The sequence below is a fragment of the Melanostigma gelatinosum genome (genome assembly GCF_949748355.1).
Source record: "Melanostigma gelatinosum genome assembly, chromosome: 19".
Lineage (NCBI taxonomy): Eukaryota > Metazoa > Chordata > Actinopteri > Perciformes > Zoarcidae > Melanostigma > Melanostigma gelatinosum.
The window spans coordinates 15521511-15751090 of NC_136652.1; the positions used below are offsets into that span (position 1 = coordinate 15521511).

The 229580-nt window shown below is 43.2% G+C and overlaps 21 protein-coding genes across 37 annotated transcripts; 9 read left to right on the forward strand and 12 right to left on the reverse strand.

Moving 5' to 3' along the window:
• Positions 1–1334: 1334 nt before the first annotated feature.
• On the reverse strand, positions 1335–7012 carry LOC306792958 (phospholipase ABHD3-like). Its single transcript, XM_079290347.1, has 9 exons — positions 6655–7012; positions 5663–5823; positions 5317–5499; positions 5152–5197; positions 4031–4143; positions 3712–3885; positions 3571–3619; positions 3308–3473; positions 1335–2994 (listed from the first exon to the last, which is right to left on the reverse strand). Exons 1-9 carry the CDS (start codon positions 6772–6774, stop codon positions 2789–2791), a joined length of 1218 nt encoding a protein of 405 aa, XP_079146473.1. The 5' UTR covers positions 6775–7012; the 3' UTR covers positions 1335–2788.
• Positions 7013–9168: 2156 nt separating this feature from the next.
• Positions 9169–11546, reverse strand: ctsbb (cathepsin Bb; the record flags this gene model as incomplete). Its single annotated transcript, XM_079290769.1, has 9 exons — positions 9169–9245; positions 9374–9502; positions 10111–10227; positions 10321–10464; positions 10556–10641; positions 10734–10849; positions 10956–11070; positions 11198–11283; positions 11424–11546. The coding sequence occupies 9 exons, from the start codon at positions 11544–11546 to the stop codon at positions 9169–9171; spliced, it is 993 nt and encodes a 330-aa protein (XP_079146895.1).
• A 1228-nt stretch (positions 11547–12774) lies between these two features.
• On the reverse strand, positions 12775–18980 carry fdft1 (farnesyl-diphosphate farnesyltransferase 1). Of its 2 annotated transcripts, XM_079290853.1 has the most exons (8): positions 18850–18980; positions 17278–17375; positions 16331–16514; positions 15982–16110; positions 15314–15505; positions 14948–15124; positions 14107–14259; positions 12775–14014 (listed from the first exon to the last, which is right to left on the reverse strand). In XM_079290853.1, the coding sequence occupies exons 1-8, from the start codon at positions 18946–18948 to the stop codon at positions 13787–13789; spliced, it is 1260 nt and encodes a 419-aa protein (XP_079146979.1). In that variant the 5' UTR covers positions 18949–18980; the 3' UTR covers positions 12775–13786. The 2 variants fall into 2 exon arrangements, with proteins under 2 accessions (XP_079146979.1, XP_079146978.1); XM_079290852.1 differs by lacking the exon at positions 18850–18980 and having other exon boundaries at positions 17278–17931.
• Positions 18981–24779: 5799 nt separating this feature from the next.
• On the reverse strand, positions 24780–31217 carry gata4 (GATA binding protein 4; the record flags this gene model as incomplete). Its single annotated transcript, XM_079291351.1, has 6 exons — positions 24780–24905; positions 25253–25389; positions 25534–25615; positions 25853–25978; positions 26120–26286; positions 30695–31217. The coding sequence occupies 6 exons, from the start codon at positions 31215–31217 to the stop codon at positions 24780–24782; spliced, it is 1161 nt and encodes a 386-aa protein (XP_079147477.1).
• A 22147-nt stretch (positions 31218–53364) lies between these two features.
• Positions 53365–65930, forward strand: ncoa7b (nuclear receptor coactivator 7b). 2 transcript variants are annotated; one of them, XM_079290689.1, is made up of 17 exons: positions 53365–53464; positions 54381–54546; positions 57710–57861; positions 59173–59243; positions 59330–59437; positions 59524–59625; positions 60263–60388; positions 60473–60657; positions 61062–61216; positions 61590–62174; positions 62275–62446; positions 62547–62694; positions 62845–62973; positions 63104–63256; positions 63790–63885; positions 63978–64051; positions 64161–65930. In XM_079290689.1, the coding sequence occupies exons 2-17, from the start codon at positions 54509–54511 to the stop codon at positions 64294–64296; spliced, it is 2430 nt and encodes an 809-aa protein (XP_079146815.1). In that variant the 5' UTR covers positions 53365–53464; positions 54381–54508; the 3' UTR covers positions 64297–65930. The 2 variants fall into 2 exon arrangements, with proteins under 2 accessions (XP_079146815.1, XP_079146816.1); XM_079290690.1 differs by lacking the exon at positions 60263–60388.
• A 663-nt stretch (positions 65931–66593) lies between these two features.
• On the forward strand, positions 66594–70844 carry LOC306793543 (uncharacterized protein; the record flags this gene model as incomplete). Its single annotated transcript, XM_079291186.1, has 10 exons — positions 66594–66689; positions 67274–67391; positions 67690–67759; positions 68103–68229; positions 68525–68566; positions 69418–69507; positions 69582–69699; positions 70113–70182; positions 70257–70383; positions 70797–70844. The coding sequence occupies exons 1-10, from the start codon at positions 66597–66599 to the stop codon at positions 70842–70844; spliced, it is 903 nt and encodes a 300-aa protein (XP_079147312.1). The 5' UTR covers positions 66594–66596.
• Positions 70845–72804: 1960 nt separating this feature from the next.
• ppp1r13bb (protein phosphatase 1, regulatory subunit 13Bb) lies at positions 72805–92783 on the forward strand. Of its 5 annotated transcripts, none has more exons than XM_079290224.1 (19): positions 72805–73078; positions 73329–73501; positions 77781–77928; positions 78724–78843; positions 79838–79908; positions 82800–82901; positions 83952–84126; positions 84284–84483; positions 84607–84771; positions 84963–85155; positions 85607–85735; positions 87549–87682; positions 87838–88294; positions 88657–89408; positions 89486–89638; positions 89725–89858; positions 89959–90125; positions 90287–90486; positions 90755–92783. In XM_079290224.1, exons 2-19 carry the CDS (start codon positions 73493–73495, stop codon positions 90794–90796), a joined length of 3351 nt encoding a protein of 1116 aa, XP_079146350.1. In that variant the 5' UTR covers positions 72805–73078; positions 73329–73492; the 3' UTR covers positions 90797–92783. The 5 variants fall into 5 exon arrangements, with proteins under 5 accessions (XP_079146350.1, XP_079146351.1, XP_079146352.1 ...); XM_079290225.1 differs by having other exon boundaries at positions 89486–89623; XM_079290226.1 differs by lacking the exon at positions 85607–85735.
• Positions 92784–93638: 855 nt separating this feature from the next.
• On the forward strand, positions 93639–93959 carry LOC306793544 (tubulin alpha chain-like; the record flags this gene model as incomplete). Its single annotated transcript, XM_079291187.1, has 1 exon — positions 93639–93959. The coding sequence occupies one exon, from the start codon at positions 93639–93641 to the stop codon at positions 93957–93959; it is 321 nt and encodes a 106-aa protein (XP_079147313.1).
• A 1623-nt stretch (positions 93960–95582) lies between these two features.
• LOC306793270 (disheveled-associated activator of morphogenesis 1-like) lies at positions 95583–138145 on the forward strand. 5 transcript variants are annotated; one of them, XM_079290807.1, is made up of 26 exons: positions 95583–95697; positions 119212–119502; positions 121139–121228; positions 124979–125050; positions 125343–125437; positions 125679–126012; positions 126133–126243; positions 126376–126479; positions 126673–126739; positions 126859–126976; positions 127843–127981; positions 128184–128242; positions 128335–128522; positions 129427–129720; positions 129823–129930; positions 130938–130967; positions 131310–131407; positions 131938–132022; positions 132388–132494; positions 133102–133190; positions 133348–133516; positions 133967–134074; positions 134159–134219; positions 134325–134456; positions 135671–135841; positions 136655–138145. In XM_079290807.1, exons 2-26 carry the CDS (start codon positions 119317–119319, stop codon positions 136865–136867), a joined length of 3228 nt encoding a protein of 1075 aa, XP_079146933.1. In that variant the 5' UTR covers positions 95583–95697; positions 119212–119316; the 3' UTR covers positions 136868–138145. The 5 variants fall into 5 exon arrangements, with proteins under 5 accessions (XP_079146933.1, XP_079146937.1, XP_079146935.1 ...); XM_079290809.1 differs by lacking the exon at positions 95583–95697 and adding an exon at positions 100916–100990; XM_079290808.1 differs by lacking the exon at positions 95583–95697 and adding an exon at positions 109825–110101.
• Positions 138146–138382: 237 nt separating this feature from the next.
• Positions 138383–140947, reverse strand: l3hypdh (trans-L-3-hydroxyproline dehydratase). Of its 3 annotated transcripts, none has more exons than XM_079291269.1 (6): positions 140910–140947; positions 139709–140193; positions 139460–139629; positions 139203–139325; positions 138956–139093; positions 138383–138688 (listed from the first exon to the last, which is right to left on the reverse strand). In XM_079291269.1, exons 2-6 carry the CDS (start codon positions 140184–140186, stop codon positions 138563–138565), a joined length of 1035 nt encoding a protein of 344 aa, XP_079147395.1. In that variant the 5' UTR covers positions 140187–140193; positions 140910–140947; the 3' UTR covers positions 138383–138562. The 3 variants fall into 3 exon arrangements, with proteins under 3 accessions (XP_079147395.1, XP_079147394.1, XP_079147396.1); XM_079291268.1 differs by having other exon boundaries at positions 140749–140939; XM_079291270.1 differs by lacking the exon at positions 140910–140947 and adding an exon at positions 140444–140485.
• A 1737-nt stretch (positions 140948–142684) lies between these two features.
• On the reverse strand, positions 142685–154167 carry LOC306793545 (voltage-gated delayed rectifier potassium channel KCNH5-like; the record flags this gene model as incomplete). The annotated part of the gene is made up of 11 exons (XM_079291188.1): positions 142685–143824; positions 145207–145403; positions 145754–146006; positions 146254–146453; positions 149289–149718; positions 150260–150652; positions 150906–151018; positions 151829–151957; positions 152070–152176; positions 152754–152877; positions 154095–154167. The coding sequence occupies 11 exons, from the start codon at positions 154165–154167 to the stop codon at positions 142685–142687; spliced, it is 3159 nt and encodes a 1052-aa protein (XP_079147314.1).
• A 1154-nt stretch (positions 154168–155321) lies between these two features.
• On the forward strand, positions 155322–159371 carry LOC306793207 (sphingosine-1-phosphate phosphatase 1-like). The gene is made up of 3 exons (XM_079290707.1): positions 155322–156326; positions 156968–157057; positions 157550–159371. Exons 1-3 carry the CDS (start codon positions 155649–155651, stop codon positions 158099–158101), a joined length of 1320 nt encoding a protein of 439 aa, XP_079146833.1. The 5' UTR covers positions 155322–155648; the 3' UTR covers positions 158102–159371.
• A 1037-nt stretch (positions 159372–160408) lies between these two features.
• Positions 160409–166764, forward strand: abcd4 (ATP-binding cassette, sub-family D (ALD), member 4). The gene is made up of 19 exons (XM_079291343.1): positions 160409–160579; positions 160756–160874; positions 161093–161220; positions 162227–162366; positions 162472–162588; positions 162950–163075; positions 163472–163522; positions 163744–163838; positions 163926–164047; positions 164611–164702; positions 164822–164911; positions 165023–165228; positions 165389–165480; positions 165601–165637; positions 165879–165928; positions 166017–166069; positions 166149–166225; positions 166434–166549; positions 166625–166764. Exons 1-19 carry the CDS (start codon positions 160539–160541, stop codon positions 166718–166720), a joined length of 1848 nt encoding a protein of 615 aa, XP_079147469.1. The 5' UTR covers positions 160409–160538; the 3' UTR covers positions 166721–166764.
• Positions 166765–166806: 42 nt separating this feature from the next.
• Positions 166807–175309, reverse strand: LOC306793643 (acetyl-coenzyme A synthetase 2-like, mitochondrial). 5 transcript variants are annotated; one of them, XM_079291340.1, is made up of 14 exons: positions 174910–175309; positions 174530–174626; positions 174250–174449; positions 173704–173879; positions 173195–173347; positions 172782–172929; positions 172138–172275; positions 171432–171524; positions 168591–168703; positions 168001–168127; positions 167777–167904; positions 167554–167617; positions 167358–167476; positions 166807–167286 (listed from the first exon to the last, which is right to left on the reverse strand). In XM_079291340.1, exons 1-14 carry the CDS (start codon positions 175220–175222, stop codon positions 167113–167115), a joined length of 2043 nt encoding a protein of 680 aa, XP_079147466.1. In that variant the 5' UTR covers positions 175223–175309; the 3' UTR covers positions 166807–167112. The 5 variants fall into 5 exon arrangements, 3 of the variants coding, with proteins under 3 accessions (XP_079147466.1, XP_079147467.1, XP_079147468.1); XM_079291341.1 differs by having other exon boundaries at positions 167151–167286; positions 167358–167447; XR_013772892.1 differs by lacking the exon at positions 166807–167286 and having other exon boundaries at positions 167385–167447; positions 167996–168127.
• A 1124-nt stretch (positions 175310–176433) lies between these two features.
• On the reverse strand, positions 176434–180925 carry LOC306793546 (visual system homeobox 2-like; the record flags this gene model as incomplete). The annotated part of the gene is made up of 5 exons (XM_079291189.1): positions 176434–176768; positions 177682–177862; positions 179161–179284; positions 179922–180012; positions 180496–180925. 5 exons carry the CDS (start codon positions 180923–180925, stop codon positions 176434–176436), a joined length of 1161 nt encoding a protein of 386 aa, XP_079147315.1.
• A 13364-nt stretch (positions 180926–194289) lies between these two features.
• On the reverse strand, positions 194290–197419 carry eif2b2 (eukaryotic translation initiation factor 2B, subunit 2 beta). The gene is made up of 8 exons (XM_079290259.1): positions 197188–197419; positions 196491–196611; positions 196109–196260; positions 195128–195291; positions 194931–195026; positions 194709–194846; positions 194575–194641; positions 194290–194458 (listed from the first exon to the last, which is right to left on the reverse strand). The coding sequence occupies exons 1-8, from the start codon at positions 197357–197359 to the stop codon at positions 194301–194303; spliced, it is 1068 nt and encodes a 355-aa protein (XP_079146385.1). The 5' UTR covers positions 197360–197419; the 3' UTR covers positions 194290–194300.
• A 291-nt stretch (positions 197420–197710) lies between these two features.
• Positions 197711–199987, forward strand: LOC306793351 (cilia- and flagella-associated protein 20-like). The gene is made up of 6 exons (XM_079290937.1): positions 197711–197886; positions 198411–198490; positions 198595–198706; positions 198851–199039; positions 199143–199256; positions 199859–199987. The coding sequence occupies exons 1-6, from the start codon at positions 197803–197805 to the stop codon at positions 199862–199864; spliced, it is 585 nt and encodes a 194-aa protein (XP_079147063.1). The 5' UTR covers positions 197711–197802; the 3' UTR covers positions 199865–199987.
• A 1356-nt stretch (positions 199988–201343) lies between these two features.
• LOC306793547 (diacylglycerol O-acyltransferase 1-like) lies at positions 201344–207289 on the reverse strand (the record flags this gene model as incomplete). The annotated part of the gene is made up of 13 exons (XM_079291190.1): positions 201344–202291; positions 202375–202437; positions 202650–202737; positions 202930–202995; positions 203283–203395; positions 203611–203655; positions 203791–203832; positions 203976–204014; positions 204132–204235; positions 204329–204403; positions 204949–205077; positions 205375–205519; positions 207278–207289. 13 exons carry the CDS (start codon positions 207287–207289, stop codon positions 202145–202147), a joined length of 1068 nt encoding a protein of 355 aa, XP_079147316.1. The 3' UTR covers positions 201344–202144.
• A 4251-nt stretch (positions 207290–211540) lies between these two features.
• tmed10 (transmembrane p24 trafficking protein 10) lies at positions 211541–216870 on the reverse strand. Its single transcript, XM_079291003.1, has 5 exons — positions 216636–216870; positions 215621–215741; positions 214920–214993; positions 213527–213653; positions 211541–212948 (listed from the first exon to the last, which is right to left on the reverse strand). The coding sequence occupies exons 1-5, from the start codon at positions 216810–216812 to the stop codon at positions 212827–212829; spliced, it is 621 nt and encodes a 206-aa protein (XP_079147129.1). The 5' UTR covers positions 216813–216870; the 3' UTR covers positions 211541–212826.
• Positions 216871–221047: 4177 nt separating this feature from the next.
• On the reverse strand, positions 221048–223392 carry fosab (v-fos FBJ murine osteosarcoma viral oncogene homolog Ab). Its single transcript, XM_079291532.1, has 4 exons — positions 223136–223392; positions 222543–222767; positions 222342–222449; positions 221048–222227 (listed from the first exon to the last, which is right to left on the reverse strand). The coding sequence occupies exons 1-4, from the start codon at positions 223268–223270 to the stop codon at positions 221550–221552; spliced, it is 1146 nt and encodes a 381-aa protein (XP_079147658.1). The 5' UTR covers positions 223271–223392; the 3' UTR covers positions 221048–221549.
• A 4140-nt stretch (positions 223393–227532) lies between these two features.
• On the forward strand, positions 227533–229579 carry LOC306793549 (protein c-Fos-like; the record flags this gene model as incomplete). The annotated part of the gene is made up of 4 exons (XM_079291202.1): positions 227533–227679; positions 228239–228454; positions 229043–229150; positions 229322–229579. Coding segments are annotated over 4 exons (729 nt in total), but the record flags the coding sequence as incomplete, so codon positions are not given.
• Between the last annotated feature and the right edge of the window lies 1 nt (position 229580).

Below are 229580 nucleotides of genomic sequence, written 5' to 3' on the forward strand. Positions count from 1 at the left end.
GATCCACTCCCAGCTGTGGAGAAGTATTCGCTGTGTGTTCAATATCAGAGATCTGCTTGACCCCCAGACACACCTGAGCAGATACAAACATGCAGTTTGCAACCTCTCTTCAGCATTACTTCATCTTCTAGCGCCGCACACTTTCTCAGCTTGCATTGCCATGTCTGCTCTTCAGCTTCCAGTATTTTTTCTTCTCTTCGGCTCTCTCTCTCTCTGTCTCACCCTCGATCTTTTCCTAGTTGTCTATCTGTCAATCTCAGCAGGTCTGGTGTTGAATCATTAACGATAACCTGAGGCTCCTCCCACCACACCAGGTAGAGGTACACAGGCAAGAAGAAGAGGAGGAGGAGGATGGACTGGAAAAAGCTCAATTTGCGGTGTGAAAAAATCATGCTCAGCTGCCAAAATGCACATTTGAACCAGATTTTTTTTGCCTGATTTCAATGCATCTTATTGTTGTCTCTCAAAAGTAGTCTGTTTTTGTTTTTTTTACTTGAAAACATAACTGCTGATTTGGGATTTCTGCGACATTTAGCTGTGATATATTATTTCCTGCTGACAAAGAAGACAAATACCCGAGTGGAGGAATAAGTAAATCATGAGAAAGTCAAGATGACAGAAAGGGGAAGTGAATTCTTCTACTTTCATATTTTTGTAAGCAGAGGAAAAAGATCCAGTTTTTCAAAGACAATCTCTTTATAATGTGATCACAGCGAGTGCCTTTCCCCCCCGAGAGTCACGTTCACATACGTGCCAGCTGGAGTTGAGGGTAATCATGAAAGCTGAGGGCAACCAGGACAACTCTGATTTTATCTGCCAGAGTTAGAAAGTGCCTATTAGGCTTTTCCACAGAGTAAACGCCTGGATGTTTTCCAGGCCGCATGAACCTGAATGAGGCTGAAGGGTTAGCATTGTGACAGAGGGTGTGGGCCTTTACTGTTCACAGTTAATTATTGATACTCTGACTGGTTAATGAACGACATCGACCCCGCCGATCAGAGATAAAAGGTTCTCGGTCCCGGCTGTGGAACAGGAGGGAACTCAGTAACTGGCTGTGTATGTTGCGTGCCCTTTTTTCCATTAGGACCAATATGGTGATTTGTGTTGATCAGAACAAACCCAGGCTGGATTAGGCGTCGCTACGACTTATGAGACCCGAGATTTTACGGACGTCTTCCGTTTACGATCACTTCCAGATGTTGAATCACAAACTGAGAATTCAATTTTCATTTTTATCATTCTTTAATTCAAGTGTATTTCACAAAAACCCAAATCGATTGTTCATAATGCCCAAAGTTCTTTCAGACTAAGGCTAACAATCTTAACTGTTATTGCAAAGACTCTGTGATTGAGGTTACAGCTCATACAGAAACAAATTTTAAAAAGCATTTGCCCATTAAAAATACACATCAATTAAAGTGAAAGTGTTTAACATCTGCAAAGAGCTGATGAGCAAATAAACTCAATATGCCAACAATTACCAACATTTGCCGCTATAAGCTTCACATTTCTGGAACTGCAGCTTCTAGTAATAGTGACATAAATCATACGTTCCCTTGGCACTGTCATTATAAAATGATGCATTTAATTCATCAATGCACTATTGGTGTTACACACACGCATATTAAAAACCCTCTACATGGTCTCGACTAGTTTGAAAAGACATTCAGTTCACACACCAAGCGGGATAAAATCAGTGACTAAACTCAAAGCAAATGGCCACCTCGAACTACGAACTAGATACATCTGTTTAAAATCTATTGCCCATTCCCCAAACAATGTGCATCAGTGGGGGGGGGGAAACAAAAGGCAGAGAACAACACGCACAGATTCAAAAAACGCTGTTAAATTATTGACAGCAGGTACAAAATACCTCAAGTACTTTTTACAGCGTCAGCTTATTCACCTCTGATGTATTGCATAATTTACATGGCAACCAAGCACACTGCAAAGAGCATATACAAGCACACAATACTTTTACACGTTTACATTTCAGCTTTTTTGACTTCAAATCAAAAGAACTCAGATGATGAAGCTGTCTTACAATGGCCGTGAGAGTTTCCTTCATGGCAGATATGTGTTGTCCTGCTGTGTGGGTGTTTTCAGGTTGAGACTAACAGTTTTAATAACTGAACTGTTAGCAGGATTACCTCAAAGTACGGTATGCATTGAGAAAGAGGGCGAAGATGTAGGGGGGGGGGGGAGATAATCCTTTGAGGAATGTTACACACTGGAAGGAACACAAGTCTAACTTACGAGGCAAAACAAACAGCATATCTGTAGAGCTGTGTTGTTTTCACATTCAGTTCATTTCTATTTAAAATTACATTTTCAAATAGTATTTAAACTTAAAACACTCGTTTTCTATCGATAATTGTGCATTTTGGTTTCAACACGCGTAGTGCTGCAAGAGAGAAACGTCATTAAAATCGATTCACAGTCTATTGACTTCTTTTAAACCAATATATCAATTTAGTTGTTTTGAGTGTGCATTGATGCAATAGTCGGCATTGACTTAGTTATGCACTTTTCTTTTGTTTTTAATCACCCTGAGAAGATGAGGAGGTAGATAGCATCGCTGCAGTGAGGTCGTATGATTGTACAATACAGTCGGTCATTCTCTGTGCACACATCGAGGAGACCCGACGTTTCTGTGGCATGACGACGACATGCAAAGCGGAGCAATGCGTTTTAGTGACGAAGATGCCGGTGACTTCATATTCTCCTCAGCTCGCAGCAATCCTATAGTTCAGAGTACAAACAAGAGTGATGGGGGTGAAGAGGTTGATCAGCTGCTTTGCTCGTCCTTAATGCCACAGGCTTTCCTGATGTCCTTGGGGTGCTCGAAGGCGGCTTGGACGAACTGGCCAAACAGGCGCTCGATGTAGCTTTCACCCCGGGGAAACAAACCCTGCAGGAAGGCGATGTGTCCGCCGCAGGCCGTCAGCAACAGAGCGACATTCGGCAGGCTCTGGATCGTGGTCAACGGTAAGGCTGAGCGTCGAGCAGGAAACACATGGGAAAAGATTTCGTGAGCTAGACTTGCTAAAACATTAAATAGGACACTTCTTTTGTAGCATGGAGACTGACATATTCACCACAGCACAGGAGAAGGGATTAAAGAGCAGCTTCACGGGTTTTTAGGTGGAAACACATAAATTCAAACCCACACACACACACACACACACACTACCACCACATCCCGTTTTCAGCCATTTTAACAATAACATCCGGCAGTCAATTCATAGAACTGATCAGAAAAAAATAAAAGTGAAACATCATCCATCGTCTCCTGTTGCTTACTCACCGTGCTGGGGAGAGAAGGGGTCATCAGCAGCGTTGAGACACAAGATGGGAACCGCTGTATTATGGAGTTTGTTGTCCGGGCTGGCATCGAAGTAATAGTCCGTGCAAGATTCATAACCAAACAGCAAAGTGGTGAAGCGTTCGTCAAACTCGCGGATCGTCTGCGCCTAGAGGAGAGGGGATGAAAAGGAAAGACCATCAAACACACTGGAAAAGGAAATAGGAAACTATGATCGAAAAGTAAAAGTAAAGAACGGACAATACCTTCAAGACGTGGTCGAAGTCCACCACTTTCTCCAGAACCTTCCTGTGCCTGTGAGAAACATGGGTTTTTTTTTGTAAACCGAGTCAACAACAAATGTTTAAACTAACCACAGAAATTCATGAAAATGCAACTTATCCGACCTGGTGACAGAACGACACAGGCCGGCGGTGAGGTATCTGTTGAACAGCAGCCAGTTGAGCGGCTCTTCCATTGAGGCGGCAGACTTCAGTGCGTTCCAGGGGCTTGAGATGGTGAAACCCGCCACCATCCCGGAGTCTGAACGCTTACGGGCCAGATAGTTTAATAATAACATGCTGTACAGGGTGACAGGAGAGAAGGTTACAGGAAAAGACGACAGCAATTTGACAAAAGGCAGAGAGGAAACAAAGAAAAGAAAATAAACTTTCATCAGAGAAATGCAAGCCCTTGGAAACCATCACACTATATGCACAGACTCACCCTCCCAAGGACACACCAGCACCAAGCACGGGGGCAGATGGGTAAAGTCCTTTAATGTGGTGCACCACATGCTCGAGATCTGAGGTATTGGCTGCACAGTAGGTGACAGGCGTCTGAAGTGAGCAGAGGGGCAGAGGAGGAGCGTTATACGCTGCGTTCAAATGCCAGATTTTGAGTTTTAACTCCTGCAACAAATCCAGTGAAAAGACCAAAACCAACATTGCCTCAGTTGGTCTCGCAATACTTTTCAACTACGCTGCCTGTCTGTAGCATTGAAAAAGATAAAATTAAGATGTAGATCTTTAAAACTGGGACACAAAAAAAAGGCATTTTCTGGTCACTGTAGTTTCTCACACAAAGGTTACTCAAACAGGTGTAAATAGTGCGTTTGTTTGGGACTATTTTCAGCCGCGGATTAATACACAATATGGTGCTCTAGTCGTGTTTGACTAAAATGAAATTACAGGGCAATGTCCATCCACAGTAGAGCTCACTGACGTGTTAATAATAGATTTTTGGGAGATCTATGGCACAGACTCACAGTAGAAGCTATATGAGGCTTTGGATACACTGAACAATAATTGTTAAATGTATTGTTCTCAATTCGCTTTGGTCTTTTCATGGGATTTTTTGACAGTCAGAAAAATAATCCGTAATAAAAAATCATAATAAATATCCGGTTTTATTATTTCCGCCAGCAGATCATGTATTAGGTTGTGTGTGTGTGTGTGTGTGTGTGTGTGTGTGTGTGTGTGTGTGTATGTCTGTCTACTGCTAAACCCGCATACTGCTGGACCCTTCAGCCTAATATTCATGGTTGCAGTGATTTACACTTATCAAAAACATATTTCATGAACTGTTTTCTACCGTCACTGACTGACTGACACCTCACTACTCTGAACCAGCTCGTGATCAGCAACTGCTTGGTGAGAGTGAAATATGCGTTTGCTACGTTTGCGGTCTAGACGGTGGGTAATTGAGGTTTGTAGTGGTCATTGCAGACACCCTCGGGCGTAGATCTGCACTCTGAGTCTCTTTTCTAGCTCTTAAAAAACTTTTGTAAATAGCAGCGGAATTAAATGTGGCATGGTCATAGATTATTACGTAATAATTGCACTCACCAACAACTCTTCCCCTCCAAGCCCTCTGTTGTTGAAAACCACACATCTGGGGAAAAAAAATACATGATCTGTGATCACAGCTACAGCAGCTACTGGACATTAAATTCAAGAATTATATCATTAAAGGGGTGGGGGGGGGGGGGACAAGTGGGGGGCACCACGGACCTGTAGCCGCGGCGGGTGGCCTGGTTGAGGGCATGCAGCACATAGGACTCCCTGCTGTTTCCTATCAGGCCTGGGAGGATCAGTACTGTGGGACGTGTAGAGGACTCTGGGTAGGTCGCACTGTCCTTATTGTCCATCCAGTCCAGAGATATCTGACCCCCATCAACCGTACTTATCAGCTCACTGAAGGATGAAGGGAGGATTACTAGCACACACGTACTTAAACACTGTATAAAATATATATATATAGATATATATATATATCTATATATATATATATAGATATATAGATACTGTAGAAAAGATAAGAGGATGACTGGGAACTCGTGCCGGAGGTTCATCCTACTTGCGATAATTGACGTGGGGTCTGGACTTGAGGACGGCACAGACCAGTGTTTGCAGCCGGCCTCCCCAGCACCACGGAGTGGGACTGAAGGGCTCAGCCACCACAGGACAGTGCTTGTGAAGGAATGCACTGAACGCCTGGCTCGAGACCAGGGCCGGTGTCTGAGAGTTTAAGAGACCAAATTTAAAAAAACACAGGTTTCTTGACATTAGTAGTTGTGACAGACAAGCATGCGTGCAACACCAGATAGTATATTATGAGAGGTATATGCAGCTTTAAAAGCAGGGTGTGTATGTGTGTGTTTACAGGGCGTGGTAAACAGTACAGTGTCTACAGGATCTGACAAACACAACCCAATATAATGTATTCTTTCTCTATGAAGTATGGAAACACAACTAACATGCACACTTTCATACTACATGGAGTGGTTAACTTGCCCATCTGGACCGTAGCATACAACATGAGTATTATAAACCAACACTGATTGAGTAGTTGACATATAATAAAAGGCTGGAAGTTGGATTAAATTTAAAGTAATATATCAAGTTAGAACAGCAAACATTTGCAGGTCCTGGATTTGCTGTTTTTCAGTTTTATATCATTGTAAATGTAATATAATATTAACCGGTAACACTGTGTTTTAATCTCCCTGTAACACGTTTCAGTGTTTATTAATGTGGCTGTCAACAATTATGACTATAGGTCGTATGTAGTTGTGCTCAAGGCTGAAAAAGATATATTTCATATATGATTACAACTATTACAACTATGTTCAACTATGTTATCGAGCATCAACAACTTATAATAGGATTTTTTATTTTTTTTAAATAAAGATAGACAGATATATTAGACAAGGACAAACAAATAAAACACAGTAAAAACCTCAAACAAAAACTAATTGATTAAATAAATGAGAAGAAAAGAAGAACAGGAGATAGAGAAGAGGTGGTGTGTAGTGTGGTCATTGTCTAGCCTTGACCACAGTGACTGACCTGACTCTTGCGGCCCCACAGATAGTACAGTGCGGCCGTGAGGGAGCAGATGAACACCGTGCAAGGCCTGGAAACACACTCCCAACATATTCTCCATAGCTCCCAATGAGACAACAACATTGCTATTGTCTTATTTAGTTTAGCTGCAGAAGAGAGCTAACCGGCTAGCTGACGGTACTTAGGGAGGTTAAATGGCTCCTTTTAACCGACACAACGGGGACAGTAGTTACAGTAATGCCTGACAACCTGCCTTCATCACCACCAGCTATACCGTTAAAGATGTTGTTTTACAGCCGCTCCTTTGCTCCGAGACGTCCCATCACCTCTCTGTCAAGTGATGGCAAAAAAAAAAGCCGCTATCTTTTCATTGACCGGTGTTTCCTCCGGGAGCTGCTGCTGCTGCTTCCTGGTTTCTGTCAGACCCGCAACCGAAGATCGTATGTTTTAAAAAAGAGACGCCTCCAATGTCAGAGGGCGTCTTTAGCTCACGTTATAACGGTCCGCCTTCACCGTGTATGAGGGTTCGTTAGGGGTATTCACAGACGGACTACAAATATGGACGTTGACTTACGCGCATGCGCAGTTCTTCTTCTGTGTTATTTAACGCCGGCCGGTTGGCAACAATCGCATGAGGTGCATTACCACCACATTCTGTACCACTTTTAACAAGGTTGGGGGTTTCATTATGTAAAGTGCATTTCTTGCTTTCCCTTTTTTTTCACAAGGCCACAGATTAATTCGGTGTAATTTATCATCACATGGCTTGCAGGAGTTTCAGAAAAAGAAAAAACAGTATCAGTTGGGTGTGTTCTTGTTGCATGAAGCGCACAATTGTGCTTGAACATTTGCACCTGACTTTAAAGATAGAGTCACCATTGTGTTTCCTAGAAATGGAAGCAGAGTGAGAACTCTTTCTTGCATATCCCAGCTTTGTAAGAATTAAAAAAACATCCTTATCCTTATCCTAGTATGCAAATATAAACTTTACATACAGCCTCACTCAAAACGGCACCATTTTAGATAGGCGAACTTTGTTTTATTACAGACTTTTGAATTCCTTTGTGAAGCTGTAAAATTGATCTAATTTGGAGAAAACACTGGAGATAAACATAGTGATTTATCTACAACAATAACAAAGCAAGCACTAAAGTACTTGTTTCACAATTTATTCCTTGTTGATTGCATGACATCTCTCAATATTTTCATTGCGTGTCTTACAAAATAAGGTCTTCCTTTAAATCTTTCCTGATTGACTTGATTTGAGGATCTTCTGCAGCCAGGACTCATTAGTTGAGTGGGATTCCTGTAACCACCTCTGACTCAATACCACACTCATCATTTCCACGCTTGATCTTGAAGAACCCTGAAATAAGACGACACAAAAAAATGATTTAAACTTCTTAACCATATCGCTCATTGCCAAATGTATTATGTAACATAAAGAATAAGTGACCACGAAACATGACGTCCCAAACCCTGGTTGTGTGTCTGAGAGTATAAGAGACCAAATTAAAAAAAACACAGGTTTCTTGACATTAGTAGTTGTGACAGACAAGCATGCATGCAACACCAGATAATATATTATGAGAGGTATATGCAGCTTTAAAAGCAGGGTGTGTATGTGTGTGTTTACAGGGCGTGGTAAACAGTACAGTGTCTACAGGATCTGACAAACACAACCCAATATGATGTATTCTTTCTCTATGAAGTATGGAAACACAACTAACATGCACACTTTCATACTACATGGAGTGGTTAACTTGCCCATCTGGACCGTAGCATACAACATGAGTATTATAAACCAACACTGATTGAGTAGTTGACATATAATAAAAGGCTGGAAGTTGGATTCAATTTAAAGTAATATATCAAGTTAGAACAGCAAACATTTGCAGGTCCTGGATTTGCTGTTATGTAAAGTGCATTTCTTGCTTTCCCTTTTTTTTTTACAAGGCCACAGATTAATTCGGTGTAATTTATCATCACATGGCTTGCAGGAGTTTCAGAAAAAGAAAAAAAAGTATCAGTTGGGTGTGTTCTTGTTGCATGAAGCGCACAATTGTGCTTGAACATTTGCACCTGACTTTAAAGATAGAGTCACCATTGTGTTTCCTAGAAATGGATGCAGAGTGAGAACTCTTTCCTGCGTATCCCAGCTTTGTAAGAATTAAAAAAACATCCTTATCCTTATCCTAGTATGCAAATATAAACTTTACATACAGCCTCACTCAAAACGGCACCATTTTAGATAGGCGAACTTTGTTTAATTACAGACTTTTGAATTCCTTTGTGAAGCTGTAAAATGGATCTAATTTGGAGAAAACACTGGAGATAAACATAGTGATTTATCTACAACAATAACAAAGCAAGCACTAAAGTTCTTGTTTCACAATTTATTCCTTGTTGATTGCATGACATCTCTCAATATTTTCATTTCGTGTCTTACAAAATAAGGTCTTCCTTTAAATCTTTCTTGATTGACTTGATTTGAGGATCTTCTGCAGCCAGGACTCATTAGTTGAGTGGGATTCCTGTAACCACCTCTGACTCGATACCACACTCATCATTTCCACGCTTGATCTTGAAGAACCCTGAAATAAGACGACACAAAAAAATGATTTAAACTTCTTAACCATATCGCTCATTGCCAAATGTATTATGTAACATAAAGAATAAGTGACCACGAAACATGACGTCCCAAACCCTGGTTTTGTCGCACCTTTATCTCCCCAGTCACTGTTCCAGGAGTTCGCAGCCAGCCAGTAGGGCGTCTTGTTCTCCTCCCCCCAACCGAGGATCTTGATGGCATGACCGCCCAGCATATCACCTGTCACATGCTGGTACACACCTACAGTAGAGTAGCATCGAGTGCAATAACAAAGGCGTTAAAGGACAACAGTGGTGTTTCCTCATCTTAACATCTATAAGAAATATTACAATGTATGTCAACCTGCCAAACAATCCCTACATTTATATTTTGCAGCACAGTTACACAAATTTAAGTTGACCTTTTCTTACTTATTTTTTTCTTGCTGTGTACAGAATACTTTTATCTCAATAATCCTTCAAATGCAACAGTCTGAGAAGGAAAAATCACTCTTTTACTGGTCACCACTCATGTCCACAATAAGGCCTTAATATGTGATGAGGTGTCACGTATCGCTTCATTTTAAGGGCTCGAGAGACAAAACAGTTGGGAACTGGTATCGTAGGATTCATATTTTGAATTTGGCCGGCATAATGATAATGTGTCTTTGACGACGTATAAAAAACAAGTAAATAAAGCAGGTCAAAGAAGGTTTCAAGTTTCAATTGAAACTGCTTCAATTGTAGTCAATTATTTAGTTTTCCTGCCTGCGGGCATGCTGCCGTGTGTTGAGGAGAGGTTTCTGTGCAAACAGTATACGGTTTCAGAGTACAGTAGCTAGTCGGGAGACAAAGTCAAATCGGCCTCACCAGTCTTGTACAGCAGAAAATCTGCATATACAGAGAACGCTGCCTCCACAGGCCCGTTCTTGTACAGCTCGGTCATGATCTGCTCCTGTTTGGATGGGACGCTGTAGGAGCTTTTGCCTGAACAGGGAGACACAGGAAACAAACGGATGTGTGACAGAGAAGCCACAGTATAGGACGGGGAAGTAACTGGATCATTTAGGAGGTCTGTACCCAAGTGTTTGTCCTTCTGATAGGACGGCGAGTATCCGTCAATGCACTGCTCTTCACACTTAGGAGTCTCCGTTTCACCCTGACAAGGAGGACGAGTCCCATTCACGTGATGCTCACAGGAAGCAATGCTGTAGGGTCGGCAGCCTGTCAAACACGCCACTGTTTCAGCTCAGACTGTACTTCCTTTTAATTACTTCCTGAAAAGCTGTATGAACCCATCTCAGTTCACACTTACCAACGTTGGAGCCGTACAGGCCTCCTGTCACCAGCCCTTTCTTTGCCCAGAAATCCCAAGCAGCCGAGGGATAACCACCAAAACAGCTGCGTCCACAAGACAAATAAAAACCCCACTGTTGTTTAACGTCCTCTTAAGAAGACCTGGAATACACTCATTTTGTTACTCAAATACTCACCCCATGCCGCATTCATCACAGCAGGACAGTAGATCTTCAGCAGAGATCTCCAAAGAGATCTTACCACTGCTGTGGATACATAACCTGTCGGATATCGCCTCCGCTGCCCCAAAGGCCTGTGGGAAATCAATCAAAGGGAACACAGGTTTAAGATATCTACTGGTTTCCCTCAACGGAGCAACTGATCTACCGCCGTCGCGTCTTTTTGTCGGTGTATCTCACCCAGCAGGACCCACATGATCCCTGGTCTCTGATCTGTTGGATGGTGGAACAGTTGGGCCACTGTTGGCGGGCGTCGAAGCTGTCTGGAAGCTTCATGCCCGCGGTACTGTGAACCCTTGAACAAGAGAGGACGGTCACTGAGCACTGCAGATTGGATGAACCTGCTGACTATCACCTGGTGTGAGAAACTACACACACACACATATATCCATGCCCACACACTCATACGTGGTTAAACTTACACCTCTGGCAGCTTGGGTCCATTCAGTATCGTCCCACACAGTCCCTTCACATAGCTGATGTCGATGTTGTGAAAGTTCTGGCCGGCCTGGAGCGAGAGTAGTGGAGTTTAAATGAGAGATTACAGAAATCAAAGTATTCATGACCACAATTTCCTCAGGTGGCCATATCTCTTTCTCTCTCTCTCTCTGCATAGATAGTGACCAGAAATGCCCTGAATTTACTCACCGCCCAGGTGGTGTCGGCCTTGTTGATAAGCTCGACCATCTCTGAGGAGGCATGAGGAAGCTGAGGCCGAGCCTGTGTGACGGAGACCGTCACAAGTACACAAAAGAGAGCCAGCGGACGCATCCTGCAAAACAGAGGACAGTCAGACTTCGACATAATCACCTGGACTGCAGTCTGCCCACCACTGCTCGCACGGGAGAGGTTTCCGTTTTATGAGCCGTTGCAGCATGAGCATCACGAGGCTATGACAGTAAAACATTAGGACACACTGGAGTCTCTTCTTTCTTCTCAAAATATGGACATTATTTGACATTTCTGTTGTAATTCAAGTAACATCATTTGAAGTTGGACAGAGTTGCACATACACAAAGCAACTAGAGAACAAAAGATTGCAGGTAATGTATTTATTTGTCAGCGTGTAACTTTATGCTTTTGAAGTTAAAACCAATTCAAAATGATGGCCTTGTTATATTTTCACTGGCTAGAAAATCAGTTGTGATTTTGTGGACTTAAATCACAACGTATAGTTTGTGGTAAAATCTGACAAACAACTTTTTATTCATAAAACTATCAGAGAACAATATCAGCTGAATATAAAGTATATTTGTTGGTATACTAACCTGCATTAAGCCAGGCATACACAACATTAAACTCGTTTCTTATTGACAGTCAACTCAAAAGTAAAAACGTTATATACACCGAGTATCATTGAAAATATAATTTGAATTGTGAATGACCACTAAAAGAAAGAAAAAAAAAACTCCAAATATAAGTCTGAACTTTTACCTGTGTTGCAGTTGTTTCAATGGACTTTCTTCGGGGGCAATTCTTTTCTCTCACTGAACAAAACACACGTCTGCTCACTTCTTCCCGTGCTTTTTATGAGCAGCAAGTTATGGAATCACATGTCCGGTAAATCAATGCATCGGCAGTGAACATCTCATGTGACCTAACAAAAGTGTCTTTCCAAAGGTAGACAGGTGATCTTAAAATGAAGCGATAAAAGAGAACATGTGCAACTTATAATTGTCATAAACGTGATGGAAAATATTACTTTTTAATTATTTTTGCTTCATGTTGACACTATGATCCCTGCAAGAACACTCATGGGTAATCTCAGAAATATAAACCACACAAACGAAGAGCCGTCCCAATATAAAAACCTTGAAACCGTGCTGTAAAAATGTAAAAGAATATGATTTTAAAGTCTGGAATCTATAAATCATAAACTGGGTTTAACCCCACTATAATTAAAATTGTATTTAACAATAATTAACAGGCTGTAAACCAAAGACTGACTGTCTTTTTTTACACAATCACCATTCAGACCGTTTAGATTCTTTCACTTCTTTATTGTGTTAAAATATGTACAAATCAAAATGACACATTACATAGCAATGTTTGTAGCTCTCCTTTGGTTCTGTACAAGGTGTGTGCGAGCCTTTCGACTCACCAAAGCTGTGTTAAGGACACTTTAACTAGCCATCTCAGTATGCATTTATTTCAGACATCAAATGTACCACAACTTACATTTGTTCTCATTCACAGTCCACGTCAGAACGATGGAATAGCATTGTTCTTTACTCCTATTTCAAAAGGACATAGAGTTGAAACAGAAAAAACACGGACATGAAAGAGTTGATATGAAGCTCTACCGTGAGTGGACGCCGTCCAATCAATGCTAACACGCAGCGCAGGCAGTGTGGTGTACTGTGCCTTTCACCACGTAATGTAGAAAAGCACGATTTGTCCAATGGCCAAATATGACGAATAATTTCACCCAATTAAAAAGGGCCACAACAACGTACAATCGACATCAACATCAAAACGCCCTGAATAGTTTTTCTATGTGCTATTTATGCTGGTGAATATAACCACACATCAACGTGAACGCCTCCATATTAGGGCTAAACAACTGTATCTCGACAGAACATGATATTGCATCCAGGGATCTTTTTTGAGCTAGTTGAAGGAGAGTATCGGCAGAAATCTCCACAGTTCAGTGTTCCATCTGTTTGGTGAAAAATGTTGGAAATAATTTCCTTTCGTTTTTACATTTCAACAAGAAATCTGTTCCGTCTTCAGTATTCTGAAAGCAGCAGAGCGGCAGAACTGAGTAACTTTATCACTTTATTTATCGCAAGTAATATCTTCTTTGCGATATACAACATTATCACATATTTTCCTCATATTGTGAAGCCCGGCTAAACACGCCCGTGGTCCTGCGACGGCCGTAATGAAGAGACACAAAGTGAGAAGACGTCCTTCAGATTCCTCCCGTCAAGAGGCGAACCGGACCTCCAGAGTGGGCAAAGGGGCTTTCTGAGTCTGTGGGCCCCAGGAAAAGGTGAGCGCAAATGGGTTCACTGTCCCTGCATGTCGCCCGTGCCCTGTGCCTGTGCTGCAGTGGTGTTGAGGTACTGCCAGCTGAGAGCAGCGAGCAGCATGGCGGCAGACAGGTACATGGGCGACAGGTGGTGGGTCTTGGAGGGGAGGCTGGACTGCGACAGGGCGGACTTCTCTTTGATGAGAGCCAGGATGTGCAGGGTTTTGTCCCGCGACGGGTCCGTCTGGGAGACCTTCTGTACAATCTGCAGAGAGGGAGAGAGCCAGACGCTTTGTGTTAAAGTGCTCCGATGTGGCGCCGAAATAGGACAGCAAACACACACAAAAACACACCCACCTCCTGGCTGTACTGGGAGATGATGGTCTGCACGGCGCTCATGTTGGTGGCTTCCATCATGAGTGTGACCGCCTGTCCCTTCCGGATCTTCACCACTCCCTGGAACACCATGGGGTTGTTGTAGCATGACGACAGTGTAGCTATTGCCATCACCTGGTCAGGAAAAGGTGTAACATTTAGTTAACTGGAAGAACTGAAAGAAAGAAATTAAACTAAATTTGTGCTGATGAAAAATCTCTTGTGAGGGAACTATCGTTTGATAAAACCCACTAATCCTAATACTTCCCAGAAGAGATCAAGAAGAAGCATTGTCACTTATTCCCAGTAATAAGGAGAGCAAACATTTAACAAATCACAAGGAATTGGTTGAAAGACTTCTAAATGAAAAGATATTGTAAATGAAAAGTGTAGAATAGAAAAAATGACCATGAATTCATATCTTTGAGGAAAGATGGGAAAATGGGTGAATTATACGACACACATTTCTAATGATCCTTCAGTTTGATGTGGCAAGTAAACCACTGTCTGTACCTATGCCAAAGTAATGCATCACTTCAGTGCACTCTATCCTATGAATTCCTATTTATGTAATCAGTTTTATTCTTTCCTCCCTTCTGTCCCCTTTATTATTCTTTTTAATCTTGTCTTTTTCATATGCTCTGTAACTATATAACTTCTTAAAATTTAAATTTGTATTCATCATTACCTCATATATCTGACTTATCGGAATATATTAGAGGACAAAAAGCTAACGGCACGCTAATGGCTGTTCAATTATTCGGTCATACAAATCAAAATCACCGCATTGTTGGAACTCGGTAAGTAACGACTCAGCGGTTACCTGTGGAATGGCGCAGAAGTTGAAGACGCTCTGGTTGCGCAGGCGGGACAGGTAGGCGATGACATCCGGCACGTGCCGCAGAGCATCGGTGACCAGCAGGTTGAGACAGGACAGAGCCGACTCCAGCTTCTCCGGCTGGGCCAAGTCCTCCAGACGGCCTGCAAACTGACTCCAAGCCTGCACGGGGACACAAGTCATTAACACATCACATACATATGTCTTTAAATCAATACGCAACATAATGAACACAACAGGTGCACCAGAGGTTATATTAAAATACATTTCACGAAGCACAATGGAAATGTAAAACACAGTAAAGTATTCAGAAGCATTTTCTCATAACAGGGCAAAGGAACACGTTGTTACCTCGTGTGGCCAGAAGGCCCGTCCCTCCTTTGTGTCCTCTAGGTAGTCCCGGATGATGTTAGTCTTCTGGAGGAACAGGCCCATGGAGTTGGCCAGCTCGGTGTCGCGCCCCACCTCGGGGTCCTCCAGCTGGGACGCAGAGAACAGCTGAGACAGACCGATACCGACCAGCCCCGCCACATGGTGGCAATACTGCACACAGAGAATAAGACAAGGCAACGTGGCGTCAGTTGTTATTGTCACAGCATGGTATGCATGACAACATGCTTATGATTACACACACACACACACAGTTACTGAAATAACCATAGGTGATAATTAAACATCTATTCAACATTATCAGAGGTATGGTTCATTTATTTCGTTGGGTTTATAGGAAGTTTTACAGTGTGTGGTAATGCTTGATCAAACTTCAGCTACCAGAATGACTGAAAATACACTCTTAAGACAGAAAGAAGCTGCAGAGATACATGTTAATAACAACATATTTTCCTCCCAACCAAAGAGACCCAATAGTATCTCATTAGTGCTCTAATCTGCCAGTCTGATCATCTCTAACAGGCACCATAAACAGTGGCAGAGATCTGTTTGTGTTGTTAAGTTGTGTATTTGTCGAACATCTTGTTGCTGTCATCTTAACACAATTGTAAAACCAGGTTCACGTTTACCTGGTCCCACTCCTTCATGGATCCCACTTTCTTTTCCAGGAATTCGGCCATTCCCACTCCCATTTTGTGGCAGATATCGGAGATGACGTCTCTGTACTCCTGAGCGAGGTTTCTGAATTCCAGTGATATCTGGGTTGCAAGTACACATGAAGATTAGAGAGACGGATTTATAACAGCTGTTAATCTGAGCGACAAAGATTTCACTCGAGACATTTCTTCACACTTAACGCTGTCATTCACACGGTATATTATTCTGTTATTGAGTAAGAACTAGTCATCAGTAAATTAAGCCAGCAGAGCCTTAATATACCTGCCTTACTGTATGTCATAGTACCACCATGCTACTGACCGTGGGGAAATCAGCCAGAACCTGTCGGTCTTTCTCCTGGCTCTCGGTGAAGCGCCACTCATCCTGGTACAGGTAGGTGTGAAAATCATTCAGCATGGGAACCTTCTTGTTCAGAGGGATGGTCATGTCGTCCTCCACTGTGTCCAGCGCTCGCAGCACCAGGTAGAAAATACAGACTGCATGTCTGGATCAGAAGGACAGCAGACCGCTTTAAAACAACACGACAGGAAAAAAATCTCCTTCCGAACGTCTGCGTCAAAAAGCATTTCTTTTTTCACGAGTGACATTTTTAAGTCATCATCTAAGTCATTTATCAAGCAATAATCCCAAACATTTGTTGGTTCCAGATTCTCCAATGCAATCATTTGCTGCTTCAGTCTGTTTCATAGCAGTGTAAATTGAATGTTGGGGGGGTTTTATCTGTTGGTTAGGCAAACGCATTTGAAGATATCATCTTGGGCTTGAGATATGCCTGTAAAGACAATGATCAGACATATCTATAGATTAACAGACAATGAGTTGCAGCCCTAAGTGACATGTTTTATTGTGTAATTGCCAGAAATGAAGAAATATTGATAAAGAGATGTCACCACGAATTTACATTTGAATTGTTGCTGGTATACTCCTTAAGTCCCTAAAAAGGCTTGGGTCACCCACGGGTTGCAGTGCATTTTGCTTTATTGAGGCTATATTAGCTATTGATGAGCTATCTTTGTGTTTTGCTCCCAGACATTCTCGCGTCTTTACAGGACACATGCCAACATTTCGTTGTTGACTCTTCCCTAGAGTAATGCATCCAATCCAAGCATGTCTGAACTGTTCATAGCAAAATAAAATATGTGCAGAAAAGGGAAGCAACCCCCAGCCAACGCCCCAGGTTATGCCCTTCACGAAAGAAAACATGCATGCATGCACACACCCCCCCCATGCAGCCAGCTTTTACCCACCTCAACTCCCCGTCCAGCGCTTGGATCACAGCTGCAAAACTCCGGCTGGTTTGGTTCAGGTACAGATAGCAGGTCCGCAGACTCTCACTCATGGACTTCTGGTAGGAGTGACAGAGGAAGCCCGTGTGTCGGTAAAAGCCTGCGGGTCGGAGGGCGCTGGAGGGTCGGGCGGCCTCCTGCAGGCCCCGCTCACCTAGCCTCCAGCCCAGCAGGAGGGGCCGAGGAGCGGACCCGCAGCCCCGTGGTGCAACCGAGAGAGAGCGCTTGAAGAAGGACAGCGAGACCGGACACTTGCAGCAAGCTCCGGCCATGCGAATAACCTGATAGCACGACCGACCCCGCAGCTATAACACGACTCTGAACATGTCGACGCCACGGCTGGTGGGGAAGTTTGAAACATGTAGGCTAGAGGACACACGAGCTGAGGGGGAAAGGCGCTGGGGGGGGGGACGCCTGGGAGAGCTAAATCAAGCGCTCCGCTGACCTCAGAACAGCCTCACTGCGTAGTCGAGCAGGGTCTCTGCACAGCGTTTGTTGATCTGCTGTGATCGACGTCGCTCCTCCCACCTCTACCCATAACAACACCAGTTGTGTATTTCATAATCGGCTTCTTCTTCAACTACTTTAACTGCATAACTCAATCTACTGGTAATATGTAACTGTTTAACAGTAAGTGTGGAGAAAAGTAACACAATGACACCCGTAATAATGCAGGAACACGTATACAATGGTACTTATGTCTACACATTGCACCAGCGCACGCACTACGTCATGTCTCTGACGCTACAATCACATGATCAGCACTGAGCCAATAATATGAATGTCGATCATGGTTTCAACTCTCTGCTCATCTTGCCTGTATTTCAAAATAAGAGCGCAGTGTTACTCAAGATAACTTCACCCAGCGTTAAAAAAAAAAGAAGCAGGTTGGATTTGAGGATTAGAATTCGAGAGTAAGTTAAACCACATTTGCAGAACACCTTGAGGTGAGAGAAGCTATTTGGGGAAGTTGCTACGCATGATATACATGCATCTCATGGAAGGACAGGATGCATGTCTACGTACAGGTGTCACAGTAAAATATTTGACCTGTCTATACTGAGTGCTCTACTCGTAAAGACTAGTAAAGAGTCACCAGTCAAACCATGATGCTCTCTCTCTCTCTCTCTCTCTCTCTCTCTCTCTCTCTCTCTCTCTCTCTCTCTCTCTCTCTCTCTCTCTCTCATTGGTGTTAAAACATTGGGATTATTTAATTCATTATGTAACGTAAATCCCAAGCCAATGGTCGTGTCTGCTTGTGTACATCTGAGCCAACACAGGAGTGAGAGATCTAATTCGTTCAACGAGCTGACTCTGTTATTACCATTTAGGTCAATCCAATGCAGCCTGACTGTTAATGTGCATTTCCGTGTTGCTACAGAATAGCGGTGGTCTGTTAAAATGGGGACATCATGTGCTACTTGATCCGAGAGGCAAATCTGTAAATGCAACCATGTATGTCTCCATCGTGCATGCTGCGTTCATACTCATCTGACAAGTTTATTCTCAGTATAAAACGGAGGGTTTACTCACATAATCCAACTTTCGCATGAAGCCTCTGCATCCCCCCATTTTATATTTGAACAGGTTGAATATCTCTTCCGGGTGGCCCAGTGACTTCAGGATGTCCATGTTGCTTCGGGTTTTCAGCTGTTACTCTGACAAACTGATGTGGAGAGCGATGCGTCGCTGAGATGCATCAGCGGCAGCAGCACCATGACGAGCGTGAGGGAAGTCGCCAGATCGACTGACGCCTCTGATTGGTTGGCGAGTCATGGGCATAGGGCTCGGTGTCCAATGAGCGAGCAGAGCGTCTGGTGCGATGCCCCGCCAAAGCAGACGGTCAGTGGAGTGGCGGCTTCTGATTGGTCCGTCATTCATCCTTAAGGGAAACCATACCTGCTCATTGAAATTACATAATCATGGGACTGAGAGCTACCTGGTGATCGCCAGTGTGTTCAAACACTGTCTCAATTATTTTATCATTCTAAGCTTTATTTTACACATACAGGTTATTGTCATTTTTAGGATTGTTTATTAAATCCTTAACATGAAAGGGTAAACTTTTTTGATCCCATGCAGTAACATTTAAATATCTCTGCAGCAGAAGTACATGAGAATATGCATTGTTTACATAAGTAACTTTAAAAAATGTGTATTACATATAATGAATTAGAGCACGACATATACTATGACCATCCACTATACATACTTGTTAAGACCATCAACAAATCAGAAGAGGACATCCAAACTCCACCGTCCAGGCATAGAAAAGATACGCAGACCTAATATCTCTTTAACTTCTCCCTCTTACTTGCAGTTTCACACACATATGCACACATTTGCAGGCACCAATAAAAATAGAACACTATCAAGTAAAAATATTGTCATGTGGAATTGTACAATAATACAGCTTGTAGCACACAAACACCCGAATAGAAAAAGGAGAGTGTGAGACTCTCTCTATCTCTCTCTCTCTCTCTCTCTCTCTCTCTCTCTCTCTCTCTCTCTCTCTCTCTCTCTCTCTCTCTCTCTATCTCTCTCTCTCTCTCTCTCTCTCTCTCTCTAGGGAAAAAAAGATGTTTAGCAATGTTCACCATCTTAGTTTAGTGTGTCAGTATGCTGTCATTTGATAATTAAAACTAAACACAAAGTGCAGCTGAGGCTGATGGAAATGCCATTAGTTTGGCAGGTATTTGCTCATGAACCAGACCTTTTAACAAATTATAATGTTGATGATGGTGTGAGACGACAAGTCAGGAAATCCCCAAAGTGATTACAAATCATCCCGACGGGGACATAAATGTCTGGAGCAAATGTTATGGCAATTCCTCAAACAGTAGTTGAGGAATTTCACTCAATGGACAACATCTTAGTGATGCAAGAGAAAGAAAGTCTGAGTCATACCAAAGTCAGAAGGATTCATTCTCTGGGCACCATGAAGGCCATGATCCTGGCAGTCCATCCAATATTTATTGAGACATTTTAAGTAAAATAAGTGAATAACCTTTATTGTAGCTTTTCAGTTCTGAAACAAACCATGACCCCATGAGCTACTCTGTCAGGAACCAAAAACAGAGTAACACCAGTTAAACACGTTGCTCTGCATGACTCTGTTTGCATCAGTCTCCTCTTGCATGCCATTGTCTTAAAGCGACACTGTCTGTACATGATTTCCTCCGTCAGCTGACAACATTTTTCAGAAGCCACACGAAAGCACAAAAGAGATTGATGACATGAGATTATATCTACATGGCCGTGAGCATTACCAAGAGGAGGAGCTCAGTGCTGACAGTCACAAACTCTCAAGCAGTTCCAGGTAAACGTGTTGGGAGTGCAACCCAATAGTTTCTCTTGTAATCAGGAGAGCAGTGAGCTATGCCGCATGTGGCCTACTCGACTGACCCTACAAGAGAAGAGAGGAGATACATTTCAATTGAACTGGATTCCTGAAACACCGGGGCGAAGAAGTCTGGTTTGTACTTCTCATGTGAGTAAACTCAGTTCTTACTTTGACCAAAAACATCTGCTGTTTGACCTGAAAGAGAGGTGAAAGAGAGACTTTTCCTTGCATCATCATGGTGTCTGACTTTTTTGCTGAATTTGCTGAAGGCATTGCATAAGCTCTTAAATGATTTAATTCTTTCAGCGAAACCATCAACTAATGTTGTCCACAAATGTCAAACGTTTCAACAGCCACTGCACATACATTGTTTTCTGATCCCACGTGACAATCAGCTAGTTTTTGTTCAGGTTGAGCCGTGAACAAACTTTTGTTTAATGGACATGAAAAGGAGCCTCCGCTGTGCTCAAAGAAATGTCTTAAACCTCTGCAGCACAGAGACTGACAGAGATACAGAGTGTCTATAAATAAATATATATATATATATATATATATATATATATATATATATATATATATATATATATATTTCAACCATATGCACATACAACAAGCCAGTGTGTAGGATTTAGGGGGATTTATTGGCAGAAATAGAATATAATATTATTAACTTTGTTTTCATTCGTGAATAATCACCTGCATCTTATAATGGGTCATTCCTATCGACATAGGGAGCAGGTCCTCTTCACATTGTCCACCATGTTTCACGTGTTTACATTACCTGCAGGCCACTGTGGTTCTCTGACAGGAATGAATAGGGAGTGGGGACCGCAGGGGTATTTAGTTGACATGCAACCTCACCTCTCCCACACGCTGCTCTTTTATCTGTCCTCTCATCTAACTGCAAGAAACCACTTAAGTCAAACTGCTACTTTAAAAATCAAAGCAAAATTGTTATCAATTGCCTACTTGGAAATTTCAAAAAAATATTCCTAAATGACACCAGTTTGACTGTGTTTTTGTGGTATTGGCCCAAACTTCAGGACGAGCTGCACACCTGAAGCCTGTGTGAATGGAGGGAGAAAAACGCTGTCTGACACCGGGAGCTTCTTTGAGCAGATGTCAGCCTGGGCTGACACACAATACTCTGTCAAGAAAGTATTGAAACATCTCAAGTTCAGACAAGCCAACGATGACGTTTCACCCAACGAGTGTGTCAACAAGAAGTTTTTGGAGTTTCACTGTGACATCACCGAGGAATGTGGTGCAGAAGATAAACAGCATTCATGGGCCGTTATTGAGAAACAAGAAGAGATTGTCATGTATGGACCGTATTATCCGAATTACAACAACGGAGAACACAGCGAGGACATCATTATCAAACAAACGCAGGAAGTTCTAGAGTCAGAGTCCGTCTCGGAGGAATGGAAGGTGTATGTTTTCACCATGAACAGCCCGTGTTTGGCTAGAAACACGAATGCATGCATGCTGAACCTGGTCTTCAAAGCTCTGGAGTGGTGGAGCGTGTATGGAGTAAAGACGCATATTGGTTATTTGAAATGCTGGGGATTCAAAGGAACTAAAGAAAATCTGTTCAAGGATATTACCTACAGCCAAGTGGACTGTATGGATCAGAGTGAGGACCACAAGAGCTACGTTAAAGCAGCTGAAAAGACTGAAATAAATCCTTTATGTGAAATTGTGTTCACTGCTGTGAAACACCTCCTCAGATCTGCCAGTTTTGCTTTGATAAACATCGTGCAGGGGCCGGACTGGAAGAGTTGCTTTAAAAATCTGCACAGTATATTTGAAAGCTTACCAGAAGAGGAGCAACACATCTGCACACGGGAGGCAAACACTGTGATCGAGGCTGCACAAGTTCTGCTTTCAGAAAAAAGTGAAAGTGTTGAGGAATATTTAGAAAGAGGACGTGCATTTGCACTTGATTATGCTTTTAGCTCACAATTATCTGACGCCATCCAGGATCAGATGAGGCTCACGTTTCAACACTGCTGGAAGGAGATGGTGCAGGGCAAATATGCTGAGCTCATCAGGGAGAAGCTGACTGACGACTTCAATCAATGTGCCGTCCGGCTTTTCATCAGCGATATTGCAAAGTTCACGAAAGAATACTTAGAAATTGGAAGGATCGAGTTTTCAGAAGAAGCTCCACAAGTTGTCCGACAACCATCCTCTTCGCAGAGATGATGAAGAAGCCAAGACTGCATATATATATATATATCACACACGTTTGGTATAGAGTGAATGACACCAAACTTATATCATACATACCATTTGCATCATGTCAAAATGCTTTGTCTTTATTAGTTTCCTCAGTGGAGCTACAGTTGCACACAGAGGAAGGGCATCAGGTAGTGTTAGTGCACACTGAGAAAGTCCACATGTACATCTCTCACAGTGTCTTTACTTACAATATAACTCAAATGGTGGACTACAATTATACTGGAGTGGAGTTTTTTTACATATATGCTCATATATTTGTTGGTAATTGCATGTGTCGATATCTCACGTTGCCACATGTTGCCCCGTGATTGTCACAAGCAAATGAAAGCATTGAGTATCGGCAATAATCTGTACAGGTTTGATACAATACACCGACATAAAGTCAAACAACCTTCAGCTTATATGAGTTAGATGACTGTGTGGTTTGGGGCCGTGCAGGTCATAATAAATACGAGCAGGATTAAAGATGATTAAGCTGTTTTATGGATGCACACCTGCTCCCGTGTCAGCAGAGGGAACTATGTACAATTACTTCCATCCACATTCATCATGTGCAACTTGCTTGCTGCATAGGTAGTTTTTCATGTATTCTTTTCGTAGAAGTGTCCATACTGGCATGTATTGTTTTTTTTACATTTAAAATCAAGAAGGCGCACAGTTTACGACTGATCCAGGAACAAAAAGCCACCAGGGAACTGTTTCTATTGCACTGAGTGGGAGATCGTGTTTACTGACGGTCATTTCTCTGGAGTTGAGGAGTGACGGATGGATGTGTTACAGTACGTTTATGATAAATGCGCCTGATTCGCTTTTCTCTGTGCAATTAGATGAAATTACACCTGTTCTTTACAATCATTGGTATCGCACATAAGTGACCGTAATCAGTGTGTCAATTTTGGGAGGTGTGTAAAGGGTCAGTTGACTCGGATCACAAATCACATCTTTTTGTACCCCCACTGGTATTTTGTTTTGCAGTTTTAGTCGCTTACGTTTTGAGACATTGCTGCTGAGACTGAGCCGCCGTATTACGGCTAAGATGACTGGATGTTTGTGTGTGGTGCTAAACGAATCCTTTGAAAGACATAAGAGCAACGTGCTTTACCAAATAATATACATAATCTAAAGACAGCGTCACGTCTGAACAGTTTAAATCATCGACCAAACATACAAAATACTGAAAACTGACCACAATGAGGTTGGTTGATTCGTAAGTAACCGGCCCATTGGTTGTTCTGTAAAGAGCTTTTGGCTTTTTAAAATATCATTTTTCATTCTTCTCCATTGTACTGTGATTTCATATCTGACAGAAAATACCATAAGTGTGAAGATCTAGCTGTTTCTTATTGTGAGCTGACCCTTTGACGTTTGACATTAAGGTCTGCTGTTGTGATTATTTTCATGATTTGTGTGTTCATCTTTTTTTTATTTAGCAAAACTGTCCCTAACAATATGAAATTGAAAAAAAAAATATGGGAATAAAAATAACTCCGGGAGATAAAGACTGGTCGTCGCTGTTGTTGTTTCTGGTTGATGTTACAGTATCTGTCACTTGGCCCTGCACTGGCATGGTAGAGTGACCCGAAAAAAAGGTTTTCACATCAAGAGTTGTTTAATCACAGCGCTGCTCTTTATCAAACTCCATTCAGTCCATCCATCGCTGCGGTTCGAATGCACAGCGTCTGTGCCCTTCTGTTAAAGATCTCCATTTCTTTCGTGCCGCCCAAACATTTGTCCCAAAGCGTTGCACTGAAGACACTGAACGGTGTGACGGCTGCAGGAACATCTTGCATCCAAGAGCGGCAGTCTGCTTCCTGGAGACGCTTGTCTCTCTGGAGAGTTTAATCGGTACGATTTGAAATGCTGTGTTGCACGTCTTCTAGGCCAGGATGAGGTTGTTCCAGGGCTCAGCTTTGGAGCCAGAAGACACGCCGTGGCCCCCCGGGGACATCTTGAGAGGAATGGCCCCGCCTTGAGCTGCCATGTAGGCTGGCAGAGCTGAAATCTAGAGGGATAGAGTCGAAAATGGTGAGAAGGCCAGTACTTCATAGATGGAGACTTTGACCTTTCCTTTCATTGTCATATCAGTTGGCATGTGGGATAAATATCAATACAACACATGCAAAACAATACTCTGTATTGTACAATCTGGGTCATAATAATTGTGTCTCAACTGTTTCATCCTAATCTTAAAGGACATTTTGGGCCTTGTTATTTCTGGGCTTATTGGGTTCTAGCTGAATGTGATGAGCAATGAGGGCCTGTACCACTTCCATCATCACAATTACAGACTCTAATGTACAGACTCCCGATGCAAAGATTCTCTGAAATTTGACTAAAAAGGTGTCCAACCTGTGCATGTGCGCTGTGGTGTGTGTACAAGCTGTGAGTGTCCGGCTCTGTCTTTATCTGTCGAGGCTCCTCAGTGGTGGTGGAGGCCCTGGGAGTGCTGCTTGGCGTGACTGGAGTCCCATCACTGCCTGGGGTCCCTGCGGAGCACCAGAACTGAAGTCATTACACATTCACCGACAGTATGCACATGCAAATGTGCCTTTTTAGTAAGTCTTAGCTACAGTATGATCCTCAATATATATATATACACGAACCTAAGCGCATGTGGTTTTGAAGCTCACCAGCTTGGGACTTGTTGAAGTTTTTGGGTTTGCGTTTGCGGGTCTGGATCCCCTCTTTCTTCATGGCCAGGGGTCGTGGTACCTGTCAAGACACAAGAACAAATAAATAACCTTTAAGGGTCAACAGCAGACAGAAGTAGGAGAAGTGTAGCATCCATGGAGGCATGGCGAGAAAAGGGTGTGATCAAGATTCTGAGGATCCACTCATTTCGAAAGATACATTTTCAAAAACAATGTGAATGATCAGTTTTAATTTAAAGTGTAAATGTTCTCAAAGTGGTTGTGTACACGATTTCAGCAGTAGCAGAGATGCACTTACCCCATGGAGTTTCATGTAGAGGCCACAGGCGTTGCAGACCGGCTCTCCCTCTGCGTTTCGTCGCCACAAGGTGGTGGTGGTGGTGTGACAGTTGGTGCAGGACAGGCCAACCCTCCTCGAGGCAGACTGCAGCACATAAAATATGTTAGAGTTCTATGTTAAAAAGAGGAGAAACACTAAATGCATACATTTCCCCTGAGGTATACTGCAGGTGTAATTCATCGTCCATTAACACACGATGTACAAAAGTGCTCCACTGTCACCCACCAGCCGTCGTTGAGGTTTGATAAGGGGTCTGTTGATGCCGTTCATCTTGTGGTACAGTCCGCAGGCATTGCACAGGTAGTGGCCTGTACCATCCCGCCTCCAGAGGGGGGTCGACATCGCCCCGCAGTTCACACATTCTCGCCCCTCGGCGAAGTCATCAAACAGGTCTGATGGAGGAGGACAAGAAAGCAATGATGAGCCAAAACAAGGTCAGTTTCTCTCTTCCCTTCAGCCTGACAGTAATCTGCACAACTCATGTAACAAGTTCTTCAACCCTCATCACTGAAAAATGCATCCTGGTCGAGATGAAGCCACAGCTGTTTTTCTGAAAAGTTGATGTTATATTCACAGTATTTTAGCAATGAGTTGGTAATAAAACAGTTGCTGATTGCCATTCCACATAGTTATTTTACATTTTACACATCAAACTGAGAAAATAACTTTCAGCAGAGCTCATGCCACATAACAATGTTCTCCACCCTCCTTAATAAACACTTTCCTGCTCCGTCAAACTCGGATTATCAAATGCAGGGGCATCTCTGCACCAGCAGGAGGTGCAGGCTGCAGTCTCACAGGCCCACACAACAGCAGACTGGAATCCCTCCTTATCTCTCACCTCGGACAGATAAAGAGTCGGCTGGAAATATAGACGGAATAGAGCTCCATCATATTCAAAGAGAGACTATGTGTCTATATCTCTTTCCCCCTCTCTCTCTCTCTCTCTCTCTCTCTCTCTCTCTCTCAGTTAGCATGACGTGCAATGTTGCACATATCTCTGAAGAACCACTTAGCCTTTCAGGGGAAGGAGGCATCAATCAGGGGTTTGATCGTGACAGTAGAAGTTACTGTATTTATCTACGACTGCGAGGTTTGCTGAGAAGAGATTGAGGAACTGTGCAAAACACATTAACCGTAAAAGCCACATTTAAATCAGATTATTTATACACTCCACCGTGCATATTTATTATAATGTAAAATAAACAAAAAGTATGAGTCTGGCCTCTGTCTGCTCCTCCCTCGCTGCAGTGCGACTGATACATATTATGCAGGCCTCCTCCAAGGCTGAGAGCAAAACAGACGCAGCAGGGCAAGCTGACCTTGAGCCATTTTGCAGCCAACACAACGCAGCAACACAAGACAATAAACGAAACGCTGCGTTTCTTCTTTTTGTTTTCCACTGCGTAAATGTCAGTGTGTGTCTTCGTCAGGGGACGCTGACACTTTAAGGGGACAAAGGTGAAAACAACTGTGACATATGTGAAGACTATATACGTGTCCTGTAGAGGTTTTCATGTGTTTTTCATTTGTCACAGTGGTGACGGTTAACAAGGTGTTACAGTGGCAGCATTTAAAAGTACAACTACAATGTTTGTTTTATCAGCTTTATACATATTTATCTCCTTTTCTGAGACATCACACTTACACAGGACCTTTTTCGGCTGTGGTCACTCATGACATTTGAAGATACTGTATATAAAGACTTTACATGCAAAGATATAACAATAATATGCAATATAGTAATGGAGGGGCCTTTCTCAGTGGCACAGAGTAACTTAGTAAATTGTACTGTAGTCTACCTAAGTTCAAGTTTAGTTCATTTCCGTTTTAATGCAACTTTATGCACTTCTTACTGCAAATTGATTTGACAAATCTAGTTACACATTTTGTTTTAAAGAAAAAAACATAAGATGATGATGTTTATGGAATGTACAAACAGATTATTAAATAGCATCCAAGATTCAATTCTGCCGACAAATTCATGGAGCAGGAATAATATTGAAATGATGATAAATATATTAGTGTAACACTCAGATAATCTTTTTCTGTATTGAATACTTTCAAGTTTGATACTTAAAGTACATTTTTTTAATAATAATATAAAGTTTTATTTAAAAAGATTTTCAGTACAGGAGTTGTACTTGTTTTTACATCCTTGTAATTACTTGTACATAATCTAATTATTATTTTATATTTCATACATTTCATCCCCACTGCTTTTTAAATTAGACTTTACTCTATTTCTTTTATATTTGTATCCACCAAATGCTAACGTAACTGCAAGAATATGTATGTGTCACTTAGTTGGCAACATGATGAAAATACAAAACGTTTTGACTCATCAGTTGACTTTTTTATTTTTATTCCAGGCAGAGGAAGAAGCTTTGTATGTGGGGGAGACTTCCATCACTGCCACGGTCCTGTCAGAGTGGCAATACAGATATAATGCCTTATAAACTAAAGTTATAAAGATTATCCAATAAAACACACGATAGTCTTGGATCTCTTCTCGTCAAATAAATAATTTGGCTGTTTACATACTGTTAATAATTTTCCAATTTAAGTAAGTGAGTCATGGAGATGTTTCTGGAAAACAAACTATAAGGCATCAATAACAACTCAATTCAAGAGAATTTCAAACAATTCAAAAATATTTTCACGAATGTTTTGAAGAATTGAAGTTTAGAATTGATGCTGATTGTGTTTATTTCCTTCTGTCGCTGCTCGGCTCGTGCGCTTCATCAAACACCGAGCTTTGATTTCGTTTGACGTGAGCGTAAAACAATGAGTTGAAGCCTGAAACATCTCTAAAGAAATGCAGTGAGTAAACGGGCTCAACGCCGTGATTTGATTGTGATCGTAATCAAATGAAGAGGTCAGTGTGGATCAATGCTGTTATCTATCACACTGTTTCTGAATCAAACAAAAGAGGCCATTCAAATGATCATCACACAAAACATATTTAAGAACAGTTTGTCAGACAGAAAATGGAAATGTATAAACAAAGAAAGTAATCAGCTGTCAACTGTTAATAAGATAATACTAATAATAAGTGATAATAAGTCTTAATGATCCGGACCTTCAGATTAGGACGAACGTGGCAGAAACAGGAGCCAAAATAAACACAACGCTGATTAATAATGTAGACTAAAAGATGCAAATAGTCATTGAAACAACTGACAAATGAGCAAAATCAATGTGTTGGATTAAGGTCCAGAGTTCAGCAGCTGTCGATTAAAATCAGTACATAACATGGGCTGACACAAAAACCATGTATTTGAATAAAAAGTGGTTTCACTGTATCTAAAACAATTGATTTTTGATGAGGGTGTGAGGAATCTGATTCTGCTGCTGATCCGGATCAGATTCTTCACACCCACTTCTAATCAAATCCAGCCTCACACACAAGGCCACAATCAAACAACAACCCATAAAGCACATACAAACTGTTATCAATTCAGGCTCAGTTAATTATTCCTTTCCAACACTCCAGAATGTGATTCATGAAGATAAACCAAACATGTGTATTATATGTTATTTTAACTTTGATTTGGGTCTGTGTGGCTATGAAATGAAATATGATATTATCATTTGTCATTAATAGTCAATACTGGCCTATTTTATTCACGAAGGGAATCATCATAATTTGGTATTTGAATTAAAATGTATATGTTTCTAAAATGATACATTTAAAATAAAAGTCAAAATGAAGTATGAATGAATTTCACTCAATGGCGTTATTTACTTGTTTCTACGTGTAAAATGTCCCATCAAGGCCCATAGAATCAGAAACAGTGAGTGTGTAGTTAATAAAGTAAAACAAAGCAGCAGTAAGACTTTCAAATAACCGCATGATAAACGAACCTCTGGTTAAACTAACTTCTCTTTTAGGAATAGAATTTGCCAAATATAACATGATTATGAATAACAGTTGCGCTTTCCATTTCATAATAACAGTCACGAAAAGAGTCACGTTAAAAGAAACAAAAGGTGACAATCAGACCTCAATCGTTCTGCAAGCGAGGCGCTGTGAATTGATGACATCACTTGATCTCACGTGGTAGATGCAACTTTCTATTCGTCCATGTTTTTAGTCTTGTTTTAATCAAATAGAGTTTCATTTCAATTGGAAGTTTGAGATATTTTCGTTCAGCAGAAGTCTGATGAACAATAATACATTGTCATTGTCAGCTCTTTAAAAAAACTAATTCGGGGTAGACCTTTGAACGTACCTCGTAATTCAAGGACGTCTAATTGATTCGCTTTATATCGTCTGTGGTTGTGTGAAATATACTCTTGTTGTAGTATTGTATCATTGTAATAGCGTATGGATTTATTTGTAATTTTAAAATCATAATTTGAATAAATCTGGTGTGTTTATGCTCTGTCAACGATATGCCTTCATCTTGATGGCTTTTAATTGATAGATTATTTCTTTACATGCGGACTAAACAGTTACCTCACTTGCATATTTTCTTTTTCTTTTTCAGGAGAATACTTTTGTTCTTTTAACAAAAACGTCGTTTTTTCAGGCCTGGCAACCTTTCACCTCTTTCATGTTTGTTTTTTAATGGTCATAAACTGTAGGCCTATTGTCATTAATCGTGCACAGATAAGTAAAAGGGACATGCTTCTCTCTCTCTTTTAGCGGATTTGCACTTATTTCTTGTTGTGGTGACAGTGAATCTGATAGTTTGACATTCTTTACATTTCTGTCTGGACAGAATTTCCAAAAGTCAAAACACATTTTATTGTGAACAAAATATAGAAATGCTAAATTAAAAATGTCTTGCTCACCTATGTTTGGGTGCCGTGTTGTGCCATGATGAGCACCGGTTTGGAGACCGTGGAGGACCGGGCTATCAAAGTGGGACGCAGGCCACGCGCCACCCACGTTCGGGCTCATGTAGGCCGGGTAGGGGCTGTGATACGACCCGCTGAGGCTCCGGGCGCTGTAGTGTTCCCTCCCGTTGGCAGAGATGTTTAGCGGACTGCTGTAAGAAGCCACCGTATCCCGGGCCGTGGCCACCCCGGAGGACAGAGGCGGGCTGGTGGAGAAGGCGAAGCGCGGAGACACCGGGGAGTGGTTGTACGAGGGCACCGTGTCAGCGCACGGCTGCACCCAGGCTGAGTGGCTCGACGCGGGGCTGCTCTGCTGCGACGCACCGGGCGTCTGGAGGTAAGGCAGCGCCGGCATCATGGGGGTGACGACCCGGGTGGTGGGCACATAAACCGGAGAGGTGCCCGTGGAGGCGTTGTGCAGAAATCCGGCCTCATAGGAGTGGGGTCCGTGGTTGGTTGTCATTATGCCCTGATACATATCCTCTCCTTGAAACTGGACATCCGTGTTGATAGAATAGATATTGATAGATGCCGTTACGCACAGGACTGCTAAGTATTAACGCAAACACATATGATTAAATACAATCTGCGAGGCTCTGTCGTCCTAATTAATATCAGATCTGCACCCAAGAGGTGAAGCCAAGCAACCGCAACAATCAGAAAATTAAGAATAAACTGAGAAGAGACACAAGAGGGTGGAGGAGGAGTGAGAGACTGTGATCAAGATCCAGCATCTCTCTCTCTCTCTCTCTCTCTCTCTCTCTCTCTCTCTCTCTCTCTCTCTCTCTCTCTCTCTCGCTCTCTCTCTCTCTCTCCCTCTCTCTCTCTCTCTCTCTCTCTCTCTCTCTCTCAAACCAAAAACATGTGAAAATAATGTAATCAAACGTATATTTTATTCTAGATCGCTGAAGCTCCTTGGCTTTTTTATCCCAGTATGTCCCTCCTGCCTGCTATGTTCAATAAAATCGATTGTTTTTCGTTTTTGGATTTTGGTGATTTTTTTAAACAAATAAATAACTTTTTTATTTTCATCTATGAATTAAATTAATTTGCATCAGAACCGTTTAGTATGTTTATTGGATTCACTGTCGCAGATCAGTCTGTATATCTGTCATAAACAACTTTAAAACATCTGTAAATAAAATACATCGAATATTAAAGCAGCTTTTATTTGTATGTGTTAGTGGCGTTAAGTTGATTCCATTCAAAGCCTCCAACACCAACTTTCTTAAACATTTGTCAAAATATGATTTCGTTAATCCGAGATATATTAACCTGTCGGATAAACGCTGTGGGTCTAAATTTTAAGTTTAAGTCTTTCACTAAATGGTGATTGGTTGATTGTTAATTTCCGAGTTATTTTTTCGGGAATAGCGCTACAATATTCGTGTGTGTCTGTGGTGCTTTTATTGCAGTGATGTAATTTTCCCATGATTATCTAAAATAATAGTTACACTGTCATAATCATATTATTTTTTCTGCACACGTGCAAATGTACAAATATATATTCTGTTGTAAAGCCACTGGGAAACCTGATATTTGGTAATTTTGCAGCAGTGTGCTGCTTTACAAACATTTGATTATTCTGATAACCGACCAAGATATTTTTATGTCAACACGTGCTGGCCGTTATGAACGACACATCACTTAAATGTGCGCAGTCTCATCATTCCAATTTGCCCAAAGTTAACCAATATCTGATTGAAGAATATTACATAAATAAATAAATTGTGGACGTGTTGTGGAGAAATAATTACCAGACTCATTGATTTTTTTCCAAATTGCCACCAATGATTAGTTCACGTGCTGAACGGGCATTTCCATGTCTAATACGGAATATTAAGGCCTTTACTCTTCTTTTTTTTTCTTCATGACAAAAATGAAAAATAGTGCTGGATGCTTGACGCGTCTTTAGTCGGAAGTCTCCGGCGGTTGTTGTCCTCATGAGGAGAGATTTATACCTGTCATCAACACCAGTGAACGTAAACACACGAGGCCATTTCATTGTGCAGCCACTTCCCACAAGACAGCCGCTCATTGAGTTATGTGGCTCTACACAGGCTGCCAATACAGTCCAGTGTGTGTGTGTGTGTGTGTGTGTGTGTGTGTGTGTGTGTGTGTGTGTGTGTGTGTGTGTCTAAAAGTTTCCTGACAAGAGACACAAAATTAAAAAATAAAAGCAGCACTGGAGGAAATACTCGATCGTCATCGTTAGTGCTTTCATCTCAGAATCAGGTGGCTCATGGACTATATGTGGATTTACTTCAGTGAAATGCATTAAAGGGCATAATTCATGATAATATATGTTGGGAACTAACGTAATGTGTTTGGGTTATCAGCATTTAAGAAACTGAATTCTTGACATCAATAGAATTATTGATGTATGTAACAATTATTAATGATTATTAATATAAACGGGGCACCACCCTGCGAACAGGGACCAATAACCAAACGATAAAACTAAGTCTCATAATTAGTAGTCACTCATAATGTCAATAGTCTGCGTATGACTATACATTCAGTGACAGTGAAGGTTTTTAAGTTCGAGCACCGGCTACTACATACAGTCTTATCAAATACATATGCACAAGTAATCACAGACGACTGCTCCTGAAAGTATAACAGAGTTTATTGAATCAAAATAATAAATGATCAAATCAATTAATATTGCAACCAACAAACATTATCATACAATTTTATATGCCTAAACTAAAGAATGAATAAAATGGATGAGGGTGTATGTCTGTGTGTGTATGTGTATGTGTGTGTGTGTGGGTCTGTGGGTGAACAGGAAGGAGTCTTACAGCTACGCTAAAGACTACAAAGATGGCGGCGTCGAGTGACGCTGGCCAAAGGGGAGGGGCCTTAAGAACTACAGCTAGAAACTACAAAGATGGCGGAGTCGAGGGACCCGGACAAAATGGCAGAATGGGGCTGCTGTGCGTAATTCACGTTTGCCTGGGCAGCACGTGATGTGAGGCGCTCGTTTGAACGAGGTTCCCCAGGGGTAGAATTCGGAGCTGTGTGTGTGTGTGTTTCGTGAAAGGAGGAAAGAGAAAAAAGGTGGGGGCTCATGAATCAGACTTCTGCGCGCGGTGCGCGTTGTAGTGAGCCTGAGTTGGCTGGCTCTATCACGCATAAATATACCGCTGTCGTCTTGAGAACTGCCGGTAACTTATGCCGTGATAAACCACGCACCTCAGCTCACTCACCGAGTCGAGTTAATGAAAAGAGAACTTCCACACGGAGTGGAAGACAATGAATGAAAATAAATCAAATAAATCCCAAGCAAACAGTCATAGTTGATACACGAATACAGCGGAGCTTCTCTGCTCCGTAATGATTGCGTAATACCTCAATATCACGCGACAGTCTTAAACACACAAAAACACGGGAATATCAACATATAAATGAATGGCCTGAATTAAACTTAAGTTAATTTAAGCTAAGCTATGCCCAAATGCCAAGAATCTTACTTGTAGATGCTTCGTTGCAACGTTGAAGGGTTCGTGAGCAAAGTTGTCCTTTTTCTTCGAGAGGAAGGGGGGGGGGGGTGCTTCTCAGCGCGGCGTTGAGCTGGCGCTGTTTCGGTCTGTCGTGGCGTGGCTCGGCTGGAGCAAACGCAGACGTGATCTGTCCTCGCGGCAGGGAGGGTGATCTAATTTCGGCTGACGGCGTGGTCCGTGCGTCTTACCGGGAATCGTCGGTGAAGGAGGGAGGCGTTGTCGTCTTTCCTTCGCCGGAATGTGTGCACCAAAAGAAAAAGAAACAAAAAGCGCTGAACTGATCGCTGAAGCAGATTCGTTATCGCGGGCTGTTTCATCCAGCGAAACGGCTTGTCAGGGTTTGAGTAGGGTTGAAGGGCCGTTGCTTCCTCGTGGCCTCGTGCGCGCTGGAGGGGGGAGGAGAGGCCGATGTGTCTTCATGCGTCCAGGACGAAGGTCCGGGCGAAGAGAGCGGTTGTGTGCCTCCTAACTCAACCGAGGTCGAAGGGGGAAAGCTGGATTCTCTGTGGCCTGGACAGCGGGGGGGGGGGTCCGGGCGAGGAGAGCGGTGTGTGCCTCCTAACTCAACCGAGGTCGAAGGGGGAAAAGCTGGATTCTCTGTGGCCTGGACAGCGGGGGGGTCCGGGCGAGGAGAGCGGTGTGTGCCTCCTAACTCAACCGAGGTCGAAGGGGGAAAGCTATGAGGTGGGGGCAGCAGAGAGTTTTATAGAACAGTGGCCGAACCACAGGGGTCCTCGGGTCTCTTGGCTCTCGGCCAATGAGATTGCCGCGGTTACCATGGTTATTTGGGGGGGGGGAATTCACACCTGAGTGTGAAATCCCTTTGCTCTCCTCAAACTACAAATCAGGATGAGACCTTTGCTTGACAAAGTGAAGGCCTGATTGTCTTTGTCCACAGCACATGTTGAAGCCATTTATCAGACCCCAACATCCCCCCTTTGTTCTGAAGAGCGAGATGTTGGCTTCGGTCTTTAGAGCAAACCAAGGGCTGGCATGTGCATCCATGTGGTGGGGAAACCTGAAGAGGTGAGACAGTCCAAGTGTTCCTGAGACCAAAAGCAGTGGTTAAAACAGGCAGTGTTCATTGTTCATAGAGTTCAAGGTTCATAGTGGTCAAGTTCATGGTGTTCAAGTTCAGAGTTCATTGGCATCTGGGCAGATGACTAAGGTGGCATCTGGGCAGATGACTTTAACTACTTCTACCTACATCTACTATCATACACAATTCAAATCATAGGTGAGCAAAACATTATTCCCAAATAATTCAATCGCTATTATGATGTTGTGATATTCTAGCATTGTGGCACAGTGTCAAAGAAAGTAACAACCCAAATAAACAAAACAAAACACAAAAGAGAGAGAAGGAAAGAATAGAAAGACAAGAAGCAGGTGAGGGGCAAACAGTGGTTACTGGTTCAACTCCTAGACAGGACTGGAGTCCGTCGGCGGAGCAGTCGTAGGTTGGCTACGTGGTGTTACGAATAGGAGGGAATCCAGTTAGTCTGTCGCTTCTGGATCTATTGGTACATGATATGTGCGTCTATCTCTCTCTGATCGGTAGATTTAGAGCGAGTCCTGTGTCTAAGTTTTAGAATCTATCGATATTGGAGTTGCGTTGCCAAGACTATAGGCCAGAGGTACCTGTGAGGGTTGCATAACAGTAGTGGTAGCAGATTTACAGATTTCTTAGCACGGCTAGTGTGACTAGCTAGGCTGGTCTCTCGCTGCTCCAGCTGTTGACAGCTGAGCCTTCTCGGATGAGGTCCTGGGTTAAATCTGACTGCTACGGCAGAGGTTATGTCTTCTTTGGTTACTTCTGGTAGAGTCTATAAAGCATGCAAAGGGTTCTCTATGAGAGTGGAGCATCAGTTTACAGTCACAATGGTTTGTCAGGTCATGCAACTGTTCTGGTTGAAGTGGGATGTGTTAGCGGTTAGTGCACGTCTACAGGGTGAGTTGGAGCATGCAGTTAAACGTTAGTAGTCAATAGTAAGCTGCCATTCTGCCGGTTGGTTTCGGCACTGGCGAGATTAGAGTGTACTTCCTGTGAAGTGCATCTCTCTAAGTTTCTGTTGTCAGAGATCCACCCCCCTCGCGCTGTTCAAGTGGCGAGGGCAGATATCCCCACGTTACCGCCAGCACTCAGGGAAACGTCGCGAACAGTTTCACTCTGGAGTGTGTCATGGCGGGCTGGTGATATCTCCCTCCCCCCACCCTCCTAATTAGAGATGGAGACAGGTCCGGTGCACAGGTCAAGTTCAGTTACCTACGGCACTGGCGACTTGACAGGCCCGGCCGATGACTCGGCTGAAAGAAGGCGGTGGCTTCGTTGAACAAGCTGGAGGTGGCTCATGCTGACAGAGCAGGAGAAGAAGGCTTAGTTGACGAAAGATCTTACGAGCTAGGGTGCTCGAAGGGCCTCTAAGGTTGTGGCACCCTAGAGGTGTATACGAAAAGGTGGGGTAACACATGAGGCTCGTTTCTGACCCGGAGTCGGGTAGAGCAAGAGTGTTATGACCCCCCAGTAAGACTGAAGAATATGTATAGATTTATACATAACGGGCATTGCCTTTGCGAACAAGGTCGCCCAAGAAGGTTGAAGAACGAGGTGCGAAAATGGGAGTGGTCGTTTCCGGAAGTGTGCTGAGTTATCTTCCCCCCCCCCTACCACGTCGACTTGGCAGCAGGGGGAAAGGTCACTTGGCTGAGTCAGGTGGGCTGCGAGTCAGCGTTACCTGATGGGTTGCCCTTGAGGGCGTCTTTCACCCCCCTGGTTCTGTTGGTCTTTCGACCGCCAGGGTTGTTTGTTCCTCGGGGGTGACCAGGGCTCGCTAGGCCAAGTCCTCTCGTCGTCTTCCGACGCTAGGTCGGAGTCGCTCGACTGTTGGATGCCTAAGACTATGGCGGTGTCTTCGTACCGATTTGTCGGCCGTCCGCGTGTCTCCCATGCAAGTTGCGCGTATTTCCTAATCTCTGGCATGGTGAGGTTACTCGTTCTGCAGTGCATAGTAACATCGTATCTCACGTTGTCGTGGAGATTGTGCAAGAATAGCGACTTGAAGGCATGGTCTTCTTCTAGACCTGGGGCGTTACGTCCTTGGAAGTACGCAGATCTCAAGCGCCTGAAGTAGTCTCTCGGAGACTCTAGCCTTTCCTGGGAAATGGCAAAGGCGCCGAGGGTGGCAGAAGCTGGGTTAGAGTACAGGGAGTACTCCTCCCTAAGGGCGTGACAAAGGGATGAATAGCAGTCGCGGATGCTCGGCTGGAGCGTTTCAATGAAAGCGTGGACGCTTCGCGCAGTGGTTTTCCACACTAGCTTTAGCTTTTCGCGCGATGAGGGGCGCGATAGGTCGAGGAGGCAGCGATCGATCTCCCTTAGGTAGTCATCGATGCTCGAGTCGTGATTATCGGGATTGAAGCGCTCTACGTCTTTCGCCAGAGACTCAATCTGTCGAGTACGCAGGCCTCCAAGGTTGATGGGGCCTGGGCCGTCCGAGTCGTCTGAGTCTCCATACTCGCGATGGTGGTAACGACTATCATCCTCCCTCCCTGAGGGGGATGGGGTCAGTTCTTGTCGCGCGCGTGAACTGCGTGGAGGATTGCGGTCGCCTGAGGTGGTTTTGAAGCCACCTGGGCCGACTAGGACCTGGTGCTGGTCCTCTCTCCTCCTGGTTGCGGATGTCGCTTTCAAGAAATGCAAGGTGGTTCGGGTCTCGGGGAATGAGGGAGCCGAGACCAAGAAATGACTGGGCTGAAAGGCTCGATAGGGGGTAGCAGTACCTACCGGGGTTGCTGGAACACCTTGAAGCGCTTTCAGTTTGTCACCACTCTCTGATGCTTTAGAGAGTTCTAGGTTGACCTCTCTGAGGTCACTGCGCAGGCTACTATTTTCTGACTGTAGGGCTCTATAGTCACGTGACAACTCCTGAACCTCTGTTCGGAGTGTCCAGATCTCGCGTTGCTGCTCGTCGCTCTGTGCCCGGGTTCGGGCAGCTTGCAGCTGCATTTTCTGATGGTAGATGAGCAGTATTTCGCAGATTACGTCCTGAATCAGGCGCTCTCTGTTACCTGCTGGGTTATTTACATAAGCCACCAGCTGCTCTAATTGCTCGTCGCATAGGACAGCAGTGTATTTTGCAAAGTACTCTCTTTCCTTTGCTGTGAGTCCGAGGACATCAGCCACCGCATCTCGTAAGGTGGTGTCTTCTGGAGCTACAGCTCCAGGAATGGGGGATTTCTCGTCGCTCATTCTCTCTAATGAGCACGACTCCCAGTAGTTGTTAATTCCCTAGTGTTAGAACGGAAACTGTTAGTGTTTACGGTTCTCAGTGAAATGTCTAGTTCTGTAACTTAGGATTTCTACTGTTAGGTGTTAATTACTGTTAGTGTTACGGTTCATGCAGGCGCACAGTGAAATGTCTAGCTCTGTGACTTACGTTTCTACTGTTGCTGCTCTGAGGTATCACTACTGCTTTGCAGCCAGAGGTGCGAAAATGCTAATGTAGTTTAGCACTTTGGGCCTGTGACAGCTGTGTGTAATTTCTTTGGAGGGATTTAAGAAGACAAGCAAGGTATTACAAATAAAACGATCAAATCTACTACACAGCTGGCGGTTAGTTTAAGAAATGAAACGAATAATTAAACCTGGAAACGAAATAAAATTTCGAGAAGGGAATTAAAGATTAAGATTAAAAATCTGGATTTAAAATCAAAAATTTAATTACAATAAGACAAGATTTTGAAGATCAAAGCCTACCTATTTTGGGAAATAAGTTTCAGGAATTTGGATAATTCAAAAGAAGAAAAAAAATAATTTTTCGGAAAAAATATTTTTTGGAAAATTAATTATTCAAAAATAATTATGGATTAATGTGCATATATACTGTAACAAAACTGGAATAACGTAGCCTCACACGGGGCACCATTATGTTGGGAACTAACGTAATGTGTTTGGGTTATCAGCATTTAAGAAACTGAATTCTTGACATCAATAGAATTATTGATGTATGTAACAATTATTAATGATTATTAATATAAACGGGGCACCACCCTGCGAACAGGGACCAATAACCAAACGATAAAACTAAGTCTCATAATTAGTAGTCACTCATAATGTCAATAGTCTGCGTATGACTATACATTCAGTGACAGTGAAGGTTTTTAAGTTCGAGCACCGGCTACTACATACAGTCTTATCAAATACATATGCACAAGTAATCACAGACGACTGCTCCTGAAAGTATAACAGAGTTTATTGAATCAAAATAATAAATGATCAAATCAATTAATATTGCAACCAACAAACATTATCATACAATTTTATATGCCTAAACTAAAGAATGAATAAAATGGATGAGGGTGTATGTCTGTGTGTGTATGTGTATGTGTGTGTGTGTGGGTCTGTGGGTGAACAGGAAGGAGTCTTACAGCTACGCTAAAGACTACAAAGATGGCGGCGTCGAGTGACGCTGGCCAAAGGGGAGGGGCCTTAAGAACTACAGCTAGAAACTACAAAGATGGCGGAGTCGAGGGACCCGGACAAAATGGCAGAATGGGGCTGCTGTGCGTAATTCACGTTTGCCTGGGCAGCACGTGATGTGAGGCGCTCGTTTGAACGAGGTTCCCCAGGGGTAGAATTCGGAGCTGTGTGTGTGTGTGTTTCGTGAAAGGAGGAAAGAGAAAAAAGGTGGGGGCTCATGAATCAGACTTCTGCGCGCGGTGCGCGTTGTAGTGAGCCTGAGTTGGCTGGCTCTATCACGCATAAATATACCGCTGTCGTCTTGAGAACTGCCGGTAACTTATGCCGTGATAAACCACGCACCTCAGCTCACTCACCGAGTCGAGTTAATGAAAAGAGAACTTCCACACGGAGTGGAAGACAATGAATGAAAATAAATCAAATAAATCCCAAGCAAACAGTCATAGTTGATACACGAATACAGCGGAGCTTCTCTGCTCCGTAATGATTGCGTAATACCTCAATATCACGCGACAGTCTTAAACACACAAAAACACGGGAATATCAACATATAAATGAATGGCCTGAATTAAACTTAAGTTAATTTAAGCTAAGCTATGCCCAAATGCCAAGAATCTTACTTGTAGATGCTTCGTTGCAACGTTGAAGGGTTCGTGAGCAAAGTTGTCCTTTTTCTTCGAGAGGAAGGGGGGGGGGGGTGCTTCTCAGCGCGGCGTTGAGCTGGCGCTGTTTCGGTCTGTCGTGGCGTGGCTCGGCTGGAGCAAACGCAGACGTGATCTGTCCTCGCGGCAGGGAGGGTGATCTAATTTCGGCTGACGGCGTGGTCCGTGCGTCTTACCGGGAATCGTCGGTGAAGGAGGGAGGCGTTGTCGTCTTTCCTTCGCCGGAATGTGTGCACCAAAAGAAAAAGAAACAAAAAGCGCTGAACTGATCGCTGAAGCAGATTCGTTATCGCGGGCTGTTTCATCCAGCGAAACGGCTTGTCAGGGTTTGAGTAGGGTTGAAGGGCCGTTGCTTCCTCGTGGCCTCGTGCGCGCTGGAGGGGGGAGGAGAGGCCGATGTGTCTTCATGCGTCCAGGACGAAGGTCCGGGCGAAGAGAGCGGTTGTGTGCCTCCTAACTCAACCGAGGTCGAAGGGGGAAAGCTGGATTCTCTGTGGCCTGGACAGCGGGGGGGGGGTCCGGGCGAGGAGAGCGGTGTGTGCCTCCTAACTCAACCGAGGTCGAAGGGGGAAAAGCTGGATTCTCTGTGGCCTGGACAGCGGGGGGGTCCGGGCGAGGAGAGCGGTGTGTGCCTCCTAACTCAACCGAGGTCGAAGGGGGAAAGCTATGAGGTGGGGGCAGCAGAGAGTTTTATAGAACAGTGGCCGAACCACAGGGGTCCTCGGGTCTCTTGGCTCTCGGCCAATGAGATTGCCGCGGTTACCATGGTTATTTGGGGGGGGGGAATTCACACCTGAGTGTGAAATCCCTTTGCTCTCCTCAAACTACAAATCAGGATGAGACCTTTGCTTGACAAAGTGAAGGCCTGATTGTCTTTGTCCACAGCACATGTTGAAGCCATTTATCAGACCCCAACATATATTACATTTCCCCAAACAAATACATCATTTAAAAATTATTAAAAAAAATACCCATATGCAAATTGTCCCACTGCAACGTGGTGCATCAAAACACGTTAATCAAGTAGCTCAGAGAAGAGCTCTAATCATGTAACATGGTTGAAAACACCATCATTTAACTGCAGGCCCTTTAAAAGAGTCCGCTGATTTAGCATTGCACTTTTAAAACAACTGAACTCACGAGACAGTTAAAAAACCCCGAAATATATGCACCAAGAGAGAGATGAGGAGCGGACTACAGAAGTCTGGTGACACCCACCATCTATCTATCTGTACATGAACCTTATACAATAACCTATAACCGTATACAGCAGTATTGATTCACTCCCCCCTCTTTCTCTTGTAGAAGTCAAGGCAAATAGAGCAATATTGCCTCAATGGAAATGGGGAACTGTCATCAATGTGTAACTGCTGGCTGATAACAGAACCACCAATTGGTAGCTAATAATATCAAGGCGTGGGTCCCTGTTGGCCTGCGAGGGTTTAAAGTAGCACCACAGTCAGAAATGATTCATGCGTTTATGGTTCCAGGTAATGTATGCCTATAGAGGCTCAGCTTGTGTTTCTATAGCTTTACATATACGAGAAGTTTGCTGGGCAAGATAAGTTTAGACCAAGCAGCAAGGCTTCCCCTGTAGGAGAACTAAACCCCACAGTTCAGTCTAATCAGAGCAAATGCAGGGTGAGAAGTTTACAAGAAGTCAAAACAAATCAAACATAGTTCGTCCTTTTTTTCTGTTATTGTAACGTACAGTGAGTGTTTTCATTTGTGTGTTTGCACATGCCACGCTGTATCACTGACAGTGATAGAGGCCAGAACCCGTGACAACTGTGTGTGTGTGTATGTGTGTGTGTGTGTGTGTGTGTGTGTGTGTGTGTGTTTATAACCACTATTCTGTGCAACTGTGTGTGTTTTCAGTGTGCATTAATGAGGAGGTGTTGGTGAGGGACTAGATAGAGATGCTGGTATGTGGCAGACAGCAGCAGACTGAGTTGAGTGTGTGTGTGTGTGAGTGTGTGTGTGTGTGTGTGTGTGTGTGTGTGTGTGTGTGTGTGTGTGTGTGTGCACGCGCGTTTGTGTGTGCAAGGAAGAAGGGCCAAAGTAAGTCACCGACCCCAAATGATTGAATCTCTGCCGCAGCCAAGACGGGGACAGCTTTCCTGGTGCCTGGTTTGGACACACACACACACACACACACACACACACACACACACACACACACACACACACGAACACGCTCACTGAGACTAGTAGACTCCTGGCTCCAGGAAGAAGACCTCAAACGGAGAAGCAGGAAAACCCAGGAGGTATAATACGCTGTCGATATAGGCCAACAGAGGTCAGGGAAACACACGCACACACTCAGTCATACTCGTTGGTCATTAGCATGTTTTGCAAAGTAAGCAGAACGTGTTTCTTGTCTGCATCTGTTCCTGCTGACATCACCATGTTATATCTGATCAGATTGATGGACATGGATCCACTCATGTGATATTGGTAATGATGAAACAGGGCGAATCAATAACAACTCATTGTCTGTCAAATGGGCCCATGAAGACCTCTGATTACGTCTGACGACTCTCAAAGTCCCCTTTGTGTTGTTTATCCATTCAACGTTCTTGCTTGACACTTGTTTGATAAACCTCAACTGACTTTTCTGAATGACTGACGTCATTGAGCCAGACCTTTCAAATTTGACATTTTACAAAAGTTTGCAGTAAGCAGAACAGCATGATGTGCACACACACAAAAAAAAGATTATTCTGTTAACTATTGGCTATAATTTGGCCAGTCATCAGTTACGAACGGGACTGTCCCATGTCTGGCTCCTCGCTGCTTCTCAACATGCTTTTGTTTGGGTTGACTGCTGTAAACCTCATTGCCCCTTGGGCGACATCAAAGCTCTGCTCTCAACTCTCGTCACCAAACGGGTCTCTGTCTGACTAACGCCACGTTTCTGCTGCGCTCATTCTATTGAAATATCAAAACTATCCACTCACTTCAGTTTATATTATATATATCGTACAAAAGCAACATATCCAATGAAGTCGTATGGAAGTGCAAGCACTAGTTTTTTAATAAGGTTAATGTGTTAATAAGGTTTTTATCAGGTGAATTAATCAGAATGTTTTTCGATAAATAAGTGCAATATTCATGGGATCATGTCTCTTTGTGTGTATATGTGTGTAAGTATGTGTGTGTGTGTGTTATTCTACGCTATCTGTATGTTATGCTTGTGGATTAAGTGTGTTTGAATAGGTACGGATAGGGATTTGCTGAGGAGACAAGTCTGCTCAGCAAGACACCTTGGCTTCAGCAACACAGATCATCTCTTCCTCTGTCTTACTAACACACACACACACACCATTAACCAGGAGTGTGTTTCTTTTTTGAATAAATGATTAACTCCTCAGCTGCAGGTTCTCTATATGTGACGAGCTCGAGTGTTGAATTGAAGTCTTGGTTCACACTGTTTGAAGAGCAGCGCAAACACATCACACAACACTCCAACTACAGACGATAAGAATTCAACTATCAAAACCCCCGTTATGGTTCTGATGGTGTTCGCTGTCTGTAAAGCAACGTTTGAATATTTCTTGGACGCTTGTATGATAATATTTAAAATTCCACTCCTGGGTGCTGCTTCCTCAAATGCCGGCTTTAAAAATGAGAATATTTTTAAGGGAGTTCTGTGAGTGACTCGTTATAATCAAGTGAGCTTTGCACAGATGGCCCCATGTGCAAAATGCACCACTGACCAATCATGTCGGCTGAATATCTGCCTGACAGCCTTATAGCGGGGCGCCCCATGACACCCAGAATGTGTGTGCATGTTTGTGTGTGTGTGTGTGTGTGTGTGTCTGAGCTGTAGCAAGTGTATTTTTAGCAGTGAAGACTCAGGGAACCCAGAACCTCTCCCTGTGATAAGCAGTGGCCAAAGTCCGCAGGCTAGCGAAGGCCTGAAGAGCAAATAGGGAACACACACACACACACACACACACACAAATGCAAAGACGGTGTTTAATATGCTGATACACCGGGCTTAGTTGCAGAGAGAAAGCTTTGTTGTTTGAACGTGGAGGGGCAAGTTAGGGGTAAGATTCAGGTTAGGTAAAGGTGAGGTGACGTCATCAAAACAATGGGTTCTGGTGTCTTTGAAGGGTTCATGCAGAGTTCATGCAGAGAGGGTCAAAGAGCTGTCAGGGTGGCTAAAATGGTGCACGGAGATGCAGAGTGTGATGGTGAAAAGAACGAGAGAAGGACGGAGGATTTGGAAACAAGTGTGAGAACTTTTTTTATCAACGTCAAAAAACGGTCTTCTGCTGTCAGTCAAAGGCAGGCTTCCTCCCCCCCCCCCCCCCCCCCCCCTGCTCTCAAAACACTGGGAGAGAAAACAAAAACACAATGAGGAAGCGAGAGGAGAAAAGGTCCCTCAATCCAGGGACGGTCGTAGCGCACAAGCCCGATAACAGCAGGAATAGTTCTGTTTGGACAAGGAGAGGATGGATTGGTGGAGGAGAAAGACTTAACAAATTGGTTGCGTCTGAAAAAAAAGAAGTGGAGAGAAAAAGAGAGAATGTCGGAGAGGAGGAGAATTAGGGAGAAGCCACCAGACAGGAGGAACAGTGGAAAACAAAAGAGGCTCCACACTCTGCTCTGTCTTATCTGTCTGAGGGTCTTATCCACCACTGGCTCTGTTAGTGTAACCCCATTTGCTCCCTCCCTCCCTCCCTCCCTGCCGGGCGCTCTCCTTCTACCTCATCCCTCCATCTCCATCTCCCCCTTCCTCCTCCTCCCGCCCCCACTGCTGCGGACCCCCGTTATCAGGCCAGGGCTGACGTCAGGGGGGCCCGCTGGTGCTGGGGGGGGCCGGAGACGGAGGCTGATAGCGCGGCAGAGGCTGCCTCCACACAGGCTGTGGGAACCGCGGACCCAGCCCACCTCGACCCAGTGGCCCCGCACGTCCACCACGAGAACACACACACACACACACACAGAGAGGTAAGGATGTACGCTGAATTCGTGGAAGGACACACACACTTCTTGTGAATTTGGGGAGAGTTTCTGCAGTTGAAAACTTACACAAAGATATTCTTAAGCTCAGACCAATAATTGTTGCATTTGGTTAGTTTTCGGATGAATAATGATGAAATAAAGGCTTCAGCAAGTCACCGTCAAAATCTTATTTCTGCAGGTGTGGAGATTGCTATGAAACACATTTGCAAAAATCTGAAATGAACAGTTCACCAAATAAATATCAGATGTTTGGGGTGACTCCTGACTGAGTATTTCTAAAATCCTGACCACGGCCCTGACACTGATGCATGTATATATCTACAGCACATCTAAAGGGGAACATACGCATATTTAAATGCATACAAACTGCTTGTGTTCATATATGTTCACATCTTTCTGTTGTAAGCATCTTCCATAGACTCTGCAATCTTTTGAGCCTAAAATAAACACAAGTATCTCATCCACAGCAGATATAAATAGTTCAGTTAATGAGCTGTTTCTTATCAAAATTCCCAAGGGCTGAATATTTCTCATCTTCTCATCCACTTCTATAAAAGTCTTTCTGCATCAAATATGTCCCGAGGTAGCAATATAACTGCACTTTGTTATCTTCTGTCATGTTTCTTGCAATACCTCTTACTTCCACTTCACAAAAATGAAGTGCACAAGTTCATGGAATCACTTTATGCATCATAAATTACACGTTTTAAACCGCCCCGCTTTAGAAATCAATTCCCCAGGCACCTTCTCAGCCTGATACAACTGTATATGACAGATATTATGTCATTCAGTTTGAAGATAAAACTGAGGTTAACTTTCTTTTTGACATTCGTCAGCTCATATCTCCATTACTAAGACAGTGCAGTTGCAGTGCACTTGACAGATTACGTGTGACGTCAGGGTTAGTGTTAGTCCATGAAACATGGAATCCAGCGGATTAATTGCTTGAGAATACGGTAGGTTAAGGAGGCACTTACCCCTGAGTGCTGGAATGTCATCCCAAAAAATAGCATCTGTAAAAGGTGTGTGTGGGTGTGGGTGTGTGTGTGTGTGTGTGTGTGTGAGAGTGTGTGTGTGTGTGTGTGTGAGTGTGTTTGTACGGGTCAACAGGTGCAAGTTTGATCTGAGGGGAGTGAGTGGAGCGTGGAGGCCAGCAGCAGATGAGTTTGGCAAGTTTCACATCATTAGCTGCAGGTGCAGCACTCCCAACATGTGCAAACACACAGACACACACACACTCACACACACACACTCACACACAACTCATGTCATCTAAACCTTGTTAATTATCATCCCTCAACATCAGTGTACCCAATGAAACCAACTCAACCCTACTCCACAGATCAACTCTGGTTTGACTCATTTATGGGAGGGGATTGAACCATCAAACTGCCAGTTACACAGAAATATATTTCCAGGTCCTTCCTACGTGTGTCTCAGATGTTTTTCGGAGATGGATCTGTCGGATGGGGAGTGGAGACACGCTTATCAGTGTGTTTTCCTCGATAAGGCGGAGAAGATTTGTAACGGTTGCGGTGTGTGTGTGTGTGTGTGTGTGTGTGTGTGTGTGTGTGTGTGTGTGTCTGCCTGCGTGTGTCTATTGCTCTCTCACTTACTCTGACCTCTTCTTGGCCGAACAAGTAGGAGGAAGAAAAGAGTGGCCTTGACAGAGCGTGAGGAGGGGTGAGATGTAAAATAAGAATCAGACCGTTGTTTCTGAGTTGCTTATTTCTTCTCCTCCACCTCATTTTCTCTCACCCTCTTTGTCAGACACACACTCCCTGGATTTCACCAGTGGCTGTTGTGTCCTTGGGTATGATGAATAACTCTAAACTATAAGAGGGAAAAACAAAAGTGTGAACTTAAGGTGCACTCTAAAAAGGAGCATGAGTAAAATGCAACTTGCTACATATGACTCTGTGACAGCAGTCTACGACCCCAGAGCGATAGAGAAACCAAAAGCATCATGGACCAGATCAGGCACCACATCTTTTCTCAACAAAGGATTCGGGGCCTCAAGAACAAGTAAACACTGCTCTCTAAAACTTATCAGGCAGAAATACTGTAAATGGACAATCAAAATCATTAACACTTCCGTCAACCATTTCAGGACATTAATCAACCTGAACTATAAGTATCTTTGGTGTTGCAACATGCAGCATGTAAGCAAAACCAGGCAGCCGACGTCTGGTGGGCAACTTAAATGCGTGTGTCATGTGTGTGTAGTGGCATCCGAATCATTCAGTAAGAAGGTGATACAGTTGCTCGCTGTAGAGAGCAACACCCGACTCAACCGCTGCGTTATAACTGACTAGTATGTCCAGAAATAACAACAAAGCTATGAGTGTAATGTGTTGAATAAACGTAACTATGTTACATGAATTTATTAAAGAAACAGATAAACAGATAACACATCTCCGTATTAATTTCCATATTAAAGCTTAAAGAGGGGGTTGCACTCAGAGACGACGGTTTTCACCCAGACTCAACTCTGCGTCCCACATTTGCATTTTCTCTCTAAAAGTGGCAAGACAGCAGCGATTGATTCACTAACAGACATTGTAAATGAATCACAAACGAAAACAAGGTGTTTGATCATCAATCAGAGACAGTAGGTGTCATGTGATCAGCTGGAGGGGGAGGGGCGGGGCGGGGGGGGGGGGGCTGTCATGATAAGCCTCATTAGTCTCTTTAATTGGTCCAGAACAGTTGTAGTGAGCCAGTCTGTGGTCTGGCCTCACGCCAGGCTAAAGTAAACCGACCCAATGGAAACATTGTACAGGCCGAGCAACAGATCACAGAGTGCAACACGGAGTCTGCCGAAGACCGCGTTTAATTCAGACTGAACCAAATTCACAGAGTAGACTGGGCCTTTTAACTTGAATTACTGAGTTTAACACGAGTTACGCCAAATTATAGAAACATGTGAGCTTGTGAAACATTTCTCATGGACCTGCTTTGTTCGATTTTTTAAATATCACACAATGAACACCATTTCTAAACACAACTACTCCCTTCACTTGACAGTTCGTTGGCCTTCTCTTGTGCCCACAACACTTTGACCGGTCTCCGTAGTGCCAAATCATTTAAAAAAAACACGTTTTCATGAGTTGTTCAAAAGATATTTTTCTTCCCAAGATGATTACAAAACACAACAACCTCTAACTGTGACCTTTAACCCTCTGAGGCCTTTTGGTCTTCGTCTGTTCATACGTGTGTTTGTCTACATCATTTATTTCTTTGACTAGTTTTTATTGCTAATATTGGAAATTTGTCGATCTGTCTTTTTCTGGTAATGCGTGACAGTGTGCACGTGTGAATCGGTGCGCGTGTGCGCGTGTGCGTGTGTGCACCGTGGCGTCTATAGCTTGCGGGGGAATCCATCAAAGCTTATCATTATAAGTAAACATGACAGAGTGGACAAAATGTCTTGTGCGCCGCCAGACCTGCTATCTCGCCACAAGCCATATCTGTGATGATGGACTGATGTGGCGCTGGCTTGGTCTAACGAGAGTCTGAGTGTGAGAGTGGGAGTGCATGTATGAGCGCACATGCGCTAGAACACGCACACATCAAAAGGCATACGCATGTAAACACTCAGTAAGCACACACTCCAAGTTACCTTCAACATAGCCCCTTATATCCTTTGCCTCTCAAAGGAATACTACCTACACTGTACATGAAAAGTTGACTTATCGCACAATCATAAATGAGCAGCCGCAGTCATAATTCATACAGGTATGTTTGCTGGGGCTCAAAGTTGTATCTGTGCTTTTCCTTCTGGAAACAGACGGTTACTGTACAGAACGAGCCTCTCTTTTCATGGCAGATGAGATCAGAGGAGAGTTAAGGGCTGCAGAGGGAGATTTATTAGAAATGTTCGCTAATAGGTCGTGATCTGTACTCATTATCATGGCTTCCCTAAGTGTCAGGTAGACCTCTGTTAGTATGAACTGTGGAACGTCAAGTAAGGTTATACAATTCAGAAAATGAACATACGTCCTTTTTAGTGTTCGATTTTCAGAGCTTTGGTGAGGTTTCTTGTTTGTGTGCGTGTGTGGAGGTCAGCCTGTGTGTTCCTCTACTTGTTACAACACCACTGATAAGGAGGTTAAACAACCATGCACTGTTTGCTCCCCTACCATGGTCATGTGATCAAAAACACTGATGAGCGTGTGTGTGTGTGTGTGTGTGAGAAAGTGCGTTTGAGAGGGTGATGTAGTGCTTAATATTAATGTCCATCTCTCCTTTAGGTTTCCAACATCGTCTGCTCCTTCCTCGAGGTGCGGCTCCTGCACCGTCTGGACGTTTGACTTCGAGAAGGAAAACCCCGCCATTGATAACCTTTCCCCCACCGTGTAGTTCCTGGGTCAAAGATCATGGCTGCAGTGCCTCAGCTGACTTGGCAGATTGACAGTGGGTGTAGTGGCACTGGATGGTATACAGTATGGAGCCGTTTCATGCCGTGTCTCCGTCACTTTCATTCCCCTCTCTGTCTTTGTTAAATGACTGGTGCAAGTAGCCAGTGTGTGTGTGTGTGTGTGTGGGGGGGGGGGGGGGGGTCATTAACCTCATGGTAACCTAGAAGGTGGTCTTTCACTTACTCTGGACTCTCATAGACCACCAAGGGAGTGATAAATGTGTCTCCATCACATCTAGCCGGTTGTAGCTTGTGATGCGTCATATACAAGTTTTTTAAATATCTGAGTTCTTAGTAACTGCTGCTTAGTTTCAGTCACTTTTTTGCCAAAAATTTGATGAGAGTATCATAATCGTGTATGGTAGATATGGAGCTATAATCAACAGTCAATTAGCTTAGCTTAGCACAAAGACTAGAAACAGCTAACCTGGCTCTGCCAAAAGAAATGTGCCTATCATCGCCTCTAAAGCTGACTGGTTTGCAAAAAAAGAACCAACAACATGCAATTGTGGTTTGGGTTCTATTTGACATTTTACGACCTCATTGTATTGTTGTTAGGTGACGCGTTTGTGGCGTTTTTCCCTCAACCTAAGTGGTTTTGTTACTTAAACCTGACCTTTGTTTTGTCGTGTAATGTTGTCTCAACCATCGTAAAAAAAACTGAAACGCAGAGAAGGCACAAAAGGAAGTTCCAGAATAGTTTGAAAGTTGTGATGAGCCACACAATTTTGTTTTGAAAATAAGTGTTGCCTACATGAATCAAAAGATTTAAATTGTGTGACTATTTCAGGACCTGCCGTGAGAATGTGTTCTAGCGGAGACTTCAGTAACCTTAAATCGGTTGCTATTAAACATCTGTTAGCAACTCTGTTATTTGATCATTGAGTTATTAGAATATGGTTTTGTAATTTAACGTATATTGTGTTGTTTAAGTGAAATATCATTTAAAATATTTGACACTGTATGTTTGATATTAAACAGCGTTTTAATCATGTGTCATGTCAGCTGTGTCGACCATATCCCATTACTTCCTACACTCTTCACCCGAAACAGGGAGTACATTAGCGAGCTAACGTTAGCTTTGTCAGTTGATTCACTGAGCTGTGTAGTTACATCTGTCACCGATTCTTAAGTGGGGCTCTCAATCCTCGAAGGGAGCAGCTCTCTCTCTCTCTCCCACAGATTTCTTCTCCTAATTAGTTTACTGCTCAAAAATCGTCTTCCTATAAAGACACAGATAGAAAAACTGAAAATCTGCATTTTTTCCCCCCACAGGTTTGATTTATAGAAGGGAATTACGGCTCCCATAATTCCTATCAATTATCGTTTGTGTGACATATCCTTTTTCAATGTTTAGGTTTTGCCGCTTCCTGCTGCCACAGTGTACTTGAAGTTATCAGTGGTTGTAGTCTAAGCTAGAAGTGTATGACGTCTGAGTAAAATGATTTAAAATCTCTCCAAGGCCTGTGCTGGGTCAGACCGCTGTGATCACAACACTTCTAAAAGATACACGCAAGATAGTCTCTTTACATGCGCTGACATGGCAAAACTAAGGCACTGGATGAAAGTCACTCTGACTGTTTAGGTCTCCTATTGCAACAGCAGACACAAATAAGATGAGATAATATCTAAATGTGTACTGGATATGGCACTATTAGGCATAAACAATAACACAGATGCCATCTCAGTGGCACAAATACAAACATGAAGATTTATGGGCTGAAAATGTGCTTCATATTTTCTTTTGTGCCTTTCTTCTTTTCTTTACATCTTCTGCCAGATCCGTATATTTGTGTGTGTGTGTGTGTGTGTGTGTGTGTGTGTGTGTGTGTGTGTGTGTGTGTGTGTGTGTGTGATCTCATATGACAGAGAGACCAGGTATGCTGTTGGTTTGATGTGGACTTAGACTATTATTTTTACAGCCCCTGTCTGAGCAACATCTTGAAAACATTACACATTAAAGAGTCAAAAGTTTAGAGCTCATCGCTGGCTTTTTGTCGCGCTTTAAATTCAGCTAAACTGTGCTACTCCGTCTGCCTTAGCGTGACTTCCTTTTTTTTTAAATCTTTGAGCTTTCGAAGCCATGTCTGTGTGTCCCGGAAGGAGAAGAATAACCTTGCAATACACAACTTGAAGAAAAATATTAGAAATAAGGGAAAGGAGCAAAGAGCAAGAGAGAACATTTAATAGAATGTGGACGGCGACGTTTGGGAGTTGGACATGGCGGTCCATTTGCTGAGTCAAATGACGATTTGGTGGTCCTAAAGGGGGACGATGATACCCAGAGCCCCGGGGTCCCTGCCAACAAAAACCCTGCTCCCAACCAAACAGTCCCCCACAATCCTTTGCTCCATGCAGGGTAGGGAGAGAGGAGGGGGTGGAGAGGGGTCGATGGGAGTCTGAGCAGGACGGAGGAGGGACACACCGGCGCCATGGCGATCCCTAAGACAACTTATCTCCTCTCTCACAATGATAACGCCTGTCAAAATAACTGCAAAGATACATAGCCAGCCAGGAACTGGTTAATTCCGGCCTTGTCCAATGAGAGGGCCTGCAGCGGGGGTCTCTGTCTGTCCCACCTAAGAGGGCTCTCTGGGACCCAAGCTCCACAAACAAACATCATCTCATTGTTCACTTCAACTAAGCTTTCATGAAAGGAGTGAGTGGGAATTATCACTACATTATATTTGTATGTTAATTATATTTGAGATATATTATTCGATTTTTTATATATATATATATATACAGTATATACATATAAATATATATTTTGTTGTGGTCGATGTGCAAACTGAAAACATGATACAAAACAAATGTAAAAGACATTTAATAATTTTTCCCTCACCTGAGTCTTCTCAGTATAAAATGCTTTACTCTCATTACTCTTTACTGAATCAACACAGACAGTTTTGAATGTTGTTGTTCTTTTTGTTCTTTTTAACTTGTAAAGAGAAATTTTAAAAAGCCCATGTTTGTTAAAGGTTTCTTATGGTGGAGGCTGTTTTAATATGAAATATATTTTATGTAGGCTGCGGACTGTTGTACTGAATACAATCTGACTTCTTTCACATATTGAGGCCCTTGTTTCTAGGAGCATTTGTTGTGAACTGTCGCCACCAAGCGGTAGAATTAGGAGTCAGTCAGGTGGTGGCAAAGTCAAGAGCTGTTGGGACAGTCCAAGAGGTCATGCAATAATACTGTGTGTGTGTGTGTGTGTGTGTGTGTGTGTGTGTGTGTGTGTGTGTGTGTGTGTGTGTGTGTGTGTGTGTGTGTGTGTGTGTGCTCCGCTTAACAGTATAAAGGGGCAAATGATTTTTGGCTAGCTAGCGGAAAAAAGTAGTTCCCTGACCGGGAATCGAACCCGGGCCGCGGCGGTGAGAGCGCCGAATCCTAACCACTAGACCACCAGGGACTGATAGCGCCATCCTGCGCAATATAATGTGCCATTGCATATCTGTGATTGGTTTTCTACGCCTGGTAGTGTAATACCCACCAACAATCAAATCTCCAACTAACCTTCACCTGAAATTAGCTTTGGCTAACGTTAATTAGCTTGTACACGGTCTATGCGGTGAAGACTGGCGGTGCGCTCATGTGTTTACAGTACACATGACAGCAGAGGGCGCCGTGCAGGAGAGCTTCATTTTGATCCAACGTTAGCTGTTGGAGGATGCACGCAAGGTAAGTGGGCAAATGTAGCCACCTATTTTCTGTCAGATGTAGCGTTTTGAATGCGTACGTTGTACATCAGTGTTGCGCGTCCGTGTTAGTCCAGATTGCACGAACAGGAAGAAGATAACGTCGTTTTAAGAGAACAGCTGAAACCGACCAAAATCTAGCATTACCATCTCCACCAGGTTGCTATTGTCCTGTAAACAAAGTGGCTAGCTAGTTAGCAACAGCTGTTAAATCACTTGGAAATCTGGACCTTGTTCACTGTGCCTGTGTCTGTGCCCTGCGCAGTGGAACATATTGATTTAACAGTACTGCTATCTGGCTGTTGTTACCGCTGCACCTCAAGGTCCGAGTCAGAGGATTTAATTGAGTTGCTAAACCGAAGAATGTAACGTTAGGTGGGGCAACGTTGCTGCAAATGTAGCCTTTCCTCTTGAGGTTACCCATTTACCTTTTTTATATAACACTTTAACGCGACACATGGATGAACTGCAGCTGCCTGATTTCTCTTCTTAAGGGATATGTGCGACATGCGTGTTGCTTGTTTTTGTTCAGCGTTAATCCTGCTGCAGCTAGCTGAGTGTGAGGTAGTGGAGCCATGACGGTCTGCGTGTTTACGTCAACGGGACTTCCAAACAGATGCAGCTGATTATAGACACACTATTAATGAAGCATGGTTGTAGAATAAAACGCGGGTTTGCTGTGGCAACATGAACTATGAGCAGATGTGTTTTTCCTTAATTCCCATCCTGTTGGTCAGCCATTGTCATGCTTCTTATACGATGCTTTTCATCGCCCTCCCCCTTTTAGGCTGATTAGCCTTCACCAGCAGTTATTGGGCTTTTTTTTTTTTGCATTGAATTGAATGTTGTTGAGCGAGGAGGGCGGGCCTGCTAATCCCCTCGCTCATTTCGTTCTGCAGGACAAGGACGAAGCGCGAGAGGTGATCTTCCCCAAATCCGCTGGCTTGGACACACACACACGGAGTGGGTGTGTAAAGGGTGGATGTTTGATGCGCTTGACTGCATGCAGATTTAGGACCCAGGCCTGATGGAGAAGAGAGACAGGAAGCCGGGATATTTTGCCAGGTAAGCGACTCTTTCTGTGCCTTTGTTTTGGCTTTCGAGGGTATTTTTTTTCATGCAGCAAAAGTATTGTTAAGCTCCAACATTCAGCATGTTTCTTGTGCTTATGACAGATTGCTTTCATCTTAAGGTGGTACATTGCATTTGGCATTAAATGAGTATAGATATTCACCTTTTTCTCTCTCTCTTTAAGATGCCATGTAGGTTTGCTTGTGTCCATTTTGTTTAAGAATCACACGTTTGCCTCAGATGGCTTTACATATAAAAGAAAAACTTTTTAACAGGAGAGAAAAAATGTCAGATTGACCAGAATTGGTTCCAAAAGTGCACAGCAAGTGTTTTTGCTCTTATCTGTGTAACTCAGTCCAGGTATCGTATGCTTGTAGGCTCCAGTCAGAATCTTCTTAGTCGGACATCGTGGCGTTTCCATCGTTTGTACTTTGACAATCTGCCGTAAAGGTGAATTCACCAATTAACAATCCTCACCCTTTTTTAATTCATGTGTTGGCACTGGCAAGTCACCTGTGTCTGAGCTGCACCCAGCCAATACAGCCTCATATAATCCGAGTCGTGCGTCAGAGCCTCTTGATCCACAGGGATGATGTTGACTGTAAAATTGGATTTTGGCAGCGTTGTGGAACCGGATAGCAGGAATTGTGTGCCAAGAGCCTTGTCACAGCTACGGTGCGTAGAAATGACAAGGAATCGACGAGTTGTGGACAAAAATCAGCGCTTTCTGTGTGACGTCTCGACGTAATGTAGAACTGCACGATCCACTCATTAACAACTCCTGCCAGGTGTTTATTTTTAGAGAGCTGAGTGAATAATGTAAATGGCGTGCACTGTACTGTAATATGGCTTGAATGTGTCTAAATATCCTTAAAATACACTTAAAGTTCTCGTTCTGCTTGATTTATTCCTCATCCCTCCTGCCGGTTCCACATGAACAGTATATCATAGCGTGACAGATTATAGACACACTATTAATGAAGCATGGTTGTAGAATAAAACGCGGGTTTGCTGTGGCAACATGAACTAGTAGCAGATGTGTTTTTCCTTAATTCCCATCCTGATGTAGACATAACTTATTTGTCTTGTTTTAACAGTTGCACAGCAATGAAGGCCAAAGGTAACCTTTGCAAAATGGATAAACAAGTTGATCGATGGAAGCAGAAGTCGTCGAGTGAGTGCTGTCAGTACTGGAGCTGTTGAGTGTAGGCTTGTGATAAATGATGTGAGGTAATGCGGTGTAGCCTAATGGCCTTTATTCTTTCTTGTGTTGGGTTACTTGTTCAGGCTGTGCTGACAAACCTGCAATGTGTCTTGTATTGATTGAATTGGCTTACGTTGGAAATATGACATTATTATTTAAATTTGTTTTAAAAGGCATCACATCTCAGTCGCTCTCTAATTATTTGACAAGCAGTGTGCATTAGGTCTTAACGGGATTGCAGGCGTTGGGCTGAGTCAGTGGTCGGTGGTGTTTTCCTGCAAAGGCGGTGTGCAGGAGAACAACAGCAGAGAGGTGAGAGGTGAATAAGTGAGACTCGTGCAGGCCTCTAGGACTGTAACGGACCAATAGCCAGACCAGAAAGAGACAGAGAGAAGGTGCCAGGAAGGAAAATCCGCCTTATCTCTGAACAACAGCTACTGCTGTGACACGCAGCTCTCCTGCTCGTTGCACCATACGCTGCCTCGCTTCCTGACGAATGGAAGAAAAGGTCAATGTGGAGTAACATTGGCATGCGTGTGCTCCACATTGAATTTTTCATGTTATTGTTTTACAAAAGTGAAAGTTGTTTTTTGACACTGTCTGCTTGAGAACTTTGATTTAGCAAAACGACAGCGCACATAATGTCAAAGTCACATTTGACCTGAAAACAACTGTATTCATGCAGTGTTGTGCAAGTTGTTTGTCGTCTGTTGTTTTGGGGGAATTCACACTCGTTGTTGCCTTGGGTCCATATTCAAATCAAATGCATATGGTCAACAATGTTTGTACTGTTATTTTCACACGACAACTATAAAGTTACATCAACATTGCATCCAATAATAAATGTGTATCAACACTGCACATGTATACGAAACATCGACAATTTGAACACATTTGAATGACGGGTAAACCAAAACAACGATAAGTATCTCAAATCATGTAAACATTCATATTACAAAAACGAAAAGATTCTTGCTGCCATGTGTGCCTTTTGACTTGAGTGGTGTGATTATTGATGTAACTCGTGATGTTGTGTACATAGTTTGTTTTGTTTCTTAACTTTGCACTTTCTCCGTCATGATGTTAGTTCTGGATGCACTGCTTACACACTGTAAGTTCCGAGAAAGGGAAAAATCTTGAGATGAAGGCTTGAGAGATGCTCTGCGCCTGACCCAAAGTGAAACAAGCTGTGCTGCCGAGACTGTGCGTGCAGATTCTTGAGTTCATCACTACCAGATGTGTGCTGCTCAGTTAAAGTGGGAGAGAGAGACCTGAGGCTGTGGGCGAGGCCTGAACCGTGTCTGTCCGCAGCCTTATCGACCTACTCTTGCCTTTCCATTAAAGCACTGGAACACTTAAAAACACTTCTCCTTACGTTTTTCTTTTATTCTTCCTTTTGCCCGGGGCTTCGCAGGGCTGCACCGTCCCTATCGCTCAACGATTATGATAAATCAATGTGGCCTTATCTTTTCTTGACGAGCTCATATCAACACTTAAGGTTTCTTTGGGGCTCCTCGGGTCAGCACTATCCTTAAGTGCACCACTAACCCTTGGTTCCTCTGCACTGCAGTTCCCCCTTTATGAACCTCAACAGGGCCTAGATATGCCATTACATCATTGCCTCAACTGTTAATGATTTAATAGGGGAAAAGGTTCAGCCTGAGATGAAAATACAGCTGACACGGCAAAGTAAAGAGAGAAAGAAAAGTTAAAGCTCAATCCAGTAACTTTGAGCACAAAAGCAGCACCTGGACACAAGGTCTTAATTCACTGGAGTTGTGCGCCCCTGGGGTCCGTGCCCGCTAGGCCCGTTCGGTGATCCATCCGCGGCCTGTGCACATGTTCATACATGACGTGTATTAGCCAAACATGTAAAAGTTGTCATGGCATAAGTCTTCTAAACTCACGTTTCTTCATTTTACCTACATTTCATACATATGACCGTCCCATCAGGCTGAAGAGGCGGCGACAGCTCAAGCAGAGCCAATCGGAAAAGAATGTGACTGAGCAGAACCCGGCTGTGATTTCCTGTCCAGACATCCCAAATGACCCCAACAAGAAGACAGACCTGCAGAGAATAACCGCAAAGCCACATGCGGCCTCGGGTAAGACCTGCAATGAAATACATGGACACCTGGAGAATCGGGCCGCTCTGAATACTTCTGGTATTATGTGTTCGTGGTTGAGACACCGTGGAGCAGGAAGACGGTTTGTCTTGCACCTCTCAGTATGATCAGATCAGGACTCTCCCGTCTACAGAACACTGAGACAATCACTGGGTAAAGTCCCTGTAAATTATAACTATTCTCGTCATAATCCACTATTATTGCAAGTACACTGTAAATTCTCATGTCAGCTCGTGGTATTACTGTCGCGGTTTATACCCCTGCTCTTTTATTTGACGACACAAGGGTCCTCTGTGTTGGGAACGACCTCAGCAGTTTTTAAACAGGAAGTTGCATAACCGTTTCACATTGTACTGTTTTACAGTTGATGATGACATTTAAGGCGGCGTGTTCGCAGAGTGTGTGAGTCCTGAGAGTTGGTCAGGTCATCTGTAGCTTCATAGTTGCACAACAATAAACCAACTCGAACCTGCATTCATTGTACGCTACATTATACAGCATTCTGTCATGTGCTTCTGGGTTCATCGTCCCCAACGCCCTTCATATAGACTGTAATAATTGACTATAGTCATGCGTGCAGCGGGTCAGCCAGCTGTGTAAACGCTGCAGTATGTGTGTTAATAATTAATCTTATTTTAATAAGACCACAATAGTGTTAAGTGCAGCCCATCAAATCAAATACGAGTCCCTGCAGTGTAACAGACAAAAACAACAACCCATAACTCTTTAGGTTATATGCGCTTTCCGCTGCAAGTCCATAGCCTGCAATGCGTCCTAGAATATTACCAGTCGCAGTGTAAATGAAGTGAATAAGCAGCAGTGTTCGTAGAAGTGGCAGCAGGACTTGTCTCTAATGCTCGGTCCAGTGCAGAGCAGCGAGAAGCTGTCTGTCTAATGCTTAGTCATGCCCTCTTTCCTTGACGAGGCAGCAGTGTAATTCAGCATTCAGGGAGTGGTACGCTAATAGCTGCTGTGTTCTTGGCAAGACGAAAATGCTGACTGTGGACCTTGTCTACTACAAGCGTCAGTTTGTGTTTATGATAACTGCTTCAGCATGTGTGGGGCAGTGTTTTAAGGCTGGATAATGACAGGGGACAAACAGTCACTGGTACTGACTCAAAAGGCAACTAAGCACAGGATATTTAGAGATCAACATTTCTTTTTACTGCCCTCAATGGATGGTGTTTTCATTTTTTATTTAGATTTAGATTGTTTTTTTTTCTCCATGTGAGATCATTCTCTGTTTGGAGTTTTGCTTCGTCTGCATCTCATTTTCTGTTTCCCTTCTAGACGACGGCTGCAAAAGTATCAATCAGACCAAGAGGGAGAAGAAGAGACCGCCGGGGACAGTGGAGTTCATTGTGAGCAAAACGAGAGTGAAAATACATTTAAATAACATGCTGACTCATCAGCAGAAAGGTTCAAATGAGTTCATCTCTTGTTACAGGTGGGGCCCGATCACTCCCTCGCCAGCATCGCACTGAAGTACAACGTCACCCCAAACAAACTGGTCCAGCTGAACAAGCTCTTCTCTCGCAGCGTCTACCCCGGTCAGGTGAGAACCTCGGCAGTGACACCGACCACTGCTCGATTACTCCTCCCGACTGTCTCACCGTGAGCTCTCCATCATCGTTGTTACAGAAGCTGTTCGTCCCTGATGTGAGCCAGGCAGAAGCTGAGCTCAAGTCTCAGACTTCCTCTGATCCCTGCTTCACAAATGGCCTGTCGGAGAAAGCATCACATGTAAGTAAAGAGTGATATGTTGCTTAGAGTAACTGGCATTATGCAGTAGTTTACAGCGAGCAACATGGGACATTTTTCTAAAAGAAGTTGTTAAAAGGCACATAAAACGACATCCGCTCTGTCTCTTATGATTTCTGTCTGAATCTTGACTATGAAACTCTTCACAAAGGGCAAAAATGCCTTAAAAAAAATCCACTTTTGATCTTTATTTGGTGTAATTCTATTGATTATACTCTTGTACTTTTTTTTTGTGCGTTTTCAAGCTTTGTCCAAAATTGTCCGTCTACAATGGCTGCTTTTTTAATGTTGTAAAAACGAATTATTATGGCTCAGAGATGCGACAAAATGTTTTATTGTCATCGCAATGTAATTTCTGATACCCTCCGTGATGGATAACAAATTCAATCTGTGGTATGAGTGAGCAGCTTTTAAACGTTAAGTGCAGTAATTTCATCATCCAGCATTTAATAGTCGAGTGAAAAAGCTACTTTCGGGGCACTTTTGAAAAGTGAGTAATAAATATGACATGATCTGGAGGCCTAAAAGGCTGCTGAGAGCTGAAACCACACGGCGATAAGACTCTTCAACAATAGGCATGACATTCAGGCCTGTGATCTGTCCTTTAACCTTCCTTCAGGACGGCACGTTAAACTGCATGTCCACAAAGTCCCTCCGGCGTGAGCTCTCCCCAAACTCTGAGGACGAGAGCCCGGCAACGGTTAAGTTCATCAAGATGAGCTGCAAATATTTCACCGATGGCATGGTAAGAAGCCTGGAAAATGAACGCTGACGCATTTCATTTCCTAAATGACTCTGGTAATTTGATGCGTTACTTCATTGTTTGCAGGGAGTGGTGGGAGGCGTGCTGATCGTGACCCCCAACAACATCATGTTCGACCCCCACAAGTCGGACCCCCTGGTGATCGAGCACGGCTGCGAGGAGTACGGCCTGATCTGCCCCATGGAGGAGGTCGTCTCTGTGGCGCTGTATGACGACGTGTCGCGCATGAAGCTCAAAGACGCTCTGCCATCGTAAGAGCTCTCGAAACCGTCTCGCTTTCCTCGTTTCCCTCTTTGGTAGCGGTTCCTCTTCCAGTCGTTCGTGTTCCTCCTTCCAGTTCTTCTCAAGAATGAAACTGTACAAAGCCCTTTTTAGATTCGCAGATTAACATTTCACTCTTTAACACATCAATGTTTTTTATGAAGTACCTTTGTTTCCGCTGGATCTTGTCTCGTTTAAAATCTCCAGTTTTGTAATTTTTCCATTTTAATCCTCATTAAGTTTTATTTTGCTTTGTTTTTCATCACACGTGTGTCATTTTGCTTTGTATCATTCTGGTCATTTATAATTTCAGTTTGGACTTTTTGTTTTCTTTTGTTTTTCGTTTTCATCCGGGTTTGCGGTGCGGTTTGTGTGATGCCCCGTGACCCCACAGAGACCTACCCCAGGATTTATGTCCTGTGTACAGGCCCGGCGAGTGGGAGCAACTGCCATCAGAGCGAGATCTAAACCCCTTCAGCCGCTACGAAGCTCTCGTTCCGAAGCGACCAATCGTGTTGGATGACATCGAATCAACGCTCTTAGAAGCTGGTAATCATGTGTTATCTCGACTGTAGTTGGCTGTAAGGAGTCAAAGTTTGTTTTTACTTTGGGTTATGACTTTTGACATCTATGTTTTTTTCACTCTCCACAACAGCAATTTTTATTTCTTTTTTCATATGAATGAATGTAGCTCGTGAATTTTCAAATTCAGCTCAGTGACCAAATATTTCTGCATCGTCAACTCTTGAGCATCCAAATTAGTTTGTTTCTTTTCTATTTCGAGGATTATTCTTCAACGAGCCAAAACATTTCCAGCTTCTCAGATGTGAATGTTTTTTGGAAACCAAATCTGCAGCTTGATTGATGATGAAAATGTCTTGACAAAATGTTTTGATGAACTCTTTTCTTTTCTTTATACCAGCGAGCACAGAGGGCGAGCAGGCCGAGAAGTCTCCGTCAGACGAAGGATTCACAGAGTTGGAGCCAACTGTCAACGGTAGCACTGAAGAGGCCGAGGGGACGCCCTCCATCGTCAGCAGGGACCAACCGGAACTAGGACCAAGCCGCCCAGGCCGGGGAGGCTTTCAGGACACGGCGATTCTTTCTCAAACTACAGTGAAGCTTGATGATGAAGAGGATGAGGGCGTAGCTCAGAACAGCTCCATCGAGAACGGCGAGTCAATACAATTCTCTTCAGAGACTGAAAAACAGGGCAGCTCGCGTGGTAACCCTACAAACCAAGAGGAAACCAAAGACATGAAACCTAAAGGGACCGAAGAGCTGCTGAACGGTGCGCACGGTGAAATAATCAGCGCACCTGTCGTCCAAAACAGAAAATTGAGTCTGAAGGAGGTTTCTGAGATTCGTGGGGACTCGAATCCAAAGAAACAAAGCCCAGACAGACCAGCAGGTGGGGCTGAAGTCAGTGAGGAGGAGAGACGGAAGAAAAGCTATGAGGCAGAAGTGAAGTCATGGCTGCTGGAGAGGATACAGGCTCCAATAGAAGGTAGGAATTACAAACCGGAAATGAAGCCCACAATTAGGAGTGTAGTATTCAACTAATCAAACTCTCTTTCTCAATTTTACAACGCTCCTTTTCTCTATAGACATGCTTTACTCATCAGAGGAGAAGAGTAAAATCCCACCGATGTTCCTGTGCTTCAAAGTGGGGAAGCCAATGAGGAAGTCCTTTGCCACCGGGAGGACCTTAAGTCCTGCCCACTCATTTGGGGGCCGGGGGAAACAGCCCGAGTACTGGTTTGCTGTGCCACAAGAAAGGTGAGACGATGATGGATGATACTCGATCCTTCTTTTGAATTACAATCAGTGTAAGCTAGCAATAGGCTTTTCACCAATCCAATGTTTGTGCGTGCTCCAGGGTGGACCACCTCTATGCATTTTTCGTCCAGTGGTCCCCGGATGTGTACGGGAAGGAGGCTCGAGAGCAGGGCTTTGTTGTGGTGGAGAAAGATGAGCTGGACATGATTGACAACTTCTTCAGTGACCCTGCATCTTGCAGCTGGGAGGTAAGCTCAGCAGAAACAGGAGGGCAGCACGGCGTGTTTTTTTTTTAAACTCTTTGACCTGTTGAAATAAGCTTCATTTATGCCCGTTTTGTCTTTGTATCATTGATTTCTCTTAAAGTTGACTTGCTCACACACTTGTTTTGCTCCAAGATCATCACCATTGATGAGGCCAAGCGTAGGCAGAGTTTCAGCAGCTGTGACGGCGAATTGTCCCTTGATGCGCTGCCCATACTCAGAGATACCAGTGATCTGCTGCTGCAGGACACGCACGTTGAGAAGGTCATTTTTGATTTAACCAGTTGCTTGTTTCTGGCTGCTAACCACATGAAAAAGTCAGTTGCTGACGAGAAACCTTTGAGGAACAAACGTGCAAACGTGCAAATACGCTGATGATGTGTTCGCCCTCCAGCTTGCCAGTCGCTTGCCGGCCCGTGTGCAGATTTACCCCTGGAGACTGGCCTACAGCACTGTGAAACATGGGACCAGCCTGAAGACTCTGTACAGGAGCCTGGCAGACGTGGACAGTCCCGTGCTGCTGGTCGTCAAAGATATGGATAACCAGGTAGATGACTGGCCAAAGGAATGTACTGTATGTAAGTGACTGGCTGATGATACTGTAGGGGAATAGCAGTCTAAGGAAATGGCCACTGATCATCAGTAGATGTTTTTTTCATGGGCTTGATACGCAGGTGGTGAAACAAATGCAAAGAGGTGATATTAAGAAGTTATTTGTCTCTATAAAAATGACAGCCCAACCACTTGGCAACAATGACATGTACTTCCTAATTCGATTTTCATTTTGCAAAAACATACACTATTTTTTTTTAACGGTACACAAATATGTTATGCATTTTCGCTGTTTCTGCTACATGTACCAGGATGCGTTGCGTGCCGAGCTCCTGATGCCAAGCCACAACATAGTGTATGAATTAGGGAAAAAAAAGTTGGACTTTGGCGACTTCTACACTGCAGTAGAATGTATGCCATCGGGTTCATTTCATATATTCATATAACTTTTAACGACTAGTTGAAACAGTTTAAGCTTGTTCATGGTGATTCTTTTCATCCTGGAACTGAATCTGACTCTTGTCACAGATATTTGGGGCTTTCTCGACTCACCCCTTCAGAGTGAGCGAACACTGCTACGGCACCGGAGAGACATTCCTCTACAGCTTCTGTCCTGAGATCAAGGTTTGTATCGAGTTGGTTTAAGAACTCACTTCGGGTACCTATTTCTATTCCACCAATGGCAACATCAAACATTGTTTGCTCTCGATTTTTAGGTGTACCGCTGGACGGGGGAGAATTCTTACTTTGTGAAGGGCAATACTGATTCTCTTCAGATGGGAGGAGGAGGGTAAGTAGTACCAGCTGCACTGCAAACTACAAGCTAATGCGTTTCACAAATGTACAATCTAAACAAAGGGTTTGCCTTTAGATGATGTCCACCTGTTTTCCCTCTGCAGTGGTCAGCTGGGTCTGTGGCTGGACGCCGAGCTGTACCGAGGAACCACCACCAAATGCGCCACCTTCAACAACCAGCCACTCTCCGTCCAGCAAGACTTCAACATCCACAGTGTGGAGGTCTGGACCTTTGAGTAGCCTCACCTGCTCCCCAGCTACTCCTGTATTTACTCCCAGCTTCAAACAACCCCAAGTCTATTACGCACCGCTTGGAGGCGAACCTAGCTGTCCCACATTGACGCTAAATGTTCCGCGAGAGAAGCGAGTGCGGTTGTTACGGTGACTGGAAAGTACTGTTTTGAGGTGGGTTTGGCCAACGGGTAGGTTGGCCTAGTTCATGTCTGGGTCCTCCGTCTTTCAAAAGGTGGAAGTGTGAGAAGATGTGGTTGCTCTCAGTTCATTAGCTGCCTTAGACATCCGTCAATGCCTCCAGCTTTCCCAGCATGCAGACTGCCATTAGCTCATGAGGAGAGAGAGAGAGAGAGAAGAAGAAGGCTGCTGATGTTACTGCTGAGGTTATCCCGAAAAGATTTTAAATCTGTATGAAAGAACAAGGTATCCCATAATGCATTTGGTTAATTTGTGCAGAAATAATGATGTAATTAGTATCTATGGGAATGTACAGGGTTATGTGCTGAAGACGAAGTGAAGTTTAGAATCTTTTTTGTTTGTTTTTTTTATTTGATTTTTACGATCCAATGCATTTCAAACTTAAAGGGAGTGGAGTTTTTCAGGGAGATTACATAAGCTTTCAGAGAGGGAAATGTTGTAATTGTTTACAATGGAGGTCTTGCACTTCCTCTGAGGGCCGTCTTGTTCTCTTATTTTCGAGTTTTAGATGACCTGAATGAGAACGTCCCATTGCATTTCCTCACAACTACATTTAATTCCCCCGTAAAATCTAAAACAACTAGTAAAGCCAGGTTTGCAATGATCAAATGTGTTGTATTTGAATTCCACAGTTGTGAGCTCATTATATTTTATAAAATATTTCAGATTTATTTAAATTTTTTACATTGTTTTTTTTTTCTTTTTCTTTTTTTTACAAAGAATGCTCAGTTGTGTTTATTTTTTAAATAGTTGTACTTTTATAGCAATGTTGTGTTAAATGTTTCTGTTTCTGATTGGACCCAATAAGCACTGTTGACTGTTTGTCAGTGTTGAATTCACGTCTCACGTCGACTGATTTTTTTTTTTTATCTCTCTTTAGTTGCATCTCTAATCGTTCAGAGAGACGGTCGAGGTTTAACATGACATCCCTTTGCACTACAGGATTAATCGACAGTCAATGCTGTGTTGTGGACCAGTGTAATTAAGCATCGCTTCCATGTCAAATTGTTACTAAATGTTATTTGATCACCACTACAGGAGGGAAGCTTCCTGTCCAACCACATGTCAGCTTTACTTTAAAATGGGTGTGAAATGGACTGTTTGTTTTCAGCACTCTGGTATGCCACGAACTAAAAATTCAGATCTACTAACACGGAAAAGACATTTTCATTTATATCTTGTGTATCTGATACAGGCTTGTAGTGTATGAATATGTGATACTGCAAGACTGCATGTGTGACACCACTGTTCTGATACCTGCCATACTATTCACTAATACCAGTTGTCGCTTCATGTGAAAATGAGCTTTGTTGTCTTGTGTTGTAACTGTGAAGGCTCCCTGAGTATTATTTCTTGTGAATCCAAAACTGCTGTGTTATCACTAAGGATCTATTTATTGTGTTGTGATAGCAAACGCATTTAAACTTAAATAAATGTTAAATATATACATATATGATAATGGGTTGTGTTTGTCAAATTTGTATCTCAACATGTTTCATTTAGTTTTTTTGTTTTTTTGCCCTTCAGTGTGATTTAATGTCCTAAAGATATTCATGTAAATGATTTGTATTGAATATTACCAGTGACCAAATGCTGGCATGTTTTTATTGTAGGACAAGTGAAGGAAGACTGGCATCTACTGTAATCAACTTCCAGTAAGACACCCTGATGTAACAGGAAATAATGAAGCTGAAAAGATGCAGTGAGGATGAAGGAGGTTTCACTCCACCTCTGTTTTCGGACACTGCAGTTTAAATTTGTTAGACCTTAAATGTACGTATATCCATATTGAATTTGTCGCCCTACAGGTCAGTATACAGGCTATTAACTACTTACTGTCATAGTTAAGATCACAAACAAGAAGTTTGCCATTTATTGAAAGGTAACTAAATGGATTGCATGTATTCCTCTATAATATCCTCGAAGTTTTGTTCATTTCTTGTTGAAATGCCAGTAAAAGATTGTTCTTATAGACGGTCATGGTTCCTGCAGTGTTTCGTGTGAGGATCTTCGCGAAAATAGACGATCTCTGGCACGTTTTTGCGTGAAAATGACAGGTTTACAAACAGCGAGTCGGGATGGAAATAACTCATTTCAATATCCTAAATATGGCGAAACTCCACTCCGATTCAAGTACTGAAACTTGTATTTTCTGTTTGATTGCCCACGGCCAAGACAAAGAAACGGAAGTTATCAAAGAGGTAAGATCCTTTAAAAACAAAACCAAGTAGCTCAACAGGTAAAGCTCACCATAGCCGGTATAAGCTCACCTATGCGGTAGACTATTACACTTTTGTAACGGATGCTTTGTGGGTTAAATAAGCTTAACTTCTTGCACAGGAAATAACACAGCAGGAGGGAGGAAAATAAAATATTTGATTGTAGAGACTTCATAGAGAGGGGAGAGGATACGTTTATGTGACAAAAATATATAACTATGACATTTGCTAGAAATATATGACTAGGCATGATCTGAATACAAATAAAATACTTGATGGTGGAGCAGAGACTGCATCATAGAGAGGGTTCGATATTTTGGTAGACTGCTGGACAAGCCAAATGCAATAGTATTATGGTGATTATTATTGTCATTAGAAAGAGAACCGGTGGGTTACACTCTCCCTCCCAGTGGCAACTTGATTCCAGTGAAAGAGGGCATGGGTACATGGGCATTTCACCTAGTTCCTACTGTGTGCACACAACAGTTACACGTTTCAACAGCACTGCATTCACAGGCCCGTAGGTTAACGCGTGTGTTTTGTCTCTTTCCATCCTCTCCAAACAGAACAAGGAGCTGGTGTGTTTTCGAGACATTGCCCCTGCTGCTCCTCACCATTACCTGGTTGTGCCCAAACAGCACATACGTAGCTGCTTGTCACTGCAAAGCGGACACATTCACCTCGGTCAGTTATGTGGATCACTACAAACTAGTATAAGTACTGCAAACTTTTTTTTCCATTTTTATTACTACTTACGGTATACTACTAGAACTATATCTAGCACTGCTGCTGAAACTACTTCTACAACAATACTAGTGCTACTTTGCCATATGCTAATACACATCTACATTTACAATAGCACCCCTAGAAATGTTTCTCCTTCAACTGCTTCAGTTTGATACGGTAGTATATAAGCCGTACCTCTTTAAGTTGTATCTAGTCAGATCTTTGCAAATAAATAACTGAGTCTTGTATCCAACAGTTGAAAGGATGGCTGAAATGGTGAAAGCTGTACTACACGACCAAGGGATAACTGATATGAAGGACATACGGTATGAAGACAGGTATTGTGTGTGTGTGACCTCTAATGAACACAAAGTTCAAAGGACTAGTTCGACAAGACCTCCACCAGAAAACGAAGTGTATCTCCTAAAACATCTCCTAAAACGTTGAACTTTTGCGATAAGTAATGAAGAAAGTACAATTGTTTGAAATGTGCAGCTTTAAGCTTTAAACTGACTGTAGCTTTAAGCTGCAGTTGTAGCTTAAAATGGAACGATAGGTGGGAACACACTCAGTCAAAAATCAAAGGTTGTTGTTTTCTGAGGTGTTGCATTCTGCTATGGAAACACTCGTCAGTGTGCGCACATGACATTGATGTGGTTTCCTGCACAGCCTGGGGTTCCACCAACCTCCCTACACTTCAGTTGATCACCTTCACCTCCACGTCCTCGCCCCCGCCAGCCAAATCTACAAGTGCATGGAGTATAAATTCATTCTATGGTCCTACAGGTTTGTTACTGTGAGTGTCGAGGACTAGAAAGGCTACTTTTCTTGCTCCCTGTTTTATTTAATCTCTAATAATATTACAGTCATTGCGGTGTTATCCATGCAATGGCTGTGCAATTAGTGATCTAGAAATTTGCACTTGTTCTGCTTTTTCTTGTTTCTTTCATAAACTACTCTGATCAAACAAATATCCAAACATCAGATGTAAATGTAGTCACTGAAACACATATAGTGACTTTATCCTTTGATCTGGACCATTTAATGCCCTTTTGTTGCCCCCATCCAAATAAATGTTTTTCTCTGTACAGGAAAAATGTCTGCAGAAGCATCTGAAGGATAATGCTCCACCAGTCCAAGATGCTTTGTGTTTACCATTATGAGACACTACAGCGATGACAACGTCATATGCTGTCGTCTGGAAAGAACATTATCTGGAAACTGCTACAACAAATGAAATAACGAGGCCGATAAATGAATTAGTTTTGAAAGCCGTAGCATTGAGATGTCTCCATAGATAACTGACTACACACACTGGATGTCTGTATGTGCAGCAAACTGTATGCACTTATAAACAGTTGTACGTACATTTTGTTAACTTTGTGTGTATGAATGTATGTTAACTGACAAATTGTGAAATGAATTGCACTTTTATGGTCATTGATACATGAAAATATGGATTGACACCATTAAACACCATCGTTTTGTATATATGGGTTTGTTGTGATATTTCTTCAAATTAAATTCTTTATTTTGCTGAATTTTGTGTACATCCCGGAAAGTACTGAAACACATTTTCCACTCAGTTTCTGAAATTAAGCTCCAGTCATGTAACACTATTTTTTAAAAAAACCTGCACTGAAATATTACCTGCCTCCATGTTTTTTATGCATCACTGTTGGTGATGATTTGATAAAACACATTTCTTTAAGAATATGTAGCACCTAACAACTGAAATAATAAAGATAGTGTATAGCTTACATGACAGGCATCAAGAGTTGATAACAAGCATGCATTTAATGCCCTAATCGTCTGTTGGGTTCCTTGATGTGATGTCAAGTCATATTCAGGAAAAGTGACATGAGAATTGATGGGGTTCCCATGAGTGGACCGATCGATAAGCTCTGTTAGCGGCTAGTTTTTCTGGCCGCAGACACGCCCAGACTGTACCAACCATACAGATGATCTCACACACCTTTAAACACAAATGGCGACTCAGGACGCTTCTGACAGCGAAGACTGTCCTTTCTGCCAAATAGCGGACAACCACACTGCCACGGAAATCCTGCTGAGCGTAAGTACCGACTGTTCATTCACGTGCAAGAAGTTCCACAACAGGAAACTCTTCCTCTGTCTCTCTATGTACAGGATGAAGAGCTGCTCTGTTTTCGTGACATCCAGCCCAGCGCCACACATCATTACCTCGTTGTTCCCAGGACGCATATCGACAACTGCAAATGTCTCCAGGGGGACGACATACCTCTGGGTGACTTACATGTTTACCTTTGACAGTTTGTTAGTAGTTCAATAGACACAGGTGAGTCAGCAGCCTGCCATTGATTGCAGGGACATTTTGCACACTTTGTTTGAAACAGTGGCACAAGTCATGATAGGCTGTATTACATCACAGTGATATCAAAAACCATCCTCTGTGATTACAGGAAACTGCCCAGTGGAACAGGAATAACCTGAACTTGTGCACTCTTCTCCAAACGCACTGAAACTGTGGATGGGACTACCTACTTACTGTTATATTATTTTGCTCCATGTCACCTAAAGCTTATTGGAAAACAAAGGTGTACCTGAGACACCGTCCCTTGAATGAGATGAGTGATCATTTTACACAGTAAATATACTATGTATGACGGGACCCTATTGATGTGATTTGTTTGTTGATAGTGGAGCGGATGGTAGAAATGGGATGGAGTGTACTGAAGAAGACTAAAGTCAGCAACCTGGATGACGTCAGGTATTTTAGATTTTGTTCTAAATGATTGAATTTGTTTTTCATGGCATGTTCAAACCCGCGTTGACTCTGTGCAGGATGGGCTTTCATGTGCCTCCGTTCTCATCGGTTCCCCACCTCCACCTCCACGCTCTGGCTCCAGCCAGCGAGATGAGCTTCAAGTCGCAGCTCCGATACGGGCCCCAGAGTCACTGGTTCATCACAGTGAGTCATGTCCTCAGTACAAATAATAAAACCTCTTTGTTGTCTTCAAATTGTGAATGTATTCAAACTTAAATTAGATTTTAATTTCTATTTCTAACAAATAGTGTAACAAGTGATGTGTCTGTGTCGACATTTCCGGAAACGAAAGCAGAATTAATTCTTTATTGTATACACACACGCAAAATTTGAATATGCACACAATTATAATTATTGTTATTTCGATTCCATTTCATAATCAAAGTTGTTATTATCCATGAATGATGTTATAATTGACCCATTCAAAAGTCAAGTTATTGTTTTGGTGGCCTCCTCCAGCCTCCCTGTACAAATGTTATACATTTATGTATAAACCTAATACATTTTTAATCACCATTGAGAATACTGCACAAGTTCCTTGTTTTGCTCTGTTGCAGGTCGACAAAGTGCTGTCTCAGTTGAAGACTCATGGCAAGGTGAAATGATGAAGAGTCTTCTTTCATATTGACGGGTCATCCCGCTTCACCGAGTGCAACAGTGCAACAGTGGAACAAAGGCTCTGTTTTATAAGTGGAAACTGTAAAACGTTTCCAATAATATATTTTAAATAATGGATCCTATAGTCCTATCAAATATAATGTTGTGCAATGAAAAGATAATTACAGATTTTAGTATATGTATTATTTATTTCAATTCAAACCTTGAAAACATATTGATACAGTTGGGAAATCATTTTATTCAGTTATTATTGTAATTTTTACAATATAAAGTCAGTATTTATCGGGATGCACAATCATTTTTGTTTATTTTTACACTTCTGTTTGTGTATATGAAGTGGATGAATTGAAACGGCTGCTTATCCCTTTCATGTACAGTATTTGTTTCACAAATTATGCTCTGGGGTACAATTTGTCTTAAATATTAATATAATTGTATATTTGATTTTAATAAAAGCTCCAAATAATGAGATCATCTCTGACAATGTCTTCTGGGTTTCAATATGAATGATTACTTTAATAATCACAGGAGTCAAAGGGTGCCAATGTACGTCTTTGTGTCTCTGCCAGCACCGACACAAATGTCTGAACAACACTGTTTGGAAGGACTTCATGATGAGAACACAAACAAAACAACAACATTAGATTACCATGAGAACACTGGAGGCCCTAATGGGCCTCAATTCAGAAAACAATGACTCAAAGGGTTTCTTCAGTTTCAGTATTTACTCGTATTATTGCTCAATATCCCATTAGTGCTTTTGATAGCATGTTAGTTGCCAGTGGGTGCATAGATCTCCAAAGGGATTGTTGGCAGGTTTTTGTTTTGTTCTCAAAATATATTACAAAATAAAAAAAATATCCAATTAACAGGGATTCAAGATGCATTGCTGGTTTTCATAACCGTGTCAGTTCTTTCTGTGAGCCACTGGATGTCCCGAGTGTCACTTGTTTTTTGTTTTATGAAGAGTAAGCATGCACCAATGGGCTTCACAAGCTGACACACTTTTTTTATTACTTATTTAAAAATGATGAAGCAGGAACGATTAAAAAACTAAATCCTCCCTGTCATTTCATTCTGACATCATTCTGCTGTACTACTGCACTATCTTCGTATTGTACTACATAAAGATATACACATCTGTATTGTTCCTAAAAGGTTATCTCTGTTGTCATTGTGTGTTAGTAGCCTTCTGAGATTGAAAAAAAAAAATATTCAAAGACTCGTGTCATCATGAATTTGTCAAAAAATGATGAAGAAGTTGCCCAAAACTATCACATCTGTCATCACCATGTCAGAGTCTGGAAGAAGCTGTCATACAGATGACATCATCTCTTAGACCAGATGTTTTTCTATCTCACTCATCTAGAGCGAAAGTGCAACTTGTTGGCATGTCATTAAGAAGTCTGAGATAAAATATTGAATTAACAGGTTGTTCATTAAATGTCCAATCAACCATTGTTGACAAAAGGAAAAATCAATTTAGGAATATGCAACCGAGGAGCAAAAAATATAAAAAACGTAAAACAAGTCATTGCAATAACGCTAACAGCACATCATGACGGACCCGTCAACAACGTTTAGATAGATAGATACTAAATTATGTATAATATAGGGAGCATTCTGTTTGATTTTTGGAGAAATAGTTGTCTTGACATTCTACGTCATTCCCTTCTATGTTTCTTATTGAAATACACGTGACACTTTTACATTACACTTACATCTCATTTGTTTATAGTACTGTTATCTGTTCGTTTGTGCACTTTATTTTATATTCTATTGTACATTTAATTATGTTTCTACTTTTCTTTTTTTACGTCGACGTGACGCTCTCTCGCTGCTGCGGTGAAGCCCCGCCCCTCCCCTCGTCAACAACTGGATTCCAGCTATTAGTATTTTTCGTCAAACTAGCGCTGCTAGCCTGCTAACTATGACCAATTGCTTTCGTATAAAAACGAGGTAGCCTGTTCGGATATACGTTTTTTTAATTGTTGTCTGCTTAAAACACTCTCCGTCGATATAGCTCCTGCCCGATGTGCAGTCCAATGCAAGCTAAAGGACCGACGAAAGCGGATAAATTGCCTTGCACACGGTCCTTTAGCCGCCTGTGAGACCAGCTAACAGCTAACACCGTAGTAGAGCTCTCGTTAGCCGGCTGGCTGACAGCTGACTAACGTAGCTGTGATTTACTCCGCGAAACAATGAATTGTCTCTGACATTTGTGAGTATGATCCATGTGTTATGACGTAGTAATATCAAATAACTGTATGCCATTTGTTACGAGTCGCTTCAGCGTTGCTTTCCGAAGCTAGCTGCCTGGCTAACCATCGCTTGTTTGTAGCACCAGCTGCACAGAGCCACGCCTGGGCCCTTTAAATCCCTGTTTGAGGCTGATACCATGAGGTGTTATTTCCCCTGTCAATGTTCAGTTGTACAGCACTGAAAATAACTCTAATATGTTGGTTTCACAGAGAGGACTGAGGCCCAGTCGTTTGTCACATCGGACTAAACCAGAGCCCAGAAATAGCAAAGGTGGGACTTTGGTGACTGCGGTGGTACCATTGAGGATAAGCGGGTGAGCCGTCAGTCAACTTGCCGATGAACCCCTGGTTTTAAACCTGCCGCAGCTGCCAATATGATGCCGGTAAGTGCACACAATCCCGGCTCCCCTGTCATAAATACATGTAATTTACTCGCGCATTTATATTTTCAACATCAGTGCCTTAACTACTGATTGGTATTCTCACGTTTGTTCACGCCAGGTATCATGCTCTCCAGAGGAATAGCTTTATAACTATCTTTTAATCTGGCTCTGTTATATGTGGAAGGGTCTTCATTCACAATGTGAAGGATTGTCATTAGGTTCCCCTGGCTAAACATATAACAGAATAAAGATGAGGAGGATTCATTTATATCTGCAGCCTCATGACATAGTTGCAGGACTTCTATATTTATGGCATATGATTGTGGTATCAGAAGTCTGTTTGCTTTGTGCACAAATAATAGAGTATGTTTTCCTGCAAAAGTGTGCAGTATTGAACAAGTCTAATTATTCATGTATATTACAATAGGACAGGTTATTTTCACACATATAGAACGGTAGGTACAGTCGGCTTTGACACATGTTAAGTCAGTAACCTATTTTCATTCTGTTGTTTTCTCTGGTGTTATTGTTCAAGAAGCTCCGTGTCGCAAAGAACAGAATACCTGAATGATAACACCATCGCAGTCCTGCTTTGTCGGGACCTCTTTTGTTATCTGTTGTGCTGAGAATGCAGTGGTGAATTGTGGGAAAAGTGAACGCAGCCATTCTGGCCTTCAGGGAGGGAGGGAGGGGGGGGATCATGAACGCAGACGCAGGATAAGTTTACAGTAGGTTCAGCGTAAGGTGTCGTCATAAATGTGAGTGATTCCTGGCCATTCATCTTTCTGATCGTTTGTACACAACTTCAGAGAGTTTTCAGGAGTACACGGAAGTCACTGCAGCCGTCAAGTTCTCCGGATCGACTGCGCTGGTTGCCTATGTAGACGTTTGCACCCTGTGGCACCAACAGGCTATCAGAGTCAAAGAACCAGTGGAGCAGATGAGGCAGCCCCGCAGTCGGGTCTCGCGTGACTGCGGCAGCCAATGAGGCCACGGCAGATCTAGGTCTGTGTGGCTGTGTCGACTAATGCTCTGTTGTTAAGGGGAACTTTTGAGCCGAGTAGATTGTCAAGTAGCATTACTCTCGCACAGTGGAGCCGGGCAGAGCTCGACTTACAGCGAATGTAAACATTGCATCTTACTGACGCTTTTTGGAGGTGTGCTGGTTTTAAATGACATCAGCCAGGCCGTCACAGTTATATCGTGAAGCACTTGTTATTAAAAATTTAAATACCGTAAGTTGAGTGTATCACTGTTTAACTCCCACCTGTTTAAAACAGATCTCCTTTGTTATTCGTTGAAAAAGTAGACAATATTTATTTGATTATTCTTCCTCTCATGCACATTCGTCAGCTTTCAAACAAACGGACTCGTTCCTTTTTTAACAGCAGATTTAATCGAATAAGAACCTGATACGTTCCTATCGACCTGCTTGCCAGTCACAGCTGCAGCCAAAGTATTCTCATTAGCAGGGAGTTGCTGGTGTTGCAGCTACTGGCACATCCAGAGGACAATTTTCCTATAGAAGGACTTATCGGCACCCTCCTCCACCACCCTGTGACTCCCCCCCCCCCCCCCCCTCTCTCTCTCTCTTTCTGTTTGCTTCTCTCTAGCGCACTCCCCCCCCCCCCCTCCCTCCCTCCCTGAATTACACACACAGAAAGTGTTTGTTTTTTTTTCCTCCCAAGTCTCCTCTGCAGCAGTTTTCAAATGCGCGCACCGCTGTCGGTTTCAGAGGTTTTGCTCGGGATGGCGTAAACAATTAAGTTGCATGCCCGCATGAGCGACAGTGCTACGATGAAGAGGTTTGTGGCTATAGTGCTACGCAGCCTCGTTAGCCTCTCCAAGGAAAACCCCATTTGGGCAAAGGAGCACCACCGGCCACCAAAGAAGGAGATCCGGAGGAAACGGAGGGCGGTCAAAAGAGCCAAGACCATGGGCAGACGCAACTTAGTGAGGGCGGTTGGTATTTCTCCAGTGGTCAGTCAGCTGCATCACTGGTTTCTCTTTTCTACGCTCTGATTTACATGAAGCTGTATTTTAGGATATTCGGTGTGGGCTTTTCGGGACAAATTTGCACCGTAGTTATGTTCTCTGGTTAATTGCCTGTCCTGATTAATTGAACTGTTTTTATGTTGTTACAATATTTCATTACATTGTCTTAGCTGTTGTATTTCTTACATTGAACACGATCGTAAAATGTAAATGTGAGTATAAGGATGCACAATATTTCCACCATAACTAATTCAAATAGTGGCATCAGTTTAATCTGTATTCAAAGTGATGTTGTTGATGCCTCGCTGGGCTGTTTTGTGTCCCGTAGTATGTTGTCTTATTATCCAGCTGGGTGCTCTCCAATGTCCCTCAGGGATTAGCAAAGTAATTATCAGTAAAATGTAGACATAACTAGTCCCTTACTTACCCCCCCCCCCCACATACATTTTTTCAGTTAATGCTCTTGCAGATCATTACATCCATTGCTAGTCTGTCGTGGGTTTTAAAAACACTGTAAGAAGCAACATGAGGTCATAGAAGGATGCACAGCGTTGCCACGGCTCCAGCACCCTTCCATCATACATAGTTTCTGAGTTTGCCAAAAAATATGAGCGTTTAGACTCCTAATCAGCCGAGTTAAATTTGCAGAGGCTCCCAAGCACAAAGTGATTATACTGTTTCAGTTAGGCTGCTGCAGAAAATGTCAATGAATCACACAGCTGCATTATTAAAGGGTGAGTCACTTTGTCTCGGAGAAACTCCCGGAGTAATAATGTATACGTAGCTCAGTGACTAAACTTAGATATCGTGCGATGTGCACTGACAATTATTGTAGCGCTACAAATGCACCCCGAGGCCACACATACAGTCATGCACCAATGGGACTCCATCGGAGCACCTACTCAATGCAGCTGATGCATCAAGTAAAATGGTGTTTGGTGGGTCTGATGTGTTCCTAGTTGGAGGGATTGGTTCATTGATTGGGTTTGACGTTGTAGACTATGGTTTGACACTGAGCCACACGTAAACAAAGTGCTGTGTGTATGTGTCTAGACGTCAAGAGTAGGTTAACAGAGCCCTTATATAGTAGTGTTTCATTTGAAGTCTGAATCACTTGGTTGTCTTTGCTTTATTATCGAACTGTTAAGTTCAACCAGTGCAGCATGAGCACCAACTGTGAAAGCTGAACGATAAAAGCAAACCACTGAAATACAGGGAACCCAGGTTCCAGCTGAACTCCGTCTTTTCAAACTTTTACGTCATTTTGAACATCCCTCCATTTAACATTACAGAGTTTAATGGCTTATATTTCTCTCTTTGTGTATAAAGCACTTGAGAGGAAGTTTTCCACTCTCATCCTGTTTTATGGCTTCATTCAACCAAGATGTTGACAAATCATACGATCCACATACTAGATGTTTATCCATAAAATGCCCCCCCCCCCCGCGCACATTTTACATCCTAAATGACATATTAATTAGTCTAGAATGCCCATTACAAGTTGATTGATGTCGGAAAAAATTCAACCAACTTGGCCTAGAGTTCGATTTACAGAAAATTCAGGCCTATATCACAATCAGTACTTTATGGATGAGTCCAAAGGACATGCGTATATAGGTCATATCATAGACATTGCTGCCCCTTTGCCCCGTCACCTTACTAGTCGACTGAGGATGCAGACTTCATCGTGTTGTCTGATAGCTGCAGGTAGAAACGAGCACTTGCAGCCGTCTGAACACTCTCAGGTGATTGCTTGAAGATGCTGCATTTAGGACGAGGTTCATTTCAGTCCTCGTCGTGTCCTCCGGCTCCAGGCTGTTACATTTAGCAGCTCACATTTAGGAGGATATATTTAGGATAGTTTCCTCAGACATCCATTGACTCAACCTGTCCGAAAAGTTGTTTCTTGAGAACTGGGAAAAAAAAGTGTGTTATCTCTGCTATCTCGACAGCTTTGACTGTTATGGGAGTACATACAGGAGCATGTGGGGGCTTGTGCTGCTATGTCTTACCTCCCAGGCTGAACAGTCTTCAACGCTATGGCAGGCCGTAACCATGGTGAACAGAAACGTGGCAGGCACAGGCACGAGTCCACCCGCAGCTCAAACTAACAGTCGGTGCTGGTGGACAGCAAAATGCCGCATCAGCAGACTGGGCTTTGTCCTTTTAACCGCAACATCAGACAATGCCATATTTTCAAACGGAGCACATTCACATGTGATGCCATCTTTAAGTTGAATCTGCCACTGTGTTTCAAATGTCTTGCGTTGTGTTCCTCTTTCAGATGATATTGACGGTGTACCTCAGCGATGGAGAACAGGCGGTGACCGAGGTGCCCATCACCCCCGAAACGACGTGCCGTGATGTCGTCGAGTTCTGCAAAGAGCCCGGCGAGAGCGGCTGCCACCTGGCTGAGGTCTGGAGAGGCAACGGTAAGAAGGGGTCGGAAAAAAGCGAGCTCTTATTTTCTTGGGTGGGTGTCACCACCAAGTAATGCGTGAATCATGAAACTCTATTATCACCGAGCTTGACACTTCACTCACAGGCGCAAGAGTTGAGTTATAAGAGGCAGTAGCCTTTAGCCTTCCTCATTAATGTGAAAACAAGAACTTCATTAAAGAAAGTTCAGTTGGTGAGCAGAAGACCCTGGAGGAACCATAGATAAGGCAGAAGTTTCACACCCTCAAAGAGAATAAAGCTATTATTACACTCCAGTAATATAACAGTGTTGGTGCAGTCCACAGCACTGTCACATCAGATTCTACTCGGTCCAAACGATTTGCTCCCATCACCACAGTCGTGCTGACACACCCGGTGTTATCAGCATTTTTTTGCTGAGGGGCCACTCCCCAGTTGAAAATAACATCCCAGCCAAAGGGCTTTATTAACCCTCGTTATGCAACCGCGTTCGGCTGGCGCCTCACAATGCAGCCGTCTGCCCCCGAAACCTCCTAAAACCTCCTAAAACCTCTCTGTCTCTGTCTCTTTGTCGCTCTATGCCCACAGCGTGCTGTCCTCTTGAAATGTAAAAACTAGTTATTCATCAATCTCAGTGGTCCCAGATTTTGTAGGGATACCATCACTTTTATTTAATGTTGATTTAGTTCTGAAAACACACAGACTGATGACCGCATGAAGTAATAAGGATACATTTTATTTATTGGCACCCCAAAGGTTGATTTACGTCAAATATGTTTTGACAAATCTTAACTTTTCTGTCTCTGTAGAGCGAGCGATCCCCTTCGAACACATGATGTATGAACACTTGCAGAAATGGGGGCCTCGGAAACAAGAAGTAAAGTTCTTCCTCCGGCACGAAGATTCACCAACGGAGAGCAGTGATCAAGGTGCGTGTTGTCGCAGTCTCCTCATGTCGGGAGGTTTTTCTGCTCTGTGAGGAGTCTCTAACGAGGAGGGAGGAGTCAAGGCAACACCTGACACCTGTTCCGGCTATGGAGGCTGGTATTTAGGGCTTTACCCAAAGACTATTATACGTTCAAACTGAGCTGCTATTGAGGTTTTTGATTCGTGCTTCAGTTGTGTGAAACATGAATGTAGGGAAACGGTGGCCAAGTCTTTATCTGCAGATATGCAGGTTTAAACATGCAAATAATGCATCAATCGACGTGCAAAAAGAAAATTTCAACGTTATGATGAAGCTTTGAATCATCCGTACGTCCCTTCTGGTGTCAGTCAATGTTGTTTGATGAAGTTTAATTGATGCTTGACGGGGCATGTCAAAGGAATCTAACATTGCCCCATTTTCACACACACACACACACACACTCTGCATGACTTGAATCCTTTTTTGCACATGTGTTTGGGTGGAGTATAGCAACGTAAACATCCAGGTGTAAAAGGCATCCAAGCTTAAAATCAATCACTGAGACCTGCTCTGCACATGACCAGATACTCACTGAGGCACATTAACACTCGGTGCACACGCGTGGACATATAAAGGAAGTGCACACAAAGTTAACAAACTCATTCTGGGGAGATTCTGATCTGACTCATATTTGATTTCAATGTGGAACCTGACTCAGAAAGTGTATTTTTGCAGCAAATGTGCCATCAAGATATCTGGTGATTTATTTAGAAGTATAGCAGAAGTGGGGTTCTTTTTTAAATCTCTTCCTGTGAAGTTTTAATCATTTACTCTCATCTTCCCATCAAGCACTTCTTAAAAAAGAGTTTGAGTTCGGTGGCTTTAGTCAGCAGTGCCTAGCCCAGCTCATGAGCAACCATGTCAGGGAACTTTGAAACTATTCTTGACTGTGTGTGTGTGTGTGTGTCTCTGCCCTGCCTGTCTTTGTGATGGGAGACTGTTTCTTTTTTTTGCAGGGAGTCAGCAGTCTCAGGATCAGACGAGTCGCAGGAGTGGAAACACCGGAGAGAAGCACAGTGAGAACGGGGTGAGACTTCATTAGTATTATCTAAATTATGTTAAAATGTACTTTTACGGAACAAACCAGGTCCACAGGCCGTCGTGAGATCCCTCAGCGTGGCTGCACAATCATATATAACCACAGACAAAAAAGAAACCAAAAAAATATGAATAGATTACTAAAACCAAAATATTAAATTCTACCCCCCCCTTAAGGAGTCTTAAGTGAGTGTCTGTGGATCCGAGATTCTGATTTTTACGCCAGTGTTTGAGGGTAACATCAAAGACACTAGTGATACAGACATGCTCCGTGTCCTCCTTGTTGTGCATGTTGAGCTCTACAGCTTTAGGATGTGTGTTCTAGAAAATATGAATGACTCTGATAAGAGCAGCCTCTGGCATCCTTTCTCTCTCTCTCGCTCTCTGTCTCTCTCTCGCTCTCTGTCTCTCCGACCATCTGTCCCAGATTTCACAAAAGCAAAGTGTTGCGGTCAAGGAATCATAACTAATTCAACCTTAAGGGTGGAGGGAAGAATCCAGAGCAGCAGGAAGTGGAGGGGTTGTTGTTTTTTGTTTTTTAAAAAGATTGTAGCACAAGAGCACCCAGAGGCCATTCCTGCTATTATACGAAAAAAACCCAAGTTACGGTAATATATATATATATAACTCTCGGCCGGCATCATGTTACTGACCTATACAACGCACAGCAAGCAGAAACATCTGTTTTTATCGTCACTGTCTGTTCTACGTCATTAGCTGCACGGCCGGCTCTGCTTAACCTCCCAAGTGCCGAGGCTCAGTTGTGTCCGAGTTTCTTCCTGATATCTGATTTAGAGGATTATATCAGTCGGCCTGCCGGATGATATAACGGGCCCTAAGAGGATCATTGCTTTGGCTTTTCCAAGGGCTGCTGCCCAAACCCCCCGGGGGGGGGGGTCTTCCTCTCCACCACGCAGCGCTGATCCTCCTCTGAGAGCGACGCTGCCTTGCAAAGAGCAGAGGGGCCTCAAGGGAACGCTTCCACCATCGCACGCATTCTCAATACTTTTTCTTTTTTTTTAACGTCACAATTTTAGCATCCAGGCTTGATGATGATGATGATGATGATGACGACAGCTTCTTGGCAGTATTGAGACTTCCGGTTTCCTTTGCCCAGAGCTGAAATGATGAGCCAACATGTATCACAGCTGACTGACTATCTTTTAGCTTTGGGACTTTTGGTCGAACAAAAAAAAGCAATTGGAAGACTTTTCTCAATTTTGACCCACGTCAGTTGATTTATCAAGAAAATAATCAATATATTAATCAGTAATAACTATGATTGTAGTCCCAGCTCTATACAGGCTCATGTCAATTAGATGATGATTATTTATTATTTGCATTATCGCTTCATCTGCAGTTAATGTTCTTGATTACTCGAGAAACCCTTTGGCCTATAGAACGTCAGATAATAGTTAAAAATCACAATTTCCTAGTTCAGAAACACTACAAGATGAATCTATTGTCAAAGGAGTAGAGTTTTTATTTGCTGTTGATCAAATCAAATAATCAGCTCTTACAGAGTTCTTTGCTCTTCAGAACATGAATAACTAGGTTATTTTACTCTGAAACGTCATCCCGATGATGATTTTTATGAATAGGATCATTTGAGCCATAATCATGGATTGCTCTCCATTCCAGATATGCACTAATCTATACAGTGGTCGGAGCATCAGTGAGGCCGAGGCTGCTCTGCTTCCCGTTGTTTCTCCAACTCCCTCTTCATCACTGTCTGTTTCTCCCTCGGGTGTGTGTGTGTGTGTGTGTGTGTGTGTGTGTGCGCGCTTTCTACATCTCGAGCTCGGTTGAGTCACCTCCTCCCCCCCCCCTCCCTCCCCCCTCTGAGTCTTCCTAGACACACTCGTATCTAAATGCCAGGTAGGAAAACACTGTGTGAGTCACACGCACGAAGCTTAACGCGGTGTCCGTGCCAAATTGTCTTTTTAAGAGACGAGATGATGCGCGACGCGTATTGCGAAAGTCTAATTGTTCCCAAAAAGAAGCATGTTTTATTCAGACAACACGAGTCACAAAATGTCTGCCTGTTCTAATCGAGTGAGAGCAGTGCATGCAGTATTCTTGTGTGGATTTAATTCTGTCATCTGTTTTTCATGTCATCATCCTCTCCATGCCTCTCACTGATCTCATGTTTTTTTAAGAAGCTCCCTTTCTGAACCACTGTCCTTTCCTGCATCGTCTCCTCTCTCTTTGAACACACCTCCTAAAGGCAAAGACTTGGAGCACTTCAGCGTGTCAGTATTTCGGTTTAGAGGACTGTACTCGCTCTCAGTGTGCTGTGTTATTGAAGAGCAGTCCGCCGGTGTGTTGGCGGCAGCAGCTGCTTTTGGAAAATTCAGAAGTCTGTAGAATGATAGTTGATCGGGTTCCTTTATTCTGTGAGCTCTCGAACAAACACACACGGGGGCTGAAGAGGAGGATTTCATTGAAAATGTTTATGGAGGTGAATGTCTAGTGAAGCCAGTTCTACTCTTACGTGTACTAGCTTGGTTTACATTATATATAAACCCGATACCTTTTTATATTTATTAGTTGCGTAGTTGTATTTCTCGCTACAGTTCCAGCTGAAAGGATTCGTCGATCAACAGAAAAGCCAGAGAGCCGAACTCTGCTGCTGTTTGAGCCTCTGGCTGCTGAAATCAGAAATCTTTTAAAACCATTTCTGCAAAATGCCTTTTTGCGGAACTTGTTTCTTTATTCTTATGTAACGTTTTATGCTGGATATATTTCTGCGCTTATTGACTGCATATTTGTCTTCAAAGTGCTATTTCATCAAGTATCCGTTCCATAATGTCACAAAGATTGATGACACTAGATCAGTGTGTTGTTGACCGATTCGTGTGTGTGTGTGTGTGTGTGTAGGTGGGGAATCAGCGCGTGGAGCTCACGATGTCAGAGCTGCAGGAGATGGCCACGCGGCAGCAGCAGCAAATCGAGGCTCACCAGCAGATGCTCGTCGCAAAGGTAAAGCCTTGTCTTCGTTATTTTATCTGAATATGAATCATCCCGCTGACCATTTATAACGGTCTTACATTCAAAATATGCTTCTCACTATTCCTACTGGGGAACATTAGATGGCACGCCTTTCACATTGTGCGTCGCGTACAGAGGTGCTCGTTAAGGTGTCGGGTCTGTCCGATATTATGACCTGTAAGTCTGGAACTGGGCGTTCGTTTAAGGCCAAGCAGGTTCAGTACACAGCCTGGAAACGTTCTGTTAACGAGAAGATGCACTCCCGTTGCACTACTGTGATCCACAGAGGCCCACCATGACCTCAAACTGGGACAAACCGTTATGTAACAAATGAGATGGGAGGCAGAACGAGTCGCTGTGCTAGGATTGTCCAGTTTGTCATAATTCATGCCGTCTTTAGTGAAACTCGTGCACAAACATCGCTGTGTTTACTCGAGCGTGGAGATTATGCATGATTTTGAAGACCAAGGACTCTACCTTTCTCACATCGGTTACGAAAAGGAGCTTTCATCTTGCAGTGGGAGGAATAAGAACCTTCACACAACCAGTCTACCAGTGCACCAACTCACGTCCGACCGCCGCGCTTGTCGTGTGCCGATCAGTCAAGACCAGTCATGCACGATGAAGCCTGCTGTAGACCCGCAGATAGAAAGACTTATTTATTGCCTTTGTTTTGGTGTCTCAGAATGTAGGCCCACATGAAGCCCTGCAGCCATTTGGAAACCTGGGGCTGTCATTTCCTATTTTAGGACCTGAACTGGAGCAGTTCTCAGTTGGACGGAGAGATGAAGTCATCTGACCCTGACTTCAGACAGTCTTGACACAGCACAGCATTTCATTTAGTGCATACAGTAGAGCGATTCAGCCTAGTTTCAGGGTACGTCTGCCACGGAGATATCTTGTAAGCTTTGGGGTGGCGCGTCGCTGGTGTTAGCATTGCGACGGCTCGCTCTGTTGGATGCAGTATGACGTCATTTTCTGTACATGGTTTGTTTTCCCGTCGCCTATGAAACGTCCGTCTCTTGTCTGGTCCTCATGAAGGAGCAACGCTTGCGCTACCTGAAGCAGCAGGAGCGTCGTCAGCAGCAAACCGTTTCAGAGAGCGAGAAGCTGCAGAAGCTGAAGGAGCACGTGGACAGCCAGGAGGCAAAGCTCAAGAAGATCCGGGCGATGAGAGGCCAGGTGGACTACAGCAAGGTCATCAACGGCAACCTGTGTATGTATACTTCCAGAATGTACATCGTTTACTAACCCATGCAGTTGTATATTTAAATCTAGTCACATCTAGAGCTCGGAAGAAAGATTGAGCTAACTTGCTCGTTTTAAAGAGGTTTCAAATGAGCTGATGTGGTTTCTTTATTCCTCTCATCCAGCGGCAGAGATTGAGCAAGTCAGCGGCCTGTTCCAGGAGAAGCAGGTCGAGTTACAGTCGGCAGTGCTGAGGGTCGAGCAGCTCAGCCAGCAGCTGGAGGACCTGAGGAGGGGAAAGCTCAACGGCATACAGACCGCCCTGGGGGGCCAGGTATCCGGCACTGCTGCCCTGGAGCTCCGTAAACTCTACCAGGAGCTTCAGGTAGAAATAAGTGCTTTTTTAAATGTTCGACTGTATTTGCTTTACCTCTGGCGACGGTGACGGCGGTATCTGTTGTCGTAGTGAATCTATGCGTGTGTTTGCGTCCGCTTTTATCGCCCGCAGATCCGGAACAAGCTGAACCAGGAGCAAAACAGCAAGCTAAAGCAACAAAAGGATCTTCTCAACAAACGCAACATGGAGGTGACGCTCATGGACAAGCGCATCAGCGAGCTGCGGGAACGCCTCCACAAGAAAAAAGCTGAGGCACGTCAAAAAGAAAACCTTCCTGTAAGACTAAGAGCGCTCAACACTTCTCCTCATTCAGACTCTTTTTGGTGGAAATGCTTCTGACAAAAGCCCCTCTATGAGGAAAACTCATTTCTACTGACTCGTGTCATATATTCTATACATCTCCTTCACTTCTTGATGGTTTCTCCTGTCAACACTCCTGATAGTTGAATCTTTTCTGACTCTTATAGCTCAACAGAGCCAACGGGCCTCCCTCTCCCCAGCCAGCTGCTGGTACTCTGGGCCGTGTTGCTGCTGTTGGGCCCTACATCCAGGTTCCTGTACCGGGTCGACCGGAAGGAGGCTACACCATACCCGCTGATCCCCTGAAGCCTCAGACTCTGGGTGTCAATAACCAGGCCAACCACGGCCGCACCAAGTCAGGTTGGTTGAAACCCATAAAGTTACAATTGCAGTGGAAACCAGGTGATATATAATGTGTAGTTTTAATTGAAGATTTGAGTTTCTTGTATTTTTTTTCCTCATTAAGAAAGCAGGAACATGGTCATGGCCACTTAGAGGAAGCAGAAGAGAGGATAGTGTCTGGATTCAGTTACAGTGTAGATTGGATACATGTAGTCCCAGAAGCTTTACTACACATCTTGCATGTCTGAAATTCCCGAACTGTTAGTTTTCTTCCTACCTGACTTCTCTGTTAATTCTCTGCCTGCACTTGATTTCATCTTTTCCTTCCTCTCTACCTGTGTTGTGTGTCCTGTGGTTCCCCTTCCTCTCCTCCTCTCTCATGTGTCGGTGCTGTCCTTTTTTCTTTGTGCTCTCTTTCTGTCTCACTGGGTGCGGGGTGGTGGGGGGGGGGCAACTCTTCCTGGGGCAGACGGTGTGCGCAAGCCTCCCGGCCCTTGGAAGGTGTCTGATTTAGACATCGTTGTGGACCCGGTACCCCCGGCCCTTCCAGAATCACACCCGGGCACCGGAGCCTCCACTGGCTCCGACGGCACGTCCCGTGAGTGCACAGCGCTGCATTAACAAGGGATGGCACCTACTGAACCTTCTCTCTCGTGCACTGACTAATATCATAGTCTGTTTGATTGGCGACGAAATAAAGATGATCAAAACAAACTCACTGTAAAGGTAATGGAGCCGATTTTCTCCACCAGCGTACATGCACAGCTGGGGAATCTGAGGAGGCGACGAGCATCTGTGCCTGCTTAACATGAACAATGGCCGACTGATGGAAGCATCCTTGTTTGGGATCCTTTGAGCTCTCCTGCCGGTGCAGCGTTGAGCCAGTTCTTTCTCCTCCAAACTGGCGAGAGCAAATGTTGACTTTTCATTCGGAGTGTTTCCTCTGTTGATTGGCTAATGACGTCAGAGTCGTGTGGGGTGCCATCTTGAAACACTTTGCTGCAGAACACTTTGCAGAAATGTGACGCTCCTAATCGTAGCTGACATAAAGCCTCGTATGAGGAAAGTGTCACTGACGAAGCACCGCCGATCCCCGTCTGCGTTGGTGCACCTCGGAGAAGGTTCAATGAGTCGAGTGCCTCGTAAAAATATACACGCACAAGATCTTCTAACTTTATAACATCCCCCAGACTGCCTAACCTCAAGCATCGCTCCACATTCACACGACAACCGAGCTGTGGGAATCACTTTAGTTGTCAAACACTTAACATGCACAAGGAAGTGAACTTGTGCATGTTAAAATGTCACCGATTGACTCCAACTGAGACCCAGTTCAAGCCGTTTCCTTGTAGACTCCTGTAGTGTCGGTAGAACTGCTTCATAATTACTGTAATTAATCTCAGAAAAGATTGAAAGCTGCTTCTTCAACAGATTTCCCAATCGGTCCCATTAATGTAGATCTACTTTATCGTTTGTTTATTTAAAGTTCCCATTCGGTACTAAAAAGAATATTGGAAATCTGAAAACCCATAATTGACTTTTGAGACTTTCTTGGGGTCTGGAAAGAGTCTGTTATTGTTGTTTTGTTGTGTCTTCTTTTTCTATCTTCTTTCTTTTCAACCTATACTTACATCCGTTTTATCCTTCACATGTATTTTTTTTTTTTTCCCAAGTATTCACTTTTTGTCTTGGAGACAAACGGTACTTGCAGTCCTTGAATCTTCTACTAAATCGCAATTTAGTTGCAAAAAAAAGCAAAATACAAGTACGCAGTAGCACAACACTAATGCAGATCCATTCATCGCCATCATTGCTGTGAAGTGAAGGCTCAGGATTTTTACCCTATTGATCAACAGCTCCTCTTGCAACGTGTGTGCTGTTTTTGATAAATGTAACTTTAAGAAGAAAGTAGGACAACTTGCAAATCCTTTGCAAGAAATACACTTTGTAAACATTTCAAAAAAGACGGAACAGCTGACCATAAACAGTTTCCCCCCGAAAAGTCACCTCGTAGAAGCTTTCTGTCTGTGGGAAAGGTGTGTGTGTGTGTGTATTACCAGTGTTGCAAGTCAATGGTGCATCAAACTTTTCCCTTTGCGTCAGAGCAATTGGCAACAATCAGTGTGTCTAAATGTCTCTTAATGGTGTCTGGTTAATAGGATAGGCTTCTCAAAATCCTGAACCCTCCGTTCAATACCAGTCCTAGGTGAAAATGGTACAGATATGTGTTCTTGAAATACTCATATTCCACTTAATGTGGTTAATCTCACAAAGTCACATATTTCAAACGTTACCATTTAGACCTACCTCTGGTGGATATGCTTTCTCACTACCCTGAGTCGTTTCTCATACCACCTCAATCACTCGTTGCTCTTTTGCGACACACTTACTGTGTCCTGTTTGTTCCCCAGCTAATGATACAGGTTGGCCTACTTTAGGCAAGACCAACACATCTCTAAAGCCTCCTGAGAGACGAGACTCTGGGGCCGATACCCACGGCAAGAGCCCTCCCTCAGGCTCCCCCGTCGCGCCGAGTGCAGAAAAGGTTCGTCTTCTTTCTTCTTCTCCGTCCAGTGTTCTGTAGCTATTAATCACGTCCTATAAGAAAAATGTTGAATGTGAGATTGTGCTAGAGATGAGCTGTCAATAGTTCAAATATCTCTGGAAGAAATCATTTTCCCCCCCATTGCTTCTTCCCAGGTGCTAGACTCCAAAATGGCTGTGTCCTCCCCTGCCATATCCAAGCCACAGCCGCCTCCCTATGGCTCCCACCTCATCCACGCAATCTCGGCCAGCTCCTTGGAGCGGCGCAAGGACGCGCCTCCTCCTCCTCCTCGCCCGCTCCCGAACCCGCCGGCTCCTGCTTGGCCCCGCGTCCCCCCCTCCACAGGCTCGTCCTCCCAGCAGATCCAGCAGCGGATCTCGGTGCCGCCAAGTCCCACCTTCCAGCCCAATGCGCCGTTGTTCCCTCCGGGGCTGAGCGAGCGACTGGACCCCCCGCCCGCTGTGGCAGTACGCCCCTTCATCCCAGACAGAGGATCGCGGCCTCAGTCGCCCCGAAAGGGCCCCCCCACCATGAACTCCAGCTCCATCTATCACATGTACCTCCAGCAGGCAGCGCCAAAGAGCCAGCCACTCAAGCCTGCTCTCAAAGCAGGTAAGAGCTGGGTTTGGAGAGCTGTTGTGTCTCGTTCAATATTGCTGCTACTTGCTAGATCCAGTTTTGTCAAGTCAAGCCTGATGTTGCCTTACACATAAAATAGTAATTCCAGTCTCTTTCACGCAGTGAGGCAATCAGCTACTTCATTAAAAACTGGTCTTAGATCAGTATCTGTATCTGCATCGGGACTGAAAAAGCCAACTCGGTGCATCCCTAGTAAAATGACCTAAAAGTAGCTGTTAGTCAGATCGGTAGTCTAAAATGTATTTTATGTAAATGTTTGACATCTAACCCATCGATACATTTTTGGCAGGTGAATCAACAATGATGATAATCCCACTCTCTCTGTTTGTCTCTAGTATATGGGAAGCCTGTCCTCCCCCCCAGCTCGACTCCCCCCTCGCCTCTCCCTTTCGTCCAGGCCGGAGGGGCCTTCCCGTTGCTCCAAGGCCACCCGGGGGGTGAGGACGCTTTGGACGGAGAATTTGACGATCACGATTTCTTCCAGCACCACCCGGAGCCCTTAGCGCCTCCTCCCAGTGTGGAGAACATCCCCCGACCACTCAGCCCCACTAAGCTCACGCCCATGGTGCACTCCCCGCTGCGCTACCAAAGTGACGCCGATCTCGAGGTGCTCCGCAAAAAGCTGGCCAACGCTCCGAGACCGCTCAAGAAGCGCAGCTCCATCACAGAACCGGAGGGCCCCAGCGGACCCAACATCCAGAAACTGCTCTACCAGAGATTCAACACTCTAGCGGGAGGCATAGAGGGAAATGGAGTCGGTGGATCAGGAAGTGGCACCGGTGCGGGTAATGGGACGCCATTTTATCAGCCAGCTAATCCTCCCGCATATCTGGGAGGCGACTCAGACAACGGTAACCTCACCTCTGAGACGCCGCCACCGCCACCAGGGGCGCAGCAGCCGGGCTCTGAGGCTCCGCCTCCATCTACGAACGACAACGAGCCGCTGCCCTCGCCACCAGAGCTGGATCCTGCCGACGCAGAGGACGACGACAATAACAACACGGGAGGCTCTGAGGCGTCGCTGCCCAGCCCCGTGCCGGAGGTGACCACTCCAGAGGAGAGCGGCACACGGGTCTCGCAGCTCCTGGTGAGAGATACGCCTACATAACAGCATTTAAGGAGAGATTTCAAATAAACAAACTAACGTCTCCTTTCTGTTCACAGGACAAGCGCACAAACCTGAAGAAGCCAAACTCTGAGCGCACCGGCCACGGCTTCAGGGTGAAGTTCAACCCTCTGGCCCTCCTGCTGGACGCCTCGTTGGAGGGAGAGTTTGACCTCGTCCAGAGGATCATCTATGAGGTATGTCACGACTGTGTGAGTATACTTTTGACTTATTTGCAATTGCACGCATTTGGGGACAAGCACTCATCTTTTCATCTGGGTCTTTCTTTTTTCCTCAGGTGGAAAATCCGAGCACTGCCAATGACGAGGGCATCACACCCCTGCACAACGCAGTGTGTGCGGGACACCACCACATAGTCAAGTTCCTGCTGGATTTTGGGGTGAACGTCAACGCTGCAGACAGTGATGGATGGTGGGTGATGACGAAAGAAATGTAGTTCAGGTTGATTTGTCTGTTGCATCTCTTTCCATTTATACATACATTATGTTTATTTTCCCGTTTGTGCGAACAGGACTCCGCTCCACTGCGCCGCCTCCTGCAACAGCGTTCATCTCTGCAAGGTGTTGGTGGAGTCGGGGGCGGCCATCTTTGCCAGCACCATCAGTGATGTGGAGACTGCTGCGGATAAATGCGAGGAAATGGAGGAGGGTTACATCCAGTGCTCCCAGTTTCTATACGGTGAGAAACAAGCCATCAACACGTAGCAAATGAGCCCCGGTACTGTAATGCATCTCAGTGTTGGTTAGAAAAAGTGTTTTGGTTTTAACATTTTAAGATGCGTTTGTCTGTGAAGATACTGGTGTGATATTGACAGCCTGTTTTTGGACACTCTACTGCAGGTGTTCAAGAGAAGATGGGTGTAATGAACAAGGGGACAGTGTACGCTCTGTGGGATTACAAAGTTCAGAACCAGGACGAGCTGGTGTTCGGCGAGGGGGACGCCATCACCATTCTGCGGCGACAGGACGACAGTGAAACGGAGTGGTGGTGGGCGCAGCTTGAGGACAATGGGGGCTACGTGCCCCGCAACCTGCTGGGGGTAAACAACAACATATATATTAACTGTCACATTTGTTTATCGAAGAGCTGAAGTCATTAGTGGTTTATTTGACGGGCAGAAAACTAATTGCCAACTATTTTGATATGTTTGATAATTGGTTATTTGAGTTTCATATGCTTAGATGTCATTGGTTGTTGTTGCTATTCTGTTTAATTAAAAGGATTGAGAGAGAGAGGGAGAGAGATGTGACAAAGTGCAAACGTCACATGTTAACCATTTCTCCTGTTTCCGTTTGTGTTCTTTGCAGCTCTATCCTCGGATCAAGCCTCGTCAGCGCTCCCTGGCATAGTGTCTCACTCCACTGACCATCAGCTGAACTAGGAACAAAACCAAGAGCAGAGAACAATGGGGCCTGGTGCTCTGTCTTCTCCCCGTGGCCATAACCCCCCCCCCCCCCCCTTGTGCTTCTCACAAAATCCTTTCTTTTTCTCTGAAGCAATGGGCACCAAAGTCTTGACACACATATTTACAGAAGCACACACTTACACAAGCACTCCGAAGGCTCTTAAACCACTCCATCCTGATCCCTCGCTCTCGCTCGCTCGCTCTCTCTCTCCTCCCCTCCCACCTTTCAACCTATTGCTCCGTCATCGTTCCGACATGATTCACCCCGGTTCAGTGTCCGCTCTGTATCCGACATCGACTCGAAGAATAAAACACTAACCCGCGTCTCAGTATTTCTTGCAGTGTTCACACTTCTTCCGCCGTGAGTTCTGTGGTGGCACTGGTTGCATGACACGAAACGGGGACTGGAACGATCAGCCCTCATGGTGAGGAGACGACGCTGATTGTTGTTGTTGGTGAAATTGACTTTGAATTTGATCCCCTTGCACGAAAAACAAACAAACTAAGACAGAAAAATGTGCTCTGTGTTTGATTTCGCTGTCTAACCACCAAAGATGAATATAGATTTTAACAATTACCCTCCAATCAGTAGTTCACAGCTCCTTCTAGAGGTCGTCATGATTTAGAAAGGAAGAAGGAAAATGTTGTTGAGTATTAACTACACGGGCCAGTCCGAACAAATCAAGCGTATTAAAGCAAAGATGAATATAGATTTTCATGAACATCATTTGAAGACTTGTTTTTTCATTCAGTGTCATCTGTTCAGAACCTGGATGCAGGGTAATCCAGCTTTTCTGTTTTATGGGATTTCAAGATCTATTAAGCTGTGTGAAAAATACTGAGTCTGTATGTTTGGTAATCTGAACGAATGCTGCAGTTTCCGAAAGATACTGTGATGGAAATAATCAACAAACAGTATTTTGCTTTACCAAAAAAAAAGGTTGATTGAGAAGCTGTGACTGCATAACATCTGGAGAGTGTGTCTAAAACGTTTCAAATGTCAAATATATCTTAATTTGGGGATTTAGGGATTGGGAAAAACAAGTTGTTTTAAATTCCACAGTGGTGAGAAAGATGCTCGTTCTTGATGGTGTTATTGGGACATTCTTGCTAATTGTAAGTCCTTTACAGTCTGTATCGTGTTTTCAAACATTTACATTAAGTTGGTCCTCACTTCAAAGATTCATTCATTCATTTTTTTCTGACTTCTGGCACCTGATTAGATTTCACCTTTAACTTGACAACATGGCAAGAAGATCATGAATTGCAAATAATGAATGAAGTCCAGACACTGTGCCTCAAAACCACTGAAATCATCATCCAAACCATAATACAAACTGTGTTTACCACATTAGAAGTTCACGCTCAACATCAATAACCAAGTTATTTTCTTCTACCAGCTGCTGAGCATGTCTGGTCATCTAATGCTGCAGGTATTTTTCTGTGGCTGTGACAAAACCCCACTTGAAACACTTAATCTCAGGACCACCATGGTGCTGCTGACACTGTTCCACCACTAAACTAGTGATCATATTTCTATTTGTATCTCTACAAACATCACCTTCATTTGAGTGCCGTACCGAACAAAAACACAGTACAAAATTGGAAAAATCTCTCTCAGCGATGGGCAAAAATGATTGATGGATGAAGAGAAGGTTATTATGTCTGAAATGTAAATCTGCTTCAGACCTGATAACCTTCTCCCAGTTCTGTTCCTCCAGCCGCCCCTCTTTCAGGTATTCACCATTCCAGTAACACTCATACATGTGTTATATGTCACATCATTGAACAGCTGGAGTCCATCAACTTGTTCTGAGCCTTGAGTGTTATGCCAAGTGTGCTAGTGGCCCAGGCTCTACATGGCTTAATCTGTACATAGTGTGAGGAGACGTGCTATATGTTTGCTGTATGGACAAGTGGGCTTTCTGTATGAACGCTGTACTCACAGATTGAATTCTGTAAATGTGAAGAATAAAACAGAAGCTCTGGCATGACTGATGTCTTTCAGTGTTGCATCAACAAAACAATGTTACATTTTAGGAATTGTGAATGTTTCTTTTTCTATAATAACACGGCCGTGAATGATTTACTGAGAAGCAGCTGTGTCTTAAGACATTTTACTTGTAAAATGTAGTTTTGGTGATAAACCCAGTTGTTGGAAGGAGATGTTTTCACATCAATATAAAATAGATATTAGAGATTATTTATGACCTGTTTAACTTCCTAACATTAGCTCTAACAAGTAGCTTATACTGTAATACAATATATATAATAAATATAATTTCAATTATTTTTCATTCAAATATAATTATATCAGATGGAATATATACAGTGTAACATACCATTTTAATACAACTTTATGAATTCGATCATAAAATCTTTATCGTAAAACCCTAACCCTAACCCAATCATTATTAAAATGAGATAACCTTGAACGTTAGTATTGTGAATTCTGAGTTTATTGCTTGTGTGTCTGCATTTGGGTCTAACAGTCCGTGACATAATGCATGCCATGACTGTTCTTATGGCCTTTTTGTTGGTACAGCAGTTTTTAAATACAGTTCAAACTCTTTGTAAAAAACAAAAAAGAGGTGTTTGGCTTGGAAACTTACACTTATGTATATAGAATTTGGCAAGAATAATCAGCTCATGCACACCGTGAATCAATTTACGACTCAAATTATGGAGTTTACCTTTGGGCCACCAGATGGCACCAAATTATAGTACATGGAGTAATAACTGACGCCAATCAGATGGTAAAATGTGACCCTCGCCACGGTAAATACATGGCCTGCTGTCTTTTGTACCGTGGTGATGTGGTGCCCAAAGATGTTAATTCTGCCACTGCCACCATTAAGACCAAGCGCACCATCCAGTTTGTGGACTGGTGCTCCACTGGTTTCAAGGTTGGCATCAACTACCAGCCGCCCACTGTGGTTCCTGGTGGAGACCAAGCCATGGTCCAGAGGGCCGTGTGCACTGCAGAGGCCTGGGCTCGGCTTGATCACAAGTTTGATCTGATGTATGCAAAGCGTGCTTTTGTTCACTGGTATGGAGGTGAGGGTACGGAGGAGGGAGGGTTCCATGAACACAGTACTCAGCGTTAACATTTGACTTATTACTCATTTTACTTGAAATAAGTGTTGTGATTTTGTACTTTAAAAACGAAAGTTTGTTTTTACAATCTTTGGGTTGATTATAGTCATGATTACATTTGATTATCAATAGACAAGAATAGTACATTTGTTATAGAAAAAGATGATCTGCTCTACAGCCAAACAAATCTATTTTATTATCAGTGGTGTATAAAGTACCCAAAAGCCATACTTGAGAGCAAAAGTAAAGATACCTTACTGGAAAACTACTCCAGTAAAAGTAAAAAGTCACCTATTAGAATACTACTTGAGTAAAAGTCTTAAAGTATCTGATATTTATTGTACTTAAGTATTGAAAGTAAAAGTACAAGTAAATGCTGTTAATAAAAAAGCAAAGGGTCAGAATTTTGAGAATTATGATGTTTATTCTTTTAAGTGCTGTGGCCACCATGACCAAGGACATGAGCTGTGTTGACAATAATTGGGTTGGCTGTGATCCATTCAGGAGCAACAATGTTCAACATAATATATTGTACATAAGTATACTTTTGCATCTACTATGAACTTATCATCATAATTCTCCGAAAAGCGATATGACACTGTGAAGGAGTTGTAACAGTGCGTTTATAAGTATGCTCATTCCGACTAGAGGATGTAGAGGGCAAATGCATAATATTATGTTCAGCAAAAAATATCCACTTGATGCATCAGGTCAGTGTTTAGAGAAAGGACACCTGCAAAGGTTTTGCTCAAGCTGAATCTGCAATTGGGCGACTGCTACCATCATAACTCCATCTGTCACGTCACAAATAAATCAACATTGGCTTTTCACACACGGCACAAACTGCGGCCTCCTGGAGGAAACACCAGTGTTAGTTTGACCCGTCCACCTCTCCTCATCCCACCCGTCCTGTGTGGAATGCTACTCATGTCGTCGCGCGCTAGCTTATAGCATCCTGGGCATCACTGGGAATCAAAACACCGCGGCTTTGAGAGCACTTTTTGCAATTGTGCATTAACGTGATTAACCAATGATTTAACTCGCAAGCTAGGACCACTGATTCATCAAACCTGCTTGCTTGCAGTCTGTGTTCCACCACAGTCCCCGACGCTGCTCTCATGATTCATTTTGTTTCTAAAGATAGATTTGATTTTGTAGCGAGTAACGAAGGTTTCAGGGGAAATGTATCGGAGTAAAAGTATCAGTTTTCTTTGCAAAATGTAGTGAAGTAAAAGTCAACAGAAATATAAGTAGTAAAGTAAAGTACAGATATCCAAAAAAACGACTTAAGTACAGCAACGAAGTATTTCTACTTCGTTACTATACACCACTGTTTATTATCATATAACACAAAGAAAAACTGAAAGTCTGCTCAAATGACAAGGCAATAAACTGACAAAGACAAACCATCACCAATCAAATATTTACAATTGGAAATCATTCAAAGTGATCTTTTGTCACGTGTCTTTTAAATGCAACTGGTTATTTCTAAAGGTTCGCGAGAAGAGCGTCGCTAAACATCCTACACTACAATATCCATGAAGCACTGGGAACAAAAGGATTACGCATGCGCATTGCCTGCTTGAGTACAAACGATGACATCACGAGCAGCTCGGACCAACCAGTCTTGCTGAATTATCTCCGTGTCTGGACTCTTGTGTGTGTTTTTTTTCTCCTGCGGCTTCACTTTTCTGCTAACCTGATGAACTTGTGGACACGGTTGACGAGAAAGATGTTCAACGCGACGAGGTAAGGACGACGTCGGTAGGACAAAAATCCCCACGGCGGAAACAATAGCCGAGTTAATACCGTTGTTGTTGGTGGTGGTGGTGACCTCCGTACCGGTGCAGCCAGTCCACACGACAGCCATCGTTAACGTGGGCTGTGGCGAGTTTACGGAAGTATACCCGGGTCTAACTTAGACTAGAGTCACCAGAGAGGAGTCGGGTGACATTTGCATCGCTTTTGCAAACTGTTTGGGTTTTGTCTGCACTTCCAGCCGCTTCCACTCCAGCTAAAAAAAAAGAAAAAACCCCGAAATGAAGCTTTCCAGAAACTACTATATCCACACTGTGGTGCAGGGACCTCCAGGGTCCTTCAGAGGATCCTCCTGGTCCCCCACCAAAGAGAGGGACAGTTGAAGTCGTTCACTTGTGGATCCCTGTGATCATTAACACCTCATATATTTATCTAACTTAAGGAGATCATATCTTTTTTTAAATCTTTTCTTACTTCTTAATACTGAGATATTAGCTGCACAATGACTGGAGGTGTGCAGCACAGTGTTGTTGGCGTATATGAATGGATGGGAGGTTAATGGGGTTAATGTTGGCAAGACAGGCAATGAATAAAGCTGAGAATAATAACTAAATAGTAACTATTACTAGTAACTTTCTTTATGATACCAAGATGTTGGGCATTTTACAGTTGTACAATGGACTTAATAGTGGTTTCGAGGGGATAAACTATGCAACTTTGGTATTATAAAATGCATACGGCAATATTGACATGACTGCTATAAGATAACATTGTAATATATGTGCCAGGGCAGCTTTATCAGTGAGTCTGTAATCTGCATGTCCACAAAGGCTTGATAAATTGCCTTTTAACGTTTTGTTTGCGTGGATTATGTTTTTGAGCTATATGAATCGTGTTTATATTGAAATTCCAAGGTTGGTCATCTCTTGATATGTACTATTGTCACCCGCAATCATAAATTCAGTTCCCATACAGTTGCTTGGCCCTCATAAAGGCACATTACCCTGGATGAAAGGACCGGCCTCTGGGGGGGGGGGGGGGGGGGGTTCAGACATACGATACTTCACCTGTTCCGAGTTAATATTCACTTTTATCGCTCTGCTGAGAAGCCGAATGACTCAACTCGGGAAAGCCACAAAGTTTCAGGTCAGTCACAAAACCACAACACGGAGATTATCAGAGCGCAGTCATTCTAGTTTATTCTCAATCAGACGCTTATCAGAAAAGTCTTGCATTCCCAAGAACTAAAAGGCTCTAAATCATCATCGGGGGGAGGGCATGTACGTGCTTGTAATGGGCCGCTGCCTTGTGAGAGGGCTTCCCGCTGCGGTGTGATCCGCAGACGTGTTTTCACTGTAAACATGGGAGAAACCTTACGTGATGTACCGTGCTATTATTTTGTCCACATATACCACTGTGTAAAGGCTCAGACGGGGAGTTGGCTGTCCCTGACATTTTTTGATGGCACGTCTTGTAGACTGATGATTAGGCTTTGCTGGAACTGCATCACAGATATTGATGCTGGTATTAGTTGACGTTGGCATGCTAAACCAGTCATCTTTTAACAAACGCGAGCACATTAAATGACAGATTGCACGGGTTGCTTCCGCTACACCGGCACAGCCTTCGGCTACAGCAACTCGCACCGACCCTGTTGCTTTGGCACCGGTTGTTTTGTTGATGTTTCAGGTCACCGCTCTGTTGTCACAGACAGCGACAGTCACTGTGCTGCTGACGGAAACAAGAGTTTGATAAAAACTCAAATCTGTCCTTGGGGGGGAGGGGACACACTGCAGTCTTGTAAATCTCTGTTGGCGGAGAAACGGAGCTCACGGTCGGTCAATTGCATCTGTTGTGACGTGAGCTGCTCTGAACTGACAGCAGGCTGAGCTTTAATTGTGTTTAAGAAAGACTTTTCAAACCCTCTTGTCCACCATTTTTCCACCATCCATCCGCTGACGTCAGAATATATCAGGGAAAGAGTAAAAGACAGCACCACAGGGGGGGAAGGAGGTATAGACGAATTATTCTTTCAACGGCGGATGTCATTAAGGCGTGACTGTAAAGCAGCTGAGCCCCTAAGACCACCATATGTCAGCATGGTTTCTGTATGGCGATGATGCGTTGAGCCTCAGAGGGAATACTGAAAAGGTACTTACTTATTTAAGATGTCAGTTGTTATGTCAGCATTCTTTTTAGTGTCCTGATGATGTTTCTGTAAACCACGCGCCGTGGAAACCATTTTTTGTGTACTTTGTGTGGCAATGTTAGTAAACAAAGCATGATTTTTATTTTGCCATGAATGTAAAATAAAGATGATGTACGTTATTTCTCAGGTATTTAAGTGCCAAAAACATTCATCTCTGGATGTTTTTGTCCACAGTTCCTCAAAAGCTCCTGCAGAAATGTCCCTATATCTAGATATATATTGACTGCAGCAGAGGATTTCATTGCCACATTAGGGCTCCATCTGACAATTAATCTGCTGATTAATGGTCTCCATCAATTGTTTGGTTTTCAGACTATCTTGTCTGTTTTGTTGTTTCGCTTTAGATCCAGAATTGTCAGTTTCAGCAGCAAATGTATCGGAACCAGAAGCCATTTCCCCGGCAGACTAGTCCAGTGATGTTTACCTCGATGAAGAGATCTCAAACTGTTTTGGGGGAACAGTTCCTCCGGGTCGGTGTTGTGTCAGAGCTTCATGTCCTCAGATCTCTCTCTCTCTCTCTCTCTCTCTCTCTCTCTCCCGCCACAACAATAGGCCCGTACGACTGTTTGAATGTGCCATTCTTTGTGCAGTGTGCTTCACTTGGACTAGACAATAGCTTCATTTAGCATCCCTTCTCTATCAAGGCCCTGCTCTGTCACCATGCCACACCCTGCCCCCGCCCCCCCCCCCCCCCCCAGCCTGGCCTTGCTTTGGGGACAGCTGGGAGCTTCGACAGACGGTTTTCTTTTTGGGGGGGGGGCGACACCCAAGACCCAACCTCACATTTTGAGGATTGCTGCTTTGTGGACCACCTCTCAGCCTTGCTGTTTTATAAAAAGTTGACTGAGTGTTTAAAAACCAGAGAGTCTGGGGTTTCCTTCAGTGTTTTAAATTCATTTTAATACACTTAAAAAAAAAAGTAAAACATCAACCTTTCGCGGGAAAGAACAGAGATGCTGTTTCACAAAGGGAAAGTCATTTTCTTCTACTTTCCCTTTTTAGTAAAAACACAAAATGAAGGGTTTGATAATAATAATAATAGATAAGTGTAGATATACCAGCACTGCTTGTCCCCTCTCCAGACCGATGACTCCTGGCCTCTGGGATTGCTCAGAGGTTAAAGGGCAGCGCCCCCTTCTTTCCAGCTCAGCCACTCAATGGTGGCAGGTTTTTAATTAACGGGCCTTGAGGTTGACTGCTTTCAGACCCTTTTGGTGAGTAATTGATCCTTCAGGGCAAGTCATTCTCTATTTGCCACATTTTTTATTAGCGATTAAAAAAAAAAAAATGAACAGAAGAAGCATTGCAGCTTTTAGATGACGTTTAACTCGGCCTTTGACAATAACTGGCTGCAGATGTTAATCAACAGGTTGTGATGAATGTATAGAATCTAAAGAGTTTGGTGTGAATCCTAACCTCCGTCCACTGAACTACAGCTGTGTGATTATTAGGTGTGTTTTCACAGTCCAGCCCCATCACTGTTGTTTCAGTACAGACTCATCTTCACCAGGCAGGCTCCCTCCAGAGAAGCAAGCCTTGATCTGCAGACGTTCACTTCTATTACGAGAACTGGGTGACCTACGAAAATATATTTTGGGCCAATCTGAACTTGTTGCAGTTGTGCCCTCGAGAGCACAGTACAAGCTGTGCTACTTCTGGTGCCTGCAGAGATACTTTCTGTTTAAAGAGGTTTTAAAGCATATGATCATATCTCTAATGATAGTACCTGACCGTTCTCGCTGTGATAGCAGGAAAACCTGAAAGCTTTCTTTATTTTCACTTGTTTTATTCTGCAGACAGTACAACAGTTTATCTGTTTAATGAAAAAGGGTTTCCTTTAGGAAATACATAAGAGCGGAATACAGAATAAGTGAGATCTCCTTTAAATACACTTCAATAGACGACAGCGCAACTAACGGTTTTGAGCACACTGAGCTGTAATCTTCCCCCAAAGCTAAAAAGATGAAGTTATAAATGGCGTATTCACTCAAATAAAAATCTTGGTTTAATTCCTGGTTGAGTGCCTGTTATTTGGACTGACATAATTGTCTCAGGCTGTCCAGTACGTCACATGACAGAGGCTCTACTTGCTTTGGTTTTGTTCCTCGCTGAGGTCTTTTAATGGCGTAATGTTTTTCAGCTCCTGTGGTTTTTTTTTTTTTTTAATTAATAGCCTGGCTTTGCGTTTTCCTGCTCAAGACTGCGTTGGGTTGTAGCTGACAAAGTTAGAAAGTGACTGTTCTCTTGCCAGAGTGAGAGAATTACGGCAAGACCTCAGTCATTATCACGACAATGAGCATCCACATTAATCACTTGTGTGTCATAGCCGCAAGATGTGGAAAGAGTGTAGCCATGCTGCGGTTCAAACAAAGGGAGCATGTGTGTCTTGTACGTGTGTGGGGGAGTCTCATAAGAGAGATGTTGGTTTGGGAGGATGGGGGGGGCAAGTGGGATTCATGTTTCAATCCTTGCTCACCTCCATCAGCCTTTTGTCTAGAACACATTATCAATGTTAATTCCCCAAAGCAGAGTTCAATGAGTTTACAGTCATGGCGGTGTCTCTTGAGCTCTCTGTGTTTTTGTTGTTTTTTGTTTTGCGGGAGACGTTCCAGCTCGTCGGACGCCAGCATTTTGTCTGACAGCAAAACAAAGCAAAATATGCGACGCATCCTCTTTGAGTCAGATGCCACCGTGTTTCCCTCTCCGAAAACAAACCAAAGCTTGTCCAACACGCCTTGAAAAAGAGCCTTGAAACAGCAGACGTATATCAGATTCAGCAGCAGCTTGTGCCAGAGCATGGCATGCTTTATCCTGCTCTGGTAATGCCGCCCCACCCTCCGTAAAGCACGCTCAAGTTCTGACAAGTTATCGAGCAAAGAGCGAAGCCAGAGAAATATGTTTAGGTCGTATCGTTTACCTTTTATTCATGCGTTGGATACAACTTCATGAATTCAAGAACAAAGGATGAAGTTTGCAGTTTTTTTGTGACTTCTTACGAATAACTTTCATGAAAGCAACGCATCCTCCCAGTCCGGTTCTAAGCTGCCGCCTCTGTCGTTCTTTACACATCGACGGGTAGGAAACATTTTCTTCGCCACCTTCTTCCCCCCAGGACCAGGAGGTGTTCTGGGTTTCTTTGGGCAGCGCTTTAGGCGACGAGGTTCCCACAGTATAACATATCTGTGTGATAACATGACTGTAGAAAAGCCGTCAAAACAGCCACGCAGTCGGACAAAACCAGCTGCGTCAACAGCGAACTGTTCTACGAGAGCGATTGTATTACAGCTTTTAGTGGCAACCATTGTCCATATTTCGTTCTTCTCTCGCCGTTATGTCACTTGTTGTACTTTTCCCAGTGTTATGGGATCCATTAGAACAACTGGCTCATCTGTCACCTGTCATTTGGGGGTTGTTTTACATTTTGATCCATCAGTCTGCTTTTGGGAGGATTCGAGTGATATCAGCAGCGTGCTGTAACCCCGAGCACCGTGTTGTTTGAGAGGCTGGCAGGCCGGTCCCGTTAAACAGCAGGTGTCCTTGTTAACATTCCCAAAACATCCTTTTTTTTCTGCCATTTGTGTGTTGGTTTAATTTTTCACTGCACCGCCTGAGCTGCCTTTGGTTTCGGGTTCCCGGCAGATTTAACCGAGCTTTAATATTTACTTTTGGCTCGTCTGTGCCTCTGCTTGTTTTTCTCTCTCTGCTGAGATTATCACACACTGAGATAAGCAGCTTTTAGCTCGGCCATGGCGGTCGTGCAAGATGGCCGCTGCACTGTATTCCGGCTTGCTTTCATACTTTGCCTCTGTGTCAGTCGGTCAGTCAGACGCGAGCCGGTCGCAGCCCTCGGGCCTTTTCACATGGATTTAGTGTGGCGAGCTAATTCTCAGAGCATCCGTGTGGGACATTAGCTAACAGCCATGCAATGTTTTGAAGCTGTCTTCACCCTCAGCGCAGACTGGATACTGATTGGCTTATGTCGGATTACTCTCATTTGATTTGTTTGTTTGTATGTTTCCTCGACTGTAATACTGCGTTGTGCTGTTCTGCTATATTGTCCTCTTTCTTATCTCTCCACTGAAATCGTTAACTGCTGATTCCTCAGCGCGGTGAGCTTGGCCTACATGTGGAGGGATCAACAAGTTAAGCCACAGCCTTCGAACCCTCGCATTCTGTCGATCCGTTTCAAGCACGTTCACTGCAGCTGCAGCCGCGCTCACTTCGCAATATGTTCGCAGCACTTCCTCCCGCTACCACCGAGAAAATACGTTCTCCTCGCATCCTCAGCTTCTCCGGGTTGTGAATTAAGAAGTTGATTTGAGTGATGAGTAATTATTTGCAGATATTGACTGCAATGTGAAGGGTCTGTGCGGGTAGATTTGCCATTTGGTGGCGAGTCAAAAAGTAAATATAAGACACTGATTACAGGAAATAGATCCTCACTCGTTGTGATTATGCCTTCTGGGACGGACCTTTCTATTCCAGGGGGTAATTACAAGCTTTCCAGAGGGTGGGCAGAGACCAGTGGGACCTTTTCTTTTTTCAATCCTGGCATTTCATTTGTGAGTGTTCGGGTCTCCTGCAAAGGGAAGGGCTGCATCGGTGGAATTTATGGATATAGCCCCACCCTAAATGAAACATATGTACGGTGTAGCCCTGTTCCCCTCCACCACATGAGACGAGCCATAATACAGCGTTACCCCTTCACACATTCCTCGGCTGCCGTTTAATTTTATTTCAAGGTCTGTCAGTCATGATTCTGCTGAGAGTATACTTATCATTAGCATGTAGCAAAACCTTTCCTTTCCATTATTTATTATTTCGATTCACAATTCACCAATGTCCTTTTCTTTCCTAATAGTACCAGCGAAACTTTGGTCAACAGGCGCTGTAATCAGCGGCGGAACTTCTCAGGGTCTTCTACAATCTGCAGCCAATCAGATTCTCATGTTTACTTGTCGCACCGTTGATGCGTTACGAACTGATTTCCAAGCTTCAGCAGCTGAAAACTGTTGAAAACCAGGAAGAATAGGGTAAAGTTGAGTTTTATCTGCCCGTACAAGCTTAATAATTAACAGGAAAGAATGCTGTAAAGAGAGAGAAGGTTCACACTAACACATTGTTTTTTGGGGGGGGGCTGGAGTCTCTGTTTGAGGAGAGCTTCTTCTTTTAGAAGTGAAGATGCAACAGCCTCATCATAGCGCTAGAAGGGAAAGGTTGTCATGTGTTGAATCACTGAAGCATGATGGATCCTGCTGTAAATGTAGTATAGTAGTAGTGGTGTTAAATGGAAAACATGTGCATGTACATCAAGTCCTGGCTTTTATTGACACGGATGAAACGTCCCACCAGAACAGAAGCCCTCTATGAGAACGGGACCTGTCTGTTATTCCAGCTGCAGGACATTCTTTACAGAGGCAGCTACCCAGGACCGTTACAGCCTCCACTGTTATCCACTCATGACCGCACCGGCTCGGCTCGCCACTTATGTCCGCAACACCAGACCTGCAGAGATAAAACGGTTTCACACGGGTTCCAGTTTCTTTGGATCAAGCTGCAGTGCAGTCTCAGTCGTGGCCATTGGAAATCAAAGCAGAAAGTTGCAATGCTGTCGGAGGTTGTATTATAGCAGCTAGCGTGACGTGGGACTTGGAAAGGGTCCAGAAATCGCAACGTTGCGGGCAACTTTACACGTTGGCAGCTGTTTGAAAACTTTGAAGTTTAAATAAAACCAAAAATGATGTAAAATGACCGTAATGCTCCTTAATCCTGAATGGAAAGTGGTTGGTTTGTGCTGTTTTATGGGGAAAGGATAAAGCAAGGCATCATTTCTAATACGGAGGGTTTCTGACTCACAGCTGTTCGGGAAAAAGTCAGAATTTAGCTTTTAGGCTTTTGGCAGAGAAGTCCATACTTAATCCACACTTAGAAGTTTTTTAGAACTTTTTTATAACTAGAACTGTTTTTGCATTTGATCTGCTATGGCTTCACTCACCCCTCCATCCGACTGTGTCAGCTGCGCCCGCCTGGTGGATAAAATCACAGAGTTGGAGGGAAGAATATCCACGCTCTACAGGATCCAGTATGCTGAGAGCCTCATGGACACCATCATTTTCGGTCCATCACAGACTGACACAGCCAGCGACCGCGTGCATGAGTCCATCGCTTCCAGTCCTGCTGCCGCGGCACCTCCTCCGGTCGCAGCTCCTGAGGCCTCCTGGCTACGGCTCGGAGCTAAGCCCAAAGCCCTGGTCAGCTCTACTCCATCACATCACGAGCCCTGTTCCCTGGTCTGTGCTCGCGGCAGCCGGAGAGGGAGACGCTCATCTCCTACACCCCATGGCTTCGATGTCCAGCTGAAGAATGGATTTGACGCCCTTGCCCTGCACGAGTTCCCTCCTCTGACTACGGACTCCCAGCTTCCTACATCATCCCAGCTGCCGCCTCGGGGGACCCACAGCCCCGGGTCCACCGACATCCCTACGCCAGTCATTCCTGAGCCCTCCTCTCGCCCCAGGACACGCCGCTCCATACCGTGCTTTACACCAGCACCGCGGCGAGCTTCGGTCGCCCGTTCTCTCAGTCCTTGCTTGTCTGCTCCGCCACCACTGGTTGAATCCTCGCCTCCATCCACGCGTATTGCACGCGCAGTGTTGCCGCCTCGTCCCCTCTTCGCCCCGACGACGCTGATAGTCGGGGACTCAATCATCAGGAACACCCGTTTCTTCAACGCGGAGACACACTGCTTCCCCGGAGCAACGGCTCCAGACATCCTGCTGACACTGCCTGGCCTGATGCGCGCCCTCCCGTCTTCCATTCGGCGAATTATCGTTCATGTGGGAATCAACGATACAGCCCTCCACCAGTCCGAGTTGACCAAGATGGATTTTACAAATCTTTTAAGCTTTTTAAACAGCTGTGGACTGTCTGTTTTTATCAGTGGTCCAAGTCCAACACTCGGCCGTGGATCACAGCGGTTCAGCAGAGTCCTCAGCCTCCACACCTGGCTCCAGGCCGCCTGCAGGATCAACAACGTGAGCTTCATTGACAATTTTAATCTGTTTTGGGGCCGCTCTTCCGCTTTTAAGAAGGATGGTATTCATTTTAACAAGCTGGGTAGCCGCCTGCTAGCGGCTAATTTACAGTATGCTGTTCACTCCCATTCACATGATTGACTGTTTACACCTGGATCCCCTGTCCGCTGTCACTCTTCCTCTACGATAAATCATCAGCCGCATTCATCCCCTACAAGCAACACCAGCTCCCCCTGGCGGCATGGAGGATCTCCAGCCTCTAACGTAACTTCCACTCCACGACCCATGAACATTCCCGTGAGAATCACAGACTCGCGCTCACGCCCTAGTTATGGTCGGTTTCGAGGTGCTGCACGAGTGATCCGTCCTATTGCACATACCCCCAAAGCTTCCTGTGCTGATGACGACACAGTGTCTTCCCCCATCAAAATGTGTCTGATTAATGCACGCTCTATAACAAACAAGGCTCACATTTTAAATGACTTGTTCACAAGTCATAATTTGGCTTTTTTATTTCTGACCGAGACCTGGCAACAGAATATGGAATGCATCCATTTCAATGAACTCTGCCCTGTGGACTGTTCTTATGTTGGGACACCGCGTCTGACAGGCCGCGGTGGAGGCCTCGCCGTGGTCTGGAAGAATCAGTTTTCCTGCCACTTGGGGAGCACAGAATCCTATGCTACTTTTGAACTACAGCTGACTAAAGTGGGCCGGCAAAAGCCGTTTTACTGTTTTTTAATTTACCGACCTCCAGGTCCTGCAGGTCAGTTTTTATCAGAATTCACAGACTTTCTGACCTCTATTATCAAGCTAGACAAAGTGCTTCTGGTTGGTGATTTTAATCTGCATGTCAATGATACCACAGACTGTATAGCTACTGAGTTTCTCAATATTACTGAATCTTTTAATTTCACGCAACATGTTTCTGGCGCCACTCACAGGGGTGGTCACACCTTGGACCTTGTGTTTTCTCTGGGTCTTGATATTGATAATACCCGTTGTGAGGACCTATTGATCAGTGACCATAAATGTATTTTCTTTGATCTTTCTGTCAATGCTGACCCCTTGTGTCTGAAACAAACATTCCACTCACGCATTATTACTCAGAGTACAGCTGATCAGTTCTCGATGCACTTCTGCTGTGACTTTTACACAAATCTCAATGATGTTGAACACTTGATACAGTCCTTTAATGAACATTGCACCACTTTGCTGGATAAAGTGGCACCTCTTAAGGAAAGGACCAGGGCTGCCTATAACACTACTCCGTGGATGACAGAAGCTGTGTGCAGCGTGAGACAGAAGTGTCGCAGGGCAGAGCGACTCTGGAAAGCTACTGGGCTAGAAGTGCATCGTTTATATCTGAAAGACCTCAGAGTTTCTTTTAATACCACAGTAAAGGAAGCTAGAACTGCTTATTTTGCCAACCTAATCTCTTCTTCAAAGAAAAATCCCAAGATTCTGTTTGACACAATTAGAGGAATTGTTTCACCACCTGTCTCCACTGTACCATGCTATTCTGTTGACGATTGCAACAAATTCCTGATCTATTTTAATGATAAGGTAACAGGTATTAGGTCTGGCATTCGGCCTGGGATCTGTTCGGCTACTTGTAGCTCCTCGCAATCTCCTGCTGTTATGGGCTCTTTCCAGCCTATCAGCCTTCAAGACCTGATGGACTTAATTAACAATACAAAGCCATCAACTTGCCCTCTGGATATAATTCCATCCTCTCTATTTAAGAACGTTCTGTTAACTATTGGCCCTGCAGTAACATCTATTGTCAATTCCTCATTGTCTACAGGAATTGTCCCTTCCTATTTCAAACATGCCACTATCCAGCCCATATTAAAGAAACCTAACTTAGATCCAGCTTTGCCCATGAACTACAGGCCCATATCAAAACTGCCTTTCCTGTCCAAACTTTTAGAGAAAGTGGTGGCCAAACAACTTACTGCTGCACTGGAGAGGCACAACATGTATGACAAGTTCCAGTCTGGGTTTCGTAAGCAACACTCTACTGAAACCGCTCTCCTGAGGGTTTCAAATGACATTCTCATGTGTGCTGATGCAGGTGACTGCTCTGTGTTAGTTCTTCTGGATCTCAGTTCTGCATTTGACACTGTAGACCATGACATCCTGATTAAGAGGCTACGTGATTGGGTGGGCATAACTGGCATAGCGTTAGACTGGTTTACATCTTACCTCAGTGACAGAAGTTTCAATGTCTCTGTGGGTGCTTTTGTGTCTGTTACCTCTCCACTGTCTTGTGGTGTACCGCAGGGCTCGGTTCTGGGGCCTCTGTTATTTTCACTTTATCTGTTACCTTTGGGACCGATCATAAAAAGCTATAATGTGTCCTATCACTTATATGCAGACGACATCCAACTTCATCTGTCATTCAAACCCAGCGAGGCATTCACATTAACTAGGCTCCTGGACTGTGTCAATGCCATCAGAGACTGGACGGCAGAAAACTGCCTGCAACTCAACGACTCTAAGACGGAGGTCCTAGTTATTGCTCCAGAGGAGTTTGTCCCCATGATCAGGCAGATTATTAGTCCTCTCTCCTCTGCTTCCCATTGCAACCTGCGCAATCTTGGGATTTTCTTTGATCGCTCCATGTCATTTGACCCTCATGTTAAGCAGCTGTCCAGGTCATGTTTCTTCCATCTAAGAAATATCAGTAAACTGAGATCTGTATTATCAACGCCTGAATTAGAAATGATCATACACACATTTATCTCCTCTCGCATTGACTACTGCAACTCACTTTTTACATCACTCAGTGTATCTGCTCTTAACCGTCTGCAGGTCATCCAAAATGCTGCCGCCAGATTACTCACCAGGACAAACCGACGGTCTCACATCACCCCCGTACTCCGATCTCTCCACTGGCTTCCTGTAGCATCTCGGATACACTTCAAAATTCTCACCATCACTTACAGAGCACTTCACGGTCAGGCTCCGACTTATGTAGCTGATCTACTTCGCCCCTATTCACCCGCCCGCACTCTCAGGTCAAATGCTCTAGGTCTTCTGTCAGTCCCACGCACACGATTTAAGACCCGTGGTGACCGAGCCTTTGAGGCAGTGGCCCCGAGGCTCTGGAATGCTCTGCCTGCAACTCTACGCCTCGCCGATACTGTGGATACTTTTAAAAGCCAGCTAAAAACCCACCTGTTTAGGCTGGCGTTTGTGTAAAAGTAAACCCATGTCCTAGACCTGCTCTTAACATTTGTTTTACATTTTTATTTTATTTTAATTTTATTCTTTAACATTTTTTATTCACTCTGTGTATGTAATTTATTGACCGTAGGGTCACATTGTGTTTTTTATGCTTTTAAATGTCTGCTCTGTTAAGCACTTTGTGATAGTACTGTCTGTGAAAAGCGCTATATAAATAAATTCATTCATTCATTCATTAGTGTGAATCCATCGTCTCAAGGACAAAGCATTTGATACTCTGTGTTTCTGCCACATTTACCGGTACTGATTATGCTGATTGGACAACGCTGTGTTGCATGACAACAAATATAAACAACAAAAGCTCTATGACGTCTTGTTTCTGTGGAACAGGAAGTAAATGACGTATAGGTGACACTCACTCGGTCAACACCTGCACAGACACCTGAAGGGCCTGACTCAGGTAGACTTCTGTTCTCATGACAACATGTCTTTACATTAACGAGGACAAAGCAGTAATTAGTTTGGATGTTCAAGAATGACCTCAGAGTTTAATCAACACGGCTCTTAAGGTCTCAATAATACTGAAACATCTTGAAAAGTAGGGATGTCCTGACCCTGAGTCCTTTATTATTGGGTATTTAACAGCTCCAACATCAACATTTACCTAAAAGTTGATTAAATATGGTTTCTGGCACATTGAAATAACAGCTGTGGCCTTCTAAATTCCAACAAATTTTTCACGATCTACACCGATCCAAATACGGAAGAACCTGATTCAAAACAATGACATTCATAAGCTTAAGTTATTGACATGATACAGATGAAAGTTTAGCTGGAAACATGCGGCTCCTGAAACTGATGTGACACGATCAGCTAGAGAGACGACGTGGGAACTCTACAGACACTCAAAAATAAACTTTACTTTGAAAACGCACTAAATGAAGGACCTGACTGAAGTCGGTCTTATTGACGTTATGAACATTTATGTTGATGAGCATCTTCTGCAGAACATTCCCCACACACTTCCATTACTTTGGTACAGTCCAAAAAATATCACTACCCTGCAATGTAGGGGTGTTTGTGGATGCTGGAGGTTGAGAGTGAGAATCTAGCTGACATGCAGGAGTGATGCTTGTGCTGTAAATCATGTGGGAGTGTCCGGGATCGTTTGGATTCAAATCTAATTAAAGTCTAATCGTTGCAAGAGTGCTTGGATGGAATATGTGCAATGTTTCAAGTTGCTTGTGCTGAATGTGGTTTTATTTTACCCAGGAGATGTTTATGGTAGAGGATAGATCTTTCTTGATGTTTTTAGCATTTTCTTTAGTCTCTTCGTCTCCTCTCTCTCTCGCTCGCTCTCTGACAACCACGTTTACACCGCACACATTTTACACCGTAGCTTCGTTTCCCTCCTGCAGCTCTCCAAACAGGCACTCTTCAAACAAACCCCAAACAAGTTGTCCAAAGCCAGTCTGGGTGGGTGAGCTGGGGGGGGGGGGGGGTGAGCTGGGCGGCGGCCACAGTTCGGCTGCATCCTATTAGGACTGGGAGTGTTGAAAAGGGGTGTGGCCTGGAGCCAGTAACATCTGTGTCTGCCCCCACTGTGTTCTGCAGAGAAAGGCAAGAGACAAGGAGGTTAGGGAGGGCGTGGATCCGAAGGAGAAGTTCTCGCCGGCCAGCTGACTGTTTGCAAGATCCAAAACAACATCTCACGCTGTATGGCTGGTTCATCCCTTGTTTGCCCCCCTCCCTCCCCTCAGAGCCATCAGAGAAACTGAGATTTTCCTTGAACAGCCTCTGGGCTTCAAAGGTGCTTGTCAGCGACGCCTTTAAACCTGCGTGGATGACATACCTTGCGTAGGAAATGCACAGCCGTGTGTTGTGCTCTTCTGTCGACTAGCGCAGGAAGCTGGCTACCGCAGTGAGTTGAGGATAAAGAAGGGGGAATGCAACAGACAGGGTAAGACGAAGAGCTCAGTGAATCTGCCTATTCTACCCTGTAATCAAATGAGTGCATGGTGAAGGAGAAAAAAGGGAGTGCGGGAGCCGAAGCCGGCTGCTGATTGGAATGTGTGTGTGACCGGCAGATAGTCGGAGGCTATCGGTGTCTTCTCTCTGTGTGTGTGTGTGGCTAAGGGGAGTCAGGGCTGCTGGTTTGCTTTATCACTCCCCAGGATATACAGGCTGGGATCCTCTCACCAAGACGGAGGTGATTCTGTCTTATTAGGAGGTGTCTGTGCGGAAAAAAATGTTGATGGGGGAGGGGGAAGGGGAGGATGACAGGGTGCTCCGATCAAGCCCCTGGGGCCGATCTCTTGGTGAGAGAGTTGTCCCGTCTATGTGGGGAATGCCCCGTAATGACAAGGCTGGTCTGGAGATAGGGTGAGGTGGTGGTAGAAATATGCGTTTGGTGCACACAGAGGCTACAGGCTGCTGTACCTCCCACTGTGGTTTTGACAAATGAAGCCCAGTGTCAAATGAGTGTGTGCGTGTGCGTGTGTGTGTGTGTGTGTGTGAAGGGGGGCGGAGTCCAGATAATCGGGTCAATGTAAAAGAAAGTCACCTTGAGCACAGGGGGGGGGGGTCTGCTGCTCATTCACTCATTTCCTGTTGCTGCCCATCCTTCTCAGGTTCTATGAATACTCTGCATGTAAATACTGTTCAGCCTCCTGTGCTACATGAGGACGGACTCGTCTCTGCAGGGTTTCATGGTGCCGCTGGATGAAGCTAGATGTTCCTCCTGTAATCCGTAATGTTTTTATTTTTTTATTTGTGTTGTTGGTTTTTTTGTCCGCTGAATTTGAGAGACAATCCTATTTTCTCCTCCCTATAAACATCCAGAGGAGATTAAAAAAAAGGAGGGTAATGTGCGGTGGAAGGGGCTTACATTAAACACTCACTCACCCAGCATGCACCGGTCACCCTTCACTCCGGTTACCATAGCAACTGAGAGAGAGAGAGATTTTTGAAAATCTTTTAAAGGACAGACTGCAGCTCAGGGTCTCCGAGAAGAGATTATAACCTCTCCACGCCCCAGTTTTGACGATCTGAGATCTGTTTTACTGCTACTGTAGTGTTGGACTGTGCACTGCTGATGTCCATATCACAATGTTTGTTAGTCCATAGTAAAATATCTTATCGTTATGTTGGTTTTGTCCTCGTTTGTACCACTTTGAGTGGCAGAAGCTGGAAGTTGTAATCATCCTTTTCAATTGTTTATCCATTGCTTTTAACTAATAATTATCGCTTGTTATGATAATACCTTTAACTAGGGCTGGGCGATAATTAAATATGATAATTAACTTTAAATTAAATCACATCATGATGAAGTCACATATCAAGATGCACAATTTCTTTCCCTTTTTTCAGAAAATCACAACTGATAAGAATATTGCTTATTTCCCGTATTTGTTTGGATGCATGCAAACACAGTCGGTGAATAGCTGGAAGTATTTATTATTTTTCTCTTTATATGCTGTATATTGTTATCGAGACATAAAATAATTACCTTTTATTGGAATAGAAGATTATGGTCAGATTGCACAGCCCTATAGCTAATTATGTAGCTGGTTCAACGTCTCTGCTTGCTCGCTAACTCGTTTTCAGTCTCTCAATGCTACATATGTAACAGGAATAGTCTGACTGACAACACAGTAAAGACCCTTCTCTCATAATTCATTCTCATAAAAGTTAATTCTCCATTCAAAATGATGATAAACAGCATTTTCCAAACATCTGCTCATCAAGACATTACACCCAAAACATTGTGGATATGAATCCAAATTGCAAATTAATATAGCTGAAAAAAACAACGACAACCTTGTAATTTATGACCCAAACTTTAACCAGTATTAAGAAGACAGCGGTTTGTTTTTGCTCCGATTTTTCACAATAATGTAGAGGCATGCTACGCGCTGCTCGTGCTATTTTTAAACCAAGCTATTCTTTTTTTCCAGTGAGTTGGATCAAAGCCAACAAACTGGACCAAGATGACGAAGATGAAACCCTCGCGAGCATATTGTCGCCTGTTTTGAGTAGTTTCCTTCTTTGCCCCGAGCCTAACCTCCACTTGAAGGGCCAACCCGAGGAAGAATGCTAACATGTTGAGTGTGGGGGGTTGAAGAGTCTGTTCTGCAGAACGGGTTTGAAACGCTGCCTGCGGAAAGAGCAGCAGCCTGCTTTGTAATCTCTGTCCTCCCTACATTTCAGCCGCACGCTCCCCAATCCGAAACGTACATTTTCCTTTTTGCATGCTATTATTCATGCATGTGAGAGTTAAAGGGGAATACCACCAGATTACGTTTTAAGGCGTGGAACAGTTTTAGATAACACACAGTCTCATCTCACAAAAAAAAAGTGAATTTTTCTGTCTAGTTTATCTCCAATTAGATGATCTTTCATTTTGGGAGCTACAGATGTTTGTGTTCAAAACATCCAGCGTCTCTGTGAATGAGACGTACCGTTACTGTAATACACCGCTCATTAAAGTGTTTGAGTCAAAACAAACACATGGCGGGGTCTGCCAGTAAACGGACCAACTCTAGGCTTTTAGATCATTGCGGCAACCCCTTAAGGAGTAACTCTTAACACCACAAATGAGATTCAGCAGTGACTGAATCTCTCCCAGGCAACAAAACGACGTCACTGACAAACATTAGTTCATCAGCGCAGGGTTTGCACAACCCCCTCCGTTCATGAGATAATGCTGTGAGGTCAGCATGGAGAATGAACACAGTGAGTTAATCACAGCCGTTATCTCCCATTCATTTGGTCTTCATCGCATACTGACTGCGACTGACTGTCTCCGGATGAAACGTGTGAAGACCTCGGGTCTGTTTAACGAGGAAGGATGTGGAAAATAATGAGATTACCTGAATGCGATATGGTTGATAGGGGTTACAACGGATACTGCAGTGTGTTAGTAACGGAGCGCAGAATATAATGCCGCTTTACTGTGAACCATTAAATGTTATGTTGAATATTACAGCTGGCCTAAAACAGTACACAGACACATTCAATTTAGAATCATAGAAAACAGACATAAGTAGACAGCTGGTTCTACTAAGACTATAAAGTAACTTTGACTTGATGAAGAAGTTTAAGTAGGTCTCATTTAAGCTTTTTAGTTTGTTGTTTGTTAAATTCCACAGCCATTAATAATCGTGGTTTCGCAAACATGCAGTAGAAACGCTGCGGCAGTGCCTTGTTGTTCCAAATCAACACCAATGATGTATGTCGTAATAACAACTGGAAAAACGACCACACCAAAAAGAAAGCCACTGCATTTCAGCAACTGTGTCACAAATCCCCTGTCGCGCCTTCAAAGTGCTGCAAGATGGGACGGTTTTTGAACCCGCAACCATGTCGTCCATTTAGTGTGAAATGTGTCAGCCGGTGGAAGAAATGCTCTCTCTCTCTCTCTCTCTCTGTCTCTCTGTCTCTGTCTCTGTCTCTGTCTGTCTCTGTCTCTGTCTCTGTCTCTGTCTGTCTCTCTCTCTCTCTCTCTCTCTCTCTCTGTCTGCTAATCCTGTAATCTGAGCTTGCTTCAGCACCGCTCCCTCAGCCATGTGACATTAAACGCTCCAGAGGCAATGTGCCGTTGTCACATCTCGACACGTGCGGCTCTGCTACTGTAACACTGCTGCTTTTGACGGCTCTCTGATGTCTGGCTGGTTGATTGTAATCTCCTCTTAACCCGCCAGTCAGCATTTCTGTCTCGGCCCAGTTGTTTTCTGATGTGTGTCCAAGTCTGCGTGTGTTTACTCGCTGTGTTCTCGGGGGCGCCATTAAGTAATTGGCAGAACGAGCGTTATGTGTGCTATCCAGCTGTGCGAGACCATTGGAACCACTGTTCCGTTTGTACCGTAGCTAAACCGGAGAAAATTAGACAAACGTGAAGCATCACTTGCAACATGAAAATAGTTTCCAAATAGCTTCTTTTTTTTTTTTTTAGAAACAACACGGATCAGTTTACTTTCAGTTAGCGGTTATTAACGTTGGCTTGGAAGAAAAGAGATTTGAGTTTTTCTGTTTTCGTGTTCTGCAGAAATAGAGACTGTTTTTATTGCTTTTGACTGTTGTTGCTGTTGAGCATTTTGCGGTTGACTTGAGTCAACACAGTTTTGAGTTTCGCAGGTTAAGCAAACGCTCTGTGTCCAAACACTGGGTTGCTGATTGATTTTCAGCAGGGCTGAAAGGACTGCCAGCAGCCTTCCCTGTGTGACTCCCGAGTCTTTTGTTTGCAGCTGTCCAAATTGATCCAAAATAAATGAACAAAATTTCGTGCACAACACCCATGGGGAAGGGGGGGGGGGGGGGGGTTCCAAAAGTTCAGAAACCTTTTGAGTAAAGCTCACTGCAAATCCCCAAATTATGAACCGTGTCTCCAGCGGCTCCTTTTTTAATACGAGTACATTTTTAATTTGTCAGCGTGGGAGACACTGTAACGCCATGCAGTCGGATAGCATGAGACGGCAACACTACCTACAACGTCGAGCTGCCTCGCATTGACAATCCTGTGCTGAGATGATCATCAAATTGCAAGTCTGATCCGTCCCAAATCCTAAATAGGAAAAGAAGATTAAACTTTTATTTTCCCGTCATTACAGCTAAGCACGAATGAATTTTCCAGCAACCCCGTTGCCTGGTATTGGTTGTTATTACTGCTCCAATACTCACATTCTCATCCAAGGTGTCTTCCATTAGCTGCGGAGCTCAATTAGGAACGTAGGAGATTTGTTCTACTGCGTCATTAGTGCTGCCGATGATTCCGGCAGCCATAGCAGCTGTAGATATCAAAAATTAAAAGTACATCTCAGTGTGCCAGAAAGTGCTGATAGATGCCAGCTGCTGCAAAAGAAGGTATTTCACACATCTGCTTTCACTACACTACTGTCCACTGTGTTCTCTCTCCAAGGTTGGATTCCTGCTCCAGCTTTAAGTGGACCTGTTAGTATTCATAGAATATAGACACAAAGCCACCTTTTTATGACAGCAGTTATTATATGAGAGACGACTACATGACTATAAGATATGTTTTTACTTGGATTTGTTTCGGTTTAGAAACAGACTTTCTGTTTTAATGATTAGTTTAGATTGCAAGCGAACCCCAGCAGGACCAGAGAAATCAAACCCATCCTTTACACTACGTAGTTCGCCATCAACGCTCGGCAAATAACGATGATCTTGAAGTAAGCTAGTGGAGGAGAACAAGAAGAGAGCAGCAGAAGAAGAATGAAGCCAGCTGGATGGAAAACGTGTCAGACCTTCTATGAATTCTTACACTCTGTTCCTTTGCACTCGTGTTTAGTAACATGAGCGTCTCTCTGTGTTGAGCTTCAGATGCTCCTCTCTGCTTCTGCCTTTTCTCCAGCGGACATGACACTCGTGCAGGCACCATCACACTCACTTTACAAACACCGAGACTCTCTTTACAGTCTGGACCTACGCCAGGTCACCCGCTAAACCACATGGTCACAAAAAACAACAAGGCTATCCAAGGACAGAAATGTCCGACAGACAAAGAAGAGAAATGTTTGTGTGGAAATGGGTGGGTGGGTTTAATTGGGTATGAATGAAGGAGTGCAACAAGAATGCCTCGTGCTGTCTGTAAGAAGCAGCTTACAAAAGTCATGTTTCTCCAGCACAGTCCCAAGAGTTGATTTATGTCAGTATAAACATCATTATTCTTGATTATATGCAAAGTGCAGCTGTTACATGGCATTATCATCAACTTGGAGACTTCCTGGAAATAAGCATTAATTCTGCTCTCTTTTACTGTTGAGGGTCAGGTTGACTGCGTGAGTTGTGCATGCTTGTTTGGGGAGTTGAAGTAATCCGTGTTTCTTCTCTGTTGGAGCAGGTGACAGTGGAAGGTGTTGTTGTACGGGTGTTGTTCAGGCTCATGGAGCTCACCTGGCCGTGAGAGGAATGTGCTCTTGTTCTAACGGGCCTCTGGTTTTGTTGGGAACCTTGACCGTTTGACAGACGGCCTCCGGGGGCTAATTGTCGACGCACTCGAGTCTCACAGGTTAACGATTACAGCACAGACACTACGTCTTAACGGTGTCACGGTCTGCATGTTCGAACCGCGGATGTATGAAGAGAACGGGATGCAGCGTTGGAGGCGGGGGCATGTTCATTCCGAGGAAAGTTGCTTATTGGTGCGTGAAAGCAAAGAACGTTTGACGTCCCGAGTGCTACATTAAGATGACAATAGCTGGATCTTCCAGCAATCTTCCACATCCATGGAGAGAGAGCAAGAGCTTTTGGAGCGTCCGGTAACGGACCCGAAAATTGTAATTCCACGGTTTGGCCACTATTTAAAATGAGTTTTAAAGCCTGGCGCTCTTCCTAGTGGCCTGGTCCAAATCTTAAACGTTCCCCGTCTTTGTGTTCTGCCTCTTTGTACCCTCCCCCCACATGGCACATCCGCAGGTTCCTGTATCTGGATGGGGACCAGCGCTGTCCCACTCTGGCTCACGTGTTTATACAAAGTTTATAGCTCGCTTTAGCGCATGGAAAAGATGGGCAGTTTTGTGGACTAATATGGTCAAAGGGGGCTTTGGATTTCTTCTTCCCTTCATGCTAGAATAGGTGGTGAGCGTGAAGCCAAGCAGCTGCTGCTGAGGCCTCTGGTAGTCTATTTGGAAAAGTCAAGGATGTGTCAAAATAAATACACGGTGTGTTCGTAAAGGTGAGCCGCTGTGTACTTTATCTTATGTGTGGCCATTTGTCTGTGTAGTACGATATAAGCTCTGCATATATACAGGTATTTCTGAGAGAGGATGTTCTAGGGATGGAAAGTTGGCTTTTGTTAGGTTTTTTTTGACAGTTTGCCAGTTATTACGAGTTTGTTGGCCACAAAGAAACACAAGTGGTGATTTGGACGAATGTCTTGTGTGTCTGATTAAGTGGCCATTGCAATAAATCATTATCAACACAGTTTACCTTGGAACAAAACATTACATTGTGAAATAGTATCTTTATCTTTGGGCTTTTAAGAGTTTTGATTATATTCCTTTGTGGGATTTGCTTGTTTTGCTTTTGTTGTCATCAGCATATTAAAGGAGACGTATATAAAACAAAGATTAAAACACATTTCAGGACAGATTAAATCTAGATCTTCTGGTGGGTGGAAACAGTCTCAGCGGCTGTTCCATATTTGAAAAGTACAGCTGCTGGATAGCAGATGAACCCAAAAAGTGACTAAAATGAGACAGTGATCGCATCAGCCTTTATTTAGGAAGACCACAAAATGGATTTTTTTTTTTTTTTAGTGGCTCTACTTACAGAAAGTTGCCACAGGAAATGTCCTCACTTTTCCTTTTGGAAGACAGAACTTTAGCTTTCTCCGTCGCCCCATTCCAACGAGCACAGTGACGCGCAATCTTCGATTACAGTGAGGTACGTGACAAGACGGGGTTAAATTTGCACTGAACACACAAAGAAAGGTCAAGTGAACTTGGTAATAATGGTTAGCGGGCTGCCGGTCACCAAGAAAATAAATCCCTGCAGGTCAGCTCAGCCTCTGTGATTATGATACTTGGCATCACACCGACCGGCACAGCGGGGAGGGAGACCGGAGAGCTGTTTTTGTGACATGCTGACGACGGTATCTTGAGAGATCTTGTGCACTTTATTCCATTATTCCTGCTTAGAGTTGAGCCAGCAGGTCTGAGAGCTCGCACCGCAGCTGTCTCCTCTCTTACTCCGTGCGTTTGTACGAATTAGGAGTTTGTTACAAATCAAACTTGTTTATGTTGTCAGAAGTGAGGTTCGAGGTCTGTCTTGTCTCAAAATTCATTTTTTTTTTAGCAACAGAGTAAACTGTCACTCGTAGTGTTTGAATAGCCGTAACCACAGAACCAACTGCTCCACATACAGGTCATCTGATCCCAGGTCAGAATACTGTCTAATGAAAAGACATAAGGACTGTAACATTAAAGAAGACTAACAGTCAACAGCCGCGCTGGAGTGTTGCCATTTTAATCAGAGGACAACCAAAGTTATTAGGATATATCCTCTGGGGAACATGAACTTCTGCACAAAGTTACATGGCAATCCATTGAGTTCTTAAGATATTTCAGACTGGACTAAAGTGGTGGAACGGCCGACACACCGACGTTGCCATCCCTACATTCCTGCGGCTAGCGTGGCTAAAACCAACCCAAAAATACCCTGAACATGGTCTGTCTGTAATGTGCTCAACCCTCCTCATCAATGCTGTTCATTTGTGACAGCTGATCTCGATTCTATTTCATCCGTGATCGAGAGGGAGGGCAGATGGGACAGTAGTCCAACAGGATTGCACACATTTCCTACTGGTGAAAATGCAGCTGCCGGAGACCAAACCATGTGTGTAATCACACGAAGTCAGCAGAGCCAGGAAGGGAAAGTCTGGCGTTGATGGTTATCGGGATGATTGAGGCTCCTCATCTTGTAAATCTCCCATGCAGTCCGACTTACACACCGTACCGTCTCATGGTTTAAAAGAGGGCCTGTGCTTTTTGCTCTTAACCCACAATGACCAAGCCGGTCTTCAAAACCACGAAAAGGCTTCACACACCTCTTTACCCTGGTCATTGTAAACACACCCCTCTAATCGTTCCTCGCTCGGTCTTTAGAGGAAAGCCGATGCTGAATAGGAAGGAAGGGGAGATGAAAAGGCCTGAATAAACTAATCCTGGCAAATTACGGTCTCCAATTCAAATATTGCACTCCTCCGGGGCCCTTTTGTGTAAAAGATATAATGAAATCTTTCAGTGCTGGCCTTCACTGATACGATGCATTGTAGTTTTCCTACAAAAGCTATGACACTTCACCATTACCTGGGGCAGAGGGTTAGGTTGTAACTGTGGAAAACTCCGCCTGCTAGTCGGGAACTAGTCAGTCTACTAATGTCCTTAAAGTGTTACAGAGTGGCTTCGGATTTCATTCAAGATAAAGTATTAATCTTTGTATTTAGTACGATTGTTCCTCTGTCTCTGAGGGAACTCTACTTCTGTTCAGATGTTTGTGAATGCCGGTTTAAAAAGCACAAGCTTAAGTGTCCCTTCTCCGTGTCCACAGTACTCTCTGACGGAGGCCACACTCTGAGGTGGAGGAGGCTGTAAAGAGGCCCCCGAAGGAGCCTCCCACCCTCCCTACCCAACCAGCCGGACGCATCGGACAGCCATGGCTCCGCGGAAACGTGCCGGCGGCGGCCGTGGCGGCCTGTCTTTCATCTTCTGCTGTTTCAACAGCAGCGATCACCCGGAGATCACCTACAGGCTCAGGGAGGACTTTGCCCTGCAGGTCATGGAGCCGGCACTGCCGATGCCCGGATATGATGAGCTGGATGGCATGTTCTCCGAGCTGGTGGTAAGACTTCATGCTGCTGTTTCTGACCAGATTCATTGTAAGACTTCAAAAGAAACAACTCATGTTTTTATTTAACGGATAAGGCTGGCGTGAGTCTATATTTTTCTTAATGTCAGCAAATCCCTTTTGCCTGTGTCGTTGAAGTCTTATACAGCATATTCCTTACTGCCTTAGACCTCCATTGTTGTCCAAAAAACACATAAATCAGCCACACCATTGCACTGGGTGACTTCTGCTTTAATGAGCATGACCACGATACTTTATTTTGAGTGAATCCCACACATACCTTTGTGCTGCTGTGAGCACTGACTACAGCACCAACATGTTTATAAATCTGCAGCTCAAAATAGTCCCCCCCCCCCCAAAAAATACACTATTTGCTCCTGTTTGGGTACGTTTGCCAAAAACTACAGTGCCCAGCTGTTTTAGGAAATTCTTTTTTACCTTCCTTTAAAACATATTTGTGGTTTTATACAACGCATGTTTAACATCTAGCGTAACAGACACTTTAATATGTTATGAATAAAGTCTTTCAAATATAATCTTACCTCATTGTTTTTCACTGTCTGTTTTTTTTTTTAGGACATTCTCAAATAAACGGTTACGTCCTCCCAGTTTACATTAGCCTATGAATAACGGCTGCTATTCTTCCTCTGTCTCATTGTTACTTCTAATTTGTTTCTCTCTCTCTCTCTCTCTCTCTCTCTCTCTCTCTCTCTCTCTCTCTCTCTCTCTCTCTCTCTCTCTCTCTCTCTCTCTCTCTCTCTCTCTCTCTGTGTGTGTAATCTAAGCATGACATTTTTGCACATCAATAGACCTCATTCAGGAGCTCTTAATGTCTTGGCCTCCGCCTTCTGCTAATTGCTTGTTGTTGTCTCCGCACCCTTTATGAAGACATAATTGAGCGAGTTGAGTGCGATGACAAGGAGAGGCTTTCAGTCGCTCTGTTTACCGAAAGAAAACCGCCACGTGCTTTTCTCTTTGCCCAGTATGAGCCACCATGTGTGTGCATAATCTGAACGAGCCATCTGCTCTGTTTTACGATCAATTAAACCCGACCTTTGAACTTGAGATTCATTGAGAAACGTTTTCCAAAAAGCCTGCAAGTCAAGTTAAAGCTTCTTTTTCCATCCTACACTCTCCAACAGAACATCAACAACAAACCTGCAACAACAAAAAGCATACATTTGAATGAGGATAGGAACTCTTTGAGACGTGCATTGAGTGTTCCACTGCTCTCTGGCTTTAGTCTTCCCAGCAGCACCCTTTGCCTCTGTGAAATATCTGTCAGACGTAGTGACGCATGTTGTCTCCAGATGTTTGTTGCCACATGTCGAGCAGACAGACCACGCCTTATCTTATGTTTTCCCCCATTACTCACACGTCTAACGCCAGCGAGACATCTGATTTGATTCAGAGTCCTGTTGGATTTGACGATGAGAGCGCCCGGTGATATCCAACCGCTCGTGATTAGATTCAGCTCGAACCCGTCTCAAACCGAGAGCAGGGCTCTGTTGCAACTGCCCCTGCCTGGCACATGTTTTTTTATTTTTGGGGGGGGAAACAATTGATTTATGTGGATATTTTTAAATAGATGTTTCTTAACCATATCAGCATTTTTGTCCCCACTTTGCAGGATGAGCTCGACCTTACCGAGAAGCACAGGGAAGCCATGTTCGCTCTGCCTGCAGAGAAGAAATGGCAAATCTACTGCAGCAAAAAGAAGGTGAGCGACGTTCACTGTGCATTATGTCAAACTCCACATCGGCCTCCGCACGCTTGCTGCAGGCTGGCTGCTTTGGCTGAACAATATCTGCAAATATCCTGCCAAGTTTGTGTAATCGCCTCCCTCATTGATTTGTTGTTATCTGAAGCTGTGACTTTTCTAAAACACAGACCACAGAACCTTGTATCGCTGTATTCCTCTGCTCACAACAGGCACGAGTGTGTTGCCTGCACAGTGTATCTGTCTGCAGGCTTTCATCTTTAAAGTAAAGTGTACAGCTGCATATAAGATGAAAATACACACATTATATAGCAACCTAAACTGCCTATAATACATACAATACGTACTCCAGTACCACCAAGAGTGCTTTCTAATAGCTTTATTCCCCATTATGTGATGTATTTCTTCAATTACTGTCCCGTTCCTCATCACTTAATAATACGTCTGCACTGCCTCTTCAAAGCTCCACCATGAATAACTCACCTAAGTGGATGTTACACAAGGTGGATATAAAAATAGTGACATCTAGAGGGAGTAACACAAACGCTAAATCTAGCCTTTTCCATTCGACAATCCACTGACGGAGAAGGCCGTGTCAGGAGTTATGAAGCACTGACATGTAATGCAGCTTGCTGGTGACTCCAAACTGTTCTCCCTTGTCCTTTGTCTCAGTGTTCGACTGTCCTCCCTGATTCAAGCGAAGGATTTTTAATCATGCGGGTTCTCCTTGTTAGATAGTACACCTGTCCCATCAAAGCATTCAGCGTAGCCATAACATACTGTACCACTCTGTGACAGCGTCGTGTTTTATTATGTCTTTTCCTTCACGATAAAAGGACTGTCAGCTGTTCTTCCTCTCCCTGTATATACATTCCAGGAAAATGCAGACGCCCGGTCTAGTTTAGATCAACTTGAGTTGAGCTTTCAAAGCGCCATTGAATGTGCCCTCGCATTTGTACTGCAGTGTTTCTGAAGGTATGAGTGTGTAGGATATCCTGTCCTGACTGATAATGCAGACGGGGCATGTTTTTCCTACGTCCGCTTACAAACTGGAGGTGAGGAGAGTTGGGATTTAGTGTGATGAATGAATAGTTTGCATGTCGATGCGCAGTACAGCTGCAGAAACCCATCATGCATACAAAGTGTTGCACTGGTTGCAATCGTGCTCATTACGAATAAGGGGATTTTATTTTGTCAAAGTTTGCAAAAGTCAAAGCATGGAATAGTCTGTGCTTTTCACGTTTATCCCGCGTTAATTCAATTGAGCCCAGAGAGTTTAGATATGAAGGAAGAAAGTCTCACCTCCTCCATCACTGCTGACCTCATCCCGGTCATCCGATATTAATATTACTGACCTTTTGGTGAAGAGTTGGTTTGGACCATCAAAATATAACATTTAGAATCTTTGAATGAATAGTTTAATAACACTCTTTGAAGTAATACGTGAGGTGGTAGGAGGCAGATTTTGTTACCTTTTAAACGGAGCCAGGCTAGCTGTTTCCCACCGCTTGCAATCTTTATGCTAAGCTAAGCTAACTGGCTTAGATGTAGCGTCTATATCTATGTGCCAATAATGTGTATTTATGTCAACTCATGAAGCAGAAACAATATGTGTTGAGTCAATGAATCTGCTAAGAGGTCTGAGACCTGCAGCACAAGCCGTGATCGATTATCATCCATTTGTTTGAGTGTTGATGCTCTTATGACACGGCGTCCACTAGCCCGCTGCTATAAGGCGAGAGAAGGTAGGCATGGTGTGTGCTCCCGTTTCTACTGTGTCCCAATTAGTGGCCTCGTTAGGAGTAGTCTCAAGGCCCGCTTTGAAAATATATCCCAAAATGTTGCGCTGCCTCTGTTCAGCATCCTAGAGATCGTGCACGGTGGTTTCAGTGTTGGTGTGAAGGTGGAAACAAATCTTTATGTGCCGCAGAGAGAAGGGGGGGAAGGAAGGAGTTACAGAAAGACATCAATATTGCTGACTCTGCAACAGGCTCTGGCCCCGACCCAGACAGATACACTGTGTGTGTGTGTGTGTGTGTGTGTGTGTGTGTGTGTGTGTGTGTGTGTGTGTGTGTGTGTGTGTGTGTGTGTGTGTGTGTGTGTGTGTGTGTGTGTGTGTGTGTGTGTGGAAAAGAGGCAAAGGATTCGGTCGGTTGTCCAAGGCAAACAGGAAGGCTTCACTTCCACAGGTGCAGCTCTTGTGTGTCTGGCAGGGGGGGGGGGGTGATAAGGAGGAAGGTGGGGTCATTACCAGGGCGCTCTGAGCCCGCCAGTGATAGGGCTGCTCTTTTTTCACCGGTGGTCCCTTGGCTTCAGCAGTTGGGCCCGGCCTGAAGGAGATAAGTCAGTCAAAAGCAGCAGAGCTTGAGCTGTTTGGCTTGGCCGGGCACCTGAGCCGATGAAATCATGCTGCAGAGAATCAGTCTTCCTCCTCCTTCGTCAGCTCTCCTGTATCCTCCATCGTCTGCCAAGAGGAAGATTTACTGATCTGGTTGTTAGCAGAGATTTTTTGCAGTTAGGTTTCAAATTTCATCCCAAAAAAAGCTTATTTGTGAGAGGACAGAGCTGTAACTTAACTTCTCTCTCAAGCAGACTCCAAATAACTGAGATTGATTCCTGTTTCCTAACGTGCCTTTGATCTTTACTTTCTCAAATGTGGACAAAAAAAAAATAGACTCCCAGAAATGCACTCCCCACTTTTTCTCTCTCATCGTGACCCTAAATAAACGAAAGACATGTCAGCGTTTGAAGAGCGCTGACTTCCGAGTTGAAAGATGAACTCTTTAAGATGCGAAAGGAAGCGGCCCCACCTCTGCGTCTGCTCCAGTAATGGACTGAACTCCGTCCAGCGCCCTGCCGGGTCAAGCTGGCAACGGACGCGAGTGGAACAGCAGGATCAGACCTTCCCGTCACTGCACGATCCCCGCAGACCGGCCAAAGCCTGCCGTGTCTGTCGGAGCAGCCAAGTCTCTCTGCAGGCCGCTTTATTAACCGACGCCCAATTAGTTTCTGATGGTCACAGCTCGCTTGTGCTTAATGGAGCCAGAGTTCAAATGAAAGCTGGGGGAACCTTTTATGTGCAAGCCAAGTTCATGGTCAAGTCATTTACTCCTCAGTGTTTTTCCCCTCGAGTTAGAAAATTCAATCATCGCAGAAATGTCTTACCGTTATTTCTTATATTTCACTTATGATACAAACGTGCCCATCAGGAGATTAATCGCAGCATAAATCAGGCCGTGTCCTTAATCCACCGTTTTAACATTCATTTGCTAATCTCAAGATTTTCTCGAGCAGCTGTGCTCTCTTTTCTGCACGTCTCACCACCTCCTGAAACTCCGCGAAGCACTCGATGGTCAAACGGGCTGGATATCTGTGGCGCCCTACTTTTCAGTTCCTGCTCCATTTTTTGGCTATTTATTCCCTGAACCTTCTGTTGCCCGTGTGTTTGTTGCTCTTTGTATGTTTCATGTCTTTCAAAGCCAATTGGTCTGAAAATGATGGAATGAAGTTCTCCATCTGGTTTGCAGTTTGACTTTGATTTATTCAAACATGTCGTGAACCACCGAACGACTTTTGACTTTCTGCAATATTTCCTTCAAGACCACGTTTTTTTAAACTTCAAAATCTCAATCGCTCCCGATTAATATCTGAAGCCCAAAACATCTTTTTCTAACAAACACATCTCATGTTTTCTTTCCCTTGTTGTGTCACTGCACTCTCCTTCACTCTCTGTTATTCTCTGTTTTTCAGGAACAAGAAGAAAACAAAAGTGCCACTAGTTGGCCAGAATACTACATTGATCAGCTCAATTCAATGGCAGCTGTAAGTAATTCTTTCTTTTTTGGATAAAACAAATGGTCACAAAACAGCTCTGGAAGAAGGACCCGTCCTCTGTTGCTCTTTCTTTCCTTATCCGATTCAAAGGTCCACGATTGTAAAACTGGGTGATTTGAATAAAACCTAATAACCTGTTGTGAGCCAACAAATAACATACTTTTTAATTAGCTGGGAATACATTTTCCATGTGACTTGTACATCTCTGGAAATCAGTACGGTTAGCTCTATTTGTCCCGTCCCTCAGACTTCAGACTATGTTTAATCTTCTGTTGGACAGAGAACGACGCTCCTCGCTCTGGAGAAAGAAGACGAGGAAGAGAGGAACAAAACCATCGAGAGCTTGAAGACTGCTCTGAGGACGCAACCCATGAGGTGGACAAATACATCCGTCATCTCACTCTGTCCCGTCTTTTTTATAATCTCCTCCTTGTCCTTAATATATAATGTTGTGATGTAGCACAAAGACATAGAGAGTGAATAAATGGACACGCATAGATACACACATTTAGCTATCTGGCTTGTGAAAATACAGCTTTACTTCATTTGTGCGTTAATAGTTTTTCACATTAAAACTAGTCTCCCGAACTAAGTTGATTTCCTGCTCTCCTCTCAGGTTCGTGACCCGTTTTATCGACCTGGACGGCCTCACGTGTATCCTGAACTTCCTGAAGAGCATGGACTATGAGACCACGGAGTCGCAGATCCACACGTCTCTGATCGGCTGCATCAAAGCTCTGATGAACAACTCGCAGGGCCGCGCCCACGTCCTCTCCCACTCCGAGAGCATCAACATCATCGCTCAGAGCCTGGCCACGGAGAACATCAAAACCAAGGTGGCGGTGTTGGAGATCATGGGCGCCGTGTGTCTGGTGCCCGGCGGACACAAAAAAATCCTGGAGGCCATGCTGCACTACCAACGCTTCGCCTGCGAGAGGACAAGATTTCAGGTGGGTGGGAGCAGGCCAAGCGCACAGCAGTGGTTTTATAATCATTCGTAGATCGATAAAGTCATTTAAAAGCAATGGTGTGTGAAGATATCTTAACTGCAATGACCTGTCATCCCGCAGACCCTTATAAACGATCTGGACCGCAGTACAGGGCGATACAGAGATGAGGTCAACCTGAAAACAGCCATCATGTCCTTTATAAATGCTGTGCTGAGTCAAGGCGCCGGAGAGGTGAATTATAAACATTAGACCGCTTTCATGCTTCCTTCCACACTGGAAGGTCATCGTGTCATTAAAGAGACTCTTTAAAACATTTCGCCTGCTCATCTCTTCTTCTTCTGTTTTTTTCTTTTTCAACTACAGACAAGTTTGGAATTCCGTATCCACCTACGATATGAGTTTCTCATGTTGGGGATCCAACCGGTGATCGATAAGCTACGCTCTCATGAAAACTCCACATTGGACAGGTGAGATGGAACAGACAATAAAGTGATGTCTGGCGCTTTGAGACGAATGCACCTGCTCCAGAGTGATGCCGGTCAATGTGTGTTGATCAGGACTTTCCTTGCTTTCTTGCAAAGTACAACTTGAAGTATATACGAGTGCATCACAATTGCACGCTGCCTTTCTTATCTCGTGTTTTTCCATTCACGCTCTCAGACATTTAGACTACTTTGAGATGCTGCGGAACGAGGATGAGCTGGCTTTGTCGAAACGTTTTGAGTCGGTAAGGCGAAGAAGAAAAAAAACTATAATTCCCTGACATCATTCTTGCATTATTTGTGACTGTAGAATATTTAGCAGGAGATATTCACAGGTGCTGTTGTTTCGCTTCTTCTCCTCCAGGTACATATAGACACCAAAAGTGCCAACCAAGTTTTTGATCTCATCCGCAAGAAGATGAACCACACTGATGCACACCCGCACTTTATGTCTGTCCTGCATCACTGTCTCCTCATGCCACGTGAGTGTTTTCTTTACATTGTTTAATACGTGGCTGCACACTATACAATGTCACACAAACATACTGTGAAATGGGATTAAAGTCCGGTGAGTTTACAAACGAAATGGCTCTAAACATGGTGGTAGTATTACTCCCACAAAATACACGGAGCATCTGTACCTTCTGGTTTCTGGCCAGAAAGATAAAGATGTTGACTTTGTGCAGATTAGTCAGTCCTGATATTGGATAAGCACATTCCCAGCCAAACTGAATCCTTTACTTACTCAAAGTCGGAGGCTGTTGTTCGCTAATATTCAGGTTTTGTTGCTGTTTTTCTGCAAGGAAATGCACCATGTTGGATTACAATTTTAGCCAGCTTCCTCACGTCACTTGACTTGAAAACAAAGAGCCACAAAGCGGCTGCGATTTTTCTTTGACTCTCACCTTCCCCCCTCCGAGTGGCTTTTTTAACGAGACCCCCCCTCCGTTACTTTGCTGAGGCATTAAGCGTGTAATTAACACTTCAGCCGCAAATACGGTGCTGCGGTCAAACTCAAGAGTTAATCAAATGGAAGCTTGTGATGGTACTTTATAGCAAAGAGTAATCCGAATAATATCACTGAATATGTTGTGATGCATTGAACAACAGTAAACATGTTGTCCCTCATGATGGATGCAGTCTCACCAATCTGTAACACATACATGCGTCACCTTGTAACCTACTTATAGTGCTTCTATTTATCTCATCAGTTAGGAGCTCATTTTGGAAATCAGTCCTTTGGTTCATCATAATAAAACAGCCGCTGTGGATCCAGCTGTTCCTGTACTGACACTACTCATTGTAATTACTGAGGCTCATGGGAAACTCTTCCTCCTTCTCTCCTCAGACAAGAGAAGCGGTAACACGGTGCAGTACTGGCTGCTGTTGGATCGCATCGTCCAGCAGATGGTCTTGCAGAACGACAAAGGCCACGATCCCGACGTCACACCACTGGAGAACTTTAACGTGAAGAACGTCGTCCGGATGTGAGTCCTCGTTGCTTCCTCCGAGACAGACCGAGTGACGGCACGGAACAGATTACTCGGCTGCCAGATTGTAGGATGCAGAACAATGTTGTGTTTGATGAGACATGAAAAAGCCTCGCGCTCAGCAGTTCAAAAATAGATTCCCTTTTAAGTTCAGAACAACAATGACTGGAGTTGATTATGTGTGTCATCCTTTCTGCAGGCTGGTCAATGAAAATGAGGTCAAACAGTGGAAAGAGCAGGCAGAGAAAATGCGAAAAGGTTAGAAAGACTACAAATGATTTAACTGAAATAGAATACGTTTGTTAATTAACTCAAAATGACGAACATGTCGCCGTGGCTTCCCATTTCAGAGCACCATGAGCTGCAGCAGAAGTTTGATAAGAAGGAGCGTGAATGTGATGCAAAGACTCAGGAGAAAGAGGACATGATGCAGACCCTCAACAAGATGAAAGAGAAGCTGGAAAAGGAGAGCACCGAGCACAAGAATGTCAAACAGCAAGTGGCCGAACTCACCGTCCGACTGCACGAACTCGGCACCGTACGTCATCCTTTATGTTCACTGGGCCACTTTATAATGACCTGTGAATGAAACCTGATTGAATGTTGTGTTAATGACAACCAGGCTGGTGCAGAACAACTCACTGACGAATGGAAACACTTCTATCTCATTGCATATTGATTTGTTGCTTTATGTTGTTGCTTGCCTGAAACAGCAACACCTTTGAACCCTTATTATTTCTGTTATGTCAGCAGAATACAAGTTACAGAGTCCCATCAATGAAACGGAAGAAAACAGCAACATTTTTGTGCAATGCACAAGATTATGACACCTGAAATACAGATTACGAAAGATTTATTTTATATGAGCATGGACTCATTTAAATTGAACAAAAATAGGAGAATGGTTCCCACCGTGGTCAATGACTAGACACAAATCTCTCAGAGTGTTGTCACACGTTTAATGCCCAGAGCATGGTACACGGGACAGGGGTTGGGTTGATGGGAAGCTGTTCTCTCTCTGTATACCTTGACTTGGTCATCCCCCTCTGGTTGCTTCTTTCAGTTTGTCTTTGTTCAAAAGACAGAGGGTTCATTAGCCTTCTGATCATCTTCTGATGAAATCCAGGTGGGCAATCAGGCCAAGATTCATCCAGTCAAAGGTGACGTTGTACAGGATTCAGCATGTTCAAACACAACGGAAGTTAACATGATTACATCGTGAAAGATCAGAGGAATTTCCCTCACAGTTCATATCCCTTTAATCATCTCCTGACCCTCAGGTTTAAGGCCACTGTTCCAGGACATAGAGCAGTGTAAGGGATTTGAAGGGAAAGATGAAATGTATAAATAGTGTAAAGTTGAAATGATAAGGCTGTGTAAGTAATATTCTGTATTAGTATTTTCCTGTCCAGTGTTCAGATTGTGTAATACTCTCCCTGCAGAGACGGGCAGCTGTTCCTGGAGGCCCTCCCCTCGGCCCCGGTCCGCCCGGTGGTCCTCCACCCATCTCAGCGTTTGGTATGTGCCCACCTCCCCCGCCGCCCCCTGGGGGCATGATGCCTCCTCCGCCTCCCCCACCGCCTCCTCCGGGTGGACCCCCACCTCCTCCTGGACGCCCATTCGTCGGAGGTATCCCTCCCCCGCCGGGAGCACCCCTTGGACCATCCCTGAAGACGAAGAACATTCCCCAGCCATCCAACGCACTCAAGTCCTTCAACTGGGCCAAGTTAGCTGAGGTGAGAACAGCGGAGACACGAATATATAACATATAGAATCATAATATCTTGATGCTTGGTGTTAGAATATGAGATATAAATGTCTTGTTGTCCTCTGCTCAGAATAAACTGGAGGGCACTATCTGGATGGAGGTGGACGATGCCAAGGTTTTCAAAGTCCTGGATCTGGAGGACATTGAAAAGACCTTCTCAGCCTATCAGAGACAGCAGGTACTGAGGACGAGGCAGTTCATCTCTCCAGCTCTCCAAATGTGACCGTCTATTGTCAGCCTGAGGCAAAGAAAATAAAAATAAGAAGACGGGGAAATCTCCAGGTTTATTTGGGAGTTTCTTAGATGCAAAACTTTCGGCAGCACTTTCTATAATATATAACCATAAACATACTTGTAATGTGTTATAATCTCCTTATAGCAGTGTGTGATTTTAAAGCACACATAAACATTCATAATGCTTTTTAACATAGCAGATTATTAAGCATTTTATAATGACTTATGTTTTACAACCATAACAGTTAAAATACATTATGATCCTTGCAATAATATGCTATGTAATGTGTTGTGATTTTTGTTATAAATTGTTATAATTACACGGTGCTATGAGCAGATTATAATGCATTATAAGTGTTTATAATGCATCATAGACACGGGTGTGATAGAAAGTGTTACTCAGGCTTGAATCATCTTAAACGCCTTCTTACATTGGAACAGAATGCTGTTTTTGCTGTTTTTGCCGTTTTAGTTTGTGGTTTTGATCCTTTTGCCACGTGTGATTGAAAATGCATGAGTGAGCTGCTCAGAATCAGCGGTTTCCTCGTAGTTACTAGATACTGTTAATCGGTAGTGATTTTGAGTTGTTTGGAAGAGGATGAGCATGCACTTTCAAAAGTTCAAGAAGCATGTCCAGCACACAAAATAAGATCTTCAAAAAACACTGAAAAAGACTCAACCGGAAGCATCTCTGCTCACACACACAGAGGCAAAACTTTAGATCTTCAGGTTGATTTTTTTTTTTTTGTGCACAGCATGTGAACTGTAAGCAACTGAACACCCGCTCACGCCTCAATGCTGCTCACTCCATCAGTGACGGATCCGTCGTTGTCTCAGCGCAGAATGAGCTTTGATTCATTCGCTGTTTGTTTTTATGGGCTGCAATCACGTAACTGCTTTACTTATTCTAACGAGTGCTTACGTCTTCCCTGCTTCTTGCCTGCATTTTAGGACTTCTTTATGATCAATAACAGCAAACAGGTGAGTGCTCTTACAGTAGATGTACAGTCTGGAATTTGTGTCGCTCTTCGTGGATTCTATCTTTATTTATATGTTGTATGTCATGTCCTATTGTCCATCTTACTTAAATGTGTATAATGACTCGTGAGACTGTTGAGAGTCCGCTGCCTTTATTTGTGTGTCATATTTGCATGCACTGACGAATGTGACGACCTCCCGGTCTGACTGTTTTCAACGTCTTTGTACCGTATTTTCAGTTTGGGCTTTTAGGGCGCGTGTCGTCTTCGTTGTTGCGTGTCTGTGTGTCTTGTGCACGTTGAACTAGCCTGTTGCACTCTGACCTCTCCATCGGTTTGCTCACAGAAAGAGGCGGAAGACGACACGCTGAGCTCTAAAAAGGTCAAGGAGCTGTCAGTCATTGACGGCCGTCGAGCTCAGAACTGCAACATCCTCCTCTCGCGGTACGTTTGCATCAGCATCATCTTGTAAATCATTACCGACACTGCACAGGCTGTGATGGATATTTCCCCTTGTATGGCAAATTTATTTTATTTTTCAAAATGTAGTTTTGAGGATACACAATCTCATTTTTAAAGAGGTCGATAAGTGACGAATAAAAAACGAAACAAATGACATAAAAACACACTTAATACAAAACAAAACATCACATATAAGCATACGGTGCTCACCCTCAACCTCAAACCACACTACAATGTTTATTACAAGCATCATCTACAGGAAAAGAGAAAATAAGAATGAATAACTGCCCAACCAGATAAAATCATGTCAATGGTACGAAACGTAAAGGTTAACGAGCAAAGATGTCTTTGTAAGTAATAGATCTCACTGATCTCATTGGGATTTTTATTTATTAGCTCGTCTTTCATTTTCTTTAGAACGTATATGTACAAAAGGAGGTGTTAAGTATGTCTACGTGATGTGATTTAAATTGAACTAAAAGCTAAAGTAATGCATCTGTTGTGCGCTGCAGGCTGAAGCTTTCTAACGAGGAGATGAAGAGAGCCATCCTGACCATGGACGAACAGGAGGACCTTCCCAAAGACATGCTGGAGCAGGTACGCCATCGGGTTCACTGCGAAGCAGCAAGTACTGCTGGGTGAATCAAACGCGCCTTCGTGTGGCGATTGCACTTTGACGGCTTACTAAAAATAGCAGCAATTCATGCCTGTCAGCATTAAGCCACGTGTTCACCTATTTTCAGAGCCAATGTTGAAATTGTGGGTAACAAGCTACAACTCTGACAACAGTATATTTGGTTAATGTTCTTTATATTGAAGTGGAGAGAGATTCAGCCCTTTGTATATTATAAATTGCTTTAACAGACACAATGTGGTAACCCCTCCTCTGCCTCTAATGAAATGAGTACAGGTGAATGTTTGAAATGGGAATGAAAGATGTCTTTTTTTTTTTGTTCCTTCAGCTGCTGAAGTTTGTCCCAGAGAAGAGCGATGTGGATCTTCTGGAGGAACACAAACATGAGCTCGACCGAATGGCAAAACCTGACCGCTTCTTCTATGAGATGAGCAGGTACTTCAGCCGTAACTTTCTTTTCTTATGTTCTACCTTTTTAATTCTGTATTAAACAGACGTTATCGTCAGACCTGACAGTATCAGGTCAGTGCAGCGCTCTGCAGATCAGAAGTGCTGACAAACAATAGCCATTGTTTCCTCTCAGTCAGGGCAGATAAGTGAAGTCACACATGGCTTTCTACTTAGCCGGGGGAACAATAGCTGAATGTGTGACTCATCTTAATCGTGTAATCAAGTCTGTAATATAATAACAGGAATGTAATAACGTGTCACAACTCGGCCACGAACTGCCATAAATACATTCAGATCAGAAACTAGAGTAACTGGCGTCCCTACAGTATAGTGACAAACGTCACAGTGGTATTCATTAGCTGCAGTCAGTGGTCTTATAAGCTGAAATGAAAAACACTGCCAAATATAAGCTTCATCACCACAACGTTTATATGTGCGATTGAATGAGCACACAGGCGGCTTTGCTTTATTTTGCCAGAGCACAGTGTCCATGTTTGTGGCTTTTGTCTAACTCTGTGGATTTCCCTGTTCATCATTTATTATTTTTGACTCAGTTTGTTCCTCTGACACACATTTTCCGTCCCCTCTCCAGAATAAACCACTACCAGCAGAGGCTGCAGTCCTTATACTTCAAAAAGAAGTTTGCAGAGAGGATAGCTGAGATCAAACCCAAAGTTGAAGGTAAGAAGAATCTGCAGTGATATAACTCAAAAATGTAAAAGTAAGAAATGTATTCTCCTTTGAAGCATCTCTGTAGTGGCATGCCAAGCTACCGAAGTCTTAAAATGAATCAGTCGGACGCCTTTAATTGCCTTTTTCCCCCGTTTTCCTGTCTCAGCTCTCAGCAGGGCGTCGAAGGAGATTTTACACAGCAGAAACCTGAAGCAGCTGCTGGAGGTGGTGCTGGCCTTTGGGAACTTCATGAACAAGGGTCAGAGGGGCAACGCGTACGGCTTCAAGGTGTCTTCGCTCAACAAGATTGCCGACACCAAATCCAGTATCGACAAGTGAGAACAACTTTCAACTGTAACATTTATCGTTTTTTATTTGATTTCACTTTCATTATACCTGAATAATCTTCCTTTGCTTTTTAAAATAAATAGCCAAAAGTGACTCTGTAGCTCTCCCCAAGATAAGGGTGCAACAACTTTAGAGGCACTTTCACCAAAGACAGAGCGGGTTCCAGGAATGAGAAACAAAATATGTCCGCACGACCAAAAGAGACGGCTACAGTTCACCGCTGAGCTACAGCTGTAGTTTAAGAAGGAGTTTTATGAGTCGGCAGAGAACATAAATACATCAAAACTGGCAGGCCGTAAAACAAAAAGTCACGTCTGGAACAGGGAATGTGGTAAAGATGAAACTCCATGTGGTTATTCGCATCTGAAGGCACATAATAAAAGCAATATACATTGCACATTTGAGACGTCAGTGTCTGTACGTCTCCGTGTTTGCAGAAACATAACCCTCCTACACTACCTGATCACCATCCTGGAGAAGAAATACCCCAAAGTCCTGATGTTCCAGGAGGACCTGCAGAGTCTCTCTGACGCCGCCAAAGTCAAGTAGGTGGAGCTGTGAAGATCCTGCTGCCTGACTTTCAACTGCTTTCCCTTTTTGTATTGAACCATCGCTTTTCTTTTTTGCAGCATGACTGAGCTGGAGAAAGATATCGGCAACATGCGCAGCGGCTTAAAAAGCGTGGAGAGTGTGAGTCACAAAGATCTACGTCATGACGCGCCTTCGTTTATTGGTCATGCTGTTGTGAAGCTTTACGTCAACGTTTCCCCTCTTCTGGATAACTTTCACTCGTAGGAGCTGGACTATCAGAAGAAGCGACCGCAGGAGCTGGGCGACAAGTTTGTGTCGGTCGTGAGTCAGTTCATCACCGTGGCCAGCTTCAGCTTCTCCGATGTGGAGGACTCTCTCGCCGAGGCCAAGGAACTGGTACGTCCCGCCGAGTGCGTTCGAGCAGACCGGACAGCACCAACTGTCACTTGTAGAAACAGAAAACGTTTCCTCTCGGACGCAGCTGTTTTTTTCTACGTGCCTTATTGACCTCGTCTGTCACCTTTTGCAGGAAGGCTAACAGCGGGAGTGAAGCGTTTCAGCTTCCTGCCGCTTTATTGGTCCGCCCGCTCGCTGCCATGTGTGCAGGTCGAGAGAGAAAAGCAGAAGCAGAGACGGAAAATAGCTTTTTTTTCACCATTTATGTTCGACCTCACGTTATTTAATGAAAGCTTTTATCAAATGTTACCATTACATTTGAATGTGGGTGGTCGTGAACATTAGAGGGTAACGGAATGTGAATTTACTTCTCATCTGTAGTGCAAAAGATCTGGATTTTGCAGACATTTGATGAGAATTGGTCTTTTTACTACCAGAAACCTGAGCATATTCACCTTTCTGGGAAAAGCTTGACACCCTGAAGTTTTAAACTTTAAATTGATGCATCTGCCCACATTTATTGGTGCAGAGGTTTTTTCATCTCTGAGCGTTGGTTACATTGACCCAAGTGCTCAGCTGGTCACATGGCAGCCATTTGTTTTCTGCGAATAATTGACTGTGTCCCGTAGTTAAATATGTTTGCAGTGGTCCTCTGTACTCATACACACATACTGACTCTTGAAACAGCTCCGTGCGTCTTGTTTGTGTGCATAAATATCAAGATGTAGAGAAAAAAAAAAGAGGGCATTTTTGCCACAGAAATTGCGTCATTTTGTGAGGAAGTAAAAAAAAAAAAACGCATCGTACCTGAATGCATCCCACACTAACCAACCGTTGATTTCAGGTTTAAGTAACCTGACAGAGTTTGCGTGCCATGGACTGATCGCTGCACATCTTAGAAGGTGTATGTTGTAACCATGACCTCACATCTGGATGTCCTCTTTTTTTAACTTACTGTGAAAAACATTCAACAAACATGTTGCCTTAATTTGGGCTCTGGCTCCAGTCTCTGGCCTCAGCTGTAATCAGTAGCCGGTCACATCTGAGTTAACACGGGCTTCAAAGCCCAACTACTGGTACCCTGCTCTTATTTCAAAGAGCCGAGACCTAACGAGTCCCCCTGTAAAACAGTCAAAGACGGAGTAAAACATGGTTCGGCTGTGTCCCGCTGTAAATCTAATCCCATGTGCGCCCCCTTCTCTTTGGTCCCACAGTTTCTGAAGGCAGTAAAGCACTTCGGTGAGGATGCCAGTAAGATGCAGCCAGATGAGTTCTTTGGCGTCTTCGACCAGTTCCTGCAGTCGTTCGCCGAGGCTCAGCAGGAGAACGAGAACATGCGAAAACGCAAAGAGGAGGAGGAGCGCAGGGCCAAGATGGAAGCTCAGGTGTGTGATCGTTCCCCGTTTACATTTGATCCTTGACAAAAAGAGCCGCAGTTATAAAACACCATATAACTATGGAGTATAATCTGAAATATAGTAGAAACTCAGACATTAATTCAGAGCTAAAATGAGACGATGTACATTTTGATAAAACACTACAGCTAGAAGGAATAGTTTGACATTTTGAGAAATATATATTTATTCGTTTTCTGCTGAGTTTTAAATGAGCAGCTCGATACCACATATCTGTCCCTACTGTATGAAGTTACAGCCTGCAGCCGGTTAGCTTAGCACAAAATGGAAACAAGGAGCTTGTAAGAAACAGCTAGCCTGGCTCTGGTAGCGGTTTCCTCCTGCCGCTAGTCTTTATGCTAAGCTATGCTAAGCTAACTAGCTGCTGCTGGCTTCATATTTAACACACAGATAAGAGTGGTATAAATCTTCCCAACTAGTTCTATGACGAAATGTATGAAAAAAATGTCAAACTATTTCTCTGTTAATAAACTCGGGTCCATTCTCGTGAATGTGATATCTCAGGAAGACGTTTTAGCGAATTTTCTCAAATTTTGCATAAAAGTCCACTTGCTCTCAAGGATGAACTGATTCGATTTTGGTGGTCAAAGGTCACTTGGATTTTTGTCCACAGATCAAGAAATTCAGACACTAATTATGACAATTTCCCATAAATGTTTAACAGGATAAAATGAGGAAGTGAGGATATTTTAGAGAGACATGAATGTAAACTGTAACATGACTGGTTGGTGGAGGCATACACACAGTTTAAAATACATTGACTTTTTATTTCTGTGTCATCAGCTGAAAGAGCAGAGGGAGCGGGAGCGAAAGGCCCGGAAAGCAAAGGCGAACGGGGAGGACGACGGCGGCGAGTTTGACGACTTGGTGTCGGCGCTGCGGTCCGGCGAGGTCTTCGAGAAGGACTTATCCAAAATGAAACGCAACCGCAAGCGCATCAACAGCCAGACAACAGACGCGAGCAGAGAGCGACCGGTCACAAAGCTCAACTTCTAAGCGGGGGTTGAGGTCATCGTCCTTGTTTCGTTCGCCCACCCTGCTCATTAGTTTCCCTCTGGGTCAAACTGACACGCACATTCCTCCCCCCCCCCCTCCGTTCCCACCCGGCTTCGGCCTGGCATCATCGCTGCAGAGCCACACACACACAGCACACAACATGATCAGACCTTTCATCCTCTGGAGATTTTGATGTTAAACGGAGATGAAGCCAAAAACTTGTTGACGACCAAATCGGATAATTCCCGCCGCAGGATCAGCTTGGTCAAATGAAATGTTTTAAAGTTGTTGCACAAGAGCTGGATGTTCGCCCCGCTGGGGAAAAGGTTCCTTCCGGGGTGCAAGGGAAGCTCACGCTCGTATGACAGGAACAGTTCTGTGCTGTTGTTCTACGTCTGAATCTATGCACAGAGTGAAATGTGCAGCTAGCGGACTCCTTCAGGGCCTTGATGCTCGACCCAAACGGGAAGATGATCCCATTAAAAACACAAGGGGACATTTTGTACGGACTGATTTCATAGAGTGAGAGAGGTTGCTTTCATGCCCGAGAAAGACTGAAGCTGAACTTCCTCTTGACGCAGTCGGAACCATCACAGGACTGAGGCGCTGCGCTGTTAAGACAGACGTGGTGTTTGGACTGCCAGTGCCGCGGCTGAGAAGTTTCTTTTCTATTCATCATTATTGACATGCAGCATTTCTATATCTGACCACTGTATGTTTTATTTGAAGTTGTTTCCTGTTAAGAGCTGGCCTTAACCTTGTTGTTCTATTTGTTGAGTGGGTACTCTCAAAGGCCTGGGTCTAATCTGCAGTTTCTCTACAAGTGTGGACACTCATGTCACAGATTACATATATATATCGATATATATATATATATAAGGTTGCGTGCTTGTGACACATGAATTCATAATTACTATGCTGAATGCTATTAAAACAATACCCAGTCGATGCAATACACTTATTTCCCCTCTCCGAAGGGAGTGCCCTCCTCTCCGTATTCATTGAATATATGGAATATGTCTTCTGTACTCTGGCTGGATTTACACTGCGACAGAAGAAGACGCAACACCCTGGTTTTAAACTCTGCGTGATCCACATGTGATGTTTTCATTCTTGTAGAAAACATCACACGTGGACGTGAAACCTTTAACTTTAATTTGTCCGCTCGGCTTTGTGTGAATCCATCCAGAGTCAAACACCTCCATTGGACATTTATAATTTAAATATTGCTTTCTATTGTACAATGACCTGATGATGATAATAAATGGGAGGAACAGTTTTGAGTTTTTGTTGCATTCAGCTGCTAAGCACATGCACTTGAGTTAATGGTTATGCAGCGTATGATCGGCACCGGGCTCATGGCGCCATCTAGTGGTCAGTAAATGATACTGAACAGAAACTCATCTTAAACCAGGTTCGTCCTCGTGAAAGGTGGATCATTTCACCCATTATTAAATCAAAACAAAATGGTAAATATTATTTATTGATCAAATACTCAGTAAATCAGGCTAGACATTTGTCTTACATAGAAAACGAATCTAACATTTTGTGTCTTTAACAGTTTATTACAGATCCAATTCTCTTCTTGGAGAGCTTTGAGATTTTCTATTGTTTGCTAAGCTACAAAGTACTTAATAAGCAGTTTTAAACACTTTTTTTAATGTATAACCACATTTGATAACTTGTAATTGAGGCTCACTTCAGTAGAAAACCCTGAGTCAGCTCGTCGTCTGGCTCCTGCACAAAGCACGAGACTCCGGTGTAAAACGCTCTGCCGGCAACCTCCACCACTACGGCCCTGAAGTCTCCATACGTGGTCTCCTGAACACAAAATCACAAACATGCCTCTGTTAACAGAAGGTTGTAAGACACAACAGCAGAACCACAACAACTCATTGACAGCCTGAACTCATCCAGGCATCTTAGAACCAGTGACTTGTTCACAAACTCTTATTTGTTTAACTTTGCAGTGATCGATTCCACCGGAGGAGACTTAAACTTGTTTCAAACTGCTGCTGACCTTTGGCTAATGGCACATCTTAACCGTGACAGTAAACCCATAAACCTTCCAGAAGGAACCTCTGGTACCTCAACAGCTTTCCCTGTGAACTGGGATCCAGTGGCTCCGCTCTCAAACGTCCTGGTCTGGTTCAGCTGGATGAGACCTTTGTGATACTGAAGGGCCACTCGGGCTGTAACACCAGAACCAGTGGGGCTCCGGTCCACCTGAGAACACGTTTAAACCAGTTAAAGACAGCTTTCAGATAGCTCCTCCACCCAAGTGTCAAATAACAAGCTGTGTTTTGTTTTCTCTGGACCAGTGTCTGTAAAATACCTGAGCTTCAGCAAACACACAGATATTGGCGGTGGGATCGGAGGAATAATCATCTTTGCCGTCAGTGAGGATGGTGCCATAGAGGAAGGCCAGATCATCACTGGTTGGGTGGTGTAACTTCACCTAGATGAACACCAAAATGTCAAAACGCAATGTGAAATCAACAAAGGCTTCGTGGACAGGCCCTTTGCATACAGATACTGTTGTCTGGGGGTATTTTGTCATGTCTTTTTTTCCTCCGCACATGAACTTCTTACCTGAGATTTGACAGCGTTGGTCACCGCTGTGGCTGCGTCGACCAGATCTCGAGTCCTGGACGTGGTCACATTGAGGCCAAACCTCTGGGCATCTACAAAGGCGTAGAAGGCTCCTCCATAGCTGATATCAACCGTCACATCGCCAAACCTTTCCAGGGTCACCGTCACATCTGCTCACAGGTAATTTAGGTAAAACCAGGGGCATAAAAAACGCTCCTGAAAACAGTTTCTTCAGAGTGAGTGTCCTACCTGTTGCAAACACAAACGCTGGCACGCTGAGAAACCTCACTCCCCCCGTTTTACCATCGGAGTACTCGACAAAGGCCCTCACCAGCCCACAGGGACAGTGTATGTTCACTTGAGTCTCCGGTGACTGTGGTTCTTTCACCAGTTTGTAGTCCACAGCGTAGCGCCCCAGAGCGATGACGGCGTGTCCGCACATGGTGCTGTACCCCTCGTTGTGCATGAACAGCACCCCCAGATCGGCCTCGGGCATCTCGCTGTTCACCACCAGGGCTCCGTACATGTCGTAGTGTCCCCGCGGCTCGTACATCAGCACCCTCCTGAGGTGATCCAGATGTTCCCGGACATAACGCCGTTTGGACAGCACACTGTCACCCTTGACCTCTGGGTAGCCGCTGCGGATGATCCGTAAAGGCTCCCCGCCTGTGTGCATGTCAACCACTGAGAGCTTGTCGCCCACGTGAGGGGGAAGCAGCATTTCCATCTCAGCGCTGATTCAGAAATAATAAATACAATGCTAATCAGAAAGCTTGTTTTCTAACATCATTTTCATTATTGTAGATCATTAGAATTATCTTTTCTTTGAAGTTTCCTGCTCCTACTTTCATGAATGTGATAAAGAGCAGTGTAATAATGTAGCAACTAAACATCTTTGTTCCATCTATAGTTAGGTAACTAAATGTTCTCAGATTTCCCTTCTATTACAGTAAAGTAAATCACCACAAAGGTCATAAAGTTCACCTGGTCCTTCTTCAAGAAGCTCCTCAGCTCCTTGTCTTACAGCACATCCTACTTCCTCGTGCTTGTGTCTATTCTTAGATCTAATTGTGTCTATTTACGTCTCATTCACTCTCTTTGGACAGTTAGGACGCCATGTTGCATGATTCTCTTTGCAAAGAAGACCCTTTGGGGTTTTTTTCTCACAGTCTCCTTCACATTAATTCTCCCCAAATGTACCACTAATGGCAAAATCACTCCTACACACGAACAGCATATGGCCAAACTTCCAACAGCTCTTACATTTTAGCGATTTGGGAAAATATTACCTCAACGACACGTCGTCCAAGAACACTCCATATCCGGTGTTACGGTTTATCAAGCGACCCTGTTAACTGGTGACACGTAGCCGTCCTCGTGAATGCCGCACAGTTTAACTTTGCAGTACAGTGTCAAACCTTCTTATACACGGTCTATGGTCAGAACATACCGGATTCCACGTTGGACAGTCTTATGGGGAAACGAGTCCACTCGAGTTTGACACGTGGGTCGTTGTTTACGTGTTGAAACAGGAAGGGAGCCCGGTGCAACACAGTCAGCAGTCAGCATTATTCGAGTTCAAGCAAGCCATTGTTTGCAGATTTTTAAACTTGCTTGATAAATATTTTTAATATGTATTTATAATGTAAGAGGTACTATCTCCAGATCAGCACTGAGGATGAGGAAAACTAAAAATTGAATTTTGGAAATGTGAAGACGTCCGATCTTGCTGATGCCAAAAGTGACAATGATTCCAAGATGGACACATTTTGTTCCTGTGCCCTCTCCCCAAATGTCTTATCTGTCTCCATTTTGAACTGTTGAGTGAAAATAATCCGTAAAAAAGAAGAAAAGGAGTAACTATATTTAACTTGATCGCAACAACATGTTCACAAATACTGCTTTGACTCACTTTGATGAGCAACATAAAGCATGTAAAAGATAAGAAAAGAACTCTGTGCATATTGCAGTTTTCAATGCTTTTGATTTAAAGACTGACTTTTGTTGCATAACAGAGAAGACGAAACAACAGATGGTGAGCAGGCATCGATTTTCATTATTCATTTCACTGTTTACAGGTTCCCTGGATGCATGCAACAGCATTTATACATGTAATATAAAATAGATGTACTGAATAATAGACCAACAGCCACATGCTTTCATCCTCACAGTTCGTACAGAGATGATTCAGTCGCACAGAAAATAAAAAAAAAAGATCTTGAACTAAAACTGTAACCATGCTGTTTGGTCATGTGCATCATCGTAATCATCTTTATACAACCAGAATAAACAAATGCAAACGTTTGCATGGCAAAGAGCAGTGTCAGTTCATTTAGATTTGCATAGCGGTTGGTGCTAAATGTTTTGCATTTATAAATTGCATAACTATTTAATCTTACAGGTAGTCAAATATATAATAATTCATACTGAAATAAATATTGCAATTCAACACCAGAGCAAATATACATGAGCAAGAGGCATACATGAAGGGATGTACAGTAAGTTTTCTTTTTACATGTCAAAATATGATCATCTTGTTTAAGGAACATAAGTCTTTCCCAAAATATAGAGATAAAGATATTCAACAATAAAACTCTATTAAAGCACCTATTCCTATTTCACATGCATGGGGATGAAGCTCAGACACAATATAAAGAGTTTCTAAACAGTTCATACAATGAATGCATAGTGCAGTGACAGATTCAAATGAGAAAATTCTTCCATTATCCCTTAACAAGGGGTAAAAGTGAAACAATTCATATTTCTACTGTAAAACATGTGCTCAAAAACCATAAAGAGTTGATCATGTCTCATTAACACAACCCTGAATGAGGCTTTATTATTGTAAGGCACATAATATCGTCAGGCTCACATGTTTCAACGAAAGCCTTCATCTGAGTATCAATCATGAGATACAGAGCTATACGTTGTTTTATAATGCCTCTCAAATGTATTTATTTCCTAGCAATCAGTAATTGTTCCTGTTTGGCATTCTTAAATCTAGTATACACAGGACCATAAAAGTGCCTCACAAGTCAAAGAAGAAAAATCCCTGTTTTTTTGAAGTGTTAAGGTAACATTATAAAGGGATTCCTGCATGCAGTGGTGGTGTTTACTGTGAGACATTTCTTTGGCAGGCCAGAGTCCAGCAGGACATGCAAACTGGTGCTTATGTAAATCAGTTTTTAAGATATCCAGGTTATGGGTTTTTTAAATCAGCAAATGTCAAAAAGGCCCATCGTCTGCCTTTGGTGTGACCGGCTTGGAGGCAGCGACTGAGTCCTGATATTTCACTCTGGCCTTCGGGGAAGAGGTCGGAGGCAGCGAGAGTCTTCTTCTCATCGACAGCAGCCTGAGGATCTCGCTCACCTGAGACTCGAGCACCGACAGGCGGCCGCTCAGTTTCTGAATGTCTGCCTTCAGCTCCAGCTTGGCCGCATGCAGGGTGGCTTGAAGGAGCGCTTGTTCAGACACCGGCTGAACAAAAGAGTGTTTGAGGGAGTCGACCCCGAGGCTGTGCTCAAACGGGTTTCTCTCCAGAGGGCTCCTTTCCATCGGGCTTCTTTCAAAGGAGCTCCTCGAATCTCCGGCTCGGTCGATGCGCAGATCGCTCTTTGTGATACCACTGTCACAGGAGTCCGTTTTGTGCAGGGCGCTTATTTCTTCACCCGCCTCTCCAGCACTGTTGCCCACCTCTGTGCTCCCCATCTCTCCACTTTCCTCCAATTCCTGGTTCTTGTTGGCTGCTAGCCGTTCTGAGGACTGGGCTCCTTTCTGCCACTCCTCTGCTTTCTGTGGCTTCTTCTCTGGCTCGACAGCAGGAGGCGGTGGTGCAGTTGAAGCGACGTTTCTAAACTTTGCCCAGCCTCTGCTGCCAGTAATGCCACCTACAGCTCCCTCTCCACCTGCACCACTGCTCTTCACAGGGCTCTTGACCCTCTGACAAAGCTGACTCTGTGCACCGGGCCTGGCTGTAGACTCGCCGGCCTCTTGTGTGCAGCTTTGCTCTGACGGCTCAGTGTGGACAAACGCTTGTGGAGGGGCAGCCACGCTGCAGCCGCTGCCTGCGTTCCCCCCTCCCGAGCAGGGTGCATTATTCTGCACCGCGGAGCTGTACTCCTGCTGCTGAGGAGATACAGACTGACACTGTGTGTAAGATTCCGAGTGACGGTGGTGCTGCGGCTCCACCTGCACACAGTTGTGATCAAAGTAAGAGTGAGACTCTCCCGGTGGTTGAGTGTCTCTCTGCTGTCTGAACCTCTGGAACAGCTTGCGGACTGGGTGGTCTTCAGGAATACAGAGAGTCACCTCGTTTTTTCGGCGCTCCTGCTCCCTCTTCACATCGGCAATCTTTCTGAAGATGATCTGCAAGAGGGAGAAACTGTGCATGAGGACAACAATGTAGGATGTTCACACAGAGGCCACATTTACATTCCAATAGAGCTCCAGTTGGATGAAACAGAGCATACCTACATACATATATAATGCAGCTTTAAAGCCAGGACACGCATGTAATGCAGCAATGCATGAGGGAAACCGTTAATGGAGCCATAATGAAGTAATGGAGCGATATCTAGGCCCTGAGAATTTCTGGATTCCCTCAGAAGACAAAGAAAAGAAGTTGATGCAACTTATTAGAATGTCACGTGGACTTTGCAAACATGTTCTGAAGGAACTGGTAGAAATACAAGAACCTCGTGTTCATGAACTGTTCAGAATTCAAATTATTTTCACGCGTGAATAAAACTCATCTGTTTGATATAATGCACAAAACCCAGAAAATCCCGCTGAAAATGAGAGGAAATGGTTCAAAATGTCAAAACAACACACAACTATATAAAAAGAAAAAAGCAAAAATGATTTGAGGAGTTGCTTTGGGACACTTTTAGCTTGTACTCATGTGCAGTTAAGATGCACATGCATGCAAGTTCACTGAGTACATAACAGTAGAGGGGGCAGCGACTGACCGTAAACCCATGCAGCTCAAACTGCTTCTAAAGCCGCTCAAATCAATAATAGATTGCTTTGTTTTCACTGAATACGTTTTAATAAAAAAACATAAATCTTTCAACATGTAGCCACAATTTGCCTTTGAAATTGTTTCGATTTCGAGCTGCTTCACTGACCGTGGGATTTCAGTATCTGTTATTACATAAGACCTCTCTTAATGGAGCTGCAAGAAACTGGAAAAGTCGGAGGAAATTTAATAACTACTTAAAACATCATAAAATAAATATAAACCTCCATGTTTCTGTTGTGGTTTGACTGTATTCCTGAACTTTTCCCGACACAGAGATTATATATGCGTGCCAGTTTCCTTCATAAAAGCTTTTACATTTGTTAAAATCATGTTATTCAACTTTGTCTGACACTGACAGCATCCGTCGGTCTATATATTCGGTATCAACTTTCTCCAACTCTATATTGAAGCTTTATGACGTTCACACAGAGCGATTCAAACCCAAGACTCCATGTCTTTTATGGCTGCACCCATCATCAAATAGATTTACCAAAAAGTCAGCCAGAGCCTGACATACCTGGTGTGTTTGGAAGCCTCCTTCAGGATTTAAATTAGAGTTCTGTACGTTTCAGCGAGGTTTGGATGCAAAGCTGCTGATAATGTGACACCTTTACTGTCTACTCTAACAAAGGCATAACACGCCCTTAAAGAAACCAAGACGTCTACAATGAAAACCAAATGGAGAGAAAAACAACCCCGACAGCTATATTGTCCAGTGAATGTTTACCCGTTTCCGTAGATTGCAGGTGAGGATGAGGTTGCGGGAGAACGTGTTGGCGAACGCCGTGTAAAACTCCAGCACCCTCATCAGAGCGTCTCTCCGGATGACGTGCAGGTCGCAGTAGGTCAAAGCTCGGACATTCGCACAAGCCCGGGCCAGCGTGGTCTCTTTCCAGAACACGTCTCCAAACACATCACCTTTACCTGGATGGAGACAGACATGATCACTGCGTTTGAAGGTAGGGATGCACCGGTCTGACTTTTTCAGTCCCGATTGTGATAACTGGGCTTTTGGGTATCGATCCGATACAAGTACCGATCCGATACCAGTGTTTTAATCAACAACCTGTATGCCTCACTGTGTGGAAGTGACAGGGATCAGTCTTTTACGAAACATCTGACTTGACTTAAGCATTGGTTTCTGAACTTTGTATAACAGCGCTGAATCATGGATGCATCTTTGCACTGAGACAACCTTTGTTATAGCTTTATCTTTACCAACAGGCACAGATAAAACTTGACCCGGTCTATGTCGCAATGCTGCGTTAGATTACCGAGTATTGCGATGACCTCGTCGTCCTGGATGACTTCTAGTGAGCCGGAGACTACAAAGCAGAGGGTGTCCACGCTCTCTCCGACGTGAAAGATGAGGTCTCCAGGTGCACAGTGCGTGGTCTGAAACTCCACAGCTAAAGAGCGCAGACAGCCGTCGCTCGCCAGACGAAACGCCGGGTGATCGTTGAACACCTGCCGGTTGAGGTGGACGCAGATGTCCGCCCGCATGTCTTTGGGACAAATTGAGAGAACCTGAGAGAGATGGTGAGATATCAGGGCAGTTATCATCAGGTATCATACTGTATATTCATCATTAACATTTTCCAAAGCCAAAAGTCTTTCAGGCAGGCATGTCAACGACAATGGCGGAAACTGGTTTAGTAACACAGAAAACATTGCGTCAGATGTTCATCTTTAAAGGTGCAGTGTGTAGGATTTGGTGGTGTCGAGCGTCGATATTGCAAATTGCAACCAACTGAAGCTTTTACAATAATCACACCTTATCTGTGTCAATGCCCTTAGACATGGCCCAGGTGGAGACGATGAAGTCCATGACCCTCTCACTCAGACCTTTGGGAACCTGATAAAGCTTCAGGAAGTCGCGCACGTTGTTGCACATCTCATGGTAGCGGTTTGTGTTGGTGTACATCTGCTGGAAGATGGTGGTGACATTTCCAAAAATGGTTGCATATAGCAGCGCTTAAAAACAACAACAAAGAAACAGGGCAGAGTCAGGCACAAAGCAGCCGGACATGCAGGGCCGATTTATTCAACAACATGAGAAGGAACAATGTGTTTTATTCTGGGAAACCATGTGGGATCATTAGGAGTTTGGTTCACATGAAGGTCTGAATGTTTTCAGGAAGAAAATGTGTATTTATAGGATTTGTATTCCAACCATTATTCAGGTATTCCACCTCACATATATGTTTTAATGTATTAAAGGCATGTTTTAAGTTACATGTACCCCTTGTATCTTCAAATGACCATTATTCTTGTACATGCTGCAAATGAAGGAGTTCACAAGTTAAATGTTAAGGTATCTTAGTGGATATGCATGTAAAGTGATGATAAGCTTGGATGCATGATAAGGGATGGTTTTCATGTTTTGATCAATTTTAAGAAGGTTTGACCTGAAAATATTTGTACTAAAATTGACATGGTCCATTAAAAACACACACTTTTACTCTAACATCCCATTAGGTCAATCATTTGACTACTTCATTACCTTAATAACTTATTATTAAACAATTCATGAATTGATCTATTCCTATTCCCTTTAAGATTATCATTATCAATCCTTGTTATAAGGTGTAAATTAAGGAATGGCTTATCATGTTTTTGGAAACAACTTTCAGGGTTTTTACTCCTCCTATGCAAATAATCTGAGTGGTGGATTGGGCGTTTATAATGTCATTCACAATGCGCATTTCCTCAGTCAGAGTTCTGTGCTGCAGTGACCTCGAAGAGTCAGTCAGTATCTCTCATCGTGAGGTTTTACCCACTCAAGAGGAAAGAGTCGTCTCCAGTCGCCACAGCAGGATCACAGAGGTTAGGATACATGTCTAACGTGATGGCTCGTTGGCCTTTGACGACACTGGAGCCTGCAGGCGAGCTCCCACTTTCTTCTCTTCCTCTCGCATAATTCCTGTATCTGTAGCAGGAGATTTATCGGCCGTAATTGAACCTGACACTTCAGTGTGACTGAGGGATCTTCGCGATCGAAGCACAACAAGAATAATGGGTGGTTCGTTTTTGGAAGTACAGACCTTGAAGCGTGGCCGTCAGTTTGTGTTTCCCTCACAGCTTATATTGCATCACTTTACATGCTGTTTTAGAAGAGTGGGCCAAAGGTCAGTGAATGAAGGCGAGTCGTGACGGAGGAACTGTATGCAAAGGCTGGAAGTGGAAGCAGTGACACTGAAGGCGAAGCTATTACTGTAACTGCAGTGGGTGATGGAAATAATACAGACACCTGCATAAAAATAGATTTCTATTTATATGCAGAGGTTCAACGTTATTTAAATGAGGCTGGTTTGACTTATTGTTTTAGATGTAATAGTCTTAGTGTCAATTTAGAAATTGGTACAGCCGGGCTGTAGAGCACATTACTGTGACTCCTAGCATGCAAGTAAATGCATCCAGATTGTTTCGGCTACTGCGAAGGTTGTACTGGCATCTTAGGAACGGATGAACGCATGAGCGGGATGGAAACGGCATCAAAGGATGAATGTATCGTCTGCTGTAGAGTCTTTACTCCCTGCTACTCAAGACCTCGACTGAATAAACCATCTGCTTGAAGCAGAGAATGGGCCTGAACCATTTCAGTGTGAGTGAATTAACTCAAAGACTTTTGCTTTTCTGATAGAGTAGTAATGATGACAAACCTTCAGACAGACCTCCATCGAGCAGGCTGTGATGGACGCTGAACATGTCACTTTTTATTGTCGACAAAGCTAAACTCTCCCCGCTGGTTCAAACAACGAGGCTGCAGCTGAATGGGAATTAAACGACCGGAGTCAAGAGAGCCATGTGAATCCCCGAATACTGTAAAGAACAATGTATGGACCTGAAATGATCTGTTATTAGAATAATATTTAAAGTGCCAGAGAAAACTACATCTGTGCATGCATGTGTCTATGCATGTGTTTATTGTGATAAAAGTATGCAAAGTACATCAAGTCAAGATGAAAATCGTCTCAATTAACACAATTCTGATTTCTGCTGCACCAAATCTGTATTACCGGTGGTAAGAAAGCTATGAGTCAGTGATTCTGAGCTTGAATTTGACTTTGTATCTGTGCAGAAACCTGCACATCTCCACCATATGTTGCTTTACTGGCAGCTGGCAGACGACCAGCCGGGCTGTAGAGCACATTACTGTGACTCCTAGCATGCAAGTAAATGCATCCAGATTGTTTCGGCTACTGCGAAGGTTGTACTGGCATCTTAGGAACGGATGAAGGCATGAGCGGGATGGAAACGGCATCAAAGGATGAATGTATCGTCTGCTGTAGAGTGAGGAGGGAGGGGGGGGGATTGAAAAGTGTCTCACGCTGTGCAGCTGTTGTTCTACTGGCATAATCACATCACACCTGCAGTTGCATGTCCTCTATTCAGCTTTACTTAGACTGTCGAGGTTGTGCTGTGCATCCACTGAAGTAGAAAAACAGCAGTCACTTTGATTTAAGCTGGTCTGAAAAGCTTCGCTTGAATTTCACTTGACAAACTGTCCACGGGCAATTGATACATTTGAGGGTTTGTGCCATTTGTCAGAGGCTTGTATAAGAACACGGGAACGATTGGAGGCCTTGTGTTAATCGTTTGAACGTGTGTGTTCATGTGATAGAAAGAGCTTGTATCTACAGTATATTAGACGGCTGCGTGACTCCATTAACTGCTCCATTAACCACCACTCACACAAGGACCAGTGAAGATACTATTTGTGACGTCAGATCAGATCTATTAGACTTGTGCTTCTGTTGAGATCTTATGAAATGTTTGGAATGGATAATAAACACTGGAAGTACTTACAGCCCACCATCATCATAGCCACAGAGAAAATCTTCTCTCCATCTGTGGCCGGAGCGATGTTGCCAAATCCGATGGTGGTGAGACTCGTCATGGTGAAGTAGAGAGAAGAAATGTACAAGGTGTCCTTGTTGGGACCCCCCTCCCACTGTCCTGTGCCGCTGGCGTTGTAGCGGTAAGGAGTCCCAATGCTGAGGGCCAACTGGTAGAGCCAGCTGTCTGTCTTAATGGTGTTGGTGGTATAATCGATGACTTCGTTGTCCCCGATGCTGTACCAGATGCAGGCCAACCAGTGGGCCACCAGACCGAAGACGCACACCAGCAGAACCAGGACGGCTGCTCCATATTCCAGGTAGTGGTCCAGTTTGCGGGCCACCCGGCCCAACCGGAGCAGGCGGACCACCTTTAGGGAGCTGAACAAACTGCTGAGACCCTACAATGATAAAGTAATCGGCAAATATTTTTGATGATCATTTAAACCACAATAATCCTATTTTAATCCACAATATTTTCAAATGTGACTATTTTCTGGGTTTTGTAGTCTTCTATGATTATGAACTGAAGATCTTTCGGTTTTAGACTGTTGGCCAGACAGAGTACAGAGTATTTGAATCTCTCAACTTAAGTTTTGGGAATTTATGATTGGAAGTTTTACACTGACATTTAATCGACCAAATGTTTAATTCATGCGAACATGCAGTCATTTGATCCATTGTCAACATTAAAAATACATATTGACTGAAGTCGCTTGAAAATATATATATCTTTTTTAAACTTCCTTACTGGGAATAGAGAGTCTTCTGTTCGTGTGGCGTTCCTCAGGAAAATTGAAGACTCACGAAGATGACTTGCTCGAGACGAAGATGTGATGACATCCTTCACGGAAACAATCAGAAGTGTTTTGATATTTTCACGCAGCGTTAACTACCAACACGTAAACCATTTCAGCAATGCATTAATGCCAATCCACTCGCCTCATTTACGTGTTCGAAGGCATTGATGATGTCGTAGGGCAGACAGGACAGCAGGTCGATGACGAACCACGTCTTCAGGTAATTCATTCGTATGAGCTTCGCGCCTGAAATCACCTCCCCAGTAGGACCCACAAAGGTGGTGTGGAAGTTGAGCACGATGTCAATCAGGAAGATGATGTCCACGATGCCGTCCAGCACCAGCCAAACCAAATTGTTTTGCTTTGTCTTGAAGGAGACGTTGTAGGGCACCATGATGGCGGTGTAGAAGGTGAGGATGAGGATGACCCAGTCCCAGGTGGTCTTGAAGGTGCAGTAGTGGAGGATGATGTGTGGGGGGGTCTTTGGGGCCTCTTGTTTGTACTGAGGGAGGATGTCTGACCCCAGCTGAAGAGCCTTTATTGAAAGGGAATATTTAACATTGCGAGTACAAAACCACATGCTAAGTGCAACAAGGAACAGCATCATAGATCCTTCTAGTGGGGCAACTTTTAATTTGTCTGTAAAACGCTGAACAATTTTGGGAAATATACTAATTTCAGACTCTGGATCTTCTATCTTTAAGTCTTTTGATTTAGCATGTGGTATCTAAAGGTAGATACGTAGCATTTGAAACCAAACTCTTCTTTTAGATCTGAACGCTCCTCACCTCAGCCAGTCTGGAGGGCTTGTGGCTGACCTCAGTGCTCAGCGGTGCTAACTGCTGCACCAGGTTCCGATTGTTGGTCAGTGCCCGGGTCAGTCTGGCAAACTTTGTCCATCCTGCTCAGAGACAAAACAAAACAGACCGTTTCATGCAGACATTTTCATTTTAATGGCAATGCTGTAATGTAACTTTTTAAATATCGGCAATAGCAATATAGTGATTATCTTCTTGAAGAAAACACTTTGAGACTACGTAACTGCGATTTAAATTAATTGATTCCCAATTGTTGGGAAATTATTTTCATTTTAGAAAGAACATCATTTTTCCAATTCATATGATCGTGCATGAATGCATCATCCTTTTTTTAAATTGTATTTCTAGGCAATAAGGAAGAAACAGCATTTGTTCTATATGCTGAGTACTTGATGGTGTTTAAATATTCACGATAAAACCATTCAAATTCTATCAGCTGGCTGTGGACAGATTATTTCATTCCCTCTGATTCTAATCAGTATGTCTTACATTTACCATCCCCATGTGGCCCGAGTGTCTTTTGTTTCTGCTTTAGTGGCACACTTAATCCCTCAGGGACCAGTGTTCACTGACCCGCACACACAACACCTGGACAGTTGTATGTCACATACCAGGAAACAAACGTCTGTTGAGTCACAGCCACTCGTACGCTCGAGACTTTGAGCTGCACTGCACCCTCCATGGTGTTGTTGGATCAAATATAGCTTTGTCTGGGCCTTAATGAGATATCTGCTTGATGTAAATGCGTGTTGTAACCCTTTAGTGTGTGAAATAAGACATTTTAAATGGCAGAAGTGGATGAACTCAAACGGTTTATCATGATTACACTTAAATACTGAATGCAGTCTGGCTGAAACCATTTGAACCAGACGCAAAATGATGAACTGTCTCACCTTTAGTTGTTTCATCTTCTATCGGCTGTTTGAAAAGCGTAATGTCTCTGAAGGTGCAGAGGAAAAGCACCACTTTGTTGTTCTCATTTCTGATGGGAGCTACCTGCATGTAGAGCCATATCGGTGTTCCTGCAGGACACAGTTTAAATGAGCGTTGTGAGAGAGCACAAACGGAGATAAACAAAATGCATTCGATGATTTTTAGTGAAGAAAAATAGAGTAAATCTCGAGTGAAACTTACTATTCTTTGTATAGAGCAGCACCTCAAAGAAATGGGACTCATAGTTATCAAAGGTCTGTCTGATTTTGTCTATACTCTTCTTATCAGTCAGGTCACCATACATGAAACTGCAAAACAAGGGAGACGGATACCAAAAAGCAAAAGGGAGCGTGTTGTTGTTGTTGTTAGAAAGAAAGGCAGAACATTACAGACAGACATCACTAACTTGGATTGAACACTTTTTCTTCTTCATCTTTATTGTAGTTGCTGCAAATCAGTGGGCACATATTTTTACAATGACAACAGCAAGATTATTGTATTATATTTGCTCCTCTGATTTCACCACATCCATAATTAATTAGTTGACCGTTAGAAGATATATTTGTGTGTATATAAAGATCAGATCAGATTGTTTGGTGCCTTTAAACATCTGGACAGGGACTACAGATGAAATGTAGCTATTTTTAGCAAAATTTGGCTAATTTACAGTATTTCTTTCTTTTCTTGTGTTGATCAATGAGCACAGCGCCCGTCAAATAAACTAATATGATAAATCACTGCTCACTAAATAAAGGTATATTGGAATTGCTGGAGCTGAGATTCGATATGAAAAAGAAAAGGCATCAGCACACATGCGATCTGTTCTATATTCACTTATAGATGCAAGCTAACGGTCAGATCGTGATACAACCAAAGGCATCTCACTTGCACGAGCTGCTTCTGTGCATGACTTCGGCTCTGTTGAATCCAGACAACTTGCAGAATCCATCGTTGCTGTAAACGACTGGCCACTCCACGATCTGTGCGTTTCCCAGAAGGAAACTGGTTTCTGCAAGAAAATACATAAAAAATACAGCAGTCTGAAACAAAACTAGTCAAGACTAACAACAAACCTGCAGACTTTGGGGCACCCGTTGATCAACCTTTTGGGGGTTTTGTCAGTCAAAGCCGGTGTGTGTCCGTAAAGTCATTGCAACTGGAGTCTTGCAACTGCAACCTCGTAGAAACCGATTTTTAGCTGTGTTGCCATTGATTCATATTTTTGACAACTATTTCGTACATTCCGATAAAGAAATATTTGTATAACTCTGATATTTAAATATATATATATACCTCAACATCAACATCAACATAAGTCTGTATCTGAAATATAGCAATCCTTCAAATCACTATAAAGCAAACTCTCCCACTACTTACATTGTTTTAATAATCATATGTAATAGAAACAAGATCTTAAAGCAGCGAGTCCCTCAGCAGAAACAGTTGTTGATAATATGTTTATGTTCCACCCTTAATGTCAATTAAATATTGATGAGCAGCTGCAAAGCTCTCCAGCTTCACAGCAGTTTGGATGAAACTGATGTCTCGATAGAAATGACTGACAACATTTTCTCCAATGTACAGTCAGTATTGAAGCTTTAAAACTTAAAGCATGTGTATCTTGAACTTATTGTTATTTGAATTATTGTTTCAATGTATGTTTTAAATCTCCTTTACTTTTGCCTTTATGCTTTTAATGGTTTCATGTGAAGCACTTTGAATTACCTTGTTGTTGAAATGTGCTATACAAATAAACTTGCCTTGCCTTGCCTTACTACAGCTATTACTACGACTACTGATACTACTACTTCTACTACTTATTCTAATTACAAATACTTCGACTACAACTTCTACTACTACTGCTACTACAAATATCACTACTGCTACAGCTAGTACTTATTCAAATGCTACTAATACTTATACTGCTAATAATACTTCGACTACAACTTCTACTACTACTACAACAAATATCACTACCGCTGGAATTCTTTTAAGCTACAGAAACTGTTCGAATATCAAAATGTTCAGCTCTTTCAGGAGAGGTGTGATTTGACTTCATATTTGTAATCTTTCAACTTTTTGAATTATTCAGCTTTTTGCAATTGTTTATTGTCTATTTTCAGCAATGTTTTTGAGATTCATTTCAGCTTTCAGCATTCCAACGCATTTTCAGCAGGAAATGCATTTTCTAGTTATTATTTGTTTCCTTTCTCAGTTAAAACTCACCGCTGGAGCGCCGGACAATATTTTCCAGAAAAGTATTCTGCGGAGCCACCAGTCCTCTCTTGCCCCCATGCATGATGAGGGTTCCGGACACAGACTCAGAGCCTCAGATATCTGCCCGACCGGAGCGTGGACCACAAGTGTCAAGATACAAGAAGTATGAGATGAGGTACTTCCGGACTGAGGTTTTAGAAATAAAAACATAATTGCCAGATGTGGCATTTTTCATCGTAAATAGCTAAAACGGCTATTTAATGTGGAATCTGAGGTAAATGGTGCTTGTTATCCACAAACTGTCATTTTAACATCACATTTATAACCACGTTGTTCTACACATATAGAGTAACAACAAGATAAGCTTAGTCACAATACACAACTTGGATGGAGCTTTACCTGCTACATGAAGATCAGTCTTCAAATATATCGTGTACAAATATACAAGAGTCACACCAGCCTTATAACAAAAACTTTAAAGTTGATGCTTTTATTTTGGAGGTAAATCCGCTATAATATCCCGGTGTTATTCTGGTATTATTGTCTGTGGCTTTTCAGACCTTTCATTTCTATTATATCTTTGTGAGAACTTACATTTAGTTTTTGCTTTTAACATGGGTAGTAATTGGAGATGTATTGGTATGTGATGTGGCGCTATGTCTGATCCTTTTCCCTATCCATAACTAATAATATGTGGCAAAACGTTTTGAAAAATCAATTGGAAAACGTTTGTAATTGGAAATAGGTGTGTGTGTTAGTATAGCTTCAATCTATGGTATTTTGAATTTCTGAATTATTTGACTCATTCAGAAAATAATTAAAGCATTTACAAGTGTAGACCAAAATAGTTTACTGTCGGCCTACATAGAAAAGATAAGATCAGTTTATAAACTATAATGCATTGTTGTTGTTAAAGTACCTCCACAGTGACCAGCAATGACATTAAATACTGCTTACATGTTCATAATCATCCAATAAAATAACACATTTATTCATTTTGGGAGCGGGACTTTTAATTATGTTCGGGTGTTTTACAATGTATTTTTTTTCATTGAAATATAGTACCTGAATACTAAATCCACCACTGCTCATCCAGGCAAATATAGATTTTCTTTTTTTAAATATGTGTAATTCATCACAACTCCAGCAGCGGGAGCCGTCGGACGTTTTGAACATTAACCGATTAACATTAAGTCAAACGAAGAAGAAGAAGAGCAAGAAGAAGCGTGAGCACAGGAATAACGGCCTGACGCAGTTAGCTGGTGGCTGATGTTGAATTATGAAGATGAAGTAATGGTTAACTGTCACCACTTCAACGGACTTTGGATGCTGCCGTCCACGCCGATGTACAAGGTCTGTGAGTTGAATGCGGACTCCAGGTAGTAGTGAGTTGTAACGTTAGCTGCTCCGTGCTGTTAACGTTAGCTAAACCTCTGTCGTTATATTTCGTTAAGAGGAATGCAACGACCTCCGAGCTCCGCTTCTCCTTAAAAGCTCACTGCAGGAACATGAACTCTATTTTTTAAGTGTTGTGCATTTTAAACTAACTGTTATTTAAAAGTCATGGCCAACGACTTTGTGAATAAGTTTGTACAGATGTGTAATTATCTCCAGGACCCGTGCCATGTAGCGAGGTTTCAGTATGTTTGTGGCGTTAAAGGGACATTTCCGGTTGAACCGGCCAAGCCCGATAATAGTGGAGAAGACTGTCCCGGTCTGAGGAAGAGGGTCCACCAGGGAGATCCAAGCTCGGACTTTGGTGTTGGGAATGGAGCAGCCGGGGATGCGACCGCACCGCCGGTTAACGGGATGCAGGCTGACGGTAGCGTCGTGCCCGATGTCGCTGATGTCGACCCTGACACCGCCAGAGCCAAACCTCTCCGGAGGAACTCTCTGACCGGAGACGTGGGTCAAGAGTTCCTGATCCAGAACAAGTTTCTGTTCTACCTGTTCACGTTTGGGACGGAGCTGGGCAACGAGATGTTCTTCATCGTCTTCTTCCCCTTCCTCTTCTGGAACATCGACACCCTGGTCAGCAGGAGGCTCATCGTGGTCTGGGCCTGGAACCTGTTCGTGGGACAGTCCACCAAGGACATGGTCCGCTGGTCCCGGCCGGCCTCCCCCCCTGTGGTGAAGGTGGAGGTCTTCTACAACTCTGAGTACAGCATGCCGTCCACGCACGCCATGACGGGGACCGCCATGCCCTTCTGTCTCTTCATGCTGACCTATGGCCGGTGGCAGGTGAGATAACTCTTTTAACACTGTAATCCCATTTTTAAAACAAAAACACCCAAGATGCACCAGTTTCTGTTTTTCTTAATCTTCTATGATATGATTGCCTTGATGGCAAGCCAAAATGAAACTTTGCTGATGTTGGGTTTCTGTGCAAGAACCCGCTCCAGTCTGTTGAGTTGTCGTCATTAATAACTTTAGTTTCTTTAAAAGTCGAAGCCTAAACTTAAATGGGTTCACTCAGGGATTTGAATTGGATACAATGCATTGTTATCCTTTTAATGGGTCCCATGTGCAACTCTGTAATCTCTTAGTTAAATCATCTTACCTCTGCAGCTTGTGCACATGGTATGTTTAAAGATAAAAAAGAAATGCATTCGCACAATTGCCCCGAAAACAAATGTACGCATAGAGCCTAAAGATCTTTGACCTGAGTTCAGGCAGTTGTCTGAACTGCCTGAACTCTTTTGTGTGTCATCACGTTCACTGATGTGGAATGTTGAGGAACTAACATCTTAAAGGATCAGGTTACGCATTACTGATGAAGCTCTTTGTTAGAAAACTATGATGTGGATTCTTGTATTTTTAAACCACCTTTCTAATATTAATATCGATATATTACATGTTTTTTAAAATGTTTCTGCTCCTAGTATCCCTTCCTCTTTGGCTTGTGTGTGGCTCTCAGCTGGAGTGTGCTGGTGTGTGTAAGCAGAGTCTACATGGGGATGCATTCTATTCTGGTAAGTATATTAAATACATGATGTGAAATATATAGTCCCTAAAAAGTGATTCTGCTCCACCTGAACATTTAGCCTCCACTGACACCTGTAGTCCAGCTCAGAAGAGGTCTGACTTAGTCAAACATGTTCTCTGTTTCTATTGGTAGAAGGATTACTTATTTCTTACTTATTTTAACATAAATGCATAATATTCATGACAGCCACTCATGCCCCGTTTTCTATGTTTATAACATTCTCAGGAACTTAAACTCAATGATCGGAGGAAATATGTAAAGAGCTAATAAATACATTTGGTTGCCATGTTAGTAGATGTTTATGTTCTGCAGTACAACAGCAACTGATACAATTTGTTCAGAGTAACTTCATCAATCAAAACACAATGAATCATGAAAGGGCTTTATAAGACTGTGTATCAGGCATGTATGAGTCAAATATCATTGCTTTCATGGCACATATGCATTGTTTACAATAGTTTGTGTCCCTGTGTTGCAGGAGGTAATAACTGGCTTCCTCTACAGCCTTCTTATTCTAGCCTTCTTCCAGCCTATTTTGGACAAGATCGACAGCTTCTACATGACGGACCACTTTGCTCCTCTTGTGATTATCGTGTCCCACGTCGGCCTCGGACTCGTGGCTTTCTCTCTGGACTCCTGGAGCACCTCTCGGGGTGACACTGCTCAGGGTCTGGGCACCGCGGCGGGAGCGGCCATCGCTACCCACTTGAACTATCAGCTGGGGCTGCTGCTGGATCCACCGCTGTCCTCGCTTCCTCTAACTTTACCGCCGATCGGCACCAGTTTGGTGGTTCTCGCTGTGCTCCGCTTCCTCATCGGAGTCGCGGTCATCCTCATCACGAGAATGGTTATGAAAGCGGTGACCATTCCGTTCTTATGTCGCCTTTTCGGGCTGCCAACAGACGACGTAAGACAAGCGAGGCAGCACATGAAAGTAGAGCTGCCGTACCGTTACATCGTCTACAGTGTTGTTGGTTTCAGTTGTGTCTGTGTGGTGCCGCTCATCTTTAGGATCTCAAACCTGGCCTGAGTGGTGTGTGTGTGCGTGTGTGTGCAAACTGTCATTTACTGCTGACATGTTCACCTCATGGTGAAGGCAAAGAGCACTTGGAAACATACTGCTTGTTTCGACACATGATAAGGCTCAGAAACTGATTTAAAGAATACATTTGGTGATATTCTGTTTGGTTTTTTTGTACTGTCAATGTTCCTCTGTGCCATTGAGCACCACTGACATGTTTCTTCAGTATGATGAGTTGATCCCACACACACTATTCTCTCACTGTGACTGCACCAAACATGTATCAATCCAAGGCTGAAAATAGTCCACAACAAATGTAATCATTACTTCTGTTTGACTTTCAACACTCCAGCTGTTTTAAGGTATAATTAAGCCCTTTGTTATTATGGACCAGTGTGCTTCAGCTCCAGGTGCCACACATTAAAGAAAGTAGGAACATATTGCACCAAAGCGTTGTTGGTTTGAGCCTTTGTCATTTGTTGACAAGACTAATGCACAGCATCGCCAGCCTTTGTACTGTCATGATGATTGCATTTGATAATGAGGAATATATTGTTCATTTCCATCCTTGATTTGAATTAAATAAGAAGATGTTATTGGAGAATAAACTAAGCCATGAATCCGTAATGTGTAAAGTCACTTCACTTCTCAGTTGTTGCCGTGCTTAAATACAATCCGCCTGGAGCAAGTTCACAGGTGTCGGGGTGGTTACACAAGCTCTTTGTATTTTTTATAAGAGTGGAGAAACAGGTGTGTTGCATCATAAAGATTGTTTCTGCATTATCATAGTCAGCATTATCTATGTCATTGCCTCCTTTTTTGTACATTTGTTTTGTGCTTGTTTCAAGAACCATTTGTAATTTTGGGTCAAGTGTAAGTTAAGTTCTCTAAATAATCATTTGAAAGCTCAAAATTAATATATCATATTTTTGATGAAGTATTTTGTCATCTTACCTAACTTGAGCTGAATTGTTGCTATAAATCTAAATCTATATTCTTCTGTCTTGATTTCGAGAATCATATTTCGGCATCTCTTCAGCCGGCTTTCCTTAAACTACAGTCTATACGAACACTGACCCGAGCACTTGTCTGAATGTTTCAATTGCTTGTTTGCTGTTGTGTTGTCCAAATAATGATTTGCTAAATAATATTTATGTCAGAATTGTATTGCCTGAGCATTTATACTAAGTACTCAATATGTAGAAGTCTAGTATTACCATCCATTCCCACATCTGTTTTCTGTTATGCAAGGATTGTATCCTTTTGAAAAAATATGTAAACAAGGAGAATAAAATCTTCCAAAAAAACCCCCCCATTTTGAATGCATATTTTGCAATTACTTTATTTTCAGAAGTGAATGAATGATTGGTATATAATTTGCAGTTGTGTGTGAGGTGCTGCACAAATCCAGGAAAACTGCATTTTTGTTTTGTCACTAGTGAGGGAAGGCAGGCAGTGTAGTCATGTGTTTCACTCCCTGCACCAAAATAGCACACTGGGTTCATGCTTAACCTTTGACCAACATAGATGAGGTTTTTGGTCTCTCTGGTTTGTAACCCGAGCATACATCCTGCCCAATCAGTGGTCTTCTCTGTGCTCCATACATTGAACTTACAACGAGGTAAGCACATGGCCTGACTTCACCGTGCAATCTTTCAACATTATGTACTTAGCTGCTAATGACGTACTTAAGCTGTTTACGTAAGTATTTTAAGTGCGTACAAAAATGTAACCGAGTATGAATGATAATGTTTTTCCATCATGAAAACATTTTATATTTTGACATTTTTCAAGCATCTCCAAGCTCTCTGTACCCCGGTACCATAAACATTAACAGCATTTTATTGTCTTTTTGGTATTTAACACTGGTTGGCCAGATGTGGCTCCTATTACCTTAGAAATAATAGCCACAGGACACAGAAACAGACTACACGTATTTTTATTGTGTGCTAAGATTCCTTGATATTCGGCAAAAGTAATTCCTGTGTCTTAATTAAGAGCGATAGTAATGTGTGTTAATATAAATTATATTAGTATGATTGTGTTCTTTTATTTTGATGCTTTGGCAACCTTGTTTTTGTTGTTTTTTTACTTTTATGCCAATACAGCCACGTTGAATTGAACAATTCTGCAGCTTTTCAGGCATGTATCCACTGTACGTCACTAATGGTTTTGAAAGCTCGTAAAAACGGATTTTCAACCTTTTATTTTGAAAACCCCAGAGTACATTTCACCGGAAATCCGGACTTTTACTTTCACCTACCAAACAATTAACCCAACTTCACTGCCCGCTGACGTAGCGAGGTAATGGTCGGATAGACGATGCTAAAGTTAAGACAACATTGAGACTAATTAGTGCAGCAGTGACACGTAATAAAGACGGTAATGTTGGCTGTTTTGCGAGAGTTTGTTCGTTATTAGCTCACGCGGACCTGCCAGAGTGCAGATGCCTCGTTTGGAAAAGTCAAATGGCAGAGGGACAAAAAGGTAAGACCGAAGCTACGCATGCAAGGTGTTGTTCATTCCTGATTCAAATGCAAGAACTTTATCCAAACAAATATCTCTCAGTGCATCATGTGACCACACAGCACGATGCAAGTCAATGAGATTCAAATGCTTCCGTTTTCTAACACACGTGTATGTACATCTGTTGCTGTGCGTAGACCTAAGTTAGACTGGACGTTTGTGCAGAGGTTCTGCAGCATCCAGAAGGTCCTGTTCCCGTCATGGACCAGTCAGAGTGCTCTGATGTTTGGGACGCTGCTTGCGGTCACTCTGACAGGTAACTGCTGTTCATACACGTTTATATAAACTGTCACATTGTTTTGCATGAATCCTCATCATGAGATGCATTCAATGCCTTTTTTCCCACATACAACCCCATTTGTGGCATTCTAAAACTATTCCTCAGATAACACTAGACTACATACTATGTCGTAGCTCAAAGGTTGTCCCAACAATGTGCAAACACATCTTTTTTCCTTCTTCTTCTGTAACCAGAGCAGCTAATCATTTACCAGGTGGGTGTCCTCCCCAGCCACTTCTACAGCGTGCTGGCAGACATGGACTTCTCGGGCTTCCGGAGTCTGGTGGGCACAGCGATTGTGCTCATCTTGCTCAACTCCACAGTAGGTTGAAGGGAGCACTACTGATGAAAGAAGCCCAAATGTACCAACAAAAGATCTCTCATGTCCTCACACATTTGGGTACTTCCCAAACGCATGCACGCGGACAAGTAGCGTGCCTGCAGGAGAGTGTTTATGTGGAAGTGTTTTAAATAGCAGGATGCATGTGTTTGGCAAATATTTAGCATGCGACAGGATGATTGAGACCTCAATTATGCTGCACGAGTTGTGTGAGACTTTGTAAACGGATGTTTTGGTGTAGTTTGGCTGTGGTTAAACGCGCCCCCCCCCCCCCCCCCCATTTGCTTAGATTAAAGTTTGGATTCAAACTTTGTTCGTCGTGGAGGCATGCAAGCAAAATAAAGTTTTCTCCAATAATTCAATGTTACACAGTGTTGAGCCATTGATATTATCATTATTATTCTACTCTATCCACTGCTGCTGTTATTAGTAGTAGTAGTCGTCATTTTTCCATCCATTATTCCACTGACTATTCTCATTGTATGAATCATTTATGTTATATGCATTGACTGAGTTGTAACTCTGTTATGATGTTCATTCTGTACGTTCATTCTGATGTCCAATATTGCACATTATGTGCCTGGATATTTATTGCTGAAACTAAACGAAGGAAACAGTTGGGTACATAGTTTCCTATATTTTATTACATGGCTTTTGATTTTGAATTGCTCTAATAATAGACGATGTCAACTTCACAAGTTCAGGACAGCCTGACATGTTCATGTTACAGCCTTCACACATGTGACACTTTGATTTTGAACCAGAGAAATTGCAAACGCATAACTTATGAAACTGATATTGGACGTACAGTTTATTTCACCACATTGGTGTTTAATTGAGGCCTCTTCTGAAATCTGAGGAATCGTATGACGTTTACTCTAGTTAGCCTCGCAGAGATCATCATATAGTTGCAGTTTGTTGTCTCTGTGTTGCTTTACTCTAATAGATAATTTCTCTCTGTCCCTGTGTTCCCCTCTCCCTCTCCCAGTTGAAAAGTATCGACCAGTACATTTGCAATCAGATGTACGTTAGCTGGAGGAGGACGCTAACTGAGAGCCTCCATACGTCCTACTTCCAGGGCCGAGTCTATTACACCCTCAATGTTCTCCGAGAGGAAATAGACAATCCGTAAGCTTCAGTGGTTTTTATTTAACATTAGAATATTAAACATTGTCACGAGGAGGAGTCGTGTCATTAGTTTTTCCCCTGTGTGTCGTTCTGTGTAACTTGCAGAGACCAGCGAATCAGTCAGGATGCAGAGAGGTTGTGTAAGCAGATGAGCACCATGGCCAGTCGTTTGATCGTATCACCGTTCACGCTGGCTTACTACAGCTACCACTGCTTCTACAGGTAAGTTTGTACCGAGGCAACTGTACTATTTCACACTCTCAAACACATTTAATACATCATTTGTAGCCGTCCCATGTGCTGTTTGTTAAGCGACGAGAAAGTCTACCTGTTGCTATGAGTCTGATCCAGCAATGCTACATTTATTGAGCTTTTTGTTAAATGTGAGACTCTATTTTTGCACTGCAACAAAATGACTTTAATCTCCTTGAGGATTATCTTTTGTATGCTTTGGGTCTTTTTCTATTTTATTCAACTTTATAAAGTCTCAAATGTATTTTTCTTCTCATTGTGTTCGTCACGTTGCTTCAGTAGCTTTTGAATTGCCGTTGTGTTGAATAAATAAAGTTGCTTTGCTTCGTAGCACCGGCTGGATTGGTCCTGTGAGTATCTTTGGCTACTTTGTGATCGGGACCATTGCCAATAAAATCCTCATGGGGCCGATTGTGTCGACTCTGTTTGAGCAAGAGAAACTGGAGGGGGACTTCAGGTGAGTTTGGTCTGTAAGTCACAAACACACACGAGTGTCTGTGTCAAGTAGACTGTGTGCTGACGGACGAGCAGAGCAGCACCGACTTAAAGGTGTTTCTTCTGAACTTCAGCGGGGTGGTGGGGTAGTCTGACAGCTTTATTTGACGCAAATCCTGTCGGTGTTTACTGTCAAGGAAATGAGTCCTTTTGTTAAGCGGAAGTCTCGGTAGACTGACCCAGTGCCTTTCGCCTCTTAGGAAATAACAGGATATGTGTCGGCTATTAATCCACGAGTTCAAACTATTTGATTTTGTGTTGCCGGGGAACAGTTGAATGATAATTGTGTTGAATCGTAAGTTGTGTTACTTGAAAGTAAAAAGTCATTTTTACCAGAGATCTGTTTTTGTATGTCCAGATTCAAGCACATGCAGATCCGTGTCAATGCAGAGTCTGCAGCTTTTTACAGGTGAGGCACAAACGCATGATTTATACACTACGGTCGACCGTTTCTCATTTATTTTACGGTGTCTTGTGCGTGAATCATGCCTGCATACATTGCTGAAATGGAAATAAAGGCGTTTCCGCAAAGTATTTGCAATCATAACCAAATAGCTTGCATAGAAAGTATGGCGTACGATACTGTGATTAATCAGGATCCCTCTGACTCACCAAATGTCTGTTTTTTAGAGCCGGTAAAGTGGAGCACATGAGGACCGACCGCAGACTGCAGACTCTGTTACGAACTCAGAAGAGTCTAATAAACAAAGAGCTTTGGCTTTACAGTAAGAACATCCCACTCACTCACAGGCTCGTATCTCTCATCCATTGCGTTGATTAGACCGGTTAACCTCTGACCTCTCCTCTCTCAGTCGGCGTAAACACGTTTGACTACCTTGGAGGTTACCTCAGCTACATTATAATCGCCATTCCGATCTTCACCGGCATCTATGATGGCCTCACTCCTGGGGAGCTCAGTGCACTCATCAGTAAGGTAAACATCCCGTCCCCGCCACTTTCTTAAGAAAAACAAGAAGCCTTCATAATGTAGCCAGAGAGGTAAAAAAACAATCTTTATTTTCATACAGTCTGTAGAAGTTGCTCCCTATCCCAGTTTCAATCAGTCTTTATTTGTCATCAACAAGACATAAGCACATCATATCAATGAAAGGAAGACCCGAGTGAAAGAGTTCACTCGTTCAAACAACTTGAAAATAAGTCAAGTTCCGAGTAAATATAATAAATCATGAAATATGAATGTGTATATGTCCTCCTGTTACGTTTTCTTCACAGGGTTTAGTTCAGCGATAGCTGAGGTTGTAACATGTTTAACAGACTGGCTGCATGTGAATGTGTTGCTAATGTAACCACTAGGTGGCAGCAGAAGCTTTCTCTTGTGATTAAACGTTCACGCTGAGCTTAAATCCCTCTTGTTGGAGATCCAACTTCTAAATCCTCTTCATGCTGTCGTCCAATGAGCCTCATTGTTGCTGCCTTTTGTTCCGTGTCTCCTATTTACTCTCTGCTCTGCTTCTCCCGTTCTTTGTTCATATTCAGAACGCCTTTGTGTGCATCTACTTGATAAATGGCTTCACACAGCTAATAGACCTGTCAACCACTCTGTCAGATGTGGCTGGATACACCCACAGGTATCACACTGCATACCTAAATTCACTTCCTGGAAGACGGATGATGCCAGCAGCATACGTGCATGCCAGCCACCTTTCTATCACTGAAGTGTGTGTGTGTGTGTGTGTGTTGTGGTCAGGATTGGGGAGCTGAGGGAGGTGATGGATGACATCCTACGGAAGCAGTGTGACTACGACCCGGCATCAGGGGACAACTACGACTTTGACAGGTTTGTGTGAGCGCTTTCACTTCGATCTCTGCTGCACGAAAAGTCACAACAAGACGGCAAAAATTGAAATGAAGTTCTCGTAAACAAAGCTTTTTTGATTTCTCCATACAGTGACTTCAACGTCCATGCGGGCCCTGCAGACACTGCCTTCATCCTGGACAATCTTTCATACAAATCTCCGTACTCAGACAAGCTGCTGGTGGAGGATCTGAGTCTGAAAATCAGCGAGGGAACACATCTACTGGTGGTGGGGAACACGGGCACCGGCAAGACGTCACTACTGAGGGTCCTCAACCGACTCTGGGAGGCACAAAGCGGTGAGAGAGAAGCCGTCGACTGAGTGAAAGAAAAGGTGTCGCGGCTCCTGACCAGTTCAGCTTATAATGACACAAATGAAATGGAGTAAGACTGTAGCCCGTTTTTGTTTCATTCAATTTTTTACAATGAAAATACGATAACTGTCGCCCGTCTCCTCAGGTTTTGTCCACATGACCACATGTTTCGGGCCCAGAGGAACCCTCTTCCTGCCACAGAAACCTTACCTGACTGACGGCACACTGCGTGAACAGGTAGCCGTCTTGTTTGTTCATGTCGTTTCTCTATAAAGCCTGTAACTTGTATTTAATGTGTAGGTAATTTAACCAAAGTGCTGAAATCAAGTAACTTAAATGGAACTCTCTTCCCCGAAGGTGATCTACCCATTGAAGGACATTTACCCTGCATCAGGTATCCGATTTCACTCTGCTCGAACTCTATATTAACCTGTTAAACAGTGCAACATTGGAAGGCTATATATGTTAATTAATTTAATGTAGTTTGTTGTTCTGGCAAAAAAAAAATAACTACAAACGTACAGATTTATATTTGGTTTTCACTCATAACTTTGTGTCGATGCTTCCTCTGGGAATAACTGATATAATTGGTCATCTGAATCAGTGATATTTATGCGAGTTTCCTTTTTTGTCAGGGCCAGTGGACGATGACAGAATTATACAATTCCTGGAACTAGCTGGAGTGGTGAGTCCCTTCATCCCACAGGATATTCCTTTCAACATTTCACCACTACTTTGAACAAACACCGATCCTAAATCAAACTTCTATCCAGTCCGGTCTCCTGGAGCGGACGGGCGGCCTGGATGAACGGGTGGACTGGAACTGGTAAAAACATTAAATGTTTATTAATTCAAATGTGCCACAAAATGATGCAGAATCTGAACTATTTTCTTTTTCTCTGCAGGTATGATGTTCTGTCTCCAGGGGAAATGCAGCGTCTCGGCTTTGCTCGTCTCTTCTACCTGCAGCCCAAATATGCAGGTGTGTTGTTCTGGATTTCTGTAATGTGTTCATGAACGCGTCTGAGGATGTGAGACTGTTTGGGATTCTGACACGGCGGTTTCAGGCGAGCTCGCCTCTTTTGATTTAGCGCCCACATTTCATATTTATCATTTGCAAATTTTCATGTTGTCCTCTGTATTAGAGGTGAACCACACTTGAGTTTTTGTCAACAACCTTTTATTAACAGTGTTGGACGAGGCCACCAGTGCTCTGACGGAGGAGGCCGAGGCACATCTGTACCGGACCTGTAAGCAGCTCGGCATGACTCTGGTCAGTCTGGGACACCGCAGCAGCCTGGAGAAGGTACTGTAGACCGAAAAACACCTGTTTGATCACGTCCAGCATGAAACTAAAAGGAGTGTTTTCTGTGTGTCGCAGTACCATGATGTTCAGTTGAAACTGTGTGGAGAAGGCCTGTGGGAGCTAACCAAGTTAAAAGGAGGCAGCAAGAGCCCCAGAGAAGCAGCACCGTGACTGCAGGCTCATCGCTTTGAAATCCTGGACACGCAACACTCCCGAATTCCTCAGTTAGTAACTAACACTCAAGTGCTCGTCAACAAGGTGCTTAAAAAACCCAGTTTACTGCAGTGGAGACCTGTACTCATGCAACATTGAGGCCGAGCCAAACAAATGGTTTGGACCCAAAGACTGATTATCATTATCATTCATTCATTATCAGAGTAGATTCACTTATGACAACAAATCAGGAAAGAAAAGGACACTTTTGTTTGTTGTATTATGTTTACAATCACCACTGGAGAGAGTACATCTGAGGATTATAAATTGTTTTTGATACAATTGCACATGTCTGGCGAAGTGAAATAGTGAGTAATGTGCAAGCATCACTTCAGTTTTCAGACGGTGCATCATTGTGGCTGTTTACTACAGAGCTCACGGTGACCCTGGATGATCTCTTGAACTGATGCCGGGTCATCCAGCGTGCTGAGGTCCCCCACCCCGTCCAGGTCCCGCTCCACCACTTTCCGCAGCACTCGGCGCATTATCTTACCCGAGCGTGTCTTCGGCAGCCGCTGGGCGAACTGCGAGAACGACGTGACTTAAGTAGAAGTTGGTATCGAATGTGAATTTAAAGACGGTGGGACAGAATTACCTGGATGAAGTCTGGACAGGCGTACTTGGCGATCTTTTTAGATACCATGTCGTGTAGCTGCTGACGCAGGTCCGCCCCCTGGTCCACATCCTGTTTTAGCACCACAAAGGCATAAACCCCTGACAACAAAGAGAAGCCTTTACTAGAATAGACATTCCTGTTTAACATGGGTTTTTTTGACTGACTTCTTGCTCACCTTGTCCTTTGATGTTGTGCGAGTACCCTATGACAGCAGACTCAGCCACTGCAGAGCATTGAGTCTGTTACAGAAATTTTTAAATATCTTGATAAATACTTCTCGCATAGCGCCACCAAACAGTACAATTTCCATTTGAACTGTTGTAAGTTTGAGCAAAGGTGAGAGGTCAATGCTTCCATAGCATACTGGTAAATTAATGTTCGTTATTGATCGGCCTTACCATGACATCCTCTATCTCCGCCGTCCCAATCCTGTGACCGCTCACGTTGATGACGTCATCGAGGCGGCCTGTGATCTGGTAATAACCCTCCTGAGAGCGATAGGCGCCATCACCAGTAAAGAAGTAACCTATTGGCACAGAGAGAGATGTAAAGACTTGAGTTTGTGTCTTAGGAAACGGCATACAAGGAGACGGTTGTTTATCCCGAACACGTCTTACTGTACCAGGATGAGGCTGACAGTAGGTCTCAATGAATCTCTGGTGGTTGTTGTGAATGGTTCGGGCCATGCCAGGCCAGGGCTGAGCTATGCACAGAGCTCCAGATGTGTGGTTGGAAGTCAGCACATTTCCCTGAAATAAATATTAAGAATAGTGGTAATGTTAACGCAAGAAACAAGGACAACAAACTAATTATGAATTAAAAGTAACGAATCAATGTCATGAATGCAAAAAAAGGATTTTGGTTGGAGCACAAACAATATCTTAACATAATTGTGCTAAAAAGTGTCACACAGCGCATGTCATTTTAAGCATCGTATGATCAGTGAGAGGTAATTGATGCAACAACTAGACAAGAGGAAGAGAGATGAGCCACCACTCCAACTGTCTGCGCAATCTGTGCAAAATCTGCAACAGCCACAAAGTAGTACGACAGATTTTTAATAGGGAGTGATGGGTGGGAGCAGGGTGGGTATCAAAAGTGACACAGCTGGTGAATATTTTATAATCCTAATCTGACCCTCCCTCCAGGCCATTCCCAGACTCCAATATTTTCAGGGACGACACACACACACACACACACACACACACACACCTCCGTGTCCATGAGCACGGGCTTAATGCCAAAGAAAGGTCTCATAGCCATTCCTGGGACAATCTCTGCGTCTGGTTCTGACGGCCTTGGGCTGATGCAGATGCCGCCTGTCTCTGTGAACACAGAGCAAAACAAATTGTAAAGCTGCTATTTTATCTAAAGAAAACTGTTGACTGTCCATAAATCCCATTAAAAGACCAAAACAGACAATGTGTTTGTCAGGTTTTCTTTCTAACTGTCCTTCACTGTGGTACTCAGCCCTGAACCCGTTGGTGTCTCCTAAAGATGTACATGGTCACAATAATTTATACATCAGGAATACAGATTGAGAGTAATTTAAGCAAATACACAACTGTAAAGCAATGGGGTTTTTTTTAAAAGCACTGGAGCAGCGCTAAAAACAGAACGGGGGATGAAGAGTAAAATAAAGGGACAGGAGCAGACGGTAAACGACGGTTAACTAACAGTCTGTAAACCTAGATGCCCTTGATACGCTGAAAGATGTCGATTGTGGAATTATCAGCCACACGGAGTAAATTAAAGTAGGTTTTCCTGGACCTCAGGGACCCTGGCAATCCGCCTGGTGGTGTTGGTGGCAACGGTGCTGGACACGGCAGAGGGGCCCCGTTGTTAAGTAGGACACGACAGATGATCCCACAATAGCATTAGCAACCGGCATCCTGTTCAAATCAACTGCCACTGTGAGACTAACATTTAGTATCGCTTTTTTCGACATACAATATTATGACTGTTTCCGACATGCTATACTTTGAACTTTTGATGAAATCTTTTGGGCATACTACAATATGACTTTTTTTAATCATCCCTTTGTGTTTAAATAGGTTAGGAATTACAACTTGTAGACAGTTACTAGTTACGGTATATAGTCACGAAGCACCTTGCAAGTTTCGCAGGGATTATTGCTCGTGATGTTGCTAAAGTTAGAGTTCTGTGGACAACTCAGCAGTTTTATGTGGAAGTGAGATTGAATATTGTTTTATGTGACCCTCACACATATGCTGGCTACCTAAATTACACTCAGTCATCCAAACTGTGAGAGCCCCAATATTAAAATATTTTCTACTTTATTGCCGTTAGATGCTACAAAGCTTCGTTCACCGCCTGTCCTCTTGCAGACTCTCATATCTAGTCCTGTATGATCCAACACGGAGGCCGTATGCCAACAGCGGATCAAAATCTAATTTTCTCTCTAAACAGGCTACTTTCTCCCAGATCAACCAAATGGCATTCATGAATAATGCCACTTAGTCCTAATTGGAAACACTGGTCCTGGAAAATAACATAATATAATCCTTTTTGCTGAAGTAGGGTATTTGGGTCATATCTGTCTGTAATTCTCAAACTCATGATGCTCTGATGTTTAATTATAGGTTTTTGCCATTTGTATGGTAATTAATGCAACTTTACCTCATTTGGTCGTTGCTTAATCTAATTTGAGGGGACTGCGGATAAAACGCAGTCAGGTCTTGTGTTCATCTGTAAAATGTATTCTATTCACAAAACCATCTGATTTCAAACATGTCATGATATACCATCATAAGCTACTTTAGTAAGGGAACAGTAATTATTCTTTGGTGACATCAGAGGTAATCTATAGATGAAGGTTGATGTGTCACACCAAGGGCAATTACTGTAATTATACTGTCACTGTAATGTATAAAAGCACAGTATAGTATTGTTTCTATTTCACTCTTGTGTAAAAAGTCAAATGCAGTCAAAATGGAATTAAACTTGTGATTTAGTTCATGCCTCTGCAACCAAAACCAGATGTTCTACTCTGGGAAGAAAACATCTGGTTTGATTGCAGGAATCCAGAGTGAATGAAAAACCTTCCCTCATTTTGTGTGCACGCACACACCTACTGTAACATTGTGTATGTATAGTTACACACGACTGCAGGCTTGTTATGTAACACTGTTATTGTTGGAGAGATGGAGCAAACTGTTCTTCCCCTTTAAGGGTTTTAGTGTCTGCAGACGTGGCTGTGCTCAGGAAGGAGTGAATGAACTTCACTGCCCTAACAAGCAGTGAAGAGCAGTGAGACTCACAGCACGAGACTAAACCAAGTTCAATCACTCACAATGTTCTGGTTCATGGGATTTGTACTTTGACAAATGACCCAGCCGATTATAAAAACGATCATGAATACATTTCTTGTTAATTTTTTGATCAATAAATTGACTAATTCTTCCGAGGCTACAGCGACTGTTAAATAAGGAAGACAAAGATGCCTTTCCATCCACCTCTTTTTACTGTAAATGCATTTATTTACGGAAAAAAACAACTGATTCTCACTTGATTTCTTGCCTTTATTTAGTGAATTGTGGTCCCATTTTGAGTAAAATAGACGATTAAGCGGGGTATGCTTTAGGGCATGGCTACTTTGTGATTGACAGTTTGCAAACCAAGACGTTGCTTGTTATGGGAGTTGTCCGTGTTTTCGCAAAGCCTTATTCAAAGTTCAGTTGTACTTTGCTACGCCCTCTCGTTTTCCTTCTGGTTGCAAAAAAACAAGATGGTGACAGCTAAATACCAAGACGTCAACAGCAGTTCACAAACCAACGGGTGACGTCACGGTGACCACATCCACTTCTTGTGAACTATGATATGGTATCATGGTTCTGCTTATCATGATGAACAAACTCCTAAATCTCCCATAACTGTAGTGGAAGGAAACAAGCATTCATTTGCATTTCATTTTTCTCAAAATTCTGTGAAAATTTGCAGTGACTTCAGATGGAAACCTGGCTAATGTGGTTTCAATGTGTCAGCGTTACCAAGCAACAGCTAATAAATGCCACACCGTGTATTCCCACTTACCTGTTTGCCACCAGGTGTCTACCACAGGGCAGCGGCCACCCCCAACGACTCTGTGGTACCACTCCCACGCGTCAGTGTTGATGGGCTCACCCACTGCAGACGGCAAAGGACAACTTCAGTCAGATGATGAAGTCATAAATAATTTTTCTTTCTATACTTTGCACACAAGGTGTGGGTGAGGATTTATATTCTTTGTTAAGCTTTGTGTTTTAACCCATCATGCTTCATGATGTAAGGGAACGGGTGTGTGTATGTATATGTATGTATGTGTCTCTGTGTGTGTGTGTTAGCATACAACTCATGCTGTGCCTTGCTATGGCATGTTGCCAGCAGACAGGGTTGACTTTCAATATACTTTCATGATGTAACCCAAATGTGCCGTTAATAGCAAAAGGAGGGAAAAGGGAAACAAAAAACACAGTTAGAAGAACATATTAGAGTAAAAAGGGAGATTATATGCTAAACAAACTTTACTGTCACTAAAACGTGGGACTACAGCTGTGATTTCTATTGACATCACATCCTTAAATTGGTCATACTATATGCTGCTATCCATTGAACATTAAAGCTGTGTCCATGCACAGCTGTGGTAAGCATGGTAGGTCAAACCTGAAATGCTGTAGATGTTTACAAAGAAACTATTTTCCTTTATCTTGTGATCTCTTGTGCCCACAATAGTATTTATAAAGCATCATGTTTGGCCTACCAGAGCCCAGAGTTTTGAGGGTGGAGCGGTCGTATTTGTGAACCCACTGGTCTCCGTACTTGAGCAGCAGGCGGATCGCTGTGGGAGCCCCGTAAAACTGGTTTATCTGAAGTCTCTGCACCATCTCCCAGTACCTTCCTGTGAACAACATGACATGTCGAAATCAGCACGGACAAAAGAGATATTCCACAACGTGTTGTAGGAAACTAAATATCTGAACCAGGAATGAGAGCATCAGCCTGAGAAGTAAGACTTTCACTCGTGGCGTGTTTCACCTCGACTACAACAAGGTGTGTGTGCTGACGACTGTGTATAGAGAAGTCCTAATTATAGAAGTTCAACTTCAATTGTAAACAGTTGTTCATATACAAAGACACGAGAATGCAGAGCTCTTGGCAAAGGACAGGAATACTTAGCGGATGTCTGCCCACGCACTTCACACAGACGCATAACATTTTATACTAACAATCATAAAAATGCCATTGTGATACCATTAGAGCGAACAGAGTTTGGAAGGTTTTACTGTGCACATACACGTACAACAATTAGAATCAGAGAATCTTTGTAATGTAAGAAGGGTTTTCTTCTTTCTATGGATTGGAGAACCAGTCTGATACATTCCTAACGTTTGCTGACGTTCATACCTGGGTCGGGGTAAATGGGAGTGCTCTCAAAAAGGACAGTGGTTCCCCCGTTGGCTAGAGGGCCGTAGACACTGTAACTGTGTCCCGTTATCCAGCCAATATCTGCCACACAGCCGAACACGTCTCCATCATGGTAGCCGAAGACATACTGGTGACGAGAGGGAAGATTGGATAAAAAAATAGAAGATATTTTCATTTTATCTAACTGAAATGGAAGGAGTCTCTTTCTGTGTGTTTGTATTCGTACTGTTTGCAAGTGTATTTGATATATCTTCATTTAAAACAGAAATAAAAACGTTACATAAATTCATCATGCTAAAACGAATCAGGCTGAGATTTCCTCTAAAAATGGACGATGATAAGAAAATGAGTCGCTTTACATGCGTGCAGATGCAGGTCGTGGTTGATGTTACCCTGTGTGTGAGTGCAGCATACAGCAGGTATCCAGCCTGAGTGTGGACGAGTCCTTTGGGTTTCCCTGTGCTGCCGGATGTATAAAGCAGGAACAAGACGTCCTCACTGTCCATGGCAGCTGGCTCACACACCGAATCCTCCTTTAGCATCTCCTGCACGACAGAATGACTTTAAAGGGTTTTTGTGTAACATGGTTGCAACACAGCCTAACTTTTTAAGATGCTGGAAGAGAACATTTTTACCCTCATGAAGGCGTTAAGATTAGTGCTGAAACATCAAGCTGACAGGGCAACATCATCCCATTTTTCCTCTTAAAAGATCAGTTGATTCAGATCCAGTTAGTCCAGTGAATCAATTTTCACCGACAACAATTTAGATTATTAATTTTTAAGCCAACTTTATTCAATCTTTAATCTGTATTTATGCAGGGAGGTGACACGGATCAGTCGTAGTCCTCTGGTGTCGGCATCAACGTCTTAATCAAGATCCGATCGGTCTGATCTCTCACCTCCTCCATGGCGACGTCCCTGGCTGTCATGGCGACCGGATTCTCTGTTCTCATGGCAACAAACACCTGCTTTACTGCCGGGCAGCTGTGAATCGCCGCATCCACCGTCGTCTTCAGCTCGGTGACTTTACCGCCTCTGACGCCCTGGTTCACCGTGATGACGGTGCTGGACTGGGCTGAAGATGTGATGCACAGGAAAATCAGACTGCTGACTTGAATGGTTATCAATTTAACAAACTCTGTATGTCAATTCAACATTATTGTGGTGGGTCACATCACAAACAAAGGTCTTACACATGATGTTCTTGCTTTTTCACTGAACATATCTGCTGCTAGAAGCAAGGTTAACAGGAAGACAGTTGCAGCCCTTAAAACTAAAACAAAAAGCACCAAAATGCTCAGTGAAGCTGAAGGGAACTGCAGAATCGTGCGATCGTCCTCTGAGGATTCTTCGCTACATGCGACCGTTCTCACATTACACATAGTCCTTTGATCGATAACATAAGATATTAGTTCAGCATCCGCAGGCCAGTCAAACTGTCTCACCGTCTCGTATTCGCTCTGCAAGGGCTTCAGCACTGAACCCTACAAACACCACGTTGTGTGCTGCACCGATGCGGGCGCAGGCCAACATGGACGCCACAGCCAGAGGGCAGGTAGGCATGTAGATGGTGACACAGTCGCCTCTCTTCACGCCGCGCCGCCTTAACAGGTTACCTAGGCGGCATGTCATCTCCAGCAGCTGCCTGTAAAAGAGGTATCAATGAGCTACACTGCGAGGCGAGAGGAGGAACAACAACACACACATCGAATCCAACCTGCTGACCTGTAGGTGAACTTGACCTCTGACCCCGGCTCATCCCTCTCCCAGATCAGGGCCACCTTCTCTGGACAGGTGTGTACGTGGCGGTCCAGGCAGTTCACTGCATGTACCAATAAATTAGCCAAATACACACAGAAAACTTCATATTATCTGCCACGTTAACGTGTTGCGTTCAAGTCACTTTGAATATGTAGTATATGCGGAGAGAGACTGGTTTGCATAATGATGCCTTCGCTGTCTCTGTGTGCGATTCTGAGAAAGCTGCACGGAAACTGCCTCAGATTATGACTCGACCGCAAAATCACTTTATTATATCGACCAAATCCATTTATTCAACTGGTATTTACTGGCCGTATTGTAATGAAACGTGAAGATACTCTCACCGGACACATTCAGCTGTCCTCCTTCAAACCACTTGATTCTCCCCCGGCTCAGGTCACAGTCCTGGACTGTGTGGAAAGGACGGCTCCAGCTGAGTCTCTCGCGCGCCGCAGCGGCCCAGAAGCTCTCACTGTTGTTGACTGAGAACTCCTGCAACGCCGAGCGGTCCGACACGCCTTCGAACCCCGCAGCCTCCGGCATAAACGCCGCAACGTTGCATCTCCAGCGACCCAAAATATGGATATAATATTTGGAGACCTGTCGACAAAAGGAAGTAACAATGTACTTCGAAGTGCATCCGCAAGGCAGCCACATAATGACCGTGAACGTGTTCTGTACACCGTCGCTTCCTGCTGTTCGACTTTCTGACAATAGAGTTTTTATGCACTTTCGGAAGTTACTCTGCTCTGGAAAACCCCGGAGAAGAAGCGCTGAAGGAGTGACGCATTAAAGGGCGGTACAAAACTCATGTGACGACTATTCTTAGAAAGTATGCCTATAACAGTCCACAGCTGGATTTTCTTTCAGTTTCGGTTCACGTGGACGATTGTTGGCAACAGTTTTGACAACCAGGCTTACAAGTTGAATATAAAATATATTTTGCATTTCAAAAGTTTTAACTACTGGACACAGGATTCGTTGGTAGTTGTGATGACAAGTCATGAACTGAGATTTACAGCTGCACAGACAAAACTGTTTTCTAGTGTCAAACGCATTCTGCACAGTGAAGCTCAAACATTAAAACAGTGACTTTAAATATCAGTAACTTTTAATTAGACTACAGTTACATTCATACAGAGACAGACACAGATAATGAATGTTAACTGGACAGTGTTAACTATTGGACAATATTTTCAGTATGTACATCACAAACGTTGCAACAGATAAAAAGTAACCAAAGGATTTAATCTTGTTTCGTAATCCAGCTGTGTGCTTTTCAGTCACCCGACTGAAATCACAGGGAGGTCAGAGGTCACAGTCATCATTAATGCCTCTGGTGCAGGTTTTGCTTTAGATGCATCTTTAAAAAAAAACGGAAAAAAAAACAGGTGACTTGCCTCAAAAAACATCTTTACCCTCAACTGTCGCATAAAATTAGCTGCCATGGTCACAGAACTGCAAGTGTAACAATTTTAAAGAAAATAAATAGACATATATTTAACGCTGCTCGTTATTAGAACATCTGCAGTAAATGCTAGAGAAGCATTTCTGCGCTCCAGCCTCCTACAGAAACAGACATGATAAGGTTGGGTAGTTTGGTTGGAGTTTGTTATATTTAGATATTTCTAAGAGCAGTGAGAAAGAAATAATCTCAACCCTCCAAAGTACCTTTTTTTCAAATTCGTTACCTAATAAGTAATCTCTAATAATTTGACATTTATTTATCTCTGTAATATTTGATCTGCAGGTTTGAAGTTCAGTCTTAAGTTTATGGGCGTCTCCATAACTTCTCTGAAATGTTTGCAGACTCCACTCTGCAGGTATTTCTTCCCCCACCCATCAGTCTGTATCCTGCAGCTCTTTTTTCAGTCACACTTCAACACCTCTGGTGTTTCCTGCTCCGACACATCGTCCTCAGCTTCCTCTTTATGAGTCACGTGGCCGTTTGTTCTGTCGGACACATTCCCGAGCACCTTAGCACTGTGCTCCTGTGCCTTCGCTCGCAGCGCAGCAATACTGTTCTCCCTCAATTCCTCCTTGGAAATTGATGCGTTGGCAGTGTCTTTAATTCGTTTCTCCATCTCTTCCTCCATCACTTTGTCCGCTGGTTTCTCCTGTGTTGTTGTTGGTGGTGGTGGCGTCAGGCTGCAGGGTTTTCCAGGAGAGGTGTGTGTGGTTTCAACCGACTTCTTGTGCATGCCTGGGGGGGGAACGGACATGAATATATTTCAGTTAGTTTGCATAGGAGGGTTAGATAATGCAACAGTTATAGTTTGAGGTATTGGTGCATTTAGGTTTAGAAAAATCCCACCGATAAATTGCACCTATTTTACCTCACAATCAGGAAATTGTGTATGTACTGGAGGTGTTTGACATTGAAGTAAAGTGTGAAAGAGAATGGGTATAGAACCTCTTATTCAATTAGAGGCGCCTAATTGATTTAACCTAATCAATTGACATGAGGAGAGAGAGGACACGTGGTCTAATCTGTCCTGATTAAGTAGGATTATCACTGTATCGACATGCGGACACTTTTATTGGCTCCTAACGAGCCGGGTTTAGCTCCCACTTCCTGTCAGAGTACAGCTTAATCCCGCTTTTCATACGACACAAACTAATATAGCAGGTTTTCTTTGGATCTGCAGTACAAGCTCTCATTTTACCACAAAAGAAATGGGCCAACAGCAGTGAAGATGGTCCTAAAGTACTACACCTCATGTGTGCTTCAGCCAAATAAAAAGACTTTGCAAGGTTGATTTTCACAAAATGAGCCTCAATAATGATATTAAACAAAAAGGGGGAATATCTATGACTCACGATCAATAAAGGACATTTTTGACAGCATATATTGCGACTCATAGGAGAAGCACACGTGTTACTTATATTACCGATGGCTCTCTCATAATTAAAGTGTCCCAGCCACAACAGTGTGACACTGAGCCCAGCATGCACAATACCAGGACCTGAAGCAGCTTAATGCAATTCATTCATCACAATTTACATTATCTGTGCTTTTCCTTCTGTGACATGTTAAAATGTCCCCCATACAAACATTTTTTTTTTTTTTTAAAGCCATCTAAAATGATCCCTGTTGCCATGTAATAACCATTTACCTAATAACCACGGCGCATAGGACTCAGTGACGCCCTCCTTGGCTGACTTGAGGATGGACTCCGGCAGTGGGATGGAGTGACGGACCATGGCTCCATACAGGCCGTACTCCGCCATCACGCTGCTGCGACCCCAACACTTCTCCCTTTTCCTCCACTTGGCCCTGCGGTTCTGAAACCACACCTGGAGAGATGAAAGGTCAGATAAAAGGGTTCGATTACGTTTACGGTGTATAACCAATGCATGCAGTTTTATTCTCTATGGTCTGGGCAATCATTATTAATTGCGACCGGACCAGAACACCATTTTTTTTAATCTTGACTCATTTTAATCTTGACTCATGTATAGGTCTTTTATTTACTCAAAATGTGTACAAAATAGCTTTGTCACACAAGTCCTGAAATTCAGTGTTTAATATTTCATTTAATTTCCCCCTTCAATGCTTAATTTACACAATATCTTGTCTTTTCTTAGTTGTGAATGCGTGTGTATGCGCGCGTGCATTATTCTCCTTCTGGCTCCTCAAATGCCTGAATTGATTTCCACCAAGCGAGACCTCGCAATAGCCTCAGCAACCTTGTGAATATGAATGAGGAAAACAGGAAAGGAATGATCATCCTAAAATGGCAGAGGAGGCAGGATGATATTATAGGGAATGGTGTGTGTGTGTGTGTGAGACAGAAAGAGAAGTGTCTGTGTGCGAGAGTGAAATGTGTGTGTGCGCTACGCAGGCCTGGAATTAAAAACGATCAACGCCGAGCCTGGAAAGCTATTCAGGTAGATCTGATGATAACCTCCATCTCATAAAAAGATGAGCCTCAGATGAGCAATCATGCCTTCTGACAGCACCAGTGTGAGTGTGCATGGCGGTGTGTGTGTGTGTGTGTGTGTGTGTGTAGCTTCCTGAGGAGAGGTGACCCCGGGGGCGAAGAGGCTGATTGAAAAATAAGTTAATTTGCAGGGCCGATCGATGGGAGACAGGCGCTCAAATATCACGGGAAATTAAAATGCTCATAGCAGCCAGTCAGAGCCCTCTGCTCAGCCGCTGACCTGTGCCAATTAATTTCTATGTAGTTATCATTTCATCTCAGGGTGGCGGCCCGCTCTCTCGCAGCGAAAGAGGTGATAAGTTCCCCTCAATTAACTAATTATTACACTGAGCTGGTGAATTGGCTGCTAATGTGAAAGCAGAAGGCATCGTGAGGATGATGGAGCAGCTGACTTGTGGCTGAATATTTCCTTTTGCATTCTTCATTGCTTTGTAACCTGAATTTGTGGCTTGTTAACTTTAAGATGAAATTATTAAAAACGTCAAATATTTAATAGAAAATGATTTGACTGAATTTACACGTTTTATTGTAAAAAAGTTATTTTTCTGTCTCATTGTCCCTCTTTAAGATGATTAAAGCATCTTTGGGATTTGAAATGTAAAACAGAGCATACATATCTGCACACTGCACAGACATTAGTGCATAACACACCTGTATTCTGTCCTCTGGTAGCTCAGTTTTCATGGAGAGCATTTCTCGGGCGTACACATCTGGGTAGTGAGCTTCATTAAAAGCTTTCTCCAGTTCCTCCAGCTGATAGGAAGTGAAAATGGTTCTGCAGACAAAAAAAAAGAGAACATATAAATAAGAACCCCTCTACAATTTATATTGTGACATTTGTTCAATTTTGTACCATTTAAAATAAGTCTAAAAATGAAATACAATTTTTTTATTGTGTTTTTCTTGCACTACATTTTAAATAAAAATCAAGATAGTGTCAAATGAAAAGTACAGATTTCAAATTGTATGGAACAATTTTAGAAGTAGCAACGCAGCCAGAAACAGAAACGATGGAAGACAAGTAGGCCTTTCATTCTTTCATCGTTGTTTACCAAAGACATTAAAAAAAACAAATCATAAATACACAGTTCGATTTTTCTATCCCCATCACACGTATTCGTTTTCATTTCTAACGAATAAATCTAGCAAAAATGTATTTTTAGAAAGACAGCCGAGGAATTCCAGATGACTTTAAGGCTAATATATATATAAAATATAATCATCACACACGTTTAATAATTAAATACAATTCAAGTGTGTGAGGTTTTTCTCCTTCTAGTGGGGTGGGGGGGGGGGGGGGTATGACACCAAACGAAAGCCTTACGTGATTTCACGAACTCAAAGCCGAATATAATGTACGCCTAAAAAAATAAATCATACATCGTTCGATTATCTCGTTTTTGTTGCTTCACCTGTGTCGTCGTTTCTTCCGTTTCTTGCTCTGACTCACTGAGGATTTAGAGAATTTCTGATCTCCGGAGGAAAGACTCATGTCATCAGATTCTGTGAGGAAACAAAGCAGTGATCAATTCAAAATACTGGAACATCAAATAACAACAATCCTAACATTGTGTTATAGCTACACGAAATATGGTAAAGTATCCTCATCTTTAAAAAATAAAATTTATTGACGCAACATTGTTATTTCAGAATATTGAGTCTTCAGCGCGTCTTTTCCCCTCCAGTTAATATATAATAAAAAAGTATTTATTGGACTAGTTATTTTGAAACAAATATTTTAGTTATACCTCTAGATTTTATTCCATCTTTCCCCCATTTTTCAAATAAAATAAAACTATAAAGATGCATCCGATTTTTTTTCCCCTTTTGAAATCACTCATGCGCTTGCAATCTTTTGTGCAACACCTTTCTGTCATTCCCTCCCTCTTGTTCACAATAACCACGCATAGGCAGTAGAAGCACCCTATGATATGAATCAATCTCTGCATTGAGTTAGAGTTAACAGGCCTAATCTTAAACACTCACCGGAGCTGGCGGAGTGCTGCGCATCCATCTGAGAGTCCATGTGCGCCGCTCTGTGCAGCGGCTGCAGGTGCACATTTTGCGCCTCTGCAAGCACCTCCAGAAAAGCAGGCTGGCTGTAAAACGAGTGTATTCCCTCTGGTCCCAGCAAACCCATACCGACCCCGAGACCCCCGTGTCCGAGGGACCTTGCGGCCAGGACGTGCGCAGTGTGCGGGAGAACCTCCAGCGGCCGCCTCTGCATAACCGCCGGCGGCTCCTTGTTGAGGCCGAGCAGCTCCTGGATCCCAAAGCCGGTGCGCCGGTGCACCGTGGGGGCCATCTTCCAGACTGGAGGCGGCTGCTGGGATCCCCCGTGGTTCACGCTGTTTTGTGAGGCAGACTTCTGTTTATTCTCGGTGTCTGAGAGCACAACTCCCTCTTTCCCCGTCATGGCGGTGAGATTCCACTATTTGTTTTCCACTCACTCCGAAAAAAAAGAGCCAGAGTCCCTGATGCAATCAGCACCGTGATGCTCCTTTATCTCTCTGCCCTCCTCTCTGCTGCGCCTTTTAACCAACGGGCAACAGGCGGCAGCCAATCACAAGGAGGGAGGGAACCCCACGCTGAAGTTTGCACGAGCCCTATGAGGCTTCATTAAAGTAAATAATACAATTTCAGACAATGAAATGTGACAAAACAACATGTCATATTTGCCTTTTTGCCAAGACACTGCTGAGGATGTGGTTGTCACATATTAAAAGGTTTGCTGACAGCAGAACACATTTATAGAGATGAATTATTTTGTTTTCTACAGAAGGTCAATCTAAAGTTTGATCCCATAAATGTGACGTCAGCAGACTAAAATCGTAAACACTCAAGAGTTTTAGGCTTTTTTTTTTGTTGCTAAATGAGAGTTTGGTCCTGACTAACAGAAGAGAGAGTGAAAGTGTTTACATATCTTGTGAGAATTCGTTTCATAAAAATCAACGAAAGAAGAACGAACTGGTCTTACTTCAGTGTAACTCTTCATATTTGTCGTTGATCAGAGTCACTGGCTCGTCAAACAGCCGGAGTAAATCAGCCAGATCAATCCCTCAAATCGAGCAAAATCAGCTTAATTTGCTGCACGTTTGTCCTCATTCAAACAGTGGCGTCACTGCTGAAATGGAGTAGCGAGGAACCTTTATGGACGAAAAATACTGAGAAGCAAAGAATAGAAGTAATTTCAGACTTATTTTGACTAAATCTGCTGCTTTGCTAAATAAAACACATTTTATATTAGCCTATAATATAAATGGAGGTAGAAGTATCATTTCGATGTTATATAACAATAATAAAATGAGTAATTCCTGCCATAAAAAAAATAATGTTTAATACCATTCACAACATGAATCTATGACACAGTACAGGTTATAATTTAAAAAGATGAGCAATGTTATTAGTTCAGTGTACAATTAGTCTTCATAAACCAGCTTTCTGTATTTAAATATTTTCCAATACGTATGCCAATATGGAGGCTAATCTATTTACAAAAGCTACAACAACAAAAAAAAGAGTTTCAGAGGTCAAATGAATAGAAACACTCACAAACTCACATTAGCCAATTTCTCTACCAGTTCATTCATCAATTCCGCTTCTTATTAGGAGAACTGCACACTGATTGATCCGTTACCAGCTCGAGCTCTCTCCAACGTCCCATATAACCCACACTTTAATTTGCATATTCTAATTAGGTTTGCGCACTAAACGTTTTGTCTTTGGTGGCAGTCTGCGCATCTGTTGATAGATTATTAAGCGTTGTTCCTTCTCTAACGGGTCACATGATAAAGAGTACAATATCCCAGTGCAGGGTATTTAGGACACACCAGGGTGGCAATTAAAAATGAGACAAACAACGCCGGAGCACCAACAGATTTATTCACCCCGTGTTTTTATGTTTGAGGTCCGATATCAAACAACAACAAAAAGTTGTAACACAAACTGAGAAGTCACGCAGTGTTTCAGCGCACAAATCGTGAAAGTAAGCGCAAAGACATTTCGGTGTGATTTCAGGGGAAATCATCCGCAGCGTCTCTTCACACTCGTTCATCACATATTTAAACCTCAGCTCAAATTCAAACCCACTCAAATGTGAAATGAAGTGAAAATACTCTCATTTTCCACAAACCTACTCCTCTCTAATCAGTTGTTATTCAATTATTGCGGAGTTTCAATCGTTCGGAGATAATGTGCGGCACACTTCGGACATCTGGACGGATAATTACGACGAGGAGAGTTTATGGAGATGAGTGGACGCGCGCGATGGAAGCCCAGATACAAGTCTTCTCAATGGGACATGTGGTGATGAATAAATAAATATATATAGGCGGTTCCGGCGGGACTGTTTGGCAGCCGTGCGTCAGGCTGTCGTGGCGGCCAAACCCACAACAGATTTAGTGCCGGTTTGTAATCTGAGATGTGATCAAGAGATGCGGCTTCACCCGGTCAAGTCAATTATGAGGCTCCATGTTGCTTTGTGTGTCACTATAGGCTGCACCTCCGTGCAAGAGAAGAGACTATGGGCCTGCATCTAAGGGGGAAACAATACATCAAGTAAAAATGCGGTGATATGAATGTCAAAAGACGATCATCTGTTCGGATATTTGCTTTAATACATATTTGAGCTCGTATTTGTCAGAGTCAGTGTAAAATTATAGATTACAATCTTCACAATAGAAAAAAATTGTTAAGTGTTTGATGTGTTAAAAATAAATAAATATAAATAAAATGCCCCAGATGTTATAAAGAGCTAGTGAAAGAGAGAGGGGCAAAGCAACCGAGATTACCTTCCGCATCTCGTGAGATGCTATTCGAGAGACATTTCATTAGGTGAATGAAGAGATCAATGCCATACCAACAGCTATGCTAATGAGGTTTCTCCATCACCCACACACACACACACACACACACGCGCACACACACACGGAAGGATGACATGCATGAATCACATCCTTCCACTCAGATCAGGATGCAGCAACACCATGTTGCATCCTGAGCATCACATCCCACTGCAGCTTCTTAAAACCTCCTTCACTCAAGGTTCATCTCCATCTTGTTACTTTACAAACATCTGTGTTCAGAAAAAAATCCAAAATCAGCACTTAACACAAAGAGAGAGGAAGCACGAATCATGATTATCAGATTCAGGAAAACATGAATATCATTTGAGAGTTCATAGGCAACCTGACTGTAGACATTTTTCCTGTTATGCACATTTAATAGGAATCACTGAAGGGCCTTTTCATCCTTTTTTAAATTTTAGAACAATAAAACGAAAACATATTTAACATCTGTCTAATTTAACTGTTAGTTTGCACATTAATAAACTACTTTGAATTCTGAGCCGCATGAATTCGGTTCTTCTTTATTTTCTTTATGAAACCATTTGAAATGGTTTCAGTCTGACTGTACTGCTGCAATGACGTCTTTGACCAACACAAACACATCACATGCACCAGCAATTTAAACAGCGACTTGTAATCTGGGTTTAAGTAAATGATGCTAAGGTCCGATATGATATTATCACGATATGTCACGATATGATCTTATTGTAATTTCAAACATTTTGCGATGCGCCGAGTGTTGCGATAAAATATATTGCGATTTATTATATTTTTAAAATTGCAAACGCATGCAGTTTGTCAACTGTTTTATCCAATAACTTAAAGTTTTCACTTGTTTCATCTCATTCTAATCATTTTTATTGCAGCAAAATGGGTTCGTCAGTCAAGCAAACAGACCAATTCATGAATTTCTATTTGCAACATTAACAGTTTATATAATAAAAGATCGATACCGGTTGTCCGTGATACAAAATTGCCACGCATAATATTGCGATCCTATGCGATTGAGATTTTTCCCCGACCCAAAGGCATGGCAGTCTGTAAGCAATGGTTTCATTGTTCACTTTATTCATCATGATTGAGTGAATCCACTCATTTGGTATTCTTTGAAGCACTCCTTGTAGGATGAACCATATAAACTAAAACCAGAGACGATGATAAACTCTGCAGCGAAAGATTGCTGTATTCTGGTCAGCAGAAATTTTCACACAACAAAATAGTGGAATCAAGTTTCATAAAAACTAATACGAACTACAACGAGATGTGGAGGTGCAGACGGCATGAGAATGCATGACTAAAGACTTCTGTCACTGACGTCAACAGACATGGTGGCAATCTCTGCATCTTCAGTTTGACGACATTCACTTTTAACCATAATGCAAAAAAACAAATCAGCATTTGCTTCAAAAGTGACAAGACTGAACCTCCATCAATGAGTTGAACATAACAAGCAGCTGCACTGCTGTTCAGATCACCGTCTGTACATCAAAGCTGCAAAGGAACAACAAAAGAAAGAGAAGTTAAAGTTGACACCATGACGAGACAAACAGGACCTCTGACATTACTTTCAAGTGTATATTACTGTAGAACATATCGCGAATTAGAATTCTTTCAGCGCAGCATAACAACATATTTGAGGTAACAACAGTCTGAGAGTTTCTGCAGCTCTTTCTGTCTGATCCATCGTTGTGCTTGTTTGAGGCGCCATGAATGGTTCTTCTAATCTAGCTAATTGCTGTTTCCCATGAGCTTGGCATTTAAGAAGAAGAGCTGGGTCACCAAGCAGCCGTTGATCAAAACATCCTATTAAGGTGAAGAAACAAAAGACTCTCACAACCCGAACAATGTGCCACTGCTGATTCAAGAGTTTGCTCTGTGGGCACAAACCATTAATTAGGGCAATAACTTCATGCTATTGCCGTTCTAGCGTCTCCATTTCTGTATGAGTGCATCTATTTATGCTCTGAAGTTTTGTCGGGGTCTCCGACTTGCAGAGTGTGCCGCATTCCCCCGTTCCATGTGCAGATGTGTTATTGGCGTAATGAGGAAAATACTTTGGGGAAACGTGGGAGAGAGAGAGAGAGACTCCCAAACCCTAAAACCTTCCTGACAAAATAATATTCCTCATTGTAGCTACTCATAACGAGAATTGACATAATTACTTGGGGCCCATTTCTTGTCTAATTAGCAGACTTCCACAGTGGACAGGGACCAGCAGTTAGACGGGAATCGGACAGGCATGGCAGTAGCAACACAAAAAAGGGGCCTCTGCTTTCAGCGTAATTAGGTGAGACAATGCCCCCGACTGTTTTGAGGTATGGCAGCGGCTCAGCGCTGGGGCCGAGCTGGCGAGCGGACGCCCCGTGAGCTACGTCTCCCCGAGACCCTAATAAGCCCCTAATTGTCTTCTTTTTTTAATTTTTATTATTCACATGAGCAGCACCAGCAGACATAAAGACAGACTATTCTTGGTCTCCTGCAGAGAGCGTTTCCCTCGTCCTGCAGGACGGGAGAGATTTGAGTTGACTCACTAAGGACCTTCGGCCTCAAACTTCGGACAACTTGTGTTAATGTCCTGTGACAGCGTCCCAAAACCTGGAGAGCTGCCAACATGTCGAAACAGAAACACAGGAGCAGCTCGGTTTCTGTACGGACAGCCAAGGTGCACCAGAAATGACTTCATAACATGTTTTGGTTTAATGGATGCCAAAAAAACTGTTGAAAACGCTGATGAGAGAAGTGAGAGTGAACCAAAACAGTGAAACTGGGGGCTGTAACACCAAAACAATGAGCTAATTTATTTCGTATAGATTGTTTCCTCTTCGAAGCCAGAACTGAACTTGATATTATCGTCATCAAATTCACTTTCTTTTTTCCAGCAGCTTAAGAACACTTTGAACCACAAGCAGCTGGACTCAACAGGCTGCATTTCAACACTGAGCTTGTTTAAATCCCCCCCCCCCCTCCACAAACACACACACACACACTCCATATGTTCGAGGCCACTTCAAATGGCAGGTGGTACCCAGAAGACTCAATATTTCACAACTCCCTCTCTCCAACATCCCCTGCAGTCAAGGCCTCTCCGCTCAGAGGAACGTCACTCTGATGTGCCCTCACTCCTTTAATTAGCTGTCAATTAGGGCAAATGAATCAACTCTTCGCCTAATTAAGCAATGCCACCAGGCAGCTCCCATACACAGGCCATTGTGTGATAAGCATGAGAAAACCACAGCTAGCAAACTCGCTTTGGATCACGAGTGCAACTTAACGATCACACTGACACACTGTATTCAGGGAGCTGTGTGTGTGTGTACGGGAGGGTAAAGTTACACACTTAATGCTACAGTGATCAGGCAATGCTAATTTATTTTACTGAAATATTCTGTTATTTTATGCATCTTGAGCACCATGATAGCTTTCGTCTTGCACCATTTCCTATTTGTAACATTTACAAAGACGCACAGAACTAAAAACAAGCACTGAACTCTCTATTTAGTTCTCCAATTGTTTCTAATCTTCTAATCCCCAAATAGCTCCTATAGTTTCCCATCTGATTGAGATTGCTGCTCTGTGGACTGAACACCAGCTTCTTCTTTACTGACATCATGTCATTCATGCCACGCTGGATGATTTAAACGGCCACTGTATTTTGTGATGCATTTTAAGAGCATGTGAACTCTTTTCTGGTTGATTTCCAGGTGTGTCTTTTCTTTTTCCAATTCCAAAAGTGTCATTTTGTAGAATATTTGAATAACACAGAACTTTAGGTCTTTAGCTGTGACCTTCCTTCTGTCAGACAACTTTCTGATCCGGCTGAACGAGACATTTCTTGACACTGAACAGAGTTTTGATTGCATTTTTCTATTTCTTATGATTTCCCTGGGATTAATAGCCTCATACTCCAGAAAAAGATGTTGTCATGCAGTCCACATACTTCATTGACAGTCGGCGTGGAAATGTAATTGCTACAAACATCTGTTCACGTCTGACTCTCAAGACAAGGGCCTGCTTTTCATTCTTAAGAGTGAGATTTTTTTTCACAGTTGACTGAATAAAGTATTGGCACCGCCTTTGATTTTAAGTCAAGTTGTCACCAACACTTTGTCACAGTTCACTGAATTTAGCTTCTACATTTTCACTTAATACAGTCATCTTTCAAGGCTGCGTCACGTCTGAGAAAGAGCTTATGACCACAAACTAAAATCTCATTTTTTGATTCAAAGGGGACGAGTTATTTTACACAAGATGATGAATTTTGCAAAACGTCAAGTGGGCTTCCGTTTAAACAATCTGCACCTCGCTGGGGCTCGGTCTTTGTTCAGGTCACCTATGCAGCTCATACAGTTAGTGTGGTAATAAATCAATTCGTTCAACATTAAGAATAAAGATACATTGACGTTCATCTTATAATGGCTGCAGAGTCGTCAGTAGGATTTAATAAATGCTGAGGCCACCAACCAAAACACAGAAAAGAGAGTCATGAACTTTCTAATTATTTTAATTAGAGCAAAAAAAATGATCCACGGTGTTAACGGTTTTTCACAGTAAAACATAAATTCTTTCGAGGTCTGTATGTGCATGCTGGTTCACGCAAACAGAGTGATGGACGGACGCTTTATGTCATGAAGAAGCAAACTCATTTTCAGGCCCTTGAGCAGTACAGCCATGTTGCCTCCCTCCCTCCAGCAGCCACTCTGGACCATTACAGGCTGTAATTGTTATTTAATGGATTAAACATTCATCCTTCCTGTGCAAACCCCCAGTGGGCCGGATGACAGCCCCACCATGTTCACACAGCTAAACACCCCCCCCCCCCCCCAATTGCACACACACTTCGACGCTCATTTGACGGCAGTGTTTGTGCTTAAAATTCAATTACCCACTTATTGATAGCTCTCTGGGGTGCTGGAGAAGTGGACACGGTGCTGGTGGAGGTGTGGATGATTTCCCAGGAGGCCTCAGTCTCCGCACATCTCCAGCTGGATCTATTTCATGGCTTTATTCATCAGCGGCAGACGCAGATGGAGCAGAAGCAGCCGTCGTACACCTGCACACACCAGCGCACCGCACGCAGACACAGACAGACAGAGTGGTGCTTCAAACTACACACAGAATTTATTATTGTATGCCGACAGTGTAAGAGCAACAAGACATTTGGTGAGCTTTATCGGACAGTTATGAAAATGGAAAATTGTAAATAAAATATCCCCAGAACATAACTATGTTATGAAGAAAGGGCATAACAACACATTTTAGAGATTCAACTAAAAAACATTTTTAGTGTTGAATAATCTATCAATTATTTAATCGATACATTTAGTCCATAAAATTACTAATGAACACAATTTACAAGATCTTTACTGTAAATTAGTTATTTCATCCAACTGACGTTCCAAAAATAAAGCTGCAACGATATATATATATATATATATAAATGATAGTAATGTTCTCTCCACCTGCTCTGGTCGTGAGTGTAGAATTCAAAAGCAAATCCATATTCACCTCTATACTGTCTCCAAACATTTATGAGGGAAAAGCTGTTTGTTTCATCGCTTTAGATGCAACAAATCAGCACTTGACTCTGCATTCAAAGCTACAGGTAGCCCCACAGGTTAGCCACGCGTCTTCAAGTCCCCTGAGGCCTCCGCGGGACACCTCGGCTTGCCGCTGGCCTCGTTCCCCCCCGCTAATTACAGCACTCATCTCCACTCTCCCATGAGACGGCACCGCTCTGATGACGAGACGCTGCACAGTTTGGAGCTCTGCATCACGAGGCAACAGCTGGGGCTGCACGTCAATACCCGTAAGGGGGGGGGGGGGGGATGTTTGGGGGAAGCACAATGATTTTGTAGCCATTTTGCAGAAGCCTCCCAAACTCTGATGTAGCGATTGCGTCTCAACATGCAGCCTGAGGTCAGATATCCAACATCATCTAACCAAGATAAGGATGAATCTTGTTGTCCTTTCATGCGACAGGGTCAGACTACAGCTTACACGTCCCAAAGGATGTCACTGGATCGATGAGCTCTGTACATACTGTACTCCTCTCGGTGTGATTGCACCGAGTGTTCATTAGCAGGATGCTGTGCTTTAATGGCCTGCACAGTTCTGTCGGCCGTAAATCTCCAGACTCCTCCCAGGTTTGCTCCCCTGTCTCATCAAAGGACTGTGAAGAACGAAGTCAGCGTGATGAAAAAGAGAATGAGGAGTCCTCCTCCTCCTCCTCCTCCTCCTCCTCCTCCTCCTCCTCCTCCTCCTCCTCCTCCTCCTCCTCCTCCTCCTCCTCCTCCTCCTCCTCCTCCTCCTCCTCCTCCTCCTCCTCCTCCTCCTCCTCCTCCTCCTCCTCCTCCTCCTCCTCCTCCTCCTCCTCCTCCTCCTCCTCCTCCTCCTCCTCCTCCTCCTCCTCCTCCTCCTCCTCCTCCTCCTCCTCCTCCTCCTCCTCCTCCCAGAAGAAAGAAAAAAAGACACGCGGGATCTCGCCAAGACACACTGGACATGCTGATGATGAGCCTGCTGCCCAAAGATGGTAAACTCAGTGTGTTGTTCTGTCAGATCCAAATGGGGGTTTGAGTGAGTAAGGTGAAGACTCAAAGGCAGAGTCAGACAGGCGAGGGACGAGCCAGGTAGACGAAAAACATGGAGCTGGAGCACAAAGCCATGACGCTGCACTGACAATCAGGCTGCTAACTAGTGTCTGTGGCCATGTTTACAGTATACTGCTTATTGAAAGGCTGATTAAGGGCATTGAGGAGTCAGTGTGTGTTGGCAGGTGAGAATCATGTGACTCACTGAGGACTACTACTGGATCTGCAGGGAACAGCAGCAATGGTGCTGAAGAAGTGCTCAGATCTCTACTTGGGTAAAAGTAGCAATAAGACAAAGAAACGCTCCGTCACAAGCAAAGTAACAGCAGTTAACAAAAGGTGCAACAAGTAGAATTACTCATTGTGCAGTAACAGTCCATTTCACATCGTGCGTTTGTATTAATTAAATGAACAAAATGTTCATTTTATACAAGTAAAGTACAAGAATCTCAAAATTGTACCATGGTACAGGACTTCAATATGTACTCAACATTCCACCACTGAGCAGCAGTGACTACAATGTCAGATTGCGACTGGTGGCACCGCATTTTTTGCACTCACATGCCTACATGTACGTAAAACCGCAGAAGGCTCTCACTAGAGCCATAGTTTGGTTTGTCCATTCTGGGCTACTGTAGAAACATGGATGTGCAACACAGCGGACCCTGTGAAGAAGACCCGCTCCGTTTAAACTAACAAAAACACAATGATTCTTCGTTTCAGCTGACTATACACAAACAAAATCATAGTTATAAAGACTTTATTCCGTTACTGCATAAAGCGCCACCAAAATGCTACACACTGGCCCTTTAAGAGGAGATGTTTTCTTCAGGAGCCAACAAAAGCAACCTTGAACCTTGACTTCTCATCAAACTCCTTCAAGGTTTACGTGGACTGTATCTGTATTGATTGTTGCTGTTCTGGCACTTTTAAGCACAGCAGTTACCAAATGTAGCCGACTTTTTTCTTCCAGGTTCTAATAGTCATTTTTTTACATAAGCTCAAGGCACATTACCAAAACATTTTGTACAGCAGTCTTCCTCAAGGGCTACACAATAAATACCTCAATTCATCCAAAAAGACGCCAAGGATGAAATATGTTGACTCTCTCTTTGGATGTTCTACCAATAACTAGGCAGTCACAGCCACAATTGATTCAAGTTGGATGAATCTATTTGAAACCCGAGACCAGATATGTTACACTGCTGGTTGCAGTAGGTCTTATTCTTTCAGAGGGGCTAATTGTCAGAACATGTTGTTTGACAGTTGGATGATGTCATGGTCTGACCAGCGAGTGTGGGGCAGTGGAGAGTGACATGTTGCTGCGTCCCCATTCAGTCAGACCTTCTTTTTTTCTGCAGTTCCAGGTCAAGAAATTTAGGTCAGAGAACAATGCACTCTCTCCGTTAGACCGTAGCGGGGTGCCAGAGCCCCTCTCATGCTCCCCTCTGACCCTCATCCCAAGCCTTCACATCCAACCACTCAACACGTTACACTTGGCAGACACACCAAAACCCCCCGAGGATTTGAGTTCGGAGAGCTGTTTTATACCTTTGAATAAAGCAGGGTGGGGAGTCACCATGTGGTTAGATATAACATTACACTTCTTTATTTTTAAGTATGTAGACTCTGAGGTCATGTCCTCGTCCTTGTGTTTTTGATTTAAGGAGGAGATTTTAGGTTGCTTCAAGCATCGAATTAAATATTCAATTTCAGGTCAATAAATAAACAGATTAGGAAGGAGGTTCTGTAGATTTCCTCATCAGAATTGTATTCTGATGAGTCTAAAGAATATTTTTAAATTTAATTGAATAAAACAATATATGAAAAATCCAGAGGTTTGTCTTCTGGTTTATCTGTGTATGTCAGTTGGTCTGATGTTTCTTTTGATTATTTACAGTTGCCAATATCCTGCCAATATCATAAAATAACACTAAATAAAATGAGTTTTAATATCCATAGGCCTTTTAATTATAGAGAGCTTTGAAACAGCCTGCACGCATCCAAAATCTGGCTCAAGAGGGAGAAAAATGTAATATTGTATACAGTGATTTTATATGATAGTCTGATTAAGTTAAACATCAATAGGCAACAAAAAAGACACTCAACAGTCCGAATAAATACTTTGCAGCATGTGTGTAGCCTAAAACTGATTAGAAAAAATAAACATACACACCCACCTTCCTCTGTGTAGCTTCACTAGAACAACTCACTCAGATAATAAATATCTGGACACCAGACAGACCTGTCGCGTGAAAAACAGCCAAATGAAGCATCACGTACGAACAATAAAAACTCTACAGCTGCTGCAGCCACACACTCAGTGTGTTACTCACCTGTCTGACCGTAGACTGTGTCAAACACGGTCTGAACGGCATTTTGGCAGCTTCGTGAACCGTGAAGTCCTCCTCAGTCTGTTCTGAGCTTCAACTAACGTCACAAACAGGAGAAAGTCCTCACATCACTGCTGGTAAAAAAATAATTAAAAAAAAAAGTCCCTCAAAAGTCACAACTAGAGGATCAGCATGACAGCATTTAGCATTTTGGCTAATTTTGACCCAGAATGCACCTGTTGTTCGCATCGGAACGTTAGTTGGGCGTGGCTGTTTGGGGTCAGCGGTACACCTGCACCCCTGTACGCCCAGTGTGGCGCATTAAACCTGTGATTATTTATCTATTAATTATTTTTTACCGATGCCGAGGTGAAATAATGCTAACCCATAATTACATTTGTATATGTTTAATTTTATTGCAATGTTGAATTTACAGGTCATATCATTTTTTTTGTTGACAAATATTAAAATACACATATAATTCTCAGAGGGGATTAAGGGTTTATCTCATGTATTAAGTTACTGTGCAGAACCCCGAATACACAACAGATGTACTATAATTAAAGATCCACACTCCTGCTCCTGACATGGTTGACAGAACTTCCAACCACTTGTTGTGAAGTGAATGCAACATAACCGGAATAGGAAAGTGGGACATCTAGTGGCTGAATGTTGTCAATCTAATTCATTTGCTCTGTGCACAAGGGAGAGTGGACAGATAGTAATGACGGTAAACTGTGATGCAGGTCAGCCTGTTACATACAAAAGATAAAGATCAATAATATAATGAGACTTTATATGTAAATATGATGTCATTCAAAGAGGCATAATAAGCACATTATCTTCAGGTTATGTGTGATGGTTTATGGCCTTCGTCTCTCTGAAGCTGCAGTTCTATTTCCCGCCACGAGAAGCCGCTGCAGCGTGCTCCGTGATGACGTCACCTTAGTCCAACTCAAAAGCCCAGTGAACGTCTGTGTTTCTCGCCGGGTGCGGTGGCGCGCACCTGTAATCCAAGTTGCTGGGAGGCTAAGTCTGGCGGACCGTTTGAGCTCAGGAGTTCTGAGCTATAGTGCACTATGCCGATCGGGTGTCCGCATTAAGTTCGGTATCGATATGGTGCTCCTGGGGGAGCTCGGGACTACCAGGTCGTCTAAGGAGGGGTGCACCGGCCCAGGCCGGAAACGGAGCAGGTCAAAGCCCCCGTGCCGCTCAGTAGTGGGATCGCGCCTGTGAATAGACGCTGTAGTGCAGCCTGAGTAATACAGCGGGACCCAGTCTTTTTAACACATATACGAACTACCTTTTACACACATACACACTACATTATATATTTGTAGCACACAGCAGCTTCATCGTTGTTTCTTTATCTTCTTATTCACATGAAAACCCCTCACAGATCAGCTGTTCTGAGTGTGCTACACTGCCTCCCCCTGGAGGACACGTGCAACTACATCATCATACTGTATTTCTCAGCCATGACGCTTCCAGAATATAATTGAGGTTTTATTCACCGTGTTAATCGCTGCCAGTTTATTCTGGCTGTGACACAAGTACAAGTACTGTACTTAAGTGTAAATTCGAGGTACTTGTACTTTACTTTCTACACCTCAACCACATCTCAGAGCTAAATGTATTGGATTTATTTTTCTGATGAACTGAAATATTAAGTGTTGAATTATCCTACTTCTTAAAATAAACTATCACAACCAACCTTTGATTAGCTGGAACATTTACATTATAGTACTGTATTGTCTGTAGAGGAAGAAAACACATATTTGTCTGTAAGTTTACAGTAAACTACTGGCAACTAGTTGCTTTACTTTTACAGCAAGTTACTGTGACTTTGAGTTATGCCATCATGTTGCCTGAAAGTACAAAAATAAAGTGTCACCATTGTATTAACAAGTTCTAGGAACACTCCCAGTAGAACTCCTAAAGTACAGCACACAGTAACTCATCAAAAGAGACACACATGACTGCATCAAACATTGTTTTATTCATTTATTTATTAATTACACTGGTTAAAGCTCATGGTCTTCTGGGTGGTAAAGTTCGCTCATCAGTCGGTAGATGTATGACGGTGCGTGTCCTCCAATGTTGGAGATGAACAGAGTGATGAGCTCAGGTGGGACGTAGTCAAACACCGGACAGTGCACGTTCACCTTTGAGAGTATCTCACCTGAAATACAAATATGAAACTGTGAAAATGAACTTGAGGACTATTATCATACAAAAAGGAGCAACGTTCATTTAAAAGGCTTAAAAGTGACACTTTGTGAGGAATGTCAGCGTTACCTTCAGTGAAAGGAAGCACCTCGTGTGGAGAGACAAACTTGTGGAAGGTATCTTCTTCATTCGGGAACTAAGGACACAAAATAGTTCCGTCAGCAGAAGTTACGGATACCTGGCAGACTAGGGTGTCTTCTTACCTGAGGCGAGAGCTTGAACATGGGAGCACAAACAATCAGCGGTGTCGAGTGGTGCTTGGCTGCAAGGGCCAGAGTGTGTGTCCCATTAACGGCCCTCAGACCGCCGTTTGCCAGAACCGTCTGCGTACCAATGATGACCTGAAACGAGACCCCCCCCCCCACACAGGTTAACTCCCGTGCTCTGACACGACTGCTTTCGAAGTCTTCTGTGGCGTTAAATACCTTATTAACGCGAGACATGACCGCAAATATGGCAGCGTCTGTGATCACGGTTGTTTCGATGCCGGCTTTTGAGAGACTGGTTGCCATCTCATGTCCCTGGTGGGAGGCGAAGAACAAATAAGGTAAATATCAGAACAACCTTTAATCTCAGGAACACTAAATTCTTGTATCTTGTGTCTTTGCTGCGTTATTCCTACCTGGCAGAAGGGGGCGCACTCTGCCACGATGACGTGGAACTTGCGTTTGCGTACAACGTCTTTGAGGAAGGCCTCGACGGTGCGAGAGCGGCCGATAGTCATGATGACCTCATTGGAGTGGATGTGCTCCAGGGCCTGCATCGCTATGTTGTCAGTTGTTCCCTCTGAAAAGTGGTGGAGGGAGAAAGCAGCAAAGAGTAAATACAGACAATACAGAGTACCAGCTGGTTGATACATGCCCTGCTTGTTAAAAGGGAAAATTTGCCACCATTTATGTGAATGTCCCATCAGTGATGGTGGTATTTGACCATGAAGAACTAAAGTCTGTAGAGTGTGCTATATGTACAATAGAAAGCTGATTTCTGCTGCTGAGCCGTGCCGGCTGTGCCTACATGTACCAGGATGCATTGCGCCTGAGTGGAGAGTTTGCCACGTCTGATAAACAAACAACGGTAATGTCACTGGTGTACGGAACAGCAACAGATTTTGCAGGGTACATCCCAAGTCTCTTAATTGCATCCCTGTTTCACTTACTTGCGTCCTGTCCTTGCGAGGAGAGAGGAAACGAGGAAAATGTTTTCAGAGACATGAGACGTCCTTTGCTCAGTTGCGTCAAGTGAAGCGACGTCTGTTTCTGATGACGGCGGTGGTCAGCTGGAGCGTCCAATCACATAACTGACAAACAATGAGGGGGCGTGTCGGCCTTTAAAACCCTTCCTGGAAGGCTGTTCTCATGCGTCCTCGCTCATGGCTCCCCGGAGATCCCTCCTCGATCAGAAATAAGAGCTTTTGGGACGTCTGTCAATATGGCGGCGCAGAACAACTTCCGGTTCAAGCGAGGAGCGAGGAAATGACAAATAAGAGACTTGGGATGTACCCAGAGACCATCAGTGACGACTGCAGGTGTCCCGAACTCGGATAGTTAAGATAAAAGGTTGAAAACGGGCAAATTTTCCCTTTAAAAAAACCCCCAAAACATACCCAGCTCAGTCAGCAACTCATTGATGGCCTCGATGACGTTTGCTTTGAGTACCGCAAAATGCTGTCCGAAGTTCTCCTCGCTGAGTACTCCAGAGGTGAACAGCTTGTGGAGGGATTCCTGCTGGTCCGTCTCTTCACTGCTGCCTCGAGATCTTCAAGAACACAACAGAGAAAATAAGCTCATAGAAAAGGGGGAAGTGTGCAGCGATCAGCCGTTTTTTGCAGACACACTACATGCACTTTCATTGACATTAGAGAGAGAGGGGACCAGTAGATATAGTCAACAAACAACACGCGTGCTACGACAGTAAATACATTTATCCAGGAAGACATTCCAGTGGAGTGACTGGTTTAAACTGCCGTGAGTCTGTTACGTCTTCACCTGGCATATTCCTCTCTGATGATCTTCAACACCCGTCTGATCATGTTACCAACAGTGGTCTCTGAGGGCTGCGCGGCCGTCATTCTCCTCCCCTCTTTACGGATTATTTCCATCAGATCGCCTGAAACAGAGAACATTTCGAGTGGAACTTATATATTTTTAAAATGCTAAAGCTTTTAGACACACTGAACCTATGATTCAATCCACTGTTTAATAACATCTCCAAACCTGCAAAGCCCACCCGAAACTGACGTACCACTCATTTGTCTTTTTCATTTATGAATGGAGTGTAACAGTTTATTATTTATAATAAAAAAATAAACATGTTACGGTACCCTGTATTCTCACACACATGCATTGCAATCACCGTCATTTATTCTGCATGCACATATGTTTCCTCTGCACAAATATTATATGATACCATGTGTGCATATATGTATATATACTATAGATTCAGATAAAGTATTTGGACACAGAATTACAGATTATTACAACTCTATTTGTGTCTCAGTTAAGGGAACAGTCTCACAAAGGTTAAATATATAGACTTTAAATAAAGGTAATGGAGAAAGTGAAAGGTTAATGTTACTGTAAAATATACTTTTGACAGCTGTTGCAGCCGTTACTACAGGTTTGAGTGCTCACTGTTCAGCTAAAATGACAGCTGTTTAACAAACACAGTAGGAGCATGAAGTACCAGCGCTGCTCCACCGAGCCTGGGCTGTGATCCTGCGGAGCAGGGCGGTCGTCTCTCGGGCTGTCTCCGCCGAGCCCCGGAGCGGTCCCGTCCCGCTTCCTCCACGCTTCAGGTCGGTCAGAAACGCTTCGATTCTCTCCGTCAGATCCGTTTCTTTGTCCGGGCCCGGCATGGTTGTTGTGTAAACGACTTGCTATCAGTGTAACGACAGCTCAATAGTTCTACCACGCAAATGTGTTGACGAGGAAGTGATTCAGGACTACATCCGGGTGATTGTGACTGCGCTTCATTTTGATTGGTGGACAGCTGCACGAGCTAGCAACACTAAAATAATGGAGAGGTGCAAACTCACAGAAATAAAATGTCAATGTGAACAGTGCTCTGCTTCTTTTATGTTTGAGAATATAAAAATACACAACTCTTTTTATTTAAACAAAACCTTTTCATCTCTGGAACCGGAAAGGTTTTCTTTTGTTGTCGCTACCACACGGAACCGGTAGCGATGGGAACGGAAACCAAATATGTAAACAAACGTCACGCTTGTTATCTAGCAACAGTTTTAGTTAACCTAACAGACTAAAACACACACACAACGGTGGACAAAACGCTAAAAAGATGTTCAAAAATACTTTTCAGAGCGGATTCTTGTCTATCTTATACAGCATCGGGAGCAAACCGCTTCAGATTTGGGATAAAAAGGTGAGATATGAACCGAATATAGCCGTGTTAGCTAGCCGTGCTAAAGCTAACTGGCGGTACGTGTTTTGGGCTTAAAGCTTTAGCTGTATTATAACTGCTGTCTCTCTGTTGGAGTGTGCTTTGGATGCAGTGTTGAAACAGCCGAGTGAGCTTCTGTTAGGGAACGTTTCATATGAAGCTTCCATTGAACATGTGATAGGTGGGGTTAATCTGCTTCAGCAAAAAAGTATAAACACATGAATTCCCTGTTTAGTTATTACGATGATGATTTTCAATGATTTTACGGACTTGTGGTGTTGATGAAACATGGAAATGTTGGTCCAAGAGGCTTTTTTGTAGAGCACATTGAGCTTAACTCAATTTCAAATCAATACAGGCTTATGGTGTGAGCTGTTTTTCCAAAAAGACGACAAATAAAAACAAAAGGACACAAACTCAATGGGGTTCTGCCACAGCTCCTTTACCAGTGAGATACAGCTTTCTCCATGTAAGTTAAAGCTCATGATATTTCTGTGTGTTCACAGGTGAGTAATGGTCACATCAAGAGAATCACGGACGCTGACATCCGCTCCTCGGTGTTGGAGGTGGAGGGGATAAACGTCTGGTGAGTTTACGTTTAACTGATTCTTCAGCTCGGCTCAACCTATTACAAGCACTCGTCACCCTCCTTCATCTCCCTTGTCTTTCTGTTTCATCTACTCCCTGCAGTACCACGTATATAACGTGTCCCGCAGACCCCAAGAAGACATTGGGCATCAAGCTTCCTTTTCTTGTTATGATAATCAAGAATCTCAAGAAGTATTTCACCTTTGAAGTCGAGGTAGGGTAGGCATTCCTGCAGATGCAGACGACTTCCATGTCTTGGTGTCAGAACAAACAAATCTGTGACGCATATGGGTTTGTTCCTTGAAGTCACCAGATTCATGCTTCCTTCCCATCTTTGAAAAAAACAAAAAACGTTTAGGTGTTAGATGATAAAAACGTTCGCCGGCGGTTTCGGGCAAGCACCTACGCAAGCAGGACACGAGTGAATCCGTTCAGCTGCACCATGCCTATGAGGCTGGACGATGGCTGGAACCAAATCCAGTTTAACCTGTCGGACTTCACCAGGAGGGCCTACGGGACAAACTACATCGAGACGCTGCGTGTACAGGTTAGTGCACGGACACGGACGAGGAACCAGCCGTCTCCAGATGCACTTGTGTGACTGTAGCTCCTCATTTCTGATGCTAACTTCTGAACCGTTTTCCTCTCAGATCCACGCCAACTGTAGAATACGCAGAGTTTATTTCTCAGACCGACTGTACTCGGAGGACGAGCTCCCTGCTGAGTTTAAACTCTACCTGCCTGTCCAGAACCAGAAAGCTAAGGTGAAACGTCACACACACACACACACACACACACACACACACACACACACACACAGCATATAACCGCACAATTAATAGGGGAATGAATCTTTTGGTATCTCATGATTCAATTAAATTTCTATTCTTCGGGTCACGATTCAAAACGATTCCAGATTCAACATCAATCCTCAATTCAGTACGTTAGGGTGCTAATTTCAGGATCCACTGTGCACTAATACTGTAAATGCGGTGTGGCAAATAATGGCTTTAAGGCAGAATACAATGTGTGTGAGATTATAAAATGCTTGCCTTTGAAAAGGTTATATCAACCTGCAAACACACAAATGCAAAATGTGACATTCATTCATCCTAAACTTACACTAATAAACACTTTTTATAAGAAAGTTTAGTATTTCTCAATTCTCATTGACTTCAAAAATATAATGATCAAGTTATACAACAAATGAACGTAAACACCTCGGTTGCTCTGTTGCTGCTACTGTGGAAATGTTACACTGATGTTATTGAAGTAATATATAGAATACACATCACAGTGATGCTACTTATGGATCTTTAGAAGTTTGTCTAACACTTGTTTGTTTGTGTGTGTTTGTTTCTTGCAGCAGTAGAGATACTGGTCCTGCTCTATTCCACCAGACCTGTCATGGAGTTCAGCCGTATTATTTTCTGTGTTTATTAGTGTGACTTTGTGATTTGTAAATTTTGAGTGCCGTCTTCTGTTGCTTTCTGCAAAATAAAGTTTTTTTTATGGACTATTATCTGCCCTCAAGTTTTCAATGCTAACTGTAATGGTTTAAAGATGATATCAGTTTTTTAGGAACAATAGTTTGTGCCACGCATTCTACAGCAGCCATGTTACATGCGCTAGAAAAGATCATAACCAGTAAATTTAGGATACTCCACTGTTAACCTCTAATAAAATGAAGGCTCAATAGACGGGTCCATTCGTCATATAAAACAATTCAACTTAAAGATGCATCGTCAGCATTACATACCATTCCAAGAGCAGACAGCGCAGTAATAATGTGGAAACAGCAAGTGCTACAAAGAGACGAACTGGGAGATGCAACAAATCCTCAGAAGAACTCCGACGGTCTCATCTGAAGCTTCTCGTGTTAAACTCTATTTTACTTTTTCAAGAAATCTCACAACATAAAGACAAATAAAAGTAAACTTAATTGAGTCAATATAAGATTCATACAAATGAAAATAATGTTATTTGAGTTGCGTCACCATGGTTGTGTCTACCATTGAATGTGTCCAGTATGTTCTTATACCGACTGATTTTATATCTGAAAATATACTCAAAACATTTAGAATTCAATTTATTTTTACAGTAGGCACTTCAATTTCATTAAGGAATGCCAACACAGTATTCTTGATGAATGGTGTTACAGTATTAACCTGAAATGTGCTCAATGAGGAAAGAACAGAGTCATCATGATCAGTCAACTGTCACTCTGCATTTGGAAAGCAGTTCACAACATAGAAAAGTAAAATGACACAGTATCTCACTTTTATATGGTGATATCCTTTTTGGCAACTTTTAAATCAGGTCAAACCAAGAAAGAGTCTTTAGAATTTAAATGCTGTTTGAAGCTCTCATTACCTCTGCAAAAAAAAACCATAACAGTAAGCCAAACTTATAGGTCAACAAGCAAATCACAAAACATACAAATTATTTCAACAAAACATACCTTCCTTGCATGATTGACATTACTTTAAAAAAATATTCTAATCTATTGCTTTAGTCAACAGCATGCAATTCTTTAATTAAAGTGCAAAAACATTCATTGGTACAAATCAGTAAATCAACTATTGCATTAAATAATTGATTTAAGACAAAACTAATTGTAATTTGGCACAACATAAATAAAGACACTCACCGACAAATAAAATGATACAAGTACAAAATAAACCATCTGACAAGTCAAATGCAACACAAGTGCCATAACAAATGACACGCGTGTAGCATGTACCGTTACACTCGGGGCTTGCATTGATGTTGTTTGAGACAGAAGAGAGGCTGCCTGCAGGTCCACAACTTTACAAATAAAGGTCACAAAAACTTCACTTTTTTTAGCATCTTTTCCTTCAGTTTCTTGTCTTTAATCGTTCTTGTTTTACAAGTCCTTGTGTTACACATTCCCGTGATACTCAACTACTGCACTGCATCAATCTGTGTATTTGGCTTCATCATTCCTCTGTTGCCCTTTTGGACACAAGAAAAGAAGTGGCTTCTCAACCACCGATATTGAAACGACATATTCACATCAGCTCCGTGGTGGCAGGACCCTCGTCCCTCCTGTGCTCGCTTGGCAGTGGTTCACAGATGTGCACACATTTTCCAAAACTCGAGGAGTGCTTGGTTACAAGAAGAGTTTCCACTTTTAAAGTTAAAGAAATTGCCACTAATCTTAGTTCGACCTCATGAATCATCAACCCGCACATTTACTTTTTTTTAAATTCAAATAGAAATCCAAGTGCTATTTCACTTTGGGCCCAGGATTATTTAAAGTTGAAAAGTCCAATGCTGGAGACAGATATTAAGAGCGGGTGGTGTCTGCGTATGCCGAGGTCAATACATGAGGCTGACCACAAAAGTATGTTTGCCCAACTAAAGTGGAATGCTGCTTCGAAGCAAACACTTCTCTTGTTGTTCGAATCATTTCCTGGCATACTGTGGTTCATTTCTCTTTGGTGCAAAATTCAAGAAGTCAAAAACTATTTTCCTGTTGCTGCTTTTCACCGACCGGCTCATAAACACAGGGCTTTTTATTAAAGTCACCTTAACTTGCTCGCCAGTCAGTCATTGAGTTGTCCAGCAGGCTGCGGTGCGTGTTTACAACATGACTTGTGTGTGCGTGTGACTGTGTGAATGCGCGGCACTATGTCGTGGTCCCATGATGAATGACATAGTAGTCATGGACGTACATCAACACGGCGACAGGCTGGCCAATGATGAGCGAGATCCACACCGCAGCATTGCCATAGTTTCCAGTCAGGAAACGACCCACGAACCAAGCCAGAGGAACCTGAAGGGATGAAAGGTCATAGGTCAGAAAGTGTGTTTGCCTACAGCAGAGGAGAGAAAGATGGAGGGTTGAAAGCTCCTTACCTGAGCCATCATTCCCATAAAGGCCCAAAGTCTAAACATCTTCAGAGGAATACTCACCAGGTACTGAGGAGAGAAATACAAATATCAGACACAGAACTTTTTTTTCTAAAAATCTTTTTATTTCGGCACATTTATGATTTAGCCGTCTACTTCCTGCAAGCCAGCACCTCACAACTGTCAGCTAACAACCGTCCACAACAGGCCGCTTCATGTACAGACATGAAGTAAAACCTGCACAGGATTTGAAGTTGAAGTAGCAGATATGTAGACTTTACCTCGTGGAAGAAGGCAGATATCAGGAAGACTGCAATTTGAGCCAGAAACTTGTTGACTCCCTTCCTCAACACTGGCTTATAGAAGTGTCTGTAACACACACACACACACACACACAAACGATTAGGCACTCGACAAATCACACTGGTCTCTAGAATGTGGCGGAAAAAAACCCCAAATAAATGGCGGCCCACACCTTGATTTCTTTTGGATTTTATTTCACAAAGAGAACCTGAAGCCGACACGGTTTCAACGCCGAATGAGTAAAAGTTTGGTGCTCACCTCAGACACCACTTGTGAACCGGAATATTCCAGTTGGACCAGAAATATGTGACGGACTCAGAGTTCCTGAAATGAACAACAATTGCAGTTTGAGAATTGGACTTCCAAGATAATTGGTTGTTCTGAATGATGACGACATAGTTTAATGAATACGCTTTCATTCCTGTGACGTGTGACACATGATCCACTTAAATTTAGAGGAATCACAGCTGACGATATGTGAACTTGCTGCTTTACCCTCGTGATCAAATGGCTCAACATGTTGAAAATGTGACGGCGTTTCTTTCCAGGTGTGCACACTGTATTTGTGTGCGCACGTAATCATGTGTGATGTTGACGTTCCTTCAACTCACCACCAGTCTTTGTAGAACTCTCTGTCTCCAAACTGCATCAGCTCTGCCACAAAGTTCATAGTAGAGTGGAAAAACCAATAGAAGAATATTAACCATATCAGATGGTTAGGGACCTGGGAGAGGAAGAGGAGGAGAAGAAGAGGGTCACGGGAGATGTTAGGAGAAGTGTCTCGATGGTTTAGGTCACACCATGGTTGCGATGTGGCTACCTCTCCTCTAATACACATGTGAGACAGTTAAGTGGTAAAAGTGGTGTTTTTTTCATTATAGGGTTATGACAGGATACAATTGTGTGTCCAGTGTAACTACAGAACCTCATGATACTCACAGCTAACTTTAGGAGGCGCTCCACCATCCTAGAAAAGTCCATTTCCTGTAAGAGACACAATGACAACTTTCTTATTGACAACGTCAAGACAAAGGGGCAACGATCACTGGCTTCTTGCATCCTGAGATCCCCTTATCGTCATACACAATGAAGTGCAGTCGTGTGTGTGTGTGTACACACCTGGAATGGTTTCATTGAGTTCTGTATGGTGGGAACCATCCACTGGAAGACACAAATGAAAATTGCTTTGATTTAATAGGCAAATATTTCCACGACTTTCTGTTGAACCTTGTGTTTCAATGTGTGTGTGTGTGTGTGTGTGCGCAGACAAGAGTATATTGTCTGTGTGTTAATGTTCAACATACCTGCTGTATCAATCCCACCAACAACTGCATGAAGAAAAGCTACAAGAAAGAGTGAGTCAAAATGAAAACATGCATATTCTCATTTCATTTTCCAGCGTCTTAGTTGACACCAAGAGCATACAAGTTAAATGTGTGTTCGTTCGTGTTCCCTCTCACCATTTCAAAAAGTCTTCTCATCAGGAACCTTTTGCGTATTCGAGGTGACCGTGGGAAGTTCAGCTCGTAGCAGAGAGTTGGAGCACAGACAAAGTAGTACATGTCTAAAGACAACAAAAAGAAACAAAAGGTTCATTTAGGATTGTTCATCGTTATCGTTTTAAAAACTGTGCAGTCTACCGAGACATCGTGGTTACCTCTGTGGGTGAGGTTGCCCGGATAGGAGACAGGAGGATGAACTGCTGAACCATTCGATTGTGCCACGGACGGACCTGAAGCGCACACACGACAATGGAGATGGTAAGTAATTGGTACTTTAAGTCTCGCCAGCTCATTTCATTGACTACCATACCCAAGTGGTTCTACAACAACCCATCAAACTACATTATAAATACAACAGACAATCATGTTGGATGTTAAGGATGTCTCTGTGTGTGTAGTCCGTTTATCCCAGTGAAGAGATAAAGTAGCGTTTAGGATTAAAATAGCTTCAAAACACACAACTTTAATCTCTGTCCGTGTGCATGACGGTGGTAGCCAAAAGCTGCAGTTCGTCTTGTCACCACTAAATGGCAGTAGCAGCACAGTACTAAACTAAAAGAACAGTACAATCCTGTAAAGTGTGCGCTGATATTTGTGTGTTTGAATCAAATTTCTTTAGCCAAGTTAGTTTGACTGTCAGTCTGATCTGTTGGCCGCTACACTGCTCTTAAGTGCCCTGCTCAAGAGCCCCTCTGCCCTCTGCACGTGTGCCTACTCACACTCGAGATAACGTTTCTTCAAGTGTGTGTGTGTGTGTGTGTGTGGATATACTTACATGAGTACGATCGTGTTAGTCTCTTGGCTTTTGCTTGTCTGATTTCTCGACACCACCTGTTGGTGTCTTGGTAGGAGTACAGCTTGAGAAACAGCACCGTGTAGGTGGCCAACGAGAGCACGCCACCCACTGACACACACACACACAGTCACACACAGTCACACACAGTCACACACAGGGTCATTGACTAAGAGCAATAAATAAGATGAAAGGAGCACTCTGGTGTGTGGGTGTACACAGACAGGAAGGTAAAAACTGTTGTTGGCCAAATAGTTTTTTTCAATTATAACTTTTGACATCAGTGATGATTTAAATGCAATTTCTGATGCAAAAGACCAATGCATCTTTTGTGGTCGTATCAAAACACACACAAGCATTAATTCCTATTCTAAATGTTTGTCTCATGAACATGTATTTAGTATGTACCTGGGGTCACGGAGGTCACGGTGAGTACAGTGGCTGCAGGGAAGATCAACATGGATGTCAGGTTACAAATATGAAGAATCAGAATCAGTGCATCAAAGTGACCGACAACGCCGTGGTAAGTGACGTGAGGGAATAACGTTGAGTACTACATTATACCGAGTTCTGTTGGAGAGACTTACCAAACCTTCCCCTGCGTTCCGTACCTATTTTAATGCATCACTTAGCATTAACGTTAGAATGCTGGGAAAAAAACAGTGCGTGAAAGCTGAGGTGGGATTCTACTGACGTGTAACGTGGAAACGTAAGCTGTCAACAACTGTGAGGCTGTTACTTAAGTTAGTACTTCCACATACTCTTCTGTAGTGTTGTAATGATTGATGGAATCAACGACATTGATCAGCAGCATTACAACAATGCAGTGTGTCTACACACTAGTATTCATAAAGACAATGATCATGTTTGATAGGCATCAACATCAACTATCAGGTGATTATTAAGTGATTGCCAGGCTGACGTCAGCTTTTTGTTGCCTGATGTGCTTAAATGTGAGATTTTAGTTTTATTTTAGTTCTCAGTTTTCCTCAATAATTTTCCTCAATGTAAAACAGGGTGCGTAATTAATATACAAATGGTAATTTCGTGGGTGACGTATTCCTTTTAACAATGAACATTTGACATGCGTGTGTATTGTACATACTTTGCATTATCTTTGTCTGCTTCAGCTCAAAGATGCCGGGATGCTTCACCTCCCAAGACGTCTCAAATGTCCTCTTTGTTTTTCGCGCAGGCTCCTCCTGATTTGCCTCACTTTTTATCTCTGAAACAGATTCCTCGCACGGAGCGAATGCACGTGCAGCGTTGTCGCATGCTGTGTTGTCTGGTTCTGACCATAACGCCGATGTTTAAATATCACCAATGCAACCCATTAAAAAATGTATTTATTTCACGGTGCATGTTTGGCCGTTTGCTGTTCTTACATTTGATATCTTAAAAAGTGGCCAAGGCCAAGAATCCGTTACCAATTTCTCAAAATGGTTGACAATGGCAACCCTTACTATCGAGCCCTGATAGATAAACCAAAATATCGGACAAACCTGATGACGTCATGAGTTTACCGGCGTCGATACCAATGCATCTGGTAGATGAAGATACTTCTTTCTCAGGGCACATGAATGTTTCATATGTGATGGGGTTGTGTTGGTCGATGACGATCTTGGGGATCAACGTTTGCCAAGTTCAGGATATTTAGCTTGTTTTACCATTAATGTATTTTATTTTTATTATTATTATTATTATTGATCTAACAGTAATATTGGGATAAATGGAATTTGCCCCGTCATTGTTTCACGACACCGACACTCCGGTTGTAAACATTGGTCATAACAAATAACTAGGTGTGTATCGGAACAGTTCAACATTTACATTGAAATTCTTATTATTGACGTACAGAAACATGGCCTGCAATAGTCCACCTTTTATTCCCCTCTCTCTGTCACTCTCAAACACACAGCGAGCGAAGCAGCGTTCAGTAATTATATCCAGATTTTTTCGGGGAGGTTTAGCCTTTCAATGACGTCAGACATTCAAAGCGTCTTTCAAAAACCTCAATAAAAGCTTTGATTGTTCGAATCATCATTCATTGTCCCTGCTGCAGTGATTGCACAATAATCAGATGATTAAAGCAGCTTCATTTCAAACACTGACTTTAAAACAACTTGTTTAACACAAATATTGCTCATAAATTAGGCCGTTCAGATTTGTTGACACAGTGCAACTAAATCCCTAATGTCAGCAGACAATGGATAGTAGACATTGTTGGGCCTGCAGATGTAAACTGTCCTTTTCTGTAAAGAAATGGACAGGCTGTGACACCAGTAACAATAGTAATGTAATGGTAACTTACCCCTGCCCTCATGCTGTCTTTTGTCCGTCCCCGCAGTGTTTACAGTACAAGACGGACCAGGCCCAGGACGTGAAGAAGATCGAGAAGCTCCACGGAAAACTGATGAGACTCATGGTGTGAGTCTCTCATGGAAGTGTCCAAAAATTACAAATCCTCTGCTGCAGTGTAAGCAGCTTTGGCACCTTGATTTTATTTTTTTCTAAATTTTTGACCGGAGCTTGTGTTTATTTTCAGTTTTAAAGAGGACAGACAGGACGGGCAATGAAGACATTGCATGTTTTTCTTTCTATTCACATCTATGTAGCTGTCTGATTCAGTTTCAGCACAGTTTTTTTTTCTTTTTTTCATCATGGACTTGTGCCACATGAATGAAGCAGGACCTTCTGATTTCCTAACGACAGTGTGGAGGACCCCCCCCCCCCCCCATACGCACCTCCAAATCGTCTGAATCATACGTTACATGTTCAATAAATGTTTATTTGCCCCAGTACAGCCAGTATCTCTCCTGTATTCATCTTGTGTTGGTGTTGTATACAACGCGATGTCTGCATGTTTTCAATGGCCCTGTTCCCACTTCCTACCTCCTACTTGTGGCTCCTTTGCTAGGACCACACCCAACTTTGAACTCTACTACATACCAGCAAAGTTTTGCGTCTGCACGGTTGCGACGTTATCGCGGTGACACAATTTGTCCCCGGAGAGATAGAAACATAAACACATGGCAAATATCGCAAAACAGCTTCTGTTGTAACTCTTGCTACAGAAGGGGCCAATTCCAAAATATACCCGTGTCTAGCTGAGAAAAGTTAATTTGATTGTAACTGTGGGTGTGTATCTGTACATACATCAGATAAGAGACTTTATTGTCCCGAAGGAAATTTGTCTTGGAAACATACGTACAGTGTCTGCTGTTAAAAAAACAATACAAATAACATATTGCATACATACATTACATACACAGACTGTCGCCAGCCCACATACCCGCACACACAGTACCTACAATATTTGCAAAAGACTGCCACCGGCCAACAAACACATTTCACACTGCCCATTGTATAACGCACCAGTAGTGTATTGTTAAGATATTAAAAGTAAATAAAAATCGGTGTTCCAGGGTTAATCTCTGGCTAGCTTGCCATTTAGGGCTTTGATGGACAAGGGGACAAAAGAGTTCTTAAAGCGGTTGAGCTGCACTGGGGGACTCTGAAGCGTCTGCCTGAGGGAAGAAGCTGGTATTCAGGGTGGAGGGTATGAGTGGGGTCTGAAATGGTCTTCTGGGCCTGTCTGATGATAGTTTCATCAAAGACGGCCTGGAGTGTGGGATGCTGTCTGACTCCCATGATTTTCATGGCTCTTTGTGTGAGCAGGGTGATCTGGGCTTTCAGCTGCACACTGAGGTTGCCAAACCAGGCTGAGATTCCAAACACCAAAGACCCTCAGCCTACGGAGGAAGTGGAGCCGCTGTTGGACCCCACACATATACATATATACACATGTGTGTATATTTGTGTATATATATGTATATTTGTGTGTGCATCTCCATGCTTCAAAAAATGTCCACTTCTTATGATCGCTTCTTCATACTACATGTCCCATCATGCACCTCCACTTTTTCCACAGAGTTTTTTCACTTGTTATCCTCACGTTTTTGCTTCACACGCGTAAAGTGTAAACAGCACACAGAAGTCAGTCCAAGTTTAAAAACGTGATTTTAAGAGCGTAAGCTAACGTCAGTGAAACGGGTAGGAGGGACCGGACGGGTCCGGCGCACGCACCGTGAGTCCAGCAGCGCGGAGCAGCGCGGACTGAAGTCCAACGCACCTCACACTCCGCCGTGCTACGAGGTTCACAACCAGCAGGTAAAACCGTTTAAAACGACTTCCGGTGACATTGTAGTGACTTCAAGTCTTCAGACTGTGTCGTTGGCGACCCGCATCTGAAACAGTGATTTGTTTTCACCAAGTTATATAAAAGTTGCATGTGACGTTGAGTTAATGCAACGTTACATTACAGCCTCGAAGTAACAGTAACGTGACAGTTTACTTCAGAGAGTGCGGAGGAAGAATGTGGACTTCCGTCGTAAACAGTTTGTTCGATATTAAGTTAGTTAAATGAAGTGAACTTCTCGCTGTCTGGCTGCTATTCACGTTAGCTAATGTTAGCAACAACACAAAGTGGCATTATTGACTAATGCAGCCTTGTTCCTGCTGTTGCTATCAGACTGCAGCACACACACGTGTTTACCTGCTGGTGACACGTGAGTGAGGCGTCACAGTCCTGAATGGGAAAAGCTCTGTCATGCAGGTCTGAGGCCTGAGGGGGCCTTGGTCAGCCCTGTTCTTTACCAAATCCTGTCAGCTGGCATCAACAACAGGGGCGCTTTTGTCCCAACAGCTCCAGTATTCTCCTCTTTACCTCAGTATTTATAAGAGCAAGACTTTTAGGAGAATAACCTGTGATTGCTGTGTGCACAGAGCAGCTTTCACACATGACACTCTTGGACCGGTCTTGTCAGAGTATTTTCATAATCTTCTAGGGGGGAAAAAGGTCCTTTTGGAAGCAACAATTACTGAGAAGTGCCACTAGTTTTGCTATGCCTGATGGACATTACACAGCTTTTTGTTACAGGTGCGTTAAAAATGACAATTGGTGAGAAAATCTATTGTTAAAACATTGAAAACTGTCAAAAGATGTTTCTCCTGTCTTTACAAGATGTAATGTTTACAAAACTGGGGACTGACCGTTTTCTAATACAAGCCTGAGATACAAAATACTACATTCAAAATCATCTGTACTAATGTTTTTATCATCGGCATCTTATCACTACTTTATTTAAATGTCTTTAATTTAATTGCTATGGTAATCTGAAGGACGTCCATGCATGCCCTGTTTTAGTTTTTTGGTATTTTATCCATACTGAGACTTATTTAAATAGTTTCTCTCACATTTCCTTTTATAATACGAATCTACATTTTTATTTTTCATAAACGTGTAAATATTGTGTTGCAGAATTATGTGAACGACATGTATGTGCTTTTAAAACGCATTGATAAACATAGTTAAATCTCCATGAGTCTATAATGAACACGTGGAAAATGAATTGTATAGTATTGTATTTTCTAGTATCACAAATCATAGGATATATAATATTCAGTCAGTAATTTGTTACATTGAATCATTTACTCTGTTTTCTTTTCTTTTTGTACAGACAAAAGTGTGCTTACGTTGCTTGTCTTGATATGATCATCAATCAGATGTAATGGAAAAATGTCCTATGAAAAAGCCTTGACCTTTTTTATTTAAAAAATATGTCAGAAATGGGGAACATAATCATGAGCAGTGTGTCAGCTTTGTTTCATATCTAAAATTATTCACGATTTTTGTCCTATTAAAAAAAATCTCGAAACTGTGAAAGAAATGTTCGAAATATTTGTATTGTAAGACTGAACGTGACGGTTTCATTTTGACCTAAAGATTCAGTTAAAGTATGGCGTCGATTATCTGTCAGTAATCGCCTTTTAAATCCCTTCCTAAAGAATTTGTTTACATTCTTGCTTTTATTTGTTTTAATTTTAATTTGTTGATTTTACAAAACGATTTCACTAAATATATATATTTTATTCTTTGTTTATTGTTATCGTATAAACTGTCTCACTGAGCTTACTGTTATTGCCTTGCTTTTTTACAGTCTGGGCAATAATTGCAAATATCCTCCGATGGGAAATATCTTGATTCAAGATATCCAAAAACCTGCCTTAAATCTAAACTATGTCAAGTCACCAATAGTCAATGGTGACTTAACATACATACCCTGTGTCTTTGTTTTGTCCCACTTGATGCATCAAAGTAAAAACATGGCTCACTCACCTGCTCTGTGGCGCTTTGATGACGCATGAGGGATACAACGCACCTCTGTGCTGTAGGACTGTGAAAAGCTTTCAGTTTGTTTTGAAAGGATGTGCTCAATTTTCTATTGCTGCCATTGAGTATTAATACTCATCAGAATTTGTTTTAGATCAAAGCGTGTTCCAAATATAAGTAAAATCAGATTATGCTAAAAAATGACACATGAACATTGTACTTAATATGTAGAAAGTCAATTTACAGTCTGACAAACAAGTGTATTAAACATTTGGATATATTCAGAATATTTGTTATTTTACACTTTAACTACCATTTCCTCCTGTAGTAATTTGCATAGATCACTCACAACACTGATATTACAGCCTAGTTTGTGGGATGATAAAATGCTTTTTAATGTAATGTAAATCCATCCAATATTTTATTGAATAAAAGCCCAACACAAATTTACAAAATTTGTCAGTCAACATAAAAATCATTGATTGCGCACAACGCGCATGCTCATTGTTAAAAATGTACCCGCGACAGATGCCTCAATTAATCCCGGTCAGAAACATATCTGAAAATTTGCAACCACCCACATCTTCATGTAACCCAGGCCTCATAAGTAGGCCTATTTCTAAAGAAAAGCAGCACGCTGGATGGATCGGCACTGTAATTAGGAAGAGATATTATGAAAAATGCAAATTTTACCAGTGTGTGAATAAAAGGAGCGCATGACTGAAGGATATTTCAGAAAGTGTTTGGATTACAAACATTCAATTTACTGTCAAAACCTCAAGACTTGCGAGTAATATATGTGAATTGTATCATAGAAGTCGGGTTGGTTAAATTACTGATAGCCACGTACAAACAATATAATGCTGCAAACTCCTTCGTATTGACAAGGTTTTTAGTTCGTGGCTACTTTTGATTTGGGACAAATTAATGTTCAGGCGTTTCAAAAACAATTAGGACATGCAGGAGCTCATAGAAGTGACCTTATTTATAACTGCATAAGAGATTACTTTGACAACTCACAACCCCCCCCCCAAAAAAAATATACCTGTCGAAGCAACTAAGTAGCATTTACAATATGAAAACAAACTAAAGACACGGTTCAATTTAGCTACCAAACATGTATGCAAATTATGTGACATAACACAGAAGTTCAGTGGTTGCTAATTTTCTGCAAGTAACAACAAACAGCCTTCACTTGATAAAAGGGCACCAGGATCTAGTTAGCTTGGCATGGCGAAGAATGTGTGCATTAACAGAAGGGCAAAAAGACATTCGCTCGTGGCACATCCATTCAAATTGAGCTTGAAATCAAACATCGCTGTTCAACTGGTTGAGGGGACAAGTTCTTATTCAGTAAGCTGCAACATTCAAAAACAGTGCAGACAGAACAGTGAAGTACCATGAAATGGACATATCTCACGAATGCAGTGACATACACCCCCCACGTCTCACAGTGCATTTCTCCCTACAGCGCTTTTATTGTTTCAAACCACTGAATAAGCAGGTGAATCATTTTTTTCCTTTTTCTCAGAGGACAACCTTGACATTGTGAAAACTAGAATTTGAGCCCCTGAACCTCACTTGATGTTGTTTGCTGAAGCTAGTCCAAGGAGGGTGGATGTTGGGATGTGTTGGCCGGCTGACCGGCAGGCCGCTTCCCCACGAGGTAAGGGAGCTAGGGGCCCGATCTACTCGATCAGCTTCTTTGCTTTGAAGAAGCGCCGCAAGTAGAAGACCTGCCATGTAGCCAGCCCGATAAGACAGCACATGGAGAATATGCTGAAGTACAGCACACGTGTGTTGGTGGACTCTATAGAGATATATAGAGAGATAGAGAGAGGTGAAAAGGAGAGAGAGAGTCCTGTTACTGGTGAAGAAATAATACTTTTTGTTCATGCAATGACCTAACCAACAAAACAGACAATTTTAGGTTGTTTTAGGGTGTTGAGGTGAAGAAAGTGAGTCAGCATTGCTTTGAGCCATTCTTAAGTAAAAATGTGACGCTGCAGATGCCTAAAAGATGGAAACAATATGTTCTGTAACACAAGCTCAACAACAGCTCATTAGAGCGTAGCCATGCGGGAAAACGAATAGTGGAACTACTCAAACTGCAAAACAGACATGTCTGAAAGTTGATTAACCAGGCAATTAATCAGGCGTCGTTACCCTCCTTCAGGTGCACGTCAAAGCAGCTAATCTGGCAGAATTTTTTTTTTTTTCTGAGTTTGTGTTTATCTGTAGTCTTCAGCTTCCATCTTCATAACCCGTTTCTCTCCCGTATCAGTTTGACATCCTGCATGTATTCTTCAAAAGCATAGTGTGGACCCTTCTGGGATCTCTTTTTGTGGGTGGCACAGGGAGGCAGGGCTAAGCAAAGGGTTTTCTTACCGTTGGTGTCTCGCATCTCCTCCTCTCTCTTCTTCATGTAAGCAAAATCATTGACAATGGACTCCGACAGGTCCTCCAGTCGCCTCAGCTCGACCTCAAGGGGCTTCAGCTTCTCCACCTTGGCAATCTGGAGAGACAAAACAGAAGCAACTCAATCCAGAGACAAGTGATGCCGGAGAAGACGATGGAGGGAAAGATAGAACTACTCTTGAAGCGGTACCATTATATACTTTGTCCAGCAGGTGTCACTCTTAGGCTATGAACTCTGGTCATGTCAATGATATTTGTACAGCCCAATATCACAAATGTGCCTCAAGAAGGTGCACACAGTGTGTGTTTTGATCAAACTGTGGTTTGCAATCTACTCCTGCTCATTTAGGCTGGTGAGAAAGCGGCCTTTTGAACTCTGGTGGGAAGTGAACAGCTGCACCGCCGGAGAAGGCGGAGTCCAAAATGGACCAACCACAGGATTCTGTGATATCAATGTGTGAAGTGGACAAATTGAACTGCAGAAGTGAAGTATTTTACAAGATGTGTCTGATGGTTATGGCAGCCATTTTCCTCCATGTTGAGGTGCAGGACACTTCCTTTCCCTTTGTGGATGTTTCATAGTAAAATCTGCCAAGTACACGTTGCCAAACATTGTGTAATTTTGAGCAATACATGATGTACAGAACAGCGTGCACATTTTTTTTAAAACACATCCATCTACGTAGGTGAATACAATTTCATCACCGCCCTCACGACAGGCAAGCCCACTCGAGCGCTCCCTGAACACAAACACAATAGGACAGAACGTCTGTGTTGCCTGAGGCAGTCACAGTGCGATCCCTTCTCAGAAGAACCACCAAGTAATGCCAGGGATGATGCACAACGATGTGTCCCAACTTAGATCAATATTGACTGAAAAGGAGCTCCTCCACTGATCTCCTTATTTTATGCAACGGGGCACCTCGAACATCATGTTTTGACAATGCCACTAAGGTTTCTCCTCAGGTAAACACGTTTAGCTCCGTCAGCACGATTGCTGTAGTTTGTACTGTTAGCAGGTGTCGACATGTTGAGAGCTGCTGAAAGGTAATCAAAATTATCCCAATCTCGTATTAGGCACTTTTAATGTGGCATAATTGTACGTTATGCAGTATATCCTGCAGTTTCCACAGCTCAACTTGCAATTTCTTATTTAGGACAATTGGGTGACCTGTAACACTTTCATAAGGCTCAGAAATGTATTAAAGTGGAACTGCTTACTATTTTAAACCGGAACAGTGAATACATGTCGCGAAACCCCTGCTGCGAGACCAACGGCCCACATCCACCGACCTCGTCTCGAAACTGCAAGTCACTATCTGCAGAATCTGTATCTTTGTAACAAAAGAAAGTAAACACTTACCTCTTCGTAGTTTTTAGCCTCCACACCATGCTTCATGTCCAGATTGACCAGCTGGTCGGGCACTCTTCCAGTCCCTAGTTAAAAAGAGCAGAGAATCTAGCATCATAGGCATATAACCAAAATACAACATTTTGAATTGTGTTCACTCACTATGCTTTGTAAACTTGGCCTAGATCCAGAAAGCCTTCATTTAATAAACTAAGAAACCAACTAAGAAGCTTTTCACTGTTATTCCATATCCTTATTTTTCAACAAACTGGAGCAAAACATTTCTCACAAACTCACACTCAATAAGTCATAAACTAATTGTGCCTGTTGAAATTAATACTCCAAGTATATTTTTCAGTGAAAGAACAATTAGGACTGTCCTCGACAGTCAACACTCATAACACTCATAAGATTGAGTAAACTAAACAATTCGTGAATCTAAAAGTTTCTCCATAAAGAATGACACAAAAGCACAACTTTAAATCTTGCATTTATCAGAGATGTGCTCATGAGTTTCTTGGAAATAAGTGATTCAGCATGAAAAGGCATTGGAAAACAATGACTAATCAACTGAAGAAATCTTAGTTGACGAAGACCAAAACGACCAATTACTCAACTAATTGACAAACAGGGGGGCATAACTAGGAATTTTTAATAACGTAAAATTTGCTGTGTGAGAAATGAATGATAGTTTTGTGTGTGTGAACGCTTACCCATTGGTGATTTGCTCTCAAAGCACACCTCAAACATGTCATAGTCCTCCGTGGTGAATGCAAACTTCCCTTTAACTGCATCTTCCTTGGAGTAAAGAGTGTGGCTGGAGGAATCTGTGATCTAAAGAAAGTTAAAGAAAATGATGAAATAAAATGTAATGATTTCAACTTGCGCTCCAGGTAATTGCATTTTACTTTGTAGATTGTAGATTACACTATCAATTTAAAAACAGAAAACATAATAACACTAAGTTACATAAAGCTCCAATTGACTGCATAAAAACTAGTGTAAACATTAATAAAGGCTGGTGATTACCTCATTAATATCAAACCAGTAGTGTCGATTGTTATTTGGCAGCTGTTAGAATATAGAGACTTACAGAATCCTTTACTTGAGTAACTAACGTTAATAGGTTCATTACATTTATTTTGTAAGATTGTATGACGTATGGAGGAAATCTTAAGACCTTATTCATTAAAAAAAATAACAGTGACGACACACACAAAGCTACAAGCTGTCGTTGACATGTAGGCTAGCTGAGGTTGCTAACGGAGTTAGCTTCTTGACTACAAGCTGCTCCTGTAAGACTGACGTGTAACAGCAGCAGAGGCGAGCCGGTGACACTGAACAGGATTATTCCGCATGATACAACAACCCAATACTAGTGACATAAGCACCACGATATGTGATAAAAGCAGTGTCCATTGGTGCGTTAGAAATTGCTTTTTTAACAATATTGTTAGCACGCATTGACGTTAGCTAGCTAACGTTAGCTAATTAGCAACTAAAAACCAGGAAGACGTGTTTTTCGGGGCCTAGATTAGCTACAATGCTAACAACAGTTGTCACCAATTGCAACCGCACTCCACCAACAGTTGAGACCATTTTATCACACGCTATGAGTTTAATTTGTAGGGGTAGTGTAATTAAACATAGACGTTAAGCAACTGGAGCACGTCGGCCTCAACACAGACCGGTTACGTTAACGTCAGCTAGTCGCAGGTCTGTGCTTACCTTCAGATTAGTTTTGGTGTTCGCCTGTTCGGATATCTCATACTCCCCCGTGACGAGGACGTCTTTGTGGATCTCCTCCCGTAGACACTTTCTCGAGTTGACCGGTAAAAAGAAAGAAATGGAAAATACCGATTCAATAAGAACCGGTAGCAACAGTATCGCAGCGATTCGAGCCATGGCTACCCTCAACCTACCGACCAACTAGCCCGTGCCAGCCAGCCAGCCAGTTTAACACCGAGTTCCAGCTCACACAACCGGTCTGACTGAGCCCTCTAGCGCCGCCACTGGCCTGGAGGAACACGCACAACTACCGACTCTTCCCCCGTGAGGTTGTAGTGGGTTCAACCTGTGTGTGCATGCCGTATACATCTGTTTGTGTCCCCTGGATGTCTGGCCAGATACCCACAACAGTGTATTTCTAGTTTCCTGATTATAGGGATAGCCTGATCTCATATTACAGTATAAGAAAAACAATAAATAGTACGCTATTACTTCATATGTACAAATATAGGAACAACAGCACACAGTACAAAGGGCCCAGCGATGCAGTGGAACAATATAGTGGGTTTAAGATTATAGAAGCAGATAATTCTACAAACAAAACTCTTTTGAGACAACTAAAGCTTTTGAGAACATCCTACTGGGGTCCTACAGTACATTTATGACCCGAGGCCCCCTAGTGGGTAGAAATAGTTATATCCCTGAGAATAATTATGAGAGTGGCAGAGTGTGGGAAGACTGATGACAAGTAATCTCAATGTAGAGACAAAAACCACAGTAGAGTGCTTTCACTTATTTTACAGAGACTTACAGATAAATACCCTTTTGCAGATCCTTGACACCCGTCAGGGTCTGGTCTGTTGTGGTACTGGACTCAAAGTGAGACCCTGTTTCATACCACGTAATCTCTCTTTGACAGCAGACACATGCTTTAGCTGAATAAACCATGACTGATATACTTCCATCAACTGCAGTTAGACTAAAATATTTTAACATTTTGTTGTGCTGGTCTTCTAACTATTTACGTTTAGCTTATTGTTATTCAAGGATTTTAACAAATGTCATCAATATTTACAGTAAATGCATGATAATCCACCCTTTGTGGTCATGGTAAATCTGGGTTACGAAACAGACATATCATGCTCAGTGTTCAGCTGGGGTATTTTGAAAATCCCAAAAGCTATTATTTTTCTGTCAGCAGCTCAAGGATTACCCAATTACATGTGATAGAGCTGTCCAGTTTCCAGGGAAACATCCTTGCTGGTGATACGGCACGACGAGACGAGGAAATGCTGCTGTGTGGGGAGTCTGGCACTACGTGAACAGTAATTATTGGATAGAGAAATCCCTTCAGTATTGTAGCTTAGTGCGTCAAATAACCGCTAAGAATAGCATGTCACACACTCCTCCAGGCTACAGAGCTTTAAGGCTGGAAATGAAATTCACAAAACTTTCCTATAACTCTGACCAATCTACATTTTTACATATTTTAACTTGACTAAAATCCCATTAAACCTCTTTGTGCTTGTAACCACTTTCAGTGATTTTCAATACTCAAGTATATTTTGAACAGGGGTGAGGTGCAGTGTTGACCAACCTTTTTTTTATCACCTCTGGTCACTGATTCAGCGTTGCATGTCAGAGTGGAATACATACTGTAAGTGTCTACACACCCTTCCGTTGATTGCATTGTTATCACCTCTGGATACTAAAACTACGAAACAAAAATCTGACCGTACACTGATAAGAGCACAGAATACAGACCGAGTTCAAACATACACTTCCGTTGACGAAGACACAGACTGTGCCACAGATACTTAATATAATGGAATGGCTGCATTGTGTCAGATGGACTCCCAGCAGACAGAAAAACAATGAAAGGAATGGGTCAGTAAATGTAATGTAATTTGCTGCAGTAAAACTTTAAATCGGTGTCATTGTAAATGCCCTACTGAGTAACTGTGTATCACTTACAGGCACAGGGGGAAGACACTGAAGGATTCATGGTTTTGTAAAGCTTTCATATCCTGTCTCGACAAAAGAAAGGTATCAGGGGATGGGTTTCTGTGAACATGGAGCCGAGCCAAACTGAGGTCTTGTCATCGTGGCATGGAGGCAAACTCGACTGTTTCATCATCGCTGTGCTCACAATTACACCCAGGCAGATGAATCTCTGTCTGCCTCCCTCCCTGCTATCCTCATATATACTCATAATTTTCTCCTACCCTCCTCCTCCCCTCGCCTCGCTCTTCCTTCCCTCCTCTCTTCCTGGTTCCTCCCTTGGGTTGCAGCACCGACGCAGGTTGGCGTCATAGTGGTCTAATTTTACTGCTGTTGATGCTGATGTTAAAAGAAGCAATAGGCACCTGCTATTTCTGCTGCTACCCCTTCACCCTGGAGCCGGCAAAGAGGTATTAATAGACAGTTATTAGGCGCTGCATGGTTGCACATTGAGGCTTTATTGAGGGAAAAAAAGGGGCTCTGCTTAAGTGCAAAGGAAAACAGATAGGCATTCAGAATTCAGCTGTTATACAACAGCACAGTGCGAACAAAACAAGAGGCTTTGTGGAAACACAGTTTCGATCCAAGTTAGTGCTCAAGAATCAAGGAAGTATGTACTTCTGCAACTTTAATTCTCTAAACTATAAAAAAACATTGTATGCTTTTTGATGTTGTACTTTGGACGAGCAGGCCTGTATCCATACAGGAAGCAGATATCTTCGCTGTATTGCACAAAAAAGGGTGTGTCCACACTGGAAGAGAACACACGTCAGAGTAAGTTAGTTATTGTGCGATTGGTAGTCTTCCACCCCACCAAGTCCTTCACATCAGCACACCACACGTTTCCTGTGCAAAGCCGTTTAGCAATCCGCCTTCCGATGATTGTTCGTATGATGAATTGTTGATTAAAGGTGAAATGAGCAAGTGAGGTGAAATAATTAAGTGGAAAGGGAGTGCTACGATTTGATGACAAACTGTGTAACAGTAAAATGAAATTGCTCACTCACCTGATATGATAATAGTAAAACTTCATCAGGTAGTTTGAGCTCATGATCACTCAGTTTTATTTCAACTAAAATGAATCACTGAGCATTGTTGATGTTGGTGATGGATTTACTGCCTTTTGGCCTTCCGAATACCAGTTTTCTGTTGAGGAAAGATGGATTTGCATTGGTGTATAGAGCCAGATAGACAACTCCCAGCTGTAAGATGTACCTGAACCATGATGCTGAGACTTCAAGATTAAGACAGTGATACTGAGGTAAAAAGGGCTGTGTTCACAACAGCACATCTTGAGTCAGTTGTGTTTCTGGGAAAACAACACAGAGGACTTTTCAGTCAGGAGATAGCTGACAGGGGATCTATATATCAGTCTGCCAGCAGACCGTCACAGTTACTTCACCAACAACCAATGGAGAAAAAGACAATGTGCTACACAATTTTTTTATCACTATCTTTCAAATGAGATATTTACATTTGACCCACTCATTCTTCATGGCATTAGGTTTGACCCAGCTGTCCTTTTCAAAGAGCTGCTTTTAGTGTCTGTTTCGTGGGAATGAAGAGTTCGAACAGGCGGAATAAACCCAACAATTTGAACTTCCCATCCAGCTGTCTGCATACCCCAGGCCATTTGCACACACAAAAAACTCAGCTAAAGAGGGATTAGTCCAAACTGCTGTCCGTGCGTTTATACATTATTTCTGAGCACTCTTTCCTTGCATTGTGCTGTAACTCACGTGTGTGTCTTTGACTGTGGGAAGTGATATTTTTTGCGACCTTCCGAGAGAACAGAATAAAGTACACCAGTGTAGATCGTGGTTAAAACGTTGCTTTCGCATCCTACATGGCGAGTTGTCTTGTGTAACCATATGTGTGTGCAGCGGTTGTCTTGCAGCGAGCTGAGCGCATAAGAAACGCATATCTTTTCGTTTGGGGAAGTATTGCCTGGCGTTTTCCTCTTTTCTATCATCCACTAAGCAAATGAGATTTCTCTACAGACGAAACCTAGAGACAGATACTTAGAGGTATGTGTTTGAGTGGAAAAAGCCCGTCTGCATTCTGCTGGCACAAAGCAGCAGCAGCAGCAGCAGCGGATCTCAGTAGCGTTCTATATTTGGGCACGGAAGTACCACGTCATCGCGCTGTTTGCAAAATTGAAAAAATGGAAAAAACGCACTGACGTAGGAGCCCTGACGTGTAGTTAACCTTGGCAACAGACGGAACAATAAATAGAACCAGTGGAGATGCGGGAAAAAGACTGCGATCCCTTATGGAGGCTAATTTTAGGCACTATTTAAATTGTCTGTTGAATAGCAGTGCCATCCTATCTCACCCCAGAGAACATGTTTATGTCTGCGAGGACATATAATAAGGAGAGTGCCACAGATTCAACCACACAGGTTATTGAATTTAAATAGCACTATCTTTTATTTACACACAACAATCATCTTTACTCTCTGTAAAAAAATAAATTGAAATTTCATAAATTAAAATCACTCATGTTTTCACAGAAAACTTCATAGACCACTCAGACCATCATGGTTAAGACAAAACACGTCAGTTTTAAGTTTTTTTTTCCACAGTTCACAATTACTCTCACAGTCCATTAACCAGAAAACAAACTGGATCAATAATAACTATTGCTCTGAACACATCAACACGACAACACGTTTGTTATCAAGCACCAATAAATCATATATGAACTCAATAAACGACTAGGTGGTATTATTTGAAACATGCTTTTTAACTTGCTACATCGGTGTAATAGGCAAGTATCGATAAAGGAAAATAAAATCATAAATAATTTGCTTCCTGGTGAAAGTCCATTCAACAGCCCTGTGATCTGCACATGTGTCTCATACATCAAGTAAATGTGCTTGATAGGAAGTACTATTGTTGTTGGAAGAGTCTTTAAAGGGCCAGCAGGGTTGGAGAGCTTAGGGAATCAGAGGACTGGTCGTTGCTGCTGCTTTCTCTCCTGTGGGCGATGCCACAAGTGGGGAAGGTCTCTGCCTCTGGGAAGGTGAACACAAAAGAAGATGTGTAGGTGGTGCAGGCTGGTGTGCAGGTCACCACGGGCGTGCACAGGGGCTCAAAGTCACTGTTGTTGGCTGAGGCGTGAAGGGGCTCCCAGTCCTGAGTTGTGTAGAGGGAGTTGGACAGGTCCACCTCTGGCACCGACCGCGCCGTCTCCATCTCCGTCTTTGCCAGCAGATCCAGAGACGCCTCCAGGACGGAGGAGTCCAGGTCTGTCATCTTGACCGCGCTGCTGGAGATGGTGGCGGTGGAGAAGATGGAGCTGCTGCTGCTGGAGAAGATGGAGTTGGAGGTTGAGGTGAAGACTGGGTGGCTGGAAGTGATAGGGGTTGCCTTTGGGATGGTGGTCTGTGGATGGGAGGACACCGCGGTGGAGAGAAAGGGGTGGGCAGAAGTAAGGGACACCAAGGAGAAGTCGGTGTCCAGCTCTGAGGGGATTTTGCAGATGGGTTGATGGGCAGCCAGAATGAACTCAAGCCTTTCCTTCTCCTTCAGGAGATTAGTAATATCGCTCTGCAGGCCAGACTTCTCATCCTCAAGCTCATCGGTTTCCTGCAGGAGAGAAATAGAGGAAGTGAGATTAGGCTTGGCTGTTGGATAACACTGCTATTAGCTGTGGTGAGAAACACATTTTGACGAATGGTGGTAAATCTGTGGCATACTTACAGCTTGCAGAGTGTCTGTAAGCTCTCTCCTCCTGTTGCGGCATTTTGCTGCTGCCTGCTTGTTTCTCTCTCTGCGAACTCTTTTCTTCTCATCCTCCTCAGGTGTCACCTGCACATAATACAAGCAAAAGTTAAGCCTCCAGCTCTGTGATGAGTTGTTACTAAGAGTTATGTATAACACTTATGGACAAATGATAATTACCTGTTCCATTCTGCCCCTCTTGTTAGAGTTATGCGCCCTGGATGCAGACCTCATGTCTGGTCTGGAGTATGCAGGGCTGGGCCTGGACATGTAGGGGGGAGGTCTGTGAGAAGGGGCCACTGAGGAGATCAAAGGATGGACCATCCACTGCAGATCCTCGCTTGACGAAATAGCTGTGACGGTGGGGATGAAGGAGGCACTTGATGCTGTCAGGTCAGTGAAGTCCTGTAGGTAAGGAAGCAAGAGGATCATGAGCACATTTGGTGTACTTGCAGGATGGTCTATAAAAAGACGGGTGGTTTAAAAATATCCATATGATGTCAACTATGACGTTACAGTCTCTCTATGTTTCCAGGTGGATGAATGAAGCGCGCCTCGAAGTGTGTGCAGCGCAGATCTATTTCAAGCACCACTCGGCATACTGCTATTTGTCAGTCAGCTTCACATTCTTATTTTAAATCTTAAGTAGTTTAGTAGCCCTAAGGGCTAAAGTGAGCGGTATATTTCCAAGTTACACGGAAACAAATACATGTGAATGTCACATTGCTTTACATTCTGATCAAATAATAATAATAATATTTGACTGGACATACCTGAGACTGGGGAGATCCCATGCTGGAGTAAGATCCCGCTGGTGACGGGTAGTATCCCAGATTGTCCCCGGACGGAGAAGCGGTGCTGCAGCGAGAGGAGGAGTCGCACTCCTTGTTGAAAGTGGTAAACATCATCTTTCCCCAAAGAAAAGACAAGTAGGGAGATCCAGACAAATGTAAAGTTGAGGAAATGCTCTCGTAGGGTTTGAGAGAAACTCAAATTCCACTCCTGATATATTTGTTCTTGGAGTCGTTATTCTACTGAAAGTTTGAGTGCCGACTGTGAGAGCTCGGAGAGGTTTTATAGCCTGAGAAGGATTGTCCAAATGACGTAGGCAAAGGGGAGTGCTCTCTACCCGACACAGTGGGGGGAAAAAACATCAAAACACTCACGTAACAACGCTGCAGCGACGCCAAATACTGCGTGTAACGTGGTTTTAACACACAGAAAGGTATACAATGAAATGTTGTGCTGTTTAAAGTTAAAAAGTAACATTTAGAAATATTCTTTTAAACTCACCCTCGAGAAATGGAATGTTCCAGAACGGGATCCCCGACACGTCATTTTCCTAATATGGTGCATCCTGTAAAGGGGCGGACCTTGCTGGGAAACACACCGTCTGAGATTGGCCGACAGCAACATGACGTTATATAACACAACAAACACAGCGGCTGTTGTGAAAACTGAATAAGTGGGATAATGTTCACCTAAAGTACATCATACACAGCAAAGTACATCAAACATAAATTTGAATATGCTAATTTGTCTGTTCTGAACTGAGAGTACCAAAAAACAAAAAACGCAGGAAATCACACAATGCTGGTACATTTTCAACACTGTCAATTTGAATAGTTATTAAACTATTATCCATATCAATAATGTATATAGCAGTCGTATCTGTTATAGCTCGCTGACAGGGTATAGCATGTGGAAAAACGCAACACATTTACACTTACATTAAGAAGTTGTGGTTGGAGAAACTCTTGCATCAATCAGGTAAGTGCTTGTGTTAGATCTCTTTCAGATACAGAGCTCCACCAACTCAACTCAGCTGCCTCCTCAAACTCCCCCTGCTCTACTCCCCAGTCATAGCAGAGTTTAGAGTTTGTCATATAAATAACTAACACATGTCCTCAGTGAATATAATGGTACAACCTCACACTCTGACAGGCTGTGAACATGCCCAAAGCCCCATCACATCGACGAAAAATGTCTGCAAAGCAAGTTTTAAAAACATTCTAACTTTGTAAAAGGGAAGCAGTTATTTCAGATTGTTTGAATTCAGATGTTAGATTTCTATTGTTTCAGTTTTAAAAACCATAGTTTTCACTTACAGAACTTACTTTCAACCTTTCAAAACTCAGTTTTAATGTTTTGATTTGTGAATCTTATTTTCCAGTTGCAAAGAAATGCGTTCAGTGGAATGGGATAAGGCAACGTGCAAAGTTTGGATGCAATTCAAATCAACTATCTAAACATAAGCCAAGAACATCATTAATACATGTCAGAGCACGGTTGATGCATTATACCCACAGGCGCTGCTTGTACATTTTGTGCGCAATACATGGGTGTGTTTAGTTGCAGAGCAAGCTGATAACAGGTTTATGTGTACTTTAGCACGACAGCAGTTGGTTTTTCTCAGGTGTGTCCAGGTGAGCAAGAAGGTCTTCCCTTCTACTGTGGCAGAGGGAATCCTCATGATTTGTATCACAAGCTGAATCCCGAATATGCAACTTTGACACTAAGACAACATTCAGACTTTATTTTGTTCTTCAGATAAAGTGTTTAACTTCATGACCGCTTTACAATATATTTTCATGCATGAAGTTATGTTAAAAAGCCCCGAGAAGAAAAGTAGGCCAATAGAACAGTGTCAGCATCTTGCTGGCAGTTTTCTGTTTATTTAAAAAAAGTTATGAATGGGCCACAATTCACAAATGTTGCGTTAAGTTTTCCTCTCTTCCTTTGCATTATAAGGGGTCATTCAGGGAATGCCCCTCTTTATCAAACAATAGGCTAAAGGCTGGCTATTTAAAATATATACATTGGGAAAATGATAAACATGACGTTAAAAAAGTTACACTTCTATCAAAAGTTTTGATAAAAGTGTTACTGTGTCAAAGGGCATGGATTTAAGTTAAAGCAATTCATGTTTTGTTTCCCGCGCTCGTGTTTTGTTGAACATTCCTGGTTGTCACAGCAACACTCCACCCCTTCACGTCAGTGACGTCCTCGTTTTGCATAGCAACAACGATCGTTTGTGTTGTGACGACGGATCACTCCTCAAAGAAAACACAAAACCGGCTCTTCAGCCTCACAATACAACACACGGTGACGTTTGTGGTTCCAGGAAACGTCGTCAGAGTGAGAGCTCTGTCTGTGTTGTGGCTCTCAGACACCAAACAAGCTACCTGGTGGATTGTTTGAGTATTTTGTTTGACTGGTTGGCAGGAGCAGCAGCAAGTTTAGAACAATGTTTTTAGTTATTTAGAGGTAAGAAGAGTAGATTAGAGCCAATAAATGAAATATTTTTACGTTACTTTGGTGAATATAATAATGTAGGTCTAGTTACTGACCATAATAATACTAATCTAAAAAACAATAATATAATACACAGAGTTACACACTCTAAATTGCGATACTGTATTTATTGTTTTTATTTTAGTTTTTATAACGGATTGGTAAAAATGAAAAATAAAATCTCTGTGCCATTTAATTTCAGTTCCATTAGGCCTGCTTAGCTCACCGAGTCTAAAAATAAACTCAACATCACGCTCAACTTGCTTTGATGAAAACAAGCCTTTGAGCTATGGTGAGGGGTGTCTGTCGTTATGCCCGACCTTTCAACCCTTCCGGTCTTGAGCCGCCGGGCGACTGAAAGGGCTCAAGCCGACCACCTAATGATGTGCCGGGAAGTGAGCCCTGAAAGGGGGGCTGTGCCTGCCGGGAAGCAGACGTGAGCGCATGCAACTCCGAGCGGGGAGAGGCCCCCCTCTGTTCCCCAACTATCGCTTTCACTTCAGTGATCTGTCAGGTCATCTGAAACGGAAATAAAATATCCAGTCTATACAATAGGACCTGAATTAGACTGTGCGGGAATAACGCTTACATAACTGGTGCCAATAAAACGCATCAACACAACTGATCAGATCGGGGTCGAAGTGAAAGAGCAGAAATAATGCAGCAAAGAAAAAAATGCATCCACGAAATTAATCGATAATAGCATATAAGTAGAGGCCACATGCTTAACCCTCTGCAATAAAATAGATGTTACTGTAATTAATAATTGCATTTATAGATATATATATATCTCATATGATAAGGATGCACTTGTCTTATTGGTTAAGTGCAGGGGTTTGCTCTCGTCTTGTCCTAAAAGTAGCACAATGACGCTGTTATCACAATGCGTGACGATCAGCGCATGTTTCACTTTCTTTTGTGACTGTGAGTGAGTGGGCCACACACACACACAGCCACACGTCCGTCTGCGCGCTCTCTCTGTGCACCACAGCGCGCCCCTGTCTCACCGGAAACACCATATATGGCTCGGTCGGTCCATTCGGCGATTGGCTGCTTTACTACGGCGACAATTCTGTTGCTGGAGCTATTTTCATATGCAGAGACAGGTGAAGAAGAAAAAAAAGGCAGTGTGATATACGGATGACACTTCTTTTTAGCAGCTCATAAATAATCAGCCGGTGTGCTGGAAGCTGTGTGCATTAATTAAATCATGGGTTTCACAATATTGGCCCAAATGATGTGATGGGGCACCAGTTTTATTGTAGTACATCAGTGTTCCAATCAGAGCTAATCGGAGGGGACATAGACCAACTGTTTGAATAACTGTATTTTAATATATTGCATTGTCATCACCTCCTTTCTCCTGCAAGAACATTATATTTCCTTGAATGCGCCAAAAATAATTCAGATATGTCTCGTGAACATATGTGCACGTATAGGGAACATAATGTATATGATGCAGATGCTGCATACATGAAATGACGTATAGCTTAGTTCATTCATGACGATGGGCACCTCAAGCAGGCGGGGGTGTCACTTCAAATATAGGCTATGCTTCATATGTTTCAAAATGTGAGTTAACAGAACAAGTAAAGTTGAAATGATTGCTAATATTGTTGTTCAAACATTCCACGGATGTATAAATTGAATTAAAAAACATCCGCCCCCTTTTTCCCCCCTCTTGCCTCTCCCTCTGTGCGATGGTTCGGTCTCACCAAACAGATTTCATTCATAAAATTCCAGCTCACTATAAAAGCAGGGTGTCTCCACTATATCTGCAGTTACCATTTATGAACCCGGCAAATGGAATATAAGTAGTGGTTTAGGTGTGAGTTTTCCCACTTAGGTTTGATAGACTGTTCTATCTTTTTATGCAATGATTTTAGACGAGAACATGCATCCAGACTCCAGCACTGAGTTCGACTCATCGTCCAGCTGTAGCACAGTATCGCCTGGCGGGGACACCCCTGGGTGCAGCCAGCATCCTCCTGACTCGCTTTCATCATCAGTGGACAGCACCAAGGTAGAAGCGGATCTGATCATCACAAAAATCATCCCTCATATTGCAGGATCATTCATGCAGAAGGTTTATAATGTAGGTCGGAAAAGGGGAACACAATGTTCACACATACCCGAGAACATCTCACAGACATCATTTCCTTTAACAGGAATATTGTGCTGGGAATGATTCGATACAAACACATATGCAATCTATATAGGCGCCATAGGTAATCCGCAAAAACAGCGCCATACTGTTCAGTTATTTCACGGATAATGTTTGTCATATACTTTAACACAGACCTGTCTTGGTCGCGCGCATTTTAGAGTGATGATGATGATGATAGAGTTGATGACAACGAGTGATAAGGACGTGATAATGAGGAATCTGATTTTGATAGATTCGTAGACTGTTGATTTGGTCTTTTTTCCTTTTTGGCATTCCTCAGTCAAATGATTGATGTATCATTTAAGCACATCTAAAAGGTCAGCCACGAACGTGGTTTGTCACTAATCAGATAAGCTAAATTAGTGTTTGCCTGCATGCATGTCTCTGTAATGTGTTTTTTTTTTTCTTCTTCCAGGATGCTGAGACCAGTGCAGCAGACTCCTTTGTTCCGACTGTGACTGCGATCTCAACTTCTCCGGATCTAAGGTGGATGGTGCAGCCGACAGTCATCACATCTGTCTCTCCGTCGTCCGGCCGTGCAAAGACTAAAACTCGCGGCTCGACCCAGTCCTCTTGCCCGGCAGGTGCAAACAAGGCAAAGCCCTCCAACAGGAAAGGGCTGAAAGACAAGGTATGCAAGAAAACAGGATGGGGAGGGGGGTGAGGAAATGTCAGTTCAGAGATAACGTTACAGGTAGCCAATCAATCAATCAATCAATGAGTCCATATTATATTCCTCACCACGACTCCTTTCCACTGATAAGAGCTTAATATGAAAATGCAGTTATCGCGATATTTTCAACAGGACGTGAAAGAGGACGCAATTGTTTTTGATGGTTAAAGGAAAATTAACGTAGCGACTACAGTGCAAATAAATGACTGCAGGGAGTTGCACACCAGGTGATTGGATTACGTCTAATTGGTGCAGCGAGTAATTACTTTCTGGGTAACGAGCACAGCGCTGTTTGTGAATGGGAAATTGCATAGAAGTGCGCGTTCACGTGTTCGACTAGACCGTGCCAGTGGTGCAGCATTTTAACGCCTGAACTGGAAGAGAGTCCGCACCGACCAGATCAGTATTCCCAGCATACACTGCAAGGACGGTTTTTCTTCTTCTTCTTCTTTTGGCAAGTGAAATGGTGCCGAAGAGCCAACTGCTGATCTGGCAAAACTCTGCAGGAAGCGCATTTAAATGGGCTTTTTTTCTGATTGATTTTAGCCTTCCAAAGAGGAGGAGGAAAGGAGGAGGATCAGGAGGGAGAGGAACAAAATCGCTGCAGCAAAGTGTCGCAACAGACGGAGGGAGCTGATCGACACTCTGCAAGCTGTAAGTATGCTGTTTTACTTAATCATATCCAAACAGCACGCGCTCTTCAGGAGCTGAGGACACTGCATGTCACCAGTCATTAAAAATAACAGGAGCACATATACACGGGCAATGTTTTCATGCCTCCCTCATGCCAAGTCTGTCATCTGATTTCATCCCGCCTCACCTCAGGAAACGGACGAGCTCGAAGACGAGAAGTCTGACCTCCAGATGGAGATAGCTGACCTGCTGAACGAGAAGGAGAGACTTGAGCAGGTCTTAGTCTCCCACAAACCATCCTGCAAACTCCCTGCAAATGACGGTGATGAGGAGGAGGAGGAGGAGGAGGAGGAGGAGGAGGATAAAGAAGATGATGTGAGCACCATGCTGCAGGATCCTCCGGCCTCCCCACAGCTGCTGTCCATCTTAGAGGATGGAAACCCCCCGGAGA

Coding starts and splice junctions, on each gene's coding strand:
- LOC306793351 (XM_079290937.1), top strand. CDS start 197,803: ATGTTCAAAAATACTTTTCAGAGCGGATTCTTGTCTATCTTATACAGC. Junction 198,707..198,850: donor ATTTCACCTTTGAAGTCGAG/GTAGGGTAGGCA, acceptor AAAAACGTTTAG/GTGTTAGATGATAAAAACGT. Junction 199,040..199,142: donor TCGAGACGCTGCGTGTACAG/GTTAGTGCACGG, acceptor TTTTCCTCTCAG/ATCCACGCCAACTGTAGAAT.
- abcd4 (XM_079291343.1), top strand. CDS start 160,539: ATGCCTCGTTTGGAAAAGTCAAATGGCAGAGGGACAAAAAG. Junction 160,875..161,092: donor GCTTGCGGTCACTCTGACAG/GTAACTGCTGTT, acceptor TTCTGTAACCAG/AGCAGCTAATCATTTACCAG. Junction 166,226..166,433: donor CCTGCAGCCCAAATATGCAG/GTGTGTTGTTCT, acceptor TTTTATTAACAG/TGTTGGACGAGGCCACCAGT.
- LOC306792958 (XM_079290347.1), bottom strand. CDS start 6,774: ATGTTGTTGTCTCATTGGGAGCTATGGAGAATATGTTGGGAGTGTGTT. Junction 5,198..5,316: donor GCCACCCGCCGCGGCTACAG/GTCCGTGGTGCC, acceptor TTTTTTCCCCAG/ATGTGTGGTTTTCAACAACA. Junction 2,995..3,307: donor CCCCTTCTCTCCCCAGCACG/GTGAGTAAGCAA, acceptor CTCGACGCTCAG/CCTTACCGTTGACCACGATC.
- LOC306793270 (XM_079290807.1), top strand. CDS start 119,317: ATGGCTCCGCGGAAACGTGCCGGCGGCGGCCGTGGCGGCCTGTCTTTC. Junction 130,968..131,309: donor TGATCAATAACAGCAAACAG/GTGAGTGCTCTT, acceptor GTTTGCTCACAG/AAAGAGGCGGAAGACGACAC. Junction 133,517..133,966: donor ACCAAATCCAGTATCGACAA/GTGAGAACAACT, acceptor CCGTGTTTGCAG/AAACATAACCCTCCTACACT.
- fdft1 (XM_079290852.1), bottom strand. CDS start 17,588: ATGGCCGGAGCTTGCTGCAAGTGTCCGGTCTCGCTGTCCTTCTTCAAG. Junction 16,515..17,277: donor GCGCTGGACGGGGAGTTGAG/GTGGGTAAAAGC, acceptor CTTCTGATCCAG/ACATGCAGTCTGTATTTTCT. Junction 14,260..14,947: donor ACTTCTGCGCCATTCCACAG/GTAACCGCTGAG, acceptor TTTCCTGACCAG/GTGATGGCAATAGCTACACT.
- tmed10 (XM_079291003.1), bottom strand. CDS start 216,812: ATGGCTCGAATCGCTGCGATACTGTTGCTACCGGTTCTTATTGAATCG. Junction 213,654..214,919: donor AGGCTAAAAACTACGAAGAG/GTAAGTGTTTAC, acceptor TTGTCTCTCCAG/ATTGCCAAGGTGGAGAAGCT. Junction 212,949..213,526: donor GGAGATGCGAGACACCAACG/GTAAGAAAACCC, acceptor ATATCTCTATAG/AGTCCACCAACACACGTGTG.
- LOC306793207 (XM_079290707.1), top strand. CDS start 155,649: ATGGCCAACGACTTTGTGAATAAGTTTGTACAGATGTGTAATTATCTC. Junction 156,327..156,967: donor TGACCTATGGCCGGTGGCAG/GTGAGATAACTC, acceptor TTCTGCTCCTAG/TATCCCTTCCTCTTTGGCTT. Junction 157,058..157,549: donor TGGGGATGCATTCTATTCTG/GTAAGTATATTA, acceptor CCTGTGTTGCAG/GAGGTAATAACTGGCTTCCT.
- fosab (XM_079291532.1), bottom strand. CDS start 223,270: ATGATGTTTACCACTTTCAACAAGGAGTGCGACTCCTCCTCTCGCTGC. Junction 222,768..223,135: donor TGGGATCTCCCCAGTCTCAG/GTATGTCCAGTC, acceptor CCTTACCTACAG/GACTTCACTGACCTGACAGC. Junction 222,450..222,542: donor AGAGGGGCAGAATGGAACAG/GTAATTATCATT, acceptor TATTATGTGCAG/GTGACACCTGAGGAGGATGA.
- ncoa7b (XM_079290689.1), top strand. CDS start 54,509: ATGGAGAAGAGAGACAGGAAGCCGGGATATTTTGCCAG. Junction 60,658..61,061: donor CTCAAAGACGCTCTGCCATC/GTAAGAGCTCTC, acceptor GTGACCCCACAG/AGACCTACCCCAGGATTTAT. Junction 62,447..62,546: donor TTTGCTGTGCCACAAGAAAG/GTGAGACGATGA, acceptor TGCGTGCTCCAG/GGTGGACCACCTCTATGCAT.
- eif2b2 (XM_079290259.1), bottom strand. CDS start 197,359: ATGCCGGGCCCGGACAAAGAAACGGATCTGACGGAGAGAATCGAAGCG. Junction 194,847..194,930: donor TCATGTCTCGCGTTAATAAG/GTATTTAACGCC, acceptor GTCTCGTTTCAG/GTCATCATTGGTACGCAGAC. Junction 194,642..194,708: donor TGTTCAAGCTCTCGCCTCAG/GTAAGAAGACAC, acceptor TTGTGTCCTTAG/TTCCCGAATGAAGAAGATAC.
- ppp1r13bb (XM_079290224.1), top strand. Junction 88,295..88,656: donor CAAGCCTGCTCTCAAAGCAG/GTAAGAGCTGGG, acceptor GTTTGTCTCTAG/TATATGGGAAGCCTGTCCTC. Junction 90,126..90,286: donor GTGCTCCCAGTTTCTATACG/GTGAGAAACAAG, acceptor ACTCTACTGCAG/GTGTTCAAGAGAAGATGGGT.
- l3hypdh (XM_079291269.1), bottom strand. CDS start 140,186: ATGGAAATGCTGCTTCCCCCTCACGTGGGCGACAAGCTCTCAGTGGTT. Junction 139,630..139,708: donor AGCGTTTGTGTTTGCAACAG/GTAGGACACTCA, acceptor ACCTGTGAGCAG/ATGTGACGGTGACCCTGGAA. Junction 139,326..139,459: donor CCAACGCTGTCAAATCTCAG/GTAAGAAGTTCA, acceptor GTGTTCATCTAG/GTGAAGTTACACCACCCAAC.
- LOC306793643 (XM_079291340.1), bottom strand. CDS start 175,222: ATGTGGCTGCCTTGCGGATGCACTTCGAAGTACATTGTTACTTCCTTT. Junction 167,905..168,000: donor CTACTGTCAGCCTCATCCTG/GTACAGTAAGAC, acceptor CTGTGCCAATAG/GTTACTTCTTTACTGGTGAT. Junction 167,618..167,776: donor CGGAGATAGAGGATGTCATG/GTAAGGCCGATC, acceptor TTTCTGTAACAG/ACTCAATGCTCTGCAGTGGC.